The sequence below is a fragment of the Ambystoma mexicanum genome, chromosome 2p (genome assembly GCF_040938575.1).
Source record: "Ambystoma mexicanum isolate Mex_15411 chromosome 2p, UKY_AmexF1_1, whole genome shotgun sequence".
In the NCBI taxonomy this organism is placed as follows: Eukaryota; Metazoa; Chordata; class Amphibia; order Caudata; family Ambystomatidae; genus Ambystoma; species Ambystoma mexicanum.
In genome coordinates, this window is record NC_090923.1 from 108429523 (window position 1) to 108717880 (window position 288358).

The following is a 288358-nucleotide window of genomic DNA, read 5'->3' on the forward strand; positions in this document are numbered from 1 at the left end:
TGATATGCGCGGTGGGGTCCCTATCCAATTTAAGGTATGTAGTGTTCTCCTCAAGCATAGATCTATACTGGGAGTGGTAGAAAGAAGAGTCCATTACTACCACTGTTCCCCCCTTGTCTGCTGGTTTAATGGTCAGTTCTAAATCTTTAGCCAATGATTCTAATTCCTTCAGTTGAAAATCTTTCAAATTGAACGGGACTCTTGAGTGAAAATTGATTTTCTTCAGATCATTCTCCACCTTTAGTTTGAACATGTTTATGACAGGATTGTCAATTGGAGGATCAAAAGAACTTTTTGGTCTCATCTCCAACTGATCTTCCAAGTCTTCCCACTCCGACTCGTCCATTTGTGATGAAAAAAATAGTCTGAGCTTAATTTTGCGTAATAATAGATGATTCACTTTTTCATCAAACAACGTGGAATTTGAAGTTGGAACAAAGGAAAGACCTTTGTTAAGTATATCCATTTGATTATCCGATAGATTTTTACTTGAAATATTAACAACAATAGATTCCATCATTTGTTTTTCTTTTTTGACCTTGTGCCCACGTCGGGTCTTTTTTCTAAAAAAGGGGGGGGCTATTGGGGTACCAGAAGTATTGGAAACTGATCCTCCGGCTTCTGTTGTCTGGGTAGGATCTGATGGTTGATGTGCCGGAACTTTTTTGCCTGGTATAGGATCACCTATACTACCTGCGCTAGTGTTATCTGAACCCGAAGAGTTTGGTCGAGGGTTAGGGAATCTATTCCTATTTCTTTGGGCGTAAAACTCCTGTCAGGTGTATACAATGTCGTTATGATAGTCAAAGGTGTCCCTTCTGAATTTACGTAACTTACGCTGTTCAATATCCTCTTTATATGCTGCAAGCTTTTGGTTAATATCTACTAAGATAGATTTCAAGTCTTGTTCAGATTTTAGTTTACTTAATTGCTCCCTTAGGTCTGTAATTTCCTTGTCAATCACATCAAGTGATTTAGCTAACTCTTGGATCGTCAAAAGAATAAGGTCCAATGAACATTTATTAAGTATCTGGTCCCACTTAATAATAAAGTCCTTATTCTCTTTACATAGAGTTGGCCTCAGATATACTCTAAGGCCTCTTGGTATCCGTTGAGACTTATAATACTCAACCAAGGTGGAGGCGTGCAATTTTTGCCCAATCTCACGTCTGATGATTCCCTCAAGTTTAGAAATGAGACGATCTGGATTCTCTTGTGTGTCAACAAGTTTCTCGGTCTGGCCTATCAAAGCTAAAATATTTTTAGCTTCCTCATTAGTGAATGCCAAAGTCGTGGCATGTTTATCAGTAATTTCGTTAATTTTAGAAAATGACATACTCCAAGGTACGGGTACTACCTATGTTTAGTGTCACACAATAAGGGACCAAGACATTAACAAAGTAGAGTTAGATAGGTGCACACAAAGCTAAAAAACATGAACTACTAAATCAATGAAACTTAAAGAGTTCCGGGTGCTGGGGAGGAATACAGGCCCTGACACGGGGCTTGTGCAGAACATCAACAAAAAACAAGTGTCTAAAACTAAAAACACTCCCGTCCCCTGCACACCATTAAAGCTGATACACAATCAGTCAAATCTTTCAAATGTTTACTTCAAAATTGATGAATGTATACAGAAAAGCAAAAACATTAATAAAACAGATTCAATCCAGAGGCTTCTGGTTCACATATGAATTTCAAAAGGAATCAAATCAGAATTGCAAACAGGCCATCGATATATAAATTAAATCTTCTTGTAGTAAACTAAAGAGAAGTGTCCAAAATCAATATTCTTTTGATGAACTGAAAGGCTCTACGCGTTTCGGGGAACACCCCCTTCTTCAGGAGCGAAAGAATAATCTGAAATAACATACATTTAGGAGATCATCAGTTTCAAAATTACAACATGTCATTTCAAAACAACACAGAGAAAATCCAACAATTTTAAATGGAGTAAAGCGCCTTCTAGGCTGTACACAACTATCCACATCAATTTGAATAGAGGCTGAATGGACAAGGTAAAGAACATGTCTTTGGGCCGTTAAAGGCCATGTCTGCTCGAGTGTTAGGGTATGAAAGCACCCCGTGGTTCATCCAGGTGCAAATGGCTTTCACAATTTTTCATCGAGAGATCTGCACTGCTTGACTAGCCGATCTCCCAATGAAAAATCGGGAAAGAAATATGTCATTTTTCATCTCTATAGCGGCGGCCAGGCGGGAGGAGCGCCGCGACCAGAGTGCAATGCTCTTTCCCATAGCAAAGTGGAAGTGGTGGGAAGGGAATCGGGTCAATTTTGGGAGGGGGCGGGCAACAGGGAGAGGCTCTGTGTTGCTTCCGAGCAATGAAAGAAGAAATAAAAAGGTGCCGCCCGGGTAAGGGCTTTGGTTGGCTGGGACAGCAGGTGGGGCTTGTGTATTCTCGCCAGCTGATCCTGCCACCTGATTGGCTGAGTGCCCTTCCCCGGGTGCGAATGAATATTAAGTAATGGCATTAAGAATAATGTATGAAGTGTCTGGCTGGAATGGGCTGTATTTTTATTACTGCTGCGTCCCGCACCCTTCCCTTCATACTGCAGGGATGCGGCCTAGGTGGTACAGCACCCAAGCTTTTTGCCATACAGAAACCTTCAACATAAGAAAAACAAAGCGAGTGTGCAGGTGCGGTAATATGCACAACAGCCCTCATCTAGTGGATGCGCAGTTTTTCCCATCATCGATTTTCTACGCGAGGGCTGAGGGGGCTTCGCTCGTTGTCTCCTTTTTCATGTTACAGCCATGGATTCATTCTCTTGCTCTTCAGAAAGGGGGGGTTCCCTATTGGCAGGTCTTGTGACAGGCAGGCCTCACAGAGTTGTGCGCCTGTAGTGACACACTTCTGGTATGAGTATTGGGGATCATTTTCAAGCACTGGGATGACGTCTTCCACGGATACTTGCCAGAGTCCATCGGTGTCATCAATAAGGCACAGAAAAGTCCAAATTTGTACTCCTTTCTTTCATAGCAACCAGTCCCTGCTAGGCCTTCCCATGCCTCGCTGCCCACAGGAGGAAAACAATGGCTCTGTAGGTGACTAAATGCCCCCCCGTATCAGCGGGAAACCCACTTGGCCTGTCATTGGATGGATTTCTGAGATGGCAAATTGTTAGCCTAACATGACTTCTTGCTTATGGGCTAATACAATAGACTTAACATGGGCATTTGTCCATAGTTATACCAACATTACTGCTCCTTCCATTCACTACCCCAACCTCCCACTTCTGGAAAAAGGGCAGATGGAGACATTCTTCTTTTGTTGGCATAAAAGACCACAGATTTATTATCACAACATTACTAAACACTACATGCTTATCATCACTGCAAAACCAAACTTTGTGAAGTTGTTCTCCAGCTGCAGTGACCAGCTGACTGCTCCATCTCAAAAGATTGCTTCCCCCATTTTCCAACCAAGTCCACTCTAGGCCAAAGCTCCCCCAACCGTTATACTCTGTGCCTCGCCTGCCCTTGCAGGTGGTCCTAAACTGGAGGAGTGCCGTTTTTTGCCAGTGGAAGCCGAGCCCTCGTCGATACCTCCAGCGCCCTTGGCACTAGGCCTCCCGCTTTCCCACGGCTCATTAGTAGTACCACAGTGTCACTGGTCGCAAAAACACTGCCACACCATTCTGTGACTGCAACAGAGAAGACTTACACTTTCATTGCTGCTGAAAACCTTTTGTAGGGAAGGTGGGAGGAAAAACTGCTCTCGACCCCATTTGTCCACAGCTCGGTGGCAATAATTTGGTGCTGCCAGCGGCAGGGCCGCTCTTATCCTGGAGGACATGCCCCCTTCCTTTTGTTGCCCTTTCGCTGGCTTCTTGTTGTGTTTGGTGAGCTCCCCGTCCCCTCACACCTTTCCCGGGCTAAACCCTCAGCTTTGCAGGCTTTGCACAACCCCTCCCCCTTACCCAGGGAGGAGGAAGGAGGATGCTGCCCTGTTATCTGGGCGCTTCCACAAGGGATTCTCCCGTTGTCACCTTCACTTCCTCTGTGGGCATAGTACCAGACTCAACTCAATCTCCCCCAATGCAAGGCAATGTTTGCCGCGGTACCATTCCCAGCCTTTGAAAAAACTGCCACAACACTGGGCACGTTTCTTCTGTGGACCGTTTCGGTTTTACACCTCTTTCCTTGTTCTGGAACCCACCTGGCTCACAGACCGGCTGATGGCATCACAGTTACCACTCACCCCATCCTCACTGTTGTCATCCTCCTGTTCCATTGTAATCTCTTTTATACCTTTGAGCAAGAAATTGTAGCAACATCGATCATGATGCCCGTTCTTCCCACACTTAAGGCAAACCCCTTGACCCATCCCCATTTTACTCTCCACCCCTTGGTAATAAAAGGTCCCCGTGTTCTCCCACTTCTTGTAGAGATGTTTCACGCTGGAAGTGGACTACTTGGAGGTTGGAGCACTCCCTTTTTTGGGGTTGCTACTGTATGGCCAGATTTTCTTTTACTTCCGCTTTTTCTAGTTCCTTAACCAATGCCACCATGTGTTCTATTTTTTTGGCAATGTTCAGTACTTTGTTGCGACTCAGATCTCCCTTTATCCAAATCTCCTCTCGGATCTTGACATGAACTGGTCTCTCAACCTCTTATTATGCGATGCACTAAAATTACATGTGTTATCCCGTTCCCCCAGTGCATTGGTGAAATCGACTATGAATTCCCCCTTGTTTTGGTCTCTGGTGGGAAAGTGGTACCTTTGTAGAATATATATATTTTTTAAATTTGTTAATGGTTACACAGTAACCTTTACAAAATGTTGTTAATAAGTCATAAAAACTTTACATATTCGTACATCAGTATTTTCCAGCATTTTACAAAATGTTCCTTAAAATCTTTCCATAGCAAATCATTGTAGAATAATACTTATTTATTTTTTCGAAATGCTTATCCAATTTTTTCAAAATGGTCTCCTATGCATTATTTGATAGTTCTTCTGTTGGGTAGAAGTGGACCCCCCCACCCCAGGGTTTCTGGGGTACAGGAGGCCCAACACTTCCCCTTTGCCAAAAGGAATGCAGCAGAGTCCAGGCAGTAAGCAGCATGTTTCAAACTGTGTTTTAATGGCAAAAAACACACAGGGATTTGCGCAGGGAAAGAAATCCAAGCACCTCTCAGAAGGACTGGCCTGCAAGCCAGTTTCGTAACACAACAGCACCATTCTGACATCACAAAATTGGGCTGGCTCCCAGAAACCTATCTCATCCTGAGATTGGTTGCTGAGTGATTGGCCACATATAGTTCCCTTATAGAAACCCTGTTAATTGGTCCTACCTTGTCAGGGGGCTGGTCTGGCTGTTTTCCCAATTACCTAATTTTAAAAGGTTGCATTGTGAAAGCCTTCCCATCGGTTTAGCTGAGCAAGGCTCTCCGCCACTGGCGTCTCAAGTGGTGATTGGCCTGAGCTGGGGTCTCCAGGCTTGAGACAAAATCTGCTCCCAGGTCGAAATCTGTGTTTCCCCCATAAAAGTAACTGTCTCTTGTGCGTCATAAATATGTGTGAATCACCACTGCCTTTTGAATGCACTCGCTATTAAATGCGACATGCAGTAATTCTTGTTACACATTGTTGCAAATCATATCTGGCTTTTGCGAGCTAGTCTTTTCATTCTCATAGAAAGCCACTGAGTCACGTGTCTTATCTCCACACTCTGGGTCGAATTAGCTGTATTTAATGAGAATTATTGAAGCTGTCTGCACTTGGTTCACTGCCGTTCAGAAGAAAAGAATTTCACCTTGTTACAAGAAAAGAGCTCATCTTGTCCTGTCGCCTGCACGTCCTGCTCGTCCTGTCGCCTGCACAAACACTGCCGAGACAAGTGTACTTCACTGTGATTTTCCTAAGCCAGTCATGGCTTCCACTGTGCCATGTTACAGTGCATGAATTATAGCGCTGTTAGGTGGCTCAATGCTTTCACTTTTCCATGGGGTTTATTCATGTGAGCATTTGCAAGCCTTTAAGTAGGAACTCTTGTGTTTTGTAGATTCTGCATGGCGGTATTGCTGCACTGAGGCTAATGTAGCATGTCTTCTTAGCGCTTTTAATCAATACTATCATTTAAAGTTTCTCTGCTGGCACCCAGAAGCTCTTCATCCACTCTGGGCAAGGTTTGTGTAACCTTTACGTTGCAGTGTTGGTGAAGTGGGTATTTTTCAGCATATTTGTCACCCATGGGCGCACTGGGGACTGGTGCAGGATGGTGAGTGCGCTCATTATTCATCCTGCTCTTCTTCTGTTGATGCATCTGGGGTGAAGGGGGGCAGGAGTAGATTTCAAATTTTCCTCTTCACTTCGCTGACACCTTCTCCCGCTCCTATGCCTGGTGTAGCCAAGTCGGGCAGATATGCCTGCCCTCAAACCCCAAACTGTGCATTTAGATGGTTCTGAGATACTCTATGCTAAACGAGGGACAGTGTATAGCAAAGACATAGACTTGGAAGTCCTCCTTCCAAGTCTCCCAGTTCAATAACGGCTCCCATGGAGTGGTCAAAAATTGAGGGGCTAGAGAACCTATATTTCTCCTTATTACTGCTGTTTCGACACTTGTTAAGCGCGTGCCTCCGAGGGTTCTCACTTGTTTCATGAATGATAGGCAGACTCCCTTCTTCCTTTTTTTCCGTGTCCAGTTAAATCAATCCCCCAGCCCAACTCCACAAAGAGGTTTCTCACACTCAAACAGGCGCTTCGCACTGTACCTTTGTTCTTTGTAGGTGCCGTTCAACCAACCAGACATTTTTTAATCCAGGAATCCATAGCTCTGCTCCGATATGCTTGCGTACGCAGCAGCAGTTTGAACACGCTCCGGCTTAGAGCGTTGTTGTGTTCACAGCGTCACCAGGTCTTTTCCTTCAACGACATAGCTCGCCGTGTCAAGCGGGTCACCCTTGCCCAGCAGTTATCGCTGTCTGTGCGCGGTACCCTGTACCCGGGTACCCTGTACCCGGGTCACGGCTGAGCACTCTGGCATCTTCCTGTACCAGTGTCGTTCCTGGGACCGCAGCTGTACAATGCACCTTTAACCTCATGAGGGCAAATCCTCACCACGACAAAGGGTGGAGAGTCCACATAGCGCTCTTCTGCTTAAGTAGTTGAATGAGCCACAGGGTGAGCTAGCCTCAACATCCTCATCACCATTTGTGACTTAAGGAAGAGACAAGATACGTGGGTTTCAAGTTCAACTTCTTTAATGTGAGTCCGTCATTATGAGGTCCCCTCACCACCACACCAGAATCTGCAGCAGACTGCTCTCTCTTCTCCCAATGTTCAGGACACACTCCATATATAAATGCCAGAACACTGGAGCACTCTCAGTTATATACATAACAAGCATGGATTGGGGAACTGCCCTGCCCAGACCAAATGAAAAGTGAACAAACAACTTCAAATCAAAATACATATAACACCCTGCCCTGGCATTTCCAGCTCATTTTGTAGTTCTGAACTGGTGGGTGATTATACAACCTAGTTCGGGATTGGCTCCTTCCCTCAGTTGGTTGTATCAGGTCTATTGATTTGTTGGTTCATATTTTTTGTTATTAGACTTTTTGCACTGGTCTGGAAGAATTTGATCAAGATTAGTTTCTATGATTGACTCCTTGTCTCAGCACTGGCTGCTAGTGCTAAGTTGGAGTTGCCGGGTTTCGAGTTTGTGATTTCGCGGTTTCCTGCATTCTTCTTATAAACAGACTGAACTTTCCTGCCGGTACGCTTATGAGGCGTCTGCTGTCCAAGTTTGGGATCTGCAGCTAGGCTGTTACTTCAGAGCATACATTGCATGAACTTCTGTACTTTCTCGTCTGTTTGTTCCCAAACACTTGTGGGTGCAGTGAGCTTGGTGTTAATGTCTCCCATATTCATGGGGTTTTCCTGCTCCACCCTGTTTGTCATTTACCATGGTTTACAGGTTTAGTGGTCTCTACTACTATTTGTCATGGGTCCCAATGGATTTTGGGACTAAGAGTCGTCTGTCTGTTTATGCACTTTTGGTCATTCCAGGGGAGGTAGAAATATACTCCATCTCTGGGGGGAGGTTGAGTCTGCAGGATTCCCCCCCCTTCGACTCTCTGGGAGACACATTGGGGAGCAGTCGGATCAGTCCAGTCTCTAGATGCTTGCCCCCTCACATACAGTAAGATGGGGAGTTCCCTTAACTCACCATAGTATCCGGATAAGAGTTAGGGCGGAGGGGGCATTTCAGAAAAGATCTATATACCCTACTCTTCAAAAACATCCCACCAGTTGCTGATCACTCTACTCAATCTTACTCTCTAGAGCACTACTTCTTCCCTCCTCCTACCCATCCCAGCTCCTCTGCCACCCCTGCATTGTAACCCCCTCTATGTACAGCGCTCCATTTTCTCCAAGGTATGTACATACTTCATAACAATCCCATACATACAATCACACCTTTGGAGAAATCCTGGTGTTCTCTGAGACCAGTGTATTCCAACTGGGTTGTGAATGGTGTTCAAAGAAAGAATGCACTGAATTCCATCCTTGACCATGGTCATTATGTACTAACAGAGGAAGGCTAATGTTTCTGTGATGACGCAGATTAATTAATCATTACTACCTTCTGCACCGACCCCACCCCACAAACGGAGACAGACTTACCACCCTATGAACCTAGGTGTGGTTGATAATATGAGTTACACTGAGCACTATGAAACGGTATGCTTAACAGGAGTGGATGTATATGCAATCTGCCATAAAGGATTAGTTAAGTTGCATGACACATAAGGACTAAAGTAGTATGTAGAATGAACGAATAGTGTGCAGTATAAATAGTGTAACACAGTATAAGAGGACAGGAGGTTCCTGGGTACCAAGAGAGGGCCTCACTGCACTGATAGGGCAGTTGGATTATAGGTAGATAAGATGCTGAATACAAGGGCAGGGACACCATCATATGACATACCTACAAGATGCAGAGACACGGCTATAGGTCACCAATATGGAGACAGGAAAACGGAAGTGCAGCCATTTAACACAGAGACCACAGAAGGTATCAGAATTAGTAAGGCCTCGGAACCCAAGAGGCTGAATTTACAAAAACACATGTATTCCAGAAACTGGGGGGCTAGAGGGTGCCCAGAGAGTAGCTCATGGCCAGAGCCAAGGTCAGAAACTAGGAAGGGAGTAATAAATTAAGGGAACGCAGGCACAAGACAACAGTTCCCAGGTCGAGAAGCGGTAGACTCCCAAGATTAATTAATTTTAATAGGAGCACAATCAACCTTTGTTGTCCAGGTGCACGAGATCATTAAGCCATGAGACTATAGGAAAATAACTGACTAGTGTCCCAAGTGGTCACAAAGAACAGAACATGCATGCTGGAATTAGCTAAAGCCTTAATAAATAGAAGGAAATCTACTCTCAAACACGGTACCATAACTCTTGATCCAGAGATGAGAAACACTGGCTATTCATTATGAGCCGAACACAGATATGACACCTGCTGAACTCCCTCAGTACACACGCAGACACTAGACAGCACACAAGGCCAAATAAAAAGGAAAGGGAAGGCCTCATTGCCTCGGGAGGACCAGAAGTGTTCTTTAATTGGAATGATGGCAGACTGCAGAGGTCTCGCCCCCATTTGTGTCTCACTCATATCTTGATGCCTTGTCAAAGTGTCCAATGTTGGTAAGCTAGATGCCAACCAATAAGAAAGTCAATTGCTGCACTGCCTGTGATGGGTGATGTCAATTAACTATCCTTGTAATGACGTATTAGAAATGGTATCAGTAGTAGGATGGGACCAATAAAGTAACTAACGCCTGTGGATCCTATATGTAGTTTGAACTACTAACCAACCCAACCTCCCCGTAGGTTAAATTTGCTGATGTCATTGTGGTACAAAACTCACTTGTAGTCATTGCAGATGTTGAGAGCTACGAGAACAAGGTACCTATATGCTGTTACAGCAAGAATTCATTGTTTGAATAAAGATGGGTTTTGAAATGCACCTGGGTCCTCCATCATTGAGTATTATTCTGACTAATTGTGTGATCCTGGGTGCACCTTTCCATTTCAGTTCTCACACCATTCTTCACGTTGCTTCCTCAACTGGCTTTATTGGACTTTCGGCCACAGCCCTCTCTGTCCTGTGTACGGCACCCCTGGGATGTGTGAGGAGTTGAGGCTACTATTAAAGACTTCAGACTTTACTGTTCCGATCCCAGCACTTTTGCAAACACCAAACCCACATGTAAAATTCCTTGAAGATCCTAAACGCTGTTCAGTTGACTGAGGGCAATCTACAAAAACGTCCCTGTTTTGATCCCTGAACTTTCTGATGTTGCAAGGTTTGCCACCTGCGTGAAATAGCTAGGTTGTGTTTGGGTTTATATAAGCAATTCTACCATGGCCATTAACCATCCAAGGTTACCTGCTACAAATGTACATGGAGTTACATACTTGGGAAGGGGTTATTTATAGAAATAGACTAGCAGTTTTCCCAATCAATGCATTTTTGATGCATTCCCAATCCATCTTCTACATCAGGTTCCAGGTCATGCCTGTGTGCAGCTCACCATAACCGTAAACATAGATTTTTGTGTTCCTGAGTCCAACTGTTCACAGCAGCATGCCTGACCTGGTAGCACCGCATAGGCAAAGCCTCAGTTTGCGTGAATTGGTTGACAGTGAGTGAGTATGATCAAAACATTATCAGGCAAATGGTCAGCTCTGAGAAGAACTATGGGGGGGTCAAGGGCTGAATGGGTGCTATGAAGTAAATACTCTATCATTAACACCCTCCTGTGTGAGATTGATGCACACTCATGAACAGGGCTAGGCTTCTTTCTCGGCTGCTCCCCTGTCCTTGAAATTCAGGCAGAGTCCAGCGCAACCTGCAGAGATCCAGTGGTTCAAAATACACAAAGCACACAAGGCCATAGAACATAGGCCACACAGCCGCACACTCCCCTAGCATGACTCAGCCAGCTTGCATGCTCAAAGAGGGCTCCTCTCAGCCCCACTGACAGGCTCTGCTCCATCATCTACAAATAACCAATTAGTCTCAGTTCAGACTGGGCACTATGTAGGCTAGTGTCACTTTATGATATGATATGATAGTTTATTTGTATAGCGCCAATACACAATGTGTTTCAAAGCGCTTCACGAGAAGGGAGGGAAGAAGGGAAAATACAAAACATTATTACAGGCCATGAAAAACAAGAATGTGAAATTAACAATCATACTCGGCCTGGCGACATTTCAGATAGTGCAAGAGGTAAAACACAGATAGGATGGAAATGGGAACAAACAGGCGACTACCGTACTAGGCCTGACGACATTTTCGGGTAGAGCCGGAGAATTACACGAGGTGAGGGAGAGGGGAGGACAGAGGAGGGAGAGGAACACAACAAGCGACTATCGTACTAAGCCTGACAACATTTCAGATGATGCTGGAGGGGGAGGGGGATAACAAGTAAGGGGGGAGGAGACAAAAATGTGTTATTTAAAGCCTGGGGCAGGAGCTGGAAGCCTGGGGCTTGCACAGTGCCTCCAACACTTGTCGGAGCCGTCATGAAGTCAACTGTTGCAGTTCCGGCCATGGAAATAAGAGGACCAAATCTAGTGTGAGATCTTGATCAACAGTTCAAAAGATTCTGGAGGTGGACAACAAGAGATCTCTTGAAGCCTCAGAGTCATGTTGATGGAGGGGGCTTTTTGCTGTATCTGGTCTATGGGTGTCCAGCACTGTCCACACATTGCACTGATGTGACAAGTACAATACCCTTCATGGTCTTAAGACATGGACAGAAGAACCTACCACGAACAACAAGAAGTCCAAATGGGAGAGATGACAGACTAAAAGCAGATACCCCTGAGGCTACAGATCCTACCACCAAGGAACACGACGGTGCATTCTATATCCATGCTCAGTGTCTGCAACTTTAACATAGGCAGGTGCTCCTCCTCAAAATGCAAACCCCTCAATCACAATATCATCATCCACCCATTTTTCAACCTGTGGTTTGGTCAATGTACTTGAAGAAGGTGTGGCTGCTGACAACGGTACCCTCACTTCAATCCACTTCACATGTGTCACACCGATCCGGATGCTTGGAATTTTCATTCGTGCAAAGACTACAGGCCTTTGTTGCATGGATGTTGTGAGACATGCTGCTTGGCGGCACGGGGACAGAATGCCTGAAGCACACCGGGTGCACCATTAAACTCTATATCTTCCCCCCAGATGAAGTGCTCGAAGGCTTCTAAGGGCTTGGCTGGATAAAACATAACAGGGCTAAGCTCCACAATAAGAAGATGGCACAACCCAGAGATGTAACAAAACTTTGAGTACAATGGTATGTGGTCGCCAAAGTCAAAGAGAAAATAACAGTCCTGGAAAAGATTGGCATTATAGAAAAAGTACTAGGACACGTGCTATGGGTTTTGCTAGTTTTAGCCCTCAAGAAGTCCAAGCAACCAGGGTAAGTCTGAGTCTGGAACGCAGGAAAAGACACAATTTGCCGATAGTCAATGACATGATCGCAGACCTCACAAGTGACATTGACTTCTTAAATCTGGATCTGATGACAGGCTACCACCAACTCAAGCCGAGCAAGCAATTCTGTCCCGTAATAACCTTTTCATGAAATGACTTCATGGCCTAGATACCTTTGAGAATGCCTTGTGTGGATGGGAATGAAAAGACAAGATGAGGTTGGTGAACTAGTTAGATTTACAGTAATCAAAGGCAGTTGAGCGAGTAAAACCAGATTCTTTTAGGAGGCAAAGAGAGAGGATGACATTCACAGGCAAAGCAGGTGAAGGCCCATGATTGTCCACATTAGTCAGACCAGTGGGGTCATCCAAGGTTGAAGGTGGGAGCCAGATGGAGCATAGCAGCGATCAGGATGGCAATGATTGAAAGGAGAGACCTGTACCAAGATATCCCTGTGAATTTAGACGTCCTTGGGTGGGACAAGAGGTCAGAGGGAGGATCTGACTTTGCTTTATAGGGAGTGAAGGAGTCAGGTATTATTGTGTGTTTGGTGATGGGGGTGAAGAGTGCAGGGGTAGAAAATCTGAGATACGCTGAAAGGGGTATTTGCAGGTTGTAGAGGAAACCAGGGAGCGGTGGAAAAGGAGGGTAGAGTCAAGTAGGAGATGGTGAGCGCTGGATAACAGTGAATGTTTGAACTCACCCATGAGTACAACTGAGGCATTGAGGGTAGGAATTTTCAAAGATGGCCAAGATCAGGAAACAAGGAGTTGAGAGTGTCATGGTTTGATAGATGAGAATGATGAGGTGTCTGCGGGAGAGATTGGGTTGTAACATGTTCAGAGGAAGATAGGAGGAAATCAGACGGGTAGGGTGGGATAGTGGGCAAAGTTGGCAGATTTGATGTATGGAGATCTAAGGAAGGCCATGGCATGAGGACTATCAGCCTCAGACTGTGAGTGACACCCTATATGGAGTTCCTTCTTGCTGCTAGAACATCTGCCCTTCTGACTTATATCCAGAAGTGACTGCGGCCCATCTCCACTCAGCAGGGAATAGCAACTTCAGCTGCTCCCCAGCCCTGCACAATGTCACTGCATTTCCTGCCTTTGGCATGTTCCCACACGGAGTGGCGTGCAGACACAAACGCAGAGCTTTGTTTCCCATTGGTCGCTTCTGTATACCCTCTTCTATTTCTCTTTGAACTCACACACTCCTTATGTTTCACATACCTAAAACAAGTATTTACAGGCATATGCAAGGAGATTTGAATTTACTTTTCGGATATATCGAATGAGGCGATATACACCGAGGCTGTGGCCCAACTCTGCAGGTAATGGCCCTCCATCCAAGTTAAGGGTCAGAGTAAAACAAGGTTCCCATAACGCAGCCAGCAGTGCTTTTTACCCACAGGGTCAGCCCGCTGCTGAGGTGTATATCGCCATTAACACCCATGTGGTTTCCTACGTTCAATTAAAAAAAAGAAAATGTACTTTGCGGTGCAGCATGGCACCATCATTTCTGAAGACCGTTTTCTATATTGATGACCATGAAGTCATCAACAAGGAAACATACTTCAGAAACTGCAGCGCTCACCGCGCCGCGACGTGGTGCAAAGCAAGGTACGTTTTCTCTTTTTTAGATTAAACACCCTTAGCACCCTTGTATGAACAACATGGGTGCGAAGAGCTGATGGGGGAGTGGGAAACGGGAGGAGGAGAAGGGGAGGGGTGCTGGCTAGTAGCACTCAGGCTGTTTGGAAAGTGGGCTTATACCAGAGAATACAGCCCACATTCAAGAGCTTCCTGATTGGCCAGCGCTCCTTTCCAAGGTGCTAATGTATTTTATTCCACAATCAAAAAAGCCTAAATGTGATCACAAAATCAAATACTGCATCTGGTTTGCAGCGCCATTTTCCATCGTTGTGATATTGTACAATGTAAAGGACTGGACTAACCTGACTTTATCCAGAGGCGCCTGCGATGTTGGGTGACCATGGCATGTTGGCTGTGTCTGGAAATACCCAGTCCAACGCTGACAGGGCTTGAGGGCAAGTCATCTGGCGAGCACTGGACAGCTCCATGTCACGTTTTAACGTGTAAAATAAATGCATGGAAATGCTATCTTTTACATTTAAAAGTACAGATCCATCGAAACTTGTCCATTCCTATATTCGATAGGCACGTTTCGATGGATATGTACTTTTTGTGCAATTCGATGGATTTATATTCAATGCATTTCTTTCAATGGATTTCCTTTTCGATTAAATATTTTCATTGAAAGGACCATAAACCCATGATGGTACATCATCACATCAGTCTTAAAATGATGTGCCGGCCCCTCCAGGGGGACATCACTCTGCGTATTCTGTTCTAACTCGTGTCTTTGGGTTTTCTTAGTCCAGTGAAGGCCAATCACAGTAATCACTCACCCTTTAATTGAATAAGATTTAAGATACCCACCAGAGAGGACTAATTTGACACAGGGACCACGTTTGATTGGCAACAGGCATGGCAACACTGTTCAAAAATAACATAATTTTAATTCAAATACAAAATAGAATATACATTAGATGCACATTTCCTCATGAACCCTTTGACAAAGTTGCAGTGTAACCAGTAACCAGAGTAACTTTGCTGCAAGCATGACATTGGCAAGGGATTGTGCGAAGCATGAGGTGCCTCCTTGCCATATGACACCCCACAATTCTTCCAGTGGGCCTATGCAACGTTCTTGAGGAGGACTATTGGCTATTTGAGGTTCCGTTACTATATCCTTAAATGATCTCCGATCGGTCTCCGATCGGTCAAAGGCGAATGTTCCGGAGAGAGCCCCAAGAGAAATGATTTGTGTTCGCCTTGCTATTAAAAGGCTCCTCATTTATCAAAAATCAAAAAAACACTTCCTCCAGTGCTCAATATATACTTATAACAATGTCCCCATATGCAAATTAGGATGAAGGGAAAAGACATTTCAAGGAATTGGTACCGCACTTTGTGCCTTCTCCGGGAACCAGTCGATGGGATAAATCCCTTTTCTTTTCATTATATTATTAACAGGAATGTGTTCCAAGGGACACATTATTTTTTATTTTTCATGTGTTCCCTAAATGTGCGGATACAGAATCTGCATTCTTTATTGCGTAAATGCCAAATCCCAAATAAAGTTGCATAGTATTTTTAGAATTTATGCATTGACAATTCTGGTTTTCATCTCTACCTTTTTGAAAGAGTACTTTTGCTTGGTCCTCTTATCAGTCAGAATGTACCACGTGCCCCAGTAGATGCCATCCGTCAGCCCGATGTATCGGCCTTTATGGTATTTGCCATTGAGGTTGGCCGCCAGGCAAGAGTCAAACCACCAGCCAGCGCCGTAGTAGGTGCCACAGTTCCCGGTCTGGTAGTTGTCATTGTCACTGTCAGCCGTTGTGAAGTGCTTGTGGTCGTGGTTGTAGTTGCGACTGTAGCTCAGGGCGTTACCGGCGTTGCCCTGGTACTCCCGGGATGTCAGCCGGTACTTGTTTTGTTCGCTGGCCACCTTGAACTTCTTATATATGGCGTGACGCTTCACGCCGTACCAGTCCTCCAGTTCGATGCGGAGGGCGTGCTGGCCCACCCGGGTCAGCCCGTGGAGGTTCTCGTTGCCGAGCCAGTGCTCCCCCTGGAGGTTTCCAAAGCCATGCTTGTACTCCTGCCATGTTCGGTTGAAGTCGACGGAGCCGTCCTGGCGGCGCTGGAACACTGTCCAGCCTCCTCCGTCGGTGACCATATCACAGTAGGCCTGCGGGAAACACAAACAAAGTCACATTTAATTTGGAACATAGTAATAGTAGTAATGGAGCACCCATTAGCTTGTTCTTCTTTACAAGGGGAGACCTCCTGTAACCCCCTTCTTTACTAACCCATTCTCGTCCCGTGCCTGCCCCCTTCGTCCCCCCAACCCTAAGCTTACAGTTAACCCTAACCATATCCGTTGCCGCCTTGACAATTTGAAGATGCAGGCAAGTGAAAACAAGAAGAAATGAATGTTTGAGGAAGTGAGTGCAGAAGGGCGAAGTTTAGAACATGATATCTAGGCAAAGTAAAGGGGGTATACCCTTTGTCTTTCTAGCCGGCAAACCCTTTTTAAAGGGCTGATGGGTGAGTCGGTTGGAAACAGGGGCTTAGGGTGTGTATGGAGGGCCATTAGAAATATGTGTTCTCTTTATTCACAGGAACAGCTACATAAGCTTTCCTAAAGTAGACCGACCAAAGGACACAAACCCTATATATTTCTGGGGCCCGGGAAGCAGTGAAGGTTTACTTCAAAGATATATAAATAAGTGAACACATTTACTTGAAGGCCTCTCATAATGTATAGCTTACAGGGCGCTTGTGATTGTGTACATGTTAGAAAGCCACACCACTATGGTGATGCCAGTTTCAGAACCCTGTGTGTTCTGTGTCATTTCAGTGTTTGCGTCAATTCTAGGTTTACTCAGCAAAGTCTAGGTGCACTGAGCTACATGGACTTTTTCTTCCAGGGTGTTCATTGTTTTCGATCCCATGTTCCTGTCCTGCTGCCCTGTAGGCGCTTTGAAACACAATGTATTTGTTGCATAAGCGCCTAATAAAGGCCCGATAAATAAATAAATATTGGGTTTGGGCCGTTTGGCAACTACAGTGTGTCGGCATCAAGATAGATGTAAAGAGGCCAGCCAAGGCTTCAGTCTAACCGACACATGCACACAATGGTTCATTCCAGGATGCACTGCCTGAATTGGGTCAATATCCCCATCACTTTCTCCCCGTTACATTTAAGATACCGTCATAAAATGGAAACCCAAAACAATAAGAAAATCTCAATCCGCTGTATAAGAACACAACAGGACTTTTGATTTCAGACCGGTGGGAGACCAGTGGAAGACCAGTGGAAGACCGGAACTCTACTCTACTCTACTCTACTCTACTCTACTCTACTCTACTCTACTCTACTCTACTCATTCAGCCCAGCCGTAAACTCCAATAACACGACTATTGAAGAGTTTTCGACTAATCTCCCTTCCCCACCTGATCGATTCTCCCTTAAACTTGGTCCAACCTCACACTGCACACACGGACCGCCACCCACATGGCAGCTTTATTCCTGATAACACTACCCCAACTATGCATATCTCAAAGAATTCTGCAGCATATGTAGAAGAGAGATCATGTATGCTGGAAGTCACTGGTATATGATATTCACATGATCAATGTGCGACAACATTAATAGTTCTGGACTCAAGGAAAGGAAAGATTCATTTAAAGAGACTCAAGGATCACAAATCTTTCCTCTGGACTACAGCAACCTGGGGATCCAGGGAACGTTAGGCATCCATATGGACACAGAGGCTCCCCACCTGTGTAACCATAGAAAGGCAAGAACCCAATTCAGAAGGCTGGATTTCTGACACCCAATCTTGAGTTGTAATGCTTGAGGATGGCATTGGGTGCAGATTGAGGTTTACTGGGTACGTTGTCGGGGAAGCCACAACACACCGCCCAGGCTCCTGCAAAATGCAGGCTATAATTCAAAACTTCCCATATCACTGATCATGTCTTCCATGGCAGAGTCCCCGGATGTGCCAAGAAATAGTGAATTCACCACAAGCTGGATAGAAATCTTCTCTCCACTAGCGCGGTCTTAGTACCAGTGCTACACATCACCCGGAAACGCCAACCTGACCCCCTTCTCAGTCCTATCAGTTAAGACTTGGAACTCAATGCCAGTCTTCAGGAAACCACTCAAAGCCCGACAATGCAACAGACAGACCCGCGCAGCACCTTCCAAATACCAATCAGAACTTTCAACCTACTGGCCACCCTAGGTTGGGAATCTAAAGTCCAACAGACATTAAACTGCCAAAAGCTGAACCAATCAGACCATTATAACATAATAGCCATCGTGAACCTGGACCCAAACGCTGAGTAGTGCACCAACGTCGAAAACTATGAGAAAATAGAGGTAATATTCGGGAACGCCTCACGACAATTGAAATATACCAGCACATAAGAGGTGTCGCTTGGGAGGGGACTGGGAGCTATAGCTCTGGGTCTTTTGGTTGTAGTCCCGGATAAAAGGCTGGCTAGTCCCGAGTCACAACAGTCCCGACATTAGCGTAGTCCCAGATCTTTTCCAGACGTAGTAACGCCCCTGCAGCACAGAATGGTAATTGGAGGATACCTAGGAGATTGGACACAGTTCGGTCACTCTGCACCCAATATTGTATCCCTATCAGAATTAAGACACAGTCACAAACTCAAAATCATGATAAGATGGAACCCAAAATACTTAAACAAAATACAAGATGGCACCACTGATTTAATGCCGGTGGAGGGTGGCACTCTAGTGGTTAACACGTGTCATACACTAAAGTAACAGAACTGCTCAAGAGTCCTCAAGCACTGTCCTTTCTGAACCTACTTGGCTCACCGTTTAAAATACTAGCAATGTTACAGTTCACACAAGGACCCTCACACACACGACAGAGTTATGCCGGATAGTGCCACGACACCACGCTAGCCTGAAAAGCCACTCAGAGCACATGGCTTGAGCCGCCACATCTTTAGATGTAACACATACACTCCCCATCCCCTCCAGACCAATGCTCTCGGGCGCCCTAGAACTGTCATCCAACAGATGTGGAGGCTTTCCCTCTGAGTGCACCATAAACTCAAGTATTACTGTGAAAACAAACCAGTGCTCAGGGCTCAAGTAGGTCCGGCCTGCGCTTACTAATACTACTAAGACTACAAGATTCGTACCCGCCTCTCCTGCAACCCCACTTCCTACTACAAGAGTGATACTAGTGATCCAGCTTGACTAAGAACCCTAGTCCCTTACCCGTCTTGATTGTTTGAGTGTTGTGGGGTAGCTTATGGTTCGGCTCTATCACCGATCCTTTGCAGCATATATATGGCACCTCTGGCTCAGATTCTCAGTAGCCGTAACATTGGCTTCCACATAATCTCCACCCAGCTACGTAATGAATGACCGGACGACTGATAACTGGCTCAATCCACAGACCGGCGTTTTACCAAATAATTCTGCAACCTGCTGTGATTCCAATTGGCAGAATATCTTGGGATAGATGGAAAAAGGGTTAGTTATCCTGCTTCTAGATGGGAGAAACAGTATCCTTGCTCGTTAGGCCTTGCCTCCTATTAGTCCGTTAAAAGCAGTGCTAGGCATTGGCGCCATAGCACTGGTGGTTATGGCAAGTGTGACCGTGTCACTGTGGTTATGCATTCTCACCACTGATTTGGTCTTATGGCGAGGTTGCACCACTATGGCGTTCCTGGCAGATGCCTAGGCTGGAAGAATTCTGAGCCGGAGCTAGGGAGGGGGGAGGATCCCTCCCCCTCATTTTTGGTGTAGATTGTAGAGTATTTGGTGTCTCCATTTTGATGATTCATTCATAAAGCAGTCAATGCCAACCGTGTGGTTGGAGACCCTCTTAAAGCATGGGCAAGAGAAGGTGTCAAGGTAAAGGCAGGTGGGGGTGTGGTGCGGCTGCAACAGTGCTCATCAATTCCTCCACTGTCTTTGGTCAATTGCTGGCTGCATGGACAAAATTACATGAAAGGGTATGCACGAAAACCTAAAATAAAAATATCAGAAACTCAGTTATTGTGGGCCCCAAGATGGGTCTGCACCCACTCTAGAGCCTGCAGTATATGTTCTAGGGATCAGCCTTTCTTCAGCCCGTGCACTCTCCTGTGGATGAGTTTACTGCGCCGGACGAATCTGCAGACTTTTTTTCCCAACCCCCTTTTTTCACCATATATATGTAGGGGGTGGAGTACAGTAAATTATGAATGTTGGGGATAGTGGGAGACGTTGCAGGGGTCTCCCCCGCATATATTTGCTGTGAAAAGGAGGTAAAAAATATTCTGCTTTTTCGGCCAGTGCAGTGAAATCGGTACAGGTTTCACAGATTTGGTACCCTCACCCATGCCCCCGAGGCTGAGGCCCACGAGGCTGAGGCCGATGCAAGGAACGCGGAACTCGACATGACTAAACGTGTGATGTCCTAGCATCCTCTACAGCTTACTCCACTAAGCTCCACAACCTCTACAGGCTAATCTTTTCACCATATATCTGCCTCACGCCCGCTAGAGCCATCATAGGTATCAAACTTGATCATACAGACCCCTCAACCTGATATAGGTGTAGAGGATAACGTCCTAGTAAAGAACGCAAAGCCACATGGGAAGTTTAACTTGCCATTTGATCCTCAGCTGCTGGTGGCAACTGCCAAAGAGGGAGAATTCTAATTTCTGTTCTAATCCCCTTCAACCTTAGAGAAACATAGCTCATTTGCTGGACTTTAGGACTTTGTAATGTGGAGTGAGTGAGCCCTTTTTCTCACTCTCATGGTTTGGATTATGTGTTTCCTTTGTGTCTGATGACACGCAGCACCTTCAGTGCAGTGTCACAGAGAAAATGCTTTTTTTTCAAAAAAGGTTTAAATACCTTTTCTTGGGTGAACTACAGTTCCCAAGAATAGTAAAGTGAAATTGACTTTACTCACCTTTTCTCTTTGTAGGTCCAGCACACCCCATCTTATGTGGAGTGCTGGGTTTGTTACTTAGTAGCCCCTTATCCTACCTATTCATGTAACTTTTTTTATGATACCCTCCCTACTTTAGATGGCTTGTGGCAATGGATTAATTTTCCTACCATTGAGGTTTTCTACCGCAGGCTGAATCCTCAGCTGCTTCATAACACCCATGGGTGACCATTTTGTCAAAATGGCCTGATCTTCTTATTTTGCCATTTTCTGTTTATGAGGTGTTTCTTGGGTTTTACTCTGCACGCCAAAGCAGATTTGAGCCCTTTGTTCATTTTGCCTTTGGCGAGCTTCAATACTGAAACCCCCATCTGTCTCCTGTGTGTCTGGAAGGGCAGGAAGTGAGGGAGGTTCCGGACCCGAAATTCCCCTGTCCTCTGTCTCTAGGGAAACCTGAATGCATCCAGTACCGATTGGCTGGCTGGCTGGCAGCCACCCTAATGTTTGAGTGACAGCTAGACTGTGCATGAATGAGAGAAACCTGCTTAAAAGGTGAGGGTTTTGGTTTTGGGTCTGAAGACAGAGTCAACTACTGGGAAGAACAACCCGATGAAGAAACCGTGAACAAAGCTTGCTGCATCCTACTGGACCATTGAACTGCCCGGTGAAGCCCTGCTACTGTGCTGGAACTCCTTTTTCTGTTCGACAAGAGAAGCTCCAGGTGGGATGACTTCTTCCCTTGGGTTAGTGTGACCAACTAACTTGAGACGAACTCTGCTGGACTATCTTCCCTCACTGGCTGTACTTTTTTGCTGCTACAGGAACTGAGTGCCAGGGGTCGAGAGATCTGTAGTTGAGTCCAACGCCTGTGATCTGGCCAGAAGCTCCAGGAGTCTCCTCAGAACCCTCCAGAAGCAGGACGACAAAGGCTTGAGTCCCCTCACCAGAGTGCAGGACTTAAGGAGTGAAGGAAGCCCAACTGCTATTCAAGAGCCGTGGTGGTGCTGTTTACTGAGCGATGAAACCGCGAAGTGCCGCTGACCCGAAAAGAAACCTTAGCTGCTGCCGACCATCGAATTGCTGCTGCAGGCATCCCCAGACGTCCTCCCTCTTATCCCCATGACGGGGACCCAGGAACAAAGGATCTGCATCGCTGCAACTACGCAGAAGCCAGCTGGACCCTCCTCTTCTAACCAAAGGTACTGTTCTGACTTTGGGGTACTTACCTTTTGTCTGTAGCTTGCTCTTCTCAGTTGAGACTTACAGTAGTTGATTTCAGCTCTATCTTTCACAAGTGTAACAGATTGTGACCCTACCGTGATTTTTCTTCAACCAACTCTTACTATCTAAGAAGTACATCAGCTCCATAGAATTTGCTTCAGTTGACTTTGGCTGTCCTGGCTCCCTACAGACTCTTCGATTCCATGGGCTTTGATTCTTACTGTCCCTCATTGGTGATGTGTTGGTTTTAAACTAATATTGCTGGAAGGGTTTTTATCTAGACCTCATTGGAAGATTGAAAGTGCTCACATGCTCTGAGAACCTATAAAACATTTTCCTTCATTTAACCTTCTGTTTCTGTGAATCTCAGAATCTACAAAGTGTATAAGTGATATATAAATGCAATTACTGTCCTAGTTAGTGAAGGCACCTCTGGGTGTAGGAAGTGTGTATGAAGTATCTCTAACGAGTATCTACAAGCTTCGTGTTGATTCTGGAGAAGTATTTTGAAGTGTATTTGATTGCTGTATATATTGCCCGTATTAAAGAATGCTTATTTAAAAATTACTGTTAAATAAATAAATAATTATTTTACTACAAACCTTGAGTGAAAGTGTTACTTGGCTACTTGCATTGATATGATATGATATGATATGGTATTTGTAACGCGCCTATACACAAGTGTTTCAAGGCGCGACGAGGCAGGGAGGGGGGGACAAGGGGAGACAGACAACGATCCTACTAGGCCAGGTGTCATTCAGATCGCGCAAGTGCAGGGGTAGGGGAGTGGGAAAAAGTGCAGGGGGAAGGGGAGGGGGAAAAGTGCAGTACAAGGTAAGTGGCGTACGTAATAAATAAATAAATAGGACCAGCTGGTGGCAAGTGTGAGGTAAGTGCAGAACAAGTGCTGGGGGAGGGGGTGGCTGTAGGGATACAGAGACAGTCCCGCAGTGCAAAGGGGTTCCAGGGCATCAGTGCAAGTGGAGAGTGGCAGGGCCCAGGACCGAGGCCGTTTAGAGTGGTCCAGTTGCAGGATCAGTGCAGTTTCAGTGAAAATTAATTAGCAGTTCAGCAGGGGAGAGGGAGAGGGAAAGCAGAAGCAAAGAGGAAGGTTTTGAGGTGCTTCCGGAACCGGAGATGGTTCTCCTCAAGTTTCAGGGAGGCAGGAAGGCTGTTCCAGAGGGAGGCCCCTGCCGCGGAGAGAGATCTACCCCCAGCTCGTTGCTTCGAGAAGCGGCTAACCCTGAGGGAGTTGGAGGCGGATGAGCGAAGGGCTCGGGAAGGAAGATATTTGGGAAGAGAGAGTTGAAGGTATTTAGGACCCAGGCCCCAGAAGGCCTTGTGGACAATGCAGAGGGTTTTGAACTTTATCCTCGCAGCCACTGGGAGCCAGTGTAGAGATTTCAGTCCTGGAGAGATACGGTCCCCGGGCTTGAGGCCATTGGTGGATTTCATTGATACAGCTTCACAGCTCACATTTACCCCTCTTGAGTAAAGTCTGGCTGCTCAGTCACCCTACCAACTAGTGTAGGACAGGCCGATAGCAACAGGCGGGTTACCTAATACCAAGAGGTCAAAGGTTGTGTAGTCTCCCACAGGGTTACTATACCAATTCTTCCCTAACAGGCGGCATGGTAATGGTCTGCATAGGCTTGGTGTCCATCATCACATTACAGATCCCTCACGAAGAGGAAGGGCACCAACAGCACGTTAGGGGAGAGACCCTACAAGGAGGATGAGAAAACGGAAGAGGAAAGGTGAATATCTGCAACTGAAGAATCGACGAGCAATGAGCACCAGAAAGAGTGGCCACCAGAACCGAACGTGGACACCATGGCAGAAGAACCTGAAGAACTGATCGAATGCCTACCCAGAGAGAAGACCCATCAAACCCACAGGAAGATTCAAAGTCTTTATTATGGGGTGAGTCACTACCCCTGTAGACTTTGCAAACTGTCGTAATGGTGGGGAGGAATGTGATGTTGTCAATGGGCACAGGGAATGCGCTGCATGCTCCTCTGTGCGCCCATAGTCCAATTAAGAACTGAGCTGCAGTACACGAGTGCCAGGCACGTTTGGAGCATAACGAGTGCTATCATCGTCATTATGATGTTTGACAACATCCTGTTGCAGAGCTTGACACACGCAAAGAGCCAACAACTGTGGTTTCTCAGTCCTCGGGAACCACAGCAGAGGCCATCTCCCACAGTGCTAGGTGTCCTCAATTGAACCCTTTTTTTGGTAAAGCCTGACGCTCTAACTCATGTGCGAGAGCTTCAGGCTTTATTTTAAAAAAAAGGCATAGGGCCTCATTACGAGTAGGGTGGTAAGAGATACCGGGCACCGGTAAGGAGACCGGTGCCGGTAATCCCCTACCGCCCTATTCCGAGGTCCGTTTGGCGGGGACCGTGAGGAACGTGTGGTCAGACCACAAGTCCCTTACGGGTCGCGCTAAGGGACCAGGGCGCTAATAACAGCCTTGCGCATCGCGAGCCCGTTATAAGCGCCCTCCCCATTCCCATTGAGCCCTATGGGGGCTCAAATGGGAATGACATATTCAATGGGGACTTACCGGTCCCGCCAGGGTCGGACTAGACCGATAAGTCCCCATTGAACTACACCGGTGCCGGACCCGTTATTGGTGGCAGTCATGGTGCAATAGCGCCATGACTACCACCAATCTCGGAATGAGATACCTGGAGGGGGCTGCAGCAGGTGTGGACTGGGAATCAAGAGAGGCCCTGGAACTAATTTTCAAAGTGGCCCCATATTACATATGTTCAACAAGCCCAACCCTTTTCCTATGAGAAAATGTGGTAATAAAATAGGTTACCACACATAAGAGCCCACTTTACATGCTGTTAATGGTAAACTTCCCTTCAGGATGTTGAAAATAAAGCAAACACTCTTTGTTCAACATGTTACTTTAATGATTTATGGCATTCGGTCTAAAGATCAGGTTTCCTGGACCGCTTCTTAAATAGACTGATAAGTGCCTAGAGAAGACCTCATACCACATAAGGAGGTGGTGGCCTGTGGTAGCTGGAAGCAGGAAGTTGAGGGGGAGCAGGTAAGTGGGTGAGGTGGCCAGAGGAGTTTGATGTGTGGACTGAAGGGGGCCGGATCAGCGGTCTGTTGCATTTGGTTCGGGTTGGGAGAGTTGTGTAGTTGCTATTGACAGGACACAGTGGGGAAGATTGGGCGAGGCGGGCAGGGGAGTGCGGGAGCGGAGGTATAGGCCACGTGAGTTTCAGCTAAAAAAAAACCTGATGGGGGCAAAATACCATCCACTAGAGACTACTCCAAGGTGGCCTAAAAAAGGGGTTCTATTTTTTGGAGCAGCTTCCAATGGGCGGTTTTAAGACATGCAAATTGATTTATATATTGTTGGGTACATTTATTATGGGATCTATGCAAGCTTCAAGACGTCTCTATAAAACTTGATGTTATTTATTTTATCACAGTTTTTTTAAAGTTGCTGCCATAAATCAAGCCCTATCCCCGTCACCCAGAGCATTATTTTCCCATTTTCAGCATGGCTTATGTTGCATCGAACCTACTACCAATGGAATAGGTATTTCTTTTGTAATTTCTGAATTTCTGCATTACGTGTCGACACAGCCCGTATGGCTAGAGGCAGTCCGCACATACGGAAAACTTTGTGAAATCTGAAGAAATATTTTCATCTTTTTGCAAGCCGGAATTTCCATAGTTACAGGGGGAAAATCGGCTACAGCTGTCCAATCAGTTTGTGATCTGCAGGTGATTTCAGTTTTGAAAATCTGTGTTCACAAGAAATCTGCATTTTCTGCAGAAAAATCTGCAGGTCAGATTTGGAGCTACGCCAACTCTGCATGTTTATTGGTGCAGAATAAAAGGGTGTTCTCTTTTATCAGGTGCTGGTCCTGTGGAAGGTGTTCCTCCACCAATGGACCGTCCAAACGAATAGTCCGTTTCTATGAAAAGATTCTTCCAAACGGGAGAAACAAAAGCTATACGCGTAAGGAGCTCAGAATACTGTTTCCCAATTCCAGATTGCCCCCATCTGTACAGTCACTGCTGGACTGGCCTACAAGGAACTCGGGAGATGTCCTGGAGGGCCTCTGCACCGTGGGTCCCTTTTGTGTGGTTACCCAGGGATGCACTGTCCTACAGGAAACCCGGGAGATTTCCGGGTGGGCCTCTGCACCGTGGGTCCCTTTTGTGTGGTTACCCAGGGGTGCACTGTCCTACAGGGAACTCTGGAGATGTCCTGGAGGGCCTCTGCACCGCGGGTCCCTTTTGTGTGGTTACCCAGGGGTGCACTGTCCTACAGGGAACCCGGGAGATTTCCGGGTGGGCCTCTGCACCACAGGTCCCTTTTGTGTGGTTACCCAGGGGTGCACTGTCCTACAGGGAACTCTGGAGATGTCCTGGAGGACCTCTGCACCGCGGGTCCTTTTTGTGTGGTTACCCAGGGGTGCACTGTCCTACAGGGAACCCGGGAGATTTCCGGGTGGGCCTCTGCACCACAGATCCCTTTTGTGTGGTTACCCAGGGGTGCACTGTCCTACAGGGAACTCTGGAGATGTCCTGGAGGACCTCTGCACCGCGGGTCCTTTTTGTGTGGTTACCCAGGGGTGCACTGTCCTACAGGGAACCCGGGAGATTTCCGGGTGGGCCTCTGCACCACAGGTCTCTTTTGTGTGGTTACCCAGGGGTGGACTGTCCTACAGGGAACTCGGGATTTGTGGATGGGCCTCTGCACCTCAGATCCCTTTTGTGTGGTTACCCAGGGGTGCACTGTCCTACAGGGAACCCGGGAGATTTCCCGTTGGCACCTCTCCACCACGGGTCTCTTTTGTGTGGGTAACTTCACAAACCAGACCTGTAGTGCAGAGGCCCACCGTGAATTCTCCCGTGAATTCTCCCAAGACATATATTTCTAAAGTTTAAAGTTTAATGTTGGTTCTATTTTCCTCTGTATATGGATATTTAGAAATGCAATGATGTTTGTATACCGGACTCTAATGTCGTAGAACTTCGAATGCACCTGTACGATAAGCGCTCTACAAGTCATATATTACATCAGTTTAAAGTAGTTACATTGGCAGTTTTTGCTGAAAATTTTCGGCTGAAAAAGCTCATCGAAAAAAATGGGGGAGGGAAGGTGGATGCGGGAATATAAGGGGTACAGTGTTGGGAATAAGGACTAGATAATAGAAATGCCCCAAATAAAATAAAAAGTCAATTCGTTTTTTTTCGATTAACATGTTCAGCAAAAAAACTCAGCGGAACAAACCTGGCGATCTAAGAACATAGAACCCTTCCATCTCATCACTTCACGTTGACAGATAAAGCATCACGTGACAGTGAGTTAGTGAGCACGTAGGTGGGTCATGAGGACAGCATGAGCGAGCATGTGTGTGAGTATGCCAGTGAGGGCATGTGTGCTTCAGTGCGTGTGTATATGAACGTATGTTGGTGGGCGAGAGTAAGAGTATGTGGGGGAGTGAGCCTATGAATGAGTGGGTGTATAAGCGGTTAAGTGGGTGAGTGAGTCGGCAGCAGAGCGAGAGAGTAAGCCTGGAAGCTGGAACTGGGTAAATCCGAGCACTTACACCACAAGGATCCTGGACAAACCAGCTCTGGGCAATTCTGAAACACAATTTTAGTTTTTGTATCAGTTGACCGGTGTTCATTTGAATCATAACCTCTGTGCCAGAGCTGGGAGGCCCAGATGGAGAAGTGCTGGCACAAGTGAATGCGCCCAGTTCCCCTCCCAACTGGGTGCATTAACCGCAACCGTACCTCGAATGGCTGCTTGAGCGGGATTGGCTGGATGGTGTAGATGCCGTTGTCCCGGATGCCCTGTTTGTAAATCTCTGCGCAGTCACGCGGGAAGGACCTGTCTGACTTTTCCGAAGATTCAACTGTGAAAAGAAAAATAAGAGCAGGTGGCTGCGCGCGCCGAGTAGACAAGCTTTACGAATTTCATTGGTGTACATGCATGGATTTGACAGAAAGCTGCCCTGGCGGAGACCAACTCTCGGACAAGTTTGGGAGCTCTGAGACTGAAAGTCATTGAAAGTGCCTTTGAAAGTGCAGCAGCCATGCTGAGAAGTGCAGTTACCGTGCCATTGAAAGTATAGCAGCCATGCTGTGAAGTGCAGGTACCATGGAATTGAAAGTGTAGCAACCATGCTATGAAGTGCAAGTACCATGCCATTGAAAGTGTAGCAGCCATGCTGTGAACTGCAGGTACCGTGCCATTGAAAGTATAGCAGCCATGCTGTGAAGTGCAGGTACTGTGCCATTGAAAGTGTTGCTGCCAAGCTTTGATGTGCCAGTACTGTGCCATTAAACAAGTAGCAGCCATGCTCTGAAGTGCAAATACCGTGCCATTGAAAGTGTAGTACCGTGCCATTGAAAGTGTAGCAGCCATGCTGTGAAGTGCAGGTACTGTGCCATTGAAAGTGTAGCAGCCATGCTGTGAAGTGCAGATACTGTGCCATTGAAAGTGTAGCACCAATGCTGTGAATTGCAGATACTATGCCATTGAAAGTGTAGCAGCCATGCTGTGAAGTGCTGCTACTGTGCCATTGAAAGTGTAGCAGCCATGCTGTGAAGTACAGATACTGTAAGAGGATTCAATTCAATACTACAGCTAAGTCAACGCCTAGTCTAGAATACTGAATGAAAACCCTTATTGATATATCTTTATGTCCAGTTCATGCGTTCTGGATGACTATCCCTATATAACACCCCTCTCTTGGAATCCCCCTGACCCCACTGAGCCACGAAGTAGTTCTGTTTAGCAAGTTTAAAAGGTTTATTTGATAATTTAAACAATAGATATATATATCACACGTTATAATAAATTAATAATTGAATATCACACTTAATCTGAGCAGTAATCAATAATGGATAGTCTGGCACTAGCACACTTGTGAATAGGAACAGAAGAATAAGGTGTTAGAGAATGCTTTATATAAATTCAGATGGATGCAATGTTGAATGAAAATGCAATACAGAAAATACTCAATATGATTTCAACAAAACAATGTAATCACTTTTCTCTGGCAATCCACTCCCCCCCTTTATGCAATGCAAGGAAATGGAAGGTAAGCACACAGTTCTCAGAAATGCAATCAAATGTAATTCAGTTCACCCCAGCAAGCTTAGACTACAGAAGTTTGAAACACAGGCCCAAAATATTTTTATATGTGCTGGCAATGAAGTGAAAAATATGCTAAAATGCTTTTAATTCCCTCTAGAGGTTCAGGTCAGTGGTATCTAGTTAATATTAGTCCAGGCTCACTCTAGCAATGATTCAGGGATGGTTCTTAAGAGGCAAATGAAATTTAGCAGTTCAGGCAAAACAGCTATCTTTTTACAAGTAAAGAAATCGGGCCAAATCGCAAATTGCGGCAAAATTCGCGGGTGAGAGAATCGTGATTACGGAGAAAGTATAGGAAAGGAGTAGGAAGTCGGTTCTAGGCTTGTTGGAAAGGTAAGATTCTAAGCTTTCAGAGGAAAGTTAAACCAAGTTCCTAGCCTAAACGGTTACGGAGTTATGAACGATTTTGTGAAGGTTGTTTTTCGGATTTGAAATTTTAAAAGTTCAAAGCGACAGGTTACAGCTTGCAGCTAGAAAATGACAGGTGACAGCTTTGCAAATGACAGGTGACAGGATCTCTAGGAGACAGTTCTACTCAAGTTAAAATAGCTTGCATTAGATTATTTTAACTAAGAGATTGGGTTCTGCACAGTTCTGCTAGGTACTCACAATATATTTAGAAATAGGCCTCCCCACGGATCTGGTCAGGTTTTGGACTGGACTCTGGTTTTGGTCTCGGCACTTCACAGTGATCTGGGTCAGCTCTCTGGTTCTGCTAACAGCGGCCTGGGTCAGCTCTGCTCTGCTGGTCTAGCCTCTCTGGATTCTGGATACTGCTCTGCTTTCTAGGTACTGCTACAGGTTCTGGAGATTGATGTATTTGAAGTCTGGATCTCTGGATGTGGTGTGGTCCGGCAGCATGCTCCGCAGCAAATGGAATTGGAGGTCCCTATCTGTCCTGACTGTCTGCTTTTATGTGTTTTGAAAGTGGGTGGAGAGGCTAGCTTTCTAGGCCCTAGCCCTCTCAACTTGTCATTGGCCACTTCCTCCTCTTCCCCTTGATTGGGGGAATGAAATGAAGTGTCATCATGATGAGGTCTGTTTATGATACAGAGAACCCACCCCTGTCAACTTTACACCCACTCTATATCTGATCCAAATGCATATTTGCACAGGTACACATTTGTTTAAAATTACATGCACCCATCACATATCACATGAGGTATCCACTGTTCAAACACTGCTCTTCCTGGGGGCTTGCATTAAAAAATGGCAACATATTTCACTCTTTGGTCGGGTTACCAATATTGGATTTGTCCCCGCATTTACACAAATGTTCGCAAAGCATGTGGGCATTAGGTGGTGGAGTGTCAGATTTTTAACATACATACATTTAGAGTAATATCCTCTTTTCCGCTAAAAACCCCCCTGAACATACCACCGGGTCCTAACACGTCTTCAAATGTGCACAGAAAAATCACAAGAATAATGATATCACTTATAAAATTTTCACAAGTCCGCTCTATGAATGATCCATCTTTTTAGATTTATGTTCTGTCCCCCAGGGGTGTGTCTTTTCAGGTCACATGGTATAGAAACCAGTTTATCCAGTTTCTGCCAAGCTCAGAGACCCTGCCCCACCCAGCTCCTGCCAAGAGGAAGCTGTTTTACGGTCCCCCAATAAACCATCTGCCTGGACCCTGGAAGGCCCATTGCTCAAGAGGAAGCCATTTATGGCCTCCCCCCAATAAACCCTCTGCCTGGGTCCAGGACAGGCCTTTGTTCAACTCCCTGTAGCTGCTCCACCCCTAATCTAATCAGAGAGGTGACAACTCCTTTTGGCCAGGGGAAGAGTGGCTGAGCAGGTTTTAACTCCTGTGGGGGTAGATGTCAGGCAGAATTCAGTTCCTTAAGCCAGGTTTCAGATAAGATGTCACTTTTTGTTCCCCAGTTTAAGTCAAGACAATTTGTATATATGCAGCTAGAATGCTGATTCTAAGTTTACAACTATGACATTTAAATAATTGCAACCTATGTGACACTCAAAGTAGGTCACTCATTTCTTTTAAACATTTAGATTTTTAGGGTCTTTGAGTCCAAATTTACTTAAACTGCTGAAATCCACAGCTCAGCCAGTCTTGTTATAAACCTTCAAGTCACTTCAGAATATAACCAGTATCCACCTCTCAGTAAGTCTTTCTTTGGCCTGCTTTGGGTTCATTTATTCAGTTTTACACAAATGTCTGGTGTTGTTTTAAAACGCCGGCTTTCTGATAGTGGTGAGTACTGGTAATGCACCCATTTTTGGGATTTAAGAAAATGAATTCCCCACAATTCTAGGTTGCTTTTGGCAATCAGCATTGCCATTCCCAATGGTTTCAGGCTACTGTGTGGGTAGTCCAATGGTGGTTTTACGCGGTGCCCTTCTGTGCCCATAACATCGGCAAAAATGGGTGGCAGCCTATTCTTCATGCATTTCCCTGGGCATTTTCTGGGAAGCTCTGGCCATCATGATGTTTTCAATGCCAGTACTGCACAGTTTTTGAGGTAGGGCTCGGATGCATGGGTAAAAACATCCCACAAGCCCCCCTCTTGCGATGGCCATTCTGTTTCACTGATGGAACTCGCAAGATCTGGGATGTTTCCTCATCTTCTTCCAATAGATGGCACAGTTCAGCATCTTTTTCTCCATCCCGTCGGATCGATCGGTTCTCCTCGCCGGTCCTGATGGGAAGATTGGGCGGTACCCCGGGCCCCTTGCGTCTCTGCTCCTGGTCTCCGGATCGTCCTCCCTGGCCAGTCTCAAGGTTTTCTTTCTCCTAGGACGACAAAGGAAGAGCGGCAATACCTATTCATGGACATTTTTCCCCCACCATTGATATAGAGGGGTGGCATATATATTTTAGAACTCAACAGATATGAACATGCACATTTCTTTTTGCATTCAAAAACGAAAACATCCACATTGAGAAACTCAGAATTTGATAGGCGATATGTAGGATATTTTAAGTTAGAACTGAATTAATCTGAGACAGTACCCTCTAGGATTCCAGAGGATTCCTCCAGTTGTTGCAGAGTGTGCCTGGGATGGCAACACTTCAACTGGTTAATGTGGACCCACTTGTCTTCCCCCTCTGCCAAACCGCCTTTGGGGATGCGGATCTTGTAGGCCACAGGGAAGATCTTGTCTATAATCTCACAGGGTCCCTTCCATGTAGGCAAACATTTTCGCTGTTTGGCCTGGTTCCTTTGGAAATTGTATGGATAGACCCGGTCCCCCACCTGATATTCCTTCCTGGAAGTCTTCAGGTCATAGTGGGTCTTCATGCTATCAGCTGATCTTTCTAGATTCCGCTGAGCATAAGCAAAAGCATGTTGAAGGTGTTTCCTTAAATTCTCCACATACTCATGAGTTGTGGAGGCATTTATCAGTGTCTGCTCTTGGGTCCTGTAGAGCAAATGCTGAGGAAGCACCATCTTGCGCCCAGTCATCAACTCAAATGGTGACATTTTGGTTGCAGATGAAGGGGTAGATCTGATGGCCATTAGGACCAGAGGTAATCGGATATCCCAACTTGGCCCAGAATCTGCCACAAACTTCTTTAATATGCTCACAATGGTTCGGTTATATCTCTCTACTGCCCCAGAAGAAGCTGGCCGGTAGGCATTATGCAACTTCCTTTTGACCCCCAGTATCTCCCACATCTTTGTCATTACTTCACTGGTGAAGTGGCTACCCCTGTCCGAAACGGGAAAAGATGTATTTAATCATCAGGGCAGCTGCAGTTTCTGCCTTGCAATTTGGGGCTGGGAGACATTCCACCCACTTGGTAAACAAGCATGTAACGGTCAACATGTACTTGTTTCCTCTAATCGAGCGAATCACAGGGCCTACAAAGTTGATTTGCAAATCTGACCATGGCAGTGTCATCCCCCTCTTTTGGAGAGGCGCACGGTGCGTGAGGGATGATGGCTGAAATTGTGCACACACAAGACACCCCTTCAAGTATTGGTCGAGGTCCTGCCCCATGTGTGGCCAGTATGCAACCTCTCTTAAGATCTCAAGTGTTGTGTGAAACCCCCTATGACTGGCTGTAGCCGCATCATGGGCGTGACTTAACATCAGGCTTCGGAAGGAGGTAGGAACCACCCACTGATCGTGGCCAGCTTTGGATTTCCTTACCAGCAAACCGTCTTGGATTCGGAACATTTTTGGACATTTCATCAACACTCTTAGGTCCTCTTTCCCAATGTAATCGGTATCCGTCAGGGGAAAGTTCTCAGGGTCCTCAAGGTGTTGGTAAAACTTACCAATAATTGGATCCCCCTTCTGAGCTGTAATCAAATCAGCATCAGGGGTCTCCTTACTCCATTGTGCAATCAAAAGATCATTGTGAGCATTTGTCTGGGACCTAGTGATAGCAGTGACCTGGATTTCCCCCAACAGGGACTCAATCTCAATTAGATCCCCTTGGATGGCCCAGGTTTTGGCCAGCTGATCAGCTAAGTAATTTCCAGTTTTGTCTGGTCCCTCTACTTTGGAATGACCCTTGATCTTTTTCCAATAGATGGTCATCTCATTCGAGGTGACCAGATCATCAATGTTTTGGATCAACTTCCCATGTTTCAAGGGTTTGTTGTTAGCACATAACATGCCTCTGGTTTTCCAATTAACCAGGTGCTCCACGAACCCGTTCCGTACATAATCTGAATCTGTGATTATGACCAGTTCGCGGAGTTGATGCTGGACAGCAGTGAGGATGGCCTGATGCACAGCCATCAATTCTGCCACCTGACTACTTCGGGGACCAATTTTGTATCCAGCGGAGGGTTCTGGGGACTCATTCACCCATGCATTCCCTACGCCGGCCACCAGTTCTTTCTCCCCGTTGTTGTCAACATGGTAAGAGCATCCATCCACATAGACAGTGGGCATTCCCTCACACTTGTCCTCTTCAAAGACTTTGTGTGGGGAATTAAGGTATGCCTCCATGTTGTCCTTGATTTTTAGACTTTCGTCCTCGAGACAGTTTTCTCTGGCACAATCATGCAAGTCAGCCAGACCTTGCGCGAGGGGACTCTTCTTGTTTTGGCCATATCGGACCTCCACAGGAAAGCCTTGCATTGACAGAATCCAGGAAGTAATTCGGGAATTACTCACATTTCTGGCCCGGATTCTGTCACTTTGGAGATATTGCAGAGGCTGGTGTGGAGTCTCCACTATGATGTGTTCCCCCTGGATAAACGGGCGGTAATTCTTCAGTGCCCACACCGTTGCCAGGAGTGCCTTCTCACAATCGTTGAATTTTTCCTCCACAGAGGATAAAGTTTTGCTTGCATAGGAGATTACTTTATTGACCTTGTCATGCTTTTGGTATAATACTGTTGTCAAGCACGTATTAGAGAACCCCGTCTCCAGGAAGAACTCCTTGTTTCTGACAGGGTAAGCTAGGCAGGGCACTTGTGAGAGGCTTCTTTTGAGTTGTCTTACTGCCTCGGCTTGTTCTGGACCCCATTCCCACTTGACCCCCCCCTTCAAGAGATGAATCAGGGGTCTGGTGATCTCTGCGTAGCCCTCAATGAACTTTCTGCTGTAATTAGTCAGTCCAAGAAGGCTCCTTAGTTCCCGCAGAGTTGCGGGGTCTTTCTGTTTCTGAAGTGCTTCCACTTTCTTTTCCTGGGGACAGAGATCCTGAGGAGTAATCTCATGCCCCAAGAAATTAACACAGGTTCTACACCACTGTGCTTTCTGAAAGGAAGGTTTTGCTCCGGCGGCCGTCAACTGGGTCAGAACATAACGGATCTCCGCTATGTGTTCCTCCACAGATGAACTTTTGATGAGGACATCATCTACATAAGCCAGGTTACCGCTAGCACCCAGGTCGGGCATGGCCTTATGTAGGAAAATGTTAAACTCATTACCGGAGTTAAGGTATCCGAAGGGAGTCCAGGTCCATGTGTACTGCTGGCCCCCAAAGGTAAAAGCCAGCTTGTATTGGTCCTCCCTACTGGCAGGCACAGTCCAGTATCCATTGGTCAGGTCTATTGCAGTGAATACCTGTGACCCCTGGATCTGGGCCAGCCCTTGGTCAATATAGGGCAGAGGCCATCGGGAAGTATGGACCCGTTTGTTGAGCTCCCTGAGGTCGGCGCAGAGTCTCCACTGGCCGTTTGGCTTCAATATTCCCAGCACCGGATTATTGAAGGTGCTGTGGACTGGACGGATTATTCCCCTGGACTCAAGGTTCTTAATTATTTCAGTAAGGGACTCCATGGATGCGAGAGGCAAACGATATTGCTTCACAAACACTGGAGTCATTCCAGGGTCCGTGGGGATTGTTGTTGTGTGGATGTCAGTGCGACCACAGTCATATGAGTCTACCGCAAAGAGATCTTGGAAATCCAAGAAAACTTGTTTCATCTTTTGCTTTTGTTCCAGAGTCACACAGGCATCAGCGAGGTTGACTCTCTCTTCCACCATCTGCCTGAAGCCTGGAAAGACTTCTGGTTTGGCTATTTCAGCGGCCTCCTCCAGTTGGGTGGAGAAGTCCCTGGTCAGAGTGCTGATTTGGACTGCAGGCTTCAGGTGGGAAAGGCAGCCCTCATGGACCTGGAAAATCACCTCATCCCTCCTGAAGTCACAAGTCACATCTTCCTTACCATAAGGGCAAGAAGTGTACACCAGGACGTTCCCCCCATGCCGGGTAAAAATCCTGTCTGGTGTTGTATTGTCATCACTGTCACTGTCAAAACAGTCCTTGGGGATTGGTCCTAACAGTTCATTTCCTAAATCGATGGAAAAATGTCGGTCATCAACCGCCATTCCAATAATGGTGCCTGCGGCTAGAGTAATACTCTTTAAGTCACTGTTATCCACCTCTATTAGAATGTGTCATGTTCTATATTGACTAATGGTGTTGGGTTTACCCCCAACCCTTGCTGTTGGAGAGAAGCATTTAGATGTATATAAGCATCAGGGTTTTTGCAATTATTGTCCTCTTTTAACTTTCACTTCCAGGGAGAATTGTCGGGTCCTTTCTGGGATGGTGACTTCCTCTTTAATCTGAATTTCAACTGCATAAGGTAGCAATTGAGCTGACCTAAATGCTTTTTCTGGATTATCAAAGCCCATGGGATTATCTGCTAATCGGGACCAAGCTTTGAAGTTTATTAGGTCCAAACTAATGGCAAAGCGATTGAGAATGTCACTGCCTAAGTAAAAGGCGGCAGTGACGTCTCGCACGACCCAACAATTATGGACTATGCTCTTGTTGCCAATGGAAATTTTGAGCATACACCTGCTTGGCAGGAGATGTTTGGAGTTAGGCGCTTCCAGGTCCATTTCCCATTTGTCTATCAGTTTGAATGTGGGAATGGCTGGATCTTTTGGGAGTTGGCGGAACATGGCTTCGCTGATGAAGCGCTTACCGTTGTTCACACACACTCGAGCGAGAACAGAGTCCTTCCCATCATTTAACTGGACAGGGATGAACAACTGCTCTCCAATTTGCTGAATATCAGCCAGGCTCTGAGCTGATTTCACCTCTTTCTGGACTATAGGAGTGGGAGTTTCTGATTGTGGATTAGTAAAGAATTTCAGGGTGTTTCCTTCCAGTGTGGAATGCCACCTTAAACTGGAAGGAAGGTTGATTTTCAGAAATAGAGAGGACCCCCCATCACCAGTCTGTTGTCCTACTGCTATTACTGTCACGTCTGGAATTTGGTTATTCTGGAAGTGGAATTCTACTTGGTCAGATTTTTGTTCAACCATGTGGCATGTGCCGTTTAAACTAACATGGTTGACACTCTGTTTTAATTTTATGGGTCGGCTAGTCTGGGTCCAGAGGACCTTGTTTACGCAATCTATTAGGGGTGACAACCTTCTCAGGAGGACATTCCCTAGTAAACAAGGGGTGCCCTCTGGAGTCACAACTATGACCGGGTGTTTCAACTTGTGTCGCCCAATTTTAATGTCCAAATCTGCCATCCCCTCGACGGGAATTTCCTTCCCGTCAAAGTTCTGGAGTTGTCCAGGAAGTGAGGTGAGAGGAATTTGGTAATTCCCTCCCCTTCCTGCATTCGGTTCATCAAAGGCCCTTCTGGACAGAAGGGTAGCTTGAGATCCCGTGTCCACCAGCGCCAAAATTGTACCCTGCCCCTGTACTTGTACCGGGGCATAGTATCTTCCCTCCTTCTCCTCAAGGGGGCACAGATAATGCACATTTTTGGACAACTGGTGGGCTAATTTTCTGGTTTTGGACATTGCAAGAGAAGAAATTTGGGCAGACTTCTGTGGAGAGCCTTGGGAATCTGAAGGAAAAAGTTGGCAACTGGAGATCAGAGCCATTGTGGGTTCCCCTGGTTCCGGTTCTGGGCCGCCCCCCCCTTCTTGGAGGCAGTCACCAGGATGGGTTTGAACCAGGGGATTTTGGTATTGTGGGTTCTGGGATAAGATAGTGGGCGGCGGTAGCTCAGTCTTCACATCTCCCCAGTCTATAGTGGAATCTTTTGGGACCCATTTTTCCTTGGGAGGAGTTCCCCCATCTCTGAAGGAGAAGATCCTTTCCCCAGGATCCTCTGGGGATCCCTCTCCTTCAAATTGGAAGATCTGTATTTCTTCCACAAAACAGGTCTGTTTGGGTCCTTTGTTTCTCCTACCACCCCTCTGCTCCTTGGGAGGCAGGCTTTCAGGGGCAGGAGATTTTGTTTCCGGTTCCTGGTTTTCCAGGGGCTGTTTACAAGTTTGGAAGGAAGCTTCCTCCAAGGCTTTACACCCCCCTTCCCCTTTGTGCCTCCTCCCTGGGAACCGGTGTGTTATCGGGGTGCTGCCCCCGTCATTGTTCTGGAGCACCAGGTCCAGAGTTTGGGGCATTCTGTGCCGGCATGCCCATCTGAGGGTTCTGCTGAGCCCTTAGCACGCGACCCAGCTCCTGTGCCATGTTCTGAACCTGGCGCTCTAACTGGGAAACCCGCTCAGGCTGATACGGGGCCCTGTTTTCTCCCCTGGGCTGATCCCGGGAAGGGTAGCTATCCCTTCTCTGGTAATACCCTGGATTGGGAAGATTTGGGTACCCCTCCACCCTTGGCCTCCCCTCACCCGGATTAGGTTGTCTGGGCTCAGGGAATTGGGGAAAGAAGGATGGATGATTTTGGGGTTGGAAGTTGGGTGGATACCTGGGGAAAAAGTTCTGCCCAGGATTTGGAGAATTTCTGCCCTCCGGTGGGAAGTTAGGAGGGAAGTTCCCTGGGTTAGGTGCCTGGCTGGATCCCCCCCCTTGGGATGGAGGAGTCCACACATAACCCAGGATGGGTCGATTTCCCTTGTAACGGGGACTTACATAATCAGGAGAGCGAGGGACCCCATTTGTGGGGCTGCCTCCTTGGCTCCCTGTCTGTGACTGGCCCGAGGACCTTCTGGGCCTAGCATTATTAGGTGCAGGTACGTTTTTAGGCCCCCCCATCTCCAAATCCAAAACGGGGGCAACCTTTACCTCTGCCACCTTGGCAGCAGCAGGGGTGCTGTTGGTTTTGGGGTTTTTGGGCTGGTTTTTGTTTTCCACCGGTTTCTGCACCTCGTAGATGCGGGTGGCTTGTTCAATGACCCATTCTAAAGATCTTTTCTCATGAAAATCTCTCACAAGCTGGGTCATTATGTATTTGGGCAAGGCATGGAAAAAAGTATTAACAAATTCTCTGCTGTCCGTGCGCACCCTTCTGGTGGTCTGCGCAAAAGCACGCTTTAATTCTTGCACAAACTCTTGTGGGGCCTGATCCTCCCCACATTGCAAATTGTAGGCCGCCTTGCGAGCCTCTTGAGCATTTCGGTGCACAGAAAAATGTTTCAAGATGGCTGCCTTATAGGTGGACCATCTTAAATGATTTTGGTCCTCCAGCCCCGCAAAGAAACTGGAGTATTCTGGTGAGAAGGTCCACTTAACATATTGGATACAGCTTTGGCTGTCCTTCAAATGAAAAGTCTCCATCATTTGCTCATAGAGCTCCAAGTGTTCCCAAACAGAGTACTTGGCGTTCCTATGATAAGGCGTGATGACACTCCTGATTGCCTTAATCTGTTTCAATGGGTCCTTAAGCAAGGCCCTTTTTGTCTTATTGGCCTTTTTGGTTCGGGCAACCCTGGTCCATTCATCCTCTGACTCAGAGGCACTGCTCCCAGAGGTTCCTGTCTGCTCGTCCAGGTTTTCCCGGATTCTGCGAGCCTGGGAGTGGCTGGCAGAATGTGGGGACCTGGTCTCCTGTGTCCTGCGCCGTTCAGAGGAGTCTTCAGATTCCTCCTTGCTGCCAGGATTTGATGGGTACCCCCCCCGACTGACCTAACTGGGCAGAAGTTTTCAGGATGCCCTTAATGGGCCTATTCTCCTGGGGTTCTCCACTAAATTGTACTGTGCTTGGGTGCCCATACCCGGATGCCCGCCCATCCATTCCTGGGAGGTACTGGCCTATGAGCCCCATGCTTCTGGCTGGATAGTAATCTGCCATCCCTGTGGCCCGGTGCTCATGTGCGCCAGGGGACATGGGGGTGGCAGAGTCCAGGGACTGAGAGAGATAAAGGCCTCTGGTACTAGGGCTCCTGAGGTTATGCTCAGGAGTTTCCCTTTCCCAGCGAACCTGGTCTCTATCCGCCCCTGCTCCCTGTTGCAATGCAAGAGCCTGCGCCTTCAGTTCCTCAGCTAAGGCCTTACTAGACTCTATCAGTCTCTCCTGCATTGCTACCTGTTGTTGGAGCCTATCATTGTGCTGGCAGAGGGCCTCATTCTCTCTCTGCGTTTCCTGATTGGTCCTGGAGCACGGGGCCAGTCTTTGCTGCAGGAGGGTTACCTCCTGAGTCCCATCCCTACTGGCCTGCTCCTGTCTTGCCATAGCCTCCTCCACCCTCCTGGTGTGCTCTAGCAAGTCCTGGTGTTCTTTTTGGAGGTCACCCAGTCCCTGGTGGGCCAGGTGATTTTCTTCCATTTTTCTTTTTAAGTGGCAGACTTCCTGGCCTAAGGTGTCCATTCCCTGACTAAGAGTCTGCATCTGTACCGTCAGGTCGTCCCTTTGCCTTTGGAAGGCACCAGCTTTCTGGCGCTCCTGATTATACTCTGCCTGGGTATCCAGGTCTTTCAGAATCAGTTTATTGCTCTCTGCCTTCTCCCTATCTAGGTGGCTTTGCAGGGTGACTACCTGCTCAGCACATACCCTATTGAAGTCTAACTGTTGCTCCAGCTTTTTCTGGCTCTGCAGTAGGGAGTCCAAACCTTCTTGGTACTCCTTCTGCAAGGCCAGAAATCTGGTACCCTGGTCAGCCTTTCCCTGTTGCAGGATGTCCATATCCTTCTTTATTTTAATGATGTGCTGTCTACTCTCATTTTCGGACTCCTGGCTTCTGTGCAGCCTCTGCTCAGAAGAGTCCAGATCAGATTGGGCCTTCTGTAATGCCAGCAGTTGCCTACTTGCAAGATCTTGGCCTTCAGCACATTTGTCCTGCATGGCTCCCATATATAGATACAGGTATGCCGCTATCCTAACCATCTTGTCTTGTTCATCCTTAGCTTTAGGAGCCATGTATAGTTCACTCAGGGCCACATGTAAGGGACCCTGATCTCTCCATATATCTGACCCTGTTTCCGTGACCTGTTGCGTGATGGCCTGCAACCAGACCATGCGGTCCTGGTGAATCCACTCACCTCTCACAAATAACTTATGTAAGAAGTGCTCTCTGGCTATTTTCATGTCTACTAAGGTCGTCATTCTAGAGATTGGTCTCTGTCCTGACTTACAGAAGTTTGTATTTTATTTTTGCAAAACAGAACTTTTCCTTAGAGCGTTCCTTAGATGAGTGCTTTACAGCGTAACACAGCGTGGTGATCCGACCGGATATGTGTATCTGGTCAGCCAGCACGCTGTATTAATCTGCAAAAATGGTAAATCTAACCCAGAATATCCCGGCTCGAGCCCCCAATTTGTAAGAGGATTCAATTCAATACTACAGCTAAGTCAACGCCTAGTCTAGAATACTGAATGAAAACCCTTATTGATATATCTTTATGTCCAGTTCATGCGTTCTGGATGACTACCCCTATATAACACCCCTCTCTTGGAATCCCCCTGACCCCACTGAGCCCCGACGTAGTTCTGTTTTGCAAGTTTAAAAGGTTTATTTGATAATTTAAACAATAGATATATATATCACACGTTATAATAAATTAATAATTGAATATCACACTTAATCTGAGCAGTAATCAATAATGGATAGTCTGGCACTAGCGCACTTGTGAATAGGAACAGAAGAATAAGGTGGTAGAGAATGCTTTATATAAATTCAGATGGATGCAATGTTGAATGAAAATGCAATACAATACAGAAAATACTCAATATGATTTCAACAAAACAATGTAATCACTTTTCTCTGGCAATCCACTCCCCCCCTTTATGCAATGCAAGGAAATGGAAGGAAAGCACACAGTTCTCAGAAATGCAATCAAATGTAATTCAGTTCACCCCAGCAAGCTTAGACTACAGAAGTTTGAAACACAGGCCCAAAATGTTTTTATATGTGCTGGCAATGAAGTGAAAAATATGCTAAAATGCTTTTAATTCCCTCTAGAGGTTCAGGGTCAGTGGTATCTAGTTAATATTAGTCCAGGCTCACTCTAGCAATGATTCAGGGATGGGTCTTAAGAGGCAAACAAAAATTTAGCAGTTCAGGCAAAACAGCTATCTTTTTACAAGTAAAGAAATCGGGCCAAATCGCAAATCGCGGCAAAATTCGCGTTTGCGAGAATCGTGATTACGGAGAAAGTATAAGGAGTAGAAAGTCGGTTCTAGGCTTGTTGGAAAGGTAAACCAAGTTCCTAGCCCAAACGGTTACGGAGTTATGAACGATTTTGTGAAGGTTGTTTTTCGGATTTGAAATTTTAAAAGTTCAAAGCGACAGGTTACAGCTTGCAGCTAGACAATGACAGGTGACAGCTTTGCAAATGACAGGTGACAGGATCTCTAGGAGACAGTTCTACTCAAGTTAAAATAGCTTGCATTAGATTATTTTAACTAAGAGATTGGGTTCTGCACAGTTCTGCTAGGTACTCACAATATATTTAGAAATAGGCCTCCCCACGGATCTGGTCAGGTTTTGGACTGGACTCCGGTTTTGGTCTCGGCACTTCACAGTGATCTGGGTCAGCTCTCTGGTTCTGCTAACAGCGGCCTGGGTCAGCTCTGCTCTGCTGGTCTAGCCTCTCTGGATTCTGGATACTGCTCTGATTTCTAGGTACTGCTACAGGTTCTGGAGATTGATGTATTTGAAGTCTGGATCTCTGGATGTGGTGTGGTCCGGCAGCATGCTCCGCAGCAAATGTAATTGGAGGTCCCTATCTGTCCTGACTGTCTGCTTTTATGTGTTTTGAAAGTGGGTGGAGTGGCTAGCTTTCTAGGCCCTACCCCTCTCATCTTGTCATTGGCCACTTCCTCCTCTTCCCCTTGATTGGGGGAATGAAATGAAGTGTCATCATGATGAGGTCTGTTTATGATACAGAGAACCCACCCCTGTCAACTTTACACCCACTCTATATCTGATCCAAATGCATATTTGCACAGGTACACATTTGTTTAAAATTACATGCACCCATCACATATCACATGAGGTATCCCCTGTTCAAACTCTGCTCTTCCTGGGGGCTTGCATTCAAAAATGGCAACATATTTCACTTTTTGGTCGGGTTACCAATATTGGATTTGTCCCCGCATTTACACAAATGTTCGCAAAGCATGTGGGCATTAGGTGGTGGAGTGTCAGATTTTTAACATACATACATTTAGAGTAATATCCTCTTTTCCGCTAAAAACCCCCCTGAACATACCACCGGGTCCTAACACGTCTTCAAATGTGCACAGAAAAATCACAAGAATAATGATATCACTTATAAAATTTTCACAAGTCCGCTCTATGAATGATCCATCTTTTTAGATTTATGTTCTGGCCCCCAGGGGTGTGTATTTTCAGGTCACATGGTATAGAAACCAGTTTATCCAGTTTCTGCCAAGCTCAGAGACCCTGCCCCTCCCAGCTCCTGCCAAGAGGTAGCTGTTTTATGGTCCCCCAATAAACCATCTGCCTGGGCCCTGGAAGGCCCATTGTTCAAGAGGAAGCCATTTATGGCCTCCCCCCAATAATCCCTCTGCCTGGGTCCAGGACAGGCCTTTGTTCAACTCCCTGTAGCTGCTCCACCCCTAATCAGAGAGGTGACAACTCCTTTTGGCCAGGGGAAGAGTGGCTGAGCATTATTTAAATGTCGTAGTTGTAAACTTAGAATCAGCATTCTAGCTGCATATGTAAAAATTGTCTTGACTTAAACTGGGGAACAAAAAGTGACATTTTATCTGAAACCTGGCTTAAGGAACTGAATTCTGCCTGACATGTCAGGCAGAATTCAGTTCCTTAAGCCAGGTTTCAGATAAAATGTCACTTTTTGTTCCCCAGTTTAAGTCAAGACAATTTTTACATATGCAGCTAGAATGCTGATTCTAAGTTTACAACTATGACATTTAAATAATTGCAACCTATGTGACACTCAAAGTAGGTCACTCATTTCTTTTAAACATTTAGATTTTTAGTGTCTTTCAGTCCAAATTTACTTAAACTGCTGAAATCCACAGCTCAGCCAGCCTTGTTATAAACCTTCAAGTCACTTCAGAATATAACTTTACATTGTATCCACCTCTCAGTAAGTCTTTCTTTGGCCTGCTTTGGGTTCATTTATTCAGTTTTACACAAATGTCTGGTGTTGTTTTAAAAAGCCGGCTTTCTGATAGTGGTGAGTACTGGTAATGCACACATTTCTGGGATTTAAGAAAATGAATTCCCCACAATTCTGGGTTGCTTTTGGCAATCAGCATTGCCATTCCCAATGGTTTCAGGCTACTGTGTGGGTAGTCCAATGGTGGTTTTAGGCGGTGCCCTTCTGTGCCCATAACATCGGCAAAAATGGGTGGCAGCCTATTCTTCATGCATTTCCCTGGGCATTTTCTGGGAAGCTCTGGCCATCATGATGTTTTCAATGCCAGTACTGCACAGTTTTTGAGGTAGGGCTCGGATGCATGGGTAAAAACATCCCACAATACCGTGCCATTGAAAGTGTAGTAGCCATGCTGTGAATTGCAGATACTGTGCCATTGAAAGTGTAGCAGCCATGCTGTGAAGTGCAGATACTGTGCCATTGAAAGTGTAGCAGCCATGCTGTGAAGTGCAGATACTGTGCCATTGAAAGTGTAGCAGCCATGCTGTGAAGTGCAGATACCGTGCCACTGAAAGTGTAGCAGCCATGCTGTGAAGTACAGATACAGTGCCACAGAAAGCTCTCCCGGCGGAGACCAACTCTCGGACAAGTTTAGGAGCTCTGAGACTCCTACGCTGCTGATTTGCCGCAGTATAAAAAACTATTAACATACCATAAGACCTTGACAATGGAGATACTGCTGAGAAGTGCAGGTACCGTGCCATTGAAAGTGTAGCAGCCATGCTGAGAAGTACAGATTCCTGTGCCATTGAAAGTGTAGCAGCCATGCTGTGAAGTACAGATACCGTGCCATTGAAAGTGTAGCAGCCATGCTGAGAAGTGCAGGTACTGTGCCATTGAAAGTGCAGCAGCCATGCTGAGAAGTGCAGGTACTGTGCCATTGAAAGTATAGCAGCCATGTTGTGAAGTAAAGATTCCATGACATTGAAAGTGTAGCAGCCATGCTGTGAAGTACAGATACCGTGCCATTGAACGTTTTACAGCCATGCTGAGAAATGCAGGTACCATGCCATTGAAAGTGCAGCAGCCATGCTGAGAGGTGCAGTTACTGTGCCATTCAAAGTATAGCAGCCATGCTGTGAAGTGCAAGTACCATGCCATTGAAAGTGTAGCAGCCATGCTGTGAACTGCAGGTGCCGTGCCATTGAAAGTGTAGCAGCCATGCTGTGAAGTGCAGATACCATGCCATTGAAAGTGTAGCAGCCATGCCGTGAAGCGCAGGTACTGTGCCATTGAAAGTGTCGCTGCCATGCTGTGAAGTGCCGGTACTGTGCCATTGAACGTGTAGCAGCCATGCTCTGAAGTGCAGATACCGTGCCATTGAAAGTGTAGTACCGTGCCAATGATGTGTAGCAGCCATGCTGTGAAGTGCAGGTACTGTGCCATTGAAAGTGTAGCAGCCTTGCTGTGAAGTGCAGATACTGTGCCGTTGAAAGTGTAGCAGCAATGCTGTGAATTGCAGATACTGTGCCATTGAAAGTGTAGCAGCCATGCTGTGAAGTGCTGGTACTGTGCCATTGAAAGTGTAGCAGCCATTCTGTAAAGTGCAGATACTGTGCCATTGAAAGTGTTGCAGCCATGCTGTGAAGTGCAGATACCGTGCCATTGAAAGTGTAGCAGCCATGCTGTGAAGTGCAGATACCGTGCCATTGAAAGTGTAGCAGCCATGCTGTGAAGTACAGATACAGTGCCACAGAAAGCTGCCCCGGCGGAGACCAACTCTCGGACAAGTTTAGGAGCTCTGAGACTACTACGCTGCTGATTTGGCGCAGTATAAAAAACTATTAACATACCATAAAACCTTGACAATGGAGATACTGCTGAGAAGTGCAGGTATCGTGCCATTGAAAGTGTAGCAGCCATGCTGAGAAGTACAGATTCCTGTGCCATTGAAAGTGTAGCAGCCATGCTGTGAAGTACAGATACTGTGCCATTGAAAGTGTAGCAGCCATGCTGAGAAGTGCAGGTACCGTGCCATTGAAAGTATAGCAGCCATGCTGTGAAGTAAAGATTCTGTGCCATTGAAAGTGTAGCAGCCATGCTGAGAAGTGCAGTTACCGTGCCATTGAAAGTATAGCAGCCATGTTGTGAAGTGCAGGTACCATGGAATTGAAAGTGTAGCAACCATGCTGTGAAGTGCAAGTACCATTCCATTGAAAGTGTAGCAGCCATGCTGTGAACTGCAGGTACCGTGCCATTGAAAGTGTCGCAGCCATGATGTGAAATGCTGGTACTGTGCCATTGGAAGTGTAGCAGCAATGCTGTGAAGTGCACATACCGTACCATTGAAAGTGTACTACCGTGCCATTGAAACTGTAGCAGCCATGTTGTGAAGTGCAGGGACCGTGCCATTTAAAGTGTAGCAGCCATGCTGAGAAGTGCAGATACCGTGCCATTGAAAGTGTAGCAGCCATGCTGTGACGTGCAGGTACCGTGCCATTGAAAGTGTCGCAGCCATGCTGTGAAGTGCTGGGTGCCATTGAAAGTGTAGCAGCCATGCTGTGAAGTGCAGGTACTGTGCTATTGAAAGTGTCGCTGCCATGCTGTGAAGTGCCGGTACTGTGCCATTGAACGTGTAGCAGCCATGCTCTGAAGTGCAGATACCGTGCCATTGAAAGTGTAGTACCGTGCCATTGAAAGTGTAGCAGCCATGCTCTGAAGTGCAGGTACTGTGCCATTGAAAGTGTAGCAGCCATGCTGTGAAGTGCAGATACCGTGCCATTGAAAGTGTAGCAGCCACGCTGTGAAGTGCAGGTACTGTGCCATTGAAAGTGTAGCAGTCATGCTGTGAAGTGCTGGTACTGTGCCATTGAAAGTATAGCAGCCATGCTGTGAAGTACAGATAACGTGCCATTGAAAGTGTAGCAGCCATGCTGTGAAGTGCAGATACTGTGCCATTGAAAGTGTAGCAGCCATGCTGTGAAGTGCAGATACCGTGCCATTGAAAGTGTAGCAGCCATGCTGTGAAGTGCAGATACCGTGCCATTGAAAGTGTAGCAGCATACCGTGCCATTGAAAGTGCAGCAGCCATGCTGTGAAGTGCAGATACCGTGCCATTGAAAGTGTAGTACCGTGCCATTGAAAGTGTAGCAGCCATACTGTGAAGTGCAGGTACTGTGCCATTGAAAGTGTAGCAGCCATGCTGTGAAGTGCAGATACGGTGCCATTGAAAGTGTAGCAGCCACGCTGTGAAGTGCAGGTACTGTGCCATTGAAAGTGTAGCAGTCATGCTGTGAAGTGCTGGTACTGTGCCATTGAAAGTATAGCAGCCATGCTGTGAAGTACAGATAACGTGCCGTTGAAAGTGTAGCAGCCATGCTGTGAAGTGCAGATACTGTGCCATTGAAAGTGTAGCAGCCATGCTGTGAAGTGCAGATACCGTGCCATTGAAAGTGTAGCAGCCATGCTGTGAAGTGCAGATACCGTGCCATTGAAAGTGTAGCAGCATACCGTGCCATTGAAAGTGTAGCAGCCATGCTGTGAAGTGCAGATACCGTGCCATTGAAAGTGTAGCAGCCATGCTGCGAAGTGCAGATACTGCCCCATTAAAAGTACAGCTGCCTTGCTGAGAAATGCAGACACTGCACCCTCCTTCAGAGATGTATGTGTGTATTTTCCTAGATGCCTGATCTTATAATTGTTTTATTATTTTATTTGTATTTGGTTTAATTAAAACCTTTACAAAATTATCCATCATCATAACGTCAGAGAATACATTCATAATTCCTGGTTTACCATATGATAAAGCAACGAATCTAAAATAATTCATATCTACTGTTCCATCCCTTGGAGTGGCCTGGCTGGTGCCCAGAAAGTGGTCACAGAAGAGTGGTCATAGAAGAGTGGTCATGACAAAGCTAACACAGCGGGTGGGAAATGTTCAAATCTTGACGAAGCCGTTTGGCTTTTCGGCATCTGTCCGTATCCAGAATTGGAAAGTAGTTTGGGGGGTTTGAGGTCCAGAAATGTCCCCTTCTAGCTAAGCCACAAAAAGAAATCACAGTGCCCATGAAAAATCGTGTAGTCAAGCGAGTGATACTAACATTCGATTAAATACTCGCACACAGCCCCATCTAAAAGGAATTCTATTTCAAACAGCCCAAGAGCAGACTTTCTTTCTCTCTTTCCACCCCCAAGGCCATCGACCTCTGATGTAAACAATTCCTTTTTTCTTAAGCTCAGTTGAGGTATTACTTGAATGATGAAGACAGACTGGAAAAACACTCTCTATTTGTGACCTTTCAAGTGTTGGTCGACCAAGCTGACTGGTTACCTCAGTGCCTCAGTATGCCCGAGCTACTGCACCCCTCCTCGCCAATTCATAAACTACTCAAAAGCCATTGATATCGCCCATTCACGCATGTAACTCTTTTTATAGAAATGCAAGCTGACCCGCAGTCATTGACTCAATGATTTGCAACTGGTGTACTCACAGTGGGATAGTTCTCCCTGGGGCATTCTGCTTTCATGAAATGATATTTAAATAGGTCCTAGTTCAACCTATCAGTGCTTGGATGAAATCAACACAGTGCTAACCTGCCTTACTTGCGCTACATGTTTACTACAATAAAGGAATGGTAGTGACATTTAGAGAGTACACTATTCTTAACAGTGGGAACAGAAACAGAACTCCCCCATTGACATTACCAAAATCGAAATGTCTTCCAATCCAGCATATGCCCCGACTGGTGAAACTGACAACCCTGGCCAAAAACATGAGTCTTGTGAAACTGACAACCATAGCCAAAAACATGATTCTTGTGAAACTGACAACCCTAGCCAAAAACATGATTCTTGTGAAACTGGCAACCATAGCCAAAAACGTGATTCTTGTGAAACTGGCAACCATAGCCAAAAACATGATTCTTGTGAAACTGACAACCCTAGCCAAAAACATGATTCTTGTGAAACTGGCAACCATAGCCAAAAACGTGATTCTTGTGAAACTGGCAACCCTAGCCAAAAACGTGATTCTTGTGAAACTGGTAACCATAGCCAAAAACGTGATTCTTGTGAAACTGGCAACCCTAGCCAAAAACGTGATTCTTGTGAAACTGACAACCCTAGCCAAAAACGTGATTCTTGTGAAACTGGCAACCATAGCCAAAAACGTGATTCTTGTGAAACTGGCAACCCTAGCCAAAAACGTGATTCTTGTGAAACTGGCAACCATAGCCAAAAACGTGATTCTTGTGAAACTGGCAACCATAGCCAAAAACGTGATTCGTGTGAAACTGACAACCCTAGCCAAAAACGTGATTCTTGTGAAACTGGCAACCATAGCCAAAAACGTGATTCTTGTGAAACTGGCAACCCTAGCCAAAAACGTGATTCTTGTGAAACTGACAACCCTAGCCAAAAACGTGATTCTTGTGAAACTGGCAACCACAGCCAAAAACGTGATTCGTGTGAAACTGACAACCCTAGCCAAAAACGTGATTCTTGTGAAACTGGCAACCATAGCCAAAAACGTGATTCTTGTGAAACTGGCAACCCTAGCCAAAAACATGATTTTTGTGAAACTGGCAACCATAGCCAAAAACGTGATTCTTGTGAAACTGGCAACCATAGCCAAAAACGTGATTCTTGTGAAACTGGCAACCCTAGCCAAAAACGTGATTCTTGTGAAACTGACAACCCTAGCCAAAAACGTGATTCTTGTGAAACTGGCAACCATAGCCAAAAACGTGATTCTTGTGAAACTGGCACCCCTAGCCAAAAACGTGATTCTTGTGAAACTGACAACCCTAGCCAAAAACGTGATTCTTGTGAAACTGCAACCATAGCCAAAAACGTGATTCTTGTGAAACTGACAACCATAGCCAAAAACGTGTTTCTTGCTGCTGGGAATGGGCAATGCTGGCAATGCTCTATAAAGTGATAGCATGCCCGCTGGTAAGCAGCCATATTGGGAATTGCCGCAGTTGCCTGATGGAGTTATACGAAGCCAGCTGCCAGTATGTGGTGCTTTGACATTAAAGGTACAGCTGGCATCATGAGAAATGCAGGTCCTGTCCAGTGATCGAAGTGGGTGGGAGCGGTTGGGAGCGGTGCTCCTCTACTAAAAAGTTGTACTGTTCCTGCACTTCTATTTTAAAAATAAACTGTTCCGGAATGATTTTGTTTTAAAATAAAAGTGTAGGAAGAAGTTGAAACTTGCACTGCACTGAAGATTCCCGAAAATACCAGGTTTATTTTTTGGGGGGTTTGGATTGCGCATGGGAGGGGGCGTGGCGATGCGGTTTGTGGGGAGCAGGGGCAGGCCAGCAGGGAACATAGTTACACCACTTCTTTTCGTACACTTCGACCACTGGTTCTGTCACATTGAAAGAATATCAGCCCGCTCAGGAGAAGCTAGTTCTAAGCCACCAATACTGTGGCAGGCTTGTAGAGAAATCAGGTCCTGTAACACTGAAAGAGTATCAGCCCGCCCAGGAGAAGCTAGTTCTAAGCCACCGATACTGTGGCAGGCTTGTAGAGAAATGCAGGTCCTGTCACACTGAAAGAGTATCAGCCCGCCCAGGAGAAGCTAGTGCTAAGCCACCGATACTGTGGCAGGCTTGTAGAGAAATGCAGGTCCTGTCACACTGAAAGACTATCAGCCCGCCCAGGAGAAGCTAGTGCTAAGCCACCGATACTGTGGCAGGCTTGTAGAGAAATGCAGGTCCTGTCACACTGAAACAATATCAGCCCGCCCAGGAGAAGCTAGTGCTAAGCCACCGATACTGTGGCAGGCTTGTAGAGAAATGCAGGTCCTGTCACACTGAAACAATATCAGCCCGCCCAGGAGAAGCTAGTGCTAAGCCACCGATACTGTGGCAGGCTTGTAGAGAAATGCAGGTCCTGTCACACTGAAACAATATCAGCCCGCCCAGGAGAAGCTAGTGCTAAGCCACCGATACTGTGGCAGGCTTGTAGAGAAATGCAGGTCCTGTCACACTGAAACAATATCAGCACGCCCAGGAGAAGCTAGTGCTAAGCCACCGATACTGTGGCAGGCTTGTAGAGAAATGCAGGTCCTGTCACACTGAAACAATATCAGCCCGCCCAGGAGAAGCTAGTGCTAAGCCACCGATACTGTGGCAGGCTTGTAGAGAAATGCAGGTCCTGTCACACTGAAACAATATCAGCCCGCCCAGGAGAAGCTAGTGCTAAGCCACCGATACTGTGGCAGGCTTGTAGAGAAATGCAGGTCCTGTAACACTGAAAGAATATCAGCCCGCCCAGGAGAAGCTAGTGCTAAGCCACCGATACTGTGGCAGGCTTGTAGAGAAATGCAGGTCCTGTCACACTGAAAGATATCAGCCCGCCCAGGAGAAGCTAGTGCTAAGCCACCGATACTGTGTCAGGCTTGTAGAGAAATGCAGGTCCTGTCACACTGAAAGAATATCAGCCCGCCCAGGAGAAGCTAGTGCTAAGCCACCGATACTGTGGCAGGCTTGTAGAGAAATGCGTGCAGCGCCACAATTCATGTCCATCAACCGCACTTCTTAGACAAGTCGTACAGTCCCTTCAAAAGGTAAGGTGTCCAGGCCCTCAGCACCTGACTGCAGCTGCCCGTTCAGGCTAACCCTGTAATTGGAACCCAGAAAGGAATTTTCTTTTCTTTGCACATCTTTGATATTCGTATTCCGCCACTAATCCCTAGTTCATGTCAACAATTCTATCTGCGCACAATTTTAAGGGCGCCTTTGATCCCCAGTCTTTCCCCTCTGCCCCTAGTAATCACATTCAAGAAGCCTGTGGGAGGCCTGTGGTACCACTACGTATTTGAAGCTCTTTGCATGGCCCCCTCACACTCAGCAGTACTCACAGTCTTGGCTCACTACTGCTAGCCATCACTGGGTAGGGGTGTTATGCGTCAGTCCTATCACTGGTATCTGTACCATTATCCCGCCATCATCCACAAGCCGGCAAGCTTTTCTCGAGCCCTTAAATGCACAGCACCTAGCTCAGGATGATCTAATGTAAAGCTATTTTAATTTTGCACGTGTTTCTAATTTCACAAAAAATGACAAAAATCATGAAAGAGAAAACCACCACCACAAAGGAAAGACTCAGGGCTGGTGCAACTTTTGTCTCATAGTAGGATAGCTCAGGGGCAATTAACCTGTCCTGGAAACAATACTACACTGAGCAGCACAGGTTCGATACTCGGACCTGGTCCCACGCCTTAGAGGGTACTATGTTCATTCATCGACTGTGTTTTTATTAAATCGTTTTTTTGCTGATTTCTTTCTCGAAAAAAATAATCGAAAATCTTTATTTTTATTTAGGGGGGTTTCCTCTAACCCCACTCTCCCCTATTAATTGTACACTATCCCTCCCCAGCAAACCCCTATATACCCTTACCGACAACCCCCTATATTCTTCGATGGGTTTTTCGAGAAAAAACATTTCAGCAAAAATCCCATTAAAAAAACACTGATGATGAATAAACGTTGTACCCCTTCGAAGCTAGAGTCCGGCATACAGCGTGATATCAATTTTTTTTAAATGGGTGATATATGTCGCACTTAACGCCCGACTTCTCTCTCTATCTCAGGTACTCCTGCTTGTACATGGGCAGAAACTCTAGAACGGGTTAGTCTGTGGTGGGAATAGTTGTGTAGGAGTGGCCTGTCCCAGAAGGTAGGCCACCCCAATATTGTAATCATAGGCGTGTCCAGGGAGTGGCCTGAGGTAGCACGTGCTACCCCTGGAATATGATTGGCCACCCTATTACTCTAAACTATGATCATTATGTGTGTGTGTGTGCGTGCTCGTACTTCTTGCCACAACTGCATAAGTCAGTGCCCCTCAGGGGCCACCGCAGTTAAAAGAGTCTGGATACGGCGCTGATTGTATGGAATGGTATGAGGAAGCTGGGAAGTCTATGGGGCACATGGCTTCAATTGGCTCACCTGGAGTTCCCATAGGCCGGACCCCCTTCAGTGGAAGCTGCAGCTCCTCCTTGGTCTCCAGGGTCTTCAGTCTTCTGCTTTCTGGAAGAAAGACTCCAATGAGTTAACACGCATGAGCGGAACACAGTGAAACCTCCTACAGGACATGTCTGGTGATGGAAATAAACGAGGCACTTTTCATGGGCACCCTTCAAACAAACCTTAGCAGAGTCACAGCCCTCCAAGTGAAGCATAGCAGAAATCCAAGTCCAGCTCTAGGAAACTTCTCAGAATGTCATCTAGTTTATATTTCAATAACAGGACTTTCAAAACAAACACGCAGAATCTAATTCTAAAACATGAAACAACAATGTAAATATGTCATGTTGTTATGTTATTTTGGTTTATACCGCACACCGATACCACAGAGGGCAGTCTTCATGCGCTCCCGTGGCTCTGCAGGACAAGAGGGTGGGGTATGTTAGGGAGGATAGGAAGATAGGATAGGTTCAGAACCAGGACGTACTGGCATTTGTGTGCGTTGTCTTGTGTTTGGGAGTTGGTTTGATTCGAGGCCCGCTTGTTCTGACCATATGGGTAGGACTCAGTGCCCAGGGACATTTTTTAGGGGACGCCAGGGGTCTTCCTTGATACCCCTGTGGTCTCCCTTGCTACCCCTAAAAAATAGTTTTTTACAAATTGGCAAATGTCATGTGACTATTTGAGTTATTTGTCTTTCTGGAATTCCATACAATAATTGCTAGACTCATTAAAGTTTTATTTCAGGCACACTTCAGGGGGTGAGTCACTGATTTAATCTTTTCTTAAACACCTCAAATTCATAATGCAGACAAAACCCTCCAAAAAGCAGAATAAGCATCCATTTCGGACTAGGGGCCTCAATACGATCCTGGCGGAACGGGTTAAACAGCGCCGTAAAAGGCTGCGGCGCCGTTCAACCCGTTCCGCCACACTAGGAGGACCCCTCGCGGGACACGTTAAGCACACCTGGGAAAACCAGGCGTGCATACCGGGTCCCGCGAGGGGAAGAGGGAGCAAACAACGGGCCATCTGGTAATGGCCCGTTGTTTACTCCCTCTCCCATTCCCATTCAGCCCTATGGGGGCTGAATGGGAATGGGGATGAACCGTGTCCGTGTCCTCGAGTGAGGAATTACCGGGCCAACCGAACTCGGAATGGTCCGGTAAGTCCTCATTCCGAGGACACGGACACGGATGCGGTTTTGCCGGCAGCCATGCCGCCAATAGTGGCATGGCTACCGGCATACCTCGTAATGAGGCCCCATGTATTTTGCTTTTCGCAAGTTGCAATTATGGCATCTTTTATGGTGATCAATTCTTGTATGAAATGTTTATCACGTTACGGTAATATTGTAACCATATTTTTCATAGTGTACTTAGAAACAATGCTATGTAATGCCACTTCCTGTTTTGCAAAGGGGTAAACGGTCGTGTTCCATCGCTTCCCGTGATGTCACTTCAGGGTGGGGTCAAATGACATCACTTCATGTGATGTCATCAGGGGGCAAGGGTCGTGTGATGTCACTTCCGCTAGCATTTTGGTCAGATGACGTCCCTGCCAGTGCCTTGGATGTGTGCTTGTGTTAGTGTTGGGTGTGTGGGTCATATGGGGTTAGAGTGCGGTTGTCGTTGTGTGCACTGATCAGTTGTATCCATAAGGGGTCCAGAGTCACGGATGACTGTTCAATGTTTTTATTGTATTGTGTTGGTGTGCCACCTATTTTATCTACACTGTAAAAAAAAACAACCAGTTAAAATCATTATTCCTTGGGTATAACTTACAAAAATCAATCACAATAAAAGGAAAGGAACAGCATATGTGAGGGCGAAATTGCCCTTAGGATAATGGGTCTGCTTTTTTTGCATGAAAGATTCTTCCTGATTCTCAATGGGGAATTGCTTGCAGGAGGTCTGGCTGTGTGCAAGTCACCCACAGCTAGCCAGTCCAGTCGCTTGGAAGCATCTGGAGTGCATCTATACATTCACCATTCACCCGCAGGAGGATGGGGCTAGCCCTCCACTCGCCCTTGAGAACCTGAGATTTCCTCCTGCTCCCTCTACCTGATTCACAAAGCCTAAAACCAGAGCAAATCAGGAGACGGAAGAGGTAATATATGGACACAGCATTTGCCCTTCAGACTCCTAAAGATGCTCCAGGCATCTCCATGCTTGCTGCATTTGAGACTCCTAAAGATGCTCCAGGCATCTCCATGCTTGCTTCATTTGAGACTCCTAAAGATGCTCCAGGCATCTCCATGCTTGCTGCATTTGAGACTCCTAAAGATGCTCCAGGCATCTCCAAGCTAGTTGCATTTGAGACTCCTAAAGATGCTCCAGGCATCTCCATGCTTGCTGCATTTGAGACTCCTAAAGATGCTCCAGGCATCTCCATGCTTGCTGCATTTGAGACTCCTAAAGATGCTCCAGGCATCTCCAAGCTTGCTGCATTTGAGACTCCTAAAGATGCTCCAGGCATCTCCATGCTTGCTGCATTTGAGACTCCTAAAGATGCTCCAGGCATCTCCATGCTTGCTGCATTTGAAAGACTCCTAAAGATGCTCCAGGCATCTCCATGCTTGCTGCATTTGAGAGACTCCTAAAGATGCTCCAGGCATCTCCAGGCTTGCTGCATTTGAGACTCCTAAAGATGCTCCAGGCATCTCCATGCTTGCTGCACTTGAGACTCCTAGAGATGCTCCAGGCATCTCCATGCTTGCTGCACTTTTATGCTTTGGGAATCAGGCAGAAGCCGGCCCATGGGCGTCGTCTCCTTTCTTCCAGTGCAAATCACTTGTAAATCAGGCCCTGAGTGCGTGCAATCACATTACATCCGTCGCTGCTGCACAAAAGTGATGGCAAAAGTGCTGCACACATAAACTCAACAAATACCTGGCTTCAGAACTAAGGCTGCACTTTCGCAAAGTGCTCTACTTGACATCTGCCGGCACCGCCATTATTAGGGCTCCATCCACAGAAACGGATAGCGTTTCATACATGTACTTTGCATAATATTTGAAACTGAAGCTTTTGTGGACAAATGTTTGCATTCCTAGTCAATCTTCAACCTTGAAGACCCCACCTGTGCACTTAAGGAATGCTGCAAGATAGTCTTCTGGAGCCAGGACATTCCATGTATCCAAAACTTAAAATAATACTTAATTCTACTTAATTCTACTTTCTGAACGAATTTACACCCTATATCAAGGTAAAATATTCTGGCTGAACAATTCATATTTTCTAAATATTTCCAGTTGATACTTTGAGTTAAGTCAATGGGCATCATTATGAGTTGGGCGGTATTCTGGCGGTAAATCTTCCAGAATAGCGCCCAATGGATTAATGTTACAGCCACTTGGTTGCATGGATTTACCACCAGATTACAAGTGGTGGTGGCAGTGTTAGTCCCCATTAATTTTGAGTCCATAGGACTTTACTGGGGATTTCGGTGGAATTACTGCCGGTGGAATTACCGCTGTGGTAATACTGCCGATTTTTGCAGATTTTTCGGCAGAAAAAAGTAGGCTGCGCACATATATCAGGGGCAAGCACTTAGCTCACTGTGCTTTCTGACCGGCTGTTTGTGTAGTTGGAGCTGGCTTGCTATCGCATCCCCTCCTCTTCTAGCATTCTGGTTCTATTGGATACATCTGGGAAGGAGCAGAAGAATGGCATTTAGGGCCAATGGAGGGACAGATGTCTCCATCTTCACATCCAGTTCCCACATAGCATATGAATGGTTCATGGTTACAAACACATTAATGATAGTTCGGGTGTAGAAAAGTAAGATGAGCACCACGCTCAGCTTTTTGTTACGCAATTAGTGATTCAAGTATACATACCATTTATCACACACATATGCGTCAAATATAAAGCTGTAGAGCCATTCTTATGTTCCCAAGATGACTTTGATTTTACTCACTGCAGACAGGAACCCTCAATGGTGCTTTTTCCCCTTTCTTATATGTGTATTTCTAAGTACAATAGGAGTGTACTAGATTGTCAATCTTGGAATAGTAACCTTCGATAAGAAAATTATTCATATGGTTTTTCTAGGTTTTGATAAGGTATTGTGTTTGTGTGACAACTGTAACATTCTTATTATGATTTCAATATATACGGAAGACTATCATTACACGTAAACCTGCAACATTTAAAAAATGGCAGTTGATAATATGAGCACAATGAAAGAATGTATCTGTATAGCTTCTTTTGCAGAGAATACACACCCTTTTTGAATCAAAATGTTCCTCCTTCTTGAATAGGTAAATGTGGAGAGTAAAAACCAATGCTTTTGTGAGCACCAAGGCATTGTTTAAATGTGCATGCTGGTCATTGGATGGTTGGTAGTACTGTTGAGACTATTTCCCTATCTGCACCTGCATCACCTGCAACCCACCAATAATAAAATGCACCCTAAATTTAATGGCAACACCACCGCAGGGTATACATGATGACAGTGTATGTCTCCAAATGCCAGGCCGGTCTCTATCCCCGGATGCACACTGCTGCTACTGCGCCCATTCTTTTAACTATAAAAAATCCAGTTCTGTGTCATTCAAGTTATCAGTTTTATTCTCTTTTTACACTGTTGCCTGCAACAACTGGGGTACTACCAACCAATTTTAATGCAGTTTTTACCATACTAGAAAGAAACAAGTCTACCCTCACCACTCTAGTATGGTAAAAACTGCATGTTCGACATGTAACATTATTAGGCGTCCCATTGCACTGGCCGAGGTAGGATGAGTCATTGATGAAGGTGAATTTGCTATCAGTTGAAGATACAGTTAACATCACTTCAGAACCCACCACCAGCCCCCCTCCCCCATAAACCGCCTCCTCACCTACAGCTGAAGAGACTCATAAACGTCCATAAACATTTCTTCAGGTGTGATATGGTTTGTTAATGACACTACAATTTTCATCTTAAATACTTGCTTGTGTTGACCTGCAGGATACCCACTAATCTATATTTATAAAAGTGAAAATGTGTGGGTTTGTGGCTTGGCGAAGCGTTGTTCCTTATAAAATTCCATACCGTTTCACCAATCTGCCCCAAATTTTGCATAGTCACCTGTTAGGACCCTCCGGCCATTACCGGCTACATGCCTTTTGGACACTTGACCCCATTCCCCGGATTTCAGCAAAAGTGAACATTTGTTTGTGGGTTTGTGGCTTGGTGAAGCATTGTTCCTTATACAATTCCACACTGTTTCACCAATCTGAACCAAATTGTGCATAGTTACCTGTTAGGACTCTTCGGACATTGCTGCCTGCATGACATTTGGACTACCCCACCCCGTTCCCTGCATTTCAGCAAAAGTCAAAATGTGTGGATTTGTGACAGCGTTGTTCGTTATACAATTCCACACTGTTTCACCGTTCTGCACCACATTTTGCATAGTTACCTGTTAGGACCATCCGGACATTACTGGCTACAGGAGATTTGGACACCCCAACCCTTTCCTCAGATTTCAGCACCTTCACACATGACACGGTTGCCTGAAATCGGCGCAACATCAAAGTGGTCGTAGAAGGACCGGTCTCGACACGAGGAACAAACATCAACCATGTTTCAAGGCCCTAGGATGCATGCTTTCCAAGAAATTTGCACCACAATGCACTGCAATGAAATGCACTACGCCAAGGTGAGTTGACAGGTGGTGAGAGAGCACAGAAGGTCTCAGTATGCAGCAACAAACCAACTCTCGCCTCCCCCCAACATCGGCTCCGACGTATGTCGGTCAGTCACATGCGCCCATTCTCAATGCAGTTTACTTCAGGGTGCAAAGCACATCAATCGATAAGTGAATCGGAACCGCAACTGATGAGAGTGTTGTCATGTCTGTCTACAGAACCCGTTTGTAGAACGGGTACTTTTTGCTAATATCCCATAAGACCCAAAACATGCAGGCGGGCAGCTGAATTTTGGCCTGCAGTAGCTCGTATTAGTTGCTGCTTGAGTTTTAGGTTCTCACCTAATACCAGAAAGATCTGGTTGTTAAAAAACAAGGTTTGAAAGATCCCAGGGGCAGACAGACAGGGCTTCCATGGATTCGAAACAGGGTTATGCCAGCAAGGGACAAGGATCAGTCAGGAAGGATTTTACCCGAGCCAAGTCCAGGTGGCAGGTTCTGGCATGGTGGAGGTGGCCCAGGAGCACATCATGGTTCAATACTGCTGAAAGATTGGGATCAGTGCATTAGTAACTTTTGAGTCTAATAGCTTTCTGATGCCATGGACAGATTCAGTTCACGTGCGAGCATGAAAGCTGGCTTAGTGGTGGATGCGTTGATAGTTTTGTTCGATGACTGGTTGAAGTTGAGTGACCACAGCTTCATTTGACATCACTGCAGTTGTCATCAGTGGTTGATTATGGATTAAATAGCCAGCTGGGGGAATAGCTCAGCAGGTTGAAAGCTTGCCACTGCAATCTAAGCTCAATCCATAAGTCACAGGTTCGAATCCCGGCAAAGCCAACTCAGCCTTTTCTCCTTATGCAGTCGGTTAATGAGTACAAACTTTGGTTGGATGATAATTGCATGTAAATATGTTCTCTGTAATGTGCTTTGGTGAAAGTGCTACATAAATAACACATCATGATCATTAAAGGTTAATGAAAAATTAGAACAGGTCTGGATTTCCCCTGCTGATAAAAACTATGACGAGCTCACTCAGGACCTACAACCCTCAATGTCAGCTCCTGCTGATGACACACAGATTTACGAGCATGTCAGAACCTCATGTCTGATGGTTTGGAAGCCATTGAAGAAAGGCTGTCCCACAGCGGCCTCCAGCTCAGTAGGTGTCAGAATGAGATGCTCGTGCTAGGGACCAAATACCTCCTGAAAAGATTTGACATCTGTTCAGACTTTCTTTGGAGAAACTGGGTTAATAAAAAAAGAAGCAATACACGGTGTATGCATCTGGCCGGTGGAATAAAGCACCGGTGGACAGGGTAATTCTATTGTTACACATGCATTCTTTTATCTAAAGGTCTTCAGTAGTATCCATCCCTTAATCTGGGTGGAAAGCCCCCCAGTTGGCAGCGCTCATTCTGCTAGGCTCTGGGTGGGGCAATACAGCCAGAGGCTTCTGGGTATCAAAGCCAGACTGTGCTCAATGATGCCTTTGCGTTCACACGAGAAACTGAAAGAAAAACTGACCAATCAAAATGCACACCCATCTTAACATACGTTAGCCTTGACACCATTGCCTAGCAACAAGTCTGTGTTTATATTTGCTAGATCTGCACAATAGTTTTGAGTAACCTGGATTTTTTGAATGTTTGATGGTGTAGTAGATAATATGCAGCCTCTGCTCAGGCTGAAACAAAGACCTCCTGTGAGTGGCACCCACTTGCTAATCGCCTCATGGGTGCCAGCACCTCCCCACCCTCCTCCTGCCCAATTCTGGCTTTGACTTCCATTGCCCCCCTACCATTGTGGTCCATGAGTCTGGAGGCGCTAAATGTCTCAGCTAGAATAGCCCAAACCCCAGCCTGCACACTCGCAGAGGGTGAACCAAAGGTTCTACATTGAATGAATAACTTGCACACACATGTATAGACATAGCAAAGTGTGGTTTAATACACAGGCCATCAAACACTGTTGAGCTTTTCAACAAAGTAAATCATTCCAAAAAGTATTTTTGTTAACAATTGAGACTGAGTTATTTACACCATGCAATCAAAAAATGGTGGCAGACCTATGCGTCTAACATACTCAGAATTGTAACCCCAATAGTAACAGTAGTGTATACATCCAATAGAAATGAAATTCAACACCCAAGAGGGTTTCATTATAATAATCCTACGCGTTTCGCGACCACGTGCCCCATCTTTAGGGATAAAACTTCATTTTTCCTAAAACACAATCATTAAAAAAACAATGTTATTTCCAAAAGAATAAGATGAAGACAATTCAAAATCAATCATAGATGGGGTGAATAGTTAAACCTCATACCAAGGTACCCAGTGCAGTAATGGATACCGCAGGTCATTAAGACCTTGAATACCACACCTGTGAGCAAAAAAACAATACAGAATAAACAACAAAAATGTGTAAATAAACCCGAGCCACGCATGCAGGGCTCAGAAAGACGAGTACCTGTGAAGTCAGCTGGACGGAGATCTAATGTAGCCAAGGTTTGTAATGTTTGAAATCACACTAATGTGAAATACACACGAAGATAATACTTCAGTTAAAGGGTACTTGTTGCCACAGACCCCTACTCAAACACCACTGTGCCAAGCCACCTGAACTAAAGAAACGACCTTGCCCCACATGTAGACCCCATGATCACATATCTTTCCTGGTATTCCGACGTGACGATCTTCCCATGTCGGGCCTCACCCGGAAGTTTAAAGGTAATCCCACCCTAACCGCTTGCGTGATGTGTAGAACCCGGCATGGGCACGGTCATAGATGCACAGGTCTGAAAGAGGCACCAAAAGAACCCAGGGCCAAGGTCCGAACCTAGTGTGATGTTGACCCCTCCCTCCTCATAACGCAACTGAGGTACTATGGGCCCAGTGCATTACCTGAAGTGGACATTCCGCCCCTTGCTCGGGGCCTATTGCTTACGCGGTGCCTAACCAGGATGCATGGGGCTAGCAGGAATGAACGGCCTCCAGTAGACTTCGTCTCAAGCTTTGCAGTAGAGTCATTGCAACTTAAATGTACTGGTTTCGTCAACGGGGGAGCTTTTAGGGACTCTGGCGTTTGCTGGATGTTTGTACCCGGGGAAGAAGTGATGTAATCCCAAAATAGGGCAGTACGACCTCTTACTCACCCACACTCATCTTCTAATCTAGCACCAGCCGATCTTTCTGTCTCTGGCACCTCAGCCATATGGTCTTTCACCTTCTGTAATGGCTTGGCAGGTTCAAACACGATGGTCTGAAGGGTTGCCCAGAGCTGTGCCCGTGGTTATGGTTTACATAACCTTCCTTTTTGTTTTTCTTAAGTTACACCGAGTGGGACGGGCATGCCCATACATGGTTCCCGAGCATGCTGGGCCTAAAGACCTAAGCTACTCCTCACTGATGACGCCCAACAAGGGCAAAACATGCCTGGGGTTGCATGAGGTTTTGTGCAGAAGGGATGTAACTCGCCCCTTTTGGGGTGGGACCAAGTCTGATTTGCATATGGTGTTTCCCCTTCTGTAATGGCTTGGCAGGCTGAAAAACAATGGTCTGGAGGGTTGTCCGGAGCTGTGCCTGTGGTTATGATTAATTCAAAACCTTCCAGCCATAAACTTTTGGTTTTTCTGGCACTTCATCCATCAATCTTTCCTTTGTAGCCATTTGCAAGAATGCTCTACTGAAGACTGGCACACTCTACCTCCTTGCCATCAACCTGCCTCAATAGGGTCAGAGGGCATCACCACCATATGCATGGTCCGGCATTATTGAGGCATTATCTCCCTGTCTGGCATTACTCTTGGCCATTGCAGCTCATACTCGAGCTTCCTACGCAGCCCCGGCCACATCAGCATTGATTCCCGGATGCTCTACAGCTTTCGCATCCAGACAAGAGTGCTGGAAGCCACAAGGTGAGACCAGCTGCTTCTAAATCACCTGCCTCCCGATCCGGTCTGGTTTTTCGGAGTTGTCCATAGGGGCACAGTGGGAGTTGAAGTTCTGAAATGGGAAGGAAAGAACACTTGCGGAAAAAAAAAATCTGCGAGGCATCAGAGGGCAGCACAAGTATCCAAATACATGGCAAATGAGTGGGTCTCAGAGGCTGGGGGTCCCCCGTTGTCCCTTCCCCTCTGGCAGGGTTATTACCCTGTCATCGAGGTCTTTCCAAAGCACTACAAGCACCCAGTCAACCCTGACCACCTGACAGCGTATAGCTACCAACAGCTCAAAATGCTGCTTCAAATCTTCCACTGCTATAATCTTCTAACATAATGTTCCACACCTGATTTTTTAAAATGGGGATAATGATAAATTTGGTACCTTCCATTTAAATGAATTATTACGTTTTGTTGTCAACTCTGTTAATTGACTGACTGAGTAGTCAACACAGTCTTTTTTTAATCTCCAACCTAAGGGGTGACGATATTGCTTGTGCCACGCATTCATTAAGATTTGATCGACCCAGTCTCGAAAATGCCCCGCCCCGTGGTGCTATACTGCTAAATGAAGAGATGTGGAACTGCTTATCCTAAAGACTAGTAAACATGTCTGGGGATGCTTGTGGTTCCGTGCAAAAGGGATGCGATTTAGCAGTTCGAGGTGGACTGCCCCTTTTGGGGTATTCTGCCTTTTGTAATGGCTTGGCAGGTGAAGAACGATGGTCTGGAGGGTTGCCCAGAGCAATGCCAGAGGTTAAGATTAATTCTAAACCTTCCAGCCATCACATCTTTTTTGTTTTGTTTTTCTATAGTCACCCCTAGTGGGAGTGGTATGCCCAGACGTGCCCCCCGACCCTACTGTGTGGAAATCGATATAATATTGTGACCCCAATCGCATTGTTTGAATGTATGTTGGCCTACGCCAAGTTGTCTAAAGAATACTATGTACATAGGTTCCGCGGCAAGGTCTTGACCTTATTGTATTGTGTAAGCCGCCATCTTGGATCTAGCCGCCATTTTAGGTACTCTTGCAGTGTGGAAGTCACCCTGAATCACAAAATGGAGGCCGAATGACATTTTGAGTAAGACTCCGGCCATGGTGACCTCCGCACACGTGAATAAATAATATGTCCGCAGGCCACTTGTTAGGGTCACGAACTAAGACCTTGTTCTCTCTTTAACCTGTGTGTAAATATGTAACTGTATCAGCGGAACTGATCAAATTATGTAAATTGTGTGTTTGACCTGGCTACGAACCCTAGCCACAGTTCCAAGAATGGTTAACTTGCGAGAGGGCTGGCCAATGCAGTACAAAACGTATAAAAACCCAAGCATCCCGATGATCGGTCTCTCCCACTTTCAGTGCGAACCTTACGTTGAAGGTTCGCGTGTTAGTCAGAGGGCCGAATAGCTATTCGTATGTCAATTGACTTTGGTAACTTTGTAACTTTGAAATAAAGCGCTTTGTATGTCCTTTGTAACCTGTGTTGGTGTGTTTCCTCTTGGCCTTCCCGGCCTCATATCAATTTCTCTGTTTCCACAGTTGGCGCCCGAATAGGGACCCTCAAGATTGATGCCGGATCATTGAAGGTTGACGCAGACTATCGAATCGGGATCGGACGGTGTGATTCTGCGGGCCCGACCGATCGAGACCCGATACCTCGGCAGCGCTGCACGATCCGATCCTTGGGCGATAGTCATGCGGTCTGACACGGCATCTTGACAAGGGTCCAAATCCGAGGCGGGCAGATTTGCCGAAACCACCGAACGCAGGTAAAAATTCGTTAGTTGAAGTCCTTTGTAAACCGTACGGTCCTCCTTAGGTTTGGTCAGGTGCAGTCGTGACCCGGCTCTTAATTTAACCCTGACAATTTGAATTTGGCGTATTGTATCTGCAGACACAATTATTGGACCAGGTAACACCAATTCTTTGAGAAATGCCTGGGAAATTGTCTAGCTGCTTTAGGGCTCTGTTCCGCAGCGATCGACAATCTTTTGAATTTAGCCGTCCGGCACCACAGGAGGGGTCGCCGGCGTGTACTATGTACTGTAAGTATGGCATTGGTAGTATTGCATTTAATGATATTTGGCACAGACAGACCAGAAATGCCTCCGAATTTCAGTGGCCAATCAATGATAGTTTTGAGATCCCCCGTATTGAATACTTAGAATCGATCTTGCTTAAAAAAAAGGCTAGGCCAGCAGCCTTTGATGTGTTACAAAATTGGAAAAAGGAAGCATTGCAGCAGCTTAAAAGTAGGGATAAACATGCACGTCGTCATAAAACAAATGCCGAAAAGGCATTGTTGTATGACAAGGAAAAACGATTAGAAGAAGCCCAGAAAATGGATAGAGCTTTCTCGCTCGGGGTCCAGAAAATTTACCCCTCTAAAGATTTCCATGTTTCCGAGGAGTTTATTGAGAAAATATTGAACGAACGGAGGCCTGATTCTTCAGCGCCACCTCCGTATGCTCCTGTTGTGGGCACCTTGCCCGTTCCTGCTATTGTTCCCGTTGCTATTCCTACTCCCCCTGCGCAGCCTACTACTCCTAGTTCTTTGGTTGTCGCTCCTCTGTCTATTACACTGCCTCTCTCCCCTGCACCCTTGTTAAGTCCACCTACACTTTCGATTCCGGGGAGTCCCGTGTTCGTTAAAACAGATCCCGGTGCAGGGTCAACAATTGTGACTCGTAGTACTGTTCCTGCGGGCAGGAAACAGGAACTATTTGCTTGGGCTAAGCATTGCATGGAAAAAGGTGATCAAACTGATGCATTTTTAACATTATCTAATTTGCTCGATTTTCCCGAGAAAAATGTTTTTATTGAAGGACTGGGGATTCACTTAGGTGTAATGTGGGGTAGATTGCAGACTTCGGATCTCCCACAAGGGGTGAGAGATCTGAATGCTTTGGCACTTTCGAGGGATACGGAGCAGAAAGTATGTGGACATGTTGATAGGTTGTTTGAGTTTAGGAGGGATTTTGAAAAGTTACAAAACGAGGATGATGAGGACGATAGGATATATGTACAGAAACGGTTCCTTTCGTGCCGGAGATCAGCACCTGAGGAAGTACGAATTTATACCAAAGACGCGATTCGATGGATCTCGGATTCATCGATACCGCCAGATGAGGTGTATGACACATACAGTCAATACACGGTAGAGATGCAAAGAAAGGTAATCCAAGTGATGGTACAGCACTTACAGGAGGAATGTATAAGGAAGAAGGTTGGTTTCCCCATAGAGTTATTAGGTATTTGTAAAAGAGCTTTTTCGCCCGACACTTCTACAGCTGCTTTAGCGCTCGATTTGGCCCTATTGCTCAGTAAGCGGTCGGAGGTACCTATATCTCAGTTGCCTATGAGAGAGGTCCCTCCAACCCTTGTCCCAAAAGCAGAAATCCCCGCCGACGCGGCGGCTGGTACTCCCGCGGTGGATATCCCTGCACATTACGTATCACAGTTTGTTCACGTCCCGTTCTCTCGACAGGAAGTGAACACGATTAGACAATCAGTCCCTGATATTAGGAAAAACTCGACAGGGTTTTATAAAGAGATAGAATCCGTCTTGCAGTCTTCTGTGTTCACCTTAAGTGACATGGACTTATTGTTTCCAGTGCTTTTGCCAGTTGATGTATGGAAACAGATACGGACAGTAGATGATGTGCCGGGGCTAGGGGATACATGGGTAAATCTGATTAGAATAGATGGGAAACGGCCAGCTGGTGAGAAACCACCCCAGGTAATACTTACCTTAGCCGATAGAATAGTTGCTAAACTAAAAACTATAATCCCAGAAAAAAGGATTATTTGGGACAAGCTTACGGCCTGCATCCAAGGGAAAACTGAAGGTACTACTGACTTCTTTAATAGATTTGAACAGGTGTTCTCTGACTTCAGTGGACAGGATTTAGGCACAGAGTCGGGGAAGAGGTTGTTTGTGGACAAATTTGTACGTGGATTGTTGCCCGACATCCAGTCACAAATTATGTCCTCAGAGAGCGCTTGGCAGGCAAAATCTCAGTCAGAGGTTTTGCATATGGCTCAGTATTATGAGAATCGGGTTAATAATGAAAAAGATAAAATCGAAAAAAGAAGGGGCGACTTGAAGACTAAGGTATTGTTGCAGCAAATTGTCAGAAACCCCAGAGGAGGTACGACACAGACTAGAGGTCAGTACATTCCAAGAGAAAATACTCCTCTGAATTCTATAAATATTAATCAGTGTGCTTATTGCCGCCAGGAAGGTCACTGGCGAGCACAGTGCCCTGCCCTTCGTCAGAGGTCAGGAGGCACATTTGGAGGTATGGGTAGGCGACCAAGGGGCCGCCCCGGAGCGGGGGGCCCTGATAGGGGTCAGCTTCTACAAGATCCACAACAACCTTTTTCACGGGAAAATCAGACTCCGAGTATGGACTCGAGAAATATATTTGATCACCCTTCTGCTGCCTATCTTTCTGAAGAACTTCCCTTTGACGAAGTTCTGCCTTACTAGGATTGCCCGAAGCAGCGTTTGGAACCTTTACCTATTCCCGTTATTCAGAAGGGCCCCTACGTTGAATTATTGGTGGGGAATAGGAAACACCAGTTCTTGATTGACACTGGAGCACAAAAGTGCTCCATTGACCATTCTAGGGTTCCAAACATCCCACTGTCAGGGCAAACAAACGTTTCTATAGGGTTCTCTGGTATACCAACTGTTTGTCCGGTTTCTGCGCCGGTATCTGTTTCTTTGGGTCCTTTCACAGACCAGTGCCCTTTTCTTCTTACTTCAAACTGCGGAGAAAATTTGCTAGGGTTGAATTTGTTAAAGAAACTAAATGCAGTGATTCATTGTTCCCCTGACGGAATAAGATTAACAGTTTCACCACAGCAACCCTTTAACTCCCAGTACTTGACCCGACCTCTACCTCCCGAGTTTGACATTGTCCCGGAATGTTTGTGGGCAATAGACGACAATGATGTCGGGATATTGCACATCGAGCCTGTTAAGATAGTCTTGAAACATGGGGTTAAGCTACCGCGCATTCCGCAATATAAAATTTCAATTGAAGGTGAGCGTGCTCTCCGCATTGTCTCCGATTTTGTACATCGTGGAGTGATTGAAGAGATTACAGGTAGCTTATGTAATAGCCCGATCTTGCCAGTATATAAGAAAGGCGACAATGCAATTCCGTACCGGTTTATAATAGATCTTCGTGCTATTAACCGGGCGGTAGCCCCACAATTTCCAATCGTGCCTGATGTAACAACGATCTTAACAATGATCCCTGCTACGGCTACACACTTTAGTGTCGTAGATTTGAAAAACGCCTTCTTTAGTATTCCGATACATGAGGAGAGCAGGTATTTGTTCGCGTTCACCTTGGGGGGACGCTCGTTTACATTCACAAGGGCACCTCAAGGGTATACTGAAAGTCCTAGTATCTATAGTAGAGCCTTAAAGGAGCAGCTCGACACCCTTGAATTGCCACCTACTTGCACGCTGCTTCAATATGTAGATGATTTGCTCTTGGCTGCAGACTCTGAGAAAGCTTGTAAGGAAGGCACTATATTGTTGCTTGTTCATTTAGCTGAAAATGGTCACAAAGCTTCACTTAAAAAATTTCAATATTGTTGCCAGGAGGTTGCCTATTTAGGCTACCTCCTGTCAAAGGAGGGGAGAAGATTGACACCTGAACGAATAAAACACATTTCTGGCATGTCTGTCCCAAAAACACAGAAGGAAGTCAGAGCCCTGATAGGGATGGCATCCTACTGTAGACTGTGGATCCCGAATTTTGCCCTAGTGGTAAAACCGATGTTGGCTTTGACGAAGAAGGGCATTTCTCTGCCACTGCCATGGGAATCGGAACATCAACGATCATTTGAGCTTCTCAAAAACCGCGCTATGTTCAGCACCGGTTCTGGGTACACCAAATTACGATAAGGCCTTTGTGTTGTTTGTGCATGAATGTGATGGATGTGCTTTGTCTGTGTTAACACAGGAACATGGAGGGAAGAATAGGCCGTGCGGCTATTATTCCTCCGCCCTCGATCCTGTTGCATGCGCTTTGCCGCGATGTCTGCGCGCTGTTGCTGCTGCCGCTGCGTCTGTAAAACAGAGTGAGGGGATGGTCCTAGGGCACGATTTAATTCTGCTGGTACCTCACTCTGTTGATATTCTATTGAATAAAACTCAAACGCAACACCTTACCTCTGCCAGGTTGACAAGGTACGAATTAGTCCTATTTGCTCCTCATATCCAAATTAAAAGGTGTTGTGTTCTCAATCCGGCTGAACTCTTACCTCTCCCGCAAAATATTGTTTGCGGTGATGAAGGATCACATGACTGCCTGTATGCCACCGAACAAGAAACAAAGGGCAGGATAGACCTCTCATATACTCCTTTGGAGAATGCGGAAGGGGAGCTGTTTTGCGATGGCTCCTGCTTCAAACTTCCGAATGGCACATCTACAGCTGCTTATGCAGTTACTACTTTGAACAAGATTGTTGAAACTAAAAGGATTCCGCATAACTCCGCGCAGGCCGCGGAGATTATAGCGTTGACCCGCGCTTGTGAGCTCTCCCAAGGGCATAGAGTCAATATTTATACGGATAGCCAGTACGCCTTTGGGGTGGCTCACAACTTCGGGAAAACTGTGGTCGGAAAGAGGGTTTCTGACCTCACATGGGACCAAGATTCAGCATGGTCCCTTAATAGTACAACTACTTTCAGCGCTCTCACTCCCTGAACAATTAGCGATCATGAAATGTGCAGCACATCGCAAGGTCATAGACAATGTGGGCAGAGGAAATGCTTTTGCAGATTTGATAGCTAGACAAACAGCCACAGACCTTAGCACAGACATGTACACCTCAAGGGAAGTGAGAGATGTTTGTATAATAGATGAAGGCATTGGGTCTGTGCGAGACATGCAGACTGATGCCTCAGTTGAAGAGTCTAGGAAGTGGGCTGAAGGCATGGGAAAATTGGATGATGAAGGGTGTTGGGTGGACGCATCCAACGGGAAATGGTTGCTTCCTGATTCTTATGTGTTAGCAATGGTTACAATGGCACACGGTCAAACGCATGTGTGTGCCCAGCAAATTACGAAGATATTACAGCAGGTTTGGGTGAATGATAAAATTTTGGAAACTGCAAAGAGACATGTTCAGAATTGCATGATTTGCCTGCAGCACAATGTGGGTAAAGGGCCGGTGACTCCAAGGGGAAGTTTCGGGCCCCCCTCTGTCCCCTTTGAAACCATTCACCTTGATTTTATTGAAATGGAGCGATGTAATAACTTGAAATATGTTCTTGTCATCATTTGTGCTTTTAGCAAATGGGTCGAGGCTTTCCCTGTCAAAGATGCTACCGCTATGACCACCGCAAAGATCCTGGTGAAAGAGTACTTCCCTCGATTTGGGCTCCCGAGGATAATTTGGTCGGACAACGGCCCCCATTTCATCGCAGCCGTAATGTTGCAAATATGTCTTTGCCCTAGGGATTGAGAAACGTTTTCATTCAGCTAGGCACCTTCAAAGTGCGGGGTTGGTAGAGAGACACAACGGTATTCTGAAAAACAAGTTTGCAAAAACATGTGCCGGCACTAAGCTAAAATGGCCCGACGCTTTACCTATTGTGTTGTTAGCTATGCGCACCACACCCCAGACTAGAACTGGGCTCTCTCCGTTCGAGGTGGTAATGGGAAGGCCTGCTAATATCTGGGGTCTCCCCAAACCTAAAGCCCTGAGGGATGTGGATAATGTATTGCTCATAGATTATTGTAATCAATTGACTAAAAATCTGTATTTCATTTACCACCAGGTGAATGCTGCCTTACCTGTACGGTTTACGGGCCCAGGACATGATATACTACCCGGTAGCTGGATCCTGGTGAAGGCCTACGAGAGGTCTTCCTGTCTTGCGCCTCGCTGGCGCGGACCCTACCAGGTATTATTGGTCACCAGGACGGCAGTGCGGGTGGCAGGAAAGTAGAACTGGATACATGCAACACACGTTAAGAAGATCCCTCACCCGACACCACACGCTACAGAAGAAACAGAACCCCTCGCTGGTGCTACAATCTCTGATCTCGGAGTAGCAGGCAGCATTGTGAGTGCGTCGGAGAAATTCTCTGAGCCTGAGGAGCTCGGGGAGCCGTCCATTTTGTCTCTGCACTCTCTTGATCAATCACTTCCGGAAAATCTTGTTTCGAGCTCTGCGACTTCAGTCGCCACCGACACAACGCTCCCCTCAGGGAGCGACGATACTTTGCTTTTGGATTCAACAAACTTGGGTACCATCAGGTACAACCTTCGACCACGGAAATAGAACTACGCCATGAGTATCGTGCATCTGGAAGGAAAAGAGTGATTGAAGTACTGTTGTCTTTCTTTTTTTCGAACAAAAGAAAAGGAGGGTTCTGTTGGCTAGGGTTGGGAAGAACTAAAGAAATCGTGCGGCCGAAGTTCCGCCAGCAACGAACATTGGGGCCGTCGATCGGGATGACCATGATGCCTGCCGCCTTCACCGCTGCTCCCCGTATTGAACTATTAGATAAGGAGGTGACCAAATCGAACAATGAACAATGTGCCTGGGCCCCGAAAACGTACTGTTGTGTTCTCGTTCTGATTATTGTTACTTTTGCAACTGCTGCCGTGGGACTTTGGTATTTTGAAGAAATTTATCCTTTGAAGCCTCTGTTACCGACCAAAATCGTACCAACTGTTTTGACTCCCTCTGTACACCTTCACACTCTGTCCCCTAGGGACTCTCGGCATAGACAGAAATATCATAATAACACTTTGATGATAGTGATGAATGCTACGCATGCTATTTTTAATAAGAGTAATTGTTGGATCTGCACTCACTTACCACAACATGGGAACAAGGGACTGGGATGGTATATACATCCCTTACCTTTAACAACTTCTTGCTATGCCTCTCTTAGAGCACTCTTCTTTGGCCGATGGAATGATAGCATCTCAGGGAACTTCGATGGGACTAATTTGAATGAATTTGAAAAACGTGAATTGACTCCCCTGGGATGCTCGCTTTTCGCAAATAGAAGTAAATCTAACGTCGCTTCTATTAGGCCGTCTGATAAACTATCTTTTCCTTTCCAAAATCTAGTTTCTTTTAAGATGGCTCCGATAGGCAATAAGGATGCCATGCCTCCTTCTTATTCTGTGAATCATAGTCCTGATTCAGTTCCCTTCTGTGTACAAAGAAATGGCACTAGGCCAATGGGAGACTTCGAGCCTTGTGTAAATACTGTAAATTTGACTGGGGAAAATAGGCCTTTGTATGTAGGGGGACCCGTTTATTTTGTTTGTGGTAGTTTAGCTTTTCCCTGGTTGCCCAAGGATTGGCAGGGGACTTGTTATTTAGGGATATTGTTACCAGGTGTATTTATAGACAGTACCTTAGAGGTATCTAAGGCTCGCCCGCGACGGGATAGTAATGGAGACACCCCTGGACAAGTGTTCGGGGATATAGCCAAAACAGTAGTGCCCTTTTGGGGACAAATAGCAAATTCAGAAAACATTAGGGGATTAGCGAGGGTGTTGGAGAAAACGATCAACCGGACCACGGACATACTTTACAATATGACCTTAGAGCAAAAGGCGATAAGATTGGTAGCACTTCAAAATCGAATGGCATTAGATGTCATTTTAGCCGAACGAGGTGGAGTATGTAAATTAGTGGGGTCCGCTTGCTGTGTTTTCGTACCAGATTCTTCGCCAACAATTTTTAAAGCAATTCAGAATTTACACACTCTCAGTTCTGAAGTCCATATCCCTGTAGGAGACTGGAACCTTAGTACTTGGTTTTGGGATTCTTTACGTACGTGCTTTCTGTCATTTTAGGTATTTTAGGGATTCTGTTAGTTCTTTGCTGTTGTTTTCAATGCCTCCCGAGTATATGTGGAATGATGGGGGGATGTTGTGCTCAGGTAATGAGCGCAATAGGGCATAAGATATACACCCCGAAGACAGCATCTAAAGAGTTCATGTTGCAAGAAGTTCTTATGGACAACTTTATGGCTATTGACATTTCGGACAATGATGCGGAACCTATGGATGATAATGCCTTCAGTTATTTTCGAAAGCATTAGGAAATGATGTATTAGCACTTGGCATAGGCCAAAAGGAGGGTCTGTGGAAATCGATATAATATTGTGACCCCAATCGCATTGTTTGAATGTATGTTGGCCTACGCCAAGTTGTCTAAAGAATAGTATGTACATAGGTTCCGCGGCAAGGTCTTCACCTTATTGTATTGTGTAAGCCGCCATCTTGGATCTAGCCGCCATTTTAGGTAATCTTGCAGTGTGGAAGTCACCCTGAATCACAAAATGGAGGCCGAATGACATTTTGAGTAAGACTCCGGCCATGGTGACCTCCGCACACGTGAATAAATAATATGTCCGCAGGCCACTTGTTAGGGTCACGAACTAAGACCTTGTTCTCTCTTTAACCTGCGTGTAAATATGTAACTGTATCAGCGGAACTGATCAAATTATGTAAATTGTGTGTTTGACCTGGCTACGAACCCTAGCCACAGTTCCAAGAATGGTTAACTTGCGAGAGGACTGGCCAATGCAGGACAAAACGTATAAAAACCCAAGCATCCCGATGATCGGTCTCTCCCACTTTCAGTGCGAACCTTACGTTGAAGGTTTGCGTGTTAGTCAGAGGGCCGAATAGCTATTCGTATGTCAATTGACTTTGGTAACTTTGTAACTTTGAAATAAAGCGCTTTGTATGTCCTTTGTAACCTGTGTTGGTGTGTTTCCTCTTGGGCTTCCCGGCCTCATATCAATTTCTCTGTTTCCACAACTGGGCCTAGAGACGCAAGCTACTCCTCACTGAGGAGGCCCATCGAGGCAGAAACGGGTCTGCAGATGCTTGCAGTCTTGTGCATAAAGGATGTGCCCAAGCAGTTTTGTGCTGGACTGCACCTTTTGGGGTAGGACCAAGCCTGATTTGTGTATGGTCTTTCCCCTTTTGCAATGGCTTGGCAGTCTAAGAACAGTGGTCTGGAGAGTTGTCCAGAGCAATGTCAGAAGTTAAGATTAATTCTAAACCTTCTAGCAATCACTTCTTTAATTTTGCAATAGATAGTAAGACCCAGAAAAATAAAGTGACATCTCTTGCTATGTTTGAAGTAGTCGTCTAAAAATGAAAGCTACAGCACCCCCACTATTATGGTTAGGTTTTCGAACATGCAATTCTTTTAATCAATCATCACAGTTAGTGCATGATGCGTCTAGCAAGTCCATCAAAGTAGCGATTTTTACATTTCAGGCATAACAACATCTTTACATGTACAGATATATAGAATGAGTAGTGGGGATGTATTACACCGATGCATCATGTTTGGCATCTGACAGAGAACAAGTTTGTGATGCCACTCAGCAAACTGAGGTCGAATACACACTGTCAGAGAAAGCTGCACCTTCTATCATTTTATGTTGTTGTGGTCCTCAGCGCCCTTTTCCTAGCCCATCTCTCCCATGAATCACCATTGCACAGGGCGAGAACAGAGGCCTAAGGAAAGCATATGAAACATTAAAAAAACAGGTTCTCTCTGTCTTTACTCTATAGCAACTCAAAAATAACTGCTGTGAAGTCATAGCAGTTTATTTAAGCAATAAGCCCATAGGCGGGGGTGGGGGGATTACTGCATCAGGTAATGCCCCTGGGTCCATAGTTACATAGTTACAGGCCTGAGCAAAGTGAGTAAAAACCAGGAAAAAGAAGTAAACAAAGAAGATGGCCGCCATGGAACAGGAGAAGGTACTACATGTAGCCCCTTCTCCCATTCTATGGCGGCCATTAAAACGATTTGAAAAAAAGTAAACAAAGCAAATGGCTGCCATGGAATGGGAGAAGGGACGAGACTTCTACCTTTGCATGGTGGCCACTCATGGAAGGAAGCTGCAGCCAGCAGAGCCTTGTCGGACTGGTAAGGACCCGGTGAGGGCCAATCAGTTGTTTTGTAACAATCTGATTGTCCTTTGCCGGGTACTGATATGAATTACACAATCCGATACTATGAGGGCACAGAAGGATGTGACACTGTTTTCCAAAAGGCAAATAGTATCTAATGGAAGCCATACAAAATAGTCAAAGTGGACCCCATACATGCAGATATCGATTACTAGCCACTTTTCCCAATTTCACAAGCTTAGTTTTAGGGTAGCCGGGATTCAGGAAATATCTGTATGGCAACTTATTTCTGTTTGTATTTATTTAATGAACATGAAAATTGCTTTGCCAAGAGGTACTGAAGGAATGGCATTATGATGGTAGGAGCAATCTTGCTTACGGATGCTCTGATAGCCTTTACAATCTCTGGAGGATAGCTCAGGGGCAACGTCGCCACGGAGCACCACAGGTTCAATTCCCGGGTCCGGCTTAGAAACCTCTGGGTATTAAGCGTGTTATAAATAACCTATCATCATCAATATCATGCCATCGGGTGATCATGAAGCGTGTCGCTGTTGGAGTGGACTTCAGTATTGGGAGTAAGACGTTCCAGTAGTAGGGAGCCAGGAGGGCGATGGAGCGAAAGCGAACAGCAGTGCATAGTTTGGAGCATAGTGTGCAGAGAGGTTAAGCAGCAGTACATAGATTCAGCCATTCTGGGTGGCTGTGCAGGGCAGCCATACATGGATTTAAACATAAATAGAATTTCATTAGCACTAGACTGAGATACTGGCAAAGCCCTATCAGTGCCAGGGTGGTCAGGAGGAGTTGGGTTGATCGTAGGCTAGTGAGCCTTCAATTTGTGAGTTCATTTCCCACAGTCGAATCCAAATACTGCGGTTGCGCTCTCTCACCCATGATATTGTGCTGTTTGCAAGTCACTTTGGATATGGCTCATTGGGGCTGCAGTCGACCTTTGTCGCAGTGTTGGATATGCACAATTCCACACGTGGGGCGCAGCGAGGGTCACCTTTTCTATTCCTGTTTGCCAGAGGAGGTGGGGGCGTAGCCACCTGGGTCCTGATGCTGCATAGATTGTCATTCTTTTCATGGTTTTTCTTCTCTCCCATCCACACAATACTCGGCTTGATTAAGTCAATCTTGCTCTAGGTTTAGGATATTTGAATTTCATGGTTTCTTGCGGTACCGAATAGTCAAATATGTCAATGCGCTATGGCTTTATAATCCTTCAAAAGGGAGTTAACAAGATGCCCTTTGCGGTTTGGGGTCTACCGGGACCTTAGAATAATATTTCTTTATTTTATTTTTGAATAATATACTTTTAGCCAAAACGGCTTTGTATATAAACATTATTACATTAAAATAAACGTTTAGGAAGATACAATCCACACATCTTACTGCGGAAGTCAACATTGCGAATCAACATATACAAGGATTTCACCATACCTTTAAAAACATCCTCTGGGATCATCTCAGAGTGGGATGGCATGGCGCGATTTATGCAATAATAAAATCCATTAAGGAAAAGGATTACAATATATATCTTGACAGTTCCTCTGAAATATCGGTACAACTCCTTTCACCATGGGATGTTTTTTCGTGGGGTTTTTTACCTCAATTTTTTTTCCCAAAAAAAACCCATCAAATTTTTTAGTGGGGGTTAGTAAATTATATATATGGGGTGCGGGTGTTTGGGAATAAATACAAATTGAAGTAAATGGGGGTTTGAGGAGAAAAGCCCTCCAAAAATATATTTTTTTTAATTCGATGGCTTTTTTCGTAAAAAACATTGCGGTAAAAAACCCAGCGAAAAACCATCCTGCGATGAAATGACATGGAACCAAAATATTTACACATTGCTTAAAACATTTAACCATAACATATATAAAATTGGGATCATTCCCTTCTGTCAGCTTCTGCCACACATCAGAGGTACCTAGACTATCACATTTATATAAGTATGATTTCATCCATTTAGTTCTTATGATAGTCAAGCTTTCACAATCTACTAATATGTGTTTCGCAGTTTCAATGGAATAATATTAAGAGAAAAGGTCTGGCAAGGTCCTGTTTGCGTCCTTATCTGCCAGGGGGTTCCCTAGGATCCAGCAATTCCCAGTCCAGCCTTTTTCTACCTGGACCCAGTGACAAACAACTGTGTATTACTTTGTAGGCCCTCCGTGCCTCCCACAAGAATTGTAAAACAAGCACCTCTTACTGTCCGGGCTTCCTTTGTTTGTGGAGATCTGTTTGGCAAGAAGGCAGGGAGTGAGCATTAAGAGGTCTTCGTGAGTCCACTCTAGAAATGGTGCCTTTCTATGTTTCCGTGCAAGTGTCAGATAATTCCGTGGGCCGAAAGACTACAATGCTAAATGTATTTATTTTTTATTTATTTATTTATTTCTACTGCGCCATAGCCCGCAGGTAAAAGGGCGCAGAACAGACAACCTAAAACTAAATGGCTGATAGGGACTAGTTTAGTCGAACTGGGTTGTTTTCAAATTTTTCCGTAAAGTAATGTAACTTTCCTCTGATCGCATAGATAGACATAGGAAGCTTGTTCCAGTTCCTTGCCGCTTTAAGAGACACAAATGCTAAAAACTATTGGTATGTCCTCAGATAAATGTCCCTGTTATCCTTTCTTCTCTCTGAGCCCTTCTCCACCCGGTAGACGTCACTCAATCAAACAGTGCTGCTATATATGTAAGGACCCCTTGCCCTTGGATTGCCTCGCTCGCTTTTATTGCCTACTTTTCTTCTCATTTCTGTTCAAAGGACACCTGGTTTTTCAATACATATAATACAAATGCGTCAGTTTACACCTCGTGGGCAGTGAATAAATCAGGGTTAGTAAATTCTGCGAAGTGCTAGGTCTCCCTGCTGGATGAGTCAATGCTTGCGAGGCCGCATGAGAGTCTTTGAGATACGTATGGACGAATGTGGCAGTGGAGCCAGGAGGTCTTGGACTTACTAGGGGGGAGAACCACATTCAAAACTTTAGTGAGCAGAATTTCTGGGCTCTCTTCGTGTTCTGTTGGATGGGGTAGAGGCACACTTGAATCCTCTGCAGTGAAAACTTTTTCTGCCTCATCACGAGTTTGGCAGTAACCCTTAAATGCGGCGGTAATGCTATTACTGCCGCATTTATGGGTCCGCTAAATCACAGGCTTGGCGGATTTACCCCCAGCTCTGAGCTGGGGGCAAATCTGCTGTGATTTTGCCGATTTTTGGCACTATTACCGCCAGCAGTATTACCACTAATAGCCCCGAATATTCCCCATTGGGCCCAATGGGGAATGGGACTTACCGTTCCTCCAAACCCGTGATCCGGCGCTAATAGCGCTGTGGGGTTTGGCGGTAGGGCTAATAGCTAATAGTTAGCACCCAACTCGTGATGAGGCCAAAATGTATCTAGTTATAGAGAAGGAATTGATAATTCCTCATATACCCCTCCTTATCCTCATCCTTACCCATCCTCTTCATACCGCACTCCCCTTCTACATCTCCACATGGACCGAATGTTCACGGGTAGAGGTCGCCTTGGTTGCTACGTCTAGATTGTGAAACTGGGATGCGCGGGAAGGTTAAGCGGCGCGACAGAGGATTGAGGCTGAAGCATAAGGAGCACAGAGGGAGGATAGGGAACAACGGCGTGTGGGGAGGGTGAATGATAATATCCTAAAATGTACAGTATGTGATGGGTGAGAAGGAAGAGGAGAGAGGAAGTGTGAAGGGTGGTAGCTGACAAATGAGAAGGACCAGGGGAGTGTAAGGAGGAGAAACGAGGATGCTGGACATGCGGGGAAGATAGGGCTGCGTTGGAACATTCCCTGATATCTTTCACACACACTAAATATAGTGACTGCATTTACAGAAACAGACAGACGCGGATCAACCCCAAGTGTTTGCCAAAAAACCTTCACTGCGCTGATGTAAGATGAAGGATTTTGAGCGGTGCCTGGGAGCTCAGATCTAGAGTCTCTGGCTTGGTTTAAAGAGGCACCTGGAAGCTCAGATCTAGAGTCTCAGGCTTGGTTTAAAGAGGTGCCTGGAAGCTCAGATCTAGAGTCTCTGGCTTGGTTTAAAGAGGTGCCTGGAAGCTCAGATCTAGAGTCTCAGGCTTGGTTTAAAGAGGCACCTGGAAGCTCAGATCTAGAGTCTCAGGCTTGGTTTAAAGAGGTGCCTGGAAGCTCAGGTCTAGAGTCTCAGGCGTGGGTTAAAGAGGCACCTGGAAGCTCAGATCTGGAGTCTCAGGCTTGGTTTAAAGAGGCACCTGGAAGCTCAGATCTAGAGTCTCAGGCTTGGTTTAAAGAGGTGCCTGGAAGCTCAGGTCTAGAGTCTCAGGCGTGGGTTAAAGAGGCACCTGGAAGCTCAGATCTAGAGTTTCAGGCTTGGTTTAAAGAGGCACCTGGAAGCTCAGATCTAGAGTCTCGGGCTTGGTTTAAAGAGGTGCCTGGAAGCTCAGATCTAGAGTCTCAGGCTTGGTTTAAAGAGGTGCCTGAAAGCTCAGGTCTAGAGTCTCAGGCGTGGGTTAAAGAGGCACCTGGAAGCTCAGATCTAGAGTCTCAGGCTTGGTTTAAAGAGGCACCTGGAAGCTCAGAACTAGAGTCTCAGGCTTGGTTTAAAGAGGTGCCTGGAAGCTCAGGTCTAGAGTCGCAGGCGTGGGTTAAAGAGGCGCCTGGAAGCTCAGATCTAGAGTCTCAGGCTTGGTTTAAAGAGGTGCCTGGAAGCTCAGATCTAGACTCTCAGGCTTGGTTTAAAGAGGCGCCTGGAAGCTCAGATCTAGAGTCTCAGGCTTGGTTTAAAGAGGTGCCTGGAAGCTCAGATCTAGACTCTCAGGCTTGGTTTAAAGAGGCGCCTGGAAGCTCAGATCTAGAGTCTCAGGTTTGGTTTAAAGAGGTGCCTGGAAGCTCAGATCTAGACTCTCAGTCTTGGTTTAAAGGTTAGCTTCATCTGTTTGTATAATTCAAATTAAATAGATTCGATCTGAATGGCATGGGCCATTTATATTATTATAAAGGATTAGCGGTTTAAACAACACATTTACTTCGTTTTTATTAATGAAATCTACAAAGTTTTAAGTCATGTGCAGTTCATTTTTTTTGATGGACTTTTATGAGCATTAAGTGAATCGGTCGGTATAGGGTAAAGAGTTAACTTTGTATCTCCCAAATGTCGTGATATTGGTATAGTTATCTGCAACTAGTATATTTGATTTTTTATTTTGCATTCATGGCAATTCCCCGAAGTCGTTCTAAACTGTATTGAATTAATTGGAGTGTCGCCACCGTAGGAGACGCCGTAAAAGCTAATAGGAAGAGTTGGGCGCGGCTGGTTATATCTTTCGCGCTACAGGACTAGATACTTCCATTGGCCTACTGTAATCTGCTAAGGGATGTCAGGGAGACCTGCGCATTCTGTATCTCACAGGCCAGCAGGTTACAGGCTTGAATCCGCCTCATCCGATTCATCCTCCCTGAGCCTGATGTAATGGCGACCAATGAGCGGGGTAAAATTATATGACCTTTGCGGATCCTGGTGTCTGCTACACAACTGTGAATTCTAGGCCACAGCTGGTCTAAAACAAAACCTAACCGCACACCATTACACTGGGCAATAACAACACCTATTATCACACCAATGAGAGGCAAGAGCCATCCGGACTGAAGTGCCATACAAAGCAAATGTTGTTAATGTTACAATAGGCGTGAAATGAAGCATTTCTGAGGAGTGCAGTGAGGACTGCAGGGAAGCGTGGGATTCCTGGTGCAATGATCCACAGACAAGCAACCAGAAAGCTTTAAATCAGTGGCAGGGAGTGTCAGAGAAGAAGTGTACAGGAGCACAGCAATTTCCCAGGGGGTAGAAGCAGACAGGAATGTGTCATTTCCCTAGGATTCCTAAGGGGTAGAAGCAGACAGGAATTTGGTTTTCCTGGGATGCAGACGTGCACAGTAATGTCTGAGTTTCCTGGAATGGAGAAGTGCACAGGAACGTGTGCGTTTACTAGGGGGTAGAAGCGGACAGGAATGTGTCATTTTCCTGGGATGCAGACGTGCACAGGAACAGGTGAGTTTCCTGGGATGCAGAAGTGCACAGGAACGTGTGAGTTTCCTAGGGGGTAGGAGCGGACAGGAATGTGTCATTTTCCTGGGATGCAGACGTGCACAGGAACAGGTGAGTTTCCTGGGATGCAGAAGTGCACAGGAACGTGTGAGTTTCCTAGGGGGTAGGAGCGGACAGGAATGTGTCATTTTCCTGGGATGCAGAAGTGCACAGGAACGTGTGAGTTTCCTAGGGGGTAGAAGCGGACAGGAATGTGTCATTTTCCTGGGATGCAGACGTGCACAGGAACAGGGTGAGTTTCCTGGGTTGCAGAATTGCACAAGAACGTGTGAGTTTCCAAAGGTGTAGAAGTGGAAAGGAATGTATGAGTTTTCTGTGATACAGAAGTGCACAGGAACATGTAAGTTTCCTAGGGTACAAAAGTGCAGAGGAACTTGTTAGTTTGCTTGTTTGTAGAAGCGGACAGACACGCATCTGTTTGCTAGGGTGCAGAAGCGCACAGGAGCGTGTGAGTTTTCTGGGGCGCAGAAGTGGATAGGACCATGTAAGTCTCCCAGGATGTAGAAATGGACAAGAACATGTGTGTTTCCAACAGTGTACAAGTGGACATGATCCTCGGGTGTAGGATGTGGCAGGAACGTGTGAGTTTCCTAGGGCGCAGAAGTGGTCTGGGCTGTATATATTTTTCCATGATACACAGTGCACAGGAACTTGTAGGTTTCCTAGTATGCAGACGTGCACGGAAACGCGTTTGCTTCCTAGGGTGCATATGTGAACAGGAACGTGTACGTTTTCTAGGATGCAGAGGTGTGCAGGAGCGTGTGAGTTTCCTAGGGAGCAGAGGTACACAAGAACCTGTACGTTTCCTAGGATGCAGACGTGCACAGGGACGCGTTCGTTTCCTAGGGCGCAGAAGTGAACAGGAACTTTTGCGTTTCCTAGGATACAGATGTGCACGGGAACGTATGAGTTTTCTAGGGAGATGTACACAAGAAACTGTACGTTTCCTAGGATGCAGACGTGCACAAGACCGTGTAGGTTTCCTAGGATGCAGACGTGCACAGGACCGTGTAGGTTTCCTAGAGTGCAGAAGTGCACATGACCTTGTACGTTTGCTAGGGTGCAGAAGTGCACAGGAACTTGTACGTTTCCTAGGGTGCAGAAGTGCACAGGAACTTGTACGTTTCCTAGTGCTCCGAAGTGCACAGGCACTTGTGCGTTCCCTAGGGTGCAGAAGTGCACAGGAACGTGTACGTCATAGGGTGCAGAAGTGCACAGGAATACGGCAGCTTCGTAGGGTGCCATTTCATTGCACAATGAAGTCATGACCAACTGAGCAATGGTGCATATAAAGGTCATTGGGCAGTGCCACCGCACGTGGGCAAAGAACTCACGGGGCCCCTTGAAACACTGCTCTAAACACCTACACTTGATGATGGTGTAGGGGCAATGCAAGGGGGAGCTAGAGAGCCTCGCTGGATCCCTAGGGGGTCACCGGAAAGGGAGTGGTGCAGGCGCACGTACGCTCTGCAGGTACCACAAGGCACCCCCGGCCACCCGTACAAAGGGGACAAGGGCCCGCCCTTGCGTGCGGCAATCAGTGTAACTCAATACTGCGGCTTAACAACGACTTCACTCACTGCGCGCCTCAAAGATATGGGAAGAGAGCCTTCAAGAGACGAAAAGAAACGCCACGACGACTCGCGTGTGTTTATGTTGTCAAGCGTTTCTCTCTGATCATTTCTGCCCTCACTTGGAATGCCAGGAGGAGGGCGGGTTACATCAGAACTCCCCGACATCAAAGCACGCGCTGGCACCGCGCTCTCTTTCTATCCCGCTTGCGGGGGCGCCTCGGGCTACCGAGGGGCAGGCGGGCGGCCCATCCCCAGGGTGGGCAGCCGGCCCATCGCCGGGCAATGCCTCACTGAAGGCTGAGATGCGAAATGCGAAGCCAGGCTGAGGATCGCGGTCCAGATCCACATAGAAATTCAATTATCTATGTGAAGTCCGACTGGCGCAAAATGTGCTACATTCCGGGAACAGAGGGTGACCAGACCTCCCGGTTTTGCCGGGACTGTCCCGGGATTGGGTGCTCTGTCCCCCTTGCTCAAGATCCTTTTTCAATTCATAAATGCAGTGGTCCCGGTTTTTGGTAGTAGATCTTCAACCTCCAACATAAGGAATGCTGCATTTAACAAATTAAGCTAGTGGTAGTTTGTTAAATGTTAAAAGTATTTGTACCGCGCACCGTCACCAACGGAATTGGTCCCCAGGCGCTCTGGCGGATCTGTAAACGATAAAGGTGGGATGGGTTAGTAACGTGAAGAAGTTTGGCCGCACTTTTATTCATTGCTGTTATTTATTTTTTATTGTCGTTCCCATGTACAGCACAGTTCCCTCCCCCATCAACCCCCGCACTTTTCCCCTTCCCCCTTCCTCTGCAGTTGCGCAATCTCAATGACACCTGGCTTAGAAAGATCGTTGTCTCTGTCTTCCCTCTGTTCCCCCTCCCTTGCCTCATCGCGCCTCGAAACACTTGTGTATAGGTGCGTTATAAACGCCATATCATATAATAACATATCATATCATCTTAATACAGGGGTGTTGCAGGTCTGGAAAATATCCGGGGCTACTCTAATGTTGGGACTGTCGTGACTCGGGGCTTTCCATCTTTTGCTTGTAAACCCTCGGCTTCTGAGCTTCTATCCGGTGCTACAGCCAAAAGACCCGGGTCTATAACTCCCCTCCCCACCCGTCCCCATCAACACTTTTGTCATAAAAAATGTCTTGACTCTCGTTATCGTTTTTATTTTTTGAGACTGTGTTAAAACCTGTATCCGCCTATGAGGGTTTATAGCCATTTTTTGAATGCAAAAATGTCGAAAGTCATTTTTTCGAAAAAATAATGTGGAAAAAAAATGTCAAATTTTTTTTTAATACGTTTTTTATTCAAAATGGGTGGGTTCCCCCCAATCCCCTTTTTAAATTTATTTTTTGTTTTACCCCAAAATAAATATATAATTAAAACAACGGAATTCGACATTTTTTTTTCGACATTATTTTTTCAAAAAAATTGTCATTCAACATTTTTTTTTCGAAAAAATGTCTGACCACCGCCTAAGAGATATTAAACTGAAAGGCATAAACGATGTGGCCAAATGTGCAATTGTGCAATGCTCCTGCAATTGAAATGTTGCATCATCTGTTCACTAGGGTGACCAGATTTAAAAAGTGAAAAACTGGGACAGGGCAACTAACATAAAAGTAGGACGAACTCTTGATAGTGGCTGTCAAAGCACTGGTGTCTAGTCAAAGGATCGAACTAATGTAAGCTTTTGTATCATGTAACCGGTTTGCAACAGCGCCCTGATGCTTGAGGGTTTAGAGGCTTTACAAATGAATAAATAAATAAATAAATATGCTTTCTGAATCAGGGAATTTTTTCCTGGTGCTAACGGCACTGGTGCCACGTTTCTGTAAAACCACCCTTTGTCTCCACAAAAGGAACCCGGAAGTCATGCCAGCTAAAGAACACATTTGCGTTTGTCTTTAATGTAAGGTTGGGGTTTTAAGTGCCTTCAAAGACTTTATTGGACTGGCAGGTGGTCGAGACATGAAAGATGAGAGAGGAGGTAGACATCAGATGAGAGAGCCGAAAAGGAACCTGGAGAAGAAAAGAGAACCTGAACGTCGGGAAAGATAACGCGGGTCTGGAAGGAAGCGCTCTTTCTGCTGGGCGCCCCTTCGTCGGACTCCGCCTTGCTCCCAGGTGCCGGGCTTTCCTGAGACCTGATGAAATGTCAGCTCATCAGAGCCAATATTAAAGTCAAACCAGGGAAGGGAGGTCAGAAAGGGACACATACACGATCTGATCACCAAGGAGGTGCGTTGAGTGACTCTGAAAGAGCTGCAGTGATTTACAACCAGGCCTACCAGCTTATAAGCAATTCTGTTCCCGCAACAAAGAAGTGCGAAATTCAGTGTTTTTTTAAAAATGTGCTGCAAAATTTCTGAAATGCATCTAAAAAAGATACACAATATAGACCCTTATTCACCGGGTGTTTTCCAATGGGGTTTTGCCATTATAAAACGCTTCTGTGAATCAGGCCCTTAGTGTTCTACCCATCGGCCACCTATTATAGTTAGTCTGATCGCCAATGGGCGCCAATTTCTGACCTCCAGTGATTGCAAGCCCCGCCCACCGCTTCCTTCATTACTGACCTTGGAGATGGGATTCTGCAAGATTAGCAGCTGCCCAGACCTCTTTACATATTGATTCATGCTGCAAAATGTGTATATTTCTGCCACAATGTTTCATTTTTCTTACCACAAAATGTGGATATCAATGCCGCTATATCGTAGGGCATTTATGTATTGGCAGGTTTATATATCGATGACCTGCAAATGCTTGGGGAGAGGGGAGCGTGAGCAGGTTTCTACCGCTACCCACCCCAAATCGCCCACTTTCCCTGCCCTGTGCACCCCCCTTTTCTAGCTCCATCTCTCTCTTGTATTTTTTTGGGTAATCCGGCATAATTGGAAAATGAAGCTTTAATTTGCCTCTTTTTACAACAGACAACTGTGGGATGGTGGCACGGAGGAAAGGCTCGACTTGGACACACGAAGGGCCTGATTTACAAAAGCGTCTTTCAATGGGAAGATCCCATTGAAACACGCTCTGCAATTCATGCGTTACATTTGTGTGCTTGTATTTATGACCCAGTTTAATGCAAAAACGCATTCTGCTAGCTTAACCTCAAACGTTTGGAAAGGTGTTAGGATAAATGTGGTTTTTAACAGTGCTTCAATAAAAACGTTGAATCACACAAAATGTGAAAGTTAGTTAAAAAGCGGAGCTTCCTTTTCACATTTTTGAATTCAGGGAAGTTATTTACATTGTTGTGGGCACATTTTGGTGCCACAGCCAACAAAATATGCCGAAACCATTGCCCCACAGACTAGTGAGAAGAAAGGGGTTTAAAGAAGCGGGCTAGCAGGTTGGTCTGGCTACTGGCAATGTTTTGGAATGAAATCACCGATTCACTCAATGTTATTTCTTGTTATGATCTATGTGCAAGCCAATGAGGGCTTGTTTAACTTAATTTCTTCTCATCGCAAGTTCTGTGCCCGTGATTTCATGGAAGGGGGCTCTCCCGGGGGCTCTTGGGTATTGGTATTACTGAATTAGGATATTAGGATGTCTGGCATCCTGGGACAGAACGTTGCATATTCCTCTGCCCCGCCCCCCCCCCCCTGGCAGCAAGCAATAGCTCAGCAAAGTAGCAGCCCCAACAAAAACACTGGCTGCTCGGTTTATCTTTTTAAATGACCCACAATCCTCTCCCAAGCAGCACCTTGGTGTGGGTGCGAACAGCGCTGGCCAATGGGCCGGCTCTCGCCGGATCCGAGATCTGGCATCAGATGTGTAGCCGGATCTCGGGATCCGGCCAGCTGCCTCCGCCCATAGAGCGCGTTTGAGAGAAGAAAAAACGAAACAAAAACAAATCGCTTGCCGCGCTAAGGTATGGAGTGGGGGGGCGGAGCCACAAACAGCACATTGGCGCCATGAGCGCTCTTCTGGCTCTGGCCCCTACCCATATCACAGGCAGCATGAGCCCTCAGCTAACCTGGGGGGGGGGGTCGCCTCAGTGACCTAATCTGCACTGTGCGTGTGTACATCAACCTGATTTCCGCTCTTGTCCTTGGCTCCGGCTCTAGTCTCCTGCTGGGACTTCCCACTAACTTTGCAACCTGCACCCACTTCAAGCTCCCTTGATCCTCTTCCACCTCTACCCCCCTCCAATGTGGTTGTATAACTCCCTACGTAACGCTACACCCTCTTCTAATTCCTTCTACCTGTCCTCTCAACTCAAGCTCTCTATTCCCTAAATCTCCACACCGCCCCCACACCCCACGGTGCATAATTATAGATAATGTAAATTGTGTTTTGCGCCGGTCTCTACGGCTCTAGTTCAGATTCCCGACTATTTTCCACTGTAGTGGGCCTTGATTTGGGAGGATAGCTCAGGCGCAACATGCTCGCCTTGGAAGCAAGAGAGACAACACAGGGCAACACAGGTTCAATCCCCGGATCTGCGCTTGGAAACCTCCGGGTATTAAGCGTGTTATAAATAACCAATTACAATTACAAAGGGATTGCTCTACCCCTCTTGCTAATGCTTATTTATTTATTTTTACATTTATAAAGCGCCCCAAGCCCAAGGGCATCATGTACAGTGTCCATATATGATCAGTATTTCGGATAGAAGTGCTGGGTTTAATTTTATTAAATACAAAAATGAATACCGGTAAATAAGGAAAAGTATTATATACAGTCCCGGAAATGAGGACCTCTGTCTCCTGGCTGTATATAAGGACATTGAAGAGGTTCCCTTACAGAGAAACCAGCAAACAAACAAGAGAACATATGATCGCTCAGGGGCAACGTGCTCGCCTTGGAAGCCAGACGACACGGAGCACCACAGGTTCGATCCCCGGTCCTATGCTTAGAAACCTCTGGGTATTAAGCACATTATAAATAACCTATCATATCCTATTCTACCTGGGGTTACTACAGCGGTTAAGAAAATGGTCTTAACTCGCATTGAAAATAATGGAATTTATGGAATAACGCCAGTGGTCCCTACACATCCTAAAGGGTGAAATGGTGGTGCTCGAAGTCTACATTAAATATAAAATGTATTCATTTTGATTTGATTTTGCTTCATGACTATAGCACGTCAAGCTGCACTATAAGCTTCCAGGCACACAACAGTGCTCTGTTCCAAAAGTGAGCATGCTGGCGGTGAGTCATCATCTTTGCAATATATGGTGACATATATAATGACACATTCCATAGTAAAATAGTTGGCATGGCCTGAGCAATACCCAATGAAAAGAAAGGAGCACAGGGTATGATTGCAAGGACAGTGGGCCCTAGAAAACCCAGTAGTTTGAATGGCCATATAGTAAAGTCTGCAGCACAATATGGCACTGTACATATTGACAAACTTAAACAAGTTTAGACAACCCTTGAAAACATCATTATAAAAAGGTTGGAATGACCTGAGCAATCCACATTGAAAATAATGAAACCCAGGGCACAACTGATTGCAAGATTAGTCGTCTCTAGACAAGCCTAAAGTCTGCGCTGGAGCTTATTAAAGTCTTCAGATCAATATTTCATTTGACATGAAGACGCACTGAAACTACGTTAGAACATCATTGGCAAACCTGTTGCAAACAATGGAACCAAGATAATGATTGCCAGGCGAGCGATTCCTAGACAATTCTATAGGTTGCAATGGAAGTATATTCCTTTTAAAAAAAATGCATTATAGTTCTTTATTTATTTGTTTAATTTGTAAAGCGTGCAAACATCTTAGAGGCATCGAGGCACTTTTGCAGGTGCAAGCGATTAGTGGTGCATTCATACAGAAGTTACAGAAAATGAATTCTATCGAACATTTAAAAAAACAATGAATATACAAAACGAAATCCATTAATATAGTAACATAAATACATGTTCTTAGTTGTATACACAATGAATACAATCAGGGAGACTCTGGAAAATCTGGCCAGGTAGTCGTGTGGCAGATGAGGAGTGTTGGTAGTGTTAGAATCCTGGCTATTAGACTTCTGGTGCACCTGCACATCAGGAAGTCGGGGGAATCTAATGAAGATGGCCCAGGAAGCCGGCAGGCGTAGCTGGCCCCCCTTGAAGGACCACCTTCAAGGATTAAGACCCCTGTCTGGCCTTGTCCGGCGCTGACAAGTGCATGACACCAACACCCTGCACCCCTGAGTCCTTGGCCCCACTTGCAACATATCCATTCTATCCTCCGTTCTTCAACCTCTCATCCGCCGTCTTACACACAAATCAAGGTTCCTACTCAAGTCTAAAAGAGTTTGCTGTCCCGGCAGATCGTGGTAGCCTAGTCAACGTGGCTCATCAGCATGTTGCCCATTCGATTTGTCCTGCTCCGCTCCAATCTCTGCAACATCAAGGTAAGCCTGACTACGCGCCTCCGTGCCGTACGTGAGCACTGCTAAATCTGCCTGCCTTATGCTGGTTTTCACCTGTTTGCCCGGCCAACTGTGATTATAGCATGTTCCCGCTAAACGGCGAAAGCCCGATGCCCTATCTCACCCCCTTGTCCCACCTGGACTCACACGGTCCCCTCATGGTGCCTATGACGCAACTCACCCTTTCCACCTCCCTGTCCCCCCAGTCGATTGTCAAATCTCCCCATCACTCACCTGCGCTCCAGCTGAAACTCCCTGCATCTGAGCGTACTGATGTAGTTGATGGAATCAGTCTCACCCTCACCTCTCACACCCGCGCATCCCTTAAGTTAACGTGTCCTCCAACGCCCTTGGCCATGTTGACGAAACTCTGCAGCAGCTCGATGCTTCCTCCTCTCGCTACTTCTGGCACAGTGCTGCTCAGCCCTGTTTCCCCACTGCAACAATGCTTGCGACACCATTTCTGCTGCCTTTAATGATCAAAAGCAACAGCGCGCAGCCAGCAGTGACCCAATTTAGGAAACCAACGGCCTTCTACCCACTCACCTCTTCCACTATGAGGACTTTGTTAACTAGCCCCTCACCCAGAACAAGGCCTCCGTCCACTGATGTAAATGTATGCCCAAACACTAAATTGAATGGCTCACAGAGTGCTATGCAGTCTGCAGCTATGCCATTTTGCCCCTCCACCTCGCACTGAACGAAACACTCAACTAAATGTGCCTGGACCGCTACTTCCAGCTCCTGCCCATCCCAACACCCCCACTTACCAGCCAACTTCACAAAACACTCCACACAGACTCTGGCCGACGCCCATACCACTAAACACAAGCGATCCTTGCAGACCCCAACCCTCATGCAGGTACTAGGATTCGCAAGGCGCACCAGCCATCGCACACGATCCTAACACCACTCCTGCCCACAACTCTCTGCCATATCCAGGCCCACTGTCACTTACAACCGTAATGTCAGACTAAGGTCCTGCACTTACAGTACCTGTGCCCCAGCCCCCCACGCTAAATGCAGGCACCTTCCCCCTAGACCCATGTTCCCAAGCAAACAACCACGCTCTCCCAAAATCCACCCCAAATACACCCATGACCTCCTGATGTGGCATACCAGCCCACCACTAGGTAACAGCACTGTCCCTAAAACCGTGACCCTGGGCAACACCAGCATGGCCCCCTCTGCACCCGAACCACCAAACATGGCCCCCAGCAGTAAGTCCATCCAATGCAACAACCTTCCAAGCCAGCTGCTCCCCTGACCTGTGCACTAGTTAATGCCAGATACATCCAGGTGCATCCCCTGGACATCCATGACCTCATCATAGCCAACAACCTGGACCCCTTGGCAGTCACAGAGACCTGGCTACATGCCGCCTCTGGCCCTGCCTTGTCCGTTGCACTACCCCCTGGCTTTACCATCATCCGTAGCAATAGAACTGACTCTAAAGGGGGGGCGGTTGCACTAATATTTAGAGACTCCCTACACTTCAGACCAACTAACTCTTCCATATCAACCTACTGTGATATACACACAGCCAAACTTCAGCTTTCACAAAACAACACAATCACGCTTCATGTAGTATACCGTCCCCCTGGACCCATACTCTCCTTCGAAGAAAACCTCCTCCACACCTGAGCACAACATCAATGCCTAAATGCAACCTCTCCAGCCAACTCGCTTAGTGCCCTTGGATTCAGCCACTGTGTTACCACCACAGCCCACTCTAAAGGCAGCACTTTGGATTGGATCACAGACCTCAATTGCCATATCTCCATTCTCGCCAACCAGCCTGTCCCCTGGTCTGATCACCATGGCATCACCTTCACGATGGCCCTGATTATCCCTGTCTCGCATACCATCACTGCCTTGCCACCCACTATGGCGCAAAACCCTCGTAAGCTAATAAAACCAAACATCTCACCTCTTCTTGGCCCACTGAAACCAGAAACGCCATTTGACTCAGATCCGGACATCCTAGTGGAACAAAGCAGAAGAAACAGCAGCCACCCTCGCCCTACGCAAAGCTCAACCTTCTACTCACCTCAACGCACGGTACACGCATGACCTATTTGAACTATGCACCAAAAAACGCATGGCTGAATTTAATTGGAGAAACTCTCAATCAGACCCTAACAAGCAGCAGTTTGTAACAGCCGCCCACTTACAACACCAGAATTACCAATGCCAACTCCCACACTCCCGCAAGTTATTCACTATTCTCAGGGAGATTGAATCCTTGCTACCACTTCTACTAATTTGGCTAAAGATGAAACATTTCAAGTCGGGCAATCCGGTAAAAAGTGCTGATATTCACGGATACCAGCACGTTACCTCCAGCTAAAGCAGGTGAAAGGTGGAGGCAAGCAAGGTGCCCTACTACCGGCAAAGTCCTCATTACTGGCACCGGCAATGCCAGTGCCGGTAATCATGTCAAATACCCTCATGGGGTCTCCATGAATGGGAATTTATTCTGTCCCTCCGGCACGGAAATGCCACCGGACCGAGTGCCAGAAACAGTAACAGCCTTTGCCGGTATCCTGGCGGGTTGCCATTGTTTGCAGACCCTTTCTAAGCTTAACAAGGATTATAATTGCTTATTTATAAATGAAGGAGCCGGGATTCAAACCTGCGTTGCTCTGCCACTGAGCTATACCACCCGTTAACCGAAAGTGCGTTCCTACTTCAAGACACATGACTGAAATGACGCACCCTGCCAGCTCCCTTATCTGCACCTCTGCTTCATTAATACCTATGCAATTGAACACCGTTTTAACACTGGCCCTGAACAAGCAAATCACTATATCAATGACAGGGCACTTTAATTTATTGATCGGCTTCTCTATTCTGGCTCGAAAATTCCACAGCGGTGGTACGACAGAACCCAAGGAATGTCCAGCAAATGTTGTTAATTAATAGCATCTCTCATGCACATGTTTGTACAATAATATACAGAAATTGGGCTTAAAATCGGGGTTGTCATCTGCTGACTTCAACTCGGTTACAGCCTCTGGAGCTTTTGAATAGGTAAATATACAGAAACACCATAGAAACATAAGTTAGATTGATGTTGCACTTGCACGATCCGAAATGCACTGTGGTGGAAAATCGTCTCTCTGCTCTCCCGTGTTTTCACCCCTTAATTGCACTTGGTAAATCTGCAGAGTCCCCGCCAGGCCTGTTTGCTGTGTCTTCAATTGTAATTATATTATATTCACTTACTCTGCCTGTGCAGACTATTATCGTCTCAGAATTTCAAGGGCTCTGATTCGACTATTGTATTTCCCCATGTTCCCACCCTCCTTGAGCGCATTGAAACACTTGCCTTGGGTATAGGCGCTTTATAAATAAAAATTACCATTACCATTCTGACTCAAAGAGCAAGAAAAACCCTCAGTGCCGTAACTGCTTCATCCCTATATCAATGCATGTCCAGACATTATCCTGCGGCCCCTCCATCCACTTCCACAAGTCACACCACAGGTGGTGAGAATATCAGGGGTTTCCATTTTCCCTGTAACCAGATGTGCACGCTATTTATGCACTATGAGCAGGAGCGTGCAGCTGGCATGGGGCAGAAGTTGCTAGTAGCGCAACACTCGTACAAGTAGACATATCTGGCACACTCTGCATTCGTTAGTGGTGTGTGTGTGTCTGCGTGTGCTGAAGAGCTTGCCCTGCAGAGAGTGTGTGTGTGTGTGGGGACTGGCAGAAGAAGCACTGCTCAGGAGTCGTCACAGAGAGGGGACAGTGCACAGGGTTTCTTTCACGTGCATCCTGGAGTCTGAAAAAAGTAACAAATTCAAACGGGGGCTAAACTTAAAATAAGGTCGTTTTTACCTTTTTCTAGAGGCCATTGATTATCAATATATCAATACAATGAATTTCCTCTGGAAGAGTATTCCAGAATTTGGCAGCAGTGACTTCACGGGTCCTAACTAAGGCTTTAGATAGTCTAAAGGGGTTCACGGTCACAGTATACTGAGTGACCAATCTCTGGGGTCTCGAGGAAGGGTTTTGGTCAAAAGAACTACACAATGTTTAGAAAAGCCCTGAAAATAAATATGTTTAAGTAAAGGATTAGACCCTGAGGATCCGTATTAGGATATAGGTAGTCACTGATGTCTTGTCTACTATGTAAGTCCACGTCTAAATGTGTGTGCCCCGATGCATGCAGGCTTTCAACGCAATATAAATAAATAAATAAATAAATAATACATGTTGGAAGTCTATCCTGGCTTTGAACGGCAACCCGTTGTTATCTTGCCACACCGGGGAGATATGAGAATGTCTCGGCATGTTAGAAATAATGCGTGCAGCTGAATTCTGTATAACTTGAAGGCGGTGTCATGCAGATTTAGGAACACCAGCATACAGAGCAACAGTCCAAGCGCAAGCCCAGAACAGCACAGGCTATAGTAGCGAAATTCTCCATTGATAAGAGAAATTTAATTTGTTTCAAGATCAGCAGCTGAAAATGGGAAGGACTGAGCACTCAGTTTACTTGAGCATTTAATGAAAGAGAGGAGTCTAACATGCCTCCTAGAGATTTTACAGATGTTCGTGTTTTTATCAAATGACCAGCAAGAGGAAAATGTGAATATACATCCAGAGATTTAGAAAGATGTGAAGGAGTGCTTCAAGAAAGATCTTGGGTTTCTCCTGATTAAGTCCTAGGCAATTCTCACTCATCCATTTTTCAATAATCCCAAAAATAGGTTGAACATGTGATCTATTGGTATCTGGGCCCTGTTGTAACCAAACACGATTTGGGTCTCATCTGCATAGTATTGAAAAAGGACACTGTACGCATGCAGTAGATCATTGGGTGGTTTCAAATAGATGTTAAACAACAGGGCGGAGATACACAAAGCCGCTGGGATGCCACAATCTACGGTTTCTGCTTGAGAGACTTAATTGTTAACTTTAACGTGAGAAATTCTGTTCCACAGCACAGAGCGCATCCATTCTACAGAATATCCGGATGCATGGGCAACCTCTTTAGACCAATGTCATGGGAGCGTAAGGGCAATATTATTGAATGCCGCTGGTAAATCCAGGAACATCACCAATCCTATTTGAAATCGATCTATTATCTTGAGAAGGGCATCTATCACATTCACAAGCACCAGCTCTGCTCCTCTCCATGGTCTAAGTCCAGATTGAGGATCTCCTAAGAGGGCAGCATTCTTGAAGTGTAATGGGAGCTGAGAAGTCGCTATTCGGGCAAGAATTGTTAGTAAGAAAGGAACATTGGTTATTGGATGGTAACTTGTGCAGTCCTCTCACAGAAGATTGGGCATCTTCAAAAGAGGAGTGACCCAGTTGTGTTTCAGGGCCTCTGGAACAGGACATTCTTTGAATGAAGAATTGATATATTTGGAGATAAAGGGATTTAACGACTATGCATATTCCTTTAAAATGATAGATGGACATGTGTCACTGGGACACTTTGTAGGTTTAATCAACATCAAGCACTATTTTGTCTATTCTATAAAATCAGGGGAAACATGAAACAATGTCCTGATGTTTTGACCCTGACTAGGTGGCATCAGTCTACTAGAGATTATCTCTGATGGCTTATTTGAGTATGATACAGAACATAAATGTGAAGCACTTATATGGGCTTATATCTTTGAAATCTTTACACAAATAAAACCTCTGTATCTTATTACCTGATTGTGCAGAGGAGGTAGGGGTTGTATTCAATGGAGGATGAGTCCTCAGGGGATTTAGAAATGTAAAGACCTCTTTGGAAGAGTGCTGCACTGCTTCTAGTCGACGAGCATAGTAATTCTTCTTGGCTTCCACAATGGCTTCTTTATAATGAACTGTAGCTGATCTAAGCTCATTGGGAATGCACCAGGTGGGATTCGTTCTCTGTTACTGTTCAGTACGCTTGACGGATATCTTCTACACTTCCAGGTCTGATGTAAATCCCTTATTTCCGATATATTTAGTCTTAATTAACTTGGACTGAAGGGGAACAACAGTATCTATAATTCTCGTGAAGTAAGATTGATAAAAAAGCTAGGGAGTGAACATTAGACTCACCAGATAGACTTGTCTCAATATCCTTAAAAAGCAGGGTAAGTATTTCAGCAGTGAGTTTCTGTTTAATACTAAATGATATATTGACATATGTCGCATTATTATACCGTATGCCGTGAACTAGAAAGATGAAATAAAAAAACAGCATGGCCAGACCAGTTGACTGGTAGCACATGTTTAAAAGTTGGGCCCATATTCCAAGTAATAATCCGGTCTAGAGTTTGACTTTTAGTATGCGTAGGTTTTAAGAACCGGGTAGCAGATCAGCTTAAGATAAGTAGAAAGCAGGCAATTACAGTTCAAGCCTTTGTTAATGATTTCATGGGATATATTGATGGCCTACTAGCTCCACATCCCTATAGTTTATATATACACACACACACACACACACACACACACACACACACACACACACACACACACACACACACACACACACACACACACACACACACACACACACACACACACACACACACACACACACACACACACACACACACACACACACACACACACACACACACACACACACACACACACACACACACACACACACACACACACACACACACACACACACACACACACACACACACACACACACACACCCTATAGTGATTTGTTTTTGCTTTGTTATGGTTTATAACAAACCCACTCAAAACAATGACATAATCAGATTTAAAATACCTCTTACATATTACAAACATTTAACAATTACACAACATAATATAAATAATTAGTATAATCTGGAAAAAATCCTTACTAAAGAAAAGATCAATATGTGTTCAAAACGTGTAAAGAAATGTGTGACCCACACGCTGTGTCCGAAATCCATATGAATTAAACATATACGTGTCTCTTACAAAATCTGCAAAACTCTTTTCCCAAGACCTTCTATTGTCATGCACTCCATATACAGATGGTTTAATGACTCCACTTTAACTGTTATTGATTACAGATTATGCCTAGCCAAGGGCCAGTGATGTCCAAACTTTTGTTTAAGTGAAACAGAACAAAGACTTTTCTTTATTCTCTATCAAGGAATTTGCCAACATTTGGTTGTACACAATTATACAAACATACATTAAAACATATTCACTCATTATATTCAATAGATATATGTAATTATAATTCTATTGGCAATCCAAAAGTCTTACTCCCTTCTTGAATTCTCAACTTGCAATTGGCTGATCCAAATCTAAATTGACGCCAATAGCTCCTTCACATTTAATGCATTGATTTTTAAAATGTGTATAATCCGGCCTCCGGCAGTCAAGGTATCAGCTAAAATAGAAAAGAAATGTATCAGCTGGAGTTTGTCTCATTTGTATGTACAAAGTTACACTTCTCTTCATGACAAGGTGTACAATGATACAAGATCCAGCTTGGTACATAGAACTTGCACTGGTGTAGATTGATCTAGGACTAATATAGATCTCCTGATTCTGCCCTCCAGAATTTGCAACCAATTCATGATTCCCTCTAATCTAAATTCCACGCCATATAAAATTATTGTCCCACATTTAAGGCACCAACAAGACGACCATACATTCTAAATGAAATTTGCTGAGAGACAGAATCATACGCAAAATGTTATTCTCGCTTTCTCCTTATAGCAATCTTCATTTAAGATATTTGTAAAAAGAAATCCTAAATAGGTAAATTCAGTAGCTTTTTATAACCTATGCTAGTCCTACAAAGGGGTCTCTTGTCATTTTAGTGTAAATATGGACTGCCTTAGTTTTTCCGTCAGTTGTTATCAAGGCAATTACATTTAGCTTTCTCTCCTAGTTAATTTAAAATGATTTGCAAACCATTTTGTGGTTTATCCAATAAAACGTAGTCATCATTGGAAGCCATCAAACCAATCTTTAGACCCTATAGCTTAGAATGGTAATTGTATTAGGGATTCATATTTTTTGAGGGCCTTTCGTTTCAATGTAATCAGTTTCATACTGTTGTGAGATGTAAGTTTCTTTTATTAGTCTATTTGATTCTCAAAGCATCAATGTTTCCAAGATCCTACCAGTAATGCCCAATAAAGCTATCAAATGTTAACTCCATGGATCTTCAACTATGAATATAGGAAGAAGAACATCTTTTTTCCAAGTAGCGGACAATACTCCAGATTTTATTATATTCTCAAACAAAGCAGCTAGTTTTTCAGTTTAAACCAGGGACAAAGCTCTAATTACCACGCTTCATAAACCATCCCTACCATGGTCACTGTGTTTTTTAGCCTTTTTTATCACATTGGTTATGCCATCCGTCAAAACAATCCCTTCCCACTAGAAGTGAGCTCACCATAAAGGTTGAGTACTTTTCACATTGTAGCTCATAATTAACCTTGATATGCTCTTCACTTAAATTTAAAAAAATCATATTTATTTCAGAACAGCGCAATTGCACCTTTGCATTTATTAACTTCCAAATTGTTTAGAATAAATGTTGCTAAATATTTTAATATATTGCTACTAACATTGCCCTTCATTTTGTATGATGTAGTTACATTCTTTTTGTATAAAGTTGCTTAATAGACTTTTACTTACCTATATATAATATTCCCACTTCTCCATTGTGACATACTAGATTATACGTTTTTAAAGCCCTTCTGATATGATTTATTGTTCAGGTAAAAATAAATAGGAAAGAAGTGGTATTTAATGCTTAAGGGGTTCTGCCCAAAGACTCATAGCACACTGACGGGTGAATTTAGAGACTATTTTTAAACGAGCGCAATTTTTGTTTGGTAGCCACATTTATTTTTTAAAAATGCAGCAAAATACTTTTTCTTGCACCTGCGGCCTAATGCATTGACTAAAGCAACATACGATCAGAAACATTTATTAAGTGAAATTCCGCCCTGAAATGTAGGTGCAGCCCACCAAATGATGCTCACTGAATTTTTCTCTGCCGATCATCCTTTCCTGCTGAATGTGATCTGGCGATCTACTCTCCTCTGGGAATTTTGCCCAATTCCAATTCCCTGAATCGCCTATTCCCCTGTTGTACCCAGTCATTCTGAGTTTGGCCTTTGTCCCATAATGGGTGGCCCCTCCCCTCATGCCACTCTTCCTCCACCGACAACACCCTCCAAACATTCCTGTTATACTTCCTCTTTTCTCCATTGCCCCGCTCAACTGTCCTCAATGACTTGTCACGCCATGCTGCTGTAAAATGGCGATCCGTCCCTCACCCAAATGCTCCGCCTTTGCCCTCACCCGGAAACATAAGTGGGTACCTCCCTTGGAAGCAGATAACTTTTGACATGCAATCTGCTGTCCCTGTCGTCATCACTTAATGGTATTTGACTAATGCGGGTTTGGTGAGTCAGAAATTGTCTCTCATGAGTGAACCCCCTAAAGGCGTAGCCAGGATTGTCTAACAAGTGGGGCCGGAAGCTAATGTAATTGGGCCCACCGCGGTGACATGAACATCTGTAAATGCCCACACAGCCTTACTGAGTGGCAATTACAGATTGTGGGTGGGCCTTGCACACTCAGGCCCCCTGGAGGATAGCTCAGCGCCTTGGAAGCAAGAAGACAAGAAGCAACACAGGTTCGATCCCCTGGTCCGTGCTTAGAAACCTCTAGGTGTTTAAGCGTGTTATAAATACAGAACTAAGACAAATAAAACAAGCAACCAAAAAATACAAACAATTCCTGGAACAGCGCCTCGATGCCTGCGGGCTGTGTGAGCGCTTTAAAAATGTAAAATAAATAAATAAAAAAAATAAAACTACCCTGTCTACGCCTGAAACCCCCTGAATTATTCAAATAAGGAGTTTGCAAACCCGGAGAGGAATTCTTCATCTTTCAATTACTTTTGAGACACTTCACTTATGACATTTTAGAGGCAAATATGAAGTTGGTTAAGAGTTTCTTCTCTGATCCACATTCTATACATCAGATATTCAACAATTTAGCATGGACTGCTTGCTGCATTACAGAGAGGGGGTACCCATAAACTAAAATAGCTTGGTTTGTCCATAAAATAATATACTAGAATTCTTGATAGCCCCAACATCTCAGTATAATCTGTTTCTAAAGTTAGCCGCCATGGCTCATAATATTGCCTCTGAAAAGATATGCGCACCTTTTTTGGACGTCTCGCTTTCTTCCCCGAACCAAGCTTTGCAGAATCCCCAGAAGACAGACAACCGCCCCACGCCCCAAAAGTGTCAGTCTCTTGCAGCTAGATTGAGAGCAGCCACAGGTTGTGCTCGGTTTCACCAGCCCCGCCGCAGGAGTGGTTCTTTCTGGGTGGGGAATCAGGAGGTGATGGTGTCAGGGTATCGATCTGGCGCCAGGCTCAAAGGGAGAGAAGCAAGCTCGCTCAAGGAGAGGTACAGGGTATGCAGAGAAAGAGGAGCAGAGGCCAGGAAGATGGATTTGGAGGGTAAAGTACCCTATTTTTAAATGGTGGTCATGATCGGGCAGACAGGGGGATTAATGCAGAAGAACAACCACATGACCAAAGATAGCTGATTTGGTGGGACAGAAAGTGCGAGCAAGCCGTCCCAGAGGAGGATCGGTGGCGGAGATTCAGCAGGGATCGGGGGCTGCGAAATCCCTGGCCCCACACTCTCTGCTAATGGTTCCCATAGGAGCCCCGCCCCTCCCTTAAATCACACATTTAGTGTCTTTTTCTCTCATGGCCGCCACTGAAATCGAAAAAGTGATTTACTTCTTTGACTCTCCTCCATGGCAGCCATCTTGATTTGTAGATTTTTTTAAAGGGAAGTTTGGCATGTCCTAAAGTCACGGCCGCAATTTACCTTAAACAAATCCCAAAAGCTCTAAGCAAATTGGTTGGAGCTAGTTTGCTAGAAGGGATTTATATTGCTATGTGGGATAGACAGGGCTGATAATGTCCATAAGACCTCACAATACCCTTGTTGTGCTCAAGCCTCGCTGACTGGGCTTGATAGGCGTTCACCAGCCCTCTCCTCCCCACATAGCCGTGTTTATCACTATATTCATTATTTTTAAGAAACATGACTCATATACACCATGTTTTAATGTGTGTCAGGAGGCACATACATGTGTTTTTGTGTGAGAAACACACATCATAATGCAGCACTGTTACTTTTCTGGGTATTCAAACAAATACACTTTTGGTTTGCATGACAGGATTCATAGGCAATGTACTTTTCTTTTAGAAATATATTACACGAGGTAGGTGTGCCCCATTAACAACCTTTTCCACGGGGGAGGCGAGAGGGGGGGTAATTATCACAGTACATCAAACACTGTGTAAAGGTTGGAAAAATAAACAACACAATTAAAAATTTCAATGAAATCAAAATGTATCTCAACATGTGGAAAGCAAAAACTCCCAAAGAAGACATCATCACGTGTTTAAATAAACCATATAGCACACCAACAACACATGATGCCATTAAATCATAAGGTTCATACAAATAAATATTCCCCAAAATTGAAGAGGAACAATATAAAAGTGCATCAATAAAACACAGCAGTATATTTGATTAGTCCAAGAGAAAAAACAAAGACCTATTTTTTTAACTTAATGATTAATTATAAAACCACAAATCAGTTCAAAATAATTCCATTTAACATGGTCGTAAAAAAAATCAACCAAATTAAATTCACAATCAGCATGAACATTTTGAACTGATTTGTGGTTGTATAACTTATCATCAAATTAAAAAAATAGGTCCATGATTTTTTTCTAGGACACCACATTTTGGGATACATTTTATATTTCATTTAAATTTTAAATTGTGTTTATTTTTCCAACCTTTACACAATGTTTGATGTACTTTTCTTTTTCAAAACATTGCTTGGAAAATTCTTAACAGAGAGGATAGCTCAGAGGCAAGACATAGCAGCACGGGTTCGAATCCTGGACTCGTGCTTAGAAGCTAGTCTCTGGTATTAATTATAAAAAAACAATTATAAAAAAAAGAGTGACACAAAAAATGCTCATTTTCAGAAATGTAAATGTTTATTCATAACCTCACTCTGTGTACATGGCTCGTATGCACCATATTTCAGTGTGTGTCATGAGTCACACACGTGTGTTTTTGTGTGAGAAACGCGCATCATACTGCAGCACTGTCATACACCCGTACTTTTCTGGGGATTCAAACACATATACTCTTGCTTTGAATCACAGGATTCCCAGGCCATGTTCTTTTCTTTTACAAATATATAACCCAGGGTAGGTGTGCTCCATTAACAACCTTACCACCATGTGAGTACTTAGTACGAGGGACAAGGACGTTTAAAATAAAGAATTTTAAATGTTTGGAAATTAAAATGTCACTGTTTCCATCCTTCTTGAGGGAAATGACAACGTAAATGTAATGCCTAATGTCGACACAATTCCTTAAATGCAACATAGTAAGGGACATTGTCCACGAAGGAAACGTGCTCGCCTTGGAAACAAGACAACACGGAGCAACAAAGGTTCGATCCCCGGATCCGCATTATAAATACTCAACTAAGAAAACAACAACACATTCTGTAACAGCGCCTCGATGCCCCCTGTGAGCGCTTTAAAAAATTAAAATTAAAAACGTTTTTATTGCTCCATTGCCTTTGTAACCTAGTCATATGTTTAGAGTCTTCTTAACAAAACTGTCCACATTTAGACCAGGCATGTACACATTCCCTGTATCACAGCACTCCTACAATCTACACAAAAGCTACATGAAAATAAAAATAAACCTCGACTAACCAAGCATGCCCTTCCAAACAAAAACAAAAAACAGTTGCCACTCTTTACAAAAAAGACTGACTATGTAATGGGATAACTGATGTAGATACCGGAGGCTGCTTAGCAGTGCTCAATGGCAACACATCGATTTAATGTGACAAGTGATTAGGATAACAGAGGCGACCAGCATTTTCAAAGCACTTTTACCATTTTGAATTGCCATCAAAGAGTGCAACGCTAATCTGTAGTATTTTATACCATTTATTTTATCTAATGAAGGTGTTATTATAGTAACAACGATTAGCCAAAACTAATGATGCAAGCCAGTTCACTGCCTGAGGGGTCACATTTTCCAGTTCAGATCAACTTGCTGATAATGGGTTCATGTAAAAAGTGCTCTCAGATAATTACTACAGCATATTGACACTAACTAGCAAAGGGCCGGAATTGCTGCCAACTCAGAGTGCAATAGATCGCTTCATATTCAGAAAATAGTTGAAAACATTGGCCTCATTCTGAGTGTGGCAGATCTGTAACAAGGAAGCGGTAATGGAATTACCACCAATTTTCCCGCTCCATTAAACTCCCAGTTTATCCTTGGATTGCAGGCTTTAACCTCCAGAAAAATGCTGGAGATGAATCCTTTGCCTTCACATCATAGAATTGGCAAAATCGTCAGAATTACCACCAGCAGAAATACCGCTGGCAGTAGTTGCACCAGAAACTCCATAGAGTACTATGGACTCATGCAAATGGGGCTTTACACCACTACCACGCCTTGTAATCCTGTGGGAAACCCACAGAACCAAGTGGCAGTAACAGTAATTCCATTTGGCGGTACTTCTGCAGTAATTCTGCTGAATACCGCCTAACATGGTGAGGGTCCATTGGTCTGTTAAGTGTTTACCAAAACTGCAATGTCGCTACTATCTGTTGCTCTGCAAGTTGTATGAATTTAGGTCGTACATTGGTGCATTTGGATAGTAAACTCACACAGTTATATTCAAGTGCACTGAAGAGGATGGAAAGTAGTATATAGCGCTACATACATTTCAACAAATTAATACATAAAGTATTGAAAATACTTTTTTTTTTTTTTAAATATATTTTATTATATATATATAAACCACACGACATTACAACTTGAACATAAATAAACACATTTAACAACAAACAACACTGCAATCCCCATCCCTCCCCCCTATGAGCCTGTATGGTGTTCGCCATTGGTATCCGCTGTGGGCGAGGGGGCGTCATCACTCTCAGATTCAATTGAAGCCGACCCCGTTCCAAACAGTTCAGCTATCAACAGTTTCCATGCCGCAAGAGAGCACATTTCCTCCTCCTCCCCTGCAGTACTGGCATCCCGCCACACAGCCGTCTCGGCCTCCGCCCATTTTTGGAGATCCCTCCACCAGACCTCCGTTCGTGGCTTATGACACTCCTTCCAACCCATGGCAATCCTACATTTAGCAAGCACATAAGCCAGATCTTTCAATTTATCGACATTTCTAAGTTTACGCGCTCTGGGATATCCCCCCAGTAAGCAGGCCCAGGCTGAATTCACTTTGAGCGTAACACCCTTTCCTGCCAGCTTCTGCGCCACTTCACCCCAATAGCTTGCAATTACTGGGCACGCCCAAAACATGTGTATCATGTCTGCATTCTCCTCATCACACTTGGGGCACGCCTGGTGTCCAACATCCCGAAATTTGGATATTCTCAAAGGGGTCAGGTATGCCCTGTGCGTTAAATAAAGCTGTATTTGCTTAAACCTGGCGTTTCTCGATACTTTTTTATGATACCCGAGGGCTCGCTCCCACAACCCATCTACCATCGGGGCCCCCATCTCCGTTTCCCATTCCAGTCTCAAGTGCTCTAAATCGCTCCCAACCTTCGTCATCAACATCTCGTACAACCTAGAGACCTCATGCCCGCCCTCCGATGTGTCATATAGTATCTCCACCGTGGCATCCGGTTCATCGGCCAGGGTAGTTTCGGGCCACCTATTCCGGATCTCCTGCACTATCCTGTGATATGTCATATATTGACCCCTGTGCAGTCCCGACCCTGCCTCTAATTCTTCGAACTCCAAGATGGTCCCATCTTGCCAAATATCTCCCATGGTGACCACCAACCCCACTGACTCCCAGTATATCCGAATGGTTGCTCTGAGCTGCCCCTCTCCCTTCGCCAGCGCGACCAATGGGAACTGCAACACACACGGCAAAGGGTTGCCCATCATCCGGCAGGCCCGTTTCCACATGTTCCGTCCCAAAGCTAGCATACTAGGCCGCTCCCTCATGCATGCATTAGCCACCCAGATCATCTCTCGCAAGTAAAAAGGGGAGCAATCCCTCCCAAACAGCCTGTGTTCAGGGGTCTCGTCATCAGAGAGCCACCTGGACACATATTGTAGCTGCGCTGCCACATAATATGCCTCAAAGTTCGGCAGCTTGATTCCGCCCTTCTCATAGAAGTTCTGCAGCTTCCACAGTGCGACTCTGTTACGCATGCCGTGCCACAGGAATTCTCTGCAAACACTATGTAGCCTCACAAAAAACTTCTTAGGAATCATGTAGGGGATGTTGTTAAAATAATGCAGAAGCCTGGGCAACACTACCATTTTAAGCATAGCTCCTCGGCCCATCATCGCTAGTGGCAATCTTTCCCAGAACCTCATACATTTCTCGATCTTCCCCACAGCAAGTTCAGTGTTATGCTTGTGCTCTTCCACGGTCGTATGATACACATCAATCCCCAAGTATCTAAAGGATCTCGTCGCCCACGGGATCTGCAACACTGGCAACCTCTCCACTGGAGTCCCCACATAGCCCCCTAGCGGAAATAGAGTGGATTTCTGAGGGTTTACCGCTATGCCGGACAACCAGGCATACCTCCCCATCACCTCTAAGACATACTGCAAATTTTCTTCTGGTTATCTTAGGTATAACAGCATATCATCTGCATACAGGGATATAAGGTGACACTCTCCGCTCACATCGATGCCGACCGGGTCATATTGCTGCCGGAGGTAAATCGCTAAGGGTTCTAGGGCCAGGATGTACAACATTGGGGACCAGGGACACCCCTGCCTAGTGCCTCTGCCCAACTGCCATCTCTCTGACACCACCGCGCCCGTACGGACCCTGGCTAGTGGTGCACTGTATAACATCTCGGCCCACCTAACATAACCTGGTCCCATTTGTACCCTCTCAGAGCCGCTAGCAGCCAAGGCCACCGAACAGAGTCGAACGCCTTAACCGCGTCCAATGCCACTATCGCCATTTCGCCGTCCTCACCACCACCCCACTCGACCACCCTGTGGAGGCGCCTGTGGTTGTGAGTGATGTTCCTATTAGGGACATAGCCCGTCTGGTCAGGGTGGATCAACTTGCCGATCACTCTACGCATTCTAGTAGCCAGGACAGCTGTCAGGATCTTACTATCTTGGTTCAGCATCGACAGGGGCCTGTAGGAGCCACAATCATGTCCCGGTTTATTTGGCTTGGGGAGCGGTATTATAATCGCCTCCCTAAGTGACTCCGGCAACCGTCCCATCTCGCTTCGTTGAGCATTTCCAGCATGGGCGGGAGCACTTCCTCTGCATAAACATTATAAAATTCACTGGGGAACCCATCTGCCCCTGGGGCCTTACTAGTGGGCAACTGTCTCACAATCTCCTTCAGCTCTTCCAGGGTGATCGGAGCATCCAGCTCCTCTCGCTCCTCATCGCTGACCTTGGGCAAGCCTACATCTTCCAGCACTTCGTCTATCTCCTCCTGGCTGCCCCCCTCGCAATCTTCGTATAAGACCTTATAGTATTCCACGAATGCCCTGTTCACGCCTTCTTGGGTGTCTACCTCCTCCCCCTTTTCATTGGTTACCAATTTGATCGGGGATCGTGGGGTCTCACTCTTGTACAGCCAAGCTAAGAGTCGGCCCGTTTTATCTCCCCCCGCATGCAGTCTCTCAATATACTTTCTATAGTTCAAATTACAGAGCCTGTCCCAATGTTCCGCACACTCCTGTTGCAATTTGGAGACCGCCTCCGCATCTGTCCCACCACCTTTCAACTCCTCCTCCAGTGCAGTGTCAGCTCTATGCAAATCTGCCAGGACTCCCCCCATCAATCCCCTAGACTTCGCAATGGCGATCCCCCGCATTACGACCTTAAAGGCCTCCCATAAGGTGCCAGCCGACTTAACGCTCCCTTTATTCACCTCAAAATAAGCAGTTATCTCTTTCCTAATATCCTCTCTGAAGGCGGGGTCTTTGAGCGCCTCCGCCCTTAGGCGCCATGCTAGTATACGCGCTCGTGGGGAATACAGTTGCCATCGCATGACCAGGGGCGAGTGGTCAGAGAGGACCCTCGCCCTGTAGTCTATATGGTCGCACTCCGCGACTATGTCTGGCGTAGTGAAAAAGTAATCAAGCCTCGTGTGCAGTAGATGCAGAGCCGAATAGTGCGAGTATTGTCTCGCGCTCGGGTGTTTCGCTCTCCACACATCCACTAGGCCAAGATCCGCCAGCAGCGTCTGCAATACCTTAGCCGCCGGACTGGGCTTAGCCATCTTGTCATCCGACCTATCCTCCCTGGGGTTCAACACGCAATTAAAGTCACCACCCCATATCACCGTTCCCCCCATCCCAACACTGAGCTTGGTGCACAGCGTCCTAAAATATGTCGCCGTTTCCTGGTTAGGCGCGTATGTGTTTACAATGCACACTACTTTGTTCTCTACCAGCCCCCTCACCATAACCAACCTCCCATCCTCCTCCACAACCTCCTCAATTAGCATGAATGGGACGTGTGGCGCCACCCACACCAGCACTCCTCTGGCATATACGGAGTACGTTGATCCTACCACTGTTCCCTTCCACTTCCTCCCTACCAGCTCCAGTTTCTCTCGCTTTAGATGTGTCTCCTGTAGCAGGGCTACGTCTATCTTCTGCCTCTTCAGATACAACATGACTTTATTTCGCTTAAGATAACTGTTAAGCCCCCTAACATTCCACGTTAATATCCTGAGGTCTCCCATGGCCTATCAGTAGTTTCCTCCCCCCATCCGAGGCAATCCCTCCCCACTTTGCGAACACCCACTCCCGGTTTCACCCCCAGGCTCATACAAAATCTAAAACTCCCCCCCAAACCCCTACCCCCAACAACTGCCCAGCTCCATCCCTGGATCTCAGGCATCCCTGTGTTCGGTCCTCCTTGGAAACCCAAATAGAGAACCCGACAGGGTGTCACCCCACTAACAGTGACTAAACTAAACATAAAGAGGGGGTGTAAAGGGTGGCTTCAGGCGGCTCCTCAACTTCGCAACCATGTCCGCGCAAGGACCACGTTTCATAACCCCTGACGCGCGCATGTTCTCAAGCGAGTTCAATGACTATAATCTAGTCCCAATGTACATGACCCGACCGGGCCTACAGTGTTACTTATCTCGTCCTTTATTTTCCACCGGTCGTCTGAGCATCTGACTCCTGAGGGCAGTTTTGTGCATCCAACCACTCCATAGCATCCTCCGGGGTGACAAAAAACAGTAGCTTGCTCTGAAAGAAAACCTTCAGTTTGGCCGGATAGAGCAACATGTATTTAAGCCCCGCTTCCCGCAATCTCCTCTTCACCGTTCCGAAGTTCATACGACTGCGCTGTACCTGCAGGGTGTAATCGGGATAGGCCGTTATATTCGCCGCTCCTCGTTGTATTGTGCCTCCCTTGCGGAAGTGTTCAAGGATCCTTTCTCGGTCCCGGTAGTTAAGGATCTTAGCTATCACTGGCCTGGGCGGGTTTCCCGGTGGTGGCTTCCTAGTTAAGGCCCTGTGCGCTCTCTCAACCGCAAAACCCTGCGACAGGGTGCCTCCTGTGATCTCCTGCAGTAGCATGTTTTCGATAAATTCCGTTGGATTGTGGCCCTCAGTTCCCTCCGGCAGGCCCACGATACGGATGTTGTTCCTCCGGGCGCGTCCTTCTGCCTCCTCCGCCCTACTCTCCAAGTTGCCCACGCGTTGTACCAGGGCATGGAGTTCACGCTTATGCACAGCGCAGTCCGCCGCGGTAGGGCCCAATTCTTTCTCCAAAGTCTCTGTGCGCTCTGCCAGGGTACGCACGTCCTGCCTTAGGAGGTTCACGTCCTCCTGCACTGCCCCAACCTGGAGTTCCATTGCGGTCTTCAGTTCAGCCACAGCGAGCTGGAGCTTGGTCTCCCAGGTCGCTTTCAGGTCTGCGATCGCAGCGAGGACCTCGTGGTTCGCACCCCCGGCGGCCATTTCCTTGGCTTGCATTTTGTATTTGCTTTTGGCTCCGTCTGGGCCGGGAGGCGTTTTAGCGTATTCGTCGAGCGTGTGCTGTTTGGTCTTCGCTCTCAGGGGCTTGTTAGACATGTCTCCCGTCCTTCAATCCCCGATCGGATCTGGGGCAGGGTGTCACAGTGCGCTCTGCGGGTGCCCCGTTGTTATCACCACTTCTCTGACACAAAGTTCCTTTGTCCTCCGGCTCCCCCGGCCATCTTGTCTATTGCCTAGCTAAGCCAGGTCGCGTCTCACCCTCTGAGGCACTCTTTAGGCCACAAAGGGCCCGGGGCACAGTTCCCGGTCACACCGCACGCTCCGGTTACAAAGTATCTTCGGTCAGGCCCTGCTCCCTTCCCAGGTCCACGCCGTCGGCCTCGCAGGACTGGGTGTCCTTAATGACCTCGATGCACCCGCGTCATTCACCTACACCACCACCACGCTCCAGTGCGACCGTCAGGCGCCCAGATCAAGCACCCCTTTGTTCCCTCGTTCGGCGGCGGCGGCCATTTTCTCGTTCATCGCACTCTCGCCTCCGGATCTTCTTTTTAGCTTTTTGTTGCGCTCTCACGGTGCAGGCCCGTATCGAAACGTATCCTCACGTTCACCTGAGATTCATGTGCGCAGTCATATCAGTCTCAGCCAAATTACATCGGTCCTTGCACTGTTTTCAGTCGGATAATGTGCGGATCTTCGGGAGCACCCGTACAGACACGTCCTTTCACATGGCTTCCTAGCCACGCCCCCCAAGTATTGAAAATACTTGTGGATTAGCCCCAGTAGAACACAACTATATCAGCATTCTAATTGTAATTGTTTATTTATACAGCGCTTATACATAGGCAGTGGCGGCTGGTGACTTTGAAAGGTGGTGGGGCGTAAATTTATCTGGGCGAATTATGGAGCGAACGCAGCGAGCAAGCCCAACCCACGAGCCCAACCCACATAAAGAGAGTGTGTGGGCGTTCTCCTCTGTGAAATATTTGGAAAAATGGTTTCCAAATGTGCAATGTACTGTCCAAACCCACAGAATTTTGACATAAAAAAGCAATAGTTTTACATACAAATACACCCCCCCACTCCAAAGGCGTGAAGGCCCATTTAAAAAAATACTGAAATACTCTGACGTAGGGCCTGATGCTGCTACCACAGGCTGTGTGTGGGGTACACAAGCATTCCACTGGTGATGACAATATCTACACAGCTACCACTGCCACACAAAAAGAACATTTTCATGCCCAGATGTCACAGAAAGCTTTCGTTGAATATGTTACACAAACACAAATCTCTGAGCCCACTGAAAAAATAAGACTACTATGCAATATATAGAGGCAGCATCACAATGATTTGTATGTCCTTGAGAGTTTTTATTCAAAATAACACAGACTGAAACTATGTCCCCCCTGGCTTCACATGCGGCTAAAGGGCACAGGCCCTTAAGCTCAGAAAGGGAGCAAGTGTAAGAACAGGAAGGGGAGAGAAAGGGGAAGGGTGACAGGCATTCAGAGAAGGGCTGAGGCTAGTAGAGTGGATGGCCAGTTAAGCAATTGCCTAGAAATGGTTGTAGCATGAAGTTGGCAAGTTTGGTTCTCGGCCATGCTGACTCTGCCCCAAGGGTGGACTGGCCTATAGGAAACTCTGGAGATGTCCGTTTAGGCCTCTGCACCCTGAGCCTCTTTTGTGTGGTGACCTATTTTATGTCCAACATTTGTCATAGGAAAAAGGTTGGACTTGCTGAAATTGTGTAAAATGAGGGCCACTTTTAAAATTATTTCCAGGTCCTCTTTTGGTTCCCAGTCCACCCCTGCTCTGCCCTTATCCCTTTCGATGTAGATACACTGTTTGCCTCTTTATTACACTGCTTAGAAGTGTGATTAACACCATTAGAGATCATATGCAGGTTCTAGATGCCAATGTTTGTGATCACAGGAGGGGAGATTTTCATGTAGAAGCTAGAGAATACAATTTGCTCATTGACCTGTAAAGGGCGAGGGGGGATTGTTTTGGGGTAAGAGCAAAACCCTATTAAAAGTAAAGTTTTGTTTTTAAAAAAAACGACATTCATCTTACATATAGAGTATGTTTATGTATAATATCAACTAACTTTTCCTAAATGAAGTCAATAAGGGGTCGGACACCTATGACAAATCAGGAGGGGCTATCAACTAAATATCAGACAGACAGCGTTTCATGTAACAGACTTCCATTCACACCGTTTTTGTCGCGGAGGAAGGAAAGGCAGGGATTGGGTCGGGAATGGGGAATCGCAGCTTTACAGTCTTGATAAACATTTTTAATCAGTAGCAAAATAATGGTGACATCTCCTTTCAAGTTCTGTACTTTTCTTTCTGGGAGTGGAGTGGTAGTGCATGGTCACACACTGGCTGCCCTCTCTAAATGCACAATAGCTTTTCACTGTCCATTTCATACCTTTATCTGGCCCCATGGCATTAGCAAATTCACGTTCAAATGAACATCGGCACGTTAGGGATTTATTCTGTGCTCTTATCTTTGTGGCGATTTCAGCGCAGGCAAATGGGAGGTTACTTGGTGAGGCTCACTTTACATCCCTGGATAGGCCCGTAGTTTTGTTGCAGTGGTTTGTCTGGCCCAGGTCCGACCTCCACCACCGCGGTCCTCAGAGTGGTGATGTCACCAATATGCTGTGGGTGTTGGCGATGGGATCGCAGTGTTCGTACAGTGAGCGAGCGTGCATTCTTCGCTTTCTTCACGGTTGCCAGCAGGTTAAGGGTATAGGGCCGGTCAGCGTTTCATTTATGTGTGACTCCATTGGGTTAACAGCCCGCAACAGTTTCCGTATGGAAGACGAGTGAGAGAATCTGTGAAGCGACAGCGTTTGGCAGTGTTTTGTTTCCACATGTTCCCTGGTATGGATGTAGTCGTATTTAGATGCAGGGAGAGTAATGGGGCATTGAAGAACACTTTGTGCTGCATAGAGCAGAGAGCATGTTTGGCAAGGCTCTGCTGTGGTAGTTTACACCCAGCTACTGTACAAGTTCACACCCACGTACTGTATTGGCCGCGCAAGAGAATGTGCATTTTAAGCTAAAATTCGTGACAGTAGAGCATCTGACCAAACAGCAGGTGGGAGCTGAGTGCTTAAGCAGCTATTTGCTGTCGGGACGTGAACGTGGCAAAACGGCGGATGTCAAGTTTCAATTATATGAGGATGTTCGGCACCTGTATATGCAGCGTTTATTTGGCCGCGAACAGCCAGGCGGTTGCATGTTTAGTCGAGCAGCATCAAACTACATGAACCGTGTTTGTGTTACACAAACACCATGGTTTATGTAGTTTGATGCTGCTCGTCATGAAATCATACTTCTACACCTAAACACATTGATTGGAGTAATAGGCCTGCCGTGGATTCCCCTGGGCAGGGCTCCAGGACCAGGACCGTCGTGGGAGCACTGTCCCTGGGGAATGAAGGCCGGGCCGGGTGGGCACCGCCATCACCAGGTTAAGCCACACACACTTACCGGAGATACGTCCTATGGACCCTCTGCACCTCAGTTGACTGCTGTTCTCAGAGCAGCTTCTCAAGTGTTGTGACGTCTTCTTTGCGCTTCTTCACACAGAGTCCACTCAACACACGACTAAGTGAGAAGGTGGAACCGGATTTCCTTCTGCACGCTGCGTGCGCCCAGTCACATTAATGTCATTGGCTGGAAAACAGCCAATGGCATTCAGTGATTGGCTGTTACTATGCCGAAGTCCTGAGCAGGTGCGCTGATTGCGCACACATTATTACTAGCTGGGCCACCACTCTAGTGCCCTGCCAGCCTTTGCACTGCCATGGGGTTTACGTAGAGTGCGTGGAGCTACGAGCTCCATGCACTTAACATTGGAAAAAGCTGCGTAAAAGGGGACGCGCCCCTCTGCAACAGCCCGGCAAGCCATGAAAAGCAAAGAGCCTCTGTTGGAGCAGCATTCATTTATTTGGTTTCAGACAGCGCTGCAAAAAAAAAAATATGCATGCAGACAACGGAACGTGAACACTCTTTTTACAGCACACTGACTTGCTCTCTGCTCTCTGGTGGGGCGACGCCCCCCGCCCTTTATGAGCAGCCACCACTGTACACAGGTGGAGTACCTCAAAGCGCTTCAAGGCGGGAAGGGAACCAGGGGAATACAGTAATCATTCTTAGGCCTTAAAGTTTCTGAATTATCTAAACACAAAACCTAGTATCCTAGGCCTGGTGGCATTTCTCCTAGTGCAAGTGCATGAAGTGTTACAGTTGTGACAAAGCGAGGGAGGGGGACAGAAAACAAATGGGGTGTGGGGGAGGACAGGACAGATGAACTTACTAGTCCTAGTACATTTAGGTTAAGCATGCGTACAAGCAGAGGTGCAAACGAAAAGGTGCGTGGGGGCAAAAAACACATCCAGTTCAACAGGCCCTGGGTGCAGAGAGGTTGCCTCACTCATGGAGCGTAAGCTGAAAGTGCAATAATGCTGAACCTAGTGCAGTGGCCCGGAGGCAAGTGAAAATCCTGGCTGGGGGGCCTGGGACCTGCAAGTCTCTGGAGGTGAACCAGGCAACCAGTCAGCAAAAACTGAACAGAGTAGGGAGGAGAAGGAGGAAGGACGGTAGAGAGAAAGAGAACAGAGGTTAGCAGAGGAGAGGGAGAGAGAAGGAGGAAGAGAAGAGGAAGGTCTTAAGGAGTTTCCAGAACTTAAGGTGCTCCGGCTCAAGACAGAGAGAGGCACGGAGGCTGTTCCAGAGGGAGGCACCTGCAGAGGATAAAGATCTACCCCCAAATCTCTGTGTGTAAAGAGAGTTGGAGGCGGACGAGCGGAGGACTCTAGCGGGAGAGTATTTAGGAAGAGAGAGTTGTAGATAGTGCGGGCCCCAGCCCCAGAAAGCCTTGAGGATTATGCATAGGGTCTTGAACTTGATCCTTGCAGCCACGGGTAGCCAGTGGAGGGATTTAAGCGCCAGAGAGATGCGGTCCCTGGGCTTGAGGCCAATGATAAGTCTTGCGGTTCCGTTCTGGATGAGTAGTAGAGGATGGAGAGCACAAGTAGGAAGATTGAGAAAGAGGCTGTTGCAATAGTCCAGCTTGGAGAGAACCAGGGTTCTTGAGGTGGTGTGCCTCTGGGGAAAGATGAGAAAAGGTATAATTCCTCTGAGGAGGTGCAGTTGGTAGTGGGACTATTTATTGATGTTTCAGATGTGAGAACAGAAGGAGAGAGTGGAGTTGAAGATGACCCCAAGGTGTTTAGCCTCATTGGTAATTGAGGGCGTAGGGCAAAGGGAGGCAGGCCAATGGGAAAGAGGGAAAGTGGGAGCAGGGGTCCCAATGAGGATGATCTCTGTCTTACTGGCGTTCAGGCAGAGATTTTTCACAGCACACCATGACTGAATTGCGATAGACAGTCAGGGATGAGCGAGGAGGAGGCTGAGGGTAGCCTGAAAGAGAGCTGCGTGTCATCTGCATAACACTGAAAGTTAAAAGTAAAGGTAGAATCCTGTGTGCCAGGGGTCCATGTAGATATTGAAGAACCAGGGGGACAAATTAGATCCCTCTGGGACACCACAAGTAGAGAGAGTGATAGAGGAGAGAAAGGGCCCAAGTTCAACCTGGGAAGGCCGGTCAGAGAGAAAGGAGGCAAGCCAGGCCCTGACCTGTGATGCCCAGGGTATCACAGAGACGGGTAATCAGGATGTTGTGGTTTACTGTATCGAAAGCAGAAGAGAGCTCAAAAAGAATGAGGACAGAGCCGTTCAGAAGAGCAGTTTCTGTGCCTCTCGATGCTCTAAAGCCAGACTTATGGTCATGGAGAAAACCAACAGATTCACTGTGGAGGGTAAGTTGGGTGATAGCCAGCTTCTTCAGGAGTTTTCCCAGGAAAGGGGTGATGAAGATCGGGCGATAGTTTGCCGGAGTAGAAGGGTTGGCACAGGGTTTTTGAGCAGAGGGTGCACAGGAGAGTGCTTGAGAGGAGAGGGGAAAACTCCAATGGCGTATGAAAGGTTGCAGAGGTCAGCCAAGGTTGGAGCCAGAGTGTCAATATTGTCCTTGATGGTTTTGGAGGAGCAGGGGTTCACCTGTTTGGAAGAGGTTTTCATAGACCTGACTAGTCTAAAGACCTCATCAGGTGTGACAGGGGAGAGGGAGGAGAGAAGAGGAGGAGCGGTGGAGGCGGCTGAAGGGCACCCAAGAGATGTTGGTGTAGGAGGGGGAGCGGAAGAGAGAGAGGACAGAATGTCCTGTGTTTTGTGGTGAAATGTGCGGCCAGGGACGAGCAAAGGGCCTGGGTGGGTGCAGTAGAGGATGCGGCTGCCATAGGGTGGCCAGGTCTGTTCAGACTTGTGGATGCCGTAGGGTTGGGCAGGTCCTTTCAGACTTGCCTGTTGTTAGATGCCGCAGAGATGCGGGCATGAATGTAGACTCTTTTCTTGGAGCGGATGCAGAGTCTATATTGCCTTTGAAGAAGACGGCAGGCCTGTTTGTCAAAGGGTGCACCTGAAGACCCCCATTTCCGTTCCACTGCTCTGCACTTGCGTCTAAGGGCAGCCAGATCGGAGTCATATAAAGGATTGCACTTTTTGAGAAGCTTCAGTTGGACCCTCATGACAGGGGCAAGAATGTCAAGAGTGTTGGAGATGGAATGGTAAAGTTAGAGAGGGCTGTATCAGGGTGGGAGTCAGCCGCAGGAGTAGAAGGAGGACAGTAGGTGGGGCCAAAGTCAGCCACTGACACTCTTTTCATGGGTCGGATGACCTTGAAGGCAGAAGGTGATGTAGGGTGTGCCATTGCTAAAGGAGAAGAGAGCTTCAAGTGAGAAGAGAGAAGAGAATGATCAGTCCATGAGAGTGAGGTAGTGAGAGGAGTAGAGAGTGGGATGTCAGTGGAGATGAGAGCATCCAAGGTGTGGCCAGCAGTGTGCGTTGGACCAGAGGGTAGATTGGAAAGAGAAAGGGAGTCACGTAGGTTGCGGAAAGGTCCTGAGGTGTCCGGAGAGTCAAGATGGATGTTGAGATCCCCCAGCAGGAGGAGTTGGGAAGAGGAGGAGAGAAGAGGCCAGCTGATTCCATTCCGAGGGGAAGAGGGTGGACTGGCCCGGCAGCCGATAGAAGGTGGCCAGAGTAAGAATGGGTACAGGGACACAGAAACTGCACACTCAACAGTGTTATTAAGTAAATGCCATTTTCTGTGGATTAGCACCATTCAAGATTTCATATACTTTGCACGTGCGCTTCTAGGCATCACTCATTTTTCCCAAACAAGGTTATTTTCTTTCTAATGTGTATACAGTGCCTGCACTCCATCCTTAACTCAGATCTCGAAGATGCTGCAGTCTTTCCTTTCTTTCCATCCTCATTTCTCATGACTTCTTCGTATCATTCTTCTTTTCCTCCTTATGTTCCGCCTCCCTTTGCCTTCATCTCCCTTTCATTCCTTTTTCTTACTCTTTCTATCTCATATTGTTTCTTTCTATGAGATCTAATTAAGGGGAGTAAACGATGGATGGGAAAAGGGGAAAGACTGGTGCAGGCTCTGGGTGTGGGGTTAGATGCATGCAGAGGACTGTGCGGCTCTTCTGCCACCTGCGACCAAAGGTTGGGGGTGACTAGATGCTTGGGTGTGTCTAATGTGAACTGTCCCATGTAAAAGCATATTAGGGCACAATAAACGGGGCAGAACATACATGCAATTTAATTATGTGCAAATTATCCACTCAATCCAATTCATCACTCATCAATGAACCCGCAAAGAGAGGACTCGCAAGCAGTCCTTCTCTTGCCATACCCGACCATCTGGAACTCAATGCCAGCAGAGGTTCAAAAGGCCCCCATCCTCCTCCAGTACCACAAAACACGTGGCTGAAAACAATAAAATGTGGCTTTGATTGCCTCCCAGACAAAAATACCTCACTCCCTCAACAACAGTAATGCCCCACTGTATAAAGCGCCAAGTCCAATGCGGGCATTCTCTTGCTGTAAATCGCTCTGTGTCTCTAGAGCTAGGTTCATGCTATAAACAATAAAAAACAATTTAAAAACGAAATGACCACCAGTTAATACCAAAAGCACCATCCAAAATAGCTAGATGATCTAGCACAAAGAAACAGCACCGCCCGAAATAGCTATATGATCTAGCACAAAGAAACAGCACCGCCCAAAATAGCTAGATGATCTAGCACAAAGAAACAGCACCGCCCAAAATAGCTATATGATCTAGCACAAAGAAATAGCACCGCCCAAAATAGTGATTTGACCTGGCACCCGAAGTGTGTCCAAGTCTCTGTCAGTGTGAACATACAATACTACCACAGTAGCCAGGGACTGCCCCCAACATATCACAATCCCAAATATCTCCAAGAACTAACAGGGAGTGATGTTTCTCAAAGTAAGTACCATTTACCCCAATATGCCTGGAATGAATGTTTCTCACTTTTCTGATAACATTTATAATTGTGCCGCAAATTTGAATATATTTAGAGGTACCAGAAGTGGCTGAGATGCCTGAGGGATGTGTGGGGCCTGCTTTCTATGGAAACAATAATTTTCCAAATGGAGGGGCACCAATGGCCCCACTGCCAAACTCAGATGCAGTGAGCCTGCAGTGACAGGAAGTGTCAGCATGAATCAGTCATATTCTCCATTTTGGTGTCCCATAGGACGCCATTGGGCGGTGCGTATTACCGCATGCAGCAATGCTTTGTGTGGATGAAATTTCCTCCATACGAAACAAAGCGTTTTTTTTTACTAGGTTTCCTTTTGAAGCTCTGAATTTGGATGTGTGGTAAAAGAGGCACTAATCCTGTTACCGCTACTTTTTTATTATCGTACCTTCAACCTATAGAGGAGGCCCCAAGAGTCGAATATTCAAATGGACGTGCTACTACAGCAGCTTGCGCAGATATAGAAAACGGACTGAAACTTGAACGTACATTGTTAATTTTAAGAGGTCATGAATTCTCGTTCTCACTCTTCATTTTTCCTTCTCATTGATCAGGCATCACGCACCCTTTTCCCTACTTCCTTATTCCTCGCTTCTCCTACTCACACCATCTGGTGCCTTACTATACAGTGTATATTTTAGGATATTTTCCCCTTTGCCTCCTCACTGTTCACAAATCATAGGTTATTCCTTCTCCTCAATCTTTATCGGTCCTCCTCAGTTATCAGTCCCCCTCCTTAGGCCTCATGCTGCACTCTCCTCACTCCTCATTCCTCCTCTTCCTCATCAGTTATCCTCCTCACGCCTCATACCTCAGTCTTCAGTCATTCCTCACTTCTCCTCTTCTGTCATCCTCCCCATTCTTTTCGACCTCACTCCTCCTCTGTTCTCACCTGTACTCCCCATACTTCATCCCTTATCCACCGGTCATACTCATCACTACCCCTTCTCACTCCTTAGTCCTCCTCTTCAGTCATCTCCCGATTCCTTAACTCCTCAATACACCTCCTTTCTCTCATACCTCAGTACTCACGCCAACTCCTCACTTCTCCTCAGGCATCCTGCCTCATACCTCATTTCCCATTCCTCACTTCTCCTATTTACTTCTCATTCCTCTTGCTCAGTTATCTCCCCTCCTTACACTGATGGGGTAGGGGTGAGTAGGATGACTAAGGGTGAATGAGAAGTGAAGTACAAAGTTTGACGAGTAGAAGTGAGATCTGACTAGGCTGTCTGAGGAGAAATCAAGAGTGGGGATGAGGTTTGAATCGTAGAGGTTTGGTAGAGTAGAGAAGCAGAGAGGTTTGAGGATGAATAAAGAGTCAGGAGGATGAATGAGGAATACGGATGATGTGTGTGCAGTGGGGAGAATGGATAGATGTTCCAAAATGTGCAATGAGGGAAAATGAGGGAGAGGAATGATGCAGAAGGAGGAATGAAGAGTGAGTACTGTTCAATCCTCCTGGGTAGGTAGATATGTGTGAGGAAACATGTATCTACCAAGCTAATCGTTTTTCTGCTGTTAGGGGAGGAAGGAAATAACTGGGTAAGGAGAGGGTTCAACATTTGTAAAAAAAAAAAGAGAGTTGCAGAAAAGCAAAGGTCATTAGGACTCACAGTTCCACACTTAGTCTCACCCCCGGCAGTCAGCACCCGAAGGGCTCAGTGCTGCTGGCACAAAAACAGTAGAGGGAGACAGGGAATCTGCATTGCTATTTGTCTCTAATTCTGTTACACCCTCATACATCCCCAGACTGGAAGCGGACAGCAGCAAAGGTACTGTGTCACTGTTTGCTTCTTGTCAGTAGGGATGTGGGGTGTGGGTGCACCATAAATTGTGCATCAGAAGTTGTAGTACTGGCCCTTACAATATAGAAGTTTAGCTGAGAGGTGTTGCAACTAGCCCAATAAAAGAATGGCAGCCATATTGAGAAATGTTGCTACTAGCCCAATAAATAAATGGCAGCCATATTGAGAAGTGTTGCAAATAGCCCAATAAAAGAACGGCAGCCATATTGAGAAGTGTTGCTACTAGCCCAATAAAGAACAGCAGCCATATTGAGAAGTGTAGATACTAGCCCAATAAAAGAATGGCAGCCATATTGAGAAGTGTAGATACTAGCCCAATAAAAGAATGGCAGCCATATTGAGCAAAGCTATCAAAACACTCCTATTCGCCTGATCCCATTCTGATGAAACTATATGTATGCAATGTTTCTACAATGTCTGCCAGATGTCTTTCACCTTGATGTATGATTCTTGTAACTAATGCATTTTCTTGTAAGAGCACCACAATGCCCCAAGGCTGTTTGTGCTCTCTATAAATAAAAAAATAAAAAAATAAAAATAAAAGTGTAGATACTATTCCAATAAAAGAATGGCGAATTGCAGCAATATTGAGAATTATTGCTACTAGCCCAATAAAAGAATGGCAGCCATATGAAAAAAGTGTGATACTAGCCCAGTTACCGAATAGTAGCCATGCTGAGAAGTGTTGATACTTACCAATTAAAAGAATAGCAGCATAATGAAAAGTGTTGATAGTCACCCAATAAAAGAATAGCAGCCATACTGAGAAGTGTTAGTGGCCCAATTAAGGAATAGTAGCCATTCTGAGTAGTGTTACCGGCCAAATAAAGGAATAGCAGCCACACTGAGAAGTGTTACTGGCCCAATAAAGGAATAGTAGCCATACTGAGAAGTGTTGATACTGGCCAAATAACAGAATAGCAGTCATACTGAGAAGTGTTGATACTGGCCCAATAAAGGAATAGTAGCCATACTGAGTAGTGTTACTGGACCAATACAGGAATAGTAGCTATACTGAGAAGTGTCGATACTGGCCCAATAAAGGAATAGTAGCCATACTGAGAAGTGTTGATACTGGCCAAATAACAGAATAGCAGTCATACTGAGAACTGTTGATATTGGCCAAGTAACAGAATAGCAGTCATACTGAGAAGTGTTGATACTGGTGCAATAAAAGAACAGTAGCCATACTGAGAGGTGTTGATACTCGCCCAACTAAAGTGTAGCTGCCATCATGAAATGTGTTCATTCTGGCTGATGATTAAAAGACTAGCAGCCATAATGGCAAGTGCTATTACTGGCTGATTAAAAGGAGAGCTGCCTTATTGAGAAGTGTTGATACTGGCCCATTAAAAGCATAGCTGCCATACTCACTGGCTGATTAAAAGCATTGCTGCCATACTCACTGGCTGATTAAAATAAGAGCTGCCTTATTGAGAAGTGCTGATACTGGCCCATTAAAAGCATAGCTGCCATACTCAGTGGCTGATTAAAAACATAGCTTCATTACTCACTGGCTGATTAAAAGAATAGCCGCTTTATTGGGCCGTGCTGATATTGGGCCATTAAAAGCATAGCTGCCATACTCACTGGCTGATTAAAAGAATAGCAGCTTTATTGGTAAGTGCTGATACTGGCTCATTAAAAACATAGCTGCCATACTCACTGGCTGATTAAAATCATAGCTGCCATTCTCACTGGCTGATTAAAAGAATAGCTGCCTTATTGAGAAGCCTTGATTTGGAGTAAAGTAGCAGCTGTACCGAGAAGTCTTTCCACTGCTCAATTTAAAAAAAAAAAGAAAAACGAAACAAACAGCAGCCAGGCTAAGAAGTATTGGTGTTTGCCCCATAAATAAATTGCAACTGTGCTGAGAACGTGTGAAACTGGTTAATTAAACAATATCAGCTATGTTGGGAAGTGTTAATAGCAGATACATTATAGTATAGCAACCGTTCTGGGATATATTGATGGTTTTGGATTTTGTAATTGTGGGTTCCAGCTTTTCCTCCCTGAAACGTTTACACATAGACAGAACTGTAATTGTGGCAATCCCGTGGCGGGTGCCATGCAATGGTGTAAAAATGACCACTTTGCTGTGGGAAATAATATAGCTCTTACACCAGGGACAAGGAAAGACACATGACAGAGCGCGGTCTGATGGAACAGGATGAGTAGAGAGGACATGGATATAGGGCGGCTGGGGGGACAGGATGAGGAGAGATTACTACGTACGGAGGACATGGTTAAAGGGCGGCTGGGGGGGACAGGATGAGTAGAGATTACTATGCGCGGAGGCCATGGACATAGGGCGGCTGGGGGGACAGGATGAGTACAGATTACTACGTACGGAGGACATGTATACAGGGAAGCTGGGGGGACAGGATAAGGAGTGATTACTACGTGTGGAGGACATGGATATAGGGCGGCTGGGGGGACAGGATGAGGAGAGATTACTACGTACGGAGGACATGGATATAGGGCGGCTGGGGGGACAGGATAAAGAGTGATTACTACGCGTGGAGGACATGGATATAGGGCGGCTGGGGGGATAGGATGAGTAGAGATTACTATGCACAGAGGACATGTATATAGGGCGGCTGGGGGGACAGGATGAGGAGAGATTACTACGTACGGAGGACATGGATATAGGGCAGCTGGGGGGACAGGATGAGTTGAGATTAGTATGCATGGAGGACATGGATATAGGGCGGCTGGATGGACAGGATGAGTAGAGATTACTATGCGCAGAGGACATGGATATAGGGCGGATGGGGGGACAGGATGAGTAGAGATTACTAAGCGTGGAGGACATGGTTATAGGGAGGCTGGGGGGACAGAATGAGTAGAGATTACTACGCGTGGAGGACATGGATATAGGGTGGCTGCGGGGACAGGATGAGGAGGGATTACTACACGCAGAGGACATGGATATAGGGCGGCTGGGGGGACAGGATGAGTAGATATTACTACGCGCAGCGGACATGGATATAGGGCGGCTGGGGGGACAGGATGAGTAGAGATTACTACACGCAGAGGACATGGATATAGGGTGGCTGCAGGGACAGGATGAGGAGGGATTACTACACGCAGAGGACATGGATATAGGGTGGCTGCGGGGACAGGATGAGGAGGGATTACTACACGCAGAGGACATGGATATAGGGCGGCTGGGGGGACAGGATGAGTAGATATTACTACGCGCGGAGGACATGGATATAGGGCGGCTGGGAGGACAGGATGAGGAGAGATTACTTCGCATGGAGGACATGGATATAGGGCAGCTGGGGGACAGGATGAGTAGAGATTACTACGTGTGGAGGACATGGATATAGGGCGGCTGGGAGGACAGGATGAGGAGAGATTACTTTGCGCGGAGGACATGATATAGAGGGGCTGGGGGGACATGATGAGTAGAGATTACTTCGCGTGGACACGGATATAGGGTGGCTGGGGGGACAGGATGAGTAGAGAATACTACCAGCAGAGGCCTTAGATATAGTGCAGCTGGGGGGACAGGATGAATAGAGATTAGTACGCGCGGAGGACATGGATATAGGGCGGCTGGTGGGACAGGATGAGTAGAGAATACTACGCGTGGACACGGATATAGGGCGGCTGGGGGGACAGGATGAGGAGAGATTACTATGCGCGGAGGACATGGATATAGGGCGGCTGGGAGGACAGGATGATGAGAGATTACTACGCGCAGAGACCATGGATATAGGGCGGCTGGTGGGACAGGATGAGTAGAGAATACTACGCGTGGACACGGATATAGGGCGGCTGGGGGGACAGGATGAGTAGAGATTACTACGCGCGGAGGACATGGATATAGGGTGGCTGTGGGACAGGATGAGGAGGGATTACTACACACAGAGGACATGGATATAGGGTGGCTGGGGGGACAGGGTGAGTAGAGATTACTATGCGCGGAGGCCATGGATATAGAGCGGGTGGGGGGACAGGATGAGTAGAGATTACTACGCTCGGAGGACATGGATATAGGGCAGCTGGGGGGACATGATGAGTAGAGATTACTACCAACCGTGGAGGACAAGGATATAGGGCGGCTGGGAGGACAGGATGAGTAGAGATTTCTGCACGCGGAGGACATGATATAGGGCGACTTGGGTGACAGGATGAGTAGAGATTACTACGCGTGGACACGGATGTAGGACGGCTGGGGGGACAGGATGAGTAGAGAATACTACTCGTGGAGGCCATGGATATAGGGGGTCTGGGGGGACAGGATGAGTACAGATTACTACGCGCGGAGGACATGGATATAGGGCAGCTGGTGGGACAGGATGAGTAGAGAATACTACGCGTGGACACGGATATAGGGCGGCTGGGGGACAGGATGAGGAGAGATTACTACGCGCGGAGGGCATGGATATAGGGCGGCTGGGAGGACAGGATGAGGAGAGATTACTACACGTGGATGTCATGGATATAGGGGGTCTGGGGGGACAGGATGAGGAGAGATTACTACGCGCGGAGGCCATGCATATAGGGTGGCTGGGGGGACAGGATGAGGAGAGATTACTACGCGCGGAGGACATGGATATAGGGCGGCTGGGAGGACAGGATGAGGAGAGATTACTACACGTGGATGTCATGGATATAGGAGGGCTGTGGGGACAGGATGAGTAGAGATTACTACGCGCGGAGGACATGGATATAGGGCGGCTGGGGGGACAGGATGAGGAGAGATTACTACATGCGGATGTCATGGATATAGGGCGGCTGGGGGGACAGGATGAGGAGAGATTACTACGCGTGGAGGCCATGTATATAGGGCGGCTGGGGGGACAGGATGAGTAGAGATTACTACGCGCGGAGGACATGGATATAGGGTGGCTGGGAGGACAGGATGAGGAGAGATTACTACGTAAAGAGGACATGTATATAGGGTGGCTGGGGAGGGTGGGTGTTTGACAGTAAGTGGAGGGTATGCCTTCCCTGCTCAGGTGGGGGTGCTTCAGATTTGAAGCAGTGGGTGTTGGTGACTTGGCAGGGTGGTGAGTTCCAGTGTTGTGGGTCACAGTGTGGTTGGGGATTATATAGATCAGGGAGGGCGCTAGAGGGAAGGCTGGGGTGGGAGCCAAGAAAGGGGGCACCCACCCCATGCATGGATTTGAAGACTAGCCATAGGCATTTCAAGTGGGACGGCTCTGCCATAGAGAGCCAACTGGCATGAAGCTGATGCCGAGAAGTGTGAGAAAAGCAAGGGAGACCGCCAAGTGTACGGGAATTTACACTTGTCCAATAACAGTCACGTTGAAAAGTGTTGATGGCGCCACGCTGATAAAACACTGTAATGGGAAAATAAAAACATGGTTGCTACTGATCAATTGACAGAATAACTGCTGTGCTGTGTAGTGCTGATAATGGCTCAATAAGAGAATGTGATATTGAATGATTAAGAGATTTGAAACTGGGTCAATAAAATAATAGCAGCAGTGCACAGAAGTGCCAATACATGCCACTCAATACATAAATAGCAGGTCTGCTGAAAAGGTCTTTCTTATTTGCTTACTTATAACTTTTTTTGGTAAGACATATTATCTGTAAAAGTAAACAAAACATAAAACTAGAAACACAAATACAATCTTGTATATCAGCATGAAACAGTGCAACAATTTCATATGCTTAAGATAACTTATCGCCTGGGTCGTAATGAGGCCCACTGTGTGCTAAGAACAGATCTGATCCGATTTGACTGATCTTTGTTTGATATGATATGATATGCGCCGGTTACCAGACAATTGGTCGAAAAAAATTGGTCGACTGGACAAATGGTCGAACCAATTTGGTCGAAAACCAAATGGTCGAATTTTTTTATTTTTTATTTTCACCCCTTTTTTTTGGGGGGGGTCCCCCCAACCCCCTTTTTTTCTAAAAAACCCTTTTTTTTAAAAACGAAAACCCAAAAAATAAATATATAATTAAAAAAAAAAATTCGACCATTTAAATTGCGTCGACCAAATGTCTTTCGACCAGTTTTCAGTCGACCAAAAGTCTGGACACCATATGCGCCTATACACAAATGTTTCAAGGCGCGACGAGGCAAAGGCGGCGGGGGGACATAAGGAAGACAAAGACAGCTTGACGTGGAGCAGTGTGCTTATTCCGTAAGAGGGACTGAAGATCACTGAACAGCGATCATGCCAACCTGTAGGGAGAAATGACCCACCAGATACTCAGAACTAGCAGTATGTTACCAGAATATCAAAGGGCTCACAGTTAAATGAGAACTATAATGAGCATTCATGCAAGTTACAAGATATGATAGATGTACACATATTGGAGTATCCTTACAAATAATGAGAAAGACCACTGGTCGAAACACGTGTCGGTTGGACTGTGTTTATGATAATTCAATTCTACTTTTTGAGGACTTATCAACTACATTTTATTATTTTTATTGATCTGATATTGGTATGGTATTGTTTATTTATATAGCGCCTATACACAGGCAAGTGTTTCAAAGCACTCAAGGTGGGTGCGAACACAGGGAAAAATACAACAGTCGCTCAGAGCCCCTGAAAATCGGAGACGATACAATTTGCAAACTGTTATGACACACTCACTCTCGAGTGTAAGAGTATGGACCGTGATAAGGGCTAATTTCTACACTCACAAAAGGTTTGGTAAGCGCAGAACACTGGTTTAACTCCATAACCCTTTATGTATCCTGAGGACCACCATATTGACGCATGTGCACTAATGCTCCCTGCTTCTTATCCTGAGGACCACCATAATTAACTGTGTGCACTCATGCTCCCTGCTTCTTATTCTGGCGACCACCATATTGACTTGGGTGCACTCATGCTCCCTGTGTATTTTCCTGAGGACCACCACAATGACTTGGGTGCACTCATGCTCCCTGCTTCTTATCCCGAGGTCCACCATATTGACTTCGGTTCACTCCTGCTCCCTGCTTCTTATCCCGAGGACCACCATATTGACTTGGGTGCACTCATGCTCCCTGCTTCATATCCCGAGGACCACTCTATTGACTTGGGTGCACTCATGCTCCCTGCTTCTCATCCCGAGGACCACCATATTGACCTGTGTGCACTCATGCACCCTGCTTCTTATCCTGAGGCCCGCCATATTGACTTGTGTGCACTCATGCTTCATATTTGATCACACCCACGAAAGGCAAGATTAAGATTGTCTCGGGAGGATAGCTCAGCTGCAATGTGCTCACCTTGGAAGCAAGACGACACGGAGCACCACAGGTTCGATCCCATTTCCGTGCTTAGAATCCTCTGGGTATTAAACGTGTTATAAATAACACATCATATCATTCCAGGGGATGCACGACTGACATCGCTGGCAGCTTTTGAACTGCCACTCATGGACTCGCCCGTGTTCCTCCAAACCACCGTTTGCAAGGTAGGTATCACTCACATTACCCTCAGGCCAATGCACAACAACTCTCCCAGACACACTCCAAACTCCCCCCAATGAATGCAGACGTGTGTTGGCATGGACTGTATGCCATCATTTACTATGCATGGCTATAAACTGCATTGCACTGTAACCAAAAGCCTTACAGTACAATCAATGGGTTAGCTGACACCTGGGTGTGGGGTGATAGCATCAACACAGTTATCAAATATGTTACGGAAACCGGCCATCACCTGTTCTAATTAACTGTTATGAACTGCTACGCGTACATGCCTAATACAGCAGCAACAGTACTCAAGGGCTCAAAAAACATGCCTTAATCGGTAGCCAGAAATGGCCCCTTAAAAGGTGTGAATCCACACATTTGCAAGACCCAGAGTCAAGGCCGGACCTACAGTATCAGCCTGATGTCCCAAGCCTGAATTACCAAACAATATACACACTGGCCATCATTCCGAGTAGGGCGGTAAGGGATACCGGGAGACCGGTGCCGGTAATCCCTTACCACCCTACTACGAGGTCCCTTAGCGGGTCCCTTCCTTAATGCCTGGTCTGACCAGGTGTTAAGGACGGGGCCCGTTAAGGGACACCGGCGCAAATAACGGGCTTGGCATACGCCGGCCCGTTATTTGCACCCTCCCCATTCCCATTGAACCCTATGGGGGCTCAAGTGGGAACGGGGAATGGTTTGGTGAATGGGGATTTACCGGTCCCGCTAAGGTCGGACTGGACCGGTAAGTCCTCATTGCACCACACCGGAGTTGGTACCGGTATGGGAGGCAATCATGGCGCAAATAGCGCCATGACTACCACCATATTTGTATGACCCCCAAATCACACACAGCATATTCCTGCCAGGGGGTGGGTGGTGAGAGTTGAGGACTGTTTGTGAAGAGAGATTGGCACTGTGGTCCTTATCCGGACTAATCAAACCTCCCAGGCGTCATTGCACAGGTGTGGCATATCCTCTCGGCCAAAAAGCCATGAGGAAAAATTCTACTCCAGGTGTACATAAGCTTCTAACCCATTTAGTCTAAAGAATTATGGCTTTGCTCCATTTGTCAATGGGTAAACAAAAGAAATACAATAAAATAAAAACACAAGGACAAATTGGGAATGAGTTGGTGAAGGATATATTGAAACCCAGCTCTCACAAATTCTCATTCGGGTACCAGTGACTTAACCTCTTCCGAAGCAGTTTGTTTAAAACCGCAAAATCGTAGATGATCGTTACTACATCCTTGTAGTACGTCACCATTAGCTTAGTCAAGGGCTTGAGCATGGGCACAGCAGTTTCGGTCTAGCACCACACAGTGGAGAGAGTGGAGAAGTGCCAGTAGTTTCTCTTTTGCCTCATCACCAAAGATAAGTCGTTGAGACAATGGGCCTCATTCCGAGTTTGGAGGTAGTCATGGTGCTATTAGCGCCATGGCTGCCTCCGAAATCGGTCCGGGTTCCTTGAATGGGGACTTACCGGGTCATTCCAACCTTGGAGGACCCGGTAAGTTCCCATTCAAAATACCCATCCCCATTCCCATTCGAGCCCCCAAAGGGCTCAATGGGAATGGGGAGGGAGCTAATAACGGGCCTGTTAATAACAGACCTGTTATTAGCTCCCTGGTCCCCTACCGGGACTCGCTAAGGATGTGTGGTCTGACCAGACGTTCTGAGCGGGTCTCGCTAGGGAACCTCATAATAGGGTGGTAAGGGTTTAACGGTACCGGCATCCTTACCGGCGCCGTTAACCCCTTACCGCCAGGGTCGGAATGAGGGCCAATGTGTCTTGTATTGGGTCAAATGGTGCATCGTCCTTCGGCCGATATTCCCGTAGTTGATAACAAGTAATGAAGAACACATGTTCTGATTATAATAGGAATTTCCTGCACATTCCCAACCTCAAGTGATCCACAACTATCTCTTAACACATTTAAGTGTGGTTGCCTGTGGGCCTCAGAATTCTCAGGCTGCTCTTTGCCATTTTTTAACACATTCATGGGAGCTTGCATCTTCGTGTGCCTCGTCATAATTCTGTGCCCAGATTGTGCCGTAAAAATGTCCACAGTATCCAAATGCAAGTAATAACTGGATTGGTCACCCAGGGTTCCTGTTGGCTGCTTGCGCTTTACTGTACCTTCGCGTTGATGCATGCTAACTGCACAAGGATAATCTCCATTCAATGCGGCTTAGCAGGGCCCGACTGCTCAGGGCTAACGGGCCCCCCGCCGACCAGTGTTTGGGCGCCCATTGACACACTCAGCCCTGGAAGCCTTTGGCACATGTGAGTGTGGCCTAGATGTTTCAACAGCTATCATGCTGGACAATGGACTCAGTGTCCAGTGCACACAGCCCGGAAAAGGGTCAAATACAAGGAAAGCCAGACAGCCCAGGAAGCAAGGCACAACGTAAAGAAGCGTGCCCCCTGGCGAGACGCGGATCTCGCAAACAACCTCACTCAGACCAATGGGTTGGAAGAATGGTCGCCAAAGTCGGGGTAAGTCCTTAGTCCTAGACCAAGTCAAGAGAACTGAAATCGATGGCAACCACTCTCACACTAGGGTGTCTACAATCTTGTTTACCTATTTGCATTGTCCTGGGAGATAATGCCCTGATTACTTGATGGTAATTTTGATTACTCTGTGTCCCAGTCCTATACAAATGAGGGGTGCCAGCCCCAAGACTGACCACCGGCTAGCAAGCAGTTAAACCGTAATTTATTTTGTAATTCTTTCTAGCTCCACCCTTTCCGAGGAGGGCTTTGAAGGGATACTCCTCCCCATCCACCACTCTGTTCAAGGTTCGCCATAGACAGAGTGGAAGGGAGGGATGTGGACTGGCAGAAGGACGCTTTAGGACTCAGAGTAATGAAGGTTACCAGCATGCAACCAGGGCATTACCTCCCTGTTCGATCTTACTTTCCCCGAATGAAGCTGTATGATATGATAGGTTATTTATAACGTGCTTAATACACAGAGGTTTCTAAGCGCGGACCCGGGGATCGGACCTGTGGTGCTCCGTGTCGGCTTGCTTCCAAGGCGAGCACGTTGCCCCTGAGCTATCCTCCCGTAGAAGCTCCATCACTTTGAACGAGAACCCATAGCTCTGCAAAATTCATAACCCCAAAGGGTAGAGCTACGCCAGGTCCAATGAAGGAGTGGCATTCAAAAAGGCATGCAATTTCTCACAAGGCATGGGAGAGGCAGGTAGCGTCCATGGAGATGCAGAACCCCAGGCGTAAACCCCTGCTGGACTTTTTGTGACTCCTAGCTTCAAATCCAGTGTCCAGGCATCCAAACTGTGGAATGGACTACCTGTATCCTTGCGCACGATTAGGAAGCATCTGGAATTTAGACGAGGTCTGAGGACCTTCATGTTCCCCCAGTAATTCTTCCTCTCTGGTTCTGGGTGTGGCTCCTATGGTGCCTTTTACAGCACTGAGATGCCTTCTACAAGGTGTGTGTTTGCCCTCTATAAGTCTCATTACCATACCAAACCCAACCCTACCATACCATACCATACCATACCATACCATACCATACCAATCCTCTCGTAAACCACCACCCACTACTTAACAGTGGCACAGGACACACCACAAAGTCCCAAAAGATCTACATTACAATAAACTCACGCATTAAGTGAAAACCACCCACATGTTCACTACCGCATGGACAGTTGGAATCCAGCTTGAAGCCTGAAATGGCCAGTATGCCGCCAAACTAAGAGTCTAAAGGAAGCCAACCAGAATCAGAACAAAATCTGCCAACTATGGCGGAAGAAACAGAGGTATCAAAAAATGAAATCCAAAACTTTTAGGGGTGATCTGATCGATGCTGGGAAGCAAAAGAGGCGGATCTCTTCCACAATGACCTGGCCTGTAGGACTCTGCTGTCATCAGCCCAGGATAGCCTTCAAGAGCTAACAACTTCCAAAGTAAGCAGAAGGAACAACCCAACCATCACCAGCAGGCCCCAAAGAGGCCCTTAGGAACAAGTAACAACCTGAGAAGAAGAGAAGGCGTTCCCTTCCAGAGCCAAGAACCCACAACTTCGACAGTTTGCGAAACTTTCAATATCAATCTACAACCGCAAAACTGACGCCCTGTACAAAAAAGACGACAACATAGGTAGAGACTGGAACCTACAAGTGTCCAGAGCACAATCCGAACTAATACCGCCCTGCGGCCATAACAAACAAGAGCACAGACCAATTTCTGCATAATCGATGAAACAAAACACTGGGCGACCCAATGGGACGAAGCAAAAAACCCCACCAGTATCAGACCCTCCTAGTGGCACATTGCCATTGAGAGGAACAGAGTGCTTGGCACTCAAATGTATTCCTCTAGTGTACGAATAATTCTATAATATGGGAGCATGGCTTGTGGAACCACCCGAGACTGGCGCTTCAGTAGCTGTGACGTAATAATCCTCCCCTCCTCCCCAGTTCTAGCGGACTGGACAGAACTGGGGGCAGGATACCCTCGCCAAAATGTTAATCAACATGAGCAGGCATTTGCGGGCCTGGTTATCTGAGAGTCCTACCTTTAAAAAACATACATACACCTGTCACGCTGCGCGCACGCGCACCACTTACCTGTTCTGGGGTCCCGGTTCTTCGGCCGCGGAGGTCTCCCTCATGGAGACTGTATCCGCGCTGGCGTCTTTCCTCGCGACGTCCCGCGGTCCGGGCCGGCTCCATGGGCGCGACCATCTTGAATGTTCTGCGCATGCGCGGATCGTCAGTATCCGACGTTCTGCCCATGCGCAGTAGCGGGAGCTTGCGTTCCAGGCCTTGCCTTGGCCCCGGACTATAAAGAGGCTCTGCACACACGGAAACATGCCTCTCAACGTGGTTTTTTCCGTGTGTGCGCTGCTGGAGCCCTGCTTGTCTCTGCCTCCAGTCCCATTCCTGTTTCTGCTTGCCAGTCCTCGCCTGCTTACTTGCCTCCTCCTTTGGGTCCCAGTCCCAGTCCTTCCTGCCCTCTGCCCTGCTCCTTAGCCCTCGCCTGCCCCTGATTCTGTTGCTGGGGTTTTGCTGGCCAGCCTGGGCTATTATCTTACCCTGCTCTTACTTCTTGGAGTGATCCTTCCCTGGGTGGGCTGCTCCTTCCTCCTACTCTCTTCTCTTGTGTTGTGCCCTGCCGGTACCCTGCCTCCTCCTGCTTGTGTTGTGCCCTGCCGGTACCGGTGCCAATAATCTCCGTGGGAGCACTGAAGACCCGTTTCTGGAACATCATACTGGACTCAGCTTGGCCTTCTCTGTCAGTGGTTACACTGTCCCAACGTCACGCTAATACAGAGAAGAGCTCCTCGTGGCGTTGGGAGCTGATTCAGTCCCATCCTGTCGTCTATTGTCAGGAGGGGGTTGGGTCGGTTCCTAGCGTTGCACTTTCCTCGGCTGTGATTCATCGACATACTGGCAGCCTCAACTCAGCGCTCTCCAGGAAAGAAAGGTAACTGAAGCTCTCGTGACGCCTCGTATAACAGATTGAGACGCCTATCCACCAGTCTGGACATGGATGACCTGCGGGAAGTACGTGATGAAATGCGAGCCATGCGCCTTGAGATGTCTGCCCTTCGCCAGGAGAACGACACCCTCCGTCAGGCGATGGAGCGGGGTGTGAATGTACCTCCACAACCCGAGAATTCCATGGCCTACACAACCCCCATGAAGTTCGATGGTGATCCACGTCAAGTAGCGGAGTTTTGTACCCATCGTAGGATCCATTTTCAGTTTCGATCGAGTCATTTCAACCAAGACAAGGCAAAGATTGGTTACATTCTTGGAAATCTGACTGGCAATGCTCTTGCCTGGGCCGCTCCCCTGGTTTCCTCCAACAGTCCCTTGTTGGGGGATTTCGCTGCCTTTGAGGAGGCCTTCCTGGATGTCTTCAAGCCGCCAAATTTGGCAGCCATGGCCCAGAATCAGCTAATGGACATTAAACAGGGATCTGGAGACATCATACACTACATTAGTCGGTTCCGACAGCTAGCAACTGACTCCCAATGGCCTGAAATCACTCAGAAAACGTTGTTCCGCTGTGGATTGCGAGATGAGTACAAGGACGAATTGCTACATATTCCTGAGCCAGAAACATTACCCGCATTGTTGGAACAGGACCTTCGCATTGATCACAGGTTGGCCGAAAGACGAAGTGAACGTCGCCGAACAGACCGATACCACCCGGGGCCCTCGGTACATCCTCCAGGATCGACTACCGCTACCGACGTGGGACCCGAACCTATGCAACTGGGAGCCATTCGTGGACCATTGTCTGAAGCGGAAAGGAAGAGAAGGCGCCGGCAAAACCTGTGTTTGTACTGTGGAGGTTCCGGCCATTATTTAAGCACCTGTCCGCTACGTCCTTTGAAGAAACAGGAAAACTAACGGGCCCGCTGTATGGTGAGAAGGCAGCGGCGGGCCGTCCTTTTGGATCAGACCTTCCTCTGATGCATTCAGTGCCTTTATTGGTCTTAGAAGTAGGTATCGCCTGGCAAGGGAAATGCATGAAGACCCGGGCCCTTTTGGATTGTGGTGCATCGGGTAATTACATCGATGCCTCGTTTGCAGCATCTAATGGGATCCAGTTGCACCGCAAGGAACAGCCTGCGGTGGTAGAGGTGATCGATGGTACCCCCTTGTCTTCTGGCCCGGTGTGCCAACATTCCGATCCACTATGGCTATCTGTGGAAGGGCATCTAGAACGGATCTCATTTGATGTCATCAAGTCTCCCTCTTTTCCGGTGGTACTCGGTCTACCATGGCTGCTCTATCACGACCCTCAGGTCAATTGGACTTCCAGAACCCTGGTCTTTTCCACCTCCCGTTGTCCTCGGGAATGTCGTCTTCTTGAAACCTTTCCAACTGCTTTGGGGTCAGTGGGGTCTCCAGCCCTTACGACCACCTTTGATTGTCTATGTGTCACTCAGTCTGTACCGCAGGAATATGCTGGATTCCTTAAAGTGTTTTCTAAACCAGAGAGCATTCCGCTACCGCCTCACAGGCATTTCGACTGCTCCATTGACATTCTACCAGATGCAGTAATTCCCCATGGCAAGGTTTACTCCTTGACGCAAACAGAAAAGGGGGTCCTACATGAATACATTCAGGAGTGCCTTGGTAAGGGCTACATTGTACCGTCTAAATCCCCTGCGGGTTTTCCACTGTTCTTTGTCAAGAAGAAGGAGGGTACTTTGCGCCCTTGTATCGATTACCGGCAATTGAATGAGATCACGCGCAAGGACAGGTACCCCCTACCACTCATCCGGAACATCATTGAGTCTCTAAAATCTGCCCGGATCTTCACCAAGTTGGATTTAAGAGGGGCTTACCACTTGGTACGGATAAAAGAGGGTGATGAGTGGAAGACAGCCTTCAAGGCTCCCTTTGGACACTACGAGTATAGGGTAATGCCCTTTGGACTTTGCAACGCCCCGGCCGTCTTCCAGCGATTCATGGATGTTGTCTTTTCGGATCTTGTTGGAGTTTCAGTGTGGGTATATCTGGACGATATACTGGTTTTTTCCTCTAATCGCATGGATCACGTCACGCACGTTCAGGAAGTGCTACGAAGATTAGCCCCCAACCATCTGTATGCCAAGGTTGAAAAGTGTCAGTTTCATCAGGAAAGCTTAGAGTTTCTGGGCTATGTTATCAACAGCACGGGAGTACGGATGGACCCCACGAAGCTACGAGCCATACAGGAATGGAAGCAGCCCCATGACATAAAGTCACTTCAACGATTCCTGGGCTTCGCAAACTTCTATCGACGCTTCATATCTAATTTCTCTCACCTTACCACCATGCTAACTCGCCTGACTAGCAATAAGGTTCCCTTTTTCTGGGATTCTCTGGCTGAAGCGGCTTTTCGAGATTTGAAGAAATCCTTTACTACGGCTCCAATTCTGAAACATCCGGATGATGAAAGACCGTTTGTAGTCGAAACCGATGCTTCAGACTTTGCAATTGGTGCGGTCCTATTACAGCATGATTCGGACACAGAGACGGAACATCCTGTGGCATACTTCTCACGGAAGCTAACACCCAGCGAAAGAAACTACGCTGTCATCGAGAAGGAACTTCTAGCAATAAAAGCAGCCTTCGAGGAATGGCGCCATCACTTGCTGGGAGGTAGATATTCGGTGGAAGTACGCACGGATCACCGTAACCTTCAATTCTTACGTTCCTTGCAATGCAGAACCTCCCAGCATGCTCGTTGGGCCTTTTTTTTCTCTCAGTTTGATTTCGTGGTGACATACATACCTTGTTCACAGAATATAAAGGCCGACGCCCTGTCTCGTTCTTTGGAGAATGACATCGAAAGAGCCAAGAGCCCAGAACCCTTGATTACCTCGAAGCATTTTCTGTCGATGTTGACTCCTTGGCTTCATCAACTACTAGATGCCACCCAGATGGATCCCTTCAGGTCTCAAATACTGCAACGTCATTTGGATATCCAGCGAGCTTTGAGTTCTGGTTATCATCCCCAAACCAACGGGCAAACCGAGCGTACCAATCAAACCCTTGAGCAGTACCTCCGATGTTACGCAAATGCCACTCAAGACAACTGGTCAGGTTGGTTGGACACCGCTGAAGTGGCTTACAACAATGCTGTCCATTCTGCTACAGGACTCAGCCCTTTTTTTTGTTCTGTCGGCTTGCACCCCAAGTTGCTACCTGTTCGTCCTACACCTCCCAGTGCAGTTCCGTCGGCTGATGCCATGGTATCTCTTATTCACGACCAGCATCGTCTAGCGGCCAGTACCCTGGCAGTGGCACAAGCACGTATGAAGGACCAGGCCGATAAACGGCGGAGGCCTGAGCCCGACCTTCGGGTGGGTGATAGGGTGTGGCTCTCCTCCAAGAACTTACCAGTTCGCAATTTGCCCGTAAAACTGGCTCCCCGCTTTTTTGGCCCATTTCGCATCATTGGCCGGATTTCTCCTGTTGCCTTTCGTCTGTCCCTGCCGCCTTCTTGGCGGATCCATCCTGTCTTTCATGTCTCGCTCCTGAAACCCTGTGTACCTGATGTTTTGGGGCGTCCCTGTTCCCGTCCTGCCCCGGTCTTGGTTAAGGGTGTTCCTGAGTTTGAGGTACAGGAGATTTGTGATTCCCGGATCAGGCGCGGGGTGCTGCAATTTCTGGTCGGTTGGAAGGGCTATCCGGTTTGTGACCGCACTTGGGAGCCTCGTTCCTCTGTGCATGCCCCTCGCTTGGTTCGGGACTTCTACCTCCGTTATCCCTGGAAGCCTGGTGCCCCTGGGTTGTCCGGGAGGGGGTATGGTGTCACGCTGCGCGCACGCGCACCACTTACCTGTTCTGGGGTCCCGGTTCTTCGGCCGCGGAGGTCTCCCTCATGGAGACTGTATCCGCGCTGGTGTCTTTCCTCGCGACGTCCCGCGGTCCGGGCCGGCTCCATGGGCGCGACCATCTTGAATGTTCTGCGCATGCGCGGATCGTCAGTATCCGACGTTCTGCGTGGTTTTTTCCGTGTGTGCGCTGCTGGAGCCCTGCTTGTCTCTGCCTCCAGTCCCCTTCCTGTTTCTGCTTGCCAGTCCTCGCCTGCTTACTTGCCTCCTCCTTTGGGTCCCAGTCCCAGTCCTTCCTGCCCTCTGCCCTGCTCCTTAGCCCTCGCCTGCCCCCTGATTCTGTTGCTGGGGTTTTGCTGGCCAGCCTGGGCTATTATCTTACCCTGCTCTTACTTCTTGGAGTGATCCTTCCCTGGGTGGGCTGCTCCTTCCTCCTACTCTCTTCTCTTGTGTTGTGCCCTGCCGGTACCCTGCCTCCTCCTGCTTGTGTTGTGCCCTGCCGGTACCAGTGCCAATAATCTCCGTGGGAGCACTGAAGACCCGTTTCTGGAACATCATACTGGACTCAGCTTGGCCTTCTCTGTCAGTGGTTACACTGTCCCAACGTCACGCTAATACAGAGAAGAGCTCCTCGTGGCGTTGGGAGCTGATTCAGTCCCATCCTGTCGTCTATTGTCAGGAGGGGGTTGGGTCGGTTCCTAGCGTTGCACTTTCCTCGGCTGTGATTCATCGACATACTGGCAGCCTCAACTCAGTGCTCTCCAGGAAAGAAAGGTAACTCAAGCTCTCGTGACGCCTCGTATAACAACACCGAGCCAAAAGGAGGTCACGAGCAATGCCGGATTAAACCCTGTGGAGGCCCTTAGGCAGTCAAAATGTCAGGCCCCCACCTTGCAAATTATCTCCTAATACGTTTTTAATGTTCTGCACTGCTTTATTTTGATCCGTTGTCGTAGGGCCCCCAAAAGGAGTGGGGCCCATAGGCCGGTGCCTACTTGTCCGAATGGATAATCCGGCACTGGTCACGAGATGAACTACCTCCATTGGCTCTGCTCCGAGCTGCACGCATCAGTAGCCAGCTACTACTTTGGGTCCAGGTAGGCAGAGAGCAGGACCCAGAGCGTGCAAGAAAGGAACGGCCCTTAGCACGCTCGGGGTCGCCACTAAGCATGGGTCGGACAGCTTGACACAACTGGGGGGCAGACAGGTTCAATACACAGTGTTTAGCCCATGTAAAGGAACTGTATTCATATAATAAATATTTGTGCGGAAACAACCGCATCTGGCGTGAGCACCCACCAATCCGTAAGAGCACTCAAGAGCACTCAAGAGTACTCAATGTACATAGAGAGCAGGGTTCTAATACACAGTGCGACTCAGGATAACGCGGCAGTTTGCGCAGTAATGTGTAGATGTCTAACAACTTACCCCCGTATAGTGAATTACCAGGAGCGGTACCAACTCTCTTTCCTGCAATCCCTCAATTGCCCGGGCACTTAGTAAGGACTCGGTGCAAAGCTGCTTTCCCGGCCACTATGTTTCCGCAGGAGGGTACAAATTCACTTCTACACCCACTCTGACGGGTGCCATTTGGCCTTGATAGGTGTGACTGCTCCACAGGCCACCTTTCCTCCAGGATTTGCTTCACAGAGGGGTGTCCATACCTACCAGCAAAAAGACAACACAAAACAGGTGGTGGTGGGGGTGGAGTATCCCTTCAAAGGGGCTATAAGAAAATAAAAATAAATTAATTTGAACTGCTTGCCAGCAGGGGTCGGCCTTGCGGGGGTCACCCCTCATTTGTTTAGGACTGGGACCAGGAAGATCGGATGATGAGGTCATCTACCTCATTCTTCACTCTTTAGAAAAGTGTTCTGCAGTACGACTCTATCCGATAAATGTTGCAAGCTCTTAATCCGAATTGCACCTTTTTGCAGGGATGTCATTTCACCAAAATGCAAGGGGTAGCGGAAATGATATCACACGACCCCTGACCTCTGATGGCATCACAGGAAGTGATGTTATTTGACCCCACCCTGAAGTGACATCACAGGAAGCGATGGAACACAACCTTTCACCCCTTCACAAAACAGGAAGTGGCATCACATAGCATTGTTCACAAGTACACTACGAAAAATATGTTTACGATATCAGTGTAATGTGATATACATTTCATACTAAAATAGATCACCATATGTATCGTTAATATCAGTGTTCATAGCCCTTATTACCAAATTACTGTGAATGCAAGCAGACGTTCAAGGCCAAATGATAATGATGTGTTGTTATATGCGCCTACCCTCTTTATAGAGAACAAATACACATACAATATTACCCAACCTGTGTTGGTACTCATTCATCAACCTCAGAAGGTACAAAAGACTGAGTTGGCTTTGGCAGGATCCGTACCTGCAACCTGCCAATCACACACACATTGCTGCAGTGAGCAATGAACCCACTGAGCTATCTTACCGACTATAGCTATCATATCGGCTATAGTACAATGACCAATTACATGTCTGAATGTTCTCAAAGTCAGAAAGCAAATTACACTCTGTAGTGGATACCATTAAACTGGTAACTGAGATTTAACAGCAGGCCAGTTCATCTGCAGGTCTGGTGCAAACTTGGCCACATGTCGAGCCTGCGTGGATCTACTTTTCCGGCTTCAGAGGTTGGCAAAATACATACCACTGGGACGGTTCATGTGAAATCAAGGGCCACTTTATGTGCTATGATCAAACATTTCTACAATGTACACAAGCTTTTAGGCATAAGTATTAGGTCAAGTGAACGAGGACACCGAGAAGGAATGTCTTGTTATCATCATAACAGAGACAACGGCATAAAAAAAAATACTATAACTGCAACTTCGGAAAAGCAAAATACATAGTCAAAAATGGATGCTTATTCTACTCTAAATGCTTTTTGGAATTTGTTGTCTGCATTGTGAATTTGAGGTGTTTAAGAACAGACTAAATCAGTGACTCACCCCCTGAAGTGTGCCTGAAATAAACCTTTAATGAGTCTAGCAATTATTGCATAGAATTCCAGAAAGACAAATTATTTGTTATTCCAATTATTTCTTATTTAGGGTCACTACTCAAAGTGTTACACTTGTGGATCCCCCTGTTTTTTAAGTGGCCTGATCAAGAAAGCCCGCCACTCCAGAAACAAAATGCCACATGGAACTGCCCACAGCACAGGAGCTTACATTTTTGTAAAATAACATTTTTAAAAATGATTTTCTTTAGGCTTTTTTTAGGGGTAGTAAGGGAGACCACAGGGGTAGCAGGTGCGACCCTGGTGATCCCTGGCCGACTTCCTTCATTTAAATATATTCACCAGATGTCCTTCGATTTGGAATTACCAGAGTTATGGCAACATGCACGATTCCCCAATAGAGGAAATCTTCCTACGAAATCTGAACTAATCACAGCACGTGAAGAATGCCATTATGCGTCTAACATTGCAATGTGCCGTTCATCTGGTATCATTTTGACTTTCACTTAGGCCTTGAACTATACTTGGACAGAACAGTCCATTTTGGTGGGAAAGTATTATTTATGAAGTTCTGTGCAGGAATTTTAAAATTGGCTGTTGTTACCAGCAGGCGGTCAACAATCTTGACAACAAATGCATGCACTGTACTTCTTAGCGTGAGAATATTGGTTATTATAATATTTTTTTGTCCTTGTTACATGGAGGTTTGAAGAACATGGCTTTTGCCATTATTATTATTTATCTTTTTATTTAAGTACATTTGGTTGTAAAAATCAACCTTTTACACTATATAAATGTTATGTATAAAATACATAACATACAAAAACCATGCAATTACAAACTAAAACACATCTTAATACGTACACATCAAATATAAAATTAATTTCATCCGTACACATGTAAAAATGAGTAGGAGAAGGAAGGGGGAAACATTATCACAAGCTCAATTGAAAAGCATAACCTTTGCCTGCAGCCATATGCCAACAACAAAAGCAGAGCCCTCTTCAAAGCCATCAAGCACTGTGTCAAAGCACTACCCAACGCTTCCATACCACACTCCATCGAAAAATCCACTGCTATCAACATCTTCTTCATTAACAAAATCAGCAAGATTAGCCAGCATATAAATGCCAGATCTGCATCCATATACCCACCTCACGTCCCTCTTCGCAAAATCTCCACTCCCTGGACAACATTCAAGACACCCTACAGAGGACCTGGTAGAAACCCTGGCCACCCTCAAAGCCACATCGTATACAGATGACATCCACCCAGCCTCCATCCTCAAGACCCTCCCAGCAGAAGCTCTCCTTCTCTACCTGGAGATCATCAACAGTTCCCTAACTCAAGGCACCATCCCATTGACCCTAATAACAAGAAAACTCCTCCCTCTACTAAAGAAACGCACACTGGATCCGGACAACTTAGGTAACTATCGCCCCATCACCCATCTTCCCTTTCTAGGTAAGATCATCATGAAAGTGGTAGCTGTGCAACTGCAGCAACACATCAACACCAACAATCTCCTCCAAACCTACCAGTCTGGATTTAGACACATATGCAACACGGACACAGCAACCATGCAGGTGGTCAAGGGCACCCCTCCCACCTCCTTCCTGGTTGCCACAACAGACCACCAGGCACTTACACTGGTTCAGGTCCTACCTCGCCAGCTTCAAGCAGTTGTTCAGATGGACTCCTCTAGATTGCCAATGCTACATGTCACTTGTGGAGTCCTGCAGGGTTCCATCCTCTCCCCAGTGATCTTCAATCTATATATAGACCAAGATTCACCTCATCGGCACACCTGCTCCCTCCTTTCCTGTCACTCTTTCGGCTCCCGCTTTTGAGGCTAAAATCCTCAGGGTCAGCTTCGCTTCCACACTTTCCTTCTCTCCTCACATCTCTGACATCTCTAAGAAGTCACACTACCAGCCTCCTCAGAGGTATTCTTCCTTTCCTCTCCTTCCCCCAGAAGCTCACTATCTCCAGAGCTCTGGTTCTCTCTACGCAGGACTCCTGCTTCTATTCTCCACCCTGTGCAACTCATCCAAAACAGGACTGCAAGACTTGTCCTTGGTCTCTAGCCCAGGAATCGAATCTCTCCAGGACTGAAATCTCTGTACTGGCTCCCAGTGGGGGCGAGCATTAAGTTCAAAACCCTCTGCATTGTCCACAAGGCCTTCTGGGGCCTGAGATCTCAACACCTTCAACTCTCTCTTCCTAAATATCTTCCTTCTCCAGCTCTTCGATCATCTGCCTCCAACTTCCTCAGGGTTAGTCGCTTCTCCAAACAGCAAGTTGGTGGTAGATCTCTTTCCTCTGCTGGGCCGTCCCTCTGGAACAGCCTCCCTGCCTCTCTGAAACTTGAGGAGAACCATCTCCGGTTCCAGAAGCACCTCAAGACCTTCCTCTTTGCTTCTGCTTTCTCTCCTCCTCTCCCCTGCTGATCTCCTGGCTGAATCTAAAACTGCACTGGTTACCTGGCTACACTCTGATCTCGGGCCAGGACCCCTCCTAGCCAGTTGCGCACCCGTACTGCCTCCCTGAAAACCCTTGCACTCAGGGACTGTTTCTGTAACCCTACAGCCCCTACTAGCCCTTGACACCTGGTGTCTGCACCTACCCTTGCACTTGCCACCAGCTGGCCACACTTTCATTTATTGTCTTATTTATTGTCTTTATTTATTTTACTGTTATCCTATGTACTGCAATGCCCCATCCCCTTTGCCCCCGCATTTGTCCCCTTCCCGCCTACCTTGCACTTGAACGATCTCAGTGTCACCTTGCCTAGAAGGATCGTAGTCTCAGTCTTCCCTCTGTTTCCCCTACCTTGCCTCGTCACACCTTGAAACACTTGTGTATAGGCGTGTTATAAATGCCATATCATATCATATGGAGCAGCCGGAAGCCCTCCTAACCACACACAACATCCACATCCACAAATACACTGATGACACACAGCCTATACCTCAAGATCGACTCCATCAAGGACATTTATTGGCTCAAAACCTGCCTCTCGCTGATCCAGTCTTAGATGTCCAGTGTATACTTTAAGCTCAACCCCTCCAAGACCGAATTCATACTTCTCACCAACAACACCAAAAACCCAGACATACAGACCTGGCTATCAACCATGAACTCTGATGGCTTCAAACCCAAGCTCAGTTCCTGCGCCAAGTCCCTTTGGTTCTACATCGATAAACACCTCTCGTTCAAGACACACATAGCTAAGAAAACTCAGATAGCTTGGTATCAGCTCTCCCTCCTACTGTAATTCAAGCCCTACCTCCTGACAGCTTTAGATCCACTTTTCAAACACTGGTCCTATCCAACCAGGATCGGGGCAATGCACTCTTCGAAGGCCTCCCATCATTCTTCCTTGTGCCCCTGAGCAGTGCCCTACATGTGGCTGCACGCCTCATCAAGGGTGGATACAACCACATCACGCCATCCCTAATCGACATTCACTGGCTCCCACTGCATGCACAAATCACCTTCAAGTCTTGCTCGCATCATCTATAAGACAGTTGTCCTCAAATCACTCAGCTACCTCGCTGAGAAACTCAGCATCTCCGGCGGATAGCGTACCACCAGAATCCAGGAAACGTGCAGACTTGCATATTTAAGTAACTTTGGGTCTCACCCTAAGTTACTAGGGGAATCCAGACGTGGACCCCTTTCTCACTGTTCTTAGAGAGGCACAGATCCACCCTACTGATGAGGTCCAACCAGACCGAAACACGTGTCTGTGGTTTCTGTTGGTACTCTTGTTCAGAGGAGAATTGCCTAGCATTTCGGTGCTGGACTGCCCCAGGGCGGGACAAAGACTGATGTGTTTAGGATATTACTTCTCTGTGAAAGATAGTGAGCTAAAGACTCTCTGTAAGTCTCTCGTAACCAGGACTAATGTCTGGCAGAGGGACTCCCAGGACCCCCTTGTTAATTTGAATATTTAAGTAACTTTGGGTCTCACCCCAAGTTACTAGGGGAATCCAGACGTGGACCCCTTGCTCACTATTCTTAGAGAGGCACAGATCCACCCTACTGATGAGGTCCAACCAGACCGAAACACGTGTCTGGGGTTTCTGTTGGTACTCTTGTTCAGAGGAGAATTGCCTAGCATTTCGGTGCTGGACTGCCCCAGGGCAGGACAAAGACTGATGTGTTTAGGATATTTCTTCTCTGTGAAAGATAGTGAGCTAAAGACTCTGGGTAAGTCTCTCGTAACCAGGACTAATGTCTGGCAGAGGGACTCCCAGGACCCCCTTGTTAATTTGCATATTTAAGTAACTTTGGGTCTCACCCTAAGTTACTAGGGGAATCCAGACGTGGACCCCTTGCTCACTATTCTTAGAGAGGCACAGATCCTCCCTACTGATGAGGTCCAACCAGACCGAAACGCGTGTCTGGGGTTTCTGTTGGTACTCTTGTTCAGAGGAGAATTGCCTAGCATTTCGGTGCTGGACTGCCCCAGGGCAGGACAAAGACTGATGTGTTTAGGATATTTCTTCTCTGTGAAAGATAGTGAGCTAAAGACTCTGGGTAAGTCTCTCGTAACCAGGACTAATGTCTGGCAGAGGGACTCCCAGAACCCCCTTGTTAATTTGCATATTTAAGCAACTTTGGGTCTCACCCTAAATTACTAGGGGAATCCAGACGTGGACCCCTTGCTCACTATTCTTAGAGAGGCACAGATCCACCCTACTGATGAGGTCCAACCAGACCGAAACACGTGTCTGGGGTTTCTGTTGGTACTCTTGTTCAGAGGAGAATTGCCTAGCATTTCGGTGCTGGACTGCCCCAGGGCAGGACAAAGACTGATGTGTTTAGGATATTTCTTCTCTGTGAAAGATAGTGAGCTAAAGACTCTGGTAAGTCTCTCGTAACCAGGACTAATGTCTGGCAGAGGGACTCCCAGGACCCCCTTGTTAATTTGCATATTTAAGTAACTTTGGGTCTCACCCTAAGTTACTAGGGGAATCCAGACGTGGACCCCTTGCTCACTATTCTTAGAGAGGCACAGATCCACCCTACTGATGAGGTCCAACCAGACCGAAACACGTGTCTGGGGTTTCTGGTGGTACTCTTGTTCAGAGGAGAATTGCCTAGCATTTCGGTGCTGGACTGCCCCAGAGCCGGACAAAGACTGATGTGTTTAGGATATTTCTTCTCTGTGAAAGATAGTGAGCTAAAGACTCTGGGTAAGTCTCTCGTAACCAGGACTAATGTCTGGCAGAGGGACTCCCAGGACCCCCCTGCTAATTTGCATATTTAAGTAACTTTGGGTCTCACCCCAAGTTACTAGGGGAATCCAGACGTGGACCCCTTGCTCACTATTCTTAGAGAGGCACAGATCCACCCTACTGATGAGGTCCAACCAGACCGAAACACGTGTCTGGGGTTTCTGTTGGTACTCTTGTTCAGAGGAGAATTGCCCAGCATTTCGGTGCTGGACTGCCCCAGGGCAGGACAAAGACTGATGTGTTTAGGATATTTCTTCTCTGTGAAAGATAGTGAGCTAAAGACTCTGGGTAAGTCTCTCGTAACCAGGACTAATGTCTGGCAGAGGGACTCCCAGGACGCCCTTGTTAATTTCCTGAGCAGTGCCCTACATGTGGCTGCACGCCTCATCAAGGGTGGATACAACCACATCCCGCCATCCCTAATCGACATTCACTGGCTCCCACTGCATGCACAAATCACCTTCAAGTCTTGCTCGCATCATCTATAAGACAGTTGCCCTCAAGTCACTCAGCTACCTCGCTGAGAAACTCAGCATCTCCGGCGGATAGCGTACCACCAGAAGCCAGGAAACGTGCAGACTTGAAGTCCTCTGCTGCAAAAAGGAAAGGACCAGAAAACTACCTTCTCTGTCTACACTCCAAGACAATGGAACCTCACCGCCATTGGCCTAAAACTCACCCCCACGCTCCTAAAATTCAGAGAAGCACTCAAGACCCACCTCTTCAAGTAGTCTATCCACCTCAACACCTAGGCCATAACGTTGCCCTTTGCACCACCTGATTCGCTAGACGCCACCTGTCCCTTTCCTCCTTGCCACCCGGTACAGCAATACCCCTCCTCTGCGTCCCCTGTATCCCACCCCCCACTGTATATATGTTCTGTTGTTACCACTGAAAAGTGCCCCGTTATGTATCTGCAATGCTGTACACCTCTGTTGCTTCTCAAAGCTAGGCCTGCGCTCAATAAATACCAAAATAATAATAATAATAATAATAATAATAATAGTAATAATAAGAAGAAGAAGAAGAAGAAGAAGAAGAAGAAGAAGAAGAAGAAGAAGAAGAAGAAGAAGAAATAAATCAAACATAAGGACACACATGCAAAATAGTGGGTTCCTTTTTTTATTTTTTTTAAGTGTTTTTTTTAAATTTGAAACATGATTAATTAAACAAAACAACTATTCAGCTTCATATATGGTTTTGGCCAAATACGTGACAAAGTATTCGATATTTGGACAAATATTAAATATGCGATACAGGAGATACAGTACACCCCTAGTTTTTACTGACATTATAGGCAAAGCCAACATGATGTGTTCTTACACGGATAGTACGGGGGGGGAGACTACATTGATGCAAACAGCATGGACATGGTATTTGTACAGTGGGCATGACATTTTTACTGGTATTATTGGCAAAGCCAACTTGATGAGTGTTCTCAATTTTCCTACTGTTTGGGCTTAGCAATTTTACTGTCATTATCAGCCAAGCGAACATGATGAGTGTTCTAATGTGAGCATAATGGCCGACATTACTGCAGAAATCTGGATATGTTTCTTACAGTGGAATGGCAGTTTCAACTGTCATTATGGACAAATCCAACATGATGACTATTCTTTCATGGGCATGCTGATCTACATTGGTGCAGCCAGCCTGGACATGTTTTCATAGAGTGGAATGGCAATTTTGTACTAGCATTATGGGCAATGCCAACAGGAGTATGTTCTTATGTGGTCATACTGGCATATATTGGCACAGCCAGCAATAACAAATTTACTTATAGTATCATTACTGCTATTATGGGAAAAACCAACATGAGTATGTTCTTAATTGGAAAATAAACTGGCATATATTGGTGCAGCCAGCATGGACGTAGTTGGATTAGCCATCTAGTGGATTCTTTCATATATTACCGTACAAAATTGATTATAAGCTATGTGGCTTTTTACACACATTTTCACAGAAATTGTGCTTTAAATGCACGATTCTATATCAATCATAATTTTTTTAAATGTCTCAGAAAGAGAAACCTATCAACCGTCTTGACTGATTGGGGCACATTCGCTATGCCCGTTCTATAACACACACATTAAAGAGAAACATTTAAGCCCCTACACTTAAAAAATGCACCGACCACCAAAGAAGTTCACAAAGTGGTGTCCAAGGAACTGAAGGAGTTTTTTTTAATTGTATTATTATTATTATATAGTCAACAAAATGTAGACTTGTAATACAATACACATAATACGAATAATTATCCATAGAAAACCAAGAACGCATGAATTTGAAAACAGGCAAACTTACTTTGTATCAATCAATATTGCAATAATAAAATACCACTAACATCCATATAAAACAGTTTGTAAGAAATTGGAAAATTACAAAGACATACTATATAGCAAGCAGAGTTGCAATGTAACACAAAATGATATCTCTAATATAGACAGTATGTTCTTAATTCGGTGCCATAGTCTCATAAGGTGGTAAATGCAACTAATATCATTCCCGTTCATGAAGGGACTCCGTCTGAACTCAGTATTAATAAAATCTACCGGCAGCGATTAGGTAAAGATGTCTGATGTCAGATAATGAAGAGCATTCCAACAGAAGATGTTTAGTACTTTCAATACATTGGTCTCCACAGAGTCTACATAATCTATTCGCCTTAGGGATATGCACCCAAGCACCCGTAACTTCTAATATTTAATATAATAATTTAATTTGAACATACTCCATATTGAATGATTTCCCAAATACGCTACAATATATAGTGGGTCTTGTTTACGCTGTAAAATATATGAAATGATCAGCATGGAATTGCATGGAATTGCCTTTGGTGGCTAATTCAATAATAGAATGCTGTCTGCTATATGCAAATATACGTTCACGCCCAGTTTTTCTGAATTGCCTATGAGTTTTGGGTGTCCCTATTCATCAATCGCTTCTGCCAAGTGCTATAGACTCTACATGTCTTTTCAACAGTGCTTCCTTTCATTAGCAATTTACATGTTGCCAACACATTCCAAGTACAAGCTTTTATAGGTTCTCTCAGAGCCTTTACAGGCGTCCAGAACAAATTTAAACAGCGTAACATATGCTTAACACTAATGAAAATAATATTAAACTCAAGGTATATATAATCAACCGTGGTGCACTTTGGGAGACGAAGGAGTGTTTTCGTGCATAATTGCTCGAGCCGCTCGAGTTCTTACTTCAAATGAATAGCCCGTATTTCCTCTCCATGACGCATAGTGGCTAGTATCCTCGCTGTATACAACTTATTAATAGCCATACTGGTATGTGCGACAGATCTTCGAGCAAAGCTGTTGATAGCCCCAGTTAGTTGAGCCGCCTTAATCTGCACGCTTTCAAGATGTAATTGCCAGTGAAGCCCATTGACCACCAATATCCCAAGGTATCGATAGACCATGACTTATTCAACACTCACATGATTAATATGACAGCAGTATTTGCTTTTCGTGTACGTGCCTCTAAGCCTAACCACCATAGTTTTGATTTTACCAATTTTAAGCTTGTTCAAATTTGCAAATTCAGATAAATTTTCTAGCAGATTCTGCAATCTCTGAGGGGTGCAATCCATGACTGTAATGTCATCTCCATAACCTAACCATGGCATTCATCCAATGCTTGTCCTTCATCTGCCAAATACAAATGAAATAATGTGGGGTCCTAAATACAGCAATGCTTGAGGCCGGTGTTAGTATCGATGCAGTCGGTTGTCATACCCTGCTGGTCCATACAGACCCTAACGCAGGCCTTAGTGAGGAGGGCAAAAATCATATTCAGTAAGACCCTGTTGGATGTTCCAATTTTTAAGTTTTCCCCAGAACTGCTCTCTATGTACCGTATCAAACACGACACTAAAATCTATAAAAGCCACGTAGATGGATTGCTTGCGAAGTTTCCAAGCTTGTTGTTTGGTGGCGATACGTGCAAGCGCATTGTCTGTGGTATTCATGCCACGTCTGAAGCCTGTCTAATAGCGTGGAATGATGCTGTTCTGTTCGATCTAGATATACAATTGAAGAAGTGTTACCCGAGCAAAGAAATGTTCTGAGGCATCTAACAATGCCAGCAAACGATAATTGCCGGCTGCTCATCGAATCCCCTTTTTATAGATCGGGCAATGATTCTCTCTGTCCAGGTTTTGGGTAGGCAACTCGTCAGGCAAATGCATCCAAAGAGACAGTGTATAAACCGTAACCTATACAGAAGGGGTTTTCTTTATGTAGTTTTTACAGAGACCATCCAGTCCACGAGCCTTAGTAGATTTAATAGAGCAAACAATTATATTTACGTACTGCTGTGGAACAAGTTACTTACCTGTTCACATGCTCATGAATATTCCCCGTCGTCAGGCCGGGAATTCTCGGTATAGAAAAAATCAGTATCAGTTTCGTTAATGATCTGTCTTTCTTAGTAGTAACCAATCACTGGTCTCTGGGTCATACTGCCCCCAGCCAGTGAGTGCCCTCTCTCTAAGCCCCGCCTCTGGCAGCCATCCTCAGATTTGGTAGCTCGTAAAGTGGCAGTATGACCAAGTGAAGAGCCGCAGAGGGGTAGGCGGGAGGGTTCGCATGTGAATCCATGCCAGACCCATGCTGGAGAACAACAGTTACAGGTAAGTAACTTGTTCCTCCTCCAGCATGGGGTCTGGCATGGATTCACATGCTCATGAATATAAGAATACATAGCAGTATACACATGCACAACCACGGGAGGTGGCAACAGGCTCAACATTAAGCAATACAAAAAACTCAACATTAAGCATCTCTTACCTCCTCACCAGGCTCACCTTAAGCGAACAGGTTGCGCAGCACTGCTTGGCCGACCCTGGACTCCTCCCTGGAGTCCCGATCGACGCAGTGGGACTCATGAAGGTGAGCGTCGACCTCCACGTAGCAGCCCTGCAGATTTTGAGCAGGGGCACATCAGACAGGAACGCCGTGGTAGCAGCGATCGCTCTGGTCGAATGGGCTCTCGGACGGCCGGGCAGCGGTTGGTTTGCCAACCTGTGACAGTGCATGATGCAGCCGGAGAGCCATCTGGAAATGGAAGCCTTCGAGAGAGCCTTCCCTTGATTCACAGGTCCAAAGTTTACAAACAGCTGTGATGTCTTCCGAAAACTCTTCGTGCGGTCCACGTAGAACTTCATCGCTCTAGCTACGTCCAGCGAGTGCAGAGTCCTCTCAGCCGGCGACGGGAAGAAAACTGGCAACACCAAGGGTTCTTTGAGGTGGAAGTCCGACGGCACCTTGGGCATGAAGGAGGGGTGCGTCCTCAGCACCACCCTCGTGTCGTGAAAAGTCAAGTATGGTGGCTTGCAAGATAGGGCCTGGATCTCTCCCACTCGTCGTGCGGAGGTGATTGCCACGAGAAATGCTGTCTTCCACAACAGAAATTTCGACGGAGCCGAATGCATAGGCTCAAATGGGGCCCCCATGAGCCTGGTCAGCACCACGTTGAGCTCCCACGCCGGGGCAGGGGCCTTCACCGGCGGGAACGATCGGAACAATCCTTTCATAAATTCCTTCACCAGCCGATGAGACCACAAGGACGCCCGTCCTGTAGTTCTGGTGTATCGTGAGATGGCGGCCAGATGTATCTTGATGGAAGCGTGAGCTAGTCCAGCCTTGGCCAATGACAGTAGGTATGGCAATACTTGAGGGGCCGTAATCCGCAGAGGGTTAATCTTCTGTGCAAGGCACCAGACAGAGAACCTCTTCCATTTATGTCCGTAGCACTTGAGAGTTGAGGACACCCTGGCCTTTGCAAGAACCTCTCTGCAGTCGGCTGGGATGTCCTACCCTCCAAACTCTAGTGCTGCAGGAGGCAGACCTGCAAGTTCAGCGACTCTGGGTTGTGATGAAGAATGGCGTCTCCTTCTCTGGAGAGAAGATCCGCGTCCGTCGGCAGCTTGACTGGTGTGGACGCTGACAAGTCCAGAAGATCCGGGAACCAGCTCTGTCTCGGCCACGCCGGTGCGACAGGGATCATCCTGCACCAGGACCTCTTGAGCTGGTTGATGAGCCGGAGCAGCAACGGCAACGGAGGGAACCCATAAAGAAATAGGCCGTCCCAGGGGAACGAGAAAGCATCGCCCATGCTCCTCGGCTGGGGCAACCTGCTGGCGAACCTCCGGCACTTGGAGTTCGTCGCCGTCGCAAAGAGATCGATCTGGGGTTCCCCCCATCGTCAGAAGAGTCGATCCACTTGATCCTGGTGTACTTCCCACTCGTGGCACGAGCGCAGCTCTCTGCTGAGTGAGTCGGCGATGGTGTTTTTTATTCCTGCCAGATGAAAAGGCACCGGAACCATCCCTTGGGCGACGGCCCAATGCCACAGATACTGGTCTTCCTTGGAGAGGGCAGGGGATCTGGTTCCGCCCTGCTTCCGGATGTAGAACATCGTGGTGGTGATGTTGTCGGTGAAGATCCTCACCACCTTGCCCTTGAGGGACGGAAGAAAAGACCTGAGGGCCCAGAACACTGCGCAGAGCTCCAAGATGTTGATGTGGAGTGGCTTCTCCTCCGGGAGCCAAAGGCCTCTTGCGTGAAGATCTCCGGAGTGCGCTCCCCAACCCTCCAGGGAGGCATCCATCGTCACAGTCACCTGGTGAGCTGGGGTCTGAAAGTCCGTGCCCGCCGACAGATGAGAGCGGATACCCCACCACCGGATCGCCCGACGGATCGTCTCGTTGAGTGGGATCCTGTCCTCGAAGCTGCCCGTCGACTGGTTCCAGCGGGCAACGAGGAACTCTTGTAAGGGGCGCATCCGAAGTCTGCAAAGGTGCACCAGATAAATGCAGGAGGACATCATCCCGAGGAGGGACTTGATAGATCTTACCCTGGCCACGTCCGTGGCCAGCAGACGCTGTACCTTGCCCAGGATGGTCCTGGTCCTTTCCTCCGACGGCAAGGCCAGCCTCGCCACTGTGTCGAGCTTGTTCCCAGAAACAGGGCGACTTGCGACAGGACCAGGTGGGATTTTGGAAAGTTGATGGAGAACCCCAGGTCCGTGAGCAGCTGGACGGTCTTCGATGTGTGCTCTACAGCGAGCTCCCTTGTCCTTGCTCGGATGAGCCAGTCGTCCAGGTTGGGGTAGACGTGGATCCCCTGCAGGCGCAGCCACGCCGCCACCGGTGCGAGGCACTTGGTGAACACCCTGGGTGCCGACTTCAATCCGAACGGGAGAGCCTTGAACTGGTAATGCCGCCCTTGGAGCACTAACCTGAGGAACTTTCAGTGTCTTTTTAGAATGGGGATGTGGAAGTACGCATCCTCCAGGTCCAACGACGACAGGAAATCACCCTCCTCCAGCTGTCCCAGCATGTGCTGGAGGGTGACCATCCGGAACTTCTGTGCCTTGATGTACTTGTTCAGTCGTCGCAGGTCCAGGATGGGACACCATCCTCCTGTCTTCTTCTTTACGAGGAAGTACCTTGAGTAAACTCCAGAGCCCCGAAGCCTCTTTGGGACGAGCTCGATGGCACCTTTCTTGAGCATCGCCCTTACTTCCAACAGTAGTTGAGGGACGTGTCGCCCTCCTCCGCCTTGCCTCCTTGACCTCCCTGTCGACGACGACGGGCACCACTTGACTTGCCATGTCCCCTGTAGGCCTCCTGAGACGAAGATCTTGCCGCTTGGCGGTACGTCGAGGAGCCACTGCCGGATCCCTTGGAGGCACCTTGTCTGCCTCCGGAGCTCCGAAAGGACGGCCGTCATTGTTGGAGCACTCCCAGTACCCGGGCAGTCTTCGTGTCCGTCTTGATAGCCTGAAGGGACTCATCAACCGCCTTCCCAAACAGGTTGTTCCCGTCGAAGGGCATGTCGAAAACTTTGGATTGTACGTCCTGGCGGAAATCCGTCGCCTTGAGCCATCTTCGTCGTCTCAGGCAAACGCTGTTGCCCAACTGACAGAAACCGGTGTCGGCGATGTCCGTTGCCACTGTGATGGCGTGGTCCGAAGCAATCTCACCTTCCTGTAAGATTGCAAGGGCCTCAGCCCTTTTGGCGTCCGGAAGGAAGTCCAATAGAGGGGCGATTTTGAACCACAACTCCCTGTCGTAGCGGGCTACGATAGCCAGGGCGTTGGCCGCCTTGATAGTCGTCGCTGCGGATGAGATGATCCGTCGTCCCATCGTGTCCAGCTTCCTGCCCTCGCCGTCCGGCAGGGAAGTCGATGTCGAAGCCGATGCCCCCCCAGCTTTCTTCTTCTTTGCCGCCGACACGACCGAATCCGGGGTAGGTTGCGCCCGAAGGCACAAGGGGGCAGCGTCGGGGACCCGGTACTTCTTCTCATACCGGTCCCTCTTTGCAGGCGCCGTGGCAGGGTTCTTAAGGAGGGAGAGCCCCTCATCCTAGATGTCATCAAGAAGTGGTACGGCGAGGACCGTCTTCCTTTTAGCATCGCGCCGTTGGTAAAGGAACCCTTCCTTCTTCTTCTCTTGGATGCCCTGGAAATCATGGCATGGAAGGACCCAATCTCGTCGGGCGGGGACGCCCGAGCAGGGGGCGACGGGGGATACGTCCCGTCATCGCCTCCGTCATCATCTGTACCTGTCATAGCCGTGTCCTTGCCCGTATCATTCCCGTGGGTAGTTGACCGGGGGGAAGGCAGAGCAGGCCGCAGAGGTGGAAGAGGTGGTGGAGGATGCGTCCTCCTCTTCTTATGCGGTGGACTTTCCGAAGGTCCCGGCTCCGGTTACCCCGTCGGGTCTGGCTCAGGTACCTCCGTCAGGGGCAGGGACAAACCTTGTCCTTATCTCCGAGCATACGGACTTAATTGCTAACAAAATGGCCGCCGAAGTGTCCTGCGGCACCGGAAACGACGGGCGCGAGGGCTCTTCAGGAACCTCATTGGCGCCACTGTCGCTCTCGTCATCGCCCTCGTCGGGATCCCTCCCGATGGGCTGGGCTTCCTCCATGACTTCGATGAGCTCTTCCTCAGAGGTCGTGTCTGTATCCACGATGGCCACCTGCCCCTCCCCCTCTTTTTCCAACGGGGACTTTGTGGGAGTCGTCTCGATGGGCCTGAAAGATGACTCCCTCCGCGGTGGCAGGAAGACTCTGGAACGTGAGGTCGCCTCCACTGGCGTAGCCTCCACAGGCTGAGCCAGGGCCGCTGCGACATCCTCAATCAAGGTCTTAGCAGGGTGAATTAAGGCCGTCGTCACCTTCTGCACGCCTGGGGCCTTCACCTTGGGGGGAGGGTCCGAGCCTCGCTCCCCCTGGGCCGGAGTCTTCGAGATCGACCGGGGCCTCTCCAGAAGCTTCGCCGGGTTCTCGGACTTCCTCTTACCCGAGCCAGAGCGTTGGCTCATGGTTGATGGCACCGGGGATGGCAGCCAAGGAGCCCGACCGTTCGGCGCTCCCGGGGCCCGCGGACTCGCTGTGCTTGGCCTTTTGTTGGGCCCCCGTCGCCGGGGCACCCTCACAGGACTTAGAAGACCGCTCAGACTTTTTCTTCTTCTTCTCGCCTGACGGGCTCTTCCCTTCCAGCCAGTTGGCGAGACGGAGGTGGCGATCCTTCATGGTCCGCTCCGACATGTTCCCACAAAACGCACAGTCCTTCTCCACGTGCGTCTTGTCCTCATGGAGACAGTAGAGGCATAACGAATGCTCGTCCTCCTTGAACCCATTCTGAAGCTGGCATCCAGGGCAGGTCCTGAACAGCTTCCCGGGCGTCGAGCTTCCTTTCTCCTGGGCCATGTCCAGGGTAGGCCTCGGAACTTCTGGAATCCTCCAAAAGCGTAACTTAACAAAATCTTCACCCTTGGGGGGCGTAGAAACTCCGAAACGGGTCCCCGTTGATCGGATGTAGAAACGGTGGAGCTTGATGAGGCTCTATTTAACCGAAAAATGAGAAAAAACTCCTGAAAAAAGCGCGAAAACGCAGCTAAAGCTCGAGAGCTACAGCACAAGGACTCCCAACACTTGAACGTGTGGTAAAAATCTGAGGATGGCTGCCAGAGGCGGGGCTTAGGGAGAGGGCAGTCATTGGCTGGGGGCAGTATGACCCAGAGACCAGTGATTGGTTACTACTAAGAAAGACAGATCAGAAACGAAACTGATACTGATTTTTTCTATACTGAGGATTCCCGGCCTGACGACGGGGAATATTCATGAGCATGTGAATCCATGCCAGACCCCATGCTGGAGAAGTATGCGTATACAAACACTGCTCAGCCAGTACAACCTCTGTAGCCATGTGCATCAGAGCTTTTTTTGCCTGGGTGCTGGAATTTATAGTCCCCACTCTTTCTGCCAAACACCCCCCAATGTTATTTACAGACTCAGGGTCTGAGGGGCTTTTATTGACGTCACCACTAAGTTAATAGAAGTGGGTAGTGATGTAGTAGTCTTATTACAAGTGAGTTCTGATCACAGATGTATCGCGAAAGGATATCTCAGGGGAAATGCATTTGTCTTGGAAGCAAGACAACACAGTGCAACACAGGTTTGAATCCCGATCCCATGCTTAGAAACCACTCCTGCTATTAAGTGCGTTATAAATTAACAATTATGAATAAAAAAGAATAGATACAACATTTTACATTTATTACAGCTACTTAAGTATTAGCAATAACATTCTTAATAATATGCTCACTATAATCATCCGCTTTTTGGATAAGAAGAACTATTCCTTGAAACATGCCGCAGTTAGGCAGTGCTTTTTATATTTTTAATAACAGGTTTGTAGCGAGGGGAACACACACGCTTCTCATGTTCAAAGCTACATTTAAAGAGTGTGTGCCTTTCCCTGCAGCCAAATGCTTTTCATGTAAAAACGCGAACCGCGTTGTGTTCACGCAGAGGGAACGCGCCCAGTGATTGGCTCTACAGGTCCAATCCGCACAGCGTGGACTGCGAGTGGTTAGAAGGCGGGTGCCAGCTTTTGCTGCTGAAAGTATCCGGGCCCTGCTCGGTGGCGTTATCGAACGGCAGGACGTGAAGGAAAGCCAGTAATAGAAGATAGCAGCACGTGCCATGGACCCTGCCACCGTGCCTTTGTGAGCCTCTATGCTCGGGGAGGATGGCACAGAAAATACTTCCCTCCAGACCCTTTGCTTGCAGCATCTGCAGGTGAGGGGGTTCTTTCTCACTGCCTTCCACTTGTTAACCCTCAAAACCACGACCCATATTATGAAAAGGCGCAGCCACGCTAAAGTGGGGGGTGAGTATGGCAGTGCTTTGTGCATCGTTGGCAACAATCACGGGTTTTGTGCAGTAAAGAACTTGGTGCCCTTGATCTTAGCAGATGCACCAGCCCACGCAAGTGGATGCTAGAGGGGCAGCTGGCACAGCGGGCTGTCCATCCCCTCCGTGGATTCGTCTCCCCTCACCGAGCGGGCGGAAATGCGTGCCCCTTATGGTCCGGCTGGAAACGGCCTGGACTGGGGAGGCACATAAATAGCCGGGGCTGAGAGGGCCAGGTCTCTCTTCCAGACCAGGCAGCAGCAGCCACCCTCCCAACCAAGCTGTAGTTAATGAAAAAGGGGGAAAGGACTAAGTTTAGTAAAGACAATGCCACATTTTTCTATTCCCAAGCATGCCGTGTGGGGACTCGACTTGCTCATCCTGTACACCCTCCCCGTCAGAGAGGATCCTTAAAGTGTCCTTGGAACACTTGGAACACTTCATGCCCCTTATGTTACAAGTATTTTATATTGCACCAATCTCGACTGGATTGGTCTTACAGCGCCGTGCACTTGTCTGATAACTAGGGGTATTGTGACCCCACATGGGGTAGCCAGTCTATAGCCTAGAGTACGGAGGAGTAGTAAAGATCACGTGAAAAGAGACACAGAAATAATGACATGACGAGATACATTGAGACACAAGGGGATGACGACAGGACACGCATCGAAGTGAACATAGGTTCAATGGCTCGCACTGGGCATGGCCACTTATAAATCAGAGAATCTTCACTTTGGACGGAACAGACCCATCACTACTAAGAATCAATGCATTTTGAAATAAAGAAGAGCCAACAAAGCAGCCACTGTGGCACCACATTATGCTGGAAGAACACATTTTTATAAGGGTATTTATCGAGCGGGACCTAGCTTCAGGAAGCAACGGAGCGCTTTACAATCATAGGAGAAAGAACACAGTGAGGGAAGCAGAGTAAAAGGGAGCAGGGAGTTAACAGGGGCGGGTGAGGGTGGGCAATTGGCAGCAAGTGATCTACAAGCAACCAGGGTAGGAGACAATGGTGGATTACAGTACCTCTGTCATACCCTATCCTTGGACCTACTAGTACAAGTAGAACAACACACCCCATATGTGCTTGGAGCCTGTGTCTGAGCGAATTGAGGAAATATTTATGCGAGAACAGAGGTGGCTTCTTTGACTGAGCCACTTGTGAAAGACTGGGTGTCGCATACATCAAGGAAATCAAAGAGATATATCAAGGGAAGAGCTGCAGATGTCCTTCATGCTGCAGAATTGCTGATATCACCACACACACAGCTTTAATGCTATCTTCAACACATAGACCTGGTGCGTCCCCTCGACCACACACGTTCTCAACATTCCCTTCAGGATACAGCAGACATTGTATCAACATTTCCAGAAAAACCGAAGGAAGCCTTGTGGTCATTCACAAGATCGCTTGGACCAGCACCCTCCCGGAACCCTCCCACGCAAAGCAAAGAGACAGCCAACTCCAATGTGACCTAGAGACCACCACAGACAAACAAGGACTTCCTCAACAAAGTCACTGACATCATCACAACATCAGCCGCCACCCATTTCAGCATCATCTTCCTCAGGACCTTAATCTGCTGGGAATCCACATATCCTTTGAAACCAAAGCAGCACTCTTCAACTTCAGCGGCACACTGAATATCAAACATCTGGTCACAGAACGCACACACAACAAGGGCAATATTCAGCCATTAAGAGCACTACCTCTGGTGTCAGATCACACCGCCATACCTATCATACTGCCGCAAATACTCCCTTCTCAATCCAAACATATTAAGAGTCCCCATCACTTCTTCAACAATTTACCAAGGAATGGGTCAGAAGAAATCTCCACCTTCCTGGCAGCCCTCTCCAATGGCATGGCTAATGTCAACGTCTTATTCATTGGATGGTTGTAGACACATCATGTTGGAGACTGCAAGGCATACTCTCAACTGAAGACGTGAGTCAACAGAGTACAACCCTCTACTCCATGGAATTTAATGTTCATTTGTTAGGCGCTTATACTGTTACACACAAGAGCTCGCTGACAATAAATTCTCCATGCACAGACGAGAAAGGCCCAGGAGGAAATCCCAATATTCGGCAGAGCTCAACACACTGAAAACTCTCTGCTCGGCATGCAACACTAGCATCATCGCAGCCAATACAAACCATTAACAATATCAGTAGCCGCTAACAGGAGCGCAGCACTATTCAAACCATCCAACATTGCATCAATTCCCTTACCAGAACCGGCAACACCTCACTCCACTTCCAAATGTAATGCAAGCAATGGCTTCTTCATTCATACAATAGACAATATTAGACAAAGAGCATCAAACTTGCCAGAGAAATTGCATGACCCCTAACTGAACATACCAACCCGAACTAGCATAAGGACAAGTATACTTGAAGAATTCACTCGTCCAGCATACTGCCAGCCTCAAGACCCCTCCCTAGGAAGATGATGCTGTTATAGCCCCTAACATCAAGCCTGCCTCTGGGTAGGCGCTATGATCAATTGCTTACCTTGAGAATCAAGGTGAGCAATACACATAGACGTCTCTGTTGAATACAGGCCCCAGTGGAAGACGATGCCCAGCCATTAACTCTTGATAAACCAGGCGAACCGAATCACTGACCTATCACCAATCAGCTTCAGAGAGAGATATCTAATCCAAGATTGTGACCTGGGCTTTTATCATCTCTCAGTCGTGGACCATGCGAGTAGAGGTCAGAGACTGAGAATGTTGGGGAATGAGGAGGCGATGAAGACTAGGGAAGCAACGAGACCAGTGAGAACAGGTCATAGGGCTCCCCACCAGTGGGTTGGGGACATGAAAGTATTGAGAAGGGGAAGCAGGAGGCAAGCTGCCGGGACCTGGAAAGGCGATGCACAAGTAGTGTTTGCTGAAGCTCGGAAGAGAGATGGACAGGAGTGTGCTGTGAGCAAGAGGCACTATGACTTTGGTTGGATTAGACCTAGGTTCAACACTGTACCAGTTAGTGGAGGGGGCCTATAGAACCCATGTTGCTGGAGGGGACCTATAGATTGGCGGCAAGGTATTGGGACCAGGAGGCAGAATCCCCAGAGGCGTATAGGTCACTGGAGATGCAGGCACGAGATCCGTGAGAAGCCCTGCAAGACCTGGAGCAGTGCGGCTACTATCCAGAGAGAAGCCGGAGTCATCACTGATGCTGGCAGTCGGGTAACAGACTTGAGAGGGGATAACGAGAAGCGCAAGGACTAGGCCAAGTGGAAGAGATACCTTGCTAGTATAGTCTATGCATTGCAATTTGGTAAATGTAGTCAACGTAACAGACTGTCCCATAAAGAATGCGAGAGAAGGAAGGTTCACACATTGAACTCTGGGAATTGTAGTCCAAGGACCAAAGTATCTCAGAAAGACTTAGCGAAGGGGTGTATGCTGCATTATGGGGAAAATGTATCAAAGAGTACCAATAGAGACAGTGAGGGAGGGATAGCTCAGTCACTGTATTCTGAAAATGGTACTAGTCTTCAGGAAAGACTGAGAAAAGCAGATTTCTGACACTCCACTGTCCCAAGTGTAGCCCCAGTACCAAAGTGTCTGATAAAGATTTTGAGAGATGGGAAATTCAGACACTGCATTCTGGGAGATGAAGTACCAAAGTATTCACAGCAAACATGGTGAAAGAGGCTGATCCTGACTCCAATAACATGCTTTGGGGATTTACAGGGCATTACTAAAGAGGGAAAAAGAAACTTGCATGAATCAAAGCGGCATTCTGACAAGAGTAAGAGTGCCATTTTTTGTGAAAAACAAATACAAACTTTGTAAAACAAAATAATAACTGTTTATGAAAACACAATTTGGAGATTCAAAGCTTCATATCTACAATACCTTCACTTACAGCATTTTATTCAAAACATTAAAGATCAACAAGATTCTTTTCTTACTGAAGAAGTCCATGCTCCACCCAATTGACTTGGGAAACTGCGGACCCATCACACTCCTTCCTGTCACTGGAAAGATCAGCGGAAAATCAATTGATCTTCGTTGAACAGTAACCGCTGTGATTTCTGGTCAAGATGAACCATCAAGTTTCACATTGTCCAGGCCATCAGTAATAACCCGCCTCATCATGGATAAAAGTGACCCCTATTTAAAGGTTCATGCCGGCCTGTGCATCTCCTTCAACATTGTGGCCCACAAAGTGCTTCTCAACATACTTTCCAGCCACATGTTGTTCGACAATGCTGTTCTATACTGGTTTTCTCGTATCTCATAGAAAGAAGCCAGTTTATGCAGATGGGCTGCGAGGGACCCCAACACCAGTGTGTAATCTGCAGAGTCCCACAAGTGTTCATCCTATCCCCAGACATCTTCACCCCGTCCATGGAACCACTTTACGCAAACATTTGCCGATGCCACCAAGCTCTACCTCAAGATCAATTCTGACAATGACATCCATCAACTAAAACTGAGCCTCCCACTTATTCATTGTGGATGTCAAGCACATACCTGAAACTGAACCCCATGACGACAGAATGTACCCTCCTTGCATGATTGGGGGTGGGGATTACATTCCTGGCGAGATGTTGGCTACGCTGCCGTGCTGGTTTTCTTTGCAATGTGGGTGTTGAAGGCAATGTAGCTCTATATGCTGCTGGTTGCGAAGTGTCGCTAGAAGCCTTCGAGTTCTATTTCCATCAAGCAACTCCTTCCCTCCTGCGCTTTCGGAAGGCACTGGAGACCTTGCTGTTCAAGCAACACCTGGTGGCTCATTGACTGCCTGACATCACCTCTTCAACATGCCACCTGCTCCTTTTCCTCAACTGCCTGTCATTCTCATATCAGTTCCTGTCCACTCATGCCATTTATTTATCTCAAGATCCTGGAGGGGGTCGTGCCCCCATATAATTATTAAGGACGGTGGGGGGGGGTCTGCTGCTGTCCTGTAGGCAACACCACTGTCTATGGGAGCAAATTGAGATTCCTGTTCCCATTGCTAAAAATCTAAGAGGGCAGTGGCCCCCTTACTAATGCGCCCAGTGCCATGCAAACATGGGCAGCACATTTCCGAGAGTTGGCTACTTAAGTAAGTGGGCAGAAAGGTCAAAATAGACACCGATCAGTTCTATGTTCATAGATCGCCAGGCTAATTTTCAGCCGAAAAAAACTCATCAAATTTGTTTTTTATATTTGGGGGGTTCCCCCCCAAAACCCATTCCCTATTTTGTAGTCTCTATACCCCACGCCCCCTACCCCTTATATGCCTTTACCCACCCACCCCATATATTTTTCGATGAGTTTTTCAGCCGAAATCTTCGGCAAAAAACGCCACGAAAGAAAAGCCTGGCGATGTAATAACGTCTTACCATTTGCATGGTGGATCAATCGAGGGTCGGGTGTATTTGGGTGATATCTTGATTTCCTCTCGACTGCACAGGAGGGTTCTAGTCATCTTAGTTATGTTACTGGGACTTACCTTGTGCGCCGCTGCCATATTCATGGTGCCCAGGTGCTCTGGCACCTCTGAAAGACACAGGGGTGGGCTAGGTAGGTGGAGAGAGAACCGATGCAAGATTGGTTTTCTGCTGTGCTGATGCATACCGTTCATATGTACCCGGGTACTCTCCGCAAGACGGTTCCCAGGTGGTCACTGTCGAGGGAATAGAGGCATTTGGGTCGAGGTGGGAGCCCCATGTGTCTGTGGAGCTACGGTGTATTTACAAGGGTGATAGTAGGTAAGGTGGTTGTAGAGGTCTGTTGTGTGATGTCTGTAGGGAGAGATTTGATATTGCTGTATGCGTGGCTATCCTCAAGAGCTATCCTGTTGGAAGGATAGCTCAGGGCCAACGTGCTCGCCTTGGAAGCAAGACGACACAGAGCAACACAGGTTTGATCCCTGGGTCCGTGCTTAGAAAACCTCTGGGTATTAAGCGCTTTATAAATAAACAATAATATCCTAGTTAATCTGCGTGTGGTGCCATGAGGAAGAGACTGTATATGGAAAATAATTCAAGCATAGGGCAAAAAATCCAGGATGCCAAAGCGCAAAATACAATGAGAACCAGTTAAAGTAGGGCACGTAGTTTATAGAGCGAGGCAAAAGGGCGAACAATTCATAGGTTGGGGTAACATTCAAACAACTGGAAACAGTTCATGGAGTGGGGCAATGGTGAACCCCTGGCAAGCCATTCCTACAGTCATGAGTGCAAGGTTTTAGAGTGTGTACTCAAGACCCAGTCAATGGATACAAGTAGTGTGAGTTTCAGTGGAGCAATGGAAATGAGGGGCTCATACTCCCTAGCGTAGGGCTCTCCATTGACCCTTGAATGGGTCTGATATTCTAGGGATCTCCATTGACCCTTGAATGGGTCTGATATTCTAGGGATCTCCATTGACCCTTGAATGGGTCTGATATTCTAGGGATCTCCATTGACCCTTGAATGGGTCTGATATTCTAGGGATCTCCATTGACCCTTGAATGGGTCTGATATTCTAGGGCTCTCCATTGACCCTTGAATGGGTCTGATATTCTAGGGATCTCCATTGACCCTTGAATGGGTCTGATATTCTAGGGATCTCCATTGACCCTTGAATGGGTCTGATATTCTAGGGATCTCCATTGACCCTTGAATGGGTCTGATATTCTAGGGATCTCCATTGACCCTTGAATGGGTCTGATATTCTAGGGATCTCCATTGACCCTTGAATGGGTCTGATATTCTAGGCATGTGTATTTTAGTGCTTGAAAGGTTCCATAAGAGGTTTCTGCAGAACTGTCCCTAGTCTGGCAGTGAAGGTATCCATCTAATACACAAGGGTTTCTGGAGCGCTTTCATTCCAAGATTGGAATAAGGATCAGGCGGAGGATCCCATTTTCTATTTTTCTCAAACTCTTGCTTCCTAGATAAATATTTATTTATAGACATAGGATTTTTGTTAATGAAGGAGAGATGTTTTGAATGGAAGCATTTGTTCTTGTGGGCACAGTCTCCTTTAGGAACTCAAACGGATCATAGGAATGGGAACGTTTTGCGGGAAGTAAAGTGGCACGATAGCCGCCATGCATGCCAGCCTATATTGTATTTCTCAATATATTTTAGCTGTAAGCTATTATCTGGGTTTGAATAATGTTAATGCAAATACTTCATGCAGAGTTGGTTGTGAAATCTGTTCCAACTCCAACTATACTTGCTGTAAGACTGGTAGGGGGTGGTCTGTACTTCTGCTCTCTATATGGTAGAGGGGAGGCACAGAGGACCCCAGCCTAGATTCTCTATTCGGTAGCTATGGTCGAGCAATCAAGGCCTAGTTTCTCAGGAGGTGATGCAGGCTGGTTCTTAAGTACAGTGTAGTCCCCAAGCCCCCACAAAGGAATGTCCACACACTGTATTGGTTAGAATACAGTATTTATATAATCAATATTCAAGGTTATGTACACTTATCATAATAACTCACTTTGTACTTAGGAAAATCAACAATGGCAAATATATACAATTCTAAAGTGGTACCACCCTTTGTATTAGATCTCATTAAAGTGCATCAACAATACTGTAACAATGTCACACAGATCAATAGAGTGAAACCAGAAATAGAGAGAGGAGAGAAAATAAGATGGTTGAGCAATAGGCACAATACTGGCCCCTACCACTAGACACAGTTCTGTGTGGAGAACCCCCCACCTGGGCAACCTGTAAAATAAAGATATAGCACAAGCCCAGTCCATATATTGTTCTGCAAGTCTTATTCCCTCCTATAATGTTTTTACCCCCCCAATGTACCTGGTGGAGTCGAGTTCTTCAAAGAGGCGTCGACAGATCCTTCTTGAGCGACCCCCTTTCAAGCGGGAGTCACGGATCGTCGAGAGGCGTCGAGAAGCGTCGAGGAACTCGGCGTTCAGCGGCGGGGAATCGATGGCCCTTCTTGAATGCCTTCCCTTTCAAGCGGGAGACACGGGGCGTCAAACGTCCGTCGAGGAACTCGGCGTACGGCGTCGGGGAATCGACGGCCCTGCTTGAATGCCTTCCCTTTCAAGCGGGAGACACGGGGCGTCGAACGTCCGACAACAAACAGGGTAGAACGGTGTCGATGAGGCGGCAGCTTCGATCCAAGCGGTGCTCGTCGACGACGGAGCGTTGGCGTCCTGCAAGGCAGAGGCGTGCGGGGCACCTCGATGACAATTGTTCTGGACCGCAAAGATTGTGGAGACGGGGGCCCAGCAAGGTCGTCGAGTTGTTCGAGTCTTTGTGGTCTTCGGGTGGCGGGAAACCCACCGGCAGGTTTCTCCTCGGCGCGTTGGTCGTCCTCGACTTTCTCCAGCAGGACAAAGCGGTCGACGATGCGGGCGAGGGAGTCCTTCGATTCGAATGTTCTTAGGCAAAGGAGCGGGCGGCTTCGGTCATCGGCGGCACGGCGTCAAGTGGTCCCCACGGCTGGGCAACACAACTTCGACGGGCCTCCAGCGGTTACACAAACCTGCGAACCCTGGTCGACGGCAATGGACGTCGACAGCGGCGATGTCCGGGTGCTTCACTTCGATCTCCTCGGCAGTCCCGTCTCGGGTCGGCAGCCTTTCGAGGGTCTGAATTCCAGGGCGCTTTGGCGAAGATGGAGCGGTGCTCGATGGTCCCTCGGAGCACGGGAAGAGGGCGCCTTACCAGGTCCTCTCTCGGGTCAGTCTTCGACGATTTCGGCAGCCTTCGGATCGGTCGAAGCAAATGCAGCAGCAAGTCTTCTTCTTCCAGCTGGATGTCGAAGATCAGCAGTTCCAGGTACTCTTGAGTGGAGACTCAGCTTCTGAACGCTTCTGAACAATTACCAGTGGTGAGAGGTCCCCAGATATACTATTCTGTCTCTCATCCACACTGCTGGCACACACTCAGCAGCCAATCATACAGAAGGGCATTCATGCAGTCAGTCAGCCAATCAGGCACACAGTGCATTCAGGCCACACTCCTCCCTTTCAGACACTCACAACAAGGAATGTGGATTGGGACAAGTACCCAGCCATTCAACACTACACACTGCATTCAGGCCAGTTTCGGGCAGGGCTGTCTCAGTCTTTGTCTCTTATGCCAGAAACCAGACAACCACAACAAGGAGTGTATATTGGTCACACACTTCATTCGCCCAGGTCCCACCCACAGGAGGTACCCACAACATACAGTCACTGGGAAGGCTCCAGTCAGTCTAGCTGGGCCTTCACAACAACACCATATATGGAACTTCCACCCAACAGCCAGTCAGGGGGAAGGGACAGAGTCAGGGCTTCCCAGGACTTTTGGAAAACAAGGTAACAGGCAATAGAAAGCAAGAGGCCACAGGGGCCATCTTGTTTCCTATCAGGAATCAACTGATCCCAATGGCAGGGCCTGGGTATCCCAAAATGGAGGACACCCAGAGCACCTGTCAAATTCAGCATGGAGCTGCCACCAGCCCATACCCTGCTCTGTGGGCCACCCACAGGTGCCCAAAAACATACACTAGGGGCACAGGGTTGTACCCCTACCCATGGGTGCCATAAGGGTATCCCATGGGTCTGTTCACCAAACCAAAAGAGAGAGCTGCACTGCCAGGAGTCCCACATGGACTCCTGGGCAGAAAACACGACAGAACACACGATAAAAAGCAGTAAAGGACAAGGATTCAGAGGCCCTGTCCCTCTGATGCATTTCCAGCATCACACTTGCCCCTAAACAGGGTGCACGATCGGCACAATTTCCTCTCTAAGGTGGCAGAGGTATTGAGTTTGGCAGTGACGGCTTCATTCTGCTTTGACTTCTTTACATTTCTTTTTTTGTGCAATTAATAAAGAATGATACATTGTATTTTCATGAATTATACTTGTGCCAATTAGTGATTTACAAAAACGCTCCGACTGGCCTATAGGGTGATAGGGCAATGCCCAAAGTGCAGGCCCAGCATGCTAGTGTGGGTCAGTTTTATGGCCAATGTGGGCCAGTTTTATGGCCAATGTGGGCCAGGCTGATGGTTTACTTCACTCTGCAGCTAGTAGTTTCGACCAGTGTTACTGGAAACATATTCCTTAGAATGCCAGCTTTTCCCGAAAACTCACCCTTCGATGCTACTAAGGAAGTCTGATGCAAAAGGAATGAATTGCTCTTTGCTATGGAGGGCAGGCTTTTAATTTGTGCCCTAGCCAGTGTCATGCCCCAGTCCAACCCTGGTTACAAGCACCTGTTTTGAAGCTACACCATCTTTCTGCTTCACATGGACATAGGACCGTGAAGTCCACTTTGAAGTTAGTGTGGCTTTCATTTTCGTGGCCTGCTCTGTCTCTGGGTGTTCACATAGTACCTCTTGTGTTGTTTGTGGCCACATTATGTGTTTTCATTAACAACCAATAGGGTTGTTCAGACCCAACGAGAGTGCTCCAGAACTGTGGAATACAATTGCTACAGAATGTATTTCGGAATGGCCTGTCTCTGAGGGGTTTGTAGGTATACAGTCATAATGGTTATTGTGGAGACCTTCCTCAAGAGGCAGCACTTCACTCCTGCTGTCATACGTTTGACACGCTTGTTTCATGTCGAGGTATTCCATTTTCATAGCTTTTCAAGAAAGATCACTTCTAATAGTGGTTTCCAACATATTTCAGTCTGTAAAGCCTTGATATGATATGATAGGTTATTTATAACACACTTAATACCCAGAGGTTTCTAAGCGTGGGATCTAACCTGTGGTGCTCCGTGATGTCTTGCTTCCAAGACGAGCACGTTGCCTGTGAGCTATCCTCCCGAGACCAGCCTTAGGTGTTGAAAGTTCCCTTTCCTTTGATTACCATTCTAAGACTAATGGGGAAACAAAGTGGATTAATAAGACATTGGAGGAATTGTTTCATTTCTTTTTCAGTGCTCCTCAGAATAATTTAAAAGGTTTTTTACTGCAGATTCCCTTACAATACCGCTGTACATTGTGACTCAGGGATGGATCTTATTTTTTTCCCCCTATGATCTTCATCCCTAAGGGCCTCATTACGACCCAGGCGGTAAGGGGTTTACGGCAGCGTAAACAGCGCCGACCCTTACCGCCTGATTCCGAGGTCCCTTAGCGCCATGGAGGATTTAACACGGTGTTAAAATCCATGGCGCTAAGGGACCTTTTTATTAATTACGCCACCGTAATTTACGGAGGCGTAATTAACGCCTTCCCCACTCCCATTATGCCCTATGGGGCAAAAATGGGAATGGGGAAGGGTAAATGGGGATTGGGGACTTACCGCCCCGCCAACCTCGGAATGGGGCGGTAAGTCCGCCAACCACCATGGCGTAAACGTAGTTTACGCCATGGTGGTAAAGGTACGACCCAGGCGGTAACTTACCGCCTGGGTCGTAATGAGGCCCTAAGTCTTTCCGGATGCGGTTCCTTTGCTGCATAAGAGTCCAGATTCTGAACTTTTACTCTAAGAAATTAAACAGACTTGAATGTTGGTTGCTGAGAACCTTCATACTACCAACGAGTCAATGACGACTAATGCAGACAGCGCTGAGATCAAGGTTTCGCCTTGAGCATTCCTTGTCAGCTAAGTTGCACAACCATTTTTATGCTGAGTGCACTGTTAGGGAGAATTCTCTGTTAAGGCTAATTTCCCAAACCTAGTGAGTCCTCCGCAGCTTTGCTGGATTTTTGGGGTTTATTTTTTTCTCCTGCTAAGAGTGAGACTCTTTTTCTCCCACTCGTAGGCATGATTTGAGAATGTCCTTTGACTATGTAATGTGTTTTATGGGGTGTTTTATGGGCTATAGGGTCTTTTACTCCACAGGGCTTCATGTGTTTTTGGTGTGTGTGTTACACAGCACCCTCAGTGCAGTAACACAGGGGAGTCATAGTGACCCCCAAACATAGACTCCATACCCTGGGACTGACTACTGTCTCCCAGGGCATGTAAAGTCACCATTGGCTTTACTAGTCTCAAATTGTGAACAGAACCAGTACAAACCATCATATTGTGGAAGTACTGGTAGGGGTAATTCGATTGCCCCTTGGTCTGTTTTCCAAGGGGGCACTGTCCAGTCCCCCCTTGTCGAGTTTCTGGTTGGTGACAGTGGATAGCACGCGAAATATTCCACCGGAGTATTTCCTATGGGATTTTCCCATTCATTTTAAACGCACCACTTTTTGATGCAATGTTAAAGATACCGCCGGGTTATTTATTTATTTTTGCCAGGACTCGGTTTTAAAATGGCGTTTGTGTTCGCCTCCGAAACTCTAACCCAAGTCGAGCCCTTTGTTCTACTTTTTGGCAGGTTTCTCCACAGAAGCCCTCCAAATGGTGCCACTCTGTCTGGGGTCAACAGGATGTGTGGGAGGGGGATTAGGCACCCTGGACTGAGTTGCCTTGGCAACTCAAGTCACACTCTTGTGTGATTGGCCCAGTGGTGAGTCGCCTGGCTCACCACTTAGCATGTTTGAGTGACAGCTAGGCTGATGAATTGGGGTTTTGCTTCATAAAAGCAGGGCTTTGGGGACTGGAACTTCCGAAGTCGCCACAGGACATAAAGAATCCAAAGAGGGGAGAAGCTGAGTCATCTACAACGACGACACCACCGGTGGAGCCCTGCTGTACGAACTCACCACTTCCCCAACGACAGAGGAGATCTTCTTCCAGGAGAGTCTTTATCCCTTTGAGCTGGTGGGACCAACCAGTTCACCTTTTTCGCCTTCCTGGATCGTCTCGTGGTCGAATCGCCCGTGCCAAGCACCCCAGCGGCCGGATAGCCACGCTTCACCACTACCGCGAATAAAAGGGTCATACCTTTTAACCGGGAAACTCTGTGGCTGGTTTCTTCCCTGGCAGTGCAACGACCTTCAGCTTTCCTCCACTTCGAGATCTTCTCTTACCCTGGACGAAGCCCCAACTTGCACCCGCTGCCAGGAACAACTGCCCCCGCTGGAGCTTTCTCACCATTTCAGGTACTGTGTCCCGTCTGGTCTCCCTTGCAACAGATTGTCCAAGGTGTCCCGTAAATCCTTGATTCTCTATCATGGGGTGACCTCGGACCTGCCAACTTTACCTTTCTGAACTGATCCAATCTCTTTTGACTTTTCTGCAAAGACTTTGAGTGCATTTCCACTGTGTGATCTATGGCACATTCCGCCTTGCTCTCTCCAAGAGTGGGCCTGGCCTATGAAATTAACTTTTTGCTATACAGTAGACCCTGCCTTTATTGACTTGCTGTGGTTGCTTAAAAGTGTTGGTACTGTGTTATTTTCCTATTCTGCCTTTTCTCTCCCTTTTTAAACAAATTATTGGAGTGCCATCTACGGTTACGCGCTCACCTCTGTTTTGCTAAATAAGTGGTGTCTTAACCTAGACTTGTCGAATAATTAACTAGGGAGGTGTATATACTTATAGTGACTGTGTTTGAACTTGCTTGACATATTGGTGCCAGTGTATTTTTACAAGTGTGTTTTTAAATAAATAATTATATACTTTTATACCAAAGCTCTGGTCAGTGTTTGCTTGTGCTATTGTGTTTTTAGCCCTATTATTCCTAAGGGAACTGCACAGGTTTCTGCCTAACGTGCACTGTCCGTCCTGTTGCTCTTCAGCTTACACTGCCTGTTAACTGGCGGGCTCATCCACTGGTCCATCTTTTGCAAGTTAAGCCTATGGATCAGCAGCCCTTCAAGCATGATCTTCCTTTACTTTACTTTACAAATGTATAACACACTCCTCAGAACCCGGCGGCATATGGGCGCAACAAGGACTAACAATCAAACATAGAAACATGGAGCTCACCTTATAGGAAACTGGGGTGCATGGTTATCATAGAGGTACCTTCTGTAGTGGTTGTAAATGGTAATGATGAACCTGAAGTTTCCGAAAAGTGTGATTCGCTATTGCGTTGAGGGCATTTGCAGCATTTGTCTTAATAGAAATATTACCCAGTTAGCGAAAGATCATGGGAACACACCATTTCATCCACACTCAGTACATATGCTTTAATGTTACAAAAAGGTTAATGTTGGCGCGACAACCTAAGATCCAAAAGTGATTTATATGATTAGTCTAGTTTCTGATTATGTGCTTTGCTCAGTCAGAAAAGTCAACATTCCTACTTTGACCAGAATGGCTACTGGAAAGGATCAATAGAAATGAACATTGTAAATCTTTTAAAAGGCCAGTTTACAATGTTAGTACAATTAAGTAATGTCCTTTTTAGTTTGGGATGTTAGGTGGTGCTTGTGCCACCTATAATCCAAAACTATTGCATGAGATAGGGAGAAATAGCATACGGCTTGTAGGTGTTGTTTGGTTATTTGCCCCCCCCCCATTGACTGCCCATGGCCATGCTAATTCCTGTGACCATTCCTACCAAGTTCCTGGCCCTCCCTGCCTAAAATACCCCCTCATCTGAACTCTTTGAACTCACTTTAATCAAGCCTTACCATCAAAACTTGTTGTGCTCGGAGTGCTTGCCAGTGCTTTTTTCAAAGCAATCTCATGAAAGTTAATGGGGGTTATAAGGTGGGCGGTAAGGGATACCGGGCACCGGTAAGGAGACCGGTGCCGGTAATCCCTTACCGCCCTACTACAAGGTCCCTTAGCGGGTCCAGTAATGGCAGTTCTGACCAGCAGTTATGGATAGGACCCGCTAAGGGACCAGGCCGCAAATAATGGGCTTGACATGCACAAGCCCGTTATTTGCATCCTCCCCATTCCCATTACCGGTCACGCCAAGGTCGGACTACACCGGTAAGTCCCCATTGAACTAGACTGGTGCCGGACCCGTTATTGGTGGCAGTCATGGTGGCAGTCATGGCAAATAGCGCCATGACTGCCACCAATCTCGGAATGAGGACCAATGACTTAATTGGAGCTGTAAACTGGATACTGGTATAATTACACATTTCTTAACCAGGTCTGCCTTCAGCCACTCGATGTTTGTCCTTCATTGAAGTCCTATTAAAAGCAAGCATTGTCAAGGCCAAAAGTTTGACTTGTGTTTAAGTATTAGACATTTGCCAGGCACTGCTATGAGATGCCCAGGTGCTTGTACCATTTTGCGCCTGCTCCCATCAATGGCACTGCCTGGCAAGTGCCTTTACCATGCCAACAAAGAAGCCCAAACTGTTGGCATTACCAATGCTTGTTTAATATTGTTTTTCTAGATAACAGACACAATGTTGCCTCTCAATATGTGTTTTTAGTTGGAAGGTGCCACACTCAGATTAAAACAAATGATCTTTTTTCTTCTTTGAATACTAAGGCAAAGTCAAATAGGTGCTGTCTTCTGATTGGTTGGTAGTGCGATTAAACCTGCACTTTTGTTACAGTGTAAACAAACACCAATAATTAGATAGAAAAGAAAATAACACACCTATTGTAGACCCTGCGACCTGGTCCTAAGGTCTCTTACAAAGGGTGTCAGTCATCCAGTACCCCCTGCAAAGCCTATCCACATCCTATTGGCCCCCACCCCTCCACATGGACATTCCTGCAGGGCATACACGATGAGAATACATGTCTCCAAATACAAGGCCAGGCCCTACCTTGGAGGATGTCTCTGACGCTGCGGCTGTCATTCTATTTCTATGATTAATAAAGCCTGTTCAGATATCTGTGTTTATTCCCTGCCCGCGCTGTTGCCAGCTATTGCTGGTATGGCTCTACAAAGGCACACCTGGTAATGAGACTCTTGCCCACTGAGAGAGACAGACACATTATAGTGAGACAGTAAGAGACAGAGAACGAGAGACAGAGAAAGAAAGGGCGCATAACAGGACAGATTGTCAAGTCCCCCCCCTACCAAAGACGAGCCAATGGGCCTCATTCCGAGTCTGGCGGTAATCCTGCCAGTGCTACCGGCGGGTTGCCACCAGACTCAGAATAAATGACTGGAGCCTGAATTCCCGGTAACACCGTGGCATTACAACCCTGGCGCTCAGGGAAGTCAGACGCCGGCAAATTGTAAGTCTCCATTCCCCATGGGACTCTATGGGAATGGGGACCACTGTAGCAACAGTGGCGGTGCTTCCAGACCGGCAAAGTTATAATGAGGCCCATGTATTTCAATGGAAAGTTGGGGCTGGGTGTTTTTAATATTACAGGGCCCTCATCATAACAGTTGATCACACACATCTGCTTGGAAGTCTGAGACCCACATGCATTCACCATGGACTTTTCGGGGCGTGGAAGGGCGGGTGTGGGGGGGGTTCATAATTTGAAAGCTTTGGGTACTATTGTAGCCTGCATTATTCTGTAACATACCTGTTCTTCACTGAGATAGCATAATGTGGATTTCATTCAGAATTTTAAATGTTAATCTAGACTTTGGCCCTCATCAGGAGGTTGGAGATAACCATGCCGCTTTTAGCGGCATGGTTGCCTCCTTACCGCATTCCCGGCCCGGGTTCCTCAAATGAGGACTTACCGGGCCATCGCACTTTTGGCGGACCCGGTAATTCCCCGTCCGAGGAACCTGGACTCGGTCCATCCCCATTCCCATTCGAGCACCCATAGGGCTAAATGTGAATGGGGATGGAGCTAACAACAGGCCCATTAATGACGGGCCCGTTGTTAGCTCCCTGGTGTCCTCATGGGACCCGGAATGGATGCCATTACACCATTACTATCTTCAACCTTCATGGACCAACCCCACCCACTCAACAGGCATCCAGAAAGCCCATGCTGCTGCTATGGGATTTCACTGTCTAGGTCCTGACCCTTGTTCTCCCGTAGACCCAGCAAGCTTCCAGGAGATACCAGCTTCAATCAAGTGTGCTGCTTCCGACTTGGACATTTGCTGTGTATGTATGCTCAAGGTCTCTGTCAAGCATCCAACAGTGACCGCGACTGTGCAAAATCAAGAATGCATCATTAACAGATGGAAATTTAGAAACAGGCCGCCTGCTGCACCCCTCTGTATCCACTCTGTCCATATCAGTCCAAGTCTACCCTTAATAGTCCATCCTTCTATTTCTATCCATATTATTATACCCCATCCCTTTGCTTCCTATCTCTCTCCAAGTGTACCCTTAATAGTCAAACCTTCTGAAAGCATCATATTACCCAGCCCTATTCCTATATCTGCTGCCTGTCACCCTCTGTGTACCCTCTCGCCATGGCTGAGCAAGTGTCCCCTTAATAGTCTGAATGCATCATATTACTGTACCCTAATTCTGTATCCCCTGCCTGTAACCCTGTGCGTCCCCTCTCTCCATGGCCAGGCAAGAGTGTTCCCAACCTCAATAGTCTGGCCCTCTGAACGCATCATATTGCTGTAGCCTATTCCTGTATCCCCTGCCTGTAACCCTGTGCATCCTCTCTCCATGGCCAGGCAAGAGTGTTCCCATCCTCAATAGTCTAGCCTTCTGAACGCATCATATTACTGTACCCTATTCCTGTATCCCCTGCCTGAAGCCCTGTGTATGCCCTCTCTCCATGGTCCGACAAGTGTGCCCCTAATAGTCTAGCATATGTCTTTACCCTATTCCTATATTCTCTGCCATGTGCATACTCTCTCTTTTCATGGCCGGTCAAGTGACCTTTAATAGTCAAGCCTTCTGAATACATTACTTTACTGTATCCTATTCCTGTGTCCCCTGCCTGTAACTATGTGTATCTTCCTCTCTCCATGACTGGGGAAAGTGTACCTTAATAGTCTAGCCTTCTGAATGCATCATATTACTGTCCCTTTCCCTGTAGCACCTGCCTGTAACCCTGTGTATCCCCTCTCGCCATGGCTGAGCAAGTGCACCCTTAATAGTCTAGCCTTCTGAATGCATCATATTACTTACTGTACCTTATTCCTGTATCCCCTGCCTGTAACCCTGTGTATCCCCTCTATCCATATCCAGGAGTGTGTACCCTTAATAGTCTAGCCATCTGAATTCATCATATCATTGTACCTCTTCCTGTATGACCTGCCTGTAACCCTGTGTATCCCCTCTTGCCATGGCCGGAAAGATTTACCCTTAGTAACCTAGCCTTCTGAATGTATCCATATTACTGTAGCCTATTCCTGTATCACCTGCCTGTAACCCTGTGTATCCCTTCTATCCATATCCAGGAATGTGTACCCTTAATAGTCTAGCCATCTGAATTCATCATATCATTGTACCTATTCCTGTATGACCTGCCTGTCACCCTGTGTATCCCCTCTCTCCATGCCGGAAAAATGTGCCATTAATAGTCAAGCCTTCTGAATGCAACCTATTACTGTACCCTATTCCTGTATCCCCTGTCTGTCACCCTGTGTATCCCCTCTCGCAATGCTGGAAAAATGTACCATTAATAGTATAGCCTTCTGAATGCATCCTATTACTATACCCTATTCCTGTATCCCCTGTCTATCACCCTGTGTGCCATTCTTCCATCTGAGAACAGGGAAGTGGGTTTTCCATGCCTTGGGTACACTTAAAGGGTATGTGCTGTGGTACCCATTACGCTTTCATGTACAGATGTTGAAAAAGGGCATACATGGATCTTTCCAATGCTTCATCCAGTTACGTGACCTAAATCCCACCCAGCTGCCATTAACTGCTAATCTTTTGGTCTCTTCTTGGTTTACTGCCCTTTTTTCTCCCCTATTTAAGCAGTCTTCCAGCCTCTATTCTTTTGCAGTTGAACAGCTGGTGCAAGTGGATCTAATCACGTGACCTAAACCCCACCCGCCAACTAAGTCCCCTTCCCTTCTTAACTTTTAGTTCACAGGGCGTCTCTCTCTCTCGGGCGTCCGAAGCGAGTGGTAGTCAACGAAAAGGGCAACAGCTGTTTGGTCATGTTAGGGCCTGGTAAGGGCTGAGGGCCAGTCACTGTGCTCGTTCTACACTAGGTAAATATCACCATATGTCGCCACTCAACGCAACCCATTCCCACACTCTCCAGGGATAGTACAGCTAAACATTCAAAGCAGCCCTGAACAGCTAACCTGGTAAACCTCATCAATATCCTTCCTACAACCCCACAACCTGTGCCTTCTATTCACGTCTGCCCTGTTATGATGGTTAATACTCGCTCAACTGTCACACACGCTGCGGATATCACTGACCACATAACCAACACTGTTATTGATGTCCTTGAAACACAGTTTACACCCCCCTCCTCCTACATCTTTGATATCCTACTACCCCAAGGCTACTGTATCCAACATACTGACCGCATAGGAAAAACTGGAGGTGGTGTTGCAGTCTTCAATAGGATCGACTGGCCCTTTATGGTAACCCCAACCCCCACACACATCTCCTTTAAATCCCTGCCATGCCAGTTTTCCATCTCAAACAACTCAGTTACATCCCACCTTATTAACAGGCCCCCTGAAGGGCGTGGTAGCTTCAGCGATGATCTTTCTAACTTTCTCTCCTTTGCAACAGTTTCCTACTCTAATACTATCCTTCTCAGAGATGTTAACATCCCTGAGTCCCAACCAGCAAAACACCTACGTGACTCCCTATTCTCTCTGATAGACTCCATGGACCTTAAAAAGACTTTGTTCTCCCCCATGCATGTCAAAGGTCACACGCTCAACCTACTCTTCACCTCCTGCCCAATCTTCTCATCCTCAAACCCCTTCCCCTCACCTGGACTGACCATGCCACCATTCTCCTTCTCATATCACACACAAGGCTGCCGCACAATCGTCATCCCAAACGTCTGGTTAAGGAGCACCGATCCTTCAAGAATTTTCTGCTAGACACACAAGAGGCAATGTTCACAACAATCCCCACCACAGTGAATGCCTTAGCCCTTCTGGATACATTTAAACACCTTGCCAGAGAACGAGTGGTTGCCCACGCACCTATAAAGTCTGATCACACCAAAGTCAAAGTGTCAGCACCCTGGTACACACACCCAAGCTCTCTGAAAACAAACGCTCTATCAGATCCCTTGAAAAGCGGTGGTGCAAGGACCGCAGCCTAGAGGATCTCTCGTCCCTCAAATCCCTGCGTACCCAACACAGGCACATGATCTCTGAGGCTAGGTTGCCTTACTACATTTCCACCGTTGAGGCAGTGTCTCATAGGAGCAAAGCATTATTCATTGTAGTCAAGCAATGCTTCAAGCTCACACCAGTCCCCGAGGTGACGATTTCACAAGAGAGATGCAATGGAATTAACAGCTTCTTCATTAACGGAATTGATCAAATCAGAGGTCATATTGATGCCTCACAATCACACATAGCCCTTCTAGCCATCCCCCTCCCCGGGCCCTGCCCTCCTGGAAAGACCTCACCCTCCTCTCTCCTAAGGATCTCTCAGGCACACTCGCTTCACTCAAAACCACTACATACATGAACAACTTCCTCCTAACCTCCCTAATTAAACAACTCACCGGCCCAACACTTACCACACTCCTTGGTATTGTGAACGCCTACCCCAGTGAAGGCACATTCCTAGACATGTTGAAGGCAGGTCTCATATGACCCCCTTCTAAAAGAAACTTGTTTGACCCAGGGGACCTAGGCAACTACAGACCTATCAAGAGCCTCCTGTTCATCGGGAAGCTTATTGAGAAAGTAGTTGCAACCCAACTACTTGGCAAAATCGACCAGCTTAACCTCCTCCGCGATTACTAGTCTACCAAATGCAGCACTGAGACTGCAACCATCCAAGTGGAAGATGAAGCCCTCAGAATCATCGGCACTGGGGACTTGTATCTCCTAGTACTCTTAGACCTCCCAGCTGCCTTCGACACAGTTGATCATCAAATACTCCTCTCCATCCTCACCGACAGGATGGGCTTCCCTGGAATAGTCTTTAAATGGTTTGCATCCTACTTATCTGATAGGTGCCAGGTCATACAGATGGACTCATTCAGATCCAACAGACGTCCAGTCATGTGTGGGGTCCCCCAAGCTTCCATTCTCTTCCCAATCATCTTAAATCTATACATGGAACCCTTGGGAACTCTCCTAACTGACTCCAACATAGCCATCCATCAGTACACTGATGACACAGAGCTGTACCTTAAGGGCAGTGGGCCTCAAGACATTGCTCGCCTCCGTGAATGCCTGGCTACCATCCAAACATGGATGTCAAATGCTTACCTTAAACTGAACCCGCCCAAGACCGAATTTTTTCTCATCTGTCCCCGCACTAAATAATAACTCATGGGTGGATGGCATGTGCTTGGAAGGATTCATGCCTCAGCTGTCACTCTCAGCCAAATCCCTGGGCTTTATTGTTCACACTAGCCTTTCCTTCCAAAAATACGTAGCCAAAAAGGCACAAACCGCATTGCCACTGATCCACACACTCCGCAAGATCAAAACCTTAATTCTCCCAAACGAATTCCGTATGGTTGTCCAAGCCCATATTATCTCAAAGATCGATGGGGAAAATGCCCTCCGTGCTCGGCTTCCAGCCGCACACCTGGCAGCCCTGATCATTACAGGTGCCCGCAAATTCGACCAGAACTATCAAAATGTTAAAGTCAAAGCTAGCTTGCAAAGAGAAGACTGGAACGCGATGCCGGTAGAGGCTCGAAATGCCCCTACACTGCTCCAGTTCCAAAAACCTCAAAAATCGTGGCTCTTTCAACAACACCTGCCAGGGGAATAGAAATCCCTCTCTCCATCCACCAACAGTGCTGCACTACTGCATAAAATGCCAAGCCCAGATCCGGCACAATCCCGTTGTAAAGCGCTCTGCTGCTCTTGGGCTAGGTTTGCACTATAAGCAATAAAAAGTAGATGTCAAAAGTATAGGGATTTGATACTCGTGTCTTTGGCATAAAGGCCTTGAATGTAACAGAATCTTACTTAATAAGATGTCCGAGTTCTTATATACGTCATCATTTTCTAAGGTTTCGCCTAAATCTCTGGCCTACCACACAAGTACTTGCCAGATGTAAGCTCATTCCCAAATAATTAAATTTTTGTCGTTTTTGCTTAAATAAATCTCAAATGGAAACCTTAGAACACTGCATCTTATATTGTCCGATTCTAGTTTGTCAAAGATCGATCCATTTCAAAAAATGTGACTTGTCCAAATTTTTCTTCATGTCTATGAATGAAATTTGGTCAAGCATAAATAACTCTCCGAACTTGCTATGCGCGTGGCGATCATTTACTTCCTTGACACCATTTTTCCTAAATCCAATGATTCTAATTCTGTGTAATTTGGTGTTTATTCATATCTTTCGTATTTCATTTCTGCATAATTCTTCTAAAAATGTTGTGTTAAATTTTATGTTGAAAAAATTTATCAAATGTTTTACTTGTGTATATTGTTTGTATTCTGCTTTTATATTTGAAAGGATAATTTTATTACCCATATCAAATAAAAATTAAATAAAAAATAAGCAATAAAAATAAATAAACATGAACAATTCAGTGAACTAGGAGATGCAGCTGTGCAGCTAATTCTACAAAGAATGCATGGCCCCCCAACCATTCGCTGGCTGCTGTAGGTTTACCAGATTGAATTCAAGGTACTCTGTGCAAAACATCATGCTTTTACAATACCACCACCCCACCCCCTTTTTATGTTAAAACGTAGTCCATTATCTCCCTACCCAGGAACCAATGCCGTGGCCAATCTGAACCCCGGAACTGATAACGCCGCAATAAGTGCCTTAGCATTCTGCACAGTACCTATGCCCGACAGAACACCGTGAAGCGACTATGCACTAGTCATGTCATCAGCAGCCTCCCCTGGCAATTCTATTTCCATTATTTTATTTATTGAGTGCAGGCCTAGCTTTGGGAAGCAATCAAGTGCTGTGCAGTAGTGGGGGTTACAGGCACTCATTAGATGGTTACACTGGGTACCAGTCTTCGCAACATAGTCATTACCGCCACACATTTGGGGTCGCAGGCAGTGGTGGAAGTGAGCGGGAACGGTGTTCCAGTACATTTATTTTTTCTGTTTACCATTCCTCTACTTTTTAAGACCATATTCACCATTCTATACAGAGGATTTGCCAATTCATGTCCCTGTGCAAGTGTAAAGTTGTAATAGGAGCCTTAGTTGCTAGTCACTTAGACTATTGCAAAGGCCCGGCTGCAACACCTTGTCACATGTTGCACTGTGCTTCCACCTACCCTCTCCCCTGCCGAGACCACAGTTCCAGTACTTTTTTTCGGTAGACTTCTACCACTGGTAGCAGGGAATATTTAACATTTACAGTCTGTGGTGAACATATCACAGTGCTAAAAGGGCAGGTGGGAGGTGAAATAGGGGGTGGACTGTAAAGAATGGTCTCCAGGAGGAGCCCCGTGCTGGATGGTTGGCGAGGAGAGTGTCTTACGGGTGTGAAAAAGGGACTCGTATAAAACGACGGTCTTGATTTCTTTTTTGAATTGCATGAGGGCAGGGGCATTCTGATAATGCTGGGTGTGATATTCCAGAGGCTGAGAGTTTGGACTGGGAATGCTTCTTTTTTGAATTGCATGAGGGCAGGGGCATTCTGATAATGCTGGGTGTGAGATTCCAGAGGCTGGGAGTTTGGACTGGGAATGCTTCTTTTTTAATTGCATGAGGGCAGGGGCATTCTGATAATGCTGGGTGTGAGATTCCAGAGGCTGGGAGTTTGGACTGGGAATGCTTCTTTTTTTAATTGCATGTGGGCAGGGGCATTCTGATAATGCTGGGTGTGAGATTCCAGATCTGGGTGTTTGGACTGGGAATGCTTCTTTTTTTAATTGCATGAGGGCAGGGGCATTCTGATAATGCTGGGTGTGAGATTCTAGAGGCTGAGAGTTTGGACTGGGAATGCTTCTTTTTTAATTGCATGAGGGCAGGGGCATTCTGATAATGCTGGGTGTGAGATTCCAGAGGCTGGGAGTTTGGACTGGGAATGCTTCTTTTTTAATTGCATGAGGGCAGGGGCATTCTGATAATGCTGGGTGTGAGATTCCAGATCTGGGTGTTTGGACTGGGAATGCTTCTTTTTTTAATTGCATGTGGGCAGGGGCATTCTGATAATGCTGGGTGTGAGATTCTAGAGGCTGAGAGTTTGGACTGGGAATGCTTCTTTTTTTAATTGCATGAGGGCAAGGGCATTCTGATAATGCTGGGTGTGAGATTCCAGAGGCTGGGAGTTGATACTGGGAATGCTTCTTTTTTTAATTGCATAAGGGCAGGGGGCATTCTGATAATGCTGGGTGTGAGATTCCAGAGGCTGGGAGTTTGGACTGGGAATGCTTCTTTTTTGAATTGCGTGAGGGCAGGGGCATTCTGACAATGCTGGGTGTGAGATTCCAGAGGCTGAGAGTTTGGACTGGGAATGCTTTTTTTAATTGCGATGAGGGTAGGGGCATTCTGATAATGCTGGGTGTGAGATTCCAGAGGCTGGGAGTTTGGACTGGGAATGCTTCTTTTTTTAATTGCATAAGGGCAGGGGGCAATCTGATAATGCTGGGTGTGAGATTCCAGAGGCTGGGAGTTTGGACTGGGAATGCTTCTTTTTTGAATTGCATGAGGGCAGGGGCATTCTGATAATGCTGGGTGTGAGATTCCAGAGGCTGTGAGTTTGGACTGGGAATGCTTCTTTTTTTAATTGCATGTGGGCAGGGGCATTCTGATAATGCTGGGTGTGAGATTCCAGAGGCTGGGAGTTTGGACTGGGAATGCTTCTTTTTTTAATTGCATGAGGGTAGGGGCATTCTGATAATGCTGGGTGTGAGATTCCAGAGGCTGGGAGTTTGGACTGGGAATGCTTCTTTTTTTAATTGCATAAGGGCAGGGGGCATTCTGATAATGCTGGGTGTGAGATTCCAGAGGCTGGGAGTTTGGACTGGGAATGCTTCTTTTTTTAATTGCATGAGGGCAGGGGGCATTCTGATAATGCTGGGGTGAGATTCCAGACGCTGCGACTTTGGACTGCGGTTGTTTCTTTCCTAGACATTTCTGATCTGGATTTCTGCTTCTCTCGTCTCTCCAGGTCCCGACTTCCAATGATTTGCCAGACTCCAGGGATGGCGAACTTGCCTTCTAGGCAAGAGGAAGGATATACGGGGACAGCTTTGTATGTGTTGTGCCCTGGCTTTGAAGGTGATGCATGCTTGCAGGGGTACTTCGATAATTGTGGGTGCTATGTTGGCTAACTTTGATTGAGCAGACATTGGCATGGAGGACACTCTTCGCAGATGCTGACATAGTGGAAGGTAGGCGAGTGTGGAAGGTGAATCCCCTGCCCAAATGAGATAGGAACAGGGCATGTACAGTGGACCTCAAGCCTCACGAGTAGTGCCAAGAGGCCGTCCTGGTGATGCAGCGCTTCACTGCTCCATGTAATAGACAGTTACAGCAGCCTGTATCACTGTGCACCACAGGTCTGTCTGCAGGTTCCTTGCTGTGGTGTTTTCACTGTCCCTGGCCTCTCACCTCACTACTTGAACAAGGCATTTCCTTCAGCCTTCTGCCCATCTCCATTATAATAACATCTCCCTGCTTATCCAAGTGCACCGCTGTCTGACCACCACGAAGCTCCCTGAACCTCCTCGCCTTTCCTCACACCCCATCACTGCGAAATGCTTCCCCCCTGATGTTACCCCTGTAACCTCACGGAGCACCTCAAACAACGATCTTCAAAAGCCCCCTCTTCCATTAATAATTCCTGTTTTTACACAGCGCTTAACAGTGCATGCTTGTCATGTTGGGTGCTTGAAATAACCGGTGATATTATAGACTAGTTTAATGATACTTTATACTAGTAGAACTCAGAAGGATAAAAGGCTGAGTACCTCCTTTCAGGTGTCAAAGCTGTGACCTTTAGGAGGAAACAAGACAACCACAAAAAAAAAGCCCATCACTGCCCCTATGGCGTGTGCTATTGGGCAGGGGGCAGGGGGCATTGTGCGTTCTGTAAGAACCAATAGGGAAATAATGTGCTACTTTTGACTAAAATAATGTATTAGCGCTACACTCCCATAGGTCTCCACTCAATGAAATAACAGAAGATATTATTATCCCATCGAGTGGTGCTCAATGTATAGACCTCAGAAGGATGAAAGGCTGAGTTTACCCTGCCACGATTCGATCCTGCCAAAGCAGACTACAGAGGGATATCAGGGGCAAGCGATTAGCTCACTGTGCTATCTGACCAGCTGCATCAGTCTCCTCTTGCATTCGGCTTCCATTACCCAACACCATATGTGGTTGGAGTGGCCACTCGCCAAGTCGGGAGCGCTTCCATATAGATACACATGGATAACAGGGGCGAGCGCTTAGCTCACTGTGCTATTTGACTGGCTATTTCAGTCTCCTCCTGCATTCGGCCTCCGTTACCCAACACAATCCGTGGTTGGGGTGGCCACTTGCCAAAAAGGGGGCGGTTCAATATAGACTTGTTCCAGTGCAGTTTGCAGCCAGATGGGAACGCCATCATGGTTGTGAAGACGGACGTTTCTGTGCAGCGCTTTGGGCGCCGGCCATTCTGTGCCGAGAAATTACGTTTTTTAAATATATTGTCAACCAAAGCACGAGAAAATGAAGTGCTTTGGTTGACAGTGTACTTAATCCAACAGAATTCTTGTGTCCTGTAAGAAGGGAACCTTGGTGTGGGTGTCACTCACCTAGAAGGGACAGCTTGTGCATGGAGCCCTATAAGAACGGTACCATGGTGTGGGTGTCACTCACCTAGAAGATACAGCTCGAGCATGAAGCATATAAGAAGGGTACCATGGTGTGGGTGTCACTCACCTAGAAGATACAGCTCGAGAATGGAGCCACATAAGAAGGGTACCATGGTGTGGGTGTCACTCACCTAGAAGATGCAGCTCGAGCATGGAGCCACATAAAAAGGGTACCATGGTGTGGGTGTCACTCAACTAGAAGGGACTACTCGAGGATGAAGCATATAAGAAGGGTACCATGGTTTGGGTGTCACTCACCTAGAAAGGACGGCTTGAGCATGGCGTACTATTAGAATGGTACCATGGTTTGGGTGTCACCTAGTAAGGACAGCTTGAGCACAGGCTGTTTTCAGGGCAGTTTTTTTAAGCGTGGTGTTAGAAATGACAGCATGGTTGTATGGTCACCCACCTAGAAAGGACAGCTTGAGCGTGGATGTGTTTGCAGGCTGGTGATAGAAATGGTTCGTTCCATTGTTGGTGTGACACACACCAAGGGTACGGACACAGAGGAGCCAGACAGGATTGGTATAATGTTCGGTACATCACTCATCCGGAAAGGATAGCTTGATCAATGAATCGCCATAGGACAATTCGCAGTGGGTCAGGAATGGTTCTATAATTGGACCGTCACTCACCTGGAAGGCACAGCTTGATCACTGAATAGCCATAGGACAATTCGCAGTCGGACAGGAATGGTTTTATGGTTGGAGTGTCACTCATCCGGAAGGGACAGCTTGATCAATGAATCGCCATAGGACAATTGGCAGTCGGACAGGCAAGGTTCTATGGTTGGAGCGTCACTCACCTGGAGGCCACAGCTTGAGTACGGAATAATGGTTTCTTTGCAGGACACTTTACAGCCTGGTTATAGAAGTGGTACCCTGCTTGGGTCCACCTATATGGGCAGATTGAGCACAAACCATGTGCAGGGCAGTTTGAGGTCAGACGAGAATGCTACCATACTTGAGGAGGAAAGGGTCACCCATCGAGAAGGGACATCTTTAGCACAAGCTCTTTTTAGGGCAGTTCTCATTTTACTGAAAATGTACCATTGCTGCAGATGTGACTCGCATGGGTGGGACGTCACTCACCTAGAAGGGGCAGAAGCTTGAGGTTAGAAATTGTACCATGGAGGGGGCATCACTCATCTAGAAGGGGGAGCAGCTTGAGGTTAGAAATGGTACCTGTGACGAATCAACTTTTGGGGCACCAGTGGTCCAGGCATGAATATCGGTTTCTAAATCATCAATCAGCCCCACACCTTTAGTACACCAGAAGGGATCCAAACAGATTGGAAACACAAGCAACTTATAAACCTCCTTGGCCAATTTTGGTAACGTGGACGGAACAGCAGGCTTATCTCTGCAAGGTCGTGGATCGTTGGTTAGATGCAACACAGCAAAAATACAATTATTATCCAATGATAAAAGGGACAGTCCAGTCAAGGGTGTATACAAATATCTACTTCATTATTATTCAACTTACAGTTCTAGCACACTACAAAATACAACCCACCCTGTAAAGGAATGCAGAGGAAGGAAGGAAAGGGGATGCACTCTGGATACTGACAGGAGGGTAGTCGGTAAAGTAATTAGTCTCAATAGTTCAAGGATACTTGGTTTCAGCACAAAGGGAGCAATGAGTCATAAAATGTCACTAGGGGCCTTCGGATGTACCTTGTGCTTGTCGAAGTTCTTGGTGCTCAACAGGGTCGAGTCGGTTTCAGGGCGCTTTGCAGCTTCTGTGACAGTTCCAGATGGGAAGACAGCTCCGGATATCAGGCGGCAGGCAGTTTGGCGAGCGAGGCTGAGCGGACAGCAGCAGGCTGGCCGATACAGCGGCTCTGGGTCAGGAATCGTTTGTCTCAGTGCTGGTTGGCGGATCTGAAGCACTGGTTGAGGCATCTTGGACAACGTTAGCAACTGCAGCGTGACAACAGTCAGTGATGCAGTCAGTTGCTGCTCGAGGGGAAACGACGGGCTCAAAAATGTCCTTTAAGGTGGATGCTGGTTGATGCTTGTCGATGCACTCCTCCTAGCTTCTTCACTGGGCTTGTGTTGTCCTTTAAAGCGGACGGCCCAAAGCTGAGGACAGTGTTGCAGGCAGGGGCCTAGTCCTGTGTTTGGATCAGAGACTCTCTGGCACTTCCCACCTAGTGAGCTTGGGCATTCTGTGTGCTGGCTGGGTACCGGTTCTGGAGCTGCTTGGAGGGTCCTCTGGATTCAGTATCTCCCTCTGTTCCCTGGCAGCTGTTGAAGGGAGGGATCTTGCTTCCCTCTTGGAAATCCTGGTCTTCCTTCACTGGCAGAAGTTGTAAGGCTGACTGTACCTTCAGCCAGGGTTCAAATGAGTTTGTCTTGTTCCTCCTTGCAAAGTCTTCAGATGATCTGCCAAAAGAGGGGCTCGATCCTCTTTTAAAGCCAAATGGGCCCCAGTGATTGGTGCAGGCTAAGCCTACCCAGGAATGAACTAATCCTCGGTCCCCACAAACAATCTCCTGTATGAGTGAGGTCATAACCAGAGTGCTTTGCAACAGGAAAGGTAAAGGGATGAAAACATGTACTACTACGTCCCACCCATCTTCCTGTCTGTTGTGGATCAAAGGGTCTATCTGGTTAATTGAGCTCTCTGTGATTCCTGATTAAAGTGGCAGGTCTCCCTTGAATCTATGGGAGAACACACTTTCTGTCTCCGTCAAATCACATACTCATACCCTCTTAATGGGGTGCCCCTGTGAAGGGTTGCCTACTGGAACACATGTACAAGACATGACAGGTCACTGCCCTTGATACTGAGAGGTGGGGGCTGGCTTCAGGTTGACACAGATACATATCAAAGGCGTTGGGGTTTCCTGTCTTTTGTTAGCCCTGCAACAAGGCCTCTAGTGGGCCTGCTTACATTAACTCTGTTTAGTATGCGAGGCTGCCCCAGCAGAACTGACAACGGACAGGGCAGATCCATGGAGCCTTTGTTATTTAATTAAGATGGCCATGACAGGAGGAAAGTTTTGCCCTCCACCTTTCGAGGTGCCTTGATGTACTCCTGGGTGTCACATTCCAACTAAGTGTGACAGGGTGGACTGCGCCTGTAGGCTGTGTCCACCTAGAGTACACAGGAGGTCTATGTGTATGTCATGCGGTGAGCATAGCGAAATGTGTGCAGATTGGCCCCACACATTTTCTAGAGGTTGATCTACCATCATTCAATTTCATATAAAATTTCAAGAAGGCCCAGGTGAGCGCACACCCACCATGCGGTTGGTGGAATTCCTCACAGTAACACTTAGAAGGGGCAGAACCTTGAGGTTAGAAACGATAATATGGTTGGGGTGGCACTCCCCTGGAAAGGACAGCAGATTGGTGTAAGCAATGGTACTATGGTTGGGATGTCACTCGCCTGGAAAGGACAGCAGAGTGGTGTCAGCAATGGTATTATGGTCGGGGTGTCACTCCCCTGGAAAAGACAGCAGATTGGTTTTACCAATGTTACTATGGTTTGGGGTGTCACTCCCCTGGAAAAGACAGCAGATTGGTGTTACCAATGGTACTATGGTTGGGGTGTCACTCACTTGTAAAGGTCAGCAGATTGGTGATAGCAATGGTACCATGGGTGTAGCGTTACTCACCTGGAAAGGACAGCAGATTGGTGTCAGCAATGGTACTATGGTCGGGGTGTCACTCCCCTGGAAACGATAGCAGATTGGTGTTACCAATGTTACTATGGTTGGGGTGTCACTCCCCTGGAAAGGACAGCAGATTGGTGTTACCAATGGTACTATGGTTGGGGTGTCACTCACTTGTAAAGGACAGCAGATTGGTGTTAGCAATGGTACCATGGTTGGGGTGTCACTCACCTGGAAAGGACAGCAGATTGGTGTCAGCAATGGTACTATGGTTGGGGTGTCACTCCCCGGGAAAAGACAGCAGATTGGTGTTACCAATGTTACTATGGTTGGGGTGTCACTCCCCTGGAAAGGACAGCAGATTGGTGTTAGCAATGGTACTATGGTTGGGGTGTCACTCACTTGTAAAGGACAGCAGATTGGTGTTACCAATGTTACTATGGTTGGGGTGTCACTCCCCTGGAAAGGACAGCAGATTGGTGTTACCAATGGTACTATGGTTGGGGTGTCACTCACTTGTAAAGGACAGCAGATTGGTGATAGCAATGGTACTATGTTTGGGGTGTCACTCACCTGGAAAGGACAGCAGATTGGTGTTAGCAATTGTACTATGGTTGGGGTGTCACTCACCTGGAAAGGACAGCAGATTGGTGTCAGCAATGGGACTATGGTCGGGGTGTCACTTCCCTGGAAAAGACAGCAGATTGGTGTTACCAATGTTACTATGGTTGGGGTGTCACTCCCCTGGAAAGGACATCAGATTGGTGTTACCAATGGTACTATGGTTGGGGTGTCACTCACTTGTAAAGGACAGCAGATTGGTGTTACCAATGCTACTATGGCTGGGGTGTCCCTCCCCTGGAAAGGACAGCAGATTGGTGTTACCAATGGTACTATGGTTGGGGTGTCACTCACTTGTAAAGGACAGCAGATTGGTGTTAGCAATGGTACCATGGTTGGGGTGTCACTCATCTGGAAAGGACAGCAGATTGCTGTTAGCAATGGTACCTTGGTTGGGGTGTCACTCACCTGGAAAGGACAGCTGTTCGAAAGTTAGAAATGGTACCATGGGTGAGGCGTGACTCACGGAGAAGAGACCGCCGATTAGCATGGCTGGGGCGTCACTCACCGAGAAGGGACAGCTTGAGCACAGACTCGTTGCACGGCAGCTCGCAGCCGGACAGGATCCCGAGCAGCAGCACCACCAGCGAGTTGAGGCGCTCCTCCATGCTGCTGAAGTTCAGCCGACTCTCCTCCTGCGCCCTCTGCAGCTTGCCAGCCACGGCCATCACGCTGGCCTCGGCCAGGGTCAGCCTGTCCATCACGTTCTTGGAGCGGGTGCCCTGCTGCTTGGCCCCGTCGCCCCCCGCCTGCTTCAGGGTCTGTTTGAACTCCTGTTGAGGCTCCTGGTGGGTGTCCCTCACCTCCTCGGGGGGCGCCTGCTCCTCCGGGCCCAAGAAGTGCAGTCTGCAGCCCATGGCCCCGTCACAGCTGGACTCGGGGGGCACGGCCACCAAGCTCTCCGGGCAGGCTGGGTCCTCCCTCCTGTCACCGCAGTCAGGGTTCTCCGAGCCCAGCCTGTCCGGGCTCACCAGGGACACCCAGAGCAGCAGGCAGAGGCCGGAGAGCAGTCTGGCCCCCATGCTCTCTTCCGTGTCCCTCCCAGGAGACACAGCATCCACCCAGCCTCTCAGGGCAAAGACTCGCCTCTGCAAACGCTGCTCCCCTCTCGCGCTGCACTTTATGGCATGGGAATCCCCACTCCCTCCGCACACAGGCACGGTCCATTCACAGGCGCCGCCGTCCTGTGGGCTTTTCAAAGGAGGGTGGGCGACAGGAGAAGAGCAGGCGCGAGGCGGACGGGGTGGGGGGGGGGTGGGTGGGGTGGAGGAGAGAGGGAGGGTGGGGCTGGAGTCAGGCAGGCACCCAGGAAGGGCAGGGGTGGTGGTGTGCGGGAGAGGGGCTGCACTGGTGAGCCAGGTGAGGGGGATGGGTAACAGGAGATTGGAGTTCAGGTGTGCATGGGGGGGAGAGGGCGGATTAGATGTAGGGTGCCAACGTGGGGGTGGGGGTGGGGGTTGGGGTTGCTTCAAAGGGGAAGGGTCCCGGGGCAGAGCAAGCCCCTGTGGCGAGGTGGGAAGGGCTGGAGGGGCAGTGATGGTGTGAAAGTGAGAAGGGGTGAAGGTGGCTAAAGAAAGAGGGGAGGGGCATCCATGGATGGGATGGGGAGCAAGCAGAGAGTGGAGTGGGCTGGCAGACAATGGAGGACGAGAAGGATGGCCTGAAGCGGAGAGGCAGAGCAGTGGCAAACATGGCATTCAGGAAAGGGGAGAGGTGGAGGAGAGGTGGGAACAGGCAGTGATAGATAAGTTAGAGCGATGGTGGAGGGGGCTGGGCTAGGGATGGGGATGGGCTGGAGGGGAGAGGCAGCGCAGTGGCAAGGATGGCATTCAGGAAGGGGGAGATGTGGAGGAGAGGTGGGAACAGAGGCAGTGATAGCTAACTTAGAGCGATGGTGGAGGGGGCTGGGCTAGGGATGGGGATGGGCTGGAGGGGAGAGGCAGCGCAGTGGTAAGCATGGCATTCAGGAAGGGGGAGATGTGGAGGAGAGGTGGGAACAGAGGCAGTGATAGCTAACTTAGAGCGATGGTGGAGGGGGCTGGGCTAGGGTTGGGGATGGGCTGGAGGGGAGAGGCAGCGCAGTGGCAAGGATGGCATTCAGGAAGGGGGAGATGTGGAGGAGAGGTGGGAACAGAGGCAGTGATAGCTAACTTAGAGCGATGGTGGAGGGGGCTGGGCTAGGGATGGGGATGGGCTGGAGGGGAGAGGCAGCGCAGTGGTAAGCATGGCATTCAGGAAGGGGGAGATGTGGAGGAGAGGTGGGAACAGAGGCAGTGATAGCTAACTTAGAGCGATGGTGGAGGGGGCTGGGCTAGGGTTGGGGATGGGCTGGAGGGGAGAGGCAGCGCAGTGGCAAGGATGGCATTCAGGAAGGGGGAGATGTGGAGGAGAGGTGGGAACAGAGGCAGTGATAGCTAACTTAGAGCGATGGTGGAGGGGGCTGGGCTAGGGATGGGGATGGGCTGGAGGGGAGAGGCAGCGCAGTGGTAAGCATGGCATTCAGGAAGGGGGAGATGTGGAGGAGAGGTGGGAACAGAGGCAGTGATATAGCTAACTTAGAGCGATGGTGGAGGGGGCTGGGCTAGGGATGGGGATGGGCTGGAGGGGAGAGGCAGCGCAGTGGCAAGGATGGTATTCAGGAAGGGGGGGTGGAGGAGAGATGAGAACAGAGCCAGGGATCCCTCACCTAGAGTAATGGTGGTGGGGGGTTCTGGGCCAGGGATGGGGATGGGCTGTAGGGGAGAAGCACAGCAGTGGCAAGCATGGCATTCTGGAACGGGGGGTGGAGGAGAGGGGATAACTGGGGCAGGGATAGCTCACCTAGAGCGATGGGTGTGGGGGAGGCCGGCGGCTGGGCAAGGGATGGGGATGGGCTGTAGGGGAGAGGCACAGCAGTGGCAAGGATGGCATTCGGGAAAGGGTGGTGGGGAGAGGGGTGAACAGGGGCAGGGATAGCTCACCTAGAGCGATGGTGATGGGGGGAGGCCGGCGGCTGGGCAAGGGATGGGCACAGTTAAGGTACCACCTTTGAACGGTGCTAGAGGAGAGACGGAGCAGTGCGCACAGAGGCACCAGTAGATTGGAGGCAAGGCCTGGAGAGTGGGCAGTGGTAAGGCAGGCTCACTTGGCGAGGAGGGGGGGGGGCGTCAGGGGATGCACTGGTAAGTCAGGAGTCCATGCGGAAGCGGAGTGAATGGGGCGCATAAACAGGGAGGGGTGCAGAATGATGGGTTGCACTGTTGAGACACAGGTGGGGAGGAGATTGAGTGGCTGAGAGAGGGGTGTGGCTGTGAAGCACCCTAGAATGCGGGGGCGGGGGTCGGGGGGTCGCAGGGGCAGAAGGACAAAGACTGCAACAAAGCGCTCCGACGGCAGATTGTAATCTGCGGCTCCGCATTTTATCTTGATAACGGACCACGATATAAATATCTATTTTATTCCTGCCCGCAGGGACTAAACTTCAAGGGCAATCATCGCCGCTCTACGCTGCTGATAAGAGGAGGAATGCATATTTTTCCAAAGAAACCTGTCATTAAATGTATGGGGGGAGAGGGGTGTGGATCGAGTGCTGCACACAGACGAGACCTCGACAAGGCGACGAACTCACCATCAAAGGGTGAGATCACAGACTGTCTACACGTCAGAGGGGAGGGAGATGCCATCTACCTTGCTTGCAGGCACTCTCCGTTTTGGAGGATGAAGGGACGTGGGTAGAAGGAGAATGCGGTGTGTGTACAGGATCACACGTGTAGTCTAGTGGGGACGCTGCGACCACAGCTCGGCTCTGCTAATCTCAGAGGGAATTCCGCAGTCACTGCACCTTGCCTGACCGCAGGCGGCACCGCATAACCAAAGCCGCTCCTAAGCAGCAGGTGGAAAGTTGGAAAAAGTACCCACAAATGCACGCCAGCCGTCAGTGATGCCAGTCTCGCGAAAGTTCAGGCAGGGACGCGGCCAATGGGCGTCAATCGGAAACGGCTCTTTACACTAACACAGGATGTCATGCCTGGATGTCAGACACACTGAAATAAGTGTACAGACGCCCTGGATAGCAGCAATGAAGTCACCGCCGTGCTATGCCACGTACCTTGAATGCATACGGCGGGCAGTATTTGATTCTCAAATATGAGTCAAAAGAGGTTTTGTTTTGGCTCAGGGCACACAGCGCATCTGGCGCCGGGAGTGCTCCCCGCCCAGCCACAGAATCACTGTAGAACCTTATAGACGCGTGCCAAGCACTTTGCTTTGCACCCCGTCTGTCACTGCTCTCAGAATCTGCGAGCCAGGCTCGGACTGGCCTAAAGAGCAACAGGGCAGTGCCCGAAGTAAAAATGCAAAATGCTAGTGTGGGCCCCCTTTTTGGCCCATGTGCGCCTGTTTGATGAATTACTTCGCTATGCGGCTGGTCCTTTTCACCAGTGTTACTGAATAAATACAATAGAGACAATTGTATGCCCCAGTCCGACCCTGCTCCTAGCCTTTGAGGCAGTGGAGTAACTTTGCTGAAAATGTTGGGGGGGACAAGGGTGGGGTGGAGGGAGGGCGGGAAGTGGATCTTAGGAATTCTTCAGCCAAATTGTTTAATAAAATCTGGTCAAATGGTAGATTTGACTGAATTCGGTCACCACCATTAGTTTGAAGCCGAAGACACCGAACATGAAGAGCTGGGGTTGCGGGGGAGTTCCCCGCTCCCCATGTTTGGTATTTCTGGCTTTGGCGGTTGCAGGGGTGTTCCCCGCTTCCTCAGCAATGGTGGCAGGGGACCCAACAAAATAAATAAGAAAAAGGGACCCTGCAGCATCAGATCCCACCCGTGTTAGATGGACGGATCTGACACTGCAGGGTACACGAGAGGCAGCTGATGGAGAAAAGGTAATTAGGGGGGGTTTATGGGTGTAATGGTGGTTTGGGGGGGACATGGTTTGGTTTTTTTGTACCAAGGTAAAAACGTATTCTCAGCAAAAATGACTATGGTCAATTTCACTGTGATTTTGTACCTCAGTCAAACAACCTAAATCCCTGAGTGGATAACACTAGACCACTACACCACAAGAGCCCATTGCTGACACTCTGTTATAACTTTCATAAGACTACTGCCCTATCTTCAAAAATTCAATTGGGCCCCGACACATCTTCAGCCGTCCTGCCATGCACCCACTGACACAACATAACATTCACAAACTTCATTCCACTAGAACATACAAACAATGCATCAGTTATCATTCATTCCGACACAAAAGTCAACACACATGTGCGTGCATACTCTCACTCACGCACATGTGCGTGCATACTCTCACTCACGCACATATGCACACAGCACCTCCACTGACATACACCGTGCACACAACATTTATATGTGCATATACAATAACACATGGAAACAATGGTGCAACGTCCATTGAGCAGACCAGACTTTATCATCCCCTGATCCCTGAAATTTTAGGCTAAGTTGACTTAACCCAGCTGAACTATAAAGCCATGGCCGAAAAGGAACAGATTCACTGGAATGTCAGCAATTCCCTTGAGTTTTCCCTTTTTTCAAAGGCAGAAGCCATCGTTCAATGCAGTGCAGTGCGTAACCAAGGATACTTGGTATCAATTTTTAAATGCCATATATCTCCAAACTTGGGTTCTGCACAGCACCTTATATGTGTACGTGCTGATATATCTTTTCTACAAGATTAAAATTAAGTTATGTTTTCCTGTGTTAAAATGGCTCCAAGCAGTGGAGTACCAAGCGGGAGAAGCAGGGGGGGGGGGACAAGCTGCTCCCTGTGGCTCTTTTAAGAGCCAGACTGGGACATTGGTCATTCTGACACCTCTCCTGTTCGGCACATCAAAGAGGGCGCCCAATGGGCAAGGTGTCCCGCTGGCAGGACAATGTGTGCTGAGCAATTCCTGCTCAGCATGCTCATTGTCCTGGCAGCAGGACACTTTGACCGTTCCGAATGGTAGAGGTGTCCTGCTGCCAGGATAACGTCCCAAGGAGCTCTGGGCAGCAGAGGGTTCTCACGTTGCTCTGTATCAACAGAGCATTACAAATGTGAGCGATTAGGTACTGATGGGAGGGAGGGGGGTACTATTACCAGGGACTTTTGTCCCTTTAGAAATGGGAATGAGAGGTAGTGATCAGACGTGAGCAGGGTGCATAGTGTTGTATGCTTTATGAAATAATGACTATGGCTTTAAAACCCAAGGGGGATTTGTTAGGCTCACATTAATCTACATTATGCTATTGTGACTTTGTATGCAGAATGGGGAGAATACAACTAAAGCCATACTCCCATTGCTCAACATATTTATATGACAATTTATATAGTGAAGGGTTAGTTTATTATGAAAGGATAGTTTATTATGTAATGTGGTTTGCTTCCAAGGCATTGCTATAAATAATTATTCAAGCACATTAAATGTAAAGCAAAACCTTAATACATATCTATATCAACTAAACCTGGAAAAATGTGCGTGGTCGCTTAAATTGTCCACATCCCAGTTTCACCATTTAACCAAGTGTGTGATCTTGTGCAAAGCATTTAAATCACATTGTGCCTTATCTGCAGCTCTGCAAGTGACTCTGATTCACTTCAAAGCTAATGCTAATGTATCATGGTATTATAATGGAAAAGCCTAATGACCATAGAGTTGCTCCGCATATTACAATAGTGCAATTTAGGTATTTTGCACCACAAAGATGTTTGTCACTTGGCTTATTTATGGCAACTTATTCTAAAGTTACTTCCATGGTGCTTCCAAGTATCAAGGACCGATGATGTGCCTTGCAATGTCCTTTTCTGTGAAGTCACTTCTGTTGGTGCAATCCATATAATAATTAGGAAGTTTGTGTGTATTTTGCCTCAGAGGGCTTGGACAGAGCTCTAATAGACGAGTTTCCAGCATCTGGAATGATCCTGCAGTTTTATTTTTGTTGTTGTGTGTTAAAATGCCATCTTCCACTAAGGTTATCAAAAAAGTAGATTGGGACAGGGGTGGGCGGTTTGGGGGCGCCAATGACACAATGTGTAATTCCACACACTGCATTTCGTTGCTCACCCCTTCTACCCCCCACTCTTACAATGCTGGATACTCCCCTGCTTAGTTTGGTAAGTGCAACAGTTTTTGGTGGCCTGTAACCTGAATCATGACACCCTTTTACTAAATTGCACCAAACCGTCCTGAAAAAGTGTCTGCAAAACTCGAAATATGTTTTTGCCAGTTTGGTGAAGATTATTTTTGGCTGCAGGGGGAAAGGTTATACAGGGCTCCTAAAAGTGTGCTTTTAACACAAAATCCCATACGGTTTCTTCTGCGCACCTAGAGCAAAAACCATGTTTGGAAGGCGTATAGCACTCAAATTCATTTCATAGACAGTTTTGGGTCACCGGCTTTCTCAGCTTGACTCTTTCCACTCTACTTGGGGAGGGCGCACCGTCCACCAACTTCATTTTGAAATTAGGATGGTGGTGCTTTAGTAGCATCTGAAAAGTGGCAAGACTTATTTTAGAGGCGTTGCAGAGCTGTGGCTTGCCACAGACAATGCACCATTTGTTATTGTTAGTGTGTCTTCATACCTGGGGCCTTAACGTGTATTGTGAGCTCTGCTCACATTGTCCAAATGTGACACGCGCCCTTACTAGGGTCAGCCCGGAGCCCAGCCCCCAACCAACATACACAAACACAGTTAAAAAATTATTTTAAAAAAAAGTACCTCTGCTCTTCTTTCAAATGCCACCTGGGCCATGTCTCGTGTTACACCAACCTAACCGCTTCACACTCACACACCGCCAGACAGAAACAGCCTGAATGAGCTTCCTAGTTCCTGTCTGTGTGTCGCACGAACACAAAGCCGGAAAGTGATTCTCTGCGCCGCGGCTCATAGAAGTGCTGCTGCTAGCGTGGCAGCACAGGCGCTAGGCCCTGCAACACCCAGTTCAGTACCCTGGCCGCTGACTTTGAGTCAGGCTAGCCAGGGTGAGGGACTGAGCCATGCAGGGCATCCCTGCCTGTGACCCATGCAGGGATGCCCTGAATCCCTGCCCTGAATGTGTTGCAACGCGGCTGCCAGGCATCTCAGCATTATGTAATGAGACAACGCAAGCCTTGCTGGGCACCCCAGCTGGGCTGGCGCTGTCTAATTACATAATTGATAATTGTGGCCCCCCTGCCCGCTGTCCAAAAGATGGGGGGACAAAAAGGCATGCCACAGAAGTTGGGGGGACAAAATCCCCTGTTCCCCCCCTATAATTACGCCCATGCTTTGGGGACATGAGGGTATAGCGGAAGGTCCTCCCTCCCCACTCCCGAATTATTCCCAGGGCTTGCTCTAGAAAATGCAAAATGTAAGCTGGGTGTAGGGCTGGCCTAGATCTATAGCAGTGCATTAGTGGCACAGGAAAATGAGATGAGGCTCATCAGGGGACATTAGTGCACTCCGGCAGGGCCCCACCTCAGTACCATATTAATGAGCCTGCCGGGGCTCAGCCCGGCTAGCCCCGGCCGACTTAAAGCCTGGTCTAGGAGTGGAAGTGGTAGAGGAGAGAATTGTACCAGGCATTTGAAAAGCATTCATCTGCCATTGATATAGCCTTGTAGCGCTGTTGGCAGTGGCTGATTTAAAGAAAAGTGCCCTATGGGAAAAAATGAGAGAGGGTACCAGGTGGGTGAGTCATCGAGGCAGAGCATAGAGTGAGCAGAGTTGCACAATGATGAACTTTAGGGACAAATGCTGCATTTTGTAAGCTGTGTTTTTTTTGTTTTATGTGTTTGGGGGTCTGACGCTGACTAGAAAAAGCTGATCCTCCTTGCCAGGTTTTGCTGTTAATAGTAGGGGTGTACTGAAATTCAGCTTCGAGTAATATTCGGCCGAATTCAAGCTCAAAATGAGATATTCGGCTTCGGCCGAATACTTAAATAATTTTCACTCAAAGCTGAATAGACTGCTTTGACTGTGCCTGCAACTGTTCAGGCATGTCGTGTTATTCCTTTAAAAGGACCATTAAACAAATGCTGCAGTCACTTTTGTGATTGAGCACAGAGAGAGCAAAGGTCTGAAACTGAAAATCAAGTCTCAGCTCCTCATGTGCTGGACACACAGACTTTAATCTAGGGGCTTGCTGGAGAGGGGTGAGCCGTAGCAAAACTCCCTATATGTTTAATGTGCAATGAGATGTGTCTGGTCTCCCCTGTATTTTGCAGTTGAAAACCATTGTGCTGGAACAATACTTTACAATGTTGCTACTGGAACATGGTATTTTATTTTGGGGCTTATTGATTTGCTGATGTCCTGTGTGAGCAACTGAAAATTACATGTTCCAATCCCACCAATTCCAATCCAAATATTATAATTAAGTGTATCAATATGATTGGTGCAAAAATCCCAGGAAGTTCCAAACGCTGCTCAGGAGGTAGTGTACCTGCAGCAAAGAACTGCATTCAGCCTGAAGGCCAAGGTTATAAAGCAAGATGGCTTAGTGTGCAGTGTGGCTCTGGCAGAGATGGATAGAGTGTAGATAAACAATAGTATACAAAGTCACCATTGGAAATCTTATTTTCTTTAGAGGTTTATTGGTTTGCTGATGACCTTTGTGAGCAATCTGAATGTTACAGGTTTCAACCTCACCAATTCCCAACCAATCCAAATGATATAATAGTAGATTAAATGAACTGCTGCAGATATACCAGGAAGTTCTAAAGCCCCAGTAAAATATCTCAGGAGGTAGTGTGCCTGCAGCAAAGAATTGTATTCGGCCTGCAGGCTAAGGCTATAAATCAAGTAAGATGGCTCAGTAGGAAGTGTGCCTGCGCCAGAGATGTGGTTGTAGTATCGAAAGATAGGTCACAATTCCTGTCCTCCAAATTTCTCATGTTGCCACAGTGAGTACTTTTGAATTGGGTAAATGGGACAGATGTCACTAAAGAATATGACTATCCAATGGATTGGGAGTTTTACAAAAAAGATATATAACGAAAATTCCCAAGTCTGTAGCAGCAGAACTATTCTTCCCAGCAATAAAGAGTAAAACAAGATGGATATGTGTGTAATAAAGATGAGGAGATACGAGTTTACAATTTGGAAACCTTGGACCAAATGGATGTTCAAGTGAAGCAAATAAGTAAAATAAACATGCACATGTCAATTCAAGATCTGAAAATCAGCACTGTTCCTTCCTTATAGAAAAATCCGAGAACCAGAACAGACTTAGAATTCCCTATATATGTTTAGCTGTATTCTTTTACCATGCCACAAAACATCACACACAGGCTCGGACTGGCCCATTGAACCAAAAACGCAAAATTCTAGTGCAGGCCATTTTTTGGGGGTCAAAGTGGGCCACTGTCTTGGACCATGGGGGCCAGTTTGATAAGTTACTTCACCATGCGGCTAGCTGTTTTGACCAGTGTTATTGAATAACTCCTCTTTAAAATGTACAATTTGCATCACATTTGATCAAAAACCTCCCACTTGGGTATTACACTCAGGCAGTCTGTCTCAAAAGGAATGCATTGCCATTTGTAACTGTGAGCCACTTTTCCATTAGTGCCGAAACAATTTTATGACCCAGCCAAACCCTGATCTCACACACACCACACACGAAAGAAAAACAAAGACAAATTATATCTATTAATGAAAATAACGTTTTGAAATGTCTCATCTCCTGTCAGTACCATGGTTGAAAGAATAGCTTTAGCATCCCAAAGGTTTGAATTCTGTTGCATTGCAGCAGACAGCATGATGCTAATTGCTGTAATCACTCCTTTTATGTTTCATTGACTTGCTGCAGCCAGAAGACTAAAGACGGGGAAGGCCCAAAAGGAACATTTGAAAGTACAAGTCGACACATTGTAGTCTTCCCCTCACAGTGATTGCATGCATGCACACTATACTTTTGGGCTAATCTTAGTTACTTTGGTCCTGCCCAACAAGTGACGCCTATGAATGCACAAAAATGCAAACTGTGCTGTTATTGAAGTTTATTTTCTGATAATGTATTCCTGTCATGGTTTACGCAAACATCTTCTGTATAAAACAAAGAAGAGAAATGCAATAAAGAATGGCTTTACATATTAAGTGTTTTTAATTTTTAAAGTGTTTTTCTTGTCTACAGAATTTTATTTATTAAAAGGAAACTATTCGGTTCCATATTCGGCTCTGGCCGAATACTTGTTCAACTATTCAATATTCGGCCGAATACTTAAATCTACTATTCGGTACACCACTAGTCAATCAATACTGGTAATATTGAATGATCATGCCTGAACCTTGTGGAACCAAAGAAAGGTCCAGAAGACAAATACATGCATATCAGTGTCTTGTATGCCTAACAGTCCCACAGTGTTGTTCTGTGTTTGTGTTCAAGAGCCTCGGGGGGTGAGTGGGAGGGGGCAAGCAGCTGCCCCTATTTTTTCAGTCCTAATACACAGCAGCATATTTCTTTCATGGCATTAAATGTGCACCTTTCCTTGCAAGCATGTTACAGGCTGCCCTTTGCCGGCTGCTGTCACCTTAACTGAAGATTATAAATGCACACTTTACAGCAGGTTAGAGACTGCCTTTAAATGCTACAGCATCCAGCAGTGTTATCACCTCTTTGCCTTTTACTCTGGTTCCATCTGTGTTAGCACCTTGCTGATAGAGCAATTACCAGAGGCGTTGCTAGGGAGGGGCTGAGGAGGCTGCAGCCCCGGGTCTTTTGGTTGTAGCCTTGGATAGAAGCTCAGGGGCTACAACCAAAAGGCTAGCTAGCCCCAAGTCCCGACAGTCCCGGCATTAGTATAGCCCAAGATCTTTTCCAGACCTAGCAACATCCCTGGAAAGTAGTAACTTTTCAGTAGCGGTTTAGTGTTTCAGCTCCCCTCTGGCTGCCTGGCCACAAAGAGTCCTTTGTATCCATTCTTATTTACGCAACCCAAGGATGCCACAGACTGTGGCCACCCCCTAACTTTCTTTATTTTATTTATTTATGTTATGTTATGTTATTTTGCATTCATATAGCGCCTTATATACCATTGGTATGGTCTGAAGGCGCTGGTAGGTTGAACGTCCTTGGGAACCGAAGTTCAGGTCAGTAGAGAGAGTAGAGAGCGTCAAAGGTGCATGTGAGCACTGGGTTTGTGTGCAGCTGGTGCAGTATTCATGTAATAGCTGCTTCTTAGCAGTAGGTGTGGTCGTTGAGAGATCAGGAGTATGTGTTAGTTCTGCCGGGATTTATCCAGACCGAATGTGGCTGCGTTAGGCCTGAGGAAAAATGCCTGGCTGGGGTGTGTGTAACCAGCAGTGTTTACTTAGAGTGATGGGGAGTGAGCGGCGGATGTTGGTATGAGAACAGTTATACCGAATGGTGTCATAGTATCTCTGTGTTCTAGTTGAGTGGTGGTGTAAAGAAGAGAGTAAGCGTGGTGGTGTGATATGATGGGTTAAAAGCTTTTTTAAACGTTCCCAGCATTCCAAACCATACTATTTACATCACGCAATTCTATGCGCTCTAGTCCATTCCATGTACTCTTATTCATTCAATGCACCCCAGTCTGCTCCACACACTCCGGTCTGCTTGACGCACTCATGCACTCCAGTCTGCCCCGCGTGCTCCAGTCCACCCCACATACTCCAGTCTCCCCCACACATGCACTCTTGTCTGCCCCGTGCATGCACTCATGTCGGCCTCAGGAATGCACTCCTTTCGGCCTCATGCATGTACTCCTGTCCGCCACTCGCACTCCTGTCCGCCACTCGAACTCCTGTCCGCCATTCGCACTCAAAACCGCTCTATTTACTCCAATCCGTTTCGTGTATTCTAAGTTGTTTTATGTACTCCCTCCACATATTTCATCCGTACCATTCCGTGCATTCTAAGTTGTTTTTATAAGGCACCTGTTCTATCTACACATGTCAGTCGTTCCATCAACGTACATCGCCCGTTCCATTCATTTCCGTCAGGCGTTCATCCATATATGTGATCAATTCCATTCAAATGTATCATTTGTTCTATCAATATAGAATCCACCTACACACTTCACTCGTTCCGTCCGCTCTACGCATTCAGAAGCTCTACGAACTTATCCATTCTACGCACTCATCCATACTGCCTCCACTCTGTACTCACTCGTTCTACATAACTGATCTGCTCTACGCAACCCCTCCACTCTACGCAGCACGTCTGTTCCCTCTAGGCTCGTATAAAGCACTGAAGCCCTCAGGCATCAAAGCGCTGTGACAAAACACAACTTACAAACACAAAATGACATACAATACACAATCAAATATAACAAAGTATTTAAAACTCAGTCACAATTCATCCCAGTACAAACATTTTTAACATGGAGTTTATAGCCAACAGGCAGGTCTATTATGAGCTTTGGGTTCGACGAACCCTTAGGCAAATACTTGCAGATACTAAAAATAGTTGGCAGTTTGCTGGCCCCACATCCTACCGAAAAGCAATCCCTGTTTTCCTGAGTGCATCACTCAATTATCTCCAGCCGGCGTAAAATGTTCAAGTTTGAACATCTAACCACTCTCGGTCCATTTCTTTGACAGAGCCTGGCCAAAACATTATTCCTAAGTGCCTCTCTCGGTTCTTTCCAACATGGCTTGTCTAAGTTGGTAATAATAAAATTCCGGCCATCCATGACAGAATCTCATGTGCCTGAGTACTGGCATTGATTATTTCCTTACTCAAATGTTTTTTGAAATGGATGAAAAAGTACAGCCTTTCCCAGGCCGACCCACATCAGTTGGGCCTGGATTGGACTTGCTTACCTCTGCCAATGGTAGAGGGATAACACCTCCCAACTTCTCACCTCCATCCACGGGAGGCACACATGGGCCAGCCCTGGAAAGGGAGCCATTAACAGGGCCCAGGCCATCGGATGTTAAGTGTATGGTTTGTGAGGCCCAGTCCCTTTTCCCGGATGGAGAAGCTAACTGGGCACGTCAATCCAACTGACCTAGATGTTGATGTATCGTTGGAGGGATTAAAGGGTCACTTGGGATAGTTTATCCATCTTGATCACATGATAATTCCCTACACAGTTATCCAAGGAGTCCACCCAGGTACAAAAATCATCAAAACTATCACAACTGTAGGCAATTGGGGCACAATCATATTGAGATATAGTACTCTTTTCCAGCAGACCGCAGCCTGACACTGCAAAGTACAAGATGGTGCATTTTAAACATTACAATTTACAAATCGAAACATGTTGGACTGCGATCATATTGAGAGAACACTTTGAGATATATTCTCCTTGTAGCCGGTGGTGTTCCTCATGGCTCAGCCTTGTCCCCTCTCCTCTTCAATCTTTACCTCTCTGTTCCTTCATCAACATCATCAGGTCCTTTGGTTTCAATACTATCTCAGGCACAACCACCACCACACTCACGCGCCCAGATACACACACCCGCCTTCTGCCTTCAGACCATGAACTCTTGGATGAAATCCAATTGGCTCAAACTGAATCCAGCAGAAAACGAGATCCTGCTCAAAGGTAAGAGGCTCCTGGATTGAGCACTTTTGCCCCTGCCCTTAGCAGTTGCCCCTCACAACCCAAATGTTTCACAGATCTTGGTAACGTCATCGACAGAGCCCTCTCCCTTTGACCAGTCAAATGCCACAGAGATGTCGAGGAATGATGCAAATAAAGGGGGGTTGCCTCTAGCTAAAGGTCTCTTTACCAACGATGCCAAAAGCAGGGCATTGGGTGACATAGACACAGAGGAAGGGTGCAGAAAATACTGTATGATTGGGACTTTGACGGCAGATGGCGGAAATGGATGGTTATGTTATATTCAGACACTGTAGTACGTGTCAGATTTGACTCCAGGGGGGCATTGGATGGTAGCATAAAGACAGGCGGAGGTCTCAAGCAGGGCTGTAGTTTAGCTTGCTATTATTTAACCTCTGTGTTGCGGATCTCCCAAAGGTATTAAATCAGGTGAAACCTTGCTACTGAAGTTGGGCAAACATTATGTAAGATGCTTGGCCTATGTGGAAGATGTATTATTGCTAAACGACACCCCAACCATATTACAACAAAGCCTCAATGCAACACTTGACTATTTGAAGGATAATTTCTGGGAATACATCATTCAGTGTCAAAGACCAGGTATTTTACATCTAACAGAAGAAAGTCTAATTTTACTTGGAGGAGACCTGGTTCTCAACCTGTAGAGGTAGTAACCAAGTATATCAATTTGGGCAATGCTTATAATGAGATAAAGAGAGCGAAAATAGAATAAATACAATTTGCACTAACAAAGTGAAAACAGTTATAGCAGTTCTTAGAGGTTTTCATAGTATGAGGATTATTCCTGTTACTTCTCATAAAGGCTTACAATAATAAGTGATGCCAAAAATAATGTATGGAAATGAGACAAGATTGGATTTAATTGATGATAATTTAAATAAACTAGTAGGTAGGTTGTAGCGATGCTTGAACTTCCGAAATGCACACTATACAATACATTTAACTAGAATTAGGTACTGCTTCTCTGATGACAACAGTCAATATTAGGAAAATGACACTTAGTTTAAAAATAAGAAAGGAGGAAGATGTAAATATATTGAAAATAGCTAGAGAAGCTATTAAGACCAGTAATAGTAAATAAGTGACGGCATTGGGACAATGGAATTAATGCTTCTAAGAGGAAATCTGGCAAACAGACTGGTCTCGACCTCTGAAAACATTAATTGTAGAACTTAAACAGATAAGATTTGGCAATGGTTTAATAATGTAAATTAGTACCCGGCGAGAGACAATCAGAATGCAACAAGCATTCTGATTGGCTCTCGCCGGGTCATTATCCAGCCAAGAATCCTTCGATTCTCGGCCAGGATTCCAGCCACCTTGTCCTCGGCGGGGGGCGTGGCAACCCCTCAGCCAATGGGGAGGCTCGAAGCGGGGCCATCCCCGCTCCGAGCCTCCCCATGGCTGGAGGCTTCCTTTGTCCCCCGCCGGGGACTCAGGTAAGATTTTTTTTCTTCCCCAGCCTTTCCTCCCTCCTCCCTCCTCCATCCCCACCCCACTTACCTTCTATCCCGCGGTCTCCGGCGGGGGACGATGGAAACCTCCAGCCGTGTGGAGACTCCATCCAAGCCTCCACACGGCTGGAGGCTTCCATCGTCCCCCCGCCGGAGACAGCGGTAGGTTTTTTTTTTTCCCTCCCCATCCCCTCCCGACCCCACTTACCTTCTTTTTTCTTCTGGTCTTGGAAGCGAACGCGCTGGGAACAATTCTGTTCCCAGCACGTCCGCTCCCGATGGCCGCCATGGAAAGGGAAAACGGACTATGTTTTCCCTTTCCATGGCGGCGGCCTTTATTTTTTTTTTTCTGTTACAAACGTGTTTCGGAACAGAAAAAAAAGCAATTAGTACCCCAGTCTAACGGGCCGGGGTACTAATGGCAATAAGCCACTCGGTGGTGGGCCTATAACTCGCCCTGGGGGCATTACCTGGGGCGGTATTGGCCCACCACCTCGTGGCTTATTGCCACAATAACTACAAACTAGATGCCATGCAATAGACTATGTCAAGGTGTTTCCTAACAATTTCTTAGTTAATTAGGGATGTTCAACCTAATTGAAGAGAGGGACCCTGGAATGGCCCTCATGTCCCCTATGCGAATGTCAACCTGCAGAATGAACAATGAAAGGTGTAACTCGTTGTTCGGCCAGCCACGAGGGGTGCCAGTATATCAAAGATATGACAAGAGATATTCTCTCTGACAGCCACTCAAACCACATCCAGTGATGGGTTCGAGGAGACAGGGGTCTCATCATTGGACCAGGTTGACTGACAGCAAAATCAGACCTTAATGACGTCTGTAGTGACAACACGACATAGCAGTGTTAGTCATGAAGCAAATTTGCACACATGCATGAAGTAATGCAGACATGCACTAGTTTCTATTACCCATAGACATGAAGAACATGCTTATTACTCCTGTAGATAGGGGACAGGCACATTTACATACCGCTAAGACCCTTTCCTTTCTTTAGCCAGAGCAGAAATGCAAGATAGCAAAGTATACATGGACCAAGCTTGCAAATGCTTTATTGCAACTAATCGTAAAGGAGCCATGGGAACACATATGGAGCCTGTAGAGCTCTACGGTAGCTAACCCTAAAAAACTATAGAAACATATAGGGAACCAGTAGGGTGACTGAAGTAAATGAGATTGGAGACACAGGCCTCAGATCCCTGGAAGGGGAGGCACAGGTCCTGCAGCAAAAAGCGAAGACCTGTTGTTCACAGACAAGGACAAGGGCGGATGGAAAATTCCTGGTTCCCGAGGCAGCAAGCCACCTGCAAGAACTCAGAATAAAATCCTCGTAATTACAGACAGAAGAGCTTGGTTTTGTGGTCTCATCACCCTTGTCCCAGCAGAGCAAGGCAATGCCCATTTACACGTGTTGGGAAGAGAAGCTGTTCCCAGCAAAGCGGAGTGAAATGATGCATGTTTTGTCCACCAAAGCTGCAACCTGCAGGCACTCTCTCCGGCTACGAGATCAGACCAATGGCAATAATGGGGACACACAGCCCTTGAAAAGGTACACCGAGCTCTGAACAGAACAGGGTCCTAAGCCCGGTAGGACCCACTCTAGCCAATCCAGAAGCTCCATTTGTAAGGTGATATAAAATGTTGCATGAGCCAATGGTCTTCCTCTGACCCTGCAACAATGTAGTGGGAACCTATTGGGGAAGTCTCAGGCAGAGCCACCTGACATGGTGACCCAATGGGATAGATTAATATATGTGACCTCCAGAGGTAATTATTACAACCTAATTAATGGGGATACCTTGTAGGTTTTTGGGGTGGACCTGTTTTTTGTGACGTCACTCGTGAATAAAAACGCGTGACATGGGTTTGGGAGCTGAGATTGCTGGAGATTTGTGTTTTCCTGTATCATCCCTGTCTAATGGAGAAGTAAAGAGTAGCTCAGAAAAATTAGTCCAGAGGAAATTGATATATGAGCAAAGTATCAAAAAGGATTTTATTAAACCTGATAAATCATTTAAATAGGTGAAAATTGGGTATATGATCGTGCTGTACATCTAATTGATCCACCCCAGGAGTTGACCACATTTGTTGCAACTATAGGGGTCCTGTACATTTAATGCACTTTATAAAAATCAAATATGCTAGCGATGACTCTGAGTAGGGTCTACCACATATGGATTGTTGTTGGGTAGACATTTTTTGGAATGTTGTATGAATGGTGGCTGTCTGTGGAAGAGTGAGCGAATGATTTATCGTCAATTGTATGAATTGCAATGTTCTTAAATGAGTAAGTTTCCTGTAATGTAAATAATTTGCGAAAGTGTCGATTAATTCACAATGAATTCGCCTGTTTAAATGATGTCTCAGGTTTAATAAAATTATTTTTGATACTTTGCTTATAAATCAATTTCCTCTGGACTCATTTTTCTGAGCTAATCAGTTACACTAATACCCTAGCCCAGAGTGTAGGGTTCCCTGCGCCTTTCATTGCTATATTGGAGAAGTAAAGACAGTACATTTTGCCCCATGGCTGAGTCCTCCGTTTTTGCATGGGGGGGTTACTCTGCTGATCTGTGATATTATTGTTGCAAACCCCCTAGCACTCTGGCATACTACATTACGTTGCACTGTTTCCGGATTAGAACAGAACAAGGCTGCTTATGATGTTTTGTATGAATTTGTTTAGGACATTAGAGGTATTAGGTCCGTGAATATAAAGAAAAGGAATTTCTGAGTTTGTAATGGGTGGGAGCAAGTAGAAATGTTAGAGCATAATTGGGCTCATTAGGAGCGTTGTGTTAAGGCAACAACAGCGCTGGTAGTGCTACCGGCGCCGTTGTTACCTCGCCGCAACATTACGAGTTTGCTCGCGAGTGCCGCTCTGGACGCCTGGTCAGACCAGTAAACGGCGCCGACCCTTAACGCCTGATTCCGAGGTCCCTTTGCGCCATGGTGAGTTTAACGCCTGCTTTTGGCAGGAGTTAAAATCCATGGCGCTAAGGGACCATGGTGCTAATTACGCCACCGTAATTTACGGTGGCGTAATTAGCGCCTTCCCCACTCCCATTATGCCCTTTGGGGCAAAATGGGAATGGGGAAGGGTAAAATGGGAAATGGGGATTTACCGCCCCACTCACCTTGGAATGGGGCGGTAAATCCGCCATCCACCATGGTGTAAACGTAGTTTACACCATGGTGGTAAGGGTACGACCCAGGCGGTAACTTACCGCCTGGGTCGTAATGAGGCACCTACTTGGTAATACCTTAAAAAAAGAGATCGCATGCGATAAGAGTTATTTGTTTTCCTCTTTTTCCTCTTTTTACTTTTTTTCGCTTTGTTTTATTCCATGCTTCAAGAGAATTTAAAAAAATATAATGAGATAATGTTGTTAAGTCATGTGATTAAAACCAATGTAATCTGAGAGTCTGATCTAGGCAATGGGATCCGGGTACCATGTGTCCCTAGGGCACCGGCGCATCTTCATCACTAACCTCAGGCGGAACAGAGCAGAACATTCCCACATGTGGGCCCTTTCCATGGGGGCAGAAGAACAGACTCAGTGGTGCTGGGAGGGCATGGGGGCAGAAGTACAGACTCAGTGGGCCTGGGAGGGCATGGGGGCAGGAGTACAGACTCAGTGGGCCTGAGAGGGCATGGAGGCAGAAGAACAGACTCAGTGGTGCTGGGAGGGCATGGGGGCAGAAGTACAGACTCAGTGGGGCTGGGAGGGCATGGGGGCAGAAGTACAGGCTCAGTGGGACTGGAAGGGCATGAGGGCAGAAGTACAGACTCAGTGGGGCTAGGAGAGCATAGGGGCAGAAGTACAGGATCTGTGAGACTGTGAGCACATGGGGGCAGAAATACAGACTCAGTGGGCCTGGGAGAGCATGGGGGCAGAAGTACAGGCTCAGTGGGACTGGAAGGAAGTACAGACACAGTGGGCCTGGGAGGGCATGGGGACAGAAGTACAGACTCAGTGGGCCTGGGAAGGCATGGGGGCAGAAGTACAGTCCTAGTAGGCCTGGGAGGGGATGGGGAAGAAGTACAGGCTCAGTGGACCTGGAAGGGCATGGGGGAAGAAGTACAGGCTCAGTGGGATTGGGAGGGCATGGGGGCAGAAGTACAGGCTCAGTGGGCCTGGGAGGGCATGGGGAAGAAGTACAGGCTCAGTGGGCCTGGGAGGGCATGGGGGCAGACGTAGTGGATCAGAGGGCATGGGAGGGCATGGGGGAAGAAGTACAGGCTCAGTGGGCTTGGGAGGACATGGGGGAAGAAGTAAAGGCTCAGTGGGCCTGGGAGGGAATGGGGCAGAAGTACAGACTCAGTGGGCCTGAGAGGGCATGGGGGCAGAAGAACAGACTCAGTGGGCCTGGGAGGGCATGGGGGCAGAAGAACAGACTCAGTGGTGCTGGGAGGGCATGGGGGCAGGAGTACAGACTCAGTGGGGCTGGGAGGGCATGGGGGCAGAAGAACAGACTCAGTGGTGCTGGGAGGGCATGGGGCAGAAGTACAGACTCAGTGGGCCTGGGAGGGCATGGGGGCAGGAGTACAGACTCAGTGGGCCTGAGAGGGCATGGGGGCAGAAGAACAGACTCAGTGGTGCTGGGAGGGCATGGGGGCAGAAGTACAGACTCAGTGGGCCTGGGAGGGCATGGGGGCAGGAGTACAGACTCAGTGGGGCTGGGAGGGCATGGGGGCAGGAGTACAGACTCAGTGGGGCTAGGAGGGCATGGGGGCAGAAGTACAGACTCAGTGGGGCTGGGAGGGCATGGGGGCAGAAGTACAGGCTCAGTGGGACTGGAAGGGCATGGGGGCAGAAGTACAGACTCAGTGGGCCTGGGAGAGCATAGGGGCAGAAGTACAGGATCTGTGAGACTGTGAGCACATGGGGGCAGAAGTTCAGACTCAGTGGCGATGGGAGAGCATGGGGGCAGAAGTACAGGCTCAGTGAGACTGGAAGGCCATGGGGGCAGAAGTACAGACTCAGTGGGCCTGGGAGAGCATAGGGGCAGAAGTACAGGATCAGTGAGACTGTGAGCACATGGGGGCAGAAATACAGACTCAGTGGGCCTGGGAGGGCATGGGGGCAGAAGTACAGGCTCAGTGGGACTGGAAGGAAGTACAGACTCAGTGGGCCGAGGAGAGCATAGGGGCAGAAGTACAGGATCAGTGAGACTGTGAGCGCATGTCGGCAGAAGTACAGACACAGTGGGCCTGGGAGGGCATGGGGACAGAAGTACAGACGCAATGGGCCTGGGAAGGCATGGGGGCAGAAGTACAGTCCTAGTAGGCCTGGGAGGGGATGGGGAAGAAGTACAGGCTCAGTGGACCTGGGAGGGCATGGGGGAAGAAGTACAGGCTCATTGGGATTGGGAGGGCATGGGGGCAGAAGTACAGGCTCAGTGGGCCTGGGAGGGCATGGGGAAGAAGTACAGGCTCAATGGGCCTGGGAGGGCATGGGGGCAGAAGTAGAGGCTCAGAGGGCTTGGGAGGGCATGGGGGAAGAAGTACAGGCTCAGTGGGCTTGGGAGGACATGGGGGAAGAAGTAAAGGCTCAGTGGGCCTGGGAGGGAATGGGGCAGAAGTACAGACTCAGTGGGTCTGGGAGGGCACGGTGCAGAAGTACAGTTTCAGTGGGCCTGGGAAGGTATGGGGGCAGGATTCTTGAAAGGCCCCGACCCCAGTTGGGGGTGAAGTAAAGGTATGGAGATTGGATGGCGATAGGGGATTTGGATAGTTTGAGGGATGGGGTTAATGGTGGGAGGATTGAGGGAATATGGGCTGATGGCTGAGGAGTGGCTGTGTGATCATGTGATCATGGCAGCCCAACCCACTCCCAATTGTGCCATGGGAAAGGTCCCGGTACTGAAAGCGGGGCACAACTTTCCAGAGTGGGATAGGGACCCCTGCTTTTCCAGTAACAACACCTTCAATTGCCATGGATAGGACCCATTGTTTGCACCCTGAGGAGGTGGGGCTCAACTGTCTGAACCCCCAATTATTTATCCTCCTGCCCAAATCTCGTTGCTCTGCCACCTCGCATCTGAGTCTCACCCTTTCGTGCCCTGACCCATGTCCCTCTGCATTGGCAGCCGGGGAACCAACGTGTTCCAGTGTCAATGGGAGACATGTGCAGTCAGGAAGGATGGTGTTTTGCTGATCCCACCAGCAGGGGGAGACCAAGGCAGGCTGAGGAAGAGGGGCAATGGCACTGGCTAAGTGCTGTATAAGAGAAAGGCATTGCAAACAGAGTTTGACTGTGAATGAGGTTATGTGAAACAATGTTAGGCTTACATCCTCACTGGGCTATATTTAAAAACGTTTAAGAGCAAGGAGAGGGATTTGCATTGTAGCAATGATTTACCTAGGACAACTGAGAAAAAAAGAAGATCATTGTCATTATTAAAAACGAATAAATTGAGAGCTTCAGTCAAAACAGAGAGAGAGTTGGTAATGATGATTCAGCGATGGGTCAAGGATTTACATTATGGGCATTTTTAGTTTACACCTGAATATGCTGTTATGGCACCAGGATATAATAAATAATAATAATATAATAATAATGATAATAAAGGAGTCTGGAAGGAGGAAAGAAGTAGCTTGCAGAAGTGGTTGCAACAAGAAGATACTGCAGGGTGATGCAATGCACATCCATGACAAACTGGTGCCCATGCAGATGTTAAGCTAGTCCTTACATGGATGGTTGTGATGTGCAGGATTGCTATTCTATGCTATGATACGCAGGGTTGCTATGCTATGCTATGATGTGCAGGATGGCTATGTTATGCTATGATAGGCAGGATTGTTATGCTATGCTATGATGTGCAGGATGGCTATGCTATGATAGGCAGGATTGTTATGCTATGCTATGATGTGCAGGATGGCTATGCTCTGCTATTGCTTGCTATGCTATGTTATGCAGTACTATGTTATGTTATGCAATGCAATGATATGACATTTATTAATTATTTTTATTTTAGTTTATTTATTTATTTATATCGCGCTCGTACACAAGTGCTATTAGGCTCTCCCATACAGTAAGGCCTCACACCCTCCATGTCAGCTCCTTCTCCCTCCCTGTGCCTCCACTACACGCAGCACGCTGGAAAGGCCCAAACCCCTCCTAGGGCAGAGGATATATCAGACCTTCCCTTCCGCTTATTCTCACATGTCCAACATCAAATAGGTTGAATTTTTGAAATAGCAATCCTCCTCCCTGTGGTCTACACCCTGCTCAGGGACCACCAAACGGGGGGTTGATATGGCAGGATTGCTATGCTATGATGTGCAGGATTGCTATGCTATGCTATGATATGCAGGATTGCTATGCTATGCAATGCTATGTTATGTTATGCAATGCAATGCTATTAGGCTCTCCCATACAGTTAGGCCTCAGACACTCCATGTAACCTCCCTGTGCCTCCTCTACAGGCTCCCCCCCGGACAGGCTCAAAATCCCTCCTAGGGCAGAGGACACGTCAGACCTTCCCTTCCTCTTATTCTCTACAGGTTTGGCATTAGCCCCATATATGGGCGATATTATAAGGAGTTTCTGCAAATGCTGCTTATTCATAATACCACACAATGTCCCCGCAGGGCTACCTCACAATGTCACAAGTAAGATGTCGACAGTTCCAAATGTCTGTAATGTCGTGCCAATTAACACCCCCATTCTGATAGTATAGAAACATATTAATGTTCGCCTATGAGATGCTCTATAAACCGGCACTCTAAGGTGGGGGGCTAGAGGGAGCTCCTTGTGCTGACTGCCCGAACATTTGCATGCTGCATGCTGTCTTCCCTACTGATAACTCTGCATGCTGTGTATTTGCGATATAAATACATGAAACTTGATTTACCACCTGTCTGTCTGATCTCCCTATTTGCTGCAAACTGAGGCTGGCCCAGGGGGCCTTATCTTGGCCACCACACTTATAATGAGATATTAGCTGAGGGGTGCTGCAAAACCTACTCCCAAACGGGGTATCAGAGGTAAGCTGATATAAGAGAGGTATTTTTGTCATCTTGCGCTAATGTCTTTGAAACATTTTTTACTTTTTACAGCCCTGATCCACCTACACATTGCCCTGCACCAGTCACCCATCCAAGTCCGAGCTGCGCCTTCTACGCCACTTTGCCAGATTGAAACCTAGCAATATCACTCTGTTTAGTGCCTTACCACACTTCCCTTACCTTATAGGCCAGAGGCCCTATAGGCACTGCTTCACAGTCGGCTGAATCCTTTCATTCATCTATCCAAACAATTCCTCCTAAACCACGTCCCAAAATCCCGTAAGTAGTTGGCACCCCACCCCATATGCAGATACGACACTAGCGCCCTCGTTCACTTTCAACTCATCGGGTCAGCACCCAGGGACATTTTAGCTACCATCAACGGGGTGATATATGCGTGTCTCACCACTTTCTATTGGATCCACTGGAACGTAATAGTCCTAGACACCTGTTTCATTGTGTGTGGCCCCAAATTCTCAAAATGTGATGGCCCTGTCATCCTCATAGATGTCTTCCAACAACCCCCTTGACCCACTCTCCCTAAGCTACTCCCTCTCTTTCTCTTAAATCTGTACCCCAGACTGCCGCAGGTGAGGAACATCTGCGGCATGAAGGGCATCTTCTGCCCCAGAGGTTTTGGTGCCTGCCGCGAGATCTGGATGATCGTACTCACAGAGTCCAGAAGCTTGCCAAACTCCTTTACCCAACCGCCAAACAACTCCAGCAGTTCCCTTGGAGCGGATCCCACTTTAATCCAACCGGTAACCTGCTCCATATGTCGATGAATGAACCAGTCCACCATATGCTGGAGCATGGAGGCCCAATAGTAGGTCCTAAAATAAGGTGCCCCAATATCCAGCTTTCCTGCCTGCAATTGCAGGTTAGCAAATGCAATCCTCAGTTAACCCCCTTTTCGGGGTTTGGACAACGTCCAGTGAAGTGCCTGAAAACAAGAAGCAGGCATGGGCATGGGCATCACCTGAAATACGTATAGCAAGCTTGGCAACATAATCATCTTCACCATGGCCAACCGCCCCATCAGCGAAATTGGGAACTTCTCTCAGAATGCTGCCAGCTTGTCGAAAGCAGCCACCGTCCGCTTCACATTCCTCTGATACACCCACTGCCAATTCGCACTTACTATGATGCCCAGGTACCTGACCCCCTCTTCTGGAATCTCCATCTGTAGGTGTGTGAGTTCCTCACCCACCTATGCCAGAAATGCATACATCGCTGACTTGGCATTATTTATCACTAGTCCTGAGAGTCTCCCATCAACATACAAAAGTATGTCATCTGCGTACATTGGTATACACTGCCGCACCCCACCCATCTTCAGCCCCGCCGCTTCATCCCTCTTCCAATAGACCCGCACCAGTGGTTCGATGACAAGAGCGAAAATCAGCAGGGTCAATCGGCACCCTTGTTATGTTCCTAGCCACGCTGGCCATGAACTCGAGATGGCTCTGAAGAGGAGGACTCAAAAATGGCCTTCCCTCCAACCGACCATTTTGAAGTTCCAGAAATGGTCAAGCCGAGATATGTAACGTATGATGAGCAAATAAACCAGCAGAAAGCCGCAGTGGGACTCTGCCCGGTACCTATCAGACGGACAGTACCTATTGAAGTACCTACACTTCAGAAACCTTGGACAGTAAGGTACCCATTGAGAAAACCGTATCGACAAGTGAGACAGAATGACGATTGTTAAAACGGAATGCCTGAAGAAGCCACGAAAGTCCTAAAAGAGGTTGAATGGTGATGTCACAAGAACTCGGACTGACTCGCAGATAAAGAAAACGACGACCTGTGAATAACGAAAATAGACAAAACACCATGGATAAGCGACATCCTGAGTTGAAGTGAAAGGATGATGTCAAGTATAAGAAGCTTATGCCATAAAAGGGATTAAGATATGCAACCAGTTTACACATGTACATAGGCTTGGGAACGCAAGAAAGCTGAGGAAATCGTGTGGCTTGCTATGCTTAGTAGGAAATTAGATGCGGCAAGCGCCACATATACATATCTACCTCAAAAGGAACACTTTATATGACGCATATGTCCACTTTGCAAAAGGGCAGAACCAACTGCAAGTTACCAGAGGCCCCAGGAGAGAAGGCCCTCAAACACAGGAATCGAAAGCCAAAGACAGAAACGAACTCAGATGCATGAGACCCGTGCAAAGAAACCAAGGTCATCTTAGCTGACACAGGCTAATACAATTTATGACCCCAAGAGCGGAGTATCCAGTCGAGATAAGCAGCAGAAGGCATTTGGTGGACAGAAAGCTAAAATCAAAGCTAAAATCAAATACACAAATTACATGGAGACGGAGACAATTTCACAGTGCCTAACACACGTGACCTGCCAAGCAAGAAGAGATGGGGCCTTCACACCTACGCGCAGCCTTCAGCTGTGCACAGATATCCGAGTTCTCCCAGACAGAGAGGCAGTATCGAGGCCTACAAACTAGAAACTAATTGACACATGGCCAGTGAGTCAGTGATGGATGGTGGTACTGGTTGGTGGGAGGCTAGGGGAGCTGACAGGCATCCTGCACCTGGCCAGCTCCAACTGTAACATTAATGTTCTTTCCAACACCCCCTGTCTGTGGTCTGACCACCACATCATTACCTTCAACATTGAAGCAGCCCCGCGTGTCCCAACTTTATTTGCTCCGGCCCTCCCCACTAGAAATAAAAGATACATCACGAAGGAGAAACTACTCCCACTGTTACTCCCATCGCTCAATGCCGCCACATACTCTTGCACTGACCCCACATCCCTGGCAGACACCTATAATCACACCATGCTCTCTGCCATTAACTCCATCACTCCTATCAAACTCAGAAAGTCCAAACCACGTGCACATCTCAACTCCTAGTTTACACCACAGTTAAGAGTGCTCCGTAAAGCTAAACGCTGTCCTGAAAATCATTGGAAAAGTCATCCTTCTGACATGCACAAAGATGGTTTCATCCTCGCCTCCATCACCTACAAAGATGCCATTATCACAGCCAAAAAGGACACCCTTAACAACCATATCCTGCAAGCTGACTCGAATACAAAAGAACTCTTTAAAATTTTAAAAGGACTCGAATCTCCAGCCACCCCCCCTGACACATGCACTGAAGACAGTAAATGGTGTGCCAATATTCAGTCCGCCCTATTGAACAAAATCTCCACTGTGCAATCTAAAATCAAAGACAATCAAGACAGTCTGAAGATGGACAACCGTCCACCTATCCATGCAAGGGCAGCCCCTCTTGATTCTCCTAATATCAAACCATTTGCCTTCTCCCCTCTTACCATCGCTGAGGTAAAAGAAATCATCACAAGAATCAAACCTTCAAACTGCCAAGGTGACTCGTGCCCTGCTGCCATCGTCAAGGACTCGGCCCACGACCTGGCCCCATTTATCACGGCCTTCATTAATTCCTCTTTTAAAACTGGCACAGTCCCAGATAACCTCAAAGACGCTTGGGTAATCCCACTACTTAAAAAACCAACCTTAGACCCCAGCATACCCACTAATTTCAGACCCATAACCACAGTCCCATTCCTGCTCAAGATTCTGGACCGCGCAGCATACCTGCAGATCCAAGACCACCTGGAATCTAATAATCTCCTCGGTTTACGGCAATCTGGATTCCGCCCCAGACATGGGACAGAAACGGCCTTGATACATTTAAAAACCCAAATAGAGATCTTGAAAGATAATGGGAAACTAGCTATGCTTCTTCTCCTAGACCTCTCGGCAGCTTTTGATTTGGTCAATCACCAAATCCTATGCCGGCACCTCCACTCTGTTGCCCATTTCTCGGACTCTGCCTCAGCTTGGATCAAATCCTTCCTGAGTAACAGATCCATGAGGGTCTTCTCACCATCTGCAGCCGCTGACACTGCGCCTATTCACTGTGGCGTTCCACAAGGATCTTGTGTGTCACCCACACTTTATAATGTTTTCACTAAGCCGCTCTTTGATGTACCTGATTATCTGGGTGTCTCATATACTAACTATGCTGATGACACCCCAATACTCATCCCCATCACTGGCAACTACCTAGTTGACACTAAGGCCCCGAATGACGTTTATCTGGTCATCCAGGCCTGGATGGCCCAACATGAATTATGTCTCAATGACGACAAGACGGAGCTCCTCATCCTGGGCACACCGCAACGTCTTGGCAAGCTTGATCCCTCCTACCAGTCATTTATCATAGATGGTAATACCATCAAAGTCTCCAAAGACACTAAAACATAAGGTTTTTACCTGAACGCCTCCCTCTCCCTGACCCGACAAACCAATGCTGTCAGATCAGTGTCGGCTTACACGTGCAAACTCATTGCAGCTTGCAGACCGTTCCTGACCACTCCGAACAGTGTCACCTTAGCCAGAATGCTCATTATGTCTAAGATTGACTATTCTAGCGCTGTATATCTAGGGACTAGCCAAGGGAATCTGAATAAACTTCAAACCACCCAGAACAATGCCATCAGGGCAGCCTTAAACATCCCCAGAAACCACCATATCTCCGAATCTAGATCCAACTTACACTGGCTACCTGTCAAGCAAAGAATTTCACTGAAAACACTTGCCCTCACGTACAAATGCCTAGCCAACAAGGCCCCCCCTTACCTCTGCAACCGGCTCTCCGTCCATTCCTCCATCTGACCGCAAAGAACCGCACAGCTCCATAGCCTCTCTATCCCTAGGTTCAAACTTCAAAAAGCGGGGGGTACGAGTTTCCCTGTCCTTGCCTCCAAGCTGTGGAATACCCTCCCTGTCACCATCAGATCTGAAAACTCTCTTAACACCTTCAAGCAAAAAACGAAATTCTGGCTTTTTGAGCAGAACTAAGGCACCTCTGCCTCTAGGCCTATCTGCTAACTCCTATTGTTAGTTTGTATATATTCATGTTTGTACATTCACTTGTATATAATCATGTATGTATATTATGTATATAACCATGTATGTATACTACCTGTATGTATATGAACCTTAAGTTGCGCCCGGATACCACTGGGCCGGATGGTGCGCGTTAGAAATAAACAAAATACAAATACAAATACGACCATTCTGCAAGCTGCTAAGCAAAGTGGAAAAGTACAAGGTGACGTGGTATCAACCCAATCACAATGTACCAAGTAATCTAGGATCCTATAGTCCGTAGAACCAATGAGACGCCGTACTTTTAGTGACATCCACAGTAGTCATTCTGAAGGAAGGGCTTAGATGCCCCACCTGACACTAGTTATCCAATCCTTTTACTCCACTATCATATACAGATATAGCACCTATAGTAAAGTTACCTTCCTAAAACCAATAGAATTGCATGCAACATTTTTAGCGTTTCACGTCAGCGATGACGAGTTTTTAGTGTTAAGGATGTGATTCTTGTGAACTTCATCGGAGTTGAAGCGAGAAGGAAGATGGAGCAACTGCTGATATTCATAACTCCCCGTTTTTTGTACTTGTCATTAAACAGACTCCCTTTGCCAAACCATTGAGTTGTCATTATTGAGTTGATGCTCGAGTACTAATCTGTATCCCCATCCATCTCACGTGTGCTGCTATTCCATCTTAAAGTGCTGTTTGGTAAAACCCCTGTCCTATGGGCCGACTGGGGTCCCTCCTGCACAGCTCCATTAACCTGTACCTTAGATGGCAAGCCCACGTACAAAAGCCTGACCCAATCCATAAACTGGCCCCTAGACTTATCTTTCCCAGTACCATCCCTTGGAATTCCCTGTTTACCGAGTGGAAGGTTTATAAAAGTCCAGGCTGACCACTGCCAGCTTATCAGTAGAGTTCCCATATTTGTCTAGGATCAGGAACAGCCTTCTGAGATTCTGCATAGTGCTCCTACCAGGTATAAATTCTGTCTGATCCAAGTGCACCAAACCCTTCATAACTGCAAACAGTTGACTAGCCAAGAGTTTACGCAGGATCTTATTGTCCACATTGATCATGAACAGGGGCCTGTAGGAGGCACACTCCCTACTATTCCTACCATCCTTAGGCAGAACAACCACCAGGGCTTTCCAACATCGATGCCGGGAAGCTGCCAAGCTCCTTGGGCTCCAGGAATACCTCCAGAAACCTAGGGACCAGCAGCTACTTCTAGGTTTTATACATCTCTACCATGATCCCATGCACCCCAGGGGTTTTACCTGAGCTCAGTTCCTCAACAGCCCACTCTACATCATGTGCCTCCACAGTTGACCCCAAATTATTCCCTCTGCTCCTCCAACAACCCATTGAGATCCGCCGCTTCCAGACACAAGGCCGACCGCTCCACATTAAACCCACCCTTCTCAGCATACATACTGGTGTAAAACTCCTGAAACACGGCGAGGATACCCTCAGGGTCCGTGACCAGCTCGCCCTTGCCATCCCACACACCCTCACACGTTCATTGCCCACACTCTCTCCTAACCAGTCATGCTTAAAGCCTTCCCACCGTATCCCCCTCCGAGTGCTGCTTAGCGACATAACCAGCAAAATCATGGATGCTCAGTCTCTCTCTTGCCCCCTGCAATTCGCTCATGGCATCTGTCATGAGATCCTGCAAAATCTCCCCCTTGCCAGACCTTGTTCTAGGGATGCCAATTTACACTCAAGACCCAGAACTTCCGCCGACAAGACTCTGTGTTCCCCAAAGCCTTGCTGAAATACAGACCCCCCCCCAAGAAAGACCATAAGGGCTTCCCACACCGTGGCCCCTATTCGCAGTGGAGCCCCCGTTATGATCCAGGAACTGATGCGTCTAATCCTCCAGCGAGCACCAAAAGGCAACATCCAGCACCATCTTGTTGTCAAATCTCCACCTGGGCATGGGTGGCCTGGTACTCCTTCGTACAAACACCAGGAGTAATGGTGCATGGTACGAGAGAGTCCTATCCAGAAAGTCTGCATTCACAACCAATTAAAGCTCCTCCTACCCTACAAAAGCACAATCAATGCGCAAGTAAGAACCATGCACTGCCGAGTAGTAGGAGTAACTGCGCTCTTCACCATGCTGTGTCTGCCATGCATCCAGCAAGCACAAATCAGTTACAATTTTCGACAAAGTCTTAGAGGCGGCTCCCCTGGCACAGAGCTGAAATCCTGCAGCCATATGATCCAGTCTGCTCTGGGCTTGACTATTAAGTCCTGCATCCCACGCAGCACTCGGCTTGCACAGAGCGTACGTCTCCAGCAGAAAAAAAGAGCGTCCCATTAGGTGTCCCACTATGGCCACATACCTCCCCTTTATGTCAACCAGTGACTGCGTAATTCTCAGCCCTGAGGCCGCCCTTACACATATGAAGATCCGCTTGGAGTAGGAGGGAAAGGTGGTTCCCATCACTTGGCTCCCACCTTCTCCAACCCTTGAGCATCAAGTTGAGTCTCTTGGAGCATGGCCACATCCACTTTGTGCCTGATTACACAAGAGGTCACATTACTCTGCTTCCCCATATTATTGAGTCCCCGCAAATGCCAAATAATTACATTCGAAGCAGCCTCCGCCATACACTAGAGCACTCTTCCCCATAGATGTGAACATTGTTGAGATCATCATATGCATAGAAAAATAACTAACCACTAAAATGAACCTGTTTATCACACTTCCTCCCCCTACAACCCGTGCCCAAATCCCCCAAATATGGATGTAATCGAACACCCCCATCTCAAATGCAATAGCATACTCACCCTTAAATAAACCTCAAACAGAGATTCTTCCCCGAGTATCCAGAACTGGCCTTAACAAGGCCATATGAACGGACATGAGGCAGAATGCTAGGGCAGGACGCTCCACATCGCAGCCCAAGCCCGCCATCCCCTTCGCTGCCACCTCCTCATACCCTCCTGCACAGAGCAGAGCACTCTAGCCCCTACATATCCCAACTCCTTCATGAGTGCCCCACAACCCCTTGGAGCCTCCCACCACCATTTCAAAGCTGACCCCTCGTTCCCTGTTCAGTGTATCACAACCATGTCTCCTCCCTGCAGCACAACCACATACAACCAGAGAACAAGCCCCACAGAAACCCCTCAATTTCATGTATTAATCAACCTTCTCATGTCCCCTGTAGGTCTTGGTGTGGAGGGCAGCCAAGTTAACCTATTGCTCAGGATCACCCACCCCACCCAACCTGTGACCTTTCCCTCAGTGCCAAAGTACCATCCTCGCCTACACAATGCGTCTGGTCGATATTTCAAAGGCCTCACACGCTATCGGTGGGGTGATGGCCCCATGGGCCAGTCCAGGCGTGAACAAACAGGGAAGCAAGTGGGCACCACTAGTTTAGAAATTTTTATATATCCAGGTAGATGTAGAGGTAAAAAATGTATAATGGTAGATATTTGAATGGAGCTGGCTGTGACAAGTCTGGAGACACCCAGACTTCAAAATACACCAACAGCTAAAGACCAAGTAAGAATACAAGGTCACACAACCGCTCTCAAATAGGGCCCAGATCCGGGCATTCAATCAAGACATTCAAAAATATAGTTCTTATCAAGGTATCACAGAAGTACTTCAAGGTTGGTAAATAATAAAGATGAGGTTGTCAGTTGATTTTCATATAGTATTTTATCGGAAGAATAAAGCTGTCACTAATATTTCCTTAGTGAGGGAGCATTTTCCGCAACCCATATATATTTCAGACTAAAGCCAATGCATTTCGGAACATTTTTCCTTCATCAGGGCAAGTCTATGTAATTCAACATTGAAAAAATAATATGCCGATTATAATACACACAATACAGGCAGTGATATAAATAATGAAAACATACCGATCAGTAGCAAGTCCACACATGTTCATAAAATAGAGAAAAACAAAAATAGAGAAAAACAAAAATGTAACATAGTAAGTGGATTAATGGTAACCAAATACAAAATGAGAATCAGAACAAGAACTGGTTTTACCTTGGAAGATTTGTATGGGAGCTGACAAGCGTTAAAGCTGCCCACAGTAGGGTGCAGCGGTGCGGCATGCAGCAGGCAGCCGTAATGTTAACACGTACGTGTTTCAGAGTGAAGTCTGGTTGGAAACAAAGGTCGGGTTCAGAATGTCAGCGTGTCTGACAGGATCTGTGATAAAGGCAGTGTGAAATGGAAATGCTATCGAAAATCACGGCGAGAAAGTCGCGTACCTTAACGCATCTGGAGCACAGAAAAGCTCCTGCGTGTAGCCGCCGGGCTTAGATTCAACTGAGCAGTGTTTAGGCGTTTGCCTGGATGACCGCTCGTGTTAAAGTACACGTGACTCACGAGCACCATTAAGTGGCCGGTGCTCGCGGATCACGCTGCATACAGGTGTGGGCCTGCAACATTACATAAATTAACCAATTTAGAGGCATGCTAGGGTGAAATACATCCTAAAAATCAAATTTAGCTAGACCTAAAATGTGGAGATTTTCATAGATATAGAAAAAAACACTCAAATATGATGAACATGGGTGATGAAATAAACAAACAAGTGTGGATGTATCTAAAATATTGGAAGTAAAGCAGAAACCAAAACAAAATACAAAATGCAAGATACAAGTTTTAGCGGGATGCACTATGTTGAAAATTAGTGCATAGGCAAGGCTGGTACAAATATGCGCAGTCATGAAAAGTAAAGAAAGGTCAACAGACAGAATTCATTAGGCATATCCGCGTCCAAAGTGGTGTTGCCCACAGGAGGCAGCACCTTGGGTCCCAGACCAAGGTCCGGGAGGTTGGACGAGGAGAATACAAAGATCACAAGCAGTCCTAGTGATGCATGATGTCTTAAACGTTTTAAACATATTGGTCAGTATTGGTATGAGCACAACAGGAACATCAACAGCCAGCACAATAAGCGTGCAGAAATGGATTCAAATATAACAATGGTAATTTATCTCTTTGTTCAAACCATGGGGGACCAAACTACAGAGTTTATCGACCCAGAATGTTTCTCTACGATTAAGACGTAGGCCCAAGTCCTCGTGGGGATTGTTTCTAGTTAGAACCTCGAACACCAGGAATTTGATCTGGGACAAATGGTGGTTATTCGTGGCCCAATGTCGTGCCACAGCAGAGTTTGGATTGGAAATTCCGATGCAGGATCGGTGTTCGTTCCATCAGATCATTGCAGCTCTGGTGGATTGGCCCAAGTAATATTTTCCACATGGGCATTTAATGCCGTAAATGATGTTGGTGCTGTCACAGGTACCAAATGTTTTTAGAAAAATCTTTTTGCCTGTTCGTGGGTGAAAGATAACGTTTCCTTTGATTACCGAGTTGCAGTTAATGCAATGGAGGCAGGGGAATGTACCCATGCGCTGTGTGGACATTTTGGTTGGAGGTAATCTTGTCTGGACAAGTTCATCCCTAAGATTCCTGCTCCTCTGGAAGGCAAATACTGGTGGTTCACTAAATAGATCCTGGACTCTTGTGTCGTTCTTAAAAATGTTCCAATGTTTCTTGATTGTGTTCTTGATTTTGTTACTTTGAATTGAAAATTTCGACACATACACCGGTGATTTCAATTCCCTAACCGGTTTCTTTGAAGCAGAGAGTAGGGTGTCCCGATCGAGGCTATTGATTCTATTAGCAGCAAGATCCAGTTCCTAATAGCGGTAGCCTCTCTGACGAAATTTCTCTTTCATTACCAGTTGTTGTGCAATGCAGTCTTCAGGGTCACTAACAATCCTTTTCACTCGTAGTAGTTGGCTGAATGGTAGATTCCTGAGAAGGCTGGGTTGATGGAAACTCAGCCTATGGAGAAGATTATTACGATCGGTTGGTTTCCGGAATAATGTAGTCTTGTAGGTCATATCATTCACTGTAATTTGCACATCAAGAAATGTAATTTTCTCTCGTGATGATTCTCTGGTAAACTGTATCCGTGGGTCAATGCTATTGATATATTCATGGAACTCATCGAATCGTTGCTCAGTGCCTGTCCATACACCGAAGATATCGTCGATATAACGGGTCCAGGCGTGAACCTGCCAATGCTTCTGGCTCTCGCTCCATCCGATGGTCTAGCTTCAAGCCAGTTCCAAACCTCCGTTGGTTTGTGAAAGACCAAGGAGCACCCCTGGGCCAGCGCTTTCAGTTTTGCTCTCTCAATGGCCTCCTTACTGCATCATACAACACACTCTGCCTTTGCACCTCCTGCGTACAATCTGGGAAGACCATCATCTTTGCACTGCACACAGTATAGACTGAGTACCGCCTGGCGTCTTGAAAGATGGCATCCCTGTTCCGGAGGTTCAGAAGTCTCGCCACTACAGCCCATGGAGGTGCACGCACAGACGGTCTCCTTCCTGGACCCCTATGCACCCCTTTAATGGAGAACCACATTGAGAGGCCTTTCATTTTAAGGTGTCCACAAAGAGATTCTCCAAAAACAGCTCCATACTAGGGCCTTCCACCCCCTCAGCCACTCCTGACATTACTCCGCCTGGATCGGCCCTCTGCATCCTCTACCCTTTCCTCCAGTGCCCTAATGGCCACCGTGAGTGCATTGAGCCTGGACTGCAGACTCCTGCATTACCTCTAGTAGTCTTCCAGTTGTCATGGTGCCCTACGAGGCCGCAATGCCACCTGCCTCCTCTGGGACCTATTGGGCCTGCTTGAGCTGCCTGCCCAAGCCACTCATACACTGCCCCAGCTTCTGCTGCTGACCCTTGTCCATAGTGATACCATCCTCCCACCTGGGTCCCGCACACCATCATGCACTCAACTGGTGGAACCGCTACTGGGATGGCCCCCCTTGCCGGACCCCACACTTACTGGTCCCCAGCTTCAGACACCCTCACACCTCCCGCTTACAATACTGGATGTTAGCATCCAGCCAGGGATTCCGCACTGTGCCGTGTGGTGCTCTTCACAGCCCAATAGTTCTCAGAGGCCCAGGACCCAATCCAGGAATACCACTGGTGTGGGGTCCCTCAAAAAGTCCAGCATAGGCCCTTCAATGTCAATCCACTTCAACCCTCACCTCTGCCACCACGTTCATAGAGGGCTGTTCCCAAATGTCCCCCTCCTCTTATGGCAAGGTGCCCCTCCTCCCATTGCAGGCCTTGACAGCACACCTCCACCAAAGGCCCTCCGGGACCGGGCCCTTCAATCCACCATGCTGCAGTACTAAACTGCTCAGAGCTGCTGTTCCGTCACCAGCTCCTGCTTGAGCTGCACTGTATGAAGGGATCCTGCACCCGGCGCAGACTGACCGCACACTGCAGCCGGATTATTCTCTGGTTCCCTCTGCATCAGGGCCGCTTCGCATCGGGCCAGGTGTTGTGGCCTGCTCCCGGTTTACCGGAGCGGGCCTCATCATACGCCGGGACCAACCGACATGCAACAATGAACTGCGTCCAAGCAGTTCAGAGACAGCAGGGAGCACCCTGCATACTCCGTATCAATGGAGGGGGACACATGGGCTGGAGGCACCCAGCTAACCGCAGCCCCGGCTCTGGGGGCACCCAGGCCGGGGTTGCACCCATGGCCGTGATCACACGGCATAGACATTCCATTGGGACGGTGTTTCCCAGCAGGGGCACCGTCCGGATGCAGGGCCACACCAGTGGGACTTCTGCATGCAGTGTAGCACCAACATGGTGCAGACAATAATCACGCCAGAGTCAGTTCTTGTTCGACTGACGAGCCGGAAACGGCTCGTCCCTTTCATTGGGTTGGTCACATGGTTACCACCATGTGACCATTACACAAATCCCTGGAGCTATCATGCTCCCAGGAGGGGTGACATGCAACACGAGGCAGTCACTTGCCTGCACCCAGTCTTGCAGCCTCCACTTGCAACCAAACACCTGCTCCTCTGTGCAGGTGCCGCCACTACACCAGCACAGCCCACACCATCTGCCCAAGTTCCCAATGCCACTCCGTAATAACCCCAACAAAACATTTTCATAATGGGCCACCTCGGACCGGATCCTCAGTTTAGCTGCAGCAGGAATAGGCTCAGCGCCGCCTCGCTGACAGCCGCCGCGGCCCCTCCATGATCAGTGATGCGAGATAGACGCCCTCATCTGGTGCTTGCAGGCCGCTCACCATAGCTGGGGGCTCCTCCAGGTCCTTGCTCTAGCAGGTCCGTAGCACAGTAGACCCAGGCGACCACAAGCCATGCTGCCATGACCAGCTATCAAGCACCTGCCCACCCCCATAGGGGTTGCAGCGACACCAACACAGCCTGCACCGACTAAGCGGGCTCCAGCTGCCATTCCGTTGTTCACACCGCAAAACCATCACAGGACACCACTATCTTCTCTCGGTTCATGCTGGGGGCTCTCCTCACACCATCACAAATGCTCTGCCATGTAGAGATATAGGATCTCTGAAGATGTCTCGAGCTCTCTAGCACCCCCATCTTTGAAGCATTTTTAATGGTATCTCAGCAGGTTGTGTTCATGGAGGTATGAGCTGTGACGAACCAACTTCCGGGGCACCAGTGATCCAGGGATGAATATTAGTTTCTAAACCATCAACCAGCCTGACATCCCTAGTACACCAGAAGGGATCCAAAAAGATTGGAAACACAAGCAAATAATAAACCTCGTTGTCCAATTTTGGTAACATGAACGGAATGGCAGGCTTCTCTCGACAAGGTCGTGGTTCATTGGTCAGTTGTAACACAGCAAAAATACAATTATTACCCAATGATAAAAGGGACTGTCCAGTCAAGGTTGTATACGAATATAGCTTACTATTATCACAACAGACAGTTTTAGCACACTACAAAATACAACCCACCCTGTAAAGGAAGGCAGAGGACAGACAGTTTCAAAGAATGAAAATGGATGCACTCTGGAAACTGACAGGAGGGTAGTCGTAATAGTAATTAATTTCAGTAGTTCAAGGATACTTGATTTCAACACAAAGGGAGCAATGGGTCATGAAATGTAAATAGGGGCCTCCATAATAGGACCAAGGGGACAGAACCACAACGTACCTTGTGCTGTAGGAGTTCTTGGTGCTCAACAGGGTCAATTCGGTTTCAGGGTGCTTTGCAGCTTCTGAGATAGAGTTCAAAACAGGAGACAGCTGCGGGTATCAGGCAGCAGGTAGATCGGCGAGCGAAGCTGGATGGATGGCTGTAGGCTTGCCTAAACGGCGTCTCAGGGTCAGGAATCAGTGTCTCAGTGCTGGTCTGCGGTTCTGAAGCACTGGTCGAGGCATCTCGGGGGAGCAAATTTAGTGATTGCGGCTTAACAACAGTCAACGGCGCAGTCGTTTACAGCTCCATGGGCTCCACTGGCTTGAAAATTTCCTTTAAGTTGGATGACAGTAGATGCTTGTGGATGCACATCTCCTAGCTTCTTCACTGAGCTCATGTTGTCCTTTAAGATGGACGGCCCAAAGCTGAGGAGAGGGTTGCAGGCAGCTCCCTTGTCCTTGGTTTGGTTCAGAGGCTCTCTGGCATTTCCCACCTAAGAAGCTTGTTTGCAGAGCCTAGCAGGGCACGCTGTGTGCAGGCTGGATACCGGTTCTGGAGCTGCTGGATGGTCCTTTGGATTCAGTATCTCCCTTTGCCCCTGCGAGATGTTTAGGGGAGGGATCTTGCTTCCCTTTTGGAGGTCCTGGCCTTCCTTCACTGGCGGAATATGTAAGGCAGACTGTACCTTCAGCCAGGGTCCAATGATGAGTTCTTCTCGCAACTCATTGTGAATTCTTCAGATGATCTGCCCAAAAGAGGGGGTTGACCCTCTTTTAAAGCCAAATGGACCACGTAGATTGGTGTAGGCTAAGCCTACCTCAATGAACCAATCCTGGGTCCTCACCAACAATCTCCTGTATGCATGAGGTCATAACCACAGTGCTTTGCAACAGAAAAGGTAAAGGGGTGAAAATGTATAATACTAAGCCCCATCCTTCTTCCTGTCTCTTGTGGATCAAAGGGTCTCTCTCTCCCTTGAAGCTGCAGCAGGACCAGACATTCTGGCACCGTCAATCCATATACTCGTACCTTCTGAATGAGGTCCCCCTGTGGGGATCACTACTGTAATTCCCACAGTCCCAGACATGACATTTCACTGTCCATTGATAGTAAGGGCTGTTTGAAGTACTCTCTATTCATATGGTAATTATGTTAATTGCTGATACCAACTGCAAGGCTCACAACAGGAGAGGGTGGATCCATGCAGCCTTTTGTAATTAATTAGGCTGGCCATGGCAGGAGCAAGGTTTTGGACCTCCCCCTTCTGAGATGCATTGTGTATTCCACCTGTCAGATCCCAGCTAATATGTCAGGGTGGACTGCGCCTGTCGGCTGTATTCACCTCAAGTACATGGGTTTATGTGTATGTCGTGCGGTGAGCATAGGAAAATGTGTGCGGATTAGCCCCACACATTTTCCTGAGGTTGATCTACCATCATTCAACTTCAATTTCAGGTGAGCGCACCCCCACTGTGCGGATGGTCGAATTCCTCAATTGAGCAGTACGAGTATGGCAAAGCCCTGGATCCAAGCCGTGGCACTGGTCCCCATCGAGGGTCACAGCAGAGTGAAAGTGAACAGAATTTCTGGCTGCAGTTCAACTCAACAATATAGCAGTGAGGCATACTCTAGGCAGTAGGGACATCAGCGTCCATGACAGGAACATACAACTAGGCAGTGGTTGGAGCAGCAGGTGTGGCAAGCCAGGCAGCAGATCACCCTGATCAGACCCCACCTTTGCTGTATTAACTCCTCACCCCTCTTCCTTGACCAAGTCATTACACCATGAGCCTTTCATGCCTCTCGAGACAGGAATCTTCAGTATTTTTCTTCAATCTTATCCTCTGAATGCGGTGACCCTGGCTCATCCCCTGTAGTAGGCAGGGGATAAGGGCCACCACCAGCAGTCTTCATCTTGTTTTGGTATCCCTACAAAATATATGGCCGTTTGTCTCACCCTAGGCGATATTTTTGGCATGGATATTTTGTGGGAGCGGGGGTTGCACGCACATTTTAAAATAATGCAGGGGTTGCGGGGGAGTCCCCCGCAGGGTCCATGGGTTGATATCGAAAATATGACGAAACTTTTGTATCACAATATTTTTGCGGGGATATTAACACATGGAACCCTTGTTTTTACTTGTGTTACGACAGGCAGATCCTTTCCATTGCAGTTGCAGGACTATTTAGCGGGTCCTCGGCCTACAAACCTATGTTCGCTTGGTCAGCCTGCAGGGGGCCGGATGGTGATCCTGCAGAGAGTCCCAGTTAGACGCCCTGCTTGGCAGGCACAGTTGCGGGATCCTTTGCTCCCTCCCAGTTTCCTGGTGCACGACATGACCAGCACCAGACTGAAGCTGGGCAGGGGCACGTATTGGGCCAAATCCAGCACCACTGGTAAGAGCAGGAAAGGAACAGGGGTCTCAGGCTTGTGTTTGTTATTCTTGCTTGGTGAGAATGTTAGCATTAGGGAGCCCTGAGATGGCACATCCTCCTACGGAGGGGGCATAGGTCACGTTCCCGCTCCTCTCCAGGTGGCCGGAAGGAATAGACATATGCGAGGATCACCAATCCAAGGCTCGCTCTCACATGGGCAAGCCCCAGAAGGATGGAGGACCCTCCCCATAGGGCTGAGCGTCTCCCACAGAACCTGCTTTCATTGTTTTGTTATGAGAAATTTCACAAATATTGTTTTACGAGGGATTCCGGAATGGCAGCTATCAGATCAGCAGCTTGACCTGGAAACTGTTGCTCTCCCCAGACAACAGATATTCCTCAGACCAATAGAGTACAAGAAAGAGTAAAAGAAGAGTGAATTAGCAGAAAACCCGATCCTGAAGAAGGCCAAGCAGACCAGGTCCAACCTAGACATATAAGTGGAGATCCTAAACTCTAAAGACATCTATACCGTACTCCTAAAGGTTGCCCAGGATGCTGGAGATGTTAAAACAACCTTGGGTAAACTATCCTGGAAGGAGACTCAATTCGAAGATAGAATGTTAAGCGTGTAAAAGAAATTGGAGTTTCTGGCTGCTGTAATGGCTGGGAGTTTCAGAGCCTTCAGGTGATGGATGAGATGCGAACCCGAAATACTGAGCGGGGCGTAAAGAGCAGATGCCTCAACCTGTGGCTGGTTGGAGTGGCAGAATCAGAAGCAGATTAAAGAGATATGAATGAATGTGCCTTAGAGATTTTGGCAGAGTTCTCCTGGAAGAGGATAACAACCCCCTTGGAGCTGGACTACACATACAGAGCAGGAAAGATAAGAAGTTAAAGGCGGTGTCAGATTATAATGACTGTAACCAGATTTAGTACAAAAGATAAGATCCTAAGAGTGGCCAGGGAAAGGGGTTGAGTGCTGATGACCTGTCGCCATATAGCGTGGTATCCCCAAGGCGGTGGTCGAGAAGAGGAAGCACGTTGGAGAGGCAAAAGCTCTCACTAGGAATCGTAAAATTAGGACCATGCTCATGAATCATGCAATATTGAGGATCTCTCTGCAGGATGGTATCAGGAGCACTTAAGACCTTAGCGCAGCATAGGTGTGGTTGAGAAGGACCCATATGGAGCCTATGTAAGAGGAGATCATATGGACCCCATAATTGTTATAAGGCCACACAGCCTTGCATTATGAAAGCCCCCGGGCCCCCCACAGATAGACTCTCACGTGGGCATTCCATCCGGGCTCCACCTGCACTCTGCGGCGCATGCGCAGGACTGCCCCATTTATTCCCCGCAACAGAGTTGTGTCACTCCGTAGCGGGCGTCACATGACCATGTCACTACATTCCTCCTTTTTCATAACAATGAACATAACATGCACACCACACTTGTTATCACTCTTAACACATAAAAGCAATGCAGTTAACTTCAACAATAAACCACACCAGTCTCTGGTTTCTTCCGGTGCAACATTGAGAGCATGTTAATTGTCCACCACATAGTCCTTCAGATGTGACGGACGGTACCTGGACTCCAGTAGGGGATACCTCCTGCCTTTGTTCCCTCAGTATTCTTCTTCTATCCCTGGGCCAGTATCTGTCGGCTCTGACAGACTCCATGCTTCATCAGTATTTTGGTCAGTCTCACTCCGTAGGGGGCTTAGGTCGACTGGAGTCCTGGCACTGAGCCTCTTGAAAAACTAGAGTTCCTGATCACTGACGTCCTTCTATCGGATGCAGTCACCATGGACCCTTTTACTCCTACCACATCCAGTGGCTGTGGGTCATAGGGCAGTGAGATTTTGCCTTCCGGGTGCCAGTTCCTGACCAGCACCTCATCACCCAGGGATATGTCTGGGGGATGCAGTTTCCTCCTGATGTTCTCCCTCTCGTTGTGCATCCTTCGCTCTTCGGCCACCTGCTCTTTGTCAATCCCCCCCGGTTCTCTGTCCCCACTGCCCGGAAAACCCACAAGGGCACCTTCTGAATAGCACTTCTGTAGGGGCAACTCCTGTGGAGCAGTGTGGAGTGGCCCTCTATTCCCTCAGTTATTCATATAGCACGCAATGCAGGTATTGCCTCTGCACATGGGCATTCCTGAACACTTTGTTCAGAGTCCGCATGAAATGCTCGGCCTCCCCATTCGCCATGTGCCACAACGTATGAATCTTCCTGTGCTTGACTCTGCACCCATTCAGAAAATTCACAAAAAAAACTCAAAGCAGGCCATTGTCGGTGCATACTTCTTCCAGGAACCTGTGAAATGCAAAATCCTTCTCCACCACTGGTATGATGTTTTCAAATAATGTCAATTCCATTAATTCTATCTCCGGATATCTGCTCCATTCATCAATGGTCACTAGGAAGTGCATGTCTCTCCCTATCAAACCAAAATCCCTGTGCACCACTTCCTACGGTCCAGTACCCCTTTGCATCAACTCGATTTGGGGTTCTCTCGACATGGGGGATGCAGCTTGACACCACACACAATTCCTCACAAACTCATCCACCAGCAGTTCCAAGTTGGGGAACCACACCTTCATCCTCAACCGGGACTTGGTCTTGAAGACCCCTGATGCCCTTGATTCAAAAGTGTTATGACTTTTGTAATCAGCTCCGACAGCACGACCATCCTCTGGCATCTCAACAGCAGCCCCGATTTCATAAATGACAGTACATTCCTCACCTTCCACATTTGTTCCAGTGATACCTTTGCATCTGGTGTGCATTTGTCTAACACCACCAGTGCCTATTTCCACTCTCCTTTGTTGATGGCCTCCCGGAGTAGGCAGAAACACTCATCTCCGGCGTTGCAATCTGTCTGCTCTTGCACGGACATGGAGTTTGGAGTGTTGGATTCCACCACCAGCCTGACAAATTCCTCGACTTCTATCCCTCCATTCCCAAACTGCACTCAAGATTTCCCAGGATATTTGGACAGATAATCAGCAGTGTTGTTTGCCCCCGGCCGGTACACCATTCATCGTATTCCAACAAGGCTGGCATCCACCGCTCAATCCAAGCTGGTGGCTTCGATGATAATCCTGCCATAATTGGTAACAATGGCTTATGGTCTGTCACCACCGTCACCGGTTTCCCCGACACATATAGCCTGAAATGTGTCCCCCCTCCAGAGCACTGCCAGTGTCTCCCGTTCAATCTGGGAATACCACTGCTCTGTGTCCGTCAAGGCTCTACTTGCGAACACCGCAGGTTGTACGTCACCCTTCGAGCTGTGCTATGTCAGCACCGCTCCAAGTCCAAAAGGGCTTGCATACACCACAATCTCTGAAGCTACAGCAGGGTTGAAAAACGCCATAGTGCAGCCAGCCATCAGGGCTGTTTTGATCTCTTCAAACCCATTCTGTTCCAGTGGCCCCACTGTCATGCACGCTCTTTCTTCGTCATATTTCGCAGTGGCTCAGACAGCATTGCTAGATTCTGGATGAATCGCCCACAGTATGTTCCTATACTGAGAAAGCTTCTCACCTCCATGACCGACTCCAGTGGTTTTGCCTCTTTGATATCTCTCACTTTCTTGGGTCCAGCGAAGAACTAAATCTTTTCCTTGAAGAATTCACATTTCTCCTTAAGGCAAGTGAGCCCCAGTGACCGCATCCTCTGCAGTGTCATCGCTAGCCTCTCCATGTGCTCATTCTTGGACCCGCCAACACCAAAATGTCATCACTGATGTTAATCACTCCGCCCAGGTCGGCCAGCACCCCACATACAATGTTTTGGAAACCTCTGCGTTCGCCGATACACCAAAACTGAGTCGCTTGTACCTGCATAAGCCCTTATGAGTTGAGAAAGTTGTGATGTACAGACACGCGGGGATCCAGGACCACCTGATTATAGTCCGCCTTCAGGTCTAATTTGGAGAACAACCTTGCCCCTTGTAATTCTGCAATGATGTCATCCAGTGCGGGCATGAGGTGCCTATGCCACTTGATAGCCTTGTTGGGCAGACGCATGTCTACACAGATCCAAAATGACTCCGGCTGTTTCGGGTTCCGTGCCACCACTATCGGTGACACCCACAGGGTTGGCCCCTCTACTGTCTCAATGATGTTGATCTCCACTAGGCATTCTATCTCCTTGTCCACCTGGTCCCTAAGATAAAATGGGACCCTCCTGTGCTTAAGGGCCACTGGGCGGATGGATTCATAAATAAGAAGTTTCACTGCATCCCCTACCAGTTGTCTAACGCCCACAAACACCTCTTCAAACTTCCACAGTAACTCTTGAATGTCCTCCACGTAGACCCCATATGTGAATCTGACAATCTTGAGGGCCTTGGCCGTGGCAGAGCTAAGTGTTCTTGCTGACATCGTTAACAAAAAATATCACCTTGATGGTGTTTGGCCCATGACCCACTCTCAAGACAAATGCCCCTTTAAGCGGCAGCGGCTGTTTACCACCGAAGGTGAAGATTCTCACTTTCGCCAGGCCAGTGCTGGTGGGCCTGACAGCCCCTCATAATGTTCCATGCCCATCACACTCACAGATGCCCCTGTATCTATCAGTACGGGGATCTCATACCCATCCACCGACACTACACATCTTGGCTGCCTCTTCTTCTTGCCTTTGGGGTCGCCGAGACAGGAGATGAAGAACACGTCTTACTCCTCATCATCTGGGTCAGGATCATGGTTCGTTCTGCTGGTCCTCATCTTGATCCACCTGGACCAACCTCTGGGATTCGTCTCTGAGCAGACATGCCCATCTTGGCAGGTCCTGTTGGTGTGACGACTGGCCCCGGGGCTTTGCACATGCGCACAAAATGATTGACCGCCTCACATCTCCCACACACTCGTCCTTTTGCAGGGCATTGAAGCACGTGTGGGAGGTTGTATCTGCACAACGTTCACTGAGCCAGCCAGTGTTTCTGGTCCCATGTCTCTTCTAGGGCCCATTCCGCGCGGAACGCTCCAGGCACCTTGCTTGCGCCCTATCGTGCAGAGATCCTCCAGCTTCAGCATCTTCATGGCCTCATCCATTCTAGAAGCCCTCATGTACACAAGTTCATAGGATCGCCCCATTTCCAGAATGTGCACCAGGGTGAGCCCCGGTTCCCTCAGTATCTGTTGCTGCAACTTTCCTGAGGCACACCCCTGAATTAACTGATTGCGCACCATCTCCTCCTTCTGATCAAGCACATGTGGCCGCTAGTTGCCTCAGCTGCCTTGGAATGAGTCCAGCGTCTCGTCGCCCTTCTATTTGCCCGTGCACATTACGAACCTATCGTAATCCAAGTTCATCAACAGGATGAAATGGTCCCTCAGAGAGTCCTTGGCCGCCCTATAGGAGTAATCCACAGGCCGCAAAGTCTCAAAAAGCTTCAACACAGCTGGTCCCACATCATACAGAAGTGTCCACTTCTATAGCTGGTCATTCACCTCCCCATCCGCTGCAAAGTACTTCTAAGGCGCTTCAACCACAAGTTCCATCTCGGGCCCAGAGCCGCTGGAACCTCAGATACATCAAATTCTGGCATGGGAGCCAGTGCCCCCAGCTGACGATGTACGTGGACCACTTCCAGAGCCCCTGTGGCCGGCACCTGGTCATCCGCAATGCTGGCACAGAACACCACTCAGCAGCGTCACACTGTGCGCACAGACACCACCCCGTAAACAGCGGGCCACAACCCAGCGTGACCGCGTAAGGGATCTGTGCAGGAGTGACTCGAAAGACCAAAGAGCAGGTACAAAATTTCAGGAGAGGGAGATAAAGAAAAAAAACCTCAGAAAACTCCTCTTGCAGAACAGGAGAAAAGAGAATAAAAAAATCTTAGTTATTTATTTATTTTAAATTGCACCAGCTCGAGTTCTCCAAATATTGTCCTGGAGGCGCACGTGCACTTCCCTGGCTGGGAAGCCACAACCTCCTTCTTGCTGGTGTGTTACTGGGCGTATCTCACCTTCCCCTTGTGTACTGACACAGCTGCCGAGCGGATTGATTGTTCCCTGATACCTTAGTCAGCTCAGCTGATCCAGCACGCAGGTCCGTGTGAGCAATCTGCTTGTCGCCATTGTTATAAGGCCACACGGCCTTGCATTGCAATACCCCTCAAGCTCTCCACAGATAAAGTCTCACACGGGTATTCCGTCCAGACTCCGCCTGCACTCTGCGGCACATGCGCAGGACTGCTCCATTTCTTTCTATTTCTTTCAAATTATCGAATGCGTGGGCGGACCCACGCAGGCGCTTCCCCATCCAAAAGGATGATGTGCACCTACCCCACCAATCTTACACACAGCCCTCACATTCTCATAACTCCTCCCTCCGCCCCGTCTGCCCCACAAAATCTAGCAGCACACTGCTCCACTCTCTGCCTCTCACCCCGACTCCTCCCAGCAAAGCCTTCCCACTCAGTTCAGCCACTCCCAGCGCAGACATCCGAACCCTCATCAACTCTCTCTCCTCGACATGCCTCTCACGCGCTTCCCCACTTGAAACAGACTGTCATTCAGCCCCACATGCCCTATCCTCAACCGGTTAAGCATAACCTCCACCCGCCTCCTCCATTCCAGTTTCCCTGCATTCACCTTCAAAGACACTTTTTCACGAACACCAAACATCCACCTGCCCTTCACCCCACTCTCCCACCTCTCCTGCCACTCATCCATAACCCGCTTCACCACCACAGCATTCACCTCATCCACACTCAAAGGTATCCTCACATCAACCGTTCCTTTCCTCATACCCGCACCCGCCGCCAAATCCACCAACTCATTACCCAAAATGCCACTGTGACTGGGAACCCACGCCAACTCCAGATCCATCCCCCCATGCGCACACCGATCAATCTTCCTCCTGATGTCCAAAATCACATCTTTCCTATCACCATCCTCTGCCACAATCGCCTGCAACCCACTCAATGAATCCGAAAACACCACCACCTTCTCAAACCCCAACTCGCACACCCTATCAATCGCCAATGCAATTGCCACCACTCAGCCATACAAATCGACACGTCATTCGTCAGTCGCCCCACCTTATACTCCCCAGTGCTTTCCAGATAATACGCCATACCCACTCTCCCAGACACAGGATCCTTCGAACCATCCGTGAACACCTTACACCCTTCCTTCCCTGCCACATACGCCTGACCCAAAGCCTTGATCTCACCCCGCAAAACCCGCTTCTTTGACACTACACGCGCAAACTCCAAACACACCTTTGGAGACCCCATCATCCACATCGGCCATCTCACCAAATCCGTGCCGTCACAGCCAACAACTCGCCCATACCCCACTGCACCCCCTTCTCCCACATGTGAAATCCCAAAGTGCCCCCCTTCCTCCTCCACCGGTCCCTATAATAGTCAAACCTCCAATTATACAGCAAACATTCACGCACCGGGTGAGCCACACTCTTCACACTGCACTTCACCCACCACCTCATATTCAAAGCATCCCTCCTCAACCCCAACGGCATCACCCCCACAAGTACCTGCACCGCATTCACTGGAGAGGACCTCATCACACCCGAACACACCCTCAATGCCCTCGCGTGCACCCTATCCAACCGCAGCTTCTGACTCGCCGTGAAACCCACTGCCACCTGACATCCAAAATCCATCACACTCAAAATCAACCCCTTATACAACATTCGTAAACACTTCTGCTGCGCACCCCACTCTTTCCCAGTCACCGCCCGCAACAAATTCAACCAACATTTACACTTATCCACCATACCAACCACCTGCAAATTCCAGTTCAACTTCCTATCCAAAATCACCCCCAAGTACCGAAACTCTTCCACGCTCTTCACCCTCACACCTTTCAAAACCAAGTCCAACTCCTGCTGCACTCTTCTCCTCAAGAAAACCATACTCACACTTTTATCCACAGACACCGAAAAGCCCCATTTCCCACACCACTCCTCCATACGCACTATCGCAGCTTGCAGCCGACTCTGCACCAACAACAAACTCCGCCCTCTTACCCATACCACACCATCATCTGGGAAGAAATCCACCTGACACCCGATACCCACCAAAGCCCGAATCAACCCATCCACCATCACATTGAACAGCATCGCACTAATCACACTCCCCTGCGGCGTCCCATTCTCCATCTTCCAAACCTCAGACATCTCCCCCCTCACTCTCACCTGAAAGGTCCTATCAGCCAAAAACACCCTAATCCACCGAAACATCCTCCCCTTCACACCCATCTCCAACAGTCTCACCAACAACCCACTCCTCCACACCATATCATATGCATTCTCCAAATCTAAAAAGAACGCCCCCACCCCCGCTCCCAATCGCACAACGCCTCCTCCACACCAGTCACCAACCTCACTAACGGATCTGCCACCGACCGATTCCTCCTGAACCCACTCTGAAAATCACTCAAACACCCATTCGACTCCAAGTAAAACCCCAATCGCTCAACCATCATCCGTTCCATAACCTTACACAGCACAACAGTCAGCACAATCGGCCTATATGACTTACACTCCGTAGGGACCTTGCCACCCTTCAAAATCGCCACCACAATCGTTCTTTTCCACAACCTCGGCAAAACTCCACTCTTCCAGATCTCATTGAACAGAGCCAACACCTCTAACTTAAATTCCACTGGCAACTTTTCCAAAAATACATACGTGATCCCATCCACCCCTGGACTAGACCACTTCCCCTTCCGAGTCGTGTTTGGATCTGACCTGGGTGTCTGCTGCGATTGCGGGTGAATGCGATTGGGAGGTGCGTGAAGATGGGGATATGAGGAGTGATCATTCTGGCATTTTGGTGACTGTGAGGGGTGAGGTAGGGGTCAGGTCCTTGATTCATGGGTGTCGGTTGAATTTTAGGAAGGCTGATTGGGAGTTGTATAAGGGATTGTGTCAGGAACTGATTGTTTCTCAGTATAGGGATGGGGTGGTGGATGAATGGAATGAGCATCTGGTGCAGGGAATGAGAGCGGCGTCAGTGGCGGCAGTTCCGGAGGTTGTGAAGGGGAAGGGTGGGAAGATCGAGGTTCCTTGGTGGTCGGTGGAATGTTCACGGGCTGTGGCTGTGCGTAAGAAGGCTAGGGCCAGGGCGGTGAGATCGGGAATGTTGGAGTATTTGTTGGCATATAAGAAGGCTAAGGCGGTGGTGCAGAGAGTGATTGGGGAAAGGAAGCGTGGATATTGGAGGGGCTATTGTGGGTCCCTGAGGAGTAATTCTGGTGTGGGTGAGGTTTGGAAGCAGTTTAAGCGGATGTCCGGGTTGATAAGGCCACAGGGCGGCATGTCTGTGCTGTTGAAAGGGGTGGAGGTGGTCAGTGAGGATGGGGAGAAGGCGAATTTGTTGGGGGAGTATTTTGCGGGAGTGCACAGTTCAGGGAACTTCCTGGAGGCAGTGAGGCTAGGTATGGGTGTGGTTGAGGAGGAGATGCGGGAGTTATTGGCAGATGTTGGGCCTTGGGAAGAGCAGTATGAGGCTTCGTTTTCTATGGTGCTCCTTTTCTTCCTCGCAACGGAGTTGCATCACTCCGTTGCGGGCGTAACGTGACCACATCACCACAATAATGATAATAGCAGAGTTGCTTAACCCCTGCCCCCATTGGACAAGTGCAGGCTTTGGGAAGAGCAGTATGAGGTTCCGTTTTCTATGGTGCTCCATTTCTTCCTCGCAACGGAGTTGCATCACTCCGTTGCGGGCGTAACGTGACCACATCACCACAATAATGATAATAGCAGAGTTGCTTAACCCCTGCCCCCATTGGACAAGTGCAGGCTCCTACCAATGCTGTATTGGAATGAACCTCATGGATTGGAAACAGATTACCCTCTTCATTCCCCCGGGCATTAACCCCTAATGGATATAGGTGACGTTAACTTCAACATTGATTTTTTAACAATATGCATCTTAATGCAAATTGCCCTTAATTTATGGACAAGATGGCACAACTGCCCACAGGAGTTAAACGGCTTACATGCGGGCAGTACGCTTCTAGTGCATGGGCCTGGAGCTCGAGTAATGGAAGCAGAGCACAGAGACACACATCGCAGAGTCAGGAGAGGCACGCACCAAGGTCCTTTACTCTGCGGGCCAGCGTGTGCCACTCTAGATGGAGGGCACCTGATGCAATGAAGGTTGAGGGTTCCTCCAAAGTCTGTGAACAATGAGAAGGACAGGAACTGGACACTGCCGTGAGCCACCAGCAGAGAAGTGCAGGTCTATTGCAATAACATCAGTCTTTACTACATGCTGGAAATGATTTCTGATGGGGATAACGGGAGGGTGGCGACCGGGAGGGATGATGAATGATGGGGATGGGGTAATACATGTGTTAGGGGTTATTCTGAAAAGTCTGGGCCCAATGAAGGCATTGGTGAAATGGGATGAGTGATTAGCTATTATCATTGTAAATGTAGGAAAAGAGATGATTACACCCTCGGTAACATAGAGGCGAGGGTATAGACTGCTCTCTTCTTTTTAAAGCTCACCACAGTGATTACACACGAAGAAGATAAGGAGGGTAGGGTAGTTACAGCACAGTTAAAGCTACAGGAGGCTGAGGGTAATGCTGTGTTTACTAGTTCAGCACAAAATTTACAAGAGAACTCAAAAGACAACATTCTTTTATGGAGAGAATTCAGCGAGGTCTTAGACACAATGTTGGACACGAGTGGAGATAGGGTCGACAAGTAGGAGTATCAGGGGCCATAAAATCTAAACATTTCCGCAGTAATCAAATTTATGATTACATGGTGATTGGCACATCCTACAGCGAGAAATTATCGTTTCTACAGATGTTTTTTTAAAATATTATTGTTATTTAATAACACGCCTAATACCATACCTGAGTTTGGTTTCTAAGCGCAGATCCGAACCTCTGTACGTTGCCCCCGTGCTATCTCCATTCAAACAGTTTATATGTTTACTCCTAGATAGACTTCATACTGACCTATGGAAGAGTCACCCACAATTGCCTCAGGAACGAAATCGATTTCCACGTTTCTGACCGTGCGCCGATCATCTCGTCAATCGCCCTACATTTTGTGGTTAGAAATCCCTGTCATGGAAATTGAACATTCATTGCTGGGAAATGACGAGATGAAGGAACAAATAATAAATGAGGCTGTGGCATTTATGAATGTGAACATGAACGGTGTCATGAGCGAACAGGTTATGGAAGGCTTTCAAGTGCTTCATGTGCGACCTCTTGATTGGTTTATCTAATAAGTCCAAAGCAGACAGGAACAACGAGACAAGAACACTTGGGAAAGAGATTTAGAGACTGCAGGTGGATGTTGAGAGCTGCAAAATGGGTGAAAGGCAGAGAGAGGATGTTGGCAAAAAATACAACCTAAACAGACTTGACACAGAAGGTGGAATAGGTCCAGTTCAGGATGTGGCATACCTCTAATGAGTACAGGGGGAAGTGCAGCCAACTATTGGCACACTGATTGAGGATACTGGCCAATGAGGGAGCTATCTGTGCAATCCAACTATGCCAGGAGGCAATTTCATACGAACCTGTAATGCTCAATGGAGATTGTATAACTTTCATTAAAAGCTATAATTGGCAGATTCAGCGGAATGAATTGGGGGAATATATCCTGGAGGTGTGTCTACCAAAACTAAAGCAAATTGACAAAATGGAATTGGACAACAAACTAATGAGGGCGGTGGCTTGCCTGAATGCTGCGACGTGCCCCGGCCCAGATGGGCTTCCCCCGAATTTTATAGGATCATGCCCAAGACTTTCTATGATGCACTCAAATCAATGTACAAGACTTCACTAAGGAAAGCCGGTTGATGGCCTTGGTTCAGAAATCGAACATCCCAATGCTGCTGAATAAAAGGAAAGGAAGCCACACTAGCAAGCGGATTCAGACTGATCAGCCAATGAACACAGACTATAAGATCAGGGTGAAGAGACTAGAGAAGATCCTACCATTATAGATGCAAACAGACGGGCTTTGTGCTTCAGTAAATATGAGAAAGTTAATACTCACCATAATGTAGGTTTGGATACAGGCTTCTTAATAGACGCAGAAAAGGCTTTTGACCGCATTGAGTGGAGGTTTCTGTTTAGGACACTGGAGGAGATGGGTTTCAGTCAAGGCTTCATGGGGTGGATCTGGGTGATATACAGCAACCCAACAGCCTCAGTTATCATGAATGGCTTAGGCTCCCGGACTTTTAAACTGGATCTTGGGACAAGACAAGGATGTCCTCTCTCCCCACTACTCTTTGTGCTGACACTCCAACCACTGGCGTTTTGGATTAGTGGGGTCGGGCAAAGAGAAGGCACAAAATATGGCATATTGTCGTAGCTATAGGTGGATGACCTTTTCTTGGTCAAAGAGTGAACCTCTGCCAATCTCATTGTGATGCCAGAAGGATGACGGCGTTCAAACTGATTTCATTTGGCTCCTTGTTAAACTGAAATGCGTTGGCATGTGGTACACAACTGATCTGGGAGACGTGATTATGGTGCATATGTCCCTTGCATTGGTATCCCTAATGATCAATCCGGGTAGATGGACAACCATGAATTTAACTCTCCGGTGGAAGGTGATTTCTATGAACTTGACTGCAGCCCCAAGGATTAACTATATCCTGATGATGGTACTACTCACTTGGGGAAATAAGTGGTTTTGGGAACAGGATAAGGTGGTCAGAAATCATCATGAGATGCTGGGAGTAGAAGTCATTATTGAGAGGTCAAGAGCCAAACACTGTGGGGAAGTCCTCATTTGGCTTAACCAGAAACTCACATTTAATAATTCATTGCTTTATTGACCAGTGTGGCACCTGACTGGAATATGGTGGTTATATGACCTAATAGTAGATAGGAAAGTGGTCCCCTTTGAGGTCCTGTGAACACAGAATGGGATGGACATATAGTGAATACAGAACATGGAAGAATGTCACTGGGAGAGGCGAAGACAATATGGAGGGTTTGGCGGGTAACCCTGTTGCAGATAGGATGTCTGGACCATATGGCCTCCACGATTTACAGTCTTCTCCAAAGGTCAGGGATACGCAATGCCAAACTCTTGGTGGAATAGTCTCAGACATAAGGGCAGGTGGTTCAAGAGAAGAAGGGGACCGAGATATTTATTTATTGTGCATTTGTAAGGCGCTTATACATCAAGTAAATTTCAAAATGCCCACTGGACAGCAGGGAGGGAACGTTGGAATGAAAATCAAATATAACAATGAAAGGTCGAGACAGACCTACTAGGCTGTCCAGTCATTTGGTCGACAGACAAATGGTCGACAGACAAAAGTTCGACGCAATTTGGTCGAAAGACAAATGGTTGAATTTTTTTTTTATATATATATATTTTTCAGGTTTTCGTTTAGGTAAAAAAAAGGTTTTTTAGCAAAAAAAGGGGTTTGGGGGGACCCACCCAAAAAAAAATAAATGTGAAAATACAAAAAAAAAAAAGAAATTCGACCATTTGTCTTTCGACCAAATTGTGCCGACCATTTGTCCTGTCGACCATTTATTTTCGACCAAATGACCTGTAACCACCTACTAGGCCTTGCGAGCATTCAGAACATGCAAGTGCATATAGAGAGAGATGGGATGAGGGACTGCGGTGTGGGAGGGAAGTGCTAGGGCGTGAGCAGCTGTAAGTGACTAGCTGAGTGGTCAGCTGCCATTAAATAAGTAAGTGCAAGCCTGTGGTGGCATAAGCCAGTGGGTGCCAAGGCAAGTGCCGGAGTGGGCAGAGGCTGAAGGTGATCGGGTGAGGGAGGCCATGGCCCAAGAGGTCACATAAGGTCCCTGGTCACCAATCTCAGCAACTGTGGGTTTTGGCAGAGCAGGGAGGAAGGGAAGGAGGAGGTGACAAGGAAAGTCTTGAGGATCTTCTGGAATTTGAGGTGATCCGGCTCAATACGGAGAGGAAGGGGAAGTCTGTGCCATAGGAGGGAATAAGCTGAGGAAAGAGATTGGCCACCTGCTCCCTGTTTAGCGAAACGCTTGACACACACACAGATGGTGCCGGAGGAGCATAAAGATCTGGAGGGAGAGTATTTAGTGAGAGCAAGTTGTAGATAACGTGGTCCCTGGCCACAGACAGCCTTATGGATGATATAGAGGGATTTGGATGTGATCCTTGCAGCAACCGGGAGCGAGTAGAGTTTTTAGGGCGAGAGAGATGCAGTCCCTGGCTTTGAGGCCAAGGATACGTCTTGCTGCCCTATTCTGGATTAGCTGGAGGGGTCGTAGAGAGGAAGAGGGTATTCAGAAACACTAAGCTGATGCTGTGGAATATGAAGGTTAATATGTGTTAATATGAAGGTTTGCCGGATAGAATGGCAAAGAGCAGTGATTGAGGCGTTTGCTGGGGAGGCCATCATAGGAGTGGAATGCTGGAACACATGATGTTTGGATGGAGGTCACATCGATGATCAACACTGCACTGAGAATGGATTTGGAGTTTGACTTTGAGACATTGGTAATGGGGATGCGATTCTTCAGCAGATGAGCTGATATACCCACAGGGTGGCGGGCTGTTTGAAGCGGCCATGGCGGCCAAGAAGGTTGATAATGAGACGATGGATGTCAGTGAAACCACCAACGAAGGAGAAGTGGAGAGTCATATTGGGGAGCCAGCAGGCCAGGAAATGATTTGAGAACATAAGGTCGCGTTCCCTCCTAGTGAGATTGAAACAGTTGACTTCTCTGATGTAAAGAATCGAGGCAGATTGTGGTGGAGGGAGGGGGTTAGGGGATGTACCCTGGCATGGCTCTGTTTTCATGTGTGATACTTTACTGGCTTGTTTGTCTTTACAAAATGATCAAATGTAAATTAAAAATGAAATGATTTTCATAAAACAGCTTGGTTCTGGTCCCAGAGGGCGGGAGTAGAATTGTTGCCTGCCAGACCATTCTATTAGGTGTTCCCATGTCTGTAAGAAACACTTGAAGCAATGAATTGTGTTGGTAGAGTGCCACATTTCGGCTGCCGCTCCATTGAATGTGCTTGTGCCGCACGCTGATGCGTTCTACTTGGTCTATTCTGCACACTCTGCAGATGGGAAGCATAAATCTGGATGCAGTTACAATGGAATAACTCTCCCTGAATTCTGGTCTCTGGCAAGCTCACAACGGCAGGATCCCACAACCCCCTGTGGACCTGTCAAATGCAGCGATGCACAGGAGCACCCTGGAACCCTTTCGGGCATACAGCATCACAGACAGCTTAACTAATGGGCCATGCAAAGCTGGGGGCACACAATGCTGCTGGCCTTGGATTGCCCACTGGGCATGCATAGCTAGGATGCTCCGAGCCATAGGGAAACCTTGGCTCCTACACAACACAGAGTGCCCATGAGCGTTTACCCATCAGAGTATTGCAGCTGAGGGAGTAGACAGGTTTTTGATTGGGCACGGATTTAGTTACTCCATAATGGGTGGCAGGTTGATGCCCTGACACCCATTATGGATGAACCACCACTGAGCTGTGCATGGGGCCCTCAATACAAACACTACAATGCGATTGATGAAAGCTCTGAATTAAGCGTAACCATTTGCAACTGCCCCAGGCAGCCTCCACTTCCTCGCTCTAGCCTGCATGGACCACCCATGTGCAAATCAGCCTTAGTTCTGGGGCTGAGGCTCCAGTAGGACGTTGCGCTGCTTTTCTCCAAGTGGAATTCTGTCCATCTGTGCTCCGTGTGGATTGTCCGTTGTGCTGGTAGTGTGGCTCCGGTAACAACTGACCATCCCTTCCTTTAGACTGAGAAGGAGAAGGTGTTGCTGGTGCCTCATCTCAACAGGCTGCAATGCCACCATCACTTTGTATAGGGTATGAGCCAGTTACAGGAGCTTTCACCTGCTAAGCACAGCTTCACTGCAGGGGTCCATGATCAAATAAAGAGAATGGCCTTTTGGACAGAGAATAGAAGCTGCAAAGTCAAGGGAAGTATCAGCATTCAACCCGCACATGTGCCCGCCCCACCCATCACTACAACTACAGCTTAGCCATGTGTCTCCAGACTTTGGGCTCCCACTTCCTGCAGTTGGGCTCACCCTATGGGACACAGCAAATGCTGTACACACAGTGGTTGAAGACTGAAGCCCTACGTGCAATCCCATTTTCATGATCTTGACTGCGCCTGCTACGACACAAGCACAGGCGTGGACCCCCCCCACAGGCGTTCAGTGGTGGGCATGGAAAAAGGACAAGGTCAGTCAAGAGGCAGCGACTAAGGGGGAGAAGGCTTAATCGATGGGGGGTTAGCGTGGTTGCAGTTCCATTTGGTGTAGAAAGCCAATGGAAAGTCAGCACGCCCCAGTCTGCGTATGTTTAGCACATCCAATTAATTAGCCCAATTCCATGCAAATATGCAAATATGCATTTGCTGGTAACAACAGATAACATATAATCCTCTCCTAAATTCTCTTTCACCCTTTATCCACACTGGATTGTTCTTCTCTAACTACTGAACTCCCTAAAGTAAACAGGGACCAGTAGGGCTAACCCCCCAACCCCCAAGGACATATCTGCCATTGCAACCTCTATTCTAACGCAAGTGTATATCTGCTGTCATGGTCCCTAAAGGAAAGAGATGAAGGAATAATTGCAAGCAACATGCAGGAAGGGTGACCACGTGTCCAGGCATGATGATGAAGTGGCAGTACCACCAATGGCTCCACATGGCCCAGAAATCAAGCAGGACTGGGTAGTCCAAACATGTCCATCACGCTGAAGTAAAACGTGTGTAGAAGATATAAAGGAGAGTAAAACTGAGGCAAGGAAGGAATCCCATGGCATAAAGAATGAATAGAGACGTTCTGTAGGAGACAAGGACAAGGCAGCCAACCCATGGCATAAGGAATCAAGAGAAATGTTCCATGGCAGATAAGGGCAAGGCAGGCAACCTATGGCTCAAGGAATCAAGAGACATGTTCCATGGAAGACAAGAACAAGGAAGGCAACACATGGCATAAGGAATTAACTTAAAAGTTCCATAGGCGACAAGGATAAAGAAGGCAACCAATGTCATAGGAAGTGGTGAGAAAGGTTCCATAGGAGACAAGAAAAAGGAAGGCAACCCGTGGCACAAGGAATGAAGAGAAAAGTTCCATAGGAGACAGGGATAAAGAAGGCAGCCAATGGCATAAGGAATGAAGAGAAAAGTTCTACACGAGACCAGGACAAGAAAGGCAACCCATGGCATAAAGAATGAGCAGAAAGGTTTCATAGTAGAGTAGAACAAGGAAAGCAACACATTGCATAAGGAATGAAGAGAAAAGTTCAATAGGAGACAAGAACAAAGAAGGCAACCCATGGCATAAGGAATGAAAAAAATGTTCCCTTGGAGACACGAACAAGGAAGGCAACCCATGGCATGAGGAATGAAAAGAAAAGTTCTATAGGAGATAAAAACAAGGAAGGCAGCACATTGCATAAGTAATGAAGAGAACAGTTCCATGGGAGACAAGAACAAGGAAGGTAACCTATGGCATAAGCAATGAAAAGAAAAGTTCCATAGGAGACAAGAACAAGGAAGACAACCCATGGCATAAGTAATGAAGAGAACAGTTCCATAGGAGACAAGAACAAGGAAGGCAACACATGGCATAAGGAATGAAGAGAAGGGTTCCATAGGAGACAAGGACAAGGAAGGAAACCCATGTTATAAGGAATGAAGAGAAAAGTTCCATGGGTGACAAGGACAAGGAAGGCAACGCATGGCATAAGGAGTGAAGAGAAATGTTCCATGGGAGACAAGGACAAAGCAGGTATCCATGGAATAAGGAATGAAGAGAAACGTTGCAAATGTGTCCGAGACTGCCTCACTTCCATGGTTGAGAAAAGCGAGAAGAGGATCCAGTTCCTTCTGGAGAAAAGCAGAAAGAAGGTGGAGGAAAGAGGAGCTCAGAGGCTAAGGAACTGCAGTACTGGTGCCCATCCAACCATTAACTCTGTCCACCCTTAAAGAATGTCCTCAAGCTCTATAATGTCACGTCCAAAGGGAGGGCTGTGCAAAAATTAAATATATGGGGGAAGGTGCGCCCCTTCAAAATTCTATGCTGTGCCCCAGACATGTGCAAAGATGAAACTTTAATTCCAACCTCCATTATTCATGTGACAGAGAAAACCGGGGGATGGCTACTCAAATAACACGTCGAACTCTGAAATGATAGTAGCCTCTATGTAGCAAGTTCGAATCCTGTGGCCGAACTCTGAAATGATAGTAGCCTCTATGTAGCAAGTTCGAATCCTGTGGCCGAACTCTGAAATGATAGTAGCCTCTATGTAGCAAGTTCGAATCCTGTGGCAGGGCTGATGCAGCCTTCTGTGGTCGATCAATCAAGTACTGTGAAAAGTGGAGTCATAATAACACCCTTTATAACAGAACCTAGAAGCGGTAGGAGGCTGGTGTGAAGAGCTATATAAGAACACATTTTATTTATTATTATTACAGGAAGCAACATCCCAATAGTCACATCCATACTAACCTACTGTACTTGGTAATGAAGACCCAAGGGAAGGATCAAAAGGCAGAGAATATGAAACTCAAGAAGGAGCTTGAGGGCGTGAAGTGGCGGAATCAAATGATGAAACGTGCGCCCAATTGAAAAGATGAGAATCCATCTTTTCAATCCAAACCCTTCCAACACGAGCTGAACAAAATTATTCAGTACTTGAAAAAGAGGCTATAGTATGCCATTGGGGCATAGAGACATTGAGAAATGTTGTGTGGGGTAAGGAGTTTGTTCTGCGGATGGATCACAAACCACTCAAAGCCATTTGTAAAAGTAAAGGGTTAGACAAGGTGTCCAGGAGGGTCGCCTGTTGGGTGACCAGGCTGCAGTGTCATAAATTTAGGATTGATGTTATACCTGGTAAGAAAAATGTTCAAGCAGATCACGTCTCGAGATTAAGAGCAGATGAAAAGGTCAAGGGTATGGATAATGTTGGTGATAATATTTCGGATATGGTATTTGTCACCAATGAAGGAGTGATACCCAAGGACGAATGGGTAAGGACACTGGAAAGAGACAAGATGTGGAGGAGAATAGTTGGATTTGTGAGAGATGGCTGGCCAGAAAAAAAGATTGTTGAGTGGTGAGGAGAGGGCGTTGTAGGAAGTTAGGTTGGAATTGAGTGTGAAGGAAGCATTGGTATACTATTGGGATCGGTTGGTGGTGCCAACTGGATTGAGGAGTAGGTTGATCGAATTAGGACATCAGGGGCATATCAGAATTTTTAAAACCAAGGAAGCCATAAAGGTGGACTATTTGTGGCCATGGTTTTGATCGAGATGTGGAAAGAATTGTTGGAAAGTGTGAATAATGCATTAGATCGGGAAAATATGTACAAGCTAGATGAATAAAGTGGAGGTACCAGGAGGTGTCTGGCAGGATCTGGCTATAGATATTCTTGGACCAGTGGAATTGGGCTGTGGATGTGGAAGATTTGTGATTGTGTTAGTAGATATTTATTCGCGATGGTTCGAGTTTAAAGTGGTAAAGAATGTGACAGGTCAAAGTGTGGTAGAATTTCTCCAGAACATATTTGAAAGGGAGGGTTTTCCGAGAACAATTATCAATGATAATGGTCCGCAGTTTATAGGAGGTATTTTGAAGGAATATTTGAGGAAATGTGGTATAAAGCATAAGCACACTGTGTTGTATCAACCTCAGAGCAATGAAATGGTTGAGAGAGTGAATCGAAGCATTATGGATGCTGTTAGGCTGGCTGGTGTATGTGGTGGTGATAGAAAGGTGGCCATAAAGGAGTGTTTGTATGCTCTGCATATGGCTCCGCATGTGGAAACAGGTATTAGTATGTTTGAACTCATGAGAGGTAGGAGACCGAATACTATATTATCTCCTGCATAGTTGGGGAGGACAAAGGAAACAGATGGAATTGTGGAAGAGATCAGAAAAAGAATGGATGAACGGAAAGAACGGTGGGTGAGAAGAACCAATGAGAAATCTTCACGGAGAGTAAATATTGTTGAGATTGGTGACATGGTACGGGTGAAGAAAGGCGTGGTGTAGAAAAAAGGAGTTAGATTATATTCGGACTCTGTGAGGGTGGTACAGATACTTAAAGGAGCTGTCAGGTTGGAAAGTGGGCAAGTCTGGAATATGTCAAGGATTGCTAAACTTAAAAAGGTTGGTGATGTAGGTGAGAGAATAACTTCGTGATATACTGTGTCACTGCTTTAATGATACTAAAATGCTGACAAATATGTTACACTATTTTCTTGTCATGTTATTGTGACTTACTATTAGAGGTGTGTTAGAGTGTATACTATGTTGGTGTAAATGAAATTCTTTTTGTATATAAGGGAAGGGGATGTGTTTTGTAGAGCTGATCTGTGTAGCAGAGAAATTGTTAGAATGTTAGTGGGGTATGTTGTAATATAGTTCTGTGTAGGAATGTTGGGTTATGATGCGTTATAGTTTTGTGTAGGAATGTTGACTTTTGAGGGGAGGCAGTTGGCTTGGGATATCAGATGAGAGAGTGGGGGTCTTTTGTGTATTGCACTCAACCCATAATAAAGCCTACTGTACAACCCAAAGTGGTGTGGCTTTCATCTTTTCACAGATCTCTTGACCCCGCTATCCTAGTGACCAGATCCCTTGGCCCCGATGTCCAGAGACCTCGCTGACTGTCCAAAGTCTCAAACTCAAGCTTACCTTGTAAGTATACCCTCACCCAGTACCCACAAACTGCTTATCCTGCTCTTTTAATTTTGCATCCTATTGAAAATCCCATTGAATGTCCCATATTGCATACGCCTCTCTTCTGAATTCTGCATCCTATACAAATCCCATTGAAAATCCCAGTCAAATCCCAAATTGCCAGTATCATCTGTTTACCTTTCCCAAAGAAGAATCTGTGTACTCTATGAACGTTAGCGCATTCCTTTTCTAATTATTTCAGTTATCTGTGTAAGTTCTTAGTATCCTTTGAAGTAAATCAATTAATGTCCCCATTGGAAATGCACATTCATTATTGTTGCCCTTCGAAAGTAACAATTTTGTTGAGTGTTTTTACCAATCCTAGTCATTAAAATATAGTCTCAACAGAAATAGTCTAGTGCAACAAAGCCGAATTTGCCTGTGCATTGTGCTTTTCTAAAATTCCGATTTGCATTTCCCATAGAAAAACACACACTATCATCCTATTAAGAGTAATCCCTTTCCCTCAGAATCCTATCTGCCATATGCCCGTGTTACTGATCCTAAAAAAATTATTTGCGATTTTGACAGTTCAGCTCTTCTCTGTGGCTGCCTGTCATCACAGGTTCTGTGTAGAAAAGAATTGCCATTCTGCTGCGTGTGTTTCTTTTTGCATTCTGTCTTTTTGTCAAAACCGATTTTCTCACCTGTGTTCACATTGCCTTGGTAGCCTGCTCAGTAGTCTATTAAAGTGCAGCCACACACATTTCTGTCCCAGCTACCCCACTGCAATTGTAAACTAATGCACAAATAATAAGTAAAATCTGAGTATGCCATTTTGGTCTTAAATAAGGTTTTCGATTTCGTTTCTTGCCTTCCATCTTGGGGTGGTGGGCTGGATTCCCATTTCGATTTTTCCCTCTTCCTACTGACTCCTTGCCACGACTTTCCATCCACAAAGAATTTTGTTAGCAGGTGTTTGGAGGAAGTGTTGCAGGGGGAGTGCATAACCTGTGTGCCGTCTGCCATTCTGAAATGTGATTTTGCTTCTGTTTTCTTTTAAAGGTTTATGAAGATTACGTTAGGAATTTGAATTAACTGTGTTATAGGATTGTTGCATTTGTATTGCCACAGCAGTGTGGCTGATGCCTTATTATTTGATTTTCCTCTGATTTTTCCTTGAATACCAATATGAATAAATATTTCATTGTTCCACACCGGCCTGGATCATAGTCCATTGCGACACAGGGTCTTTGTTAAAGTGGTTGTGAGACGGGTTGGTGGCCTTCTCAAGAAAGAACCCAGGGTTCAAATAAAAATCAAAAGGCGTTTTTATTGTGCGGCACATTGATTGTCCGTGGAAGAAGTCCCTGGCTGGAGTGTGCCATGTCATAAAGCCGTTAGAAGCAAGTGTAAGGCAGAAATAATCTTTTTCCTATAGACTGCTCCAATTAAGAGGCCTGCAGCTCCTGAAAAAACAATGCTGACTCATTTATTTAGTGTGGGAAGACCACTCCCTGAAGACAGGGAGTCCACTGGAGCTGGCTAGGATTTTCATTGTATTGGGATTGAAAGAGATCCCTTATTAAGGATTCTTCACTTGGGTACACAGCCCATATTTACCCCAATTCAGTACTTTCAATTTACCCCACGCAGGCAATAAACATATGCTCTCCTTGTATTGGCCACCTTTCCAAATTCACCTTTTATGCTATGCATTCTTACAACATTTTTAACTGTTAACCGACCGGCTATTCAATAAACTCTTGGTAGCATTGATCTTTGGGCCACCACTGTGGTTCGTGCTGCGTTACGCAATATTTGCTAAAACTCAATTAAAGAATAGATCTCATCAATTGATGTACTCTGGGGTCAAATGATAAAACCATACCCTGAGATGTACAAATCCACACATTTTGCCCACCTCCCCATCACTGGTACTCCGATATTAAGACACATTGATTGATACATCCGTTCACAGATTCACAACTCCACACATTGCCCCTACAGCACTGGTCTAGATCCTTTCTCTTTCTAGATATTTTGGACTACAACACCCATGCATCCTATCCACTGTGCTCAATAGTGAGTGTTCATGGCAGTTGTAGTCCACAACCTCTGGAGTGGCAGATGTAACAGAACCCTGCTGTAGAGAGACACTCAGTGAACACAGAGCTTCACGCATTCACAGAGCTTCACAAAAAGAAATCCAATAACACATAGAAATGTACACAATTAGTACCCAGCGCTCCGAATGGAAATTGAAACAAACGCACCGATTGGTGTATCTGCGAGCCTTACCTTACCGGAAAGTTTGTGTATGTGGCGGCATGTCCCTCGCAGCAGTCTTCCTTATTTTCTCCTCTTAAGGGACAACGTGTAGTCCCTTCTCCCGTTCCGTGGTAGCCACTTTTTTTGTTTACTATGGCCGCCACGGAAAGGGAAAATGGACTACGTTTCCCAGTCTGCGGCTGTGAAACGCAATGTGTCTCACAACAGAATAAAAAACCCATTAGTACCCTGGTCTAACGGGCGGGGTACTAATGGCAATAAACACCTCGCTGGTGGGCCATTACTGCATCCGGTAATGCCCCTGGGACCTTCATTAAGGCCCTTTCTATGCTCGGGCCTGTAACTATGGCACCTAGGGGCATTACTAGATTTGGTAATGGCCCTCCGGCTCTGGGCTTATTACGTAAATCCACATTATCACAAATAATATTTACCCATAGATAGAAAGATACAAATAGATCCTAGTTCACAGTATATAGTGGAACCTATATAAAAGTGAAATTTGTCTTATCGTTTGAGCACCTAGAATTCCATACCCCAATTATGCATAAACATTTCTGGTAGGTAGTCCTAAACTCCAGTGACTCCCATAAACCTTTTTGGGGCCCACCTCTTCCCTAATCACATGTTCATATTGTGGAGGCAGAAGAGCGTCAGCCTGTGTCCTGCTGTAGACAAATCCGTCCTTTCCACTCGGAAAACAACAGAGCTGTGATGGCTTCTCGAGTCTGAAACTCTTTAAAAAACAGCTGAAAACTCACCTTTTTAATTTTACCATCTCACTTTTTCATACTGAATTCCCCTGCATCTCCCACTTCTTGTTCTATGTGTCCAGTTTGTTTTGTGTACACCCTGAGGCCTGCTGGCGTGTGGTGCTTTGCAAGAAAGAAAGTAAAGACCTGTGAGAGGCCTGTCCACCTGCATCTAGAGGCCTGTCCCCCTGGCAGACCCTGAACATTCCTGTGTGCTGCCTTGCTGCCATCCATCTTGCCATGGCTGTGGTCCATGACTACATATGAGGACCCTGTTCCATGTGGAAGCTGCTCCCAGCTTCAAGTCATCTATGTTCATGTGTTGTCTGTGCATTTCTGCTTGTTCACATACATTTGCCTATGCTTTCATTTATGTGCTTTGCTTTTCCCTGGTGAAGTAACCTCTGCCGTTATACGGTGGCGCTGTACTCACTTTTCCACTGACTTCCATTGTGTGATTTATTTATTTAATATATTTGAAGTGCTGCAGTACTTGTAACCACACATAGAGGTCCCTCCCTTTTGCCATTGAATTTCTGTATGCTGCATTTCTGATGTTCTGTGCACTGTTTGGGTATTTTAGACAGTTTCCTTTGGGGTTTGGAACGGTTCAGTCTTCGTTTAAGCATTCTGTGACCCTTTCAAGTGTGTAATGTTCTGTGAATAAGTTTACTCAGCCATTTCAAAATCGCATTGCTGAACCAAAGTTCCTAAGTATTATTCATGGTTTGGGGGCGGGCCCCTTAATCACCTTAACTCAACCAGGCCCACCACCTGAAGAACGAGGGCACATTTTGTATGTAAAGCAAGTTTATTGTAAATCATCCGGGAAGCAGTTAGATGGAGCTGTAGAACCAAGTCAAAGTCTCAACAAACCACTTCAGTTGACAGCTCATATAAAATTTTGCATTCCTACATTCTCATTGGCAGCTGTTATCCTAACTACCATCTTCAGCTCATGTGTAGAACACTCCTCCTTTTAGGATTGGTTCTTGGTAGGTTAGGACATAATCATTCAGTTAAACTTTTGTATGCACGCATAATTCACTACTACTAATAACTGGCCTAAGCCCTTTTAACCTTAACTTTTAATTGCACCTGGTTCGGATACATATTTCAAGTGATATCACTGATGTCCGTTGAAACATTCTGATCTAAATAACTCATTGCACACAGCACATCGAAAAATACAATTGAAACTCCTGGCTTTCAATGACTTTAGCATTGGGCATTGACCCACCCCATGTTTTACTGCTGCCCAAAAACAAATAGCAAAATGACTCTGTCAAGCTCCCACGCATTCAGGAGATTACATCTGCTGTCTGCGATACTTATCAGACCATACACCCCATGGCGGCTCCATCAGCTGAGCTCACTGTGAAGGTTGAAGTTACTTATTTACTCATCCTCTGGCCTCTGAAATCTTGCAGAAACAGGTTCTCAAAAGTCAAAGTTAACTTTAAATACAGCCATGACTGCCATGTTTTAATCCATTTGTAAAAAGCCCACTACATTTAGATTCACAAATTCCCTATGTATTTGCATCAGTGTGCATGCATGTTTAATTATATTTTCTTCCCAGCCCTCTTTCCCCATCTCTTAGTTTTCACATACATCAGAACAACCCATGTGTGAATTGTGTTTATGTTTCATCTGGTGGTTTTAACATTATAGCGTCATTCGCGCATGTAAGCTAATATGTATCAGTGCTAAACAAAACATAGCACTACAGTAACACATCCCATCCATAATTAACTACACTGGATACATATAAAGTTGCAACATCACACTCTTCGCACCCCAAGACATCAATATGGCGCACGCAACATAAAGCCGCCATGCTCATGGGGACCTTTCCTGACCACCCAAACAACTGCTCCGGCACAGTATTGTGGGTCGGTTTGGTCCCTAGTGCTTTGAAAGGTGGGAGGCTAGTGCAAGACTCATAACCTTTGACGGTAAAAAGCACCTATAATTAAAGAAGGAAGACAAAATTTGAAAATCTTGCACTATGCTAGTTTATTGAAATAATCTTAAGCGGTCATTTTGTGTTGTAAAATAGACATTGCACTATAGGTACAAGTGAACAACCACTTACTGTTTGGTATCCCTGCTGTGATATAGATTGAAATCTGTTCACTTTGTTCCAGTCTTATCCATTGTGCACTTTTGAGAAAACCTTTCACTGAAGGGTGTGATAATTTTCTTCAAGTGTAATGTTTTGTTTTTGGAGTCTAGTATTCATTTTTTGCATTTGCTTTGGTTTTCCTGGAATGTGTACCCTGCCATTCAGCACTAGCATTCCCATTATCTCTCTTTCTATGCCAGCCTGTCCTTACCACAGTTTGCCAAGAACTCATATATCTCTTTCCCCATGACTAGGTTTGTGGAGGCATGTCATCATCATTATCTCCAAAAGCGTCACCTGTTGCATCATGTTCGTAACCTGCTCTTTGATTTCGACCAGAGAAGACAGGAACCCTTATTGGTACTATCTATCATTCTAATAGTAGTATTTCAAAAGTGCACACTAGGATTAAACCAGAATCATTATCTTCTATGAGAAAAAATGCGTATGCTATTGTAAATTTTGATAAAGTGCTTTGCTCAGTAAGACAAGTGTAACACTACTATTATGTAATGTAATATGGTATTTGTATAGCGCCTGTTCCCAATGGACGGGTCTCAAAGCGCTGTAGGTGAACGTCCTTGGGGGACCAAAAACCGAGGTATAATAGTTTGGTCTGTCGGAAGAGTATGCGAGTCAAGGTGACTGATTACATGTCCAGCTAGACCTAATTTGTATCATGGGGCTTACCTGCATTCTAGTGGCAGAGGTGTTTTGCGATGTGTCATCATGTGGCGTATGATTGCAGATGCGTGTGGGTGGGTGTCCGTGCATGCGGCTATTGTCCAGTGTGATACGTCCCCGTGAGTCTTGGGTGGTTTCTTGTTTAGTTGGCAAGGATCCTGTCTTGCGGGCTGCTGGAGTTGTTTTCCATGAGTTGCTTAGTGCGTTATTTGAGGGATTCATTGATGTCCTCACCAAGCTGGTAGGACCCGAGGGGTGGAGTGGTTCATCAAGACACAGGAGGGAAAAGGCTGGTCTTGATGGCCTTCTTGAAGGCAGGGTGATTGTTTATGCAGCGGATGCTCAGGGGATCACGTTCCAGATAGTGGGTGCTTGGATGGAAAAAGGAGGATCCCCCTATTCCAGTCGATTTGAAGGGGGAATGAGATGGAGGAGTGTGGTGCCTGATCTCAGCTTTCTGTTGGGTAATTGTGAGGGGGGAACTTGTGTTGTAGGTATTCAGGGCCTGTTTTTTGCAGAGCATGGTGGGTGATGCACATGGCTTTGAAAGTGGCCCAACGCCCGACTGGGTGCCAGTGGAGCACACGGAGGGCTGGTGTGTTGAGCTCTCTCGGGTCGAGGGCTAGGAGGAGCCTAGCCACTGTGTTTGGTCCTTTTTGGAGTTTTTCTGCGTTGAGATGCAGGGGCGCCCAGGTAGAGGGAGTTTACCGTAGTCTAGATGAGAGAGGACGATAGTTGTGATTGCTGTGACTCTGTGGGGGTAGGAGATGTAGGGGAGGATGCGTCAGAGAATGGAGAGGTGTATTGAGCGCTATTTAGAAACGGCATTGATGTGGTGTGAAAGTGTCAGATCTGCCTCCATGGTACATCCAAAGTTCTTTACAGAGTTGGAAGTATTTGCAGGGGGGAGAGTCAGGCCTGGTCTAGTCACAGCCCTATCTACAGCTTTCTCTGCAAATGTCATTACCATATCAGAATCAACAGATACTTCAGTATCAGTGCAGATAATCCACAACCGGCAAACCAGCAGCAACGTTCCATTGCCGCAACCCTCCAACAGATTCCTGAAGGAACACACAAACCAAGTGGCATTAGTCGAGGGAGTTATCTAGGTGAAAGGAGGCAAGGATGTGTCTTCAATGTGTCAGGACGCTGAAGGCTCACAGCCTTTAGGAATGCTCTTTAGACTTCTTGGAGGAGGGAGGAAATCACTTCCCCATGTGACGATCACAGGTCCCCTCTCTGGGCGATAGTGGTACGGGGGACATTGTATTACCTACCGCCGTCTTCTATGCGCTCTAAATGTATGAGATAGTTCTGGTTATATTTATTTGATTTTTAGGGTAGCACACAAACAGCTTCGCCCGTGGGACCTGAAGTCTGTTGAAACAGTCACGTGGCACCTTGTTTAACATGTTGTCAAGACTTGTGGCACTTTCGAAACATTTTCTGTGATAAACATGTCACACACTTCAAACGTTTTTTTCTAAAAATGTTGTTTCATTAATTGTGTACACATACAAATAGCAAGCCCGTGTTACCAAACGTATATTTTTTTTAACTTGTTTTTTAAATTGTGTACACATATAAATAGCAGGCCTGTTTATCAATTCATTTTGAGGCTTATGTGTTTCACAGGCCAGAAGCCCATTTTGAAATGGACACTTTCCTATTGCCCAAAAGATGGTAGAGCTATGAATCGAAAGGGAGATGCAGTGGAAAAAGCAGCAAGAATCCCAATTGGATGCCTTCTATCTGGTTTATGGTTTCACGTCCATCCCTACGAGCGGAGAACTTAGGCCTAGTGTGTAGCTTGTGGAGTGATGTTAGCAAATGATTGATCGAAGCCGACTAAACTAAGGAGATCCATGGAAGGAAAACTTGGGGAGCTGGCAGAGGAGAGTGCATAACCAAACATAGACACTTTAAAACATATGTGTCATCTAACCCTACGAATGCTTAAAAAGAATCATACCACATTTCATAACAATCTTGCCAAACAAAAAGCCCTTCAGAGTCGATAAGGATATAACTAGCACACATATAATCCCTGCCTACGAGTCGCAGAAAATGAAAAAGGCGGCTGACTGTTCACAAGCGAAACTTCCGGTCACTAAGACGAGTTATGTAAAAGACTCTGCGATAATATATGCCACTAACGAACAGGGTGCCAATGATACTCCCTGTCATGAGATATCCATGATGGAACAAAAGCTTAGCCCAAAATCAGAGAAGAAGCCAAGGTCCCCTCCGATCCTGAATGTCACATCAAGTCTGAAAAGATTGAAAATATTGGAATATATAAAAAAAAAGCCAGAAGAGCAGGTACTCACTGAGCCCCTAGAAATGATCTCCCCATCTGGAACCTCTAATTCTATCATAACTCGAGATATGGGAAATGGCGAAATTAGACAGCTTGAGTTAAGAGGACCTCTAGATTTGGGGTTACTGAACTGGCTCAGACAGAACAGCGCATCCTTTAGATGATATTATCCCCAGCATTGCAAATTCCAGACAAATTACTGAAAATACTAGAGCCATGACACATACCTCTGGAAGGACTATATTAGCTGATAACATTATCACACAATCCAGCAATGGAGAGAAACGTGCGCCTAATGCAGGGTAGAAAGGTATAATGTGGGCTAAACTGATCACCTTGGCCAAACTTGATGAATTGAATCCAACGGATGACAGCCCATTTCTAAATCGGTCCCAATTACTAACCCTATAGAGTCGTGCTCCTTGTCTTGCGACTATAACTAACAAGGACCTCCTAAGAGTTGAATGACGTAAATGGGAGAGTAAAACCAATTGGGCACTTCTGGAACTCTCTTCCCCAGCCATTACTACTTTGCTGCGCTCTTAGCATTGCTCAGGGGCAACATGCTCGCCTTGGAAGCAAGACAACACAGAGCAACACAGGTTCGATCCCCAAGTCCCCGCTTAGAAACCTCTGGGTATTAAGGACGTTATAAATAACCTATCATATCATAACTCTTGCTCAGATGCACTATTTGACTTGGGTTTTAATCTTACAGGTGAATATAAAGAACCGATACCTATGAGGAATCAAGCTGCACAAATGACCCAGAGGGGGTCCGCAAAGCAATTGAATGGAATATATAAACCTGATCAAATCAGTTACTTTGACAGCAACAAAGACAGGATTGCTTCTGAAGTCAATTGACCTCATTCCAAGATAACAGCGTTCAAACAGATATGTTGGAATACCAGAGGATATGATTCTTTTATGAATCACTCTGAGGGTAATGCCCTTATTAGAACCAGCCATATTTTCATGCTGCAGGAAACTTGTGTGTTTAAAGACCCCAGTATTGAGGGGTATAATATTATCTGCTGCCACGCAGTCATAGGCTCTCGTGGAAGGCCTATGGGGGGACTGGCGATTGGGGTACAAGCCTTCCTCTCTATTGTTCCATACTGTCCTGAGGAAAGCGCACTATCTGTACTATCTGTAATATTGCATGCTCCAGAAATGCAGAATGACACTCTGATAATAAATGTCTTTTCCCCCCAGATAGGGAGGGGGTGGTGGAGATAATACAAACAATAGATAACATAATAAACAGATGGACGAGTGGCAACCCTGGTGGCAATTTATCAATTGCCAGCGACTTAAATGCCTCCAATTTGAACAAATATAATAACTACCATCCTGATCCTGTAGAATTCACAAAAGATTATTGTTACACATCAATTGCCAAGGAGCATGATGCAAAATGGGCACAGCTATACACTGTGTCGGGCCTTTTCTGTCGAAACAAAAAGGAAGGTGACTCTGGCTCCAACAATAAGACTTGGACAAATGGTATTATGGAATCCACGTTGGATTATGTTTATGTTGACCATGACTTTAGGAATAGATGTGCCCTTTTTAGGATTAAATTGAAAACACTGAGTGACCACGTGGCCTTGATATGGACCAACACAATAATGCAACCCTACTATATAGAACATTACAATGCATAGATACAGATTAATACAGCAGGTAATTCTATCAAGTGGAGAGACAAAAATCCGAGGGAAATTAATTCCGTTGTGTATGCAAATAGTAAAGAACTTTATGTATGGCTTGCAATGAATCAGTGGAATCTAGCTAAATTAATGATGACATTGAAGGAATATCTGAATCTGTACACGATATATGGGAAAGGGAAAGGGAAGAATATACATTCTTGCTGCTTTGATAAAGCGATAATAGGGGCAAAAAAGAACTTTCAGTTACAACGCAGAAGCATAAAGAAAGATGTCTGCCTCATATGAGGAAAAAATAATAATGTATTAAAAACAGTCTGCCACTTGGTACAAGAATTGGCTCAAAGTGCATAAGTCATCGATCAATAACACTAATTGGTGCTATATGCCCAAAATCCTTGCTAAACGGAATGAAAAGAGGTTCTGGGCCAGGATCAGATTAAATAATAATTCACTGACAAAGATTGAGAATAAATCCATAAGTATGGAGGATTGGACCCATGCAGTGAACAAACTATACTATGTGCATGATATTATGGGAATGAACCAACCAATTTTTTTCCCATGAGTGATTTTGTGAGGGATTTTCACATGGTGACATTATGATAGTGATCAGCTTCATTAATAACTCTCGAGCTCCTGGCCCGGATATGATGCCTAACAAAGTATTAAAGGAGAACCCAAGCTTTTGGGCATGCATTCTTGAACAATTATTTGCAAATATATTGTGACAGGATACAATACCATGTAGTTGGCAGCCGTCTATTATCGCCCCAGTTTTCAAAGGTGGCGACCAGTCTAAAACCACAAATTATAGATTGCTGGTGATGATTGACACCAGCCAAAAGGTTTTTACCACTCTATTACTCAAAAAATTAAATAAGTGGATCAATGAAGAAGCAATACTCTCTCCGCTTCAAACAGGCTTTTGGAAAAAAATGGGAACTCTCAATAACATCAGTCTACTGCACTATTTTATTGCAGCTTGCCGTCAAAAACAAAAAAGATTGGTTATATGTCTGCTTTATTGATTTTAGCAAGGCTTTCGATACAGTATCAAGAGCACGGATTTGGAACAGGCTTTAGGATTGGGGGAATGACCCGAGCCTAGTACATTTTATTGTCACACTTTATACTGATCCTACTGTCAAGATAAAAGTTAATAGCAAGGGTATTCTTACACCCGATATCTATACTAATGTGGGCATCAAGCAGGGATGCGTCCTGACTCCCACATTGTGCAACTTATATGCTAGTGATATGGGACATGGTATCATGGTAGTTCAGAACTTTTCCCCTATAATTGGGGATGTTCCGGTCCCCATGAGTCGGACACGCAGATGATACCATCATCATAAATCGTACCCCTATTGGGCTACAACGATCATTGACAGCACTTGCTGAATTCAACCTAAGTAATCAATTGAAAATGAATGGCCTGAAAACTAAAATAATAATCTTTGAAAAAAAGCATAATTCCTCTTCCACCTTGGTACATTAATGAACTAAACTAGAAGTGGTTAAGGTGTATAATTATTTGGGTTTCCCAATGGAAAATGTACCATGCAAAGATTTTTATTGTAGTAGTATCAGCTTAAAGGTGCTGACAAAATTGCCTCTTTAGAGAAAAATCATGCTCAAGCGAGGGGGAAATATTGTGCAGGGACTCATCAAGGTATATACCCAATATTTGGTTCCCAGTATATTATATGGCTTGGCTACCCTTTCAGAAAGTATGTTGGTGGGTATTGAAAAATTAGAAGCCAGAATGAGAGTACCCCAAAGTGTGCCGGTGGCAGCCCTTCACATGGAGTTGGGTGTCTTGTCTATTAGATGCACCAGATTGATACAAAAATGTACTTTGTCCTTCACTATTGTCTTAACTCAGATGGATGACAATACTATAAATGGTTTCCTAGCAAGACAATATAAGAATGGGACCAACAATAATTTTATGAGGAATCTTTTTGATACCGTTGTTGAGTACATGGAACAACTGAATATTAATGTGGATGATCTTTTGACGAATCCTAACAGAATGTATCTCTTTAAAAAGAAAGCAAGAGACTATGATCGCTCAGCAAACATGGACTATTTGTCTGGTTTAAAGATCTATAAAGAATATAGCGTGCAATCCTTTACACAAAAATTGCCCTGCGCTTATATTACAAAAATATGCTCAGAATAAATTAGACGATTTGTCCTGTATCTTTGCTATAATATACTCCCAACGTTAGAGCATAAGAGGTGATGTATAAAGACCCCGTGGGAAAATCGATCATGTCGTATCTGTGGGATCGAGGTTGAAATGGCCTGGGATGTACTTACACAATGCAGTGGATTTAAAAAGGCATATCTCAATAGCTATAATAACTTTGTATCACAAATAGAATATATTGAGTACGCTGTTGGAGGTGCTGAGTCCATTGTCATGTCTGTAGCAGCTTATCATGTGTGTAATAAGGGAATTGCTTTCCTTTAGCTATAAGAGGCTATAGGGAGAGCTTATTGTTATTATCTATTTGTCTAAATCATTCTTACCAAGGTAATATTGCTGCTATGAGTCTAACCTATTTGTTTTCTTTTAATAGATATGAATTGAAATTATTTATTGGTTTTTAAAGGAATCAAAGGAAATATATTGAATTTTATATATTATTAATTATTTTAAATATGAATAATCTTAATTTGATATTGTATTATATGACACAACATATTTTTAGAAATTATTGTGTAAAGGTTTGAATGAACAAAAACACAAATTAATAAATATTTTTTTTTAAAAAAAGCAGAGAATTTATACTATCCACACTGGCTTGTGATTTTTGCTTACCTAGTTGACATTTTTGACGAACTAAAATGTCCTGAACCTCTCCTTGCAAGGAACAGACTTCTTTTTAAAAGCAGAGATCTTTGTGAATTCCAAAAAAAAAGAAGCTGGACCTCTGGAAAAGGAGACCTAAAGATGGTGTTACTGATTCATTTCCCATCATTAGTGGGTGCTCGTGGAAACAGAATCTGACTTTTTGGGTGTCAGAAATCAAGTGGAAGGTCATTTGACCTGTCTGAGCCAATGTAGAGAAATACTTATAGGAAAACCATTGTGGCAATGACTGGGTGCTGCAACCTTGTTTGGCAGAGGTAGGGTCAACCTTGCATCAAAAAAAGAGGAACAACTAATAGAGCTTTAGAGTGACCACATATTAGAATGCCAGTTCAGGAAAGAGGCATTGGGTGTGGGGGGAATTTGGTTATCTGTTTCATCAGAATATGCAGCTTTATTATAGAGTGCACCCAAAACACTCTTAAAAAGAGCTAGTGTACACTATTTCCTCACTAACACAATTCACTTTTCAATAGCTTCTTTTACCAAGAAGACGCAACATTTTAAATCTGAAAAATGTTCTTCTTCTTAGAAATGATCTTGCTAAAAAATAAAACCAATGGCCTTTTTGTACTGTGATGACCAAGGCAATGTTCAAATGTACATACAGGCCACTCAACCAGCACATTTCTTACAGTATGTACAAACAAATAAGTAACAAAAAACATACGAACACAAATGCAAATGTATAGGTCACATGGTTCCTTATAAGGTCTGTTCCTCTATAATGTGCATCCTCTCTTCTTGTATAGACCATGTAGCATCGCAGCATCAGTGTGATGACAACATTCCTACAGGGCAAACATTTTGAAAAGATATGTCCCCTGTGACAACGTTCCCTACCTGCGGAACTCTGAGGGGATGACCACAGGGACGGGACCCTCCACAAGTTAGTAGGTGATGGGGCTAAAGGTGGTGTGATCATCCCTCCATCCGTGTCAAAGGGCTGGCAACAGTCACAGAGAATGCTACACCAATGCTGGACTTTAAGAGCCATCAAAGAGAAATGATGGCAAGCGAAAGATCAGCAACTATCAGGAGCCTTTGAGGGTTGCACAGGGCAATAGATATATGTCAGAGGATGTACTGCAAATTTGTGAGATTTGAGAGTCAACACTTAGCATATGGGAGGATAGCTCAGGGGCAAAATGCTCGCCTTGGAAGCAAGACGACACAGAGCACCACAGGTTCGATCTCAAGGTCATGCTTAGAAACCTCTGGGTATTAAGCACGTTAGAAATAACCTATCATATCATATCATATCGTCTGCTGATGTTTGTGGAGACAGGAACTGCAGGGGCAGGAGTTGGTTGAGAGCAAAGTGACACAGAGAGAAAGGGGAGGGAGGCAGATAAAGTCGCAACATGGATTGTTCAGTATACAGGGTGTACTGCAATATGATACAGGATCTCCAGGGAGAGTAGAGAAAGCCCTAGGGATCAGTACCAGCAGATTGATCTTAACACCATCATAGGTAGGACGTCCTGATGAAGTGTTTGTACTCAGTGTAAGGTTAAAGCTGGAGAGCACATACTGAGGCAGGCAAGACTGCAACGGACTAGACTAAGATGACAGACGTATTTCCCTTCTCTGATCTAAATGGAAACCAACCCAGGGGTCACACTGTGTATGGATACAGAGCTGAGAGACAACAGTGGACCACTTCACTTTCTCAATACCCACAAAAGGGCCTTGGAGGTCCGAGAGAAGGCCTAGGGCATTTCCTTTTCCCCATCCCTCCCTGGTGGGAGAAAAGAGATGAAACATAAAAAGAAACTCTGGATTCTGACAAACAATATATGTATTTGATTGATACCAGGACAATATTTGAACTCAGTGGGAACTACCAAATAGACAATGATAAACTTTCTCTCCTATACAACACCATCGAACACTGGATGAAAGAAAACTGGATGTGTCTAAATGGCTCTAAGACTGAGCTCATGATCTTTGGATCTACACAGGCCAGAAAGAAATTGAGCCCTGCCTTTAACTCATTTACCATCAAAAACATCCAGATTCCAATATCAGCAAAAGTAAAGACCCTAGGTGTGTATCTTCAAGCCTCTCTAGGCGCTGAAGCACATACAAGCTACCTTTAAAAAAACTGTCAGTACCATCAGATCCTCCTTAAAAAGATCAGGCCATTGTTAGACCAAAAGAACAGCATCATCATCGCTAGGGCCACTATATTGTCTAGATTGGACTACGGAAACTCCCTACTCTTGGGAGCCAATAGTAAGTGCTTGAAAAGATGTCAAACCATCCAAAACAACGCCATCAGATCGATCGCTGGAAAATCATGCAGAGAACACATCTCCGGAGAAAGGAAAGCCCTCCATTGGTTGGCTATGGAGGAGAGAATCTCCTTCAAGTCTCTTACCACGGTACATCGCTGCCTATATGGCGCAGCCCCGGCCTACCTCAAGAAACAGTTTAAATGGTACGAGCCACCCAGGAGCCTCAGATCATCAAATACAGGCAAACTACAAACCATTATAACTAAAAAACAACATGGCCTTGGCAAGGCCTTCCCGACATTAGCCATCGGAAAATGGAATGACCTACCCACCTCATTAAAACTTGAGCCTAACTACCTCACCTTCAGGAAAAAAATGAAAACCTTACTTTTTAAGTAAATCCTGGTAACATACTGAATCAATTTGAGTTAACTTAGTCCTTCTCTCGCCTAGTCCTGTCTCTTTTTCTGTTGTCCAGTCTATATGTAAGCGTTCTGATGCCCGTGGGCTTTAACACTATATAAACAAATAAATAAAATAAATAAATAAATAAATAAATAAATAAATAAGATAAACAATGACATGAAGAGAACCCTTTCCCAGTGGAAACTATGTTTCAGCTTTAATGTGAAATGTATTCAATAAAAAGAACAACATAAAGGGAATCAATTATCTCTCACAGACAAGTGTCCAGCATATCAATAAAGAATAAGTGCCAGTGAACAAAGCACCGAGCCAAGGACTCCTTACTAGCAAAGAGGGGCTATGCGGTGTGTGAACGCCCGGGACGCGTCCATCCCAATAATGCTACACTGAGGAGAGGATCTGAGCCACCGAATACCCATTCTTACACATTGCAAACAAATGAACAATTCACGATTGATTTCCAGTTGTTGCTACTGTGCTTTTCAGCTTTTCTGTGAGAACTGCAATAGCCCAGTGCAGGCCCGCTTCAACTCACACAAGAGTGCGCAACAACAAATGCAGCAAAAAAAGGGATATTTCAAAACAGCCATTGTGCTTATGCCGCATACTCACAAACTGTAGAACTGATAAAATGTTCTTAGCTGGTGGCAGGTCTCACAATGGTTAGCAAACATTGACAAAGCCGAATGACCGCTTGTTTTTTTACGTTTTAAATGTTTTGAGTGTTGAGTATGAGGATGTGATGTGATTGGCCCAATCTTGATGGATTATCTTTCTGTTGACTGTACTCAGTGTTTTGTGTCGTTCTGTTTTAAGTGTTGATCTGTTATTGTACCAAGAGCCTGAAGGAGCTGCACTGGCTACCCCATCATGACTCAAGACAGCCGGCATCACATACAGAGCAGTCACAACCAAAGCACCTCCCTACCTGGCTGAGAATGTAATGTAATGGTTCAATGCGTAATGCGCCTATTCACGTGTGTGTCTCAAGGCGCAACAAAGCAAGGGGATGGGAGAGGGGGGGAACGATCCTACTAGGCCTTGTACATTCGGATCGTGCAAGTGCAGGTATTTATATCCTATTTATAACAAGCTTGTTTTTTTTTATTTATGCGCTGATCCAGGATTCAAGCCAGTGTTGCTCAGCGTGGTCTTGTTTTCAAGACCCGCGCGTTGCCAATGAGCTATCCTCCCTTCACATCCTCCCCACTCACCATCTCAGAGGGCCAACACACCACGCAAAGCCACAATATCACCAGGGTCGAAACAAAGAACTGCAAGAGGAAAAGCAGAAAAATAGGGCATTGTCCTGCAATGCCCTCTGCCTCTGGGCAAGGTTACCGATACAGATAAGACTGCCCCCCATCCATCCTACTCTTCAGCAAGGACCTGAAGACCATACTCTTCAAAGAACATCTCGCCAATTATTGATGGTTCTACTCAACCCTTCTTGTTATGATATGATATGCTATGATAGTTTATTTATATAGCGCCTATACACAATGTGTTTCAAAGCGCTTCAAGGCAAGGGAGGGATCAAGGGAAAATACAATGACATTCTTACAGGCCATGAACAGTAAGGATGTGAAATAACTATCGTACTCGGCCTGACGACATTTCAGATAGTGCAAGAGCTATGACATAGATAAGGAAGGGAGGGGGAGAGTGGGAAGGAAATGGAAACAGACAGGCAACTACCGTACTAGGCCTGACGACATTTCTGGTAGAGCCGGAGAAAACAAAAGGGGAGGGAGAGAGGGGCAGAAAGGGAGGGGAGGAACAAAACAAGCGACTATCATACTAGGCCTGACAACATTTCAGATAGTGCTAGAGGGGGGGGTGGGGGGGTAAAAAACAGTAATGGGAGGGTGGAGGAAACAGACGAGGTTGCTATCATATTAGGTCCAGGGACAATTCTGATAGTGTAAGTGCATAGAAGAAAGTAAGGGGAGGAGATAGGAAAAGGGAGAAAGGGAGAGGAGGAGAGAACAGAGAGTAAGCAGTCCAAAAGAATGGAGAAGCAAGAGGGGAGAGCGAATACAATTGCAGAAGTAAGTAGTAACACAATGTTGCAAGCCAGGATACAAGATGAAGATGGGAGTAAAAGATGCAAAGGAAGTCCAGCATGAGAGTTGAGAAAGGGTGACGCACCGTGAATGAATCAAGTCCATAAAAGTCAAATCCAGCATTGGCCACAAGACGGTGATGGTAAAACCAGAATGTATCAGGACAGACTCCTGCAGAAGTAGGCTTGAGGAGGGTCAGGGGTGAGCAGGGTAGAAGAATCAAGCAAAACAGGTAACACCTGTGTGTGAGAAGGGAGGGGGTTCGAAGACAACTGCAATATTCAGCCAGTGGGTCTGCATCACTGTTCTCATCTGAGGCTGTTCCTGGTATGGGCACTGTGGAAGAAGTGCCCGCCTTTTTATCCCTTGAATGCTCCTCAAGGCACCAAACCATTAAGTAGCTCCTCCCACATTTTTCCCGCTCTTTTCTAAGCTTGCTTAGTGAAGATTTTGAAAGATGGTTTTCTGTTGTGGAGATATTGCAACAATTGCTCACCTAACATGGAAGCACTTACCAACTAAAGAAAAATAGAAAGAACTCCTGTTAGATGAGCACCTGATGCTCAAATGCAATCCTTCCCTAAATAGTATAGTATACACTTCCAGAGTTGTTGTCTATTTCACAGAACTTCAACCTCAAAAGGGAAGCACTTACAAACTTGAAGCTGTATTTCTCTGAGGTTCCAAGACATCTAAAATTAAAAACTGCAATGTTCAGCCAGTGGGTCTGCATCACTGTTGTCATCTGAGGCTGTTCCTGGTGTTACCCCCTACGCATCCCATCTCTGTACACCGCTCTGTTGTTTCTCAGCAAGGTTTGCCCTTTAAATCCAATAGATACATACATTATTATATTGTCGGGTTTGATTTTGTGAATGGCACAATATAGGTTTATGGCTTGTAATGTTGATTTGTTGAGTGCCTTGAAGCTGCTTCGGTGGCATTCTTTGCACTTTACAAATAACAAAAGAAACAAACAATTAAGAGATGTTGGAACTGCGAATTTCAATGCAGTTATGTGTGGGGAGTGGATTACGGTAATCAGTAATGTGAGGGGAGTATGGGGGGAGCTGCGTGGGATCCCCCCCGCATATAATTGAGTTGAAATTTGCATAAAGCACAAAAAAACATAGACATTGGGCTTCATCACGAGTTGGGTGGTATCCCAACTGTAATACCGCCCAACTGTAATAGAGTTAGCACCAGCCGGTCTGGCTTTGTTACCACTGGATCACGGCTGGCTGTTAATGGTAAATCTCCATTCCCCATTAGGTCCATTGGACACAATAGGGCATTTTCGGCGCAAATACAGTGCACTAATACAGCCAGCGGTAATGTCGCAGAAAACAGGGCACTAAATGGATTTTCACCTCCAGCAAAAAGCTCGGGCCAGCCAGTAATACTGTTACCGCCACATTTAAAGGCTACCGCCCAACTCTTGATGAGGCCCATTGCCATCTTCAGTATTTTATTTTCGCAGTAATCACATAGATCCAAAAGCACTTCTCAGTAGCGCTGCGATGCCTTTAATGCGAGAGGGTCGTCATTTCTCTGAAACACTGCCATACCTATATTGATCACTTAAATAGGACATTACCGCTACTTCCGAGCAGGACTCGTGCATTCTCCTGGGATATTACCAGCCCTTCTCAGAAGAGCCCTTCGTTTGAAATCTGATTTTTCCGGCGCTTCTCGGCGGGGGTGGCCTACATCCTATGGGCCATAGCAGCATTCTCGGCATAGGTGATAGCTGCCATACTGCCATGGGACAGCACTGTTATACAGTCCGTGGGTCAATGTCAGCACTTTACTGCAGAGGTGTCACATATTCCAAGAGGGAGCCATGCACTCATCAGGGTTGTCATACCTTTCTTTTTATTTTGATAAAGGGTTGCCATACCTTTCTAAGTACAGCACTGCCCCTTGTCTGCAGTCTTGCACAGCGACCAGGACTGAAAGGATCTGAACTCCACTTCTACACTTCAGAGAAGGCTTTTTTTGCACACAGCTGGGGCCTGCTTTTGCCCATTCATACATAGGATGGTGTGGTCAAAATGCAAATGTGAGAAAAATAACAAATGGGCACTAGCTATAACCAGCCCTGTTTGCATGATTTATTAATCATGACCCAGGAATCATATGAAATGCAACTACTCTGAACACCCCATGCACAAAATCAGTGCAACATTCACATTTGACTTCTTTTTTTGGGGGGGTTGGGGGAAGGTGGCGCCTGGGCCTATCAACGTTTTCAGTTGAAATGGGCCTCTGGCCAGAGGGGAATGGGGGGGGGGCAGGTTGGTCATCCACTCCATCCGGCCGTGCAGTATCCAGCAGCATTCTTATCACCGCGTTTAATTTCTTCTCTGTTTTCTACTACATTAGTACGCATTGGTGTTTCATCTCCCTTCTCCAGCACAGAGGCCAATACACCTGGCCCGTGAAAATGTACAGCTATTCACCTCTTCCTTCCCTTGCTTTATCATGGAATTTAGGAAAGAATGAAGGTGCAAGGATGGTTTGATGGCATGCACATATCCACATTTTTCTCTGCGATTTGAATGCAGCCGTGACATCAACAGACAACACTGTGCTTCACCAGATAACACTGTGCTTTACCGATCTACCCACCAGGGAATTTTACGTGACCTGAAATTAAGTGCCATCCACATTTCGCAGATTTGGCGCCATGCCAACTGACTGCCACGGAAGCTGGCATTAATATTAATCAACAGCACTGGCAATGGCTCGATCAGAAGGATCGGAGACAGAGCAGAAAGAACCTTTAATGAACAAAAACATATTGGTCTCCGAAGGATCAAGGGCTGAGTCGGTCCTGCCGGGATTCGAATTTGCAAAGTGCAAGCTGGGCCTGTGTTTGTCTGAGCAGTTAACTAGTGAGCTATCCACCCAGCATTAAGCAGCCGTGCTTTAAATGACTTACAAGGCAGAGATTCAAAACTGCAGATGTGGAGGGAAGGCTGTAGTAGCAGGAAAGTTCAAGGGGGGAGAGTTTCTTCTACTTAACCTACATTCATCCCCCCCCCTTTAAACTCTCCTGCTAATACAGCCTTCTCTCCACATCTACAGTTTTGAATTTCTGCCTTTAAGTCATTTAAGTCAATTAAGTTCAGAGAAACACCTCAAAATGCCCATTCCTCAAGAAAAGACTTAAAACAACACTTTTCAAGTTAAATATTTTCTTGAAAAGTGTCGTGTTACGTCTTTTCTTGAAGAAGGCGCATTTTGAGGTGCTTCCCTGTACTTAATTCTTCATGATGTGAGATGAAAAGGTGTCAATTTTTGCTTGAGTTAAATCCTCTGCCAGGCTTCGAGGGCCGGAATCCTGATGAATTTTCAGAATATCCCTCATTAATATTCATGAGACAAAACGTGCATTCATTTAGAATATTTGTATGCAAATGTTCTCATGAATATTAATGAGGGGTGTCCTAAAAACCAGACATGGATCTGGCCCTCGAGGCCTGTAGTTGGACAAACCAGTGTCTAGATGGATGGTGATATTGCAGAAGGGCTTAAGTGTCTTGGGAAGATAGCTCAGGGGCAACGTGCTTGCCTTGTAAACAAGACGAGGTGGAGCAACACATGTTTGATCCCCGGGTCTGGGCTTAGAAACCTCAGGGTACTAAGCGCTTCATAAATAACCAATTATATATTATAATTATATCATGGTGCATCTGGCAGAGGATTCCATTTGCTCTCCTTCCGTGGATCCAAACTGATTGGATCAGATCGTTCCTTATCAGAGGATCCTCCGTGGCCAGGGCTGCAGGCCGGTGCCCGGTAGATGCACCGCCACTTGCTTCAACTGAACTCTATTAAAACTCAGCTAACAGTGTTCCTGGCTGGAAGCAATTTCTGTAACAACCTATACATGCCCATCGTCTTGTGAGAACCTGGCCAACCATTTATTTTTTAGAGGTTTATAATGTAGTGCATCAAAGTGGGAAAAGATGGGGCAAAGGGCAGGAACCGTGTTACGGGTGACAAAAGGGGGGCAAGGTTAATCAGTTGTATTTATACAGTAGGCAGGTTCCTGGGAACCCAAGAGCCTATCACAGACACTTTTGATAACATTATTGAGGCAATGGTTCATAGCATAAGGTGGTTTCTAGGCAATTGTGGCTTAGCCTGGACATCTCCCGGGGGTCTTTCTGGGAAAGTGCAAGGCTTTGAACACATTCTCAAGACACTACTGTTGGCTAATGAAGGAACTGGTGATACAATATGATATGATAGGTTATTTATAACGCACTTAATACCCAGAGGTTCCTAAGCAGGGCCCCAGGTATCAAACCTGTGGTGATCCGTGTCGTCTTGCTATCAAGGCATGCACGTTGCCCCTGAGCTATCCTCCCGTGGCATGAAGAAGTGCACTGATGTCGAAGGGTGTCCGTTCAATGGGATGAAGGATGGCTTTGGATGCTTAGGGTGGAGGGTATGTATATTGGTACATGCTGGAAGAGCTGTGGGTAAGGCCACTAGGTGTTAGATGGATCTTGAGTAGCCTCGTGAATTTCTGGTGGGAATTCTGAAGTCTGAGCTTCTTTTTTTAAAAATTTTAATTTTCATTTAGCAACAATAGAAGCTTTTTAGCCATTTACAATTTAGAACGGTTCCAAATGACAATTAAATAAATAACAAACAACCAAACAACAAACAACCAAAACACCAAAAAAAGAAGAAAAAAAATTTAAAAAAAGAACCAGCCAGAGCATGTCAATTATTCAAACAATTGAATTCACTTGTTTCCTTCAAGCTTAGTGATAATGATTGTCACAAACTCTAATAAAGCAAAAGTCATAGATAACCTGGATCCTTGTAACAAAAGTAGTCAAATGTCTTTTTTTTGGATAAAATTCGATTGTTCGCAAAGAATTTACATAGCAGGTTTCGTCGAGGGTCAATCACACCATGGAAGCTCATTATCAGATGGCGAAGCGACTCCCTTTTATGTCCACAAAGTCTACAAGCGTAGTCTCTTGTACCTTTTGGTTTCCTAACGTCAAGAATCTCTTTGATTGGGAGACTGTTGAGTCATTAGGAATTGCTGACGCAATGCTGCTGAAGGAAACTTGCTCAAGCATTTGGGGATTGTTCCACGCTTATTGACTGAGACACAATATTTCCGATAAAATGTGGACGATTGTGCAGCCTCCAGAGTCTCAATCCAGTCATATTTGTACAAGCGTTCTTTAACATAGTCTGGATTTTCAATAAGTAATTTCTCTGTTGTATCATTTGAATTCAACAAATCCAGACATTTGTTACCCCATTCCACAAGTAAGGGCTCTCTTTCTGTCTCCAGCAGCATAAAGCCACTTTCAGGTGGCGGAAATTTACATTTCCGGTAGAAAGATAGTGTTTTCCAGCTCACATAGGTAATAAGAGAGGTCAAACCTAACTCTTTCCTTATCACTGCCATTGGCACACAATTTGGGATCCCAAGAACCGATCGCCAAAAAAGACCCTCTAAAATTTGCCATAGCTTCCAATTTAGCTGAAGTGAACATTCAGCCCCATAGGTTAAAATAGGAACAGTCTTCATGCTATAGAAAGTTATCAGAGGTGTCAGAGAAAATTTGCAGTATCTGAATTTGATCGGTCTTGCCTGGGCGGTAAGCATCTTTAATTCACGTCTCAGACATACTTCCCCTGGGGCATCACTATTACTTGCATTAATAGGTATCCCCGTGTAGGGCATGTCTGTTGTTTGTTGGATTCGATCACCATTTATATACCAACCCTTAGATTTAAAGTTCTTTAGTTTTGTGTTCCCGAAGATCAGGACTGCAGATTTGCCAGTGTTTATGAGCAGGTCATTCGAGGATAAAAAGCACGCCCAAGCATCCAATTGGCGCTGAAGCCCAATCAGAGTTTCATCGGGAAGTACAACATCATCCGCATACAGAAGTCTGTTGACTGGAGTTCCGGAAATAGATGGTAGGAACCATCTAATGCCCTCAAATGCATCACCCATATCGGAGATATACAACTTAATGGTGGCTGGAGCCAGACGGCACCCCTGCTTGAGGCCCAATCCTGTTTTTATGGGGTGTCTCATGTCCCCCTTTTGATTTAACTTAACCTGGGTACTGGTGTCAGAGTGCAAAGCTTCAATTGCCTCACACAAGTCAGCAGTACATCCCCAATATTTGAATTTGAGCCAAAGCTTTTCTCTGCTGACTGAATCAAAGGCTTGGGAAAGGTCCACTGACACCAGGTATGCATTCTTGCTGTTGTTCTTTGCAGTTCTCAATTTTAAATAATTAATTAAGAATAGATTCAGCGATGTTCCAATGTCTTTCTCGAAACCAGCTTGCCAGCGATCGCAGTGTTTAGATTTTCAGCGCCAGTCAACAAGATGGTCCAAGATCAAGGCTGAGAACAACTTACCAATCACATCCAAGAGGGCGATAGGTCTATAGTTCTTTGGAATGGACCTATCGCCCTTCTTGAAAATTGGCACAATGATGGATTTTACCATGAAGCCGGAATGACACATCTTGCTTGAATCAGTGAAAACAGATGATATAGGAAGGTCACCCATTCCTCAGGGTTCTTTTTTAGTGTCAAATTCGTAAGGGCATCTGGCACTGCAGCTCTTGAACTACTGCCGGTTTTAATTAGTGTAACAATGTCCTCCCTCTCAGTCTCAAATGCCCAACTCAGACAAGAGTTGTCTGCGACATTCGCTGTTTGGTCTGTCGTCCTTGAAAAAAGAAAGGAAAAGTGGTCCGTCCAATCCTTTGCTGGAATTGGGCTCATTATAAGGCTCTGTTGTGGACCATCCAGTGAATTAAACATTTGTCAAACCTCCCTTGAATTTTTGGAAGAAATGAGTTTCAACATGTGTTCTGCATTTGATTGCACCACGAGTGTCTATAGTGTTTCAACCAATTATTATGAGCTGTTTTGATCTTCTTAACAGCCTCATATGATGTCACTACGGGATTTTTTATATGAGCTCTTATTAGACACTTTAAATTCCTTTTCCGCTCATCCACCTTGTGATAAAATTTGTATCTATGGCTAAATCTTTTGTTTCTCCCTGGGCCCAAGTTCTCATGATAAACAGCCAGGTACTTTGTATAGTCTATGTCATCCGGCCTCCCAGTATTCCTTAATTTCCTTGTTAGGTCCAATATATTATTACAGGATAGCCTCAATCTATTTCTCCCAGGATGCAATTCCAGGATATCTACTTCCATAGCAGGAGTTTTCTGGGCACCCAGAGAGAGGCATAACTTCAATATATTGTGGTCGCTTTGTAGGGTTTCAATGGCCGTCATGGCCACTACACTTGAATGAAGATTATCAGAAGCAAGAAATAATCCAATGTGTAGGATTCTTTCCCTCGCCTCCAAGTTGTCCCTGGTGGTATGTCGCCTACTATAGCGCCATTTAGTAAAGAGATGTTCCTCAATTGAATTCTTTCCTGAAAAACAAACCTTGTGTTTCCGGTTCTTGTAGGTTGCTAGTTTTATGATCCATTAAGGCATTGGATCTATCAAAGCAATTAATATTTAGGTCGCTGCATAAAATAAAGTTCAAGTTGGAGTTTGCGATCATTGAAGTTCTAACCTCTTCCAACAACTGTTCGATGAATCCCTTTGAGCTTCTCAGGGCAGGGAGCCTATTCACATGTTAGGAGCCACAGAAGAGAGAAGTCTTCCCTGGCCTGGTACATCTTGAAGAACTCATCTGGATATGTCTTGGAGGTGGATCATAAGTTCCTAGTAAGTGTAAAAGGTGCAACAAAGGTGGCCACGTATTTATGCCCATAGTTGCAAATGGCCCTGTGGGCGATTTGCAGAGTTGAAGATGAGCCTATTTTCCACTGGAGCCAATGAAGATCTTTGAGGACTGGAGAGATGTGTTCCTTCCTCTTGTTACCTGTTATCATGGAAGCTGCCACCTTCTGTCTGGACTGTAGTTGCCAGCTTAGTTTCTCAGGTACCCCCAAATAGATGCTGCTACAGTACTCCAGCTATGGGAGGATCAAAGCCCTCTCTTGGTGGACCAAGAGAGCAATATTGTCTTTGACATATGGATCCAGGCATTGGGTTTCCTAGCTCCTTTATTGACATATGGTGTGAACCAGAGGCCTGAATCAAAGATGGCGCAGAGGTTTCAGACTTCAAAGGTTGGGGGTAGGAGGAGGCTCCAAGGTGATTGGCTAGGTGAATGGCAGGTTATTGATGTTTGAAGACCTCTGTTTATGTCTCTTTGAGAGAAGGGATCTGGATGCCATCCATTCCTGTAATTTTGGTGATGATTTCAGTTGTTTGCTTTCCCAAGTTGTATCATCACCATGATATCATCTGCATACAGTTGGAATGAGCCTGCAAATGAGTCAATGTAAGTTGCCGGGGACTTCATGTTGATGTTGAAAGCCAATGTGAGAATAATGAGCACTGGAGTTCTCGGCAAGTAGAAACCAATTTATTCATTATTATTTAACTCAGCTTAACTTATCAAGGCCTATGCTTGGGGAATAATTTAAACCATGTAAGGGGCTCTCTGCAAGTACCCAACACTTGTTGGTGGAGGTAGAGGAGATCAGAGTGGTCCACTGTGCCACAGGCTGAAGAAAGGTCTAACAGGAGGAAGGAGTCCAGGAAGCGTGGGTGATTTTCCCTATGTACAATGCCTTTGATTTGTTAAACCTTGGGGAGTGGATCTCTGATTGGTAGACGTGGAAAAAGTTATCTTTGACGAACCTCTGAACATGTAGCAGGACCATTTCTGCTTCCAAGGAGGGGTTGCCAACAGGGCGCTAGAGATGGCAGGGGTTGCCAACAAGACGCTAGAGATGGCAGGGGTTGCCAACAGAGCGCTGGAGATGGCAAGGGAATCCTAAGGCACTGGCCTTTTTTAAGATGCAGAAGAATATTGGTTGCTTTGGAGGAGGCGGATCACACTCAGAGCAAGGGGATCAAGGTTTTCCTTCATGGATGAAGGTGGGCCGCAGCGCTTTCTGAGCTGAGGAAGTCTTTATCCAGCAGACAATATTCCGAAGTCCAGGGAGGTCGAAGCTTTAACTGAAAGGGCAGTGTTGCTCAGCAAATTAGAATGTTGATATTAGTGATCTTGAAGATGAAGATTCTAGCCAGCTCATTGGCCACCTTCTTTGTCATTTTATGATTTGATTGCATAATTCTAGGGGAAGACCTACTGTAGACCTTAAATAGGTCCCTACTTTTGTTGGAGTCATTTGAGAAGCAGTCTGGGGCATGGTTCATCTTGCTGAGGAGGATGGTCTTTTGGTAGTTGTTGGCTATCAAATCAGCACCTAGCACAGGTCTGTGCCATGTCTGTTCTGATTTACTCTCCAGTCTTTTTAAATCAGTCAGTTCTATAATAAACTATTTACTGGATGCCTATATGGGAGGTTTCACACCCATGCACACTGTAGGTCAAAGGGTCAGGAGATTTGGAGATTTCCTCAAGTAAATCCTGGAGGACAGGATCAGGATTGGAGGATAGCTGCTCTACAGTCGAATGTGCACCAACGTCAGCATCGAAGAACCCCCTTGTAATGTTCTCGAGGAGACTAAAGGCTATTATTATTTTTGGGTTTAGGTTCATGGCTGGGGAATAGATCAGACCTCAGACGGTGTCAGACCAGAAAAGAGGAGTTGTGCAAACCTTGACAATCGACAGGTAATGGGTGAAAACAGAATCAAGGTTATGGCCATGATGGTGAAACACACCTGTCACCTTTATTTGTGAAGTGATCGCTTGCAGCAGCATTGATGGTATTGTTGATCCAAAAATAAAAGCGGCACAGTATTTTTATTTTTATTTATATTTTATTGTTTAAAGCACAGACCTAGCTCGAGAGCAGCAAGCACTGTACAAGGTTTGGGTATCCAATGTTTTGGATTTCCTCTTTTAACAGAAGCGCAGTACTGTGAGTTGCGGTCTGTGCATCCATTGGGATTAGTCCGTGGTTAGGTGCTGCTGAAAAAGCCACATTTTGAGAGATTTGCAAAACTGGGGAATTGTGGGGGCATTCCGAGTCGATACTGGGTTCAGGTTCCAGAGGATGGGTGTGTGACAAGAGAGGCATTGTTTGTAGGTCCACTCTTTGCAGACTAATTGTGATTCAAGCCGGTTGGTTGATTTTCTATGCAAGGATGTGTGCCACCAGATATGTGCAATTTAGCTGCCAGGTACACTGGTGTGCTACTCCTGACTACTTTGTAGATGTTGCATGCAGTCTTGAACAGTATCCTGGCTTGGAGTGTAAGCCAATGTAGTTCACAAAGGATGGGGGTGATTCAGACAAATTTCTGCACACCTGTAATAAGACCTACTGCAGCATGATGGACTAGTTTTAGGGGATCCAAGTGAGCTGCTGGGAGTACCACAAGTAAAGTGTAGGTTGTTATACAGGAACTCTAGCTAATGCTCCAGGAAGGTGCAGTGGACCATTAGACAGGGACGTCATTCTGGGGTCGTCAGGTGTCGCAGGAGCGACCTCTGTTAGTTGATTTGCGACCTCTGGCCCAATCCTGTGACCTGTGGGCCAATCCACCAATTATAAGCCTGGAAATGAGCCGGGGGGCATGGCTAATTTCAATACATGCCGACGCCGCCGAAGCACACCCATTGCTGGGCTCCATTTTGTTTTAGGCTTTCAGCCAGGTGGGCAGCGTAGCAGCAGTGAGTTTTAACCAGCATCGGCCTGCCTTGTAGTGCAACTTTGCCGCCGGACTGGGTCTCCCCGATGTTGATCAGAGCCATGCACTGACTCTTAAGGTGAGGAAGGTGAGAACTGAGGGACAACTTACTTAAATATGGAGAGTCACTCACAGCCGGCCTGGGAAGAAGCCCGAGCGTGTATCTTCCGGGATTGGACCGTTGGCCCGTGACCACCCCCCTGCCCCCCGTCTCCGACATTGGTGTGTGTCGTATTAACAGGTAAAGGACTGAGGCTGGCTGCTACAACTAACTATGCACTTTATTTGCCATTTGTGACTCTGGCGGATTCATTAATTAGGAATGTTGTAATCAATAGTAGCATTTTTAACATTTTGCCCTTTACATTTTATCAATCCTTATTATCTAATGACCAATACTGGACCGGTTGCTGGCACAAGGTTTCTCTTTTTTCAAGACCTTTCAGGAACGTATTCACAGATTACAAGAGGCAGTGCCATGCATTTGTAATTGCGCTTCAATTACCATTGTAAGTATTGAATGGGAAAGTAAAACACAGGCACAGCTGTGTTGCTGCATTCCTTAGGCGCGCTGCATGACATGCGTTAATACATCTTAATTTAGAGAACTGAAAATATCTTTTCACAGTGAGATGCTCGAGTCTCTCTCATGTTCGAATGACATCATCCCAAGCAACAAAATAAAAAATAAAAAACGAATGTACTGTAGAGGAGGTTTTTAAACCAATATTCAGAAATTCTAAAATGATGCAGTAAAGACCAAACTTTCACATTCCAATGTATTCTCTTCATGTGTTTCGCAATGTCTGGCTGACCTGACTGTTTATGGAGGCCGCAGCCTGCAGGTCTGGTCACTCACGGCCCGGGTTGTGGTAGAAGTGCAGTGCCCACCAGGCCGAGGCCGCAGCCTGCAGGTCCGGTCACTCACGGCCCGGGTCGTGGTAGAAGTGCAGTGCCCACCAGGCCGAGGCCGCAGCCTGCAGGTCCGGTCACTCACGGCCCGGGTCGTGGTAGAAGTGCAGTGCCCACCAGGCCTAGTCAGCCAGCACTTGCTTGCCAGGGCCGCGTGCAGCCTGGTGCGGCACCGGCGGAGATCCGCACCAGGGCCGGCTGCCGGCGGTGAGTGTCGCAGGCCCCACCAGGGTGTAATTCAGTATTTGTGACTGTGAGGCGGCTGAGTGCTGTTTCTACCATGCAGCAGCGTGACAAAGCCGTCGCCGAATTGGGAAAAGGGAGGCGGCAGAAAGGGAAGCAACGAGAGTGGTCTCTAACCCGTATTCACACTTTCCTCGTGCTTTGTGCGTGGGTGCTAAAAATGTTCAATGTCTTTCTCTGCAAGTGCAATGCAACCTGTCTTCCTGGCACACAGCCAACCTGGGAGGTTTGAACCCTGCTTCAGTCTGATGCCCTGATTCTATGAGACACACAGCTGTAAGCAGGCAGAAGCGGCCTCTCCATTGACATTATTCTAGAGGCCGTCACCGTCTGCCTGGTCTGGGCGTTTGCCTGCACCGGGCCGTGCGTACATTACTGTCTCACTTCCACCGATTGCCTCCAAATAATCATAAAATGGGAAATTGCAGTTCCCTACGCCTACACCCGCCTATCCGCCCCTGTCCTCCCAGAATGTGATTTTGCTCTGTAGTCACGTTGAAATAACAGGAAGGGTGCACATAAAGAAGGGATTTGGGCAGTGGTCGAAGTGTACGAAAAGAAGTAGTGGAACTATGTTTCCTGCTCGTCTGCCCCACTTCCCACAAACGCCATCCCTGCACCCCCTCCCACACACAATTCAAACCCCCAAACAAACACACCTGCTATTTATGAGAATGTGCAGTGCAGTGAAGTGCAAGCCTCAGCTTCTTCCTACACTTTTATTTTAAAACGAAACCATTCCAGAACGGTTTCTTTTTAAAATAAAAGTATAGGAAGTGTGAAACTTAAAAATAAAAAGTATGGGAGCACCCCTCCTGCCCACTTCGACCTCTGAATTTGGGTTCATACACTTCCCGTGGTAACATGGGCCTTGACACTGCTACATAGGATGATCCATTCTTGTATGAAATGTATGTCACAATACAGTGATATCGTTACCGTATGTTTCTTATTGGATTACTGATGGATAATGCTTTATGATGCCACTTCCTGTGATGTTACGTGGGGGTGGGGTCAAATGGCATCACGTCCTGTGATGTCTTGTGGGGGGCAGTGGCGGGGTCAAATTACATCACTTCCTGTGATGTCACTTCCGCTACCCCTGGCATTTTGGTGAAATGACGTCCCTGCCATTAGAGGAAGCATTGTCATAGAGAAGGTCTGCATTTTACCACTGGTGGTTAAAGGAATGAAAGGAAGAGCGAGGAATGTGGGAGTACGTTATAGACCCCGGAAAGATAAGAGCAGCCACACTATGGCCCTCATTAGGACCCTGGCGGTAAGGGGTTTACGCCAGCGTTAGCTGCGCCGACCCCTTACCGCCAACTACGAGTTCCCAAAGCGCCATGGTCACTTTTCCGCCCGCTTTTTGCGGGCGTAGAAATCCATGGCGCTATGGGACCTTGGTGTTAATTACGCCACCGTAATGTACGGTGGCGTAATTAACGCCTTCCCCACTCCCATTGAGCCCTATGGGGCCGAAATGGGAATGGGGAAGGGTAAATGGGTCAATGGGGACTTACCGCCCCGCCAACCTCGGAATGGGGCGGTAAGTCCGCCATCCGCCATGGCGTAAACGGACTTTACGCCATGGCGGAAAAGTCCGTCGATGGCGGAAAAAATCCGCCAGGGTCGTAATGAGGGCCTATGTGTTTTAAAATCTCTACTTTCATTCTGGATTTTGTTGCCTTCTGGGAGAAGGAAATGTTATTTTACGTTTGCCAATATTTACACTGCATCTTTCACCAGCGTAGTGGTCTTGCAGCGCCTGATCTTGTCTGTGAGGTGGTGTCCTTTACCCCACCAGGGTGCCTCTAGAGCATATATTCTGCCGATAGTAAGGAAGACATGTGGGGGTTTAGAAATGAGAGATTAGCCCATAAAACAACCAGTTGAGTAAGAGTAAAAAACAAGAGGCGTTTTGGAAGGTGGTAGGGATGCGATACTGAAGTGTAATTAGTCTTCAGAGAGAAGGTGCATCAAGCAAGGTTTTGAAGTTGTCTGAGAACCTTGTTGCGTTTATGGCCAGGAAATTGAAGAGGAGGTCATCTATTCAAAAAAGATGGCTATTCGAGGATTTTGTTATTGAGAAACATGCTTTGACCTGGCCACCTTCCATGCACTGGGGTAGGATTACCAGTTATCATTTTGACAAAGCAGTTGGGGTATTGTTGTGCTGTGAACGACCAGACTCCCTGTGGAGTAGGCGATGAGGAGGAGGGCTAGCTGAGGTCACGCTGTGAGACGGGGATCAGCAGTGGGGCAGATTGGCCTGCAGTGATGGGTAGAAGCTGGTGGTCCCCGGTAGTAGTGGTTGGGTTGGTGGAGAGGGTGGTGTTCATATTTGGAAGACCAGATCCTTCTGAGGAGCTCTACTTAGGGGTATGGGGATACCTAAAGATGAGCTTCTCGAGAGTGGGGGGCCCACCAGGGCCAAAAGGTTACTGTGATTCCTGAAAGATGACAGAAAGCTGCTTGTAAATAGGGTGTGAGTGTTAAGACGGATTTCTGAACTCTGTCCTGGTGGCGCAGAAGTTCAGAAGGCCAACCTAATTACTTGGAACAGGGTAACCTCTGGACGAGCCAGACCAATCAAGGTAGCGATCGCGGCGGTCAAGACTAGGTCTCAAGAGGGGTGAGGGTGACTGAAAGCCCGCAATGAGCACACAAAGCAAGATCACTTACAAACTACTCCAAACAGTTGTTATATAAAAAATATATACACATTTATTTCAAGGCCTTTAAAACAATGACCGTAGCGAGAAAATCACAATATCACAATATTAAACCAACACATACCATATCAACACAATATATATACAAATACGACAGTCTCAAGCGTTAGATGCACGAAATGGGTAGTCCACCTAAAAGGGAAGGAAGACAGGCAGTGCGAAATAATGCTTAGACCCAGTTCACCTTCAGAGGCACCTAACTAGATGGAAGTCCGAGCCCTGCGAAGAGTGGAGCCTTGTGCTCAAAAGTACCTGCACGCGCTGGTGCCAACGGGCAAAAGGAGAAGCTCTTCGCGGGAAATCAGGCAGTTCAGTTTAGTGCACAAAAGAAGAAGAACAAGTTCCGCGACTCAAGCGCAGCCTCCACAGTGGGCAGAAGCAGAGCGCGAGTACGGAAAAAGGTGCTGTTTGACACAGCGGGGAAAAGCAATGGGCTCCTGCAGGAGGGCGACCGATCCTAGCTATGCTACTCACCGGTCCCCGATGCAAGCAGACCCAGGCTTCTCCGCGTCCGTTTCAGTAGCTGGCAGGTTCAAAAGAGCAGGGAACGCCTCGTCGTCGTGTTGAGTAAAAAGACGTCCCAATCGAAGAAACCCGCACAGTTTGTTACCACAGCAGGGCAACGGAGCGGCCATGTGTATCTGAGCCAAATGTACACTACTCACTTCAGACTTGGGAACGCCAAGTGTACGAAGCGTGTGAGAGTGACAAGAACTCGAAATACTACACAACCTGGCGGCGGTTACAGAGCAAGACTCCCGTGTAAACTGGTCAGTCAGCTGGATGGCCCAGAGACGCTTACGAAGGCTTACTGGCAGGAGATGGTGAAGATGCCGAGAAAAGCTGTTCCCGCTATTCCAAGGGACGAAGTACCAGTACAGGCCTTCTGGTTCGATCAAAGGTGAAAAGGGTTTCACAAGGCGACAGCAGTGCAGAGGAGAAGTCCTTCAGCGGGTCACCAGCGATTCCTCGGTCCAGCCTCTTGGTTGCAGGATACTTGGCTCCTGTATTCCTTCGTTCGTGAGAACTCAGGAGATCGACATGGTCGTGGTGTTTCCAGCCCCCTCTTATCCACGGTTCCCTTCGCGCCAAAACGGAGGGGACCCAATGGGAGATCCGCTCATCAACACTCACACCATTCGTGGACCAATCACGGACCACGGTGGTCCCAGGCATTCACACCACCCTAGACTCTCTGGCACCCAGGATGTGTATTGGGACCAGACATCCCAGCCCACATCCTGGAGGCACACAAAAGACATGTAGAAGCCCGCGAAAGCATCCGTGTTTCGCGGGAAAGTACATGCCCAAATAAGGAAGGCCCCGGGTCGGCTCGACCTGGGGAAGGTGAAGGGAGCAAGACGGTCAGCGGACAGGACAAAGGAGCCTCGTGGTCTGGCCATTTTGGGAGCCAGGCCACCATTTTGGGTTAAGCGCGAGAAACGCGCTTAGAACGCCAAAAGGAGCTCAAAACACAAGAAACGATCGCTGCCACCATTCCCGTCCCTGAATCACTTGCACCGATCAGATACAATCCTAAACGAGTATCTAGGGCCTGTAGAAGGCTATAGACCCAAGAGAGCTGTAACTTAGCTTACAGTGCCCTCTTGTGTCATGTTGCACGAAAGCCGCAACATGATAAAAGAAACTACGGGAAACAGCGTTCCCTGGTACTGACTGTCTTAAGGGCATGTCAGTTTCCCCGTAAGAAAGGAGCGAAAGCCCAGAGGAGAGCGGCAGAAGGCTGCACTTCTCTGGCAAAGTCAAGAACAAGGTGAAAAACAACAGCAAAAAGTTTAGGGGTTGCCACATGGAAGGAAAATTACCTACAATTACGAAATCTTTCCTAACAGTGAGCATCAGAGCAAAGCAGGTGCTGTTTAAATGTCTTCGAAGCTTTCTTAGTCTTGAACTCTCACAAGATGGTGACATGGACACTGCTAGGACCTGCCAGAGTCATTTGGGACATTAAGAGAACAGGGTGGCAGCAGGCTAGGGAAGCGAGGAGGGGCCCACAGGGTCACACTGGAAAGAGGGGGACACCAAGCATGAGATGAAGGCGGGAGAAGCAGTGGAGATAAGCTACGCAACTTCCGGGTGATGTTTAGACCACCAAGCAGCGGGAGAGGCAGGGCTATGCAGGGCGGGGTAAGCAACCATGGGCAGTGGGGATGTGGGGTCAGCTGCTCAGGATGTAGTAAATAAGTGACTCCGCGCAAGAACACACCGGTGGTTTACTTGGTGCGAGAGCAGCCCTACACAAGTGATGAAGCACACGCAGTGGTGTAGTCAGGCTGTGGGCTGAAGGGCAACACCTGCCCTCAATTGCCACTGTCCCAACCTGTCAAGTTCAATACAGTGTAGGGGGTGAGTGTGGAGTGGGAGGCTGCTGGTCCTGTTCTTGAGGTAACTGGAATACTGATCACTGTGCTGATAGTAAGCACACTTTAAACCCTAGGAGTCAGTGCCCTTCACCTGCTTGCCTGATACAAAGAAGCTGTGCCCATTTTTGTTATAATAATACATACCACAAGGCTACATTGTTTAGTGCTCTGCTGAGGCACTGAGCATGCAGTTAGGCTCTTGTTAATAACTGAGGTCTGAATTGGTCAAATCATTCTGTAATGCATTCCGTGTGCACTGCAGTGCATAAAGATTGTGTGTTTACCATAGCTCAATTTAAGGCACGTTTTCACCTTTATTCGTGGAGTATTCCGATCATGTGCAATAACCAAATTTGAAATGCATGTTGGTGAATTGAGTGCTACGATGTCAATGTTAATGTTAAAGGACATTTGTACCGCGCACTATCACCACCGAAGTGGTCCCCTGGCGCTCTGGCGGCTCTGAAAAAGTGGGGGCGAGGGGGTGGGTTAGTGGGACGATGCTACCGATGTAGCTCAGTGTATTAAGCACTTGTCGCAGAGATCTGTATTGATACGCCAGGCCACAGTTCATAATGCATAATGCTTTTTCTCTCTTGGGGGTTGATACATTTCAGTATACATGTGTTGATCATCCTACCACCTACCTGGCAGAACCAAAAATGATTAGTTGGAATAATTAATACAGCATCACTTTGGCGCAGATCTAGAGCTTGGTGCCTCCAAATGAGGTTTGTAAACACTGGGCAGCCATTCTCATGGACCATCATAATGCATTAGTCAGAAGAGGTGATAGCTCAGAAGAGGTGATAGCTTAGGGGCATCGCGCTTGCCTTGGAAGCAAGACGACACGGAACACCACAGGTTCGATCCGGGTCCGCCTCAGAAACCTCTGGTGTTAGGCGCGCTATAAATAACCTGTTACAATTAGGTGGCCAAATTAAAGACACTGCAGTCAGAGTCAAGGCCCATGTTCAGCTTTGCATGATGATACTGTGATCCTCGACAGATCATCATGTCTCAGTGTATAGTAGTGTGCTGTCTTTGTTGGAAGTGTTTGCCTTCTTACTTCCTGATGGCGTTGTGTAGTCCATTGACCTCACACCAGAAACAACAATCTGCCAATGTGTGTGTGTATATAGTTTTCTGAAAACAGGGTAACAAAACATGTGATTTCCATTGTGAAGCGAAATCCCCGCTTTCACACATAAAATACTCATTGATTTATGAAAATAATGCATTTTGGGCCTGCTTCATTGAATATTTTGCATGGTGCGAAGTACTTTTCACTGGTGCAAAGTGACTTTGCACTGCCAACAAACACCCTGATTCATGGAACACTGCAACATGTCTTTTTGCTGTGCAAAGTCACTTTGCACGGCAAAAAGACACTTTGCAAAGTTCCAGCAGTGCAAAGTGTATTTTTGCTGTGAAGCGTTGCCGAGCAAAAAGACACTTTGCACTGTTCCAGAAGTGCAAAGTGTATTTTTGCAGTGGAACTTTGCACAGCAAAAGGACCTTTTGCACTGTTCCAGCAGCGCAAAGTATATTTCTGCCGTGGAACTTTGCACAGGAAAGAGACACTTTGCATTGTTCCAGCAGTGCAAAGTGTATTTTTGCAGTGTAACTTTACACAGCAAAAGGACCTTTTGCATTGTTCCAGCAGTGCAAAGTGTATTTTTGCAGTGTAACTTTACACAGCAAAAGGACCTTTTGCATTGTTCCAGCAGTGCAAAGTTTATTTTTGCAGTGTAGCTTTACACAGCAAAAGGACCTTTTGCACTGTTCCAGCAGTGCAAAGTATATTTTTGCCGTGGAACTTTGCACAGCAAAAAGACACTTTGCAGTGTTCCATGAATCAGGGCGTTTGTTGGCAGTGCAAAGTCACTTTGCACCAGTGAAAAGTACTTTGCACAGTGCAAAATATTCCATGAATCAGGCCCTATATTCTTATATACACAATTGGTTTTACACATCTTATGTATATACTATTATGTAACAGTTTGCAAAGGTAGCGGGCGCCCCTCTCTCGACAGAACAAGGCCTGATAACCTGTTCAGTGGTTATTAACCACTTGAGAGTTCGCAGCCACTGCTTTTACTCACTGTGCCTTTCACAGATGGGAAATATCCATTTGCATATCAGTCTTTGTCCTGCCCAGGGGCAGTCCAGCACCGAAATGCAATGGCAATTCCAACCTGAACGAGAGTACCACCAGCAACCCCATACACGTGTTTCACCCTTGTTGGGGATCATCAGTGAGGTGAAGCTGATGCCTCTCTTAGCACAGTGAGAGGGAGACCACGTCTGGTTGCCCCCAGGAGACCTAGGGTTACCAATCCCAGGTTCCTTGAAATTTAGTTTGCAAAGGTAGCGGGCGCCCCTCTCTCGACAGAACAAGGCCTGATAACCTGTTCAGTGGTTATTAACCACTTGAGAGTTCGCAGCCACTGCTTTTACTCACTGTGCCTTTCACAGATGGGAAATATCCATTTGCATATCAGTCTTTGTCCTGCCCAAGGGCAGTCCAGCACCGAAATGCAATGGCAATTCCAACCTGAACGAGAGTACCACCAGCAACCACATACACGTGTTTCACCCTTGTTGGGGATCATCAGTGAGGTGAAGCTGATGCCTCTCTTAGCACAGTGAGAGGGAGACCACGTCTGGTTGCCCTCAGGAGACCTAGGGTTACCAATCCCAGGTTCCTTGAAATTTAGTTTGCAAAGGTAGCGGGCGCCCCTCTCTCGACAGAACAAGGCCTGATAACCTGTTCAGTGGTTATTAACCACTTGAGAGTTTGCAGCCACTGCTTTTACTCACTGTGCCTTTCACAGATGGGAAATATCCATTTGCATATCAGTCTTTGTCCTGCCCAGGGGCAGTCCAGCACCGAAATGCAATGGCAATTCCAACCTGAACGAGAGTACCACCAGCAACCCCATACACGTGTTTCACCCTTGTTGGGGATCATCAGTGAGGTGAAGCTGATGCCTCTCTTAGCACAGTGAGAGGGAGACCACGTCTGGTTGCCCCCAGGAGACCTAGGGTTACCAATCCCAGGTTCCTTGAAATTTAGTTTGCAAAGGTAGCGGGCGCCCCTCTCTCGACAGAACAAGGCCTGATAACCTGTTCAGTGGTTATTAACCACTTGAGAGTTCGCAGCCACTGCTTTTACTCACTGTGCCTTTCACAGATGGGAAATATCCATTTGCATATCAGTCTTTGTCCTGCCCAGGGGCAGTCCAGCACCGAAATGCAATGGCAATTCCAACCTGAACGAGAGTACCACCAGCAACCACATACACGTGTTTCACCCTTGTTGGGGATCATCAGTGAGATGAAGCTGATGCCTCTCTTAGCACAGTGAGAGGGAGACCACGTCTGGTTGCCCCCAGGAGACCTAGGGTTACCAATCCCAGGTTCCTTGAAATTTAGTTTGCAAAGGTAGCGGGCGCCCCTCTCTCGACAGAACAAGGCCTGATAACCTGTTCAGTGGTTATTAACCACTTGAGAGTTCGCAGCCACTGCTTTTACTCACTGTGCCTTTCACAGATGGGAAATATCCATTTGCATATCAGTCTTTGTCCTGCCCAGGGGCAGTCCAGCACCGAAATGCAATGGCAATTCCAACCTGAACGAGAGTACCACCAGCAACCACATACACGTGTTTCACCCTTGTTGGGGATCATCAGTGAGGTGAAGCTGATGCCTCTCTTAGCACAGTGAGAGGGAGACCACGTCTGGTTGCCCTCAGGAGACCTAGGGTTACCAATCCCAGGTTCCTTGAAATTTAGTTTGCAAAGGTAGCGGGCGCCCCTCTCTCGACAGAACAAGGCCTGATAACCTGTTCAGTGGTTATTAACCACTTGAGAGTTTGCAGCCACTGCTTTTACTCACTGTGCCTTTCACAGATGGGAAATATCCATTTGCATATCAGTCTTTGTCCTGCCCAGGGGCAGTCCAGCACCGAAATGCAATGGCAATTCCAACCTGAACGAGAGTACCACCAGCAACCCCATACACGTGTTTCACCCTTGTTGGGGATCATCAGTGAGGTGAAGCTGATGCCTCTCTTAGCACAGTGAGAGGGAGACCACGTCTGGTTGCCCCCAGGAGACCTAGGGTTACCAATCCCAGGTTCCTTGAAATTTAGTTTGCAAAGGTAGCGGGCGCCCCTCTCTCGACAGAACAAGGCCTGATAACCTGTTCAGTGGTTATTAACCACTTGAGAGTTCGCAGCCACTGCTTTTACTCACTGTGCCTTTCACAGATGGGAAATATCCATTTGCATATCAGTCTTTGTCCTGCCCAGGGGCAGTCCAGCACCGAAATGCAATGGCAATTCCAACCTGAACGAGAGTACCACCAGCAACCACATACACGTGTTTCACCCTTGTTGGGGATCATCAGTGAGATGAAGCTGATGCCTCTCTTAGCACAGTGAGAGGGAGACCACGTCTGGTTGCCCCCAGGAGACCTAGGGTTACCAATCCCAGGTTCCTTGAAATTTAGTTTGCAAAGGTAGCGGGCGCCCCTCTCTCGACAGAACAAGGCCTGATAACCTGTTCAGTGGTTATTAACCACTTGAGAGTTCGCAGCCACTGCTTTTACTCACTGTGCCTTTCACAGATGGGAAATATCCATTTGCATATCAGTCTTTGTCCTGCCCAGGGGCAGTCCAGCACCGAAATGCAATGGCAATTCCAACCTGAACGAGAGTACCACCGAGTACCACCGAGAGTACCACCAGCCAGGTTATCAGGCCTTGTTCTGTCGAGAGAGGGGCGCCCGCTACCTTTGCAAACTAAATTTCAAGGAACCTGGGATTGGTAACCCTAGGTCTCCTGGGGGCAACCAGACGTGGTCTCCCTCTCACTGTGCTTAGAGAGGCATCAGCTTCACCTCACTGATGATCCCCAACAAGGGTGAAACACGGGTATGGGGTTGCTGGTGGTACTCTCGTTCAGGTTGGAATTGCCATTGCATTTCGGTGCTGGACTGCCCCTGGGCAGGACAAAGACTGATATGCAAATGGATATTTCCCATCTGTGAAAGGCACAGTGAGTAAAAGCAGTGGCTGCGAACTCTCAAGTGGTTAATAACCACTGAACAGGTTATCAGGCCTTGTTCTGTCGAGAGAGGGGCGCCCGCTACCTTTGCAAACTAAATTTCAAGGAACCTGGGATTGGTAACCCTAGGTCTCCTGGGGGCAACCAGACGTGGTCTCCCTCTCACTGTGCTTAGAGAGGCATCAGCTTCACCTCACTGATGATCCCCAACAAGGGTGAAACACGTGTATGGGGTTGCTGGTGGTACTCTCGTTCAGGTTGGAATTGCCATTGCATTTCGGTGCTGGACTGCCCCTGGGCAGGACAAAGACTGATATGCAAATGGATATTTCCCATCTGTGAAAGGCACAGTGAGTAAAAGCAGTGGCTGCGAACTCTCAAGTGGTTAATAACCACTGAACAGGTTATCAGGCCTTGTTCTGTCGAGAGAGGGGCGCCCGCTACCTTTGCAAACTAAATTTCAAGGAACCTGGGATTGGTAACCCTAGGTCTCCTGGGGGCAACCAGACGTGGTCTCCCTCTCACTGTGCTTAGAGAGGCATCAGCTTCACCTCACTGATGATCCCCAACAAGGGTGAAACACGTGTATGGGGTTGCTGGTGGTACTCTCGTTCAGGTTGGAATTGCCATTGCATTTCGGTGCTGGACTGCCCCTGGGCAGGACAAAGACTGATATGCAAATGGATATTTCCCATCTGTGAAAGGCACAGTGAGTAAAAGCAGTGGCTGCGAACTCTCAAGTGGTTAATAACCACTGAACAGGTTATCAGGCCTTGTTCTGTCGAGAGAGGGGCGCCCGCTACTTTTGCAAACTATTATGTAACAGCACCACGTAAATAGCCAAAGTGAAATGTAGAGTACAATAAACTCAGAAAAACGAGTACATTGTTGTAGAGCAAAATCATCAATGAAATGCAATGATTATTTCCTATATACATTCATCAATCCTCTATATGATTGTGGCATCTTCCTCAGGGACAACCAATAAAAGCGGTGGTGCAAATGCAGTGTGATATTGACTTGTGAGGTCATAATCATGATACCAATATTGCAAATTGTAGTCCCATGCTATCTTAAAAATAGACCAGGCCCTGGGGGGCATGGGAGGAGATAGAAAATGAGACTTTCTACCTCTTTAGTGAGGGAAGGTAGAACTCAATCTCAGAAGCAGCGATTACATTGATTCACGCTGGAGTGAGTTTGAATTCCCCAGGTAGGTTCATTGAAATGCCCCGAACCTCTGTGATATTCACGCCTCGAACCCAATCTGAAGGCTTTGACTGGCCATCTGATGCACACATGCCATGTGTATTATGCTTAGTGCCAGCATGCTTCCATGCATCAAACAATGACTAAAAGCAGGTGACTATCACACAGACTGTTCCCAACTTGAAAGTTTGAAAGAAGTACAGCCATACGTGGGGTGGTTTGCAGTGATCTCAAGTTGTGCCTTGTCAGGTGTGAAAGAATAAATACATTTCTGCCTTTTAGTTTCCCTTCATATTGCATCCGGGGATGTGTAGCTGAACATTCATTATATGGAAAGAAACACAAAGGTTCCTGCAAATGCCGGCACTTATAGAATAATGATTTGAGAGCTCTGTTTTATCATATTTATAAGAAACAGGAGTGTGCATGAAGGAATGATGTTAGTTGAGAAAAAGAGATCATGGTTTCTCTGTATTTCTATCATTAGCAGGCTTACAGATTTTCATATTCTGCTGTTATTGTACATGCCTTTGGCAGTGCTTGTCAATAACCTCAAGCAGGGGCCCTTATCACACATTTTCCTTTCATGGGTGTCTTGAACGTACAGTTAAAGTTCATTGAAGATTATGTTTTGGGCTCACATTACATTGGGTACTAGGTCAATGGAAGTGGGCATTTAGTTGAATTGTGCCTTTTTCTCCTTTAGTTGTGGGGTCCGTGCCCTGCGCCCGCATGTATGATACACAGGCCTGTCCTGGCAAGAAATCCTGGTTACCGTAGGATCTATGACGGGTAAGGGTTATTGGTCAGAAGGACCTCAGTGTTCAATTGGTCCAGAAACGTTTATTTGTATTTCAACTTAAGCTTCTTCTTTCAAAGGTCCAAGACAGAATCTTGCCTTTATTGGCCATCAGTGAACAGTCTCTCCTTGTAAACGTTGTCCTGCCCAGCTATCACGACTATCGCAATAGCCTCTATTAAATTCCTCCAATACGCCATCTTTGCCGCCATCAGCAATGGAAAAATACCGTCCCATGCCATCTCACATGAGCCGACAAAAATAATTGCCTGTTAGCACTTATTGTGCATTAGAAGGTGGTCCGAGCTGGCCTATCGCCCACCGTCATCATGCTGGGCATTGTGGGAAATGGCAGAGGTGGGACTGCTGGGTGCACTTCCTGACTGACTGTGTGTGGCACCAGATTCGTTGGTGCATCCATGGTAGACCGGAGATGCTGCCAAACCATACTTGGTGTATTTCCTGGATTTGTGCAGGCATCAGGGATCACACTAGTGTACAGGCCATTTTACAACACTGTGCATGAAATCTCTGTGAGCCCTGGGAATGAGGCTTCACAACAGTCCTCCCGGCTGCAGTTTGGCTGCACACCCGGGTATCCTCTACCGGTGTTGCAGGACCTCCACCTACACCTGGACGACACCAATGGATCCCCATGGACTTCCCTGGATCGATGTGGGTAGTCTTTGTCCTCTTTGCCTTGTCTCTGGTAGAGCTTAGGGTTCCGCTAGGATAAGAGTCACTGTTTATCCCCCTTGCTTGGTGTTGACTTTCTGATAATCCCTCCACCCCCTTGCTCCTGACTGCATTGATCCCCATTGGCTGTTGCATAAGTTTGGGTTCCTGGATTCTAGTTAAGACACAGAAAATTATATTGTGAGGCTTGACTTTCATCTCCAAGTGGCCTGCATCGA

General features: G+C 46.8%; 1 protein-coding gene across 1 annotated transcript; it reads right to left on the minus strand.

Annotated features, from left to right (window-relative positions):
* Nucleotides 1–15025: 15025 nt before the first annotated feature.
* LOC138566264 (uncharacterized) lies at nt 15026–186713 on the minus strand. The gene is made up of 4 exons (XM_069643351.1): nt 185442–186713; nt 53049–53129; nt 28045–28166; nt 15026–16283 (listed from the first exon to the last, which is right to left on the minus strand). The coding sequence occupies exons 1-4, from the start codon at nt 186628–186630 to the stop codon at nt 15690–15692; spliced, it is 1986 nt and encodes a 661-aa protein (XP_069499452.1). The 5' UTR covers nt 186631–186713; the 3' UTR covers nt 15026–15689.
* Between the last annotated feature and the right edge of the window lie 101645 nt (nt 186714–288358).

Excerpts from the sequence above, each read along its gene's own strand:
- LOC138566264 (XM_069643351.1), bottom strand. The coding sequence starts at position 186,630 with ATGCCATGTTTGCCACTGCTCTGCCTCTCCGCTTCAGGCCATCCTTCT. Across the intron at positions 28,167-53,048 it reads CCGGCCTATGGGAACTCCAG|TTGAATCTTCGGAAAAGTCA; the intron begins GTGAGCCAATTG and ends TTCTTTTCACAG. Across the intron at positions 16,284-28,044 it reads CGCTCAAGCAGCCATTCGAG|GCCTACTGTGATATGGTCAC; the intron begins GTACGGTTGCGG and ends TGTTTCCCGCAG.